The 288,358-nt window shown below is 40.5% G+C and overlaps 1 protein-coding gene and 1 pseudogene across 1 annotated transcript; both read left to right on the top strand.

Annotated features, from left to right (window-relative positions):
* Positions 1 to 48,816: 48,816 nt before the first annotated feature.
* LOC113928003 lies at positions 48,817 to 49,277 on the top strand (annotated as a pseudogene).
* A 53,280-nt stretch (positions 49,278 to 102,557) lies between these two features.
* Positions 102,558 to 268,436, top strand: F13A1 (coagulation factor XIII A chain). The gene is made up of 15 exons (XM_027602389.2): positions 102,558 to 102,614; positions 104,545 to 104,692; positions 116,729 to 116,917; positions 152,106 to 152,357; positions 172,575 to 172,693; positions 175,278 to 175,385; positions 202,717 to 202,891; positions 205,912 to 206,050; positions 222,432 to 222,535; positions 223,907 to 223,995; positions 232,565 to 232,718; positions 240,201 to 240,488; positions 245,746 to 245,906; positions 260,467 to 260,603; positions 266,699 to 268,436. The coding sequence occupies exons 2-15, from the start codon at positions 104,563 to 104,565 to the stop codon at positions 266,850 to 266,852; spliced, it is 2,199 nt and encodes a 732-aa protein (XP_027458190.2). The 5' UTR covers positions 102,558 to 102,614; positions 104,545 to 104,562; the 3' UTR covers positions 266,853 to 268,436.
* The last annotated feature ends 19,922 nt before the right edge of the window (positions 268,437 to 288,358 follow it).

Raw genomic sequence — 288,358 nt, 5'->3', positions numbered from 1 at the left:
AACAACATCTTATCAATCCCTTTTTTAAAAAAACATTTTTTATTTTTCATTTTTAGAGTCATATTTTTATCCCTTCATAGTAGTTACCCTTATTTTTGGCATATATATATAAGTTGTTCTCTCCTTAAAATTTTAAGATACGGGGCGCCTGGGTGGCTCAGTTGGTTAAGCGGCTGCCTTCGGCTCAGGTCATGATCCCAGGGTCCTGGGATCGAGCCCCGCGTCAGGCTCCCTGCTCAGCGGGGAGTCTGCTTCTCCCTCTCCCTCTGCCTGCCTCTCTGCCTACTTGTGCTCTCTCTCTCTCTGTCAAATAAATAAATAAAATCTTTAAAAAAAAATAAATAAATAAAATTTTAAGATACAATTTCTTCTAACAGATCAAAATATACCCTAAATCACTAGTGTATGACTTTGTTCTATTCTCCTGCCTGATCACATTCTCTCCCTCTCTTTTCTTTTTTCTTTTTTCTTTTTCTTTTTAAATCTTCTTCTTTCTTTTTAAAAACAACTTTTTATCAATTCCTTTTATAAAATATTTTATAATTTTCATCTTTACAGTCAGCTGCCATCCCTTCATTGTATCAACCCTTATTTTGTACATATATAAGGCTTTCTTCCTTTAAAATTTTAGCAGGCACTTTCTTCTAACAGACCAAAATATGCCCAAAAACTAGTGTGTGGCACTGATCTATGCACCAGCCTGATCATATTTGATCATATTCTGTTTCTTTTGTTGTTGTTCTGTTTTTGTTTGTTTTTATCCTTTTCTTTTTCTTTTTTTTTTTCTCTTCTTTCTTTCCCTTTCTTGTCCCCTGGTTTCAGGTCTTTTCGGATTTGTATACAGTATATTTGCTGGGGACGTTGTTAACCTGTTAGCATTCTGTTCTCTCATTCATCTGTTCTCCTCTGGACAAAATGACAAGATGAAAAATCACCTCAACAAAAAGAACAAGAGGTAGTACCGTCTGCAAGGGACCTACTCAATACTGACATTAGTACGATGTCGGACCTAGAGTTCAGAATCATGACTTTAAAGATACTAGCTGGGCTTGAAAAAAGTGTGGAAGTTACTGGAGAAACCTTTTCTGGAGAAATAAAAGAAGTAAAATCTAACCAAGTCGAAATCAAAAAGGCTATTAATGAGGTGCAATCAAAAATGGGGGCACTCACTGCTAGGATAAATGAGGCAGAAGAGAGAATCAGCGATATAGAAGACCAAATGATGGAAAATAAAGAGGCTGACTACAGGATCACGAGGGCAGAATTCGAGAGATAAGTGATACGATAAGACAAAACAACATTAGAATAATTGGGATCCCAGAAGAAGGAGAAAGAGAGAGAGGGGCAGAAGGTATATTGGAGCAAATTATAGCAGAGAACTTCCCTAATTTGGGGAAGGAAACAGGCATCAAAATCCAGGAGGCACAGAAAACCCCCCTCAAAATCAATAAAAATAGGTCAACACCCCAAAATCTAATAGTAAAACTTACGAGTCTCAGAGACAAAGAGAAAATCCTGAAAGCAGCTCGGGAGACGAGATATGTAACCTACAATGGTAGAAACATTAGATTGGCAACAGACCCATCCACAGAGACCTGGCAGGCCAGAAAGGACTGGCATGATATCTTCAGAGCACTAAAGGAGAAAAATACGCAGCCAAGAATACTATATCCAGCTAGGCTGTCATTGAAAATAGAAGGAGAGATAAAAAGCTTCCAGGACAAACAAAAACTAAAGGAATTTGCAAACACAAACCAGCCCTACAAGGAATATTGAAAGAGGTCCTCTAAGCAAAAAGAGAGGATAAAAGCAGCATAGATCAGAAAGGAACACAGACAATATACAGTAACAGTCACCTTACAGGCAATACAATGGCACTAAATTCATACTTTTCAATAGTTACCCTGAATGTAAATGGGCTAAATGCCACAATCAAAAGACACAGGCTATCAGATTGGATTAAAAAACAAGACCCATCAATATGCTATCTGCAAGAGACTCATTTTACAACCAAAGACACCCCCACATTGAAAGTGAGGGGGTGGAAAATCATTTACCATGCTAATGGACACCAAAAGAAAGCTGGGGTGGCAATCCTTATATCAGACAAATGAGATTTTAAAACAAAGACTGTAATAAGAGATGAAGAAGGACACTATATCCTACTTAAAGGGTCTATCCAACAAGAAGATCTAACAATTGTAAATATCTATGCCCCTAACATGGGAGCAGCCAATTATATAAGCCAATGAATAACAAAGGCAAAGAAACACATTGACAACAATACAATAATAGTGGGGGACTTTAACACCCCCCTAACGGAAATGGACAGGTCATCTAAGCAAAAGATCAACAAGGAAATAAAGACTTTAAATGAAACACTGGACCAAATGGACTTTACAGACATATTCAGAACATTCCATCCCAAAGCAACGGAATGCACATTCTTTTCTAGTGCCCATGGAACATTCTCCAGAATTGATCACATGCTAGGTCACAAATCAGGTCTCAACCGGTACCAAAAGATTGGGATTATTCCCTGCATATATTCAGACCACAGTGCTTTGAAACTAGAACTCAATCACAAGAGCAGGAAAGTCGGAAAGAACTCAAACACATGGAGGCTAAAGAGCATCCTACTAAAGAATGAATGGGTCAACCAGGAAATTAAAGAAGAATTAAAAAAATTCATGGAAACCAATGAAAATGAAAACACAACTGTCCAAAATCTTTGGGATACAGCAAAGGCAGTCCTGAGAGGAAAGTATATAGCAATACAAGCCTTTCTCAAGAAACAAGAAAGGTCTCAAATACACAACCTAACCCTACACCTAAGGAGCTGGAGAAAGAACAGCAAATAAAGCCCAAACCCAGCAGGAGAAGAGAAATAATAAAGATCAGAGCAGAAATCAATGAACTAGAAACCAAAAGAACAGTAGAACAGATCAACGAAACTAGGAGCTTGTTCTTTGAAAGAATTAACAAGATTGATAAACCCCTGGCCAGACTTATCAAAAAGAAAAGAGAAATGACCCAAATCAACAAAATCATGAATGAAAGAGGAGAGATCACAACCAACACCAAAGAAATACAAACACTTATAAGAACATATTATGAGCAACTCTATGCCAGCAAATTAGATAACCTGGAAGAAATGGGTGCATTCCTAGAGATGTATCAACCACCAAAATTGAACCAGGAAGAAATAGAAAACCTGAACAGACTGATAACCGCTAAGGAAATTGAAGCAGTCATCAAAAATCTCCCAACAAACAAAAGCCCAGGGCCAGATGGCCTCCCAGGGGAATTCTATCAGACATTTAAAGAAAAATTAATACCTAGTCTCCTGAAACTGTTCCAAAAAATAGAAATGGAAGGAAAACTTCCAAACTCGTTTTATGAAGCCACCATTACCTTGATCCCAAAACCAGACAAAGACCCCATCAAAAAGGAGAATTACAGACCATTATCCTTGATGAACATAGATGCAAAAATTCTCACCAAAATACTAGCCAATAGGATCCAACAGTACATTAAAAGGATTATTCACCACGACCAAGTGGGATTTATCCCTGGGCTGCAAGGCTGGTTCAACATCCGCAAATCAATCAACGTGATACAATACATTAACAAAAGAAAGAACAAGAATCATATGATCCTCTCAATAGATGCAGAAAAAGCATTTGACAAAGTACAGCATCCTTTCTTGATCAAAACTCTTCAGAGTATAGGGATAGAGGGTACATACCTCAATATCATAAAAGCCATCTATGAAAAACCTACAGCGAATATCATTCTCAATGGGCAAAAGCTGAGAGCTTTTCCCCTAAGGTCAGGAACGCGGCAGGGATGTCCACTCTCACCACTGCTATTCAACATAGTATTAGAAGTCCTAGCCACAGCAATCAGACAACAAAAAGAAATCAAAGGCATCCAAATCGGCTAAGAGGAAGTCAAACTCTCACTCTTTGCAGATGATATGATACTGTATGTGGAAAACCCAAAAGACTCCACCCCAAAACTGCTGGAACTCATACAGGAATTCAGTCAAGTAGCAGGATATAAAATCAATGCACAGAAATCAGTGGCATTCCTATATACCAACAACAAGACAGAAGAGAGAAATCAAGGAGTCGATCCCATTTAGAACTGCACCCAAAACCATAAGATACCTAGGAATAAATTTAACCAAAGAGGCAAAGGATCTGTACTCAGAAAACTATAAAATACTCATGAAAGAAATTGAAGAAAACACAAAGAAATGGAGAAACGTTCCATGCTCATGGATTGGAAGAACAAACATTGTGAAGATGTCAGTGCTACCTAGAGCAATCTACACATTCAATGCAATCCCCATCAAAATACCATCCACCTTTTTCAAAGAAATGGAACAAATAATCCTAAAATTTGTATGGAACCAGAAGAGACCCCGAATAGCCAGAGGAATATTGAAAAAGAAAAGCGAAGCTGGCAGCATCACAATTCCTGACTTCCAGCTCTATTACAAAGCTGTCATCATCAAGACAGTATGGTACTGGCACAAAAACAGACATATCGATCAATGGAACAGAATCGAGAGCCCAGAAATGGACCCTCAACTCTATGGTCAACTTATCTTTGACAAAGCAGGAAAGAATGTCCAATGGAAAAAAGACAGTCTCTTCAACAAATGGTGTTGGGAAAATTGGACAGCCACATGCAGAAGAATGAAACTGGACCACTTCCTTACACCACACACAAAAATAGACTCCAAATGGTTGAAAGACCTAAACGGGAGACAGGTGTCCATCAAAATCCTAAAGGAGAACACAGGCAGCAACCTCTTTGACCTTAGCCACAGCAACTTCTTCCTAGAAACATCGCCAAAGGCAAGGGAAGCCAGGGCAAAAATGAACTATTGGGATTTCATCAAGATAAAAAGCTTTTGCACAGCAAAAGAAACAGTCCACAAAACCAAAAGACAACCGACGGAATGGGAGAAAATATTTGCAAATGACATATCAGAGAAAGGGCTAGTATCCAAAATTTATAAAGAACTTATCCAACTCAACACCCAAAGAACAAATAATCCAATCAAGAAATGGGCAGACGATATGAACAGACATTTTTCCAAAGAAGACATCCAAATGGCCAACAGACACATGAAAAAGTGCTCGACATCGCTCGGCATCAGGGAAATCCAAATCAAAACCTCAATGAGATACCACCTCACACCAGTCAGAATGGCTAAAATTAACAAGTCAGGAAACGACAGATGTTGGCAGGGATGTGGAGAAAGGGGAACCCTCCTACACTGTTGGTGGGAATGCAAGCTGGTGTAGCCACTCTGGAAAACAGTATGGAGGTTCCTCAAACAGTTGAAAATAGAGCTACCATACGATCCAGCAATTGCACTACTGGGTATTTACCACAAAGATACAAATGTAGGGATCCGAAGGGGTACGTGTACCCCAATGTTTATAGCAGCAATGTTCACAATAGCCAAACTGTGGAAAGAGCTAAGATGTCCATTGACAGATGAATGGATAAAGAAGAGGTGGTATATATCCACAATGGAATATTATGCAGCCATCAAAAGGAATGAGATCTTGCCATTTGCAACGACGTGGATGGAACTGGAGTGTGTTATGCTGAGTGAAATAAGTCAATCAGAGAAAGACATGTACCATATGACCTCACTGATATGAGGAATTCTTAATCTCAGGAAACAAACTGAGGGTTGCTGGATTGGTGGGGGGTGGGAGGGATGGGGTGGCTGGGTGATAGACATTGGGGAGGGTATGTGCTATGGTGAGCACTGTGAATTGTACAAGACTGTTGAATCACAGATCTGTACTTCTGAAACAAATAATGCAATATATGTTAAGAAAAAAAAAAGAAAAAGATAGCAGGAGGGGAAGAATGAAGGGGAGTAAGTCGGAGGGGGAGACGAACCATGAGAGACAATGGACTCTGAAAAACAAACTGAGCTTTCTAGAGGGGAGCGGGGTGGGGGGATGGGTTAGCCTGGTGATGGGTATTAAAGAGGGCACATTTTGCGTGGAGCCCTGGGTGTTATGCATAAACAATGAATCATGGAACACTATATCAAAAACTAATGATGTAATGTATGGTGATTAACATAACAATAAAAAATTATTAAAAAAAAAGAAGTTACCTCTTCTAGGGCATTTTATATCTAATAGATGAAACACTAGTCCTCCCGGTAAATTTCAGGCACTACTGAACAGATAGGAAGATATTTTTGGAGTTTGGGGGACTTTCTCTTTGCCCTGAAATCATGTTGTCCTGAAGGTTTCTCTAAGGGCAAACCCATTTTTACTCGCTGCTGATATATAGAAAGTGTTGAGTCAGAGGGGGACTAGTTGCCCTCTCTGAGTTTTCTTGACATTTTTCTTTATTTAGACTGCTACAAAGAATACTCTCCCAAGCCTCTCTTGGCCTGTATCACTCAGAGATACATGTCATGTTCTCTGAGGGCAGGTGTCCTGGTCCTTCATTTAAAATCTTTGTCACCTAAAATCAATGTATGATTAGTCTGGGGGATGTTTCTGTCTGCAGGCTCTTTTAGGACTTTCACTTGTATTTTACATCCTGTCTGTCCAACAGTCCTAGAGTGTAGATATGACCTTCAGTATCATAGGGAAACTGAGTCACAGTAACTAAATTTTATACTACCAATGAGTACCAGAGCTGGAATTCAAACCCAGATCTGATTTTAAAACCCCTGTTCTTCCAATTCTTCCATGTTGCTTTTCAAGTTTTATGGTAAAACCTTTCCTCCTTAGAAAATTCTGTAACAATAAGCATTGTATAGGGCTCAGTCTGGAACACTAAAATATATTCAAAGCACCAAAAAACTGTATGTCATAATTTTTTGGCTTTTTAAAAATCACTGTTTATTTGTTAGAGGGTTCTTTTTTTCCATACAAATATTTGCAACAATTCTGAATTCCCCAAAATCATTCATAGATGATAAATACCATGCTAAGAAAGTATTAAATTTGTACAAAAATACTTTATAGCTTAATATTTGTTTGTTACAAATAAAATCATATATTTCAGTGAAAAAATTAAATTAGATGGCATTTTGTTTAGGAGAGTTTCTGGGAGCTCAATCCCCAAGATGGGATTGCCAGCCTGCCCTGTAGGTTCTGCCCACATTGCCCTATATTATTACTTGCCTACCTGCCTTTGGTCCTCACTATACCTTAAGCTCTTTGAAGGTGAGGCTCGTGTTTCCCCAGAGTCCAGCCCTCCTGCAGCAGCTTCTCAGCCCTCTCAGCATGGAAGTGTGAGACCATGACTATAGAGAAAGCAGTGGGGTGTGCACAGTGGGGAGGCACAGGTTTGTCCTGAGCAGGGTGGACATGGAAGGGGACAAGGGGAAATCTGGGTATCTATTTTGTTATTGTGTGTGAGCACCTGTATGCAATGCCAGCTGTGGTGAGCATTTCCAGATAATATCTGGGCAGTCATCAACACAGACACCGGCTGTAGATTTAGCTAAGTCAGAAGGGAAAACACATTTGCTATTTATTTATGAGAACTGACCATTTGAAATCTATGCAGTATTACAGTAATTATATATATAATATATAAATATTACAATAATTTATATATAATATAAAATTATATTTTATATATAATTATTATATAATTATTATAATACTGCACGGATTTCAGATGGTCAATATATACATATGTTGTACATATATATAAAACATATTACATATGTAAACATTACATATGTGCATACAACATATGTGATATGGTGTACATATATGTATGCATATGTAATGTATGTCCATAATATATATGTATATATATGTTGTAAATTTGTTGTAAATTATATATATATATTTGTTGCAAATTATATATATGTATGTGTGTGTGTGTGTGTGTATATATATATATATATTTGTTGTTGTTGTAATTTTGGAATCTTAGAGGGCATGGATCTCCTGACAGGAAGAGGGGTGTGGCTGAATGCGGGTAAGAGTTTTGTGAATGGAAGGGGATGGAACATTCTATGGCCAGAAAAAGGAAAGTCAGGTGAGTTGAGTAAGGAAAACATGGTGGTGGAAACTGACTTTATTCATGACCCTATAGCCATGTGTTGGGTTGTCTAGGGGTGTGTGTGTGTGTGTGTGTGTGTGTGTGTGTGTGTGTGTGTGTGTATTAGAGGATCCAAAGGTATCCAACCTTGCAGGATGCTCTATGACTGTGTGTTCCGAGAATAGTTGAACCTCTCCAGGCACAAGAGGGAACAGAAGAGGGAGTGTGGAAGAGAAACTGTTGAAGGGCTGTTTTGCCTAAATCAGCATGGCCTCAGAGGAAATTGATCAGCCCTGTAATAATTTAGGTATAACTGTAGTTCTGGGAAGAATCACTCAACATTTAATGGACTTTTTTCAGAGGAAATTAATTTTCTCTTTCTTACTATGATCAGGTAGATAAAAACATAACTCCTTTGCCATTCCCAAGGACTAGATGTAGTGGCCAGGGAGTAGTCAGAAGACCTGGTGATTTTACCCCCAGACAGCTGGCAATGTCTGGAGATATTTTTGGTTGTTACAGTTTGGGGACAGTTGCTATGGGAATCTTGTGGGTAGAGGCCAGGCATGCTAATAAACAGCCTTCAGTGCACAGGACAACCCCCGCAATAAAGAATTATCCAACTCCAGGGACACCTGGGTGGCTCAGTTGGCTGAGTGTCCAACTCTTTTGTTGGGGGGGGATTTCCTTTTTTTAAATTTTAAGTTCAATTAATTAACAATATAGTGTATTATTAGTTTTAGAGTTCAGTGATTCATCAGCTGCATACAACACCCGTGCTCATCCCATCACGTGCCCTCCTTCATGCCCACCACCCAGTCACCCCATCCCCCCCCTCCCCTCCAGCAAGCCTGTTTCTTTCCTATGCTTAAGAAGTCTCTTACGGTTTGTCTCCCTCTCTGGTTTCATCTTGTTTTATTCCTCCCAGGTTTTTTTTTTTTTTTTTTTAACTAACCAGAATCATGCTGTATGTATTGTTCATGTGCTTTTTGGAGATGTTCCTAGCCTTAGCACACTTCTTTTATCCATTCTCTATTCCACAGAAATAGATGTTTGGGTTGCTTCATTCTGCTGTTATAATTATTCCCACTTTTGTGCACAAACTTGGGCACAGGGGCTGAAATTTGAGGGGAACAGTGTCAATTTGAGCCCTTGGCAATCTGAGGTGAAGGCGTGTTGACTTGGCATTTAGCAGGTGGCAGGCCGTGCACGCTGACTCGGGCAGGAGGGTGGCTGGACCGTGAATTTGGGACCCACAGGCCGATGGCATCATGTGTGACAGGGACGTGGCTGGTTTTGCTTTTAATTTTTGTTTTTCTGGGAAACTTGATCTCTCCCTCTATTCTAAACGAAAGCCTTGCTGGATAGAGTATTCTTGGCTGTAGATTTTTTCCTTTTAGCAGTTGGAATCTATCATGCCACTTTCTTCTGGCCAGCAGAGTTTCTGCTGAAAAACCCACTGATAGCCGTAATGGGGTTTCCTTTGTATGTACCTGCTTTCCTTCCTCTTGCTGCTTTTAAAATTCTCTCTTTCTCACTACTTTTGGCCGTCTTATTTACTTTGTGTATTGCTGCAGACCTCTTTGGGTTGGTTTTGTTGGGGGCTCTCTGTGCCTCCTGGATCTGGATTTCTCTTTCCTTCCCCAGATTCAGGAAGTTTTCAGCTATTATTTCTTCAGACAGATCTTCTGCCCCCTTTCCTCACTCTTCTTCTGGGATCCCTATCATGCGACTGTTAGGCCTGACAGCGTTGCTCAGTTCCCTGGGTCTATTTTCATTTTGCGTATTTTCCCCCCCTCTCATCTGCTCAGCTTGATTGCTTTCCATGACTCTGTCCTCCAGCTGGCTGGTCCTTTCTTCTACTTCCTCTTGCTTGCTATTTATTCCAGATGGTCTATTTTTATTTCCATTTAGTAAATCCAATAGCTCTAACTGGTTCTTTTTTACGTCTCCTAGCTCTTGGTGGAGGGTCTCAAGGAAGTCCTGCAGTCTTTCCTCAATTCCAGCGAGAATCTTTATGAGCATTACTTTAAATTCGCTATCAGACATATTACTTATCTCCGTTTCGCTTAGGTCTCCTGCTCCGATTTTGTCCTGTTCTTTGATTTGGGACACATTCCTCTGTCTCCTCATTCTGTCTCTTGCGTTGTCTGTTTTTCTGTGTTAGGAAAGTCAGCTACGTCTCCTGCACTTGAAAGTAGTGGCTCTGTGAAGAAGAGGTCCTGCAGTGCAATGTCTGTTCCCCAGAACCTGGTGCTTCAGGGGGTGTCTCCTATGTGTGTTGCTCCAGGGGGTGTCCTACCGTTGTGGCTGGGATGTGTTTGCCTTCAGTCCTGTTGTTTGCGATGGCTCCCCGCCTGTTGTGGGCAGAGTCTGGTGCCCGTGGTGTTAGTGGGCTGCTCCGGGGCTGCCTCGGGCTTGAGTCGAGTCAGACCAGGTGTTTGCCAGAGATGCAGTAGCACCAAACTGCAGGCACTGTCCCTGTGTCGTCCCCGGAGAAGCTTTTGTTGGTGGGTGGGGCCTGCAGTCAGACCAGCTGCCTACCCTCAGCCTACTGCTGGGGTCACAGTCAGACGGGTGTGTGGTTATCTTCCCCTCTCCCTGCGGCAGGACTCACTCTGGAGTGGTGCTGACCTTGTCTGGGCCGCGCACACACTGCCAGGCTTGTGGCACCGCTTTGACGGGATCTTGCCAAGAGCGATCAGAGGGGGTGGATCTGCTTCGCTGTGGCCTCTTGTCTATGCCGGGCTGCGGAGAGTCTGTTCTGCCAGTTTTCGGGCTGCTTTTTTTGGGGTTATTTATGCCGACGTGGGTGCTCTCTAGGCGGCCACGCGGCAAGAGATCAGCCCACGGACGTCCTATTCTGCCATCTTCCCAGCAGCCTCTGCTCCTGAGTGTCCAACTCTTGATCTCAGCCCAGGTCTTCATCTCAGGGTTGTGAGTTCAAGCCCTACATTGGGTTCCACGCTGTGCATGGAGCCTACTTAAAAAAAAAAAAAAAAAAAAAAAAAAAAAAAAGGAATTATCTAACTCCAAATGTCCACAGTGCCAAAGTTGAGAAACTTTGTTCAAGAGGAAAAACTGATACTCAGCAGAGGAAACAGCACTGACTTTTTCTCTATTGAGTCTGGCTGTGGAAAGTTATGGCAGTTTCCATGCCATGAGGTGTGGAAGTAACATAGCATGTTAGGGATAGTGTGTTGATATGCTTTTCCCCCCTGGTAGAGTGTACACTTCTAAAGTGAACTATCATTTCTCAATAGATTTCATTTAAGATGCTGAAATAAACTCTAATTGAATGCACCATCTGGAAACATTGAACTACATGGGGAAAGCAGTGGGATCAATTCACATCATCCTCCACAGCCCGACTGGGTAAGTCTAAGTGTGAAATGCCTATTTACTCAAGAGTTATCATGCCCTGCATTTTGAAACACCTTTAAAGAAGCTCAGGGTGCTACATTCAACATGGCAATAGCACTCCTCTGTTGTACATTGCATTTTAAGGGAAACTGAGGTACAGATGGTATTGTTGAGGTCATATGTCAAGGGCAGCAGTGGGTCTGGGATCATGAATTGGCTCTGTGGGTTCTTGGTTCTAGGTTCAACCCATTAGCACATTTTGTTCTTTACCAGTGTTTCTACCACCAATGTTCCTACCACACAGTGTTCCATGTAAGCTGTGTCTCTTCAAGAGAGGCAGCTATAAATCCTACTTGTGAGATTAAATGAGACAATGTATAAGAAAGCATCTCATTTAAAGTAGTTGCTCAGGAAATGTTTGTGTTCTCTGAAAGGAGCAAGCTAATGCAGTGGCAGCAATGGGGAGCAGTGGGGAGATCTTGAAATTAAATGTCACCCCCATGCCACTCCCTCTCCTCAAACCATTTCCTAAATTGAAGCGGATGGTGATCAAAAGTTAAAAAGGTTGGCTCTGTCCCAATCTGAATGTGTTTCATGTTTAGGTAAAACAAGGGAGTAAGACAAGTGGCACCAAACTGCCGTATTTCAATGCTCCAGTGACCATGGGACTGATTGCTGTGATAACAAGAATGAGAATTTGTTCAGACTTGTTGGATCAATGGACACACTCAGTTTTCTGCATGCACAGCTCAGTTCTGTTCTTGTCTCTCAATGTGCATTATAAAGAGGCAGTGGTCTGGGGAAACCTCCAGGTGGCTGTAAGTCCTTACTCCGCAGCTCCGGGTAGCCCTTCTGCAAGGGAGAGGCTGCAGGCTGATTTCAGCCACTGCGATCTTTCTCTCTTCACCTCTAGCCTCTCTTCTATGGCCTTCTACCTATGGAGGGTTTTTTGTTTTGTTTTGTTTTTTCAAATTCAAAATGATTTCTGATAGGCTATATAAAAATCCAATTTTGTTCTTGCAATCAAGATCTTGAAGTGTGGTTAGTTAGAAAGTAAGAGAAGAGAAAGTAACTAGCATACAATCTAAACCCAGATATTTTATTTTCCTGTATAGAGAGGGACTTCAGTTTGGTTTTGGATGGATGGTCTAGCCGTTCTGCTGGTAGCATTTTCCTAGGCAAGAAGTTTGTTATTGGATTGATTTAAGGAAGATCCCTCAGTGTTTCATAGAGTAACATTGTCTCTAAAGAAGGACTTGTGGCATTTCCTGTCTTTGAAGATGAACTTTTATGGGTTGCTCAAGTACCAATATGAACTCAATGTCAGTGTATACTCCTACATATAAAATCCATTATATAATCCTAGCCACCGATTAAGATGCTGATATAAATAAAAGTCCTTAAAGGAGATGATCTGAACAACCTTCCTGGAGTTGCAGGGAGACCAGACTAGGTTTAAGCTATGTTTACCTTGCACTCAGACATGCCTGGATGTGTTTGGGACACTTGTAGATTGTGGTCCACAAGAATTTGCTTAAATAAGAGAGACATTCATCTGGATTCTTTTGGTTGTTAATTTGAGAAGTCTATTTTTTTTTAAAGGGGCTGGGGGAAAGTGTGATGACTGTTCCAGCTACTGTGAGCTTTAGGCTTGACTGGATCCAAGTGCTCAGACAACGTTACTGAGAATTTCCATCTCTCTCTCTCTCTCTCTTTTTTAAAGATTTTATTTATTTATTTGAGAGAGAGAGAGAGAGTACAAGCAGGGGGAGTGGCAGGCAGAGCAGGCAGAGGCAGAAGCAGACTCCCCGCGGAGCAAGAAGCCTGATGCGGGACTCGATCCCAGGACCCTGGGATCATGACCTGAGCCGAAGGCAGATGATTAACTGACTAAGCCACCCAGGTACCCCAAGAATTTCTGTCTCTTGACAGAAGGTTTTCTGTTGGTTTTATTCTTTGACACCAAGTTAATGGCAAATTGGCTACCAGTCATATTCACAATTCTAGTTCAAGCCTAGTGGAAAGAGATGGAAAAAGAGCTCATTTTTCACCCAGTAATAGAGCAAAAGTTTTGAGACTGAATTTCATTGGTGTGGTTCTCACCTCTATCACTCCACTTCCCTGACACCGTTCTACTCAAAGTCACCAGACTAGGGTGGCCATACATCTCAGTTTGCCTGAGATGGTTCCTGCTCACATCTGTTGTCTGGGCATAAATATATTTTTTAAAGATTTATTTATTTATTTGAGAGAGAGAGAGAATGTGTGCGAGTGAGGGGGAGGGGCAGAGGGAGAGGGAGAGAGAGTCTCAAGCAGACTCCCTGCTGAATGCAGAGCCCAACGCAGGGCTTGATCTCATGACCCTGAGATCATGACCCAAGCTGAAACCAAGAGTCAGGTGGTGGCCTGAGCCACCGTGTCTGGGCATAAATATTAATAACATCCTCTTGACCCCCAATTTTCCCAGCCTCCAAGTATTCATACTCTTCTGTGGTTCCCTCCCAGACTGAGTAGGGCTGACCTGTGTAATCATTTCAGCCTTGCTTTCTTGGATCACTTGCACTGAAGGAAATCAGATTCTGTGTTGTTAGGACCCTGGGGCCTCTGGCAACAACCAGCGCTAACTCGGCATGTGAGTGAGCCACCTTGGAAGGAGATCTTACAGCCTCCGTTAAGCCTTCAGATGATTGTAGCTCTGGCCAATATCTGTGTGCCATCTCGTGAGAGGTCCTGAGATAGAACTGTGCAGCAAAGCCACTCTAAAATTCTAGGCCCACATAAACTATATGAGATAATAAATGTTTGCTGTTAAGTCACTAAGTTTGGGGGATAATTTGTTACAAAGTAGTAGATTAGTAATACACATCAGCTTTCATTCTCAAAAGTGTCTCAGTTTGGAAATAAATGTTTGTTCACATAAAAATGACCTCTATACGGACAACCCTAGTCTTCCTCAGTCAGTCCTTAGACTCGTTTTGCTCCTTGTGTTAACAGCATTTGATATAGCTGATCATCCCCTGATATGCTTTCTTGACTGAATCTTTGGGGCACCACATTCACTGGCTGCTTCTGCTCAGTTTTTTGTTTTTGTTTTTGTTTTTTTTTCCTGCATGCTTACTGCTTCTTTAGTTCTGGATGTTGCTGGTCTCCAGGATCCTTCAGAAGGAGTCCTCGGAACTTTTCTCTTACCTATAATGCTTAGTACCTATTTAATCTAATTTAGTTCCACTTATTTATATGATGAAGACCCCTAATTTTAAATCACAAATTCAGATTTCTTCCTATACTCTAATCTTGTATATTCAGCTGCCTAATCAAAATCTACCCTGGATACCTAACAGGCATCTTGAAATCAACATGTCCATAACCAAAGTTTTAACCTTACCCCACCAGCCTGCTTCTCCTTTAGACTTCCCATCCCAGTCAAATAACATCGTTTCTCAAGTTACTCAGGCTAAGAAACCTGGAGTCATCCTAATTCTCTTTCCCTCCCTCCTTATATCCAATATACGGTAAATTTTGAGTCCACCCGTGTTCTCCAACCTCACTGCTACTACCCTGATCCAAGTGACCATCGTGTTTCACCTATATTATTTCAAAGCCCCCAAATGATCTCCCTACTTCTCCTTGTGGATCCCTTCAGTCTATTTATCACACCCCAGACCAAAGAGATGGGTTGGTTGGGTTACTTGGGTTGAGTCTCAAACCCAAGTCACATCATGCTACTTTTCTTGGCACCTCCTCACAATGGCTTCTTGTGCAATTCAGAAGTAAATCCAGTCCTTCCCAAGGCCTACAAGACTCTATGTGATCTGACTCCTCTACTTCCTGACTTCATTTCCTCCTAATTCAGTCTGCTCCAACCACATTCTCTTCCTTGGGGTTACTTGAAAATATCAGGTGCAATATTTCCTCAGGACCTTTTCACTTGTTCGTCCCTCTGCCTGGGATGTTCTTCCTCCAGATATTCATGTGATTACCTCCTTCACTCTCTTCTGTCTCAGCTCAGAGCTCACCTTATCAGAGTGACCCTTGCCGATCACTCTATATAAAAGGATATCCCTACCATTTCTCTGTCTGGTTACCTTACTTTGTTTTTCCTCTTTGCAATGGTCACCATCACCTGATGGACTGTAAGATGTCAGCAACGTGGATGCAGGCAACTTCTAACATGGTGGGAAATGGCACCAGTGCCTTCAGCATCCTCAGCTCATGGCAGCCTGGGCGTGGTCCTCCACATCTTTAACAGGGACACTACCAGCCGTAGAGCATTTTGACGGGCACCATCAGAGGAGCAGTGACTCTCCTGGGCACTGACAGTACAGCTGGGTGGGTATGGCTAGTGGTAGCAGTCATCTCCAAGGCAGATGGAATGGAGAAAGGAGAACAGTGGACATTGTGGGAGTCAACAGGCACTCGGAAAACAAGTCAGACAAATCCTAAGAGACCCCAGAACCTATCACAAGGTGATCAGCTGCTTAAGGTGAGGTTCATGAATATCCTGCTTGCAGTTGTATCCCCATATCATGACGGGTACATATCTGTGTCTCAATAGATATTTGTTGAATTAATCAGTGACTCTTCATGAAGAGCCCTAGAGTGGCCAGAATTCCACCAAAAATACAAGGATGGAGACCCCGCAATATGGACATACAACTGTTTAAGTTCTATTTTTATGTCCAGGTTGCTTTGGTTAGGGGCATACATGTACCCTAGGAAAATACTTATAAACTGTCCTTTCTATGTAAAATCTCTCCCTTTGTAGATCCATGAACTGTGGAATTCCAGACCTGGTGCTACACTTTGTGGGGCTACTTTCACAACTCTGAAGCTAGGCGTTCTAGCTTATTTCACTGGTTACTCTTAGCCTTGAAACTTTTATTCCTTTCTCTGCTGTTGCCTTCCCTGGGTTTTGCTGGCCATAGAAATAGTACTGGCCCAGCTCCTTTCTTTAAATACAGTGAAGTTGTCTGGTGTTTGCTGGGCTAGTAGTTGACTCATGCTACAGGAAATCTGGAAATTGAAGATATAACTGGATAATTTTGTCCCAGTTCTCTCAAATAAACTCATCCCCCTTTTTCCTTATTCCTTAGCTATTTATTGTCAACAAGGTGCTAAGCGCTGTGTGATATATTGAGACCACAGCAATAAAAGATATCTAATTTGTTGTAAAATTTTTTAAGTAAAAAAAAAAAGACTGAACCATAATGCTTGAAGAAATACAAATTGTCATTTTAGCTTAGGCTCTGAAACATTTCCCTGCTTTTAGCCTGCATGCCTAAGGCTGGATCTTGTGATATGCAGAAGATAAGTGAATGTATAGGGAATTAGATCCTTCAAGAGGATGCTGTCCAGATGTTAGATCAAAGAGATCATGATTCATTCACCAAGGAGCTGGACTTCTGAAAGCCTATCCAAGTCTTCCTGCCTTTGAGGTTTGTTCGTGACCATTAAAAACTTAGTATGGGTTATTTTGTATAAATATTGCGCCACAACTTGAAAACGAAGACAGATTGAGTGATGTAATAACAGTGTCTTTTACCACTGAGCCCCACCTTTGTGAGGAGTGGTTACAAAAAAACCCAAAAAACAAAACAAAACCCACAGTGAATGAGCAACAGCCCACAGACCAGACTGCATGTTCTATGGAGCTAAATTCTGCTACTATTTCCAGAGCTTGCTGCTATTCAAAGCACTCCTTGGGTCCAACCAGGCTGCCATACTTTCTTGATTTATTTCCTTCAGCTGTTTCATTTATTGTTCTTTCTTCTTTATTGGCTGTTGTTTGAGGTGGCCTTTCTGTGCATGTTTTCTGTGCAAAACATGAGGGGGTTTTTTTGCCTATATTTTCTGCTCTAAATCACAATACTTGTGGCCGCCTGGGTGGCTCAGTTGGTTAAGCGACTGCCTTCGGCTCAGGTCATGATCCTGGAGTCCCGGGATCGAGTCCCACATAGGACTCCCTGCTCAGCAGTGAGTCTGCTTCTCCCTCTGACCTTCCCCGCTCTCACGTACTCTCTCTCTCTCTCATTCTTTCTCTCAAATAAATAAATAAAATCTTTAAAAAAATAATTTGTTTAAATCACAATACTTGTGATGGTGACCAGGTATCCTTTTGACAGCTTCCCAGATCTGTGTATGTCTTCACCATTTCATGTTAGAAGTGGCTGGAGAGATTATTTTCTGAGGTAATATCAGGCTGAGGATCAATAAAATATGATATGTATTGCGGCACCTGGGTGGCTTAGATGGTTAAGCGTCTGCCTTTGGCTCAGGTCATGATCCCGGGGTCCTGGGATTGAGCCCCACATTGGGCTCCTGGCTCAGAAGGGAGCCTGCTTCTCCCTCTCCCTCTGCCTCTCTCCCTGCTCATGCTCTCTCTCTCTGTATCTCTGTGTCTCAAGTGACTAAATAAAATCTTTAAAAAAATATGATATGTATTTAAAGCCTTAGAACTCCACAAGAACATCTAGAGGGTACCATTGTGCTAGGTTTAGTTCAAAAGGTATCAGGCATGGCAAATTTATCCAGGTTTGTAGACATCAAGTGGGTGGCCTTCACCTTTGCCATAAGAAGCTTCATTTTCCACTGAGAGCCTCAGAAGCCCCCGGTGGGTCTGCCTACATATGGCAGGATGAATTCTTACTTCTTTGTCAATTAACGTTTTCCTGGATGATGTATTTACCTCTTGGGCTGGGTGCTGTTGTTGCATTCAGCTCATTACCTTCATTGGTGTAACATAAGTAAAATATTTTAGGGGATCAAAATATTTGAGTATGGCTATAATAAGCCTCTCCTCAAATGGACTCTCACTAAGCAGGGGAAAAACATCAGGAGACATTTCAGAGTAATGTTGTTGTTGTTGTTTTAATGGGTTAATTAGAATTGAAGAGCAATTACATAAAGTTGAAGAATATAGGGACATTTTATGTAATAGTCATATATATTTTTCATTTTATAATATTCAGCATGTGATAAGGAAATCAGAGAAAATGTTAATTAAATTTGTGACCATTCAATTAATACAATTTGCATGTTTAAAGAGTTATTTTATATAACTTCCGTGCTTTTGCTATTTCCTAGAGTCACCATAGACTCAGTTAATAATACACAATGACTTCAATCTAACATGTTTTCAATGAATTTATGAGCTTCCTGCTTATCAAATGTTTTCTTAAATTTCTGCTCTTTTGGCAGATGCATACACAGTCCCATTCCAAGGACTAAGAGCACTCTGAGCTTAGGATTCTCTTTTTTTAAAGCCCCATCACTACAACATTCAAAAGATGTGTGAAAATATACAGGTAAAGCCATATATGTTGTCTTAAATGGGTAAGAAATACAAACTTCAGCAACTGATTTCCTTTCACTTGCAGACATAAGGTGGGTACACAGTGCTCTATCTTATCTTTTTAACAACAGCATAGCTTTCTAACGTGCTATAATTTATTTTAACATACTCCCATTAATTGCCATTTGAGTTGTTTCCTCTTTCTTGTAATTTGCAAACAATGATACAGTTAATGTACTGGGAAACCTATGTTTGCACATTTGAACAAATATTTCTATAGGATAAATTTCTAGAATTAGAATCTTTGGTTCAAAGGAAATATACATTAAAGCTATGATAGGTGTTGCTAAAAAAAAAAATCATTCCTTTTAACATTCTTGCCAACTCTTAGGTATTAGAATTTTTAATCTTTGCCAATTTGATGTGTCAAAGCCATATTGTTTAAATCTGCATCTATTTGAGGGGCACCTGGGTGGCTCAGTCGTTAAGCATCTGCCTTTGGCTCAGGTCATGATCCCAGGGTCCTGGGATCGAGGCCTGCATCGGGCTCCCTGCTCAGCAGGAAACCTACTTCTCCTTCTCCCACTCCCTCTGCTTGTGTTCCCTCTCTAGCTGTGTTTCTCTCTGTCAAATAAATAAATAAAACCTTAAAAAAATATGCATCTATTTGAAAACTTTCTTCATGAGCTTTGTTCACAATTCCATTGGCTTGCTCTTTTTCTCATTAAGTTACTTTGGTTCCTTATATATCATAGAAAGTGTGCTTTGTTACATTTGTTGCAACTATCTTCATATTGATCAAATATTGGTTACAATGAAATATTTATCTATTTTACTCTATTATTAAAGTCACCTTCGCTTGACTTTCTGGGGAACCCCTCTAAATTTTCATGAAAAGTTATAATAAACACATTTGTTTTAGCATTGAGATCAAAAAAGAACAAGAACCATTGCCTAAATATAGAATAAATGAAGAAGTATAAAGAATATTTTTTAGCAAACATGCAAAGGATGTGAAAATGTCTATAGGAATAAAAACTTGCACTTTTCCAGAAGTTTCTTGAAGTATGGAAATTCTCCAAGACCCAAAGTCTTACACCTCTAATGGGAGCATTTCAGGTATGTAAGAGAGCCCACTCTGTCCTCTCTCAACATACACAATTATCAACTCCAGCAGGAATGTTTTGTATCATAGAAAGAAGCTAGGTCATTCAGACATTCTGGCTCATCATTTATCAATCATGTGACATGGTCTCCCAGAGCCACTTCTTCATCTGTAAAATGAGTATAATTATACCTGACTTACAGGGCTACTGCGATATTTAAATTAGGTACATTATGCAAAATACTTATGCAGAGTAGATAATCAGTAAATACTCATGTTCCCAAACCCGTAAGTTTTGTTAAGGAAAAATTATACCAAAAATATTCAGCTGTGATAGGAACATTTAAAATGCAAAGATCACCAACAAGTCAAATGTAAAGGTTCAGCTTTTTCTTGAAACACTCAATTGCCAAAATTTTTCCACAATAAGTATAACAAGATTTACTTGATTTTCTAGAATGAAATAAAACAATATTCTCTCTATAAGAGTTAACAACTTCTGTGCATCTTAAATATTTAATATCAATGTTGAAGATGATGATTACTTGGGAAAGAACATGCTACGTGATAAATATGAGGATCCATAAACCACATAACTGAAATAAGAGGCCAGCCATGATCCAGGATGTGGGCCAAGGAGCCTGTGGGTATGATAGATTCCTTGTAGGCCCACTTTTGCAAGAAGGGTCTTAAATATTTTTAGGCAATAGGCTACTGGGGGAGGAGAAAACGGTGTCTGCAAGAAGTCATGTTGATAGTATGTACACTTGGTATCATGTAATGAAGGGGGCACTTTATCTCTGTGGTCTTCCTCCCAAAAAACCACAACCCCTATCTAATTATGAGAAAAGCATTAGATAAATCCCAATTTAATTCTACAAAATCAGTCTCCTCAAACTTCCAAGGTCATAAAAATAAAGTCTGAGGAACTGTCTCAGCCCAGAGGAGCCTCAGGAGACATGAAGACTGAAAGCAGTATCTTGTAGTGTAACGTAGTATCTTGGGTGGAGATAATATAGTGAAATGTAGTATCTTGAAACTGGAAGAGAAATGGGGACCTAAGGCAAAAAGGAAAGAAATTGAAATAAAGTATGAACCTTAATTAATAATAATGTATCATTATTGATTCATTAATTATAACACATGTACTATGCCAGTGCAGGATGTTAATAATAGGGGAAACTAATTGTGAATACATAGGAATTCTCTGCATTGCTTTCACAGTTTTTCTGTATATTTAAAATTGTTCTAAAATAGTAAGTTTATTTTTTTAAGGTTTCCTTAGATTGCCATTTATTCCACTCCTGCTTACTACCCTAAAAAGCAATCAAACTTCCTTAATAGACCTTGGGAAGAAAAGTATGCTTTCCAGAAGGCTAAAAGCCCAACTACACACACCAACATCTAATCTTCTCCAAATATGTGTCAGATACTGATCTTTCTCCACCTGGATTGCTCACTGTTTTTTGGGCCTATATCAATGAGGGAGACCAATGGATGCTCAATCAATACTTATCAATTGATAGAGTGAATCTTCATTAAGTGAATTCTGAGTTCTGGTCAACCTAGAGTTCCTGCCATAAAATAACTATTCTGCAAGAAGTCAGCCCACAGGCTGAGCCATGGGGACAACACGAGTGGTCAGCCTATACATGTGCATGCAGCCAGTCTGCTCACACTCATGTCCACATGCGATGAGAAATCAGCCTGGGACATAGAGAGCAAGATTCAATTATGAGAGTTTGTCTTTTAAGAGTGAACATGGCAGCTTCACTCTCCTTGCCTGCAAATTTTGATTGGGTATGACATGGTTTTAGATATAACCAGTTCAGGCAGAAATCACTGATTCATTTTTTTTTTTTTTAAGATTTTATTTGTTTATTTGACAGAGAGAGAGCACAAGCAGGGGGAGCTGCAGGCAGAGGGAGAGGGCGAAGCAGGCTCCCTGCAGAGCCGAGAGCCCAATGCAGGGCTGATCCCAGGACGCTTGGATCATGCCCTGAGCCGAAGGCAGATGCTTAACTGACTGAGCCACCCAGATGCCCCGGAGAAATCAATGATTCAACATTTAAAAACAAACAAACAAACAAACAAACACACATCATCTCTCAGATAATGTGCTAGGAATTTGCCACCCTTTTATTTAAATTAATGAACCAAATCATTTATCTGAGTAATTGACTAACAAATTTGCAAGTTCAAATGAATGCATACTCCAAGCCAATTTGGCATGTTATCCATCTATGCACCCTGGAGTACCGTACGGTTAGCAGAGCATATGGAATATCCAGGAATATCAAGTTCATGCCTTGTGCATGCCTGCATGTGTGTGTGTGAGTGTGTATATGAGCATGCTAGTGGATATGTATATGTGTTGGTGTGTTGGCATATTGGTTACTAATAACACTGAATCAGAGGAAGAAAGGAGAAATATCTTATATTTAATGTTCTTTCAAAATCAAAACAAAATTGTTGCTTAGTGTTTTCTTTTATGTTGGTAATGAAAATGGTGGAGGTGAGGACTCAGTGCAGACTTTTCAGGTCCTGAGGATGGGAACAGAAGGAGCCCAGCAGGCCTGCCTACTCCTGTTGTTAATTAAAGTATTTTCCCATTCTCCAGGGTGTAATGCACTCTGGGCACTGAGCCCCAGAGAGACTTGTGCAGTCTAATGATCACACATTCAAATAAACACAGTCGGGGGCCACTAAGGAACAGATCGCTTCCCCCACCTCATTAACGGCTGCAACGTTTTGCAAATGTCTGAAATGCACTGGCTCCATTTCTTATGAATAATAAATATTAGTCAGGCTCCCAATTGCTCAGTGGTTTGAGGTAAGGCGGACCCCTACCTGCTCAGCTGAGACCTATACGTGGTAGGGAGTGACATTTACAGCTCAGAGCTATCTGCACTGCATTCACTATGATTCTTGCCAAAGCAGATTTCCTTTGACTTATTACACCCCTTTGTCTGAATTGCACTGTAATTCTCATTTGTTGGCACTGTTAACAAGTTTGTCTGGGTATGAAAGGTGGAGAGCTTTATAAAGCTGACTTTGAGTTGTCCGAGGGCATATCTGCAGACACCACAATCATCTTGAGGCTCTCATACGCTCAGATTAAAAAGACACATTTTAAATATTCAACATCCTTCCAAACTGCTGAACTAAATTGTATTTAAGTCTCCCAAATACTTCAAATTTTAGTTGAAAGAAAGCAAGGACAATTTTGTTTCAGAGAGGTATATAGTCCAAAAAAATCAATGTAGGAGCTAGATGACAAAAATAATGCCAGGATTTTGACACTTTATGGTGTTTTTAGAAGATTTTACTTCTATTTCAGTTAGGATAACACAAACACAACATAGATAAATGAGAATTATGACTTGCATTTTATTATATAATACATTTCCCAAAGTGCTATATACATATGTAAGCCTCACTTAATCTCCACAGCAGTCTATAGGAAATAGATAGTAACTATTTTTATCGTGTAAATAACAACACTGAGGCTCAGAGAGGTTAAATGACTGGCCCCAGAACACACAGTATGGAGCAGTTTGTCCTCAAATCCAGATCTTCAGACTCCCAAGAATGTTCGCCAGGATAACCAGGCTTCATACCAGATAGCGATTTCTATATGTCAGCCTTTTGCTTCAGTGACAATTGGCCCTACGTCTTTATTTTGTAAAGAAACCTGTGCTTGATCTGTCGCATGGAAGGGCTTAACTCTTTTTGACATGTATTTGGCTAGTTGTGAAATAGCCCGGTTGCTCTCAGCTAAGAAGTTTAAGTTAACAAAGTATCAAATTTTGCTGAGTCATTCCTGTGGTGACAGCTTGAATTGAATTAATTACTAAGCGTTGGGGTGGTCATAGTGATTCTACATCCGTTAATATATGAAAGACACATCAGAAGCTCTAGATGAAGGAGACAGAGACCAGAGGAGGAGGGGGGTTCCTGTTCCTCATTCTCCTCCCTTATTTTTCTCCAAACAGGTAAAGTTGGTGAATGTGATCATGATATCTCATCTTTGTGTAATATTTTGGTGTATAATTTTTGTGTCCAAAAAGCACTTTTATGGTTGGTGATATTTTTTAAGCCTCCCCCAAACCATAACCAGTTAGTAGACATCATCCCAATTTATAGATGAAGCTGAAAATTTCTTACTTCCTTCTCCCTTCCCTGCAGATTTCCTGGCTTGTCCAAGGGCACACACCAAATGCCAGAGGAAGGGCATGAGTTCAGTGCCTCTGACTTCCAGTGTTCTCCACTTGCTGCTAACATTACCTTCTCATTCATGGCTAGGCAGAGACTCCCCCAAATATACTCATATCCTGATTGCATAAAAACAGTTTATACTACTCTTCTGGGCAAAGCAGATGAAAAGATTATTGCACTCATCTGTCGACAGAGGTAAGTGACCTCAATGCATCTATATTCTCTCTGCCCCCCTGATAGGTTTGCCTAATGAAATACAAGATGCCCAGTTACATTTGAATTACTTTTTTTAGTATAAGCATGTCTCATGACATATTTGGGATACACTTACTGTAAATAATGTATTTGTTGTTTATCTGAAATTTGAATTCGTAGGAACTGGCCTTCCTATATTTTTATTTGCCCCAAATTGGGAAACCCTACTCCATGGGGGTCTGGATTCTGCCTGCCCCTGGGCTACTTTGGACACTGGTGTCTGTTCTCTTGATATCTTTCAGGGAAATAGGAGGCATCATTAGGACAATGGCTCTTCTGGGGTCTGTCATAGGCACTCTATGGATGAGGGGATTTATAATCTTTAAAAGCCTTTAGCATAGTGTGCCATCTGACTCCCACACCGGCATTTTTGCTCCAGGAGACTTCCTCGGGGAGGGAAGGTGATGGGAGCACTAGGTCTAAATTCCTGTCTTCAGTTTCAAAATCCTATTCTTACTCATCTCAGAATGTCCTTAAGACACTCCCTAAGCAACTGTTATTGCTATGAAAAGATACTTTAATGCTTGACTATCTTTGATTACCTTCTACATTCAAACAATGACTACATTCAAAAAATGTTAACAGTTTCAATGTAGAACTGAATGTATGGGTAAAACTCTAAAAATGAGAATAAAATAAAAGCAAGTATAAACAGCATAAAAAGCCAGTAATAATTAGTAATAACCAATTAATGGGACTAATAAAATGAAGGTCTAGAATTTTACAATGGGTAAATAACCAGACATTTCCACTTAGAATAGTTTCTTTTTGTTCTTGGCACCATTTGGTAGCATGTTTTTCTTTAACTGCATTTAGACTATTCCTATTTTTTTCTGAGATAAATAAATGTATAGTTTAACTGAAATTTTGTGAAAGCAGACTTGACTTCACTTCACACACTTTAGTATGACTTGCACCACAATTAACAATTATTTGCAGTATTAACAAATTCATCATCTAGAACTCTCTTTATACAATGTTTAGGTCTTTGCAAAGCTGAGTTTGAATGATCAGAAGTGTGGATGTACACACACCCCCAAATCATCCTAGAGAGTTTGTAGCTTGGAAAAAATACCCATGTAAAAATCCTATTACCACCAAACTGCTGAAGTGACTAAGTGTTATTAAACTTTCCCTCACAAGTCCTTGTCCAGCAGAGTGCAAGCAGAGCTAGTGTAGGGACAAGTTGGTGGAATATAACAGTAATGCAAAGATTCCGGAGTTGGAGGGTCTCTTTGAACACAGGACTCATCATATGCAAGTTGTGTAACTTTGAACATGTAACTTAACCTACTCGCGCCTCAGTTTCCCCATCTGTACAGTGGGGATAAGAAAAGGAACTGCAGTTCTGGAGTTGTTTTGAAGATTAAATGAATTCTCATTTACAAAGGTCTCAAAAGAGTGTTTTAAACATGGTAGCTGGTATGTAAGTATACGTAGGAATTGGTATATGTGTTTGTTAATTAAATAAAAGATAAAAACATGTATGTATAAATTATTTTAAGGAGACCCAGAATCCAGTGTCACAAGGCAGATTGCTACATTCCTATGCATTTTTGTTTCTTGACCGCCTATAAAAAAGCCCCTTTAACCACATGGTAGACACAGCCAAAGATAAGGAAGGGCAAAGCACCTACCTAGACATGAAGCCTAAATGCTTCAAACTCTGGTAGAACATAAGCATATGCCAAAGGCAGGTTGCCAAAGGCAACCTCATTCACAGGCTGGCAAGTACCTGATAGGTCTCAGGATGTACCACTCAAAGTGAACACCAGGCTGTGGTTTAGCCTTTGTCTTTCTTTCCAGACAAATGAACAGCTTCTGCAGCTTCTGCAGCTTCTGCAAAGGGCCGTGCTCCCAACCCCAGAGGTTACAGCAGCCCCCTCCCTGCAGGAAAGCCCTGAGACTCTGACACTTAAGGAGTCCTCGAATCCTTTCATCATTAAAGGGGGATCGATACTCCACCCATGGCTCAGACATCTTTCCAGAAATGTATTTCATGCTGTCTCATATGAGTGAGAAAGAAGTATTTACAAACTGCTGCTTCTGCTTGGGGTTTACTGTGGAATTGAAAAGTGTGTGTTTGCGTGTGTGTGTGTGTGTGTGTGTGTGTGTGTGTGTCCTTTGCACGTATTTCTGTGCTTTTCTCATCTGCCTGCACTTGGCTCTTGCCTAGCTGAGGTTCTAGTTTCCAGAAGCATCTCCCAGGTTCCTCTCAAACATCTGGTCGAGTCAAATTATTGCTGCATGTTTAGGAAGACTCCCCTGCATGGATAGCAGGCTTTGAAGTATTCCTTGGAGAGTCTGCTCTCATCTTAGCACTGGTTCAGAACAATGGCCAGGAGCTTAGTTAAAAAGCATTAGGGGGTGGTCACAAAGAAAACAGGACCCACAGCCATGGTTTTGCTGGGAGGTATATAATGATTGCAGTGCTCTGAGTCTCCTGAAAAATTGAGGAGCCAGAACCGAATACCTGATTCCCCCCCTGAAAGAACCAGCATCTAGGTGTTGTCCTAAACATAGGGAGGTGGCTTCCCCAGCAAGTTGGAGAAAACCTCCCCTTACCAATGATGGCAGGACCGGGCCCAAAGAGTTCCCTTTCAAGTGCCTGGCTAACTTTCCTAAAGAGAGCTTATGAGGACAGTTTTGAATCTATCAGCTGATGAACTTACAGCATTGAAATGTCAACATGGCCTCAAGCTAGGAGTCAGCTCTAGACCATAGGCTACAGTTACGGGCAATACTGATGAATCTACACACTTACCCAGATACTGATGGATTCTCAGAGGGCCAGCCTTTTACTCACTTTTTATAGTCCCCATGCCCCTCCCTCCTTCTCTCTCGCAGCCTCTCTTGAATGTGTGCAGCCTTCAGTGGACTCCTCCTCATTTCCCCCCTCTTCCATGAGTGTGGCCACCACCCCGTATACCCAAACCTGCATCCGGTCCTGTGTGAGCACAACTTCCGGGATTTGCTTTGTAGGGTTTTTACTGTCTTGTCAGGGACTTGTTTGTGGTCCTTTACCAGCAAAAATGCATGCTGACAGCGCTTGGAAAATCCCCTGGGTTACAGCCACCTCTGCACCCGTTTTCTTAGGACAGATGGTATTTTGTGACAGCTGCCAGACTTGCCAAGACCTTCTGAGCCTAGGAAAAAGATTCAAGTAAAGGCAGAGAGCTTACTGGGGGTGTGTATGTGGGGGGAAACTCCTCTCAGGTTTCAGTTCTCTTTTCTTCTGACTGCAGATTGCCTGGATTTACTGCCTGTTGCCCCTCCTGTGCCTGGTCCAATCTATACATATGCTCTTGGGGAAAGGTCTTTGAAAAAGGCCAATAACGGTTTTTATTGAGAGTAATTTTCTCTCCTCATGTTTACTGTACATTTCTACTTTGGCTACTTGATTTGCTCTTCTCCAGATGGATCCTAGCAGGTTTTTTTTTTTTTTTTTTTTTTTTTTTTTTACTTCTGGAAATGGCCACTTCATCTCCATTTTGGCCTTTTTTTTTTTTTTTTTCCCCAGGTGGGAAGTATTCTGGAGTATATTCCAGTTTGCAGCCTATCTAAAGTACTATATTACTGGTCATAATCATTTCTCCCCCAGACTATTTATTCTTCTAGGGGAATCTCTGACTGTAACCCTGTTTGAGAGTCCAGGAGACCATGTGACATTGCCTCTTATCTGTTAAGTCACCTATGATTAGACTGGGATGGACACCTGTCCTAAAACACTTCATGCACATTATCGTCAACTTCTGTCCTTGCACAAAAGTATGAGTGGGACCAATCAGATGTGAATGGGCAAATAATGGGCACTGAGAGTTGAGAGTAAAAGCTGGATCTGCCACATAATATAGACTTGGGAATTGGGAATGCCATTTGGAATCATAGGTGAGGCAGGTAGGTGGAGGAAAAGGAAGGTGAAAGTGGAGGTGAAGGAGATTGTGTGACCCATGAGAGAGCAGGATAGAGAGGAAGCTCAGCCCCTGATCTTTCCACTGCACATCACATGAGGCCACGCCAAGGTATAGTTTCATTCTCATACATAAGATCATCTGTAATAGTCTTAAAATAAGTCTTCCTTTTCTGTGACCTTGTTTTTTTTACAATCAACTTTCCCAAGAACATGTTCTTCATGTTCTAGAATAAAACCACTAGTTTTATTCTAGTACCTATTCTCTTCCTCTTCTTCGCTAGTGGAACACTGATTCTTAACCAGCCCACTGACACTTGCATGTACGCTGAATTTTCCATTTTTCCTTATAGCTATAAGTAATCAGGTGATTCCGTGCTGGTAAAACAAAGACATTCTTTTATATAACTTCACGACAAATATTACAATTAACAAGGTAACACTGATGCAAGTTTATCATCCAGTCTAATCTATAGACTTTCCTGTTTTGCAAATTGTCCTAATGTGCTTTATAAAAAAAGAAAATTTCAAATCATGTATTATATTCAGGTGTATGTCTTTTTAGTCTTCTTTAATCTAGAATAGTTGGTTCCTCAGTCTTTGCTTGATTTTTATGACCTTGACATTTTTGAAGGAAGGCCCAGGTGTTTTTGTAGAATGTCCTTCAATTTGGGTTTGTTTGGTCTTTCCTCACAAGTAAATTCAAGTTGTGCATTTGGGACAGCGATACCTCAAAAATGATGTTGTGTTCTCAGTGTATCATATCAAAAGGCACAGGATGTTGATTTGTTCCATTATTGGATTTACTTTGATCTCTTAAAGTAAAGAGGTATCTGCCAGATTTCTCCCCTATACAGTTACTGTTTTTCCACTTTTATCATTTCATAGCTGCTGCTATTGGGGGCTTGTCTGTGCAGCTGTTCCTTTTTTAATGACCAACAAATAATAAAGAAAGGAACATGCAAAGTTAGTTTACTGTGTGAGGATCTGTTAGATCATCTTGATGAGCTGGTTGAGCAATCATTTAAAGACTTTGGCTACTTTGTTAAATAGTCCTTTTTAATGCTGTGCTGCTGGCAGTAATAAAATAAACAGACCCTCACTAAACAGCTCTTTATTTTTACAAAAACTATTCTGAACTAACTGTGTACTAGGTGAATGCAACATGGGATGTGTAGAAATAGAAGAGAAGCAATTATAAGAGGATGATTCAATAATCCAAAGGATCAAAATTAGTAATATGTACTGTACCCACTTCTTTATTTTACTGGGTCAAAAAGGCACTTGATGGGAGCTTGCCTGGAGTACAAGTGCGTGTAGAAATTCTTGAGGATTAACACTATGTCCAGGGCGCCTGGGTGGCTCAGATGGTTAAGTGTCTGCCTTCGGCTCAGGTCATGATCCCAGGGTGCTGGGATTGAGTCCTGCATTGGGCTCCCTGCTTCTTGGGAGCCTGCTTCTCCCTCTGCTTCTCTCTCTCTCTCTCTCTCCCTCTCTCTCTCTCCCTCTGTCTCTCATGAATAAATAAATTAAATCTTAAAAAAACAAAAACAAAAACAAAAAGCACTATGTCCAGTAATGACTAATTACTTTTTAAATTCTCACTCTGTCAGCTCTGAACCTTCTAAGACCTAAACCCCATTAGGGTGAAAGAACCCATAAAAATCCAGCTCTTGATTCTTAAAAATAGGAAACCCTTGTGATTAAAATGGGCAGAGTTCACGCAGGAAGCAGTCCCCAGAAAATATTTTTGTTTTTAAATCCTTCCTCTAAGTCAGGGCAGAGACAGAAGCAAATGAAAAATATTACTCCATTTATAATCCAGCAAGTCTGATTCCTGTGGTAGAGCATGGGCTACAATGATGAAATATATCAGGCATGTCCATTTAGTAGACCTCTGCCAGCATTGTACTGCACAGATTCTTATGTAGTCTGCAGCAATTTTTAGTCTAGCCAGTTATTCAAAGATGATGAAAAGTTTAAAAAGTTCAGTATGGTGAATAACATAACATAATAAAAAAAAAATAAATAAATAAATAAAATTAAGAATATAAAAAAAGTTCAGCAAATATGAAATTCACAAATCTCACAAACCTAACTGATGCAAATGCAAAATAAGCTGCTCTGTCAAAAACAATAGAGCAATGTAATCCAAGTGTAGTAATAACTGGACAAGAACAGTGATTGTCGAAGTACATTTTATGTTCGAAAGAAATGCGTTTTAAGCCATTTTGAAAGTGTATTTATCTACCACAGTGAAAGACATATTTTGCTGGTATGATCTTCCAAAACTAAGATAGACTTTGTATCAATCTATTTAAAAAGATGAGCTAAGCTGCTAGGCGTGCTTCATGTCTTTATAGTCTTTTCAACATCAGATCATTGTTAAATGATCAGACTCATTTCTTACAATTACTGGTTGCAAAATGTGACCTAGGGATTAATTAGACACGTACTTTTTTTTTTAAAGATTTTTTTTTATTTATTTATTCATGAGAGACAGAGACAGAGAGAGAGAGAGAGGCAGAGGGAGAAGCAGGCTCCCAAGGAGCAGGGAGCCTGATGCAGGACTCGATCCCAGGACCCCGGGATCATGACCTGAGCTAAAGGCAGACGCTTAACCATCTGAGCCACCCAGGCACCCTAGACAGGTACTTTTATACACTACTGGTCGAAGTGAGATTTGCCACAAATATTTTCAGATGAGAACTTAGTAATATGAAACATCAGCCTTTTAAAATTTTCATACCTACTGATGCTATATTTCTGCTTCTTGAACTTTATTCTAATGAGAAAAGGATTCCCATCATTATTGCTATTATTCAACATTGTTCTGGAGGTTCTGGACAATGCAATAAAACAAGAAAAAATATGAGTTTTAAATATTGGAAAAAAGATAAAGATATTTAGGGTTTTTTTTCCAGATGGTAAGCCAGTATATTTGAAAATCTAAAATGTATGAAAGCCAACTGAAAAATGATCTGACCTAATGAAAGAATTAGCAAAGTAATTAATCACTTATAAGAACAATGTTAAAAAATCAGTATATTTTCTATAACCAATAACCAATTGACCATATAAAGAGAAAGAGTAATTTATTATAAAAATAAAAACAATGAAATCCTGAGAAATAGCTGTTCCTGTCTTCTGCCCATTTCTTGATTGGATTATTTGTTCTTTGGGTGTTGAGTTTGATAAGTTCTTTATAGATTTTGGATATTAGCCCTTTATTTGATATGTCATTTGCAAATATCTTCTCCCATTCTGTCAGTTGTCTTTTGGTTTTGTCGACAAGAAGAACCCAGAGAGGAAGACAAACCATAAGAGACTCTTAATCATAGGAAACAAACTGAGGATTGCTGGAGGGGAGAGGGGTGGAGGGATGGGGTAACTGGGTGATGGGCACTGGGGAGGGTATGTGTTGTAATGAGCACTGGATATTATATAAGACTGATGAATCACAGACTTGTACCTCTGAAACAATACACTATATGTTAATTAATTGAATTTAAATTAATAAAAATAAAAAGTAAATTTATCAGTAAGGATAAAAAAATAATAAAAATGAGGAAGCAAAAAAAAAAATCCTGAGAAATAAACCTAATAAGAAATCTTTATCAAAAAAGTATAAAGCTTAATGAAATACAGAAAAAAAACCTTAACAAATGGAAGGGTAGATTATGTTTGTTTAAGGGAATACTCAATATTTTAAAGACAGCTATTTCCCCAAAATCAATATATAAACAATGCAACATTAGTTAACATAACAGCAGGATATTTCATGGAAAGTGGTTAGTTGCTTTAGAAAATCATCTGGGGGAGGTGGTTCAAGGTGCCAATGTAGGAATACCCTGAACTCACCTCTTCCCAGGGAACGCAATGAATCTACAGGTACATATGGAACAATTCCCTCTGAAAAAGGCCTGAAAAGTAGCTGAACAGCTCCTTCACATCACAAAGAAGAAAAGGGTGACATCAAGGTGGGTAGGAGAGGGTGAGATGTGGTCTTGCCATAAACCCTTCCCCTTGCATGGCAACTCACAACTGGGAGGGAACTCACACATTTGGAGCTTCTCTCTGAGAAGCAAAGTGGTTACCCCACATTAGGCATCTCAGCCTTTAAGACCTGCACCTAGGAGATGAACCCCCAAAGGATATGGCTTTGAAATCAATAGGGTTCCATCCATAAGATGCAAAGGGTTTTAGTGAACAGAGAAACTGCTCTTAGAGGGCTCATGTTCGCTTATTCATCTTAAAGCCCAGTGCAGAAGCAACAGTTTAAAAAGTGTCCAGACTCTATGTGAAGGATACTTACTTGCTCATCTAAAAGCATTCACCAGAGGGAAGGGGCCTATTGGGATACTTTCTGGAAATGGAGGCACTGATGGACAGAATTTTTGTGCTCTCCTTCTACCTTGCTAAATCAGGTAAGCACCATTTTTTTTCTGATGGATACCAACTTTACCCTCCAATATATGGGCACCATCTTGGTGCTTTCCTTCTGTCTTGCTTAAGCTGGCAGGCACTGTCTTTTCTTTCCCTTGGTGACACTGAAGTGTGTCATCTTCACATTCTCTCTTTGCCATGCTCCACAGTGCCAGTATCCTCTCAGAGGGTACTTTTATGCATATCTGGTGCCACAGTTTTTGTGGTTATCAGTCAGGGGACACACCTTGATCTCCTAGGTCTAGAGGGCTTGTGTCCCTGGGTCCCATGACAATTAGAGAGAGAGTTCTTAGCAGGCTACAGCCCCCAAGGCACTATAAAAACAGCAGGCCAAAACATACCCCCAGTCTTTCTGTGGAAAAAAAAAAAGCCTATTTATTTTTCCTGGAGCTTTGGCATGAAAGACAGGCTTCAGGTTTGCCTATGGCGCCACTCTAGGGAACATAGGCTGGGGAATGCCATCTTTGAGCTCTCCCTGTGCCTTATTCCAGCTTGCTGGTGTCTCCCAGAAAGGAGATTATACACTCATCTGGAGCCCTGATTTTTGTAAGTATTGCCAAAGGGATACCTCTAGATGCCCTGGTCTAGAGGCCAGCCAGGTTTACAATTACAGTCCCACAAGACTGTATATATTTGCATAGTTTAAAAGTGGCAGCCCAAGGCTCTGGCTTCCTTTCAACCTGAAACTAGGTGCTGACTGAGATTCTTCCCCCCTCACTTTCGGACATTGACAGGTCTTGACAAACACTCAAAACTGGAAGTTATTGAAAATAAAATAGGCTGCTTGGACAATCACAAAGGTTCAAGAGACAACAAAGAACTGAGGTAAAGTTGAATGATAAAATTCATCTTCTACACAAGGTCACTCCTTCAAGACTGGGAGAAGTGGCTGTTTTATCTAATACATAGAAACAAACATAGAGAGCCAAGCAAAATGAGGAAACAGAGGAGTATTTTCCAAACAAGAGGACAAAATAAAACTTCAGAAAAAAATTTAATGAAACAGAGATAAATAATTTGCCTAATAAAGAGTTCAAGGTACTAGTCATAAAACTACTCACCAACTTGGAAGAAGAATGGATGAATAAGGTACGAACTTCAATGAAGAGATAGAAAAAATAATAAAATACCAAACAGAAATCACAGAGCTAAAAAAATATAAGTGAACTGAAAAATATACTAGCAGGTTTCAAAAGCACGCTAATGAAGCAGAAGAAAGGATCAGTGATTTCAAAGGCATAGCGGTGGAACTCACCCAATCAGAACAGCAAAAAGAAAAAAAAAGAATTTTAAAAAAAGATAGCTTAAAGAACTTTCAGGACAACATGAAATAGAATAACACTTTCATTATGAGGGTCCCAGAAGAAGAAAAGAGTGAAAGGGGAAGAAAATTTATTTGAAGAATAATAGCTAAAAACTTCCCTAACTTCGAGAAGGAAACTGACATCCAGATTCAAGAAACCTAGAAAATTCCAAATAAGATGAACCTAAACAGATCCACACCAAGACACATTATAATTGAGAGGTCAAAAGTTGAAGACAAAGAGAGGTTCTTAAAAGGAGCAAGAGAAAAACACCTTGTTATGTACAAGGGAACCCTAATAAGACTATCAGCAGATTTTTTCAGCAGAAACTTTGCAGACCAGAAGAAAAAGGAACAATATATTCAGAGTGCTGAAAGAAAAAAAAGTCCAACTAGGAACACTCTACCAGGCAAAGTTAACATTCAGAATTGAGGGAGAGAAAAACAGCTTCCTAGTGAAAGAAGAACAGACTCCCAAAGTTAGTAGAAGGAGGAAAAAACCCAGATCAGACTGGAAATAAATGAAATAGAGACTGAAAAGACAATAGAAAAGTTCAATGAAACTAAGCTGGTCCTTTGAAAAGACAAATAAAATTGGCAAACAAAGAATAAAAGAGAAGGCTCAAATAAAGTCAGAAAAAAAAAAAGAGGAGACATTATAATGAATACCGCAGAAAGACAAGGATCATAAGAGACTACTATAAATAATTAAACATTGACACATTTGACAACCTAAAGGAAATGCATAAATTCCTAGAAACATACAAGCTTCAAAGACTGAATCATGGAAATAAAAATATCTGAATAAATTGATTACTGCTAAGGAGATTGAATCATTAATCAAAAACCTCTCAACAAACAAAAGTCCATGACTAAACAGCTTCACTTGTGAATTCTACCAAACATTCAAAGAAGTAATAACAATCTTTCTCAAACTTTTCCACCCTATGTTTATTGCAGCATTATTTATAATAACCAAGATATGGAAGCAGCCCAGTGTCCATCGATAGATGAATGGATAAATAAAGTGTGGTATACATATCCAAGGAATATTATTCAGCCATTAAAAGAATGAAATCTTTCCGTCTGCAGTAATATGGATGGAGCTAGAGGACAAAATGCTAAGTGAAATAAGTCAGAGAAAGACAAATACCATGTGATTTCAACCATGTGTGGAATTTAAGAAAAAAAATAAACAAGAAAAGGAAAAGAGAGAAAGAGAGAGAGAGGGAGAGACAAACCAAGACACAGACTCTTAACTATAAAGAACAAACTGATGGTTACCAGAGGGGAAGAGGGTGGGCAATGGGTGAAATAGGTGAAGGGGATTAAGAATACACTTACCATGATGAGCACTGAGTAATGTATAGAATTGTTGAATCACTATATTGTCCACCCGAAACTAATACAATACTGTATGTTAATTATAATGGAATTTAAAAAATAATGAATGAATGAATGAATGAATGAATAAATAAGGTGAGATCTGCCATTTGTGACACCATGGATGGACCTAGAAAGTATGATGCTAAGTGAAATAAGTCAGAGAGAGAAAGACAAATACCATATGATTTCATTTATGTGTGGAACTTAAAAAAAATGAATAAACAAACAAAAAGCAGAAAGAGACCCCAAAATAGAACAAACTGATGGTTGCCAAAAGGGACAGGAGTGAGGAGATGGACAAAATGAGTGTAGGGAAGTGGGAGATACAGACTTCCATGAATAAGTCATGAGGGTAAAAGGTACAGCATAGAGAATATAGTCAATGGTGTTGTAATAGTGCTGTATGGTGACAGATGGTAGCTACACCTGTGGTGAGCATAGCATGACATGTAGACTTGTTGAATCACTATGTTGTACACTTGAAACTAATGTAATGTAATATGGTGTGTCAACTGTACTTCAATTAAAAAAAAATGCATTGCTGAAAAACCTAGGAAAAGATTTTTCCAAAAAAAAAATAGAAGAGAAGAGAAAGCTTCTAAACTTATTTTATGAGGTCATAATTACCCTGAAACCAAAACAAGAAAAAGGGCACCATAAAAAAAGATAACTATAGTATCCCTGATGAAGATAAATGCAAAAATCTTCTATAAAATATTAGCAAACTGAATTCAACAATACATTAAAAGGATCATACACTATGATCAAGTAGGATTTACTCCAAGGATGCAAGGATAGTTCAACATCTGCAAACCAATCAATGTGATATACCACATTAACAAAATGAGGGATAAAAATTATATAGTCATCCCAACAGATTCATAAAAAGCACTTGACAAAATTCAACATCCATTTATGATAAAAAGGAAACTTTCAACAAAGTGGGTATAATGGGAACCGTACATCAGCATAAAAAAAGACCATGTACAACAAGTCCTCAGCTAAAGCTGAGAACTTTTCCTCTAAAGTCAGGAACAAGACAAAGATGTCCACTTTCACTACTATTATTGAACATAGTACTGGAAGTGCCAATCAGAACAATTAGGCAAGAAAAAGAAATGAAAGACATCCAAATTGGAAAGAAAGAAGTAAAACTATCACTTTTTGCAGATGACATGATATGTATAGAAAAATCCTAAAGACTCAACCAAAAAAAAATGTTAAAACTAATAAATATATTAGGTAAAATAGCAGGATATAAAATCAATACACAAATATCTGTTGTATTTTTATATACTAATAATCATCAGAAAGAGAAATTAAGAAAACAATCCCATTCACAATTACATGAAAAATAATATTTAGAATACATTTAAAGAGGTAAAAAATCTGTACATTGAAAACTATGAGACATTAATGAAAGAAATTGAAGAAAGCACAAATAAATGGAAAGATATTTCATGCTCATAGATTGGAAGAATTAATAGTTAAAGTGTCCAATCTACAGATTCAATGCAATCCCTATCAAAATTTCAATGGCATTTTTCCAGAGAAATAGGACATATACACTCCTAAAATGTGTATGGAACCACAAAAGACCCAGAATAGCCCAACAATCTTGAGAAAACTAAGCTGGATCACACTACCTTATTTCAAAAAATATTACAAATCTATAGTAATCAAAGCAATATTCTATTGATACAAAAAACAGACACATAGACCCAAGGAACAAAATAAATAGCCAGATATAAACCCATGCATATATGCCCAATTAATTTATGACAAAACAGACAGTATACTATGAGGACAGGACAGCTACATACCGAAGAATAAAACTAGACTAGTATTTGCATTTACACAAAAAATTAACTCAAAATGCATTAAAGACTTGAATATAAGACCTGAAACCATAAAACTCCTAGGAAAAAAAAATAGGTGGTAAGCATCTTGACATCAATTTTGGCAATGATTTTTTGGATCTGACTCCCAATGCAAAGGTAATAAAGCAAAAATAAACAAATGGGACTACAAGTCACTTAAAAGCCTCCGTACAGGAAATTAAACCATCAACAAAATGAAAAGGCTATCTACCGAATGGGAGAATATATTTGCAAATCATACATCTGATAAGGGGCAAATAGCCAAAATGTATTAGGAATTCATACAACTCAACAGCAAAATCATCATCATCTGATTAAGACTGGTTAGGGGTGCCTGGGTGGCTCAGTCAGTTAAGCATCCAACTCTTGGTTTCAGCTCAGGTCATGATCTCAGGGTCATGAGATCAGTCCCAGGTCGGGCTCTGTGCTGCTTAAGATTCTCTCTCTCTCTTCCTCTCCCTCTGCCCCTCCATCCCCCCAACTCAAACACACACTCTCTCTCTAAAAAAACAAAACAAAACAAAACAAAGAAATGAACAAAAATGGTCAGAGGATCTAAACAGACATTTTTCCAAAGAAGGTATACAGATGAACACTAGGAAGATGAAAAAATGCTTAACATCACTAATCATCAGGGAAATGCAAATCAAAACCACAGTGAGATATCATCTCCCACTTGTTAGAATGGCTATCTTCAAAAACACAAGAAACAGCAAGTGTTGACAAGGATGTGGAGAAAAAGGAACCCTCTCACACTGCTGGTGGGAATGCAAACTGGTGCAGCCACTATGGAAATCAGTATGGGGGCTCCTCAAAAAATGAAAAATAAAACTACCATATGATCCAGCAATTTCATTTCTGGGTATCTATCCAAAGAAAATGGAACACTACAGTTGGTGCTTGAACAACACAGGTTTGAACTGTGGTGTGCCCTTACACAGATTTTTTTTTTTTATAATACAGTATTGTAAATGTATTTTCTCTCTTTTATGATTTTCTTAATAATATTTCTTTTCTCTAGCTTAACTTATTATAAGAATACAATTCTACTTCTGGGACCAACATTGCACTGACTAGGATTTAAATAAAAATTTGAAGAAAAAGAAGACTACAGTGTATAATACTTATACAAAATATGTGTTAAACAACTGTGTTATCAGTAAGGCTTCTTGGGGAGGTGGTGGTTAAAAGTTATACATGGATTTTCAACTGTCCAGGGGGTGTTTGTTCAAGGATCAACTGTAATTTGAAAAGATATATGTACCCCATGTTCTTTGCAGCATTATTTAAAATAGCCAAGATATGAAAGTAACCTAAGTCTCCGTTGATGGATGAATGGATAACAAATTTGGAATTCCACACGATGGAATATCTATTCAGCCATAAAAGGAAAAAAATCTTGCCATTTTATAAAAACTTGAATGGACTTTGAGGGCATTATACTAAATGAAATAAGTCAGACAGAGGAAGACAAATACCGTATATTATCACTTATCTGTTAAAACTAAAAAAAACAAAAAAACAAAAGAAACAAAGAAACAAAAAAACCAAGCTCATAGATACAGAAAACAAATGTGTGGTTACTGAGGCAGGGGGTAAAATGGGCAAAAGGAATCAAAAAGTGCAAAATTCCAGCTATAAAATAAGTCATGGGGATGTAATGTGCAGCCTGGTCACTATAGTTAAAAATACTATATTGTATATTCAGAAGTTGCTAAAAGAGTAAATCTTAAAAGTCCTTATCACAAGAAAATAATGGTAACTATATATGGTGGTAGATGGTGACTAGATTTATTGTGGTGATCACTGTGCAATGTACACAAATATCAAATCATTTGTGTGTATACCTGAAACTAATATGTTATATGTCAACTCTACTTCACTAAAAATACATACATTCATACATACATCTTAAAGGCAAATAAAAAAAATCCATTTGGCTATCAAATAAACTAGATGTGGGCACCTGGGTGACTCAGTTGGTTAAGCGTCTGCCTTCGGCTTAGGTCATGATCCCAGAGTCCTGGGATGGAGTCCCACGTTGGGTTCCCTGCTCGGCGGGAAGCCTGTTTCTCCCTCTCCTTCTGCCCCTCCACCCCACTCATGTTCTCTGTCGCTCATTCTCTCTCAAATAAATGAATAAAATCTTAAAAAACAAAACAAAACAACAACAAAAAAACAAACAAACTAGATCCTAGGTCTTGTATATCAAAACCCAAGTGTTTCCCACTATGCCACACTGTCTTGCAGTGTCTCTGAGTACTATTTTTTATGTCGCTGGTATAGAAGTTGTTAAAACAAAAGAAAGCCTCTGGAATTAGTATCAGGATATGTGCATCAAACTAGGTGATTAAAGAAAGCAAAGCCATATCCAGACATGTTTTCTTTATTTTGTATTTAAAATATCATATCCCTTATAAAAACAAAAAAAAATAAAACCTACTTTTTTAGGTTATAAAAATAACACACAGTAATTTTAAAAAATAGAGAAAATGTAAATAAGAAAATAAAAATCACCTAGCTGCTAAAACAAAATCATCTGTGAAAGTAAATGAACAGGAATAACTGTAATAATTTTAAAAGGGAAGAACAATGAGAACTGCTCATGTGGCATGAGACAAAGTAAAAAGATCAATGGAAAAGAAAAACAGAATATTAGATAGAAGCACAACCACATATCTATCTGGCAATTTGGTGTCTGAGAACAATGTCAATTCAAATCAATAGAGAAAGAAGAAAAAAAATTCAACAAATTTTGTTGGGACACTTGGCTATACATTTGGTGAAAAAAAAAATTCTATCTCACACCATAGCCCAAGTAAATTTCAGATGCAAAGACCTAAATGTTAAAATCAAAATTATAAATTATTAGAGAATTTTTTTGTAATGGAAATGGTGAAGGCCTTTAAAACAAAACACAAAAGATTTATAGATATGAACCCATAAAATTAATATCCCCTCTATTAAAAAGGCATTTTAAAAGTTAAGTGACAAATTATAATTGGATGAACATAAATAACAGTTAAGGAATTAATAACTACAATAAATACAGAGTTACACTGACTAGTAAGTAAAATACAAACAACCAATAATAGGTGGTTAGATATGGGTAGAATATTAATATATAATTCATGAAGAAATATAATAGTTTAATTAAACACATTAAAATTTGCTCAGATTTAAAATCAATTTAAGTTTGATAATATGTTCTGATGAACTTATGGGGAAACCAGTATTCTTATACAATGCTGTTGGAACATAAATCAGTGTGCTTATTTTCATGGCCATTTCCATTTCACGGAAATAATCTATTAAAGTGAGAAATATTTATTTTCCATGATCCTACACTTTCTCTATTCAGTATCTATTTCAGAAATATTTGCTTTATGAGGCAATTTTAAACACACAACAGAACACCTAGCTCATAAGGTACACTCAAAAATGTTGATTGTTTAGGGGGATTCATTTTACTTTTAGACACATGAGTGTGCAAAAAAATGAAAAATATTCTCTATTACTGAGCTAAGAAGCCTTCAGTTTTTATGAATGGAAAAAAAAAAAATACAGTCAACTTAAATTTAGCTGAAGTGTTCCAAAATAAATTCAGTTTATTTTTGGTGAACACTCAGTGGATTTATAGTTTTTTTCCTCTCTCTTCACCTTTCTTTCTCCCCATAGATGGAACTTATTCACCATCTGGGCATCAATTACCTGACCTGTAGTCATGAACATATAACACAAGCTTCTGTGAGATGTAGGATTCCTACAGGTGTTTGGTCATTGGCATCATTTATCCCAGCTGCATCCTATAGGACATAATTTCTGGACAATAGTGATGGTATCTCTACATGTCTATTCTCCCCTCCATTTTCCCCCATATAGTTGATGTGATACAACCATCCTACATGTGTCTTTACCTTAAGAAGTATTGTTACACTTGGAAACGAAATTAAAGTGGTACTCAGATAAAGGGAAAATGGTGTAGGAACTTAGGCCAGCTGATCACTAGTTTGAGGAGGAAGGGCTCATTTTCCATCACTGGTCTTGTCTTTTTGCATCCTTATTTCTCCACAGTAGGAAAAATAAGACCCAGAAGGCAGGCCCAAGGTGTAATTTCAAGGAGAAGGGACAAGGAACAGACTATTTGGTCAGCTTCCCATCTATGCCTTATGATTATGGGGTAAATATGGTTTTTGAGGCTTACCTATTATTTAGCTTAGTTTCCCAGGATAGAAAACCAAATAGGAATTTGAGACCCAAGCCTCAGGTATGCAGAGTATGTGCTTTCATGGATTATTCTTGGTATGATGACTAAGACTCTGGAAATTTCCATCCTGACTATCTCTGCACAGGGACACACACAAAAAAAAAACAACAGGCTCTCATAGGCTCTATGCTGTGATTTGAGGACTCCTTGTTTAGTTAGATGTCGAAGCAAATCCCTGCTTTGGACTTCTGGTTCAGGTCTGGAGATAATAGGGGCTTGACTACATGATAGAAGAAGACTAAAGTCTTCTTTAGTTCTAAATACTGCACATCCAGATTTCATATAAAATGACATAAAGGTTACAGGAGAACACTTTAGGTAATCTGTCAAGTTCTGTGATTTAAATTTTATCAGTTTCTGGAGCAGTGATTCTTAGAGGTATAAATTCCTTTCCATGGAGATTCTACATTCTGCCTTGCATTGATGAGTAGAAACCTCACTATAAAGAGGCCAAACTACTTGATTTCCTGCAAAATTAAGTGTGGGTTAATTACAGTTCTTACTGACTATATGGCAGCCAATAAAGCTTTTATAAAAGTGACTTGTGAGACTTCTAGGGAAAATGGAAGAGTAGGAGGACCCTAAGCTCACCTTGTCCCATGGATACAACTAGATAACACCCACAACAGTGTAAATAACCCCCAAATGACCCAAAGACTGGCAGGACAGAATCTCCACAGCTAAATGTATAGAAGAGGCCACATTGAAAAGGGTAGGAAGGGTAGAGAGATGGCTGGGAGTTAAATGGACCAGTGGAACTGTCAACAGGAGGGACGGATGGCACAGGTATGGAGAAGGGAGAGAAACAGACTCTCACACCATAGAGTGCACATGGGGGACCCACATAGGAGAGACAAATCCCCATAATATTTGACTTTGGAAACCAAAGGGGATGAATCTCATGAGTTCTTACAGTCAGCGGAGCTTAACACCTAGAACTTTAAAAATCAGCAGGCTTGGCTCTGAGAGAGCTAGGAGGGCAAGAGAAAACTGAATCCTCATTCCCCTTAAAAATGCAACACAACAAACAGCCCTACAGAGATACAGCTTAGAAGCGATAGTTTTAAAAGTGCCTGGGGTATATGGGAGAGAGATTTGTTAACTAATCTTAGAGCATGCACTGAAAGGGCAGGGATATTGGGAGACCTCCATGAACAAGGAGTTGGCAGATGACATTTCCCTCCCCAGCATAAACACATGGACACCGGCAGGAACCAACACAGTGCCAACACTCACTACCTAACTTACTAATGGTGTGACCTGTCCCCATGTTCTCCTGTGGACCTGCCCCCTGCCCCCAGCCAAGTCTTTGCTCCAGGTACCCTCCCCCAGCAGTCCCACTAAAACTTGTTAACACTGCTGCCCCACCCCCATGTGGTTCTGCAGATTTGCCCCTTCCAACCTGGCCTGCCTGTGTCCCAGTAGCTGCAGGTCCCCTCCTGCAGTGGACCAGGTAAAACCTTGCTAACAGCACATGCCCTGCCCTATCAATAGGCTCTTGGCTGGAGCCTATCCAAAGCAGTGTCACAAACGTGGTAGTGAGCAAGCAGCCCTGACAGGGGCCAGCACCACTCCAAAGTGATCCCTGCCCCATGGAGAGGGAAAGATAACCACACGCCACCATCAGACTGAGGCTCCAGCAGTGGACTGGGGGCAAACAACTAGTCTGACTGCAGGCCCCACCCACCAACAAAAGCTTCTCAGGGCACAACACAGGGAAAGTGCCCTGCAGTTTGGTGTTACTACATCTCTGGCAAATGCCTGGTCTGACTCAACTCAAGCCCAATGTGGCCCTAAACTGGCCCATTAACGACGTGGGGACTAAGCCCTTCTCACAACATGCAAAGAGAGCCATTGCAGATGACTGGACTGAAGGCAAACACAGCTCAGCCACAATAGTAGGATGTACACAACACACATAGGAGATGCTCCAAAAGGGCCAGGTTGTAGTGAAAAGGGGACATTGCATTGCAGGACACTACAGGACCTCTTCTTCATAGGGCCACTACTTTCTAAAGCAGGAGGCATAGCTGATTTTCCTAAAACATAGAAACAGACACAGAGTGTTAGACAAAATAAAAAGACAGAGGCATGTGTTCCCAATGAAAGAACTGGACAAAATCACAGCAAGACACCTCAAGGAAAGGGAGATAAGCAATATGCCTGATAGAGAACTTAAAGTAATGATCATAAAGATACCCACTGGAATTGAGAAAAAAAGTAGAGGATCTCAGTGAGACCCTTAACAAAGAGATAGGAAACAAAAAAGAACCAGAGATGAAGAGCTCAATAACTGAAATTTAAAATATACTAGAGGGAATAAATAATAAGCTAGAGGAAGTGAAAGAGCAGTGGAAGATCATGACCTGGAGGCCAGAGTAATGGAAAGCAATCGATCTGAACAGGAGAGAGAAAGGTAATTAAAAAAAAAATGAAAATAGACTTAGGAAACTCAGCAACACCAGCCAGCATAATAACATTTACATTATACAGATACCAGTAGAAGAGACACAAAAGGGGACAGAAAATTTATTTGAATAAATTTGATAGCTGAAAACTTCCTAAATCTGGGGAAGGAAACAGAAATCCTAACCCAAGAGGTACAGAGAGCCCTCAACAAAATCAACCCAATGAAGTCCACAAGACACATAGTAACTAAAATGGCAAAAGGTAGTGAAGAGAGAATTTTAAAAGCAGCAAGAGAAAAGAAAACAGTTACATACAAGGGAAACTCCATAAGGCTATCAGTTGATTTTTGATGTAGTGTTCCATGATTCATTGTTTGTGTATAACACCCAGTAAACCATAAGAGACTTTTAACTATAGAGAACAAACTGAGGGTTGCTGGAGGACAGGTGGGTAGGGGATGGGCTAAATGGGTGATGGGCATTAAGAAGGGCACTTGGCTGTGATGTGCACTGGGTGTATATGTAAGTGATGAATCACAAAATTTTACTCCTGAAACCACTACATTATATGTTAACTAACTTGAATTTAAATTTTAAAAACTTAATGGAAATTTTGTTAAATAAATAAGTTTCCTGAAATATGAATTCACTGATGGACTTAACAATGGATTGGAGATGACATCAGAAAAAGATCAACAGAAACAGATTAATAAAAATTATCCAATCTAAAGAGCAGAGAGAAAACAGATTAGGGGAAAAATGAACAGAGCCTCAATGGAGTAATATTCAAAGTCCTAACATGCATGTAATTGAAATCTCTAAAGGAAAGGAAAGAACGAGTAATAAAAAAAATATTAGAAGAAAAAGAGATTTGCAAATTCCCTAATTTTGGTAAAAAAACACAAAATATTTAACAATGTTTCATACTGGAGACTATATTCAGTTGCTTCCTTATGAGAACTAAAAAGTGTATTTAAATGCTAACTTGTCAGATTAGACTTCTTTGATAAAAAGATGTTATTCTTCTTGTCAGATGAGGTTTGATTTGGGTAGCAGAAAAACAGGAAAGGTATGAGTGGTCTTTGAAGATACATGATTTGGTGCAATAAATAAAACTTAAGCCAGATGTCAGTAAACAATTAGAGGAACCTAATACCAAATTAGTAACAACAACACTGACAATAACAACAGCAAGCTAGTACTATAGAACCATAATGGCCTTTTAAGATACATCACAATTTACTAGCTTAAATTTCAAATTATTGTTAAAAACCATAGGAGATTGAAGTCAACTGGGAGAGTTTGATTTGTTTGTGAAACTCTATAATATCAACATAGACTCAGAATTTGAGAGATAGAAGGGACTTTTAAAGGTCATTGCAGTCAACAAAATCACTGAGGTTGTTGAGGCCAGTACAGGTCTTGGAGCCATAAATCCCAATTCTACTTTTCTGTTTTGTTGCCCTGAGAGAGTTGATTTTTTTTTTTCTCATTTAGAAAACAGATTTTTAAGAGCACTACCAGTATTTGGTGCCTTGTCCACAAAACTAACACCCATCCTTAGTGATTTTATCAAGGCCACATAATTAGTTGGGTATGGATCCACCCCCAGCTCATCTTAGACTCTACCATTCAGTGCTCTTCCTCTGCACATTCCACACTCTTAAAAGCTTCCTTTGGTACTTTGTTTTGTTTTGTTCTGTGGTGGGTTTTGTTTTGTTTTGTTTTGTCCTTAGGGTCTAGGAACATAGTGTATCCAGAAATCTCAAATGAGACCCGACTTCTTTTTTTTTTTTTGGAATCCAGAAGTGGCTCCTCAAAGAAACTAGTACCCAACCTGAGACAACATTGTAACTATCATATTGATATAATTATGATATTGATCATAGTATCACCTCCAATTATCTGGAAAGACAATTGTAAGATCAACAGGAGACGTTAAATGAGAGTTACATCAAGGTATGGTGAAAAGAGCACTAGAGAACTTGTAACATTACTCCTTGCTAGTTGTGTGACACAGTCAGATCCCTTCATCTGAAGAATGTGGATATGAGTCCTTGGTTTTCTCATCTGAAGAATATGGGTATAAGTCCCTGGCCCATCTATTCTACAGAATTCTTGTGAAAGACAAATGAAATAATGCATGTAAAGGGGTTCTGGAGGTGATAAAGTGATGTTTAAATGTTATTTCATGTTATTTGTTTATGAAAGTTCTTTGAAAAGTTAACAGCACAAAGACCGATTATTATTGAAACTAAAATTGTTTACAGCGTGCTTCTTTCATGTGGGCATTCTCAGCATCTTTGGTTTATGTAATGATAAATCATAAATGTGGTACCAGATGTTCCTTGGCCCCTGAGTTCTGGGAAGCATGTCAGAAAATGTCAGGGGTGACCACTGAGAAGCTTTCAGAGTGACTTAGTTGAGCTCTTGGTATCTAAGACTCGCCGCAAAAAGGCTGATGGTTTTAACTGTTTAGGGCTTAATTTACAAGCCAATTGGTGTTTAATCCAATGTGCTTATTTGCAAAAGTCTCTATTAAAATACAAGACTTTCCAAATGAATATAAAAATCCCTAAATGATAATTACCTAAACTCATATCTACAAAAATAGCGTGGTTTTTAAGATTTGTTATATACTATCCTCTTTCTCTCTTGAAAAGTATGGTTGAATGTAGAACAAACTAACTTTCTTATTTGTTTGCAAAGTATAGATAAAGGTCACTGATATGAGGAATTCTTAATCTCAGGAAACAAACTGAGGGTTGCTGGAGTGGTGGGGGGGTGGGAGGGATGGGGTGGCTGGGTGATAGACATTGGGGAGGGTATGTGCTATGGTGAGTGCTGTGAATTGTGCAAGACTGTTGAATCACAGATCTGTACTTCTGAAACAATGCAATATATGTTAAGGAAAAAAAAAGAAGAAGATAGCAGGAGGGGAAGAATGAAGGGGAGTAAGTCGGAGGGGGAGAAGAACCATTAGAGATGATGGACTCTGAAAAACAAACTGAGGGTTCTAGAGAGGAGGGGGGTAGGGGGATGGGTTAGCCTGGTGATGGGTATTAAAGAGGGCACGTTCTGCATGGAGCACTGGGTGTTATGCACAAACAATGAATCGTGGAACACTACATCAAAAACTAATGATGTAATGTACGGTGATTAACACAACAATAAAAAAATTAAAAAAAAAGTATAGATAAAGGCCGATGCTACTGTATTTTCATAAGTGATCTAAGTTCCAAAGGAGAATCAAAGTAAAAGTTGAAAGTTAAGAACAGACATGTGACAACGTGTCCATTATTACTGAAAAATTAAGAGATTCCTTTCACTTTGTAGGAAAAACTCATCTCCTTCTGATCTCTAAATTGTCTCATGACAAAAAAAGCTAAATTCCAAATTGACACTGTCTTCAAGCTTTATTGGTTTTGAGTTATACATTCTCTCCATTTAGCCATCTCCAAATGAAATTCAAATCTGTCACCTTCCTTTACTGACTTACATAGAATAAGACATACATTTACTTTTCTCTCCATTAGGGGTGAAGGGTATTTGTGAGATGACTGGAAAAGGCATGAGCATAGTCTGAAGCCATGGCATAGATTTTCATGGTTATGTCACACAAGTTTGTTTATTAATTTGTCATATTTTCATAAAAATGTGATGAAATATATATATTTCCATCTACCCATAAGTGGAAGAAGAAAAGTATGCTAACCATGTAGTTGACTGCTCTCTCTGCATTGGGCAAACAGATGAGGAATGTGTCCCTATCAACCTACCTGGAGTCACAGACTCTTTCTCCAGAAAAAATGCACAAATATACACAATTTTTCATTCCACTGATGGAGCTACCAGATAGCAATTGACGTCAGAGTCAGAAACCCTAAAGAGCGAGGAAGGCAGTATCTTTTCTTCATTTTTTAAAAAGACCCATTATTTTCTCCTCTTACCCTGTACATGCTGTGTGCACGAAAGATCAATTTTGTATTAGTGTCTGACAGATGGGTGCTTGATCAAGACCAGTGGGTCTCAAATGCCATTCAAGGAGGATATCATTTTCCATATTCTTCAACATGTGAGAAAAAAAATGAGCACAACCAGAGGGTGTATGTTTGGTAGGGTAGAATTTTTATTCCTTCTCATCCTCTCCTTCTTTTTCCTTTGGGGAAGAACAGGATGTTCTTAAACAAAATAACACCTGAAGCTATTCCATAGGAAGTTGACCAATATTGGCTAAAAGGGATGGTTTTGATGTGTTTTATTTATTTTTTTCTACAGATGCTCGACTCTGAGGAATCTGAAAGACTTCAGGCCTCCTCTCTCAAAGCACAGTAAGGACCTAGCCTTGGAGCCAGAAGCAATGTTCAGAACCTTGGGGACCTGGTGAGGCTCACTTGGAGCCTGGGAAAGGTGAGCAGAGGAGAGGAAGCCCTGAGGAGTGTTTGGGGTGGTGAAGTGAGGAGTGAAGGGGAAGCAGTATCAGAGAGAGGGAGGATAGCCCAAATAAATTCTTTATGAGCTGATAACAACTTGAAAGGAATGGCAAGAAAAAAGTTGAACACCATTATACAAACTCTCTGTATATGTGATTATCATATAGTCAGAGAGTTTCCTTTTAGGTAATAAACTGAACTAGCACCATTCCAAACATTGCATTGTTGGTTAAGATGTTAGCAATTTATTTCTTAAGGAAGACCAGCCTTTATTCAGTTAGAATGTATGCTTTCTTCACTGGGAAAGCCTTACTATTTAAAAAAAAAAAAAATCAGCTGAATTAAATGGTGCAGATGGTTTGCAGACTTGTATCTGGACCTGGACCACATTTTGAGTAGCTATGAACTAGAAAACATCCAAAGTAGCTGAAATAAAAAAATACAGAACTTGACTGGTCCTATGTACTCGGGAACTGTGGTCTTTGGTATAGACATGGCCAAGGACAAGAACAACACCACACACAACAGGTCATGAAAATGGCACAGAAACAGCATCAAGAAATCCCAAACACAAAGATGGGAATCTGTTAAGGAGGTGGACCCCAAGTTTCTGAGGAACATGCACTTTGCCAAGAAGCACAACAAGAAGGGAGTGAAGAAGATGCCGGCCAACAATGCCAAGGCCACGAGTGCATGTGCTGAGGCTGTCCAGGCCCTCAACAAGCCCAACGAAGTCAAACTGAAGATCCCAAAGGGTGACAGCCACCAGTTCCATCAACTTGCCTACATCACTCACCCCAAGCTTGAGACACCTGCTCGTGCCACATTGCCAAGGGTCTCAGGTTCTGCTGACCAAAGGCCTAGGGAAAGGCTCACACCAAAGCCCAGGCTGCAGCTGCCACTCTGGCTCTGGTTCCCAAAGGTGCCCAGGCTCCTACGAGGGCTCCAGGGTAGAGGGCTCTGTTAGTCAATATGAGGACAGAAACATTACTGTGACCCCTGGGCTTCTGCTGCATGAGGCTAGTGTCCTCCTGTGCTAGTTGTACAAATAAACCTAAACCAGTAATGAATAAATAAATAAGTAATAAATAAACAAATAAAGAAAAATAAAAATGGAGAGCTTGGGCCCTGAAATTGGATGAGTTGACTGAAATCCTATGAGTGCTCCTGGACAAGTTACTTAATTTCTCACTTCATTTGATCAGTGGGAATAATCACAGTGGCATCTGATTGGGCTGTGAACACCTAAAAGGAACAATTCCTTTGTGTGTTTTGGCAAGTAGTAAGCACTCAATAAATGTTAGCTGCAATATTATTTTTTCTTATTTATTCATGACATATGTATTAAATGTTATTTCTCTACATAACAACCTCACAGCTTAGGTTTTTTCTGCTGCTGAGATTCTAGACCAAGTGGACACATTGCAGGTGAGTCATTCTTAATACTTTTCCACAGCCTGCTGCATGAGTGCAGAGGAAAAACTAGCATGAATGAATAGTTCAAGTACAATGAAATGAAAATTTCCATCGTCTGTCGGCAGGAACCAGAGAGCACCAACTCCAACTGGCTAAAGGAATAGTAAATGTGTTGACTTACGTTACTGGAAGTACAGAGTAGGGTCAGCTTCAGTGCTAACTTCATCCTGGGTTCTGCATCCATTTTTCCTGGCAATACTTGAACTCAGCCTCTCTCAAAACATTGGTGTCACCTCTAGAGTGGTAGAGAGATAATAATATTTCAGATTTGACATTCTGCAGCCCACCAGGTCCAGAGAAAGAAAGCAGAAATTTTATCAGAAAAATAAGAATAAACTTTCCCAGAGTTCTTGATTTTAATGTTCCCAACTTGAGTCACATGCCCTTTTCCAAACTAATCACCAGCAGAGGAATCTGATTATTCTTAGGTCTGGGGACTTCATAGGAGGGATCCTAATGGAGAAAGCAGTGGTGTTTCCAATAGGTATCATAAGAAAAGGACAACAAAACCTTCCAGGAATTCCCCCCACCCTTTTTTTTTTTTCTTTTTCTTTTTCACCTTCCAGGAATTCCTAAAGGAAAAAAAATAGCTGCACATAGCCATACTATATACTAAATGTCAGACCTTGAAAAGCATTTACAGATGATCTATTTAAATTCCTCAGCCTATAGAAAGGGAATTCAAGACAAAATAAAGTGAATTGTCTAAGGCTGCACAGCCAAAGGTGGCCCAGCCGTGACTCTAATTTAGGCATTATTATTCCAAGTCTATTGTGCTTTCAACACCAGCTTATTTTTCTGCCATCTTAACTAATAAAAACAAAAACAAAGCATGTAATTCTGATGGTTTGCCCATTGTTTAGGGATTCCAGCAGCTGGTGGGAACCATAACTTGGATTGAGGAGAAAGGTAAGTGCAGTTTATTTGTTATAACTTGTTTACAATAACTTTTAGTTTCTTTGGAGAATATAGATTATCTTTCAACAGTCCCATCTTGTGTAGTTATTTTGCCCCTTATCAATAAAATCTTAAAAGGACATCCAATGTTCTGAAAAAGAACCATGGTACCTGAACAGCAAAGCTGTATTAACTTGTGATGACTACTGTTTTGTGTCATAACCTCTTGTATCCTATTAAACCAGTTTTATCCTGGCTGGATTCTTTGAGTTTCATTGTGTAGAATTTTAAAAATATTAGGAAGAAGTTTCTTATTTTGAAGCTTTTGCTTAATGCATTATTTCATTGTATTTGGGATGGATCCCAAGGTAACTTTTATTCTAGTGATCAACCTCATAGGCTTTATGCTTAATTATTCTAAAAATAGCCACATACAGTTTAGTGGACTTTTTAAAATCCATTATCTCTGAAATAGCTTGGGGAAGGAAGCAATGTATGCGGGAAGACTTACTTGTATTGTTTCAGGCCAGCAACTGAATCTTTAATGTAAATCTTTTTTTTTTTTTAATTTTTTATTGTTATGTTAATCACCATGTATTACATCATTAGTTTTTGGTGCAGTGTTCCATGATTCATTGTTTGTTCATAACACCCAGTGCTCCATGCAGAACGTGCCCTCCTCAATACCCATCACCAGGCTAACCCATCCCCCTACCCCCCTCCCCTCTAGAACCCTCAGTTTGTTTTTCAGAGTCCATCATCTCTCATGGTTCGTCTCCCCCTCTGACATACTCCCCTTTTCTTCCTCTCCTGTTATCTTCTTCTTTTTCTTTTTTCTTAAAATATGTTGCATTATTTGTTTCAGAAGTACAGATCTGTGATTCAACAGTCTTGCACAATTCACAGCGCTCACCGTAGCACATACCCTCCCCAATATCTATCATCCAGCCACCCCATCCCTCCCACCCCCAACCACTCCAGTAACACTCAGTTTCTTTCCTGAGATTAAGAATTCCTCATATCAGTGAGGTCATGTGATACATGTCTTTCTCTGATTGACTTATTTCACTCAGCATAACACCCTCCAGTTCCATCCACGTCGTTGCAAATGGCAAGATCTCATTCCTTTTGATGGCTGCATAATATTCCATTGTGTATATATACCACCTCTTCTTTATCCATTCATCTGTCGATGGGCATCTTGGCTCTTTCCACAGTTTGGCTATGGTGGACATTGCTGCTATAAACATTGGGGTACATGTACCCCTTCGGGTCCCTACATTTGTATCTTTGTGGTAAATACCCAGTAGTGCAATTGCTGGATCGAACGGTAGCTCTAATTTCAACTGTTTGAGGAACCTCCATACTGTTTTCCAGAGTGGCTACACCAGCTTGCATTCCCACCAACAGTGTAGGAGGGTTCCCCTTTCTCCACATCCCCGCCAACATCTGTCGTTCCCTGACTTGTTAATTTTAGCCATTCTGACGGGTGTGAGGTGGTATCTCATTGAGGTTTTGATTTGGATTTCCCTGATGCCAAGCGATGTTGAGCAATTTTTCATGTGCCTGTTGGCCATTTGGATGTCTTCTTTGGAGAAATGTCTGTTCATGTCTTCTGCCCATTTCTTGATTGGATTATTTGTTCTTTGGGTGTTGAGTTTGATAAGTTCTTTATAGATTTTGGATACTAGACCTTTATCTGATATGTCATTTGCAAATATTTTCTCCCATTCTGTCGGTTGTCTTTTGGTTTTGTGGATTGTTTCTTTTGCTGTGCAGAAGCTTTTTATCTTGATGAAATCCCAATAGTTCATTTTTGCCCTGGCTTCCCGTGCCTTTGGCGATGTTTCTAGGAAGAAGTTGCTGCGGCTAAGGTCAAAAAGGTTGCTACCTGTGTTCTCCTTTAGGATTTGGATGGACTCCTGTCTCACGTTTAGGTCTTTCAACCATTTGGAGTCTATTTTTGTGTGTGGTGTAAGGAAATGGTCCAGTTTCATTCTTCTGCATGTGGCTGTCCAATTTTCCCAACACCATTTGTTGAAGAGACTGTCTTTTTGCCATTGGACATTCTTTCCTGCTTTGTCAAAAATAAGTTGACCATAGAGTTGAGGGTCCATTTCTGGGCTCTCGATTCTGTTCCATTGATCTATGTGTCTGTTTTTGTGCCAGTACCATACTGTCTTGATGATGACAGCTTTGTAATAGAGCTGGAAGTCCGGAATTGTGATGCCGCCAGCTTTGCTTTTCTTTTTCAGTATTCCTCTGGCTATTCTGGGTCTCTTCTGGTTCCATACAAATTTTAGGATTATTTGTTCCATTTCTTTGAAAAAAGTGGATGGTATTTTGATGGGGATTGCATTGAATGTGTAGATTGCTCTAGGTAGCATTGACATCTTCACAATGTTGATTCTCCCAATCCATGAGCATGGAACGTTTTTCCATTTCTTTGTGTCTTCTTCAATTTCTTTCCTGAGTATTTTATAGTTTTCTGAGTACAGATCCTTTGCCTCTTTGGTTAGATTTATTCCTAGGTATCTAATGGTTTTGGGTGCAATTGTAAATGGGATAGACTCCTTGATTTGTCTCTCTTCTGTCTTGTTGTTGGTGTATAGGAATGCCACTGATTTCTGTGCATTGATTTTATATCCTGCTACTTTACTGAATTCCTGTATGAGTTCCAGCAGTTTTGGGGTGGAGTCTTTTGGGTTTTCCACATACAGTATCATATCATCTGCAAAGAGTGAGAGTTTGACTTCCTCTTTGCCGATTTGGATGCCTTTGATTTCTTTTTGTTGTCTGATTGCTGTGGCGAGGACTTCTAATACTATGTTGAATAGCAGTGGTGAGAGTGGACATCCCTGCCGCGTTCCTGACCTTAGGGGAAAAGCTCTCAGCCTTTCGCCATTGAGAATGATATTCGCTGTAGGTTTTTCGTAGATGGCTTTTATGATATTGAGGTATGTACCCTCTATCCCTATACTCTGAAGAGTTTTGATCAAGAAAGGATGTTGTACTTTGTCAAATGCTTTTTCTGCATCTATTGAGAGGATCATATGATTCTTGTTCTTTCTTTTGTTAATGTATTGTATCACGTTGATTGATTTGCGGATGTTGAACCAGCCTTGCAGCCCAGGAATAAATCCCACTTGGTCGTGGTGAATAATCCTTTTAATGTACTGTTGGATCCTATTGGCTAGTATTTTGGTGAGAATTTTTGCATCCATGTTCATCAAGGATATTGGTCTGTAATTCTCTTTTTTGATGGGGTCTTTGTCTGGTTTTGGGATCAAGGTAATGCTGGCCTCATAAAATGAGTTTGGAAGTTTCCCTTCCATTTCTATTTTTTGGAACAGTTTCAGGAGAATAGGTATTAATTCTTCTTGAAATGTCTGATAGAATTCCCCTGGGAAGCCATCTGGCCCTGGGCTTTTGTTTCTTGGGAGATTTTTGATGACTGTTTCAATTTCCATAGTGGTTATAGGTCTGTTCAGGTTTTCTATTTCTTCCTGGTTCAATTTTGGTAGTTGATACATCTCTAGGAATGCACCCATTTCTTCCAGGTTATCTAATTTGCTGGCATAGAGTTGCTCATAATATGTTCTTATAATTGTTTGTATTTCTTTGGTGTTGCTTGTGATCTCTCCTCTTTCATTCATGATTTTGTTGATTTGGGTCATTTCTCTTTTCTTTTTGATCAGTCTGGCCAGGGGTTTATCAATCTTGTTAATTCTTTCAAAGAACCAGCTCCTAGTTTCGTTGATCTGTTTTACTGTTCTTTTGGTTTCTAGTTCATTGATTTCTGCTCTGATCTTTATGATTTCTCTTCTCCTGCTGGGTTTAGGCTTTCTTTGCTGTTCTTTCTCCAGCTCCTTTAGATGTAGGGTTAGGTTGTGTATTTGAGACCTTTCTTGTTTCTTGAGAAAGGCTTGTATTGCTATATACTTTCCTCTCAGGACTGCCTTTGCTGTATCCCAAAGATTTTGAACAGTTGTGTTTTCATTTTCATTGGTTTCCATGAATTTTTTTAATTCTTCTTTAATTTCTTGGTTGACCCATTCATTCTTTAGTAGGATGCTCTTTAGCCTCCATGTATTTGAGTTCTTTCCGACTTTCCTCTTGTGGTTGAGTTCTAGTTTCAAAGCATTGTGGTCTGAAAATATGCAGGGAATGATCCCAATCTTTTGGTACCAATTGAGACCTGATTTGTGACCTAGGATGTGATCAATTCTGGAGAATGTTCCATGGGCACTAGAGAAGAATGTGTATTCCGTTGCTTTGGGATGGAATGTTCTGAATATGTCTGTGAAGTCCATTTGGTCCAGTGTGTCATTTAAAGTCTTTATTTCCTTGTTGATCTTTTGCTTAGATGATCTGTCCATTTCAGTCAGGGGGGTGTTAAAATCCCCCACTATTATTGTATTGTTGTCAATGTGTTTCTTTGCTTTTGTTATTAATTGGCTTATATAATTGGCTGCTCCCATGTTCGGGGCATAGATATTTACAATTGTTAGATCTTCTTTTTGGATAGACCCTTTAAGTAGGATATAGTGTCCTTCCTCATCTCTTATTACAGTCTTTGTTTTAAAATCTAGTTTGTCTGATATAAGGATTGCCACCCCAGCTTTCTTTTGGTGTCCATTAGCATGGTAAATGGTTTTCCACCCCCTCACTTTCAATCTGGGGGTGTCTTTGGGTGTAAAATGAGTCTCTTGCAGACAGCATATTGATGGGTCTTGTTTTTTAATCCAATCTGATAGCCTGTGTCTTTTGATTGGGGCATTTAGCCCATTTACATTCAGGGTAACTATTGAAAGGTATGAATTTAGTGCCATTGTATTACCTGTAAGGTGACTGTTAACTGTCTGTTGTCTGTGTTCGTTTCTGCTCTTTGCTGCTTTTAGGTTCTCTCTTTGCTTAGAGGACCCCTCTCAATATTTCTTGGAGGGCTGGTTTCGTGTTTGCAAATTCCTTTAGTTTTTGTTTGTTCTGGAAGCTTTTGATCTCTCCTTCTATTTTCAATGATAGCCTAGCTGGATATAGTATTCTTGGCTGCATATTTTTCTCGTTTAGTGCTCTGAAGATATCTTGCCAGTCCTTTCTGGCCTGCCAGGTCTCTGTGGATAGGTCTGTTGCCAATCTAATGTTTCTACCATTGTAGGTTACATATCTCTTCTCCCAAGCTGCTTTCAGGATTTTCTCTTTGTCTCTGAGACTCGTAAGTTTTACTATTAGATGTCGGGGTGTTGACCTATTTTTATTGATTTTGAGAGGGGTTCTCTGTGCCTCCTGGATTTTAATGCCTGTTTCCTTCCTCACATTAGGGAAGTTCTCTGCTATAATTTGCTCCAATATACCTTCTGCCCCTCTCTCTCTCTCTTCTTCTTCTGGGATCCCAATTATTCTAATGTTGTTTCGTCTTATCGTATCACTTATCTCTCGAATTCTGCCCTCCTGATCCTGTAGTTGTTTCTCTCTCTTTTTCTCAGCCTCTTTATTTTCTATCATTTGGTCTTCTATATCTCTGATTCTCTCTTCTGCCTCATTTATCCTAGCATTTAGTGCCCCCATTTTTGATTGCACCTCATCAATAGCCTTTTTGATTTCGATTTGGTTAGATTTTAGTTCTTTTATTTCTCCAGAAAGGGTTTCTCTAATAACTTCCACGCTTTTTTCAAGCCCAGCTAGTATCTTTAAAGTCATGATTCTGAACTCTAGGTCCGACATCGTACTAATGTCCATATTGAGTAGGTCCCTGGCTGACGGTACTACCTCTTGTTCTTTTTGCTGAGGTGATTTCTTTCGTCTTGTCATTTTGTCCAGAGGAGAATAGATGAATGAGAGAACAAAAGGCTAACAGGTTTACTACGTCCCCAGCAAATATACTGTATACAAATCAGAAAAGACCTGAAACCAGGGGAAAAGAAAGGGAAAGAAAGAAAAAAGAAAGAGAAAAAGAAAAAAAAAGATAAAAACAAAAACAAAACAATTCAAAAAAGGCAGAATATGATCAAATATGATCAGGCTAGTGCATAGATCAGTGCCACACACTAGATTTTGGGCGTATTTTGGTCTGTTAGAAAAAAGTGCCTCCTAAAATTTTAAAGGAAGAAAGACATATAGGTACAAAATAAGGGTTGATACAATGAAGGGATGGAAGATGACTGTAAAGATGAAAATTATAAAAGATTTTATAAAAGGACTTGGTAAGATAAGTTGTTTGAAAAAAGAAAGAAGATTTAAGGAAAAAAAAAAAAAGGAAAAAGGGAGAGAATGTGATCAGGCAGGAGACTAGAACAAAGCCATACACTAGTGATTTAGGGTATATTTTGATCTGTTAGAAGAAACTGTACCTCAAAATTTTAAAGAGAGAACAACTTATATATATATGCCAAAAACAAGGATAACTACTATGAAGGGATAAAATATGACTCTAAAAATGAAAAAAAAAAATTTTTTTTTTTAAAAAAAGGGATTTATAAGATGTTGGTTGAAAAAGGGAAAAAGAAAAATAAAAAAAAGTCAACAAAAATTAACTTTGATGAAATAATGAATCATGGTAAAAAAAAAAAAAAGAAGCCATGAATCTATGTGCAGTATTCCCCTAGCGCTGGAGTTCTCCTATTCTCCTTGATCGATCAACTTGGTCTTGGCTTGCTGGCTGTTTGTGTTGATCTTCTGGGGGAGGGGCCTGTTGCTGTGGTTTCCAAACGTCTTTGCTGGAGGCGGAATTGCCCCGCCCTTGTCGGTCCGGGCTAAGGAAGCTGCTCCAGTTTGCTCTCAGGAGCTTTTGTTCCCTGCAAGCTCTCGGTACAGCTTTGGAGGACCAGGGCGAAAATGGCGGCCTCCCAGTCTCCGCCCGGAGGAGCCGAGAACTCGGGGCCCCACTCCTCAGTGCGCCCCCAGAGAAAAGCAGTCACTCCCGTGTCCCTGGTCTCCGGCCGCTCTCCATGCTCACCCGGCCTGTGATCGAGCGTTGCTATCTCTGGCACCCGACCCCGCTCGGAGTCTCCAAACCCAGCAGATCCCTGCAGTGCGTTCCCGCACCGCTCCTCCCCAGGAAGGAAGGGGAGTCTCCCCGGATCTGCTGCTTGTTGGGTCCTTGCTGGGGGAGCCGTGCCCCGACTGGGCCGCAGATCACAGTTTATGGCAACCCTGAGCTGAGAGCCCGCGACTCTGCTCCGTATCTGCAGCCGGCTTCCCCGCCCCGACACCTGGGAGCTCTGCTGCACTCAGGCACCCCCGGTCTCTCTGTGACCCCAAGGGTCCTGAGACCACACTGTCCCGGGAGGATTCCACCCCCCGCTTAGCCACTGCAGCGACGTCCCTCCGCCGAGCCAACTTTTAAAAGGTCCGATTTTGTGCTCCGCGGCTCTAGCACTTGCCAGAAGCAGCCGGCGGAGGCCCCTCCCCCGCCGTCTATCCTCCCGAATATCGCCTCGGATTCACTTCTCCGCACGTCCTACCTTCCAGTAAGTGGTCGCTTCTCTGTTCAGAGAGTTGTTGCTACTCTCCTGTTCGATCTCCTGTTGAGTTCGTAGGTGTTCAGAATGGTTTGATCCCTATTCAGCTGAATTCCTGAGACCAGACAAAATCTAGGTCTCCTACTCCTCCGCCATCTTGCTCCGCCCCCTTAATGTAAATCTTTAACATCAAATTCTTAGTGTAAAATATTGGTCACTGGGCCAGCAGACCAAGTGACTGGCCTGTGACCACCAGGCTTCTTCCATTCTGCAAAATATTTAAGTGGTATTTTAGTGTTACCATATAAAGACATATGGAAAACTTATAATATCTCTTGGATATGCAGTCCCATTGACCGTGTCTCAAATTCCACTAAGAAGGCTCTTGTTTTCATAGAAGAAAAATGCTAAAGTTTTAATAAAGTATTTAGCTTGTGCATATTTAAACCATAGAACTGAAAAATTCCTCTCTTACCCTTTTAGCTCTTTCCAATGAGTTTTGTACCATTTCTAAATATTTGATGAAGGCAATAAAGTGGATTAGCCCTTCACACTTCAGTGACTTGTGGATTTACTCCACTGGAATCATTTCTGTCCTAGGAATATCAAAATCAGTGACCTTTTATATGTCAATTTGTTTCTCCATCTGTCCCACAATGTAGATGTGAAGAATTGGATTGATGCTATTGAACCATGCTTTCCTCCTTTTAGATGCCAATGTGTTGATTCCTATATATTGAGCTTCTCTGGCAATTTTTCACATGTGCTGTTTCCCTTCACTCAAGTAAAGGTATCTCATTTGTGAAGATAAAGTCTAAGATTTGTGATTCATTCCTAGCTCTTCTTTTCAGTGCACATTTCTCATAGTATCTTCTAATATTCTGGTTCTTTTAGTAACTCACATGAAATTATGTATTTTTTTCTAGCTAGGTAATTAATTCAGGAACAGTGTTATATCTGGAAAAAAGAATATTATAGGAAAATGCGTTTTAATTTTCTGAATTGTCAGTTTTTTCATAAGGGGAGTTGGACCATGTAGCCTATCTTAACCATAGTCTATGAAATAAGGTTGTATATTTGTCAATAATCAAAGTAGAAATTAAAGGGAACAGATGTACTCTTAAAAATTTCTAAGACCATATCACTTATTTAAATTAAAGGGGTTTTGAACCAAGTAAGTTATCAATCCAAGGCTTTGTTAATAAATCCTGATTTTATGCAATTATTTTTGAGCCTTGTATTTTTGAGTATGTAGATGGGAAGAATGACTATCAGCCTTTCAGTCTGTTTTCTGCATATTGTCCTTCCTGAACTTAACTCTGATTGTGTTATGTAATATGGGTTACTTTTTGTCATATGCTTCAAAGACTAATGGCTATATACACTGTACACCTTGAACTTACACAGTATTATATGTCAATTATAGCTCAATGAACCTGGAAAGGAAGAAAGAGACTGATGGTTTACAGTTTGGATTTGGAAACCCTAGTTTTGAAAATTAGATATCTCTGGATCCCAGCTCTGGCTGTGCACTTCTTTTCTTTCTGTCTAGTACTTGGGTTTTAGTTTCTGATCTGGATCACTCCCTTAGCCTCCATACCTCATACCTAGTTCAAAGGTAACTTCCCTGATTATAACTCCTAATCATCGTGAGGCATTTCAGTCTATAAATGTCATCATGCAGACAGAAACTGTGTTTATCCATCTTGCTTTCCTCCCCTTGATGGTAAACCCCTTAATGCCTGAGTATGTCTTGCCTCAACAATGGAATCTATCTACTATAACCCAATGCAAATGTTGATCGAAATTTACCAGGGACACAAACTGGTGGTCCAGACATAAGACCGGCTCACCAGTGTGTTTTATTTGGCCAGAAGCATGTTTTAGAAAAAGCTGAATGTGTTCAGGCAGGACACGGACTCTCAGGTTTTGAGTATGAGTTCCTGCCACGCCAGTAATCTAAAATCACACCACGTTTACATAAATTGCTCATTCCTGATGGTATTTGAAATTGAGATTGTAAAGCCTGGCTTTTATCATCCACATATTTTATGTTAACCCTGTTCTATTTGTTTGTTTGGTTGCTTCATCAAGTTTTCTTTCTTTTTTTTTTTTAATTTTTTTTATTGTTATGTTAATCACCATATATTACATCATTAGTTTTTGGTGCAGTGTTCCATGATTCATTGTTTGTTCATAACACCCAGTGCTCCATGCAGAACGTGCCCTCCTCAATACCCATCACCAGGCTAACCCATCCCCCTACCCCCCTCCCCTCTAGAACCCTCAGTTTGTTTTTCAGAGTCCATCATCTCTCATGGTTCGTCTCCCCCTCTGACATACTCCCCTTTTCTTCCTCTCCTGTTATCTTCTTCTTTTTCTTTTTTCTTAAAATATGTTGCGTTATTTGTTTCAGAAGTACAGATCTGTGATTCAACAGTCTTGCACAATTCACAGCGCTCACCATAGCACATTCCCTCCCCAATGTCTATCACCCAGCCACCCCATCCCTCCCACCCCCAACCACTCCAGTAACACTCAGTTTCTTTCCTGAGATTAAGAATTCCTCATATCAGTGAGGTCATGTGATACATGTCTTTCTCTGATTGACTTATTTCACTCAGCATAACACCCTCCAGTTCCATCCACGTCGTTGCAAATGGCAAGATCTCATTCCTTTTGATGGCTGCATAATATTCCATTGTGTATATATACCACCTCTTCTTTATCCATTCATCTGTCGATGGACATCTTCGCTCTTTCTACAGTTTGACTATTGTGGACATTGCTGCTATAAACATTGTGGTGCACGTACCCCTTCGGGTCCCTACATTTGTATCTTTGGAGTAAATACCCAGTAGTGCAATTGCTGGATCGAATGGTAGCTCTAATTTCAACTGTTTGAGGAACCTCCATACTGTTTTCCAGAGGGGTTGCACCAGCTTGCATTCCCACCAACAGTGTAGGAGGGTTCCCCTTTCTCCACATCCCCGCCAACATCTGTCGTTCCCTGACTTGTTAATTTTAGCCATTCTGACGGGTGTGAGGTGGTATCTCATTGAGGTTTTGATTTGGATTTCCCTGATGCCAAGCGATGTTGAGCACTTTTTCATGTGCCTGTTGGCCATTTGGATGTCTTCTTTGGAGAAATATCTGTTCATGTCTTCTGCCCATTTCTTGATTGGATTATTTGTTCTTTGGGTGTTGAGTTTGATAAATTCTTTATAGATTTTGGATACTAGACCTTTATCTGAAATGTCATTTGCAAATATTTTCTCCCATTCTGTTGGTTGTCTTTTGGTTTTGTGGACTGTTTCTTTTGCTGTGCAGAAGCTTTTTATCTTGATGAAATCCCAATAGTTCATTTTTGCCCTGGCTTCCCGTGCCTTTGGCGATGTTTCTAGGAAGAAGTTGCTGCGGCTAAGGTCAAAAAGGTTGCTACCTGTGTTCTCCTTTAGGATTTGGATGGACTCCTGTCTCAAATGGAGGTCTTTCAACCATTTGGAGTCTATTTTTGTGTGTGGTGTAAGGAAATGGTCCAGTTTCATTCTTCTGCATGTGGCTGTCCAATTTTCCCAACACCATTTGTTGAAGAGACTGTCTTTTTGTCATTGGACATTCTTTCCTGCTTTGTCAAAAATAAGTTGACCATAGAGTTGAGGGTCCATTTCTGGGCTCTCGATTCTGTTCCATTGATCTATGTGTCTGTTTTTGTGCCAGTACCATACTGTCTTGATGATGACAGCTTTGTAATAGAGTTGGAAGTCCGGAATTGTGATGCCGCCAGCTTTGCTTTTCTTTTTCAGTATTCCTCTGGCTATTCTGGGTCTCTTCTGGTTCCATACAAATTTTAGGATTATTTGTTCCATTTCTTTGAAAAAAGTGGATGCTATTTTGATGGGGATTGCATTGAATGTGTAGATTGCTCTAGGTAGCATTGACATCTTCACAATGTTGATTCTCCCAATCCATGAGCATGGAACGTTTTTCCATTTCTTTGTGTCTTCTTCAATTTCTTTCCTGAGTATTTTATAGTTTTCTGAGTACAGATCCTTTGCCTCTTTGGTTAGATTTATTCCTAGGTATCTAATGGTTTTGGGTGCAATTGTAAATGGGATAGACTCCTTGATTTGTCTCTCTTCTGTCTTGTTGTTGGTGTATAGGAATGCCACTGATTTCTGTGCATTGATTTTATAGCCTGCTACTTTACTGAATTCCTGTATGAGTTCTAGCAGTTTTGGGGTGGAGTCTTTTGGGTTTTCCACATAAAGTATCATATCATCTGCAAAGAGTGAGAGTTTGACTTCCTCTTTGCCGATTTGGATGCCTTTGATTTATTTTTGTTGTCTGATTGCTGTGGCTAGGACTTCTAATACTATGTTGAATAGCAGTGGTGAGAGTGGACATCCCTGCCCCGTTCCTGACCTTAGGGGAAAAGCTCTCAGCCTTTCCCCATTGAGAATGATATTCGCTGTAGGTTTTTCATAGATGGCTTTTATGATATTGAGGTATGTACCCTCTATCCCTATACTCTGAAGAGTTTTGGTCAAGAAAGGATGCTCTACTTTGTCAAATGCTTTTTCTGCATCTATTGAGAGGATCATATGATTCTTGTTCTTTCTTTTGTTAATATATTGTATCACGTTGATTGATTTGCGGGTGTTGAACCAGCCTTGCAGCCCAGGAATAAATCCCACTTGGTCGTGGTGAATAATCCTTTTAATGTACTGTTGGATCCTATTGGCTAGTATTTTGGTGAGAATTTTTGCATCCATGTTCATCAAGGATATTGGTCTGTAATTCTCTTTTTTGATGGGGTCTTTGTCTGGTTTTGGGATCAAGGTAATGCTGGCCTCATAAAATGAGTTTGGAAGTTTTCCTTCCATTTCTATTTTTTGGAACAGTTTCAGGAGAATAGGTATTAATTCTTCTTGAAATGTCTGATAGAATTCCCCTGGGAAGCCATCTGGCCCTGGGCTTTTGTTTCTAGGGAGGTTTTTGATGACTGTTTCAATTTCCTTAGTGGTTATAGGTCTGTTCAGGTTTTCTATTTCTTCCTGGTTCAATTTTGGTAGTTGATACATCTCTAGGAATGCACCCATTTCTTCCAGGTTATCTAATTTGCTGGCATAGAGTTGCTCATAATATGTTCTTATAATTGTTTGTATTTCTTTGGTGTTGCTTGTGATCTCTCCTCTTTCATTCATGATTTTGTTGATTTGGGTCATTTCTCTTTTCTTTTCGATCAGTCTGGCCAGGGGTTTATCAATCTTGTTAATTCTTTCAAAGAACCAGCTCCTAGTTTCGTTGATCTGTTCTACTGTTCTTTTGGTTTCTAGTTCATTGTTTTCTGCTCTGATCTTTATGATTTCTCTTCTCCTGCTGGGTTTAGGCTTTCTTTGCTGTTCTTTCTCCAGCTCCTTTAGATGTAGGGTTAGGTTGTGTATTTGAGACCTTTCTTGTTTCTTGAGAAAGGCTTGTATTGCTATATACTTTCCTCTCAGGACTGCCTTTGCTGTATCCCAAAGATTTTGAACAGTTGTGTTTTCATTTTCATTGGTTTCCATGAATTTTTTTAATTCTTCTTTAATTTCCTGGTTGACCCATTCATTCTTTAGTAGGATGCTCTTTAGCCTCCATGTATTTGAGTTCTTTCCGACTTTCCTCTTGTGGTTGAGTTCGAGTTTCAAAGCATTGTGGTCTGAAAATATGCAGGGAATGATCCCAATCTTTTGGTACCGATTGAGACCTGATTTGTGACCTAGGATGTGATCAATTCTGGAGAATGTTCCATGGGCACTAGAGAAGAATGTGTATTCCGTTGCTTTGGGATGGAATGTTCTGAATATGTCTGTGAAGTCCATTTGGTCCAGTGTGTCATTTAAAGTCTTTATTTCCTTGTTGATCTTTTGCTTAGATGATCTGTCCATTTCAGTCAGGGGGATGTTAAAGTCCCCCACTATTATTGTATTGTTGTCAATGTGTTTCTTTGCTTTTGTTATTAATTGCCTTATATAATTGGCTGCTCCCATGTTCAGGGCATAGATATTTACAATTGTTAGATCTTCTTTTTGGATAGACCCTTTAAGTAGGATATAGTGTCCTTCCTCATCTCTTATTACAGTCTTTGTTTTAAAAATCTAGTTTGTCTGATATAAGGATTGCCACCCCAGCTTTCTTTTGGTGTCCATTAGCATGGTAAATGGTTTTCCACCCCCTCACTTTCAATCTGGGGGTGTCTTTGGGTGTAAAATGAGTCTCTTGCAGACAGCATATTGATGGGTCTTGTTTTTTAATCCAATCTGATAGCCTGTGTCTTTTGATTGGGGCATTTAGCCCATTTACATTCAGGGTAACTATTGAAAGGTATGAATTTAGTGCCATTGTATTACCTGTAAGGTGACTGTTAACTGTCTGTTGTCTGTGTTCGTTTCTGCTCTTTGCTGCTTTTAGGTTCTCTCTTTGCTTAGAGGACCCCTCTCAATATTTCTTGGAGGGCTGGTTTCGTGTTTGCAAATTCCTTTAGTTTTTGTTTGTTCTGGAAGCTTTTTATCTCTCCTTCTATTTTCAATGATAGCCTAGCTGGATATAGTATTCTTGGCTGCATATTTTTCTCATTTAGTGCTCTGAAGATATCTTGCCAGTCCTTTCTGGCCTGCCAGGTCTCTGTGGATGGGTCTGTTGCCAATCTAATGTTTCTACCATTGTAGGTTACATATCTCTTCTCCCGAGCTGCTTTCAGGATTTTCTCTTTGTCTCTGAGACTCGTAAGTTTTACTATTAGATGTCGGGGTGTTGACCTATTTTTATTGATTTTGAGAGGGGTTCTCTGTGCCTCCTGGATTTTAATGCCTGTTTCCTTCCTCACATTAGGGAAGTTCTCTGCTATAATTTGCTCCAATATACCTTCTGCCCCTCTCTCTCTCTCTTCTTCTTCTGGGATCCCAATTATTCTAATGTTGTTTCGTCTTATCGTATCACTTATCTCTCGAATTCTGCCCTCGTGATCCTGTAGTTGTTTCTCTCTCTTTTTCTCGGCCTCTTTATTTTCCATCATTTGGTCTTCTATATCTCTGATTCTCTCTTCTGCCTCATTTATCCTAGCATTTAGTGCCCCCATTTTTGATTGCACCTCATCAATAGCCTTTTTGATTTCGATTTGGTTAGATTTTAGTTCTTTTATTTCTCCAGAAAGGGTTTCTCTAATAACTTCCACCCTTTTTTCAAGCCCAGCTAGTATCTTTAAAGTCATGATTCTGAACTCTGGGTCCGACATCGTACTAATGTCCGTATTGAGTAGGTCCCTGGCTGACGGTACTACCTCTTGTTCTTTTTGCTGAGGTGATTTTTTTCGTCTTGTCATTTTGTCCAGAGGAGAATAGATGAATGAGAGAACAAAAGGCTAACAGGTTTACAACGTCCCCAGCAAATATACTGTATACAAATCAGAAAAGACCTGAAACCAGGGGAAAAGAAAGGGAAAGAAAGAAAAAAGAAAGAGAAAAAGAAAAAAAAAAAGAAAAAAAATAAAAACAAAAACAAAACAATTCAAAAAAGGCAGAATATGATCAAATATGATCAGGCTAGTGCATAGATCAGTGCCACACACTAGATTTTGGGCGTATTTTGGTCTGTTAGAAAAAAGTGCCTCCTAAAATTTTAGGAAGAAAGACATATAGGTACAACATAAGGGTTGATACAATGAAGGGATGGAAGATGACTGTAAAGATGAAAATTATAAAAGATTTTATAAAAGGACTTGGTAAGATAAGTTGTTTGAAAAAAGAAAGAAGATTTAAGGAAAAAAAAAAGGAAAAAGGGAGAGAATGTGATCAGGCAGGAGACTAGGACAAAGCCATACACTAGTGGTTTAGGGTATATTTTGATCTGTTAGAAGAAACTGTACCTCAAAATTTTAAAGAGAGAACAACTTATATATATATGCCAAAAACAAGGGTAACTACTATGAAGGGATAAAATATGACTCTAAAAATGAAAAAAAAATAAAAAATGTTTTTTTTTTTAAAAAAAGGGATTTATAAGATGTTGGTTGAAGAAGGGAAAAAGAAAAATAAAAAAAGTCAACAAAAATTAACTTTGATGAAATAATGAATCATGGTTAAAAAAAAAAAAAGAAGCCATGAATCTATGTGCAGTATTCCCCTAGCGCTGGAGTTCTCTTATTCTCCTTGATCGATCAACTTGGTCTTGGCTTCCTGGCTGTTTGTGCTGATCTTCTGGGGGAGGGGCCTGTTGCTGTGGTTTCCAAATGTCTTTGCTGGAGGCGGAATTGCCCCGCCCTTGTCGTCCGGGCTAAGGAAGCTGCTCCGGTTTGCTCTCAGGAGCTTTTGTTCCCTGCAAGCTCTTGGTACAGCTTTGGAGGACCAGGGCGAAAATGGCGGCCTCCCAGTCTCCGCCCGGAGGAGCCGAGAACTCGGGGCCCCACTCCTCAGTGCGCCCCCAGAGAAAAGCAGTCACTCCCGTGTCCCCGGTCTCTGGCCGCACTCCGTGCTCACCCAGCCTGTGACCGAGCATTGCTATCTCTGGCACCCGACCCCGCTCGGAGTCTCCAAACCCAGCAGATCCCTGCAGTGCGTTCCCGCACCGCTCCTCCCCGGGAAGGAAGGGGAGTCTCCCCGGATCTGCTGCTTGTTGGGTCCCTGCTGGGGGAGCCGTGCCCCGACTGGGCCGCGGATCACAGTTTATGGCAACCCAGAGCTGAGAGCCCGCGACTCTGCTCCGTCTCTGCAGCCGGCTTCCCTGCTCTGATACCTGGGAGCTCTGGCGCACTCAGGCACCCCCGGTCTCTCTGTGACCCCAAGGGTCCTGAGACCACACTGTCCCGGGAGGATTCCACCCCCGCTTAGCCACTGCAGCGACGTCCCTCCGCCGAGCCAACTTTTAAAAGGTCCGATTTTGTGCTCCGCGGCTCTAGCACTTGCCAGAAGCGGCCGGCGGAGGCCCCTCCCCCGCCGTCTATCCTCCCGAATATCGCCTCGGATTCACTTCTCCGCACGCCCTACCTTCCAGTAAGTGGTCGCTTCTCTGTTCAGAGAGTTGTTGCTACTCTCCTGTTCGATCTCCTGTTGAGTTCGTAGGTGTTCAGAATGGTTTGATCCCTATTCAGCCGAATTCCTGAGACCAGACAAAATCTAGGTCTCCTACTCCTCTGCCATCTTGCTCCGCCCTCAGTTTTCTTTCTTTTTTTAAAGAAAACTCATCCTTCCATTATCTCTAACCTAAAGCTTTCCTGATACTATGATATCATTACTGCTTCCATATTCAACATGACATTATTTTATTCTTGGTGATATATAAAGGCAAACATCAGTGGCTGGATATAACGACTTCTGTTTCATCTTGTGTATATAAGCAGCTCTAACACTAAAGATTGTGAGCATGGTGAGTTACTGTCTGCAACTCCAGTGAATATGCTTCTGGGTCAATTTAGGGTGACAGAGTAGTCCTGTATGGCATAAATGTTCTTCCCATCCTTTAAAGAACAATGTGAAATTTACTCTTTGCTCTTTGATTATTTTGATGTATGTATTAGAGTTGGGTTTGGTTGCAAGTGATTTAAAAACAACAACAACAATAATAACAGTACTTTAAACTGGACACCTGTTTATTTTACTCTCACTTTAGGATCTGACAAGGTGGTCCAGGACTAGAATAGGAACCACAGGAGCTCAGGCTCTTTGCTGCTCCTTTCACTATCCTTAGTATTCTTCTGCCTTATGATTCATGAGGCTGCTTTAGCTCCAGCCATTGTGTTCACATTCCAGCCAAAAAGAAGGAAATTAGAATAAGAAAGGGCATACCCCACCCTTATGGACTCACAACAGAAATTTTACACATATCTCCATGTATTTCCCCATTGTCCAGAGTGCTATCACCTGGCCATAAGTAGCTATAAGAGAAGTTGGGAAAAAAATACACATGCCCAAATATACTCAACATGTCTGAAGTCAAAGCTGAAAAATCCTAGTTTCTAGATGTATTATTTATTTTAATAATATCTATGTTTAGATATTTTTTAAATGCTAAAATATTTTACATTGAGTGCTTATGGTCATTTTAGTTTACTGAAATAATTTAATCTGTGGTGGGTTTACCTGTTGAATTTCTCCATGAGTAAAGAATTTAAGTGCAGCAAATAAGCAACTTAGAGAAAAAGAGAAACACATGGGCTTAACTTAGGGAATGTAACTAGGTGTCACAATTCACTAGACATCCCGGGACCACATCAAGAAAGTTTTCAGTGAGTAAAACAAAGTGGGGTAAAGAAACAGGGTTGAGCCACCTGCAGAGCAAGGAGGTGGCTAAATGGTTATGGACCATCATCAAGGAGCTGGTCAAGAAACCTAAAGGAAGGGCATTTCTGCTGGAAGATTTAAATTGGTAACCCAACTCTGAGGCTAAAGAAAAAGCAGGCAGATGGTGAAAGCAGAGGGTATTCCCATAAAACCTCAGCATGGTTTCTAGGAACCGCTGCTGTGGAGCCTTTTTAAATGCTTGCCAAAAAAAGAGATGACCTCGTTCAGTTGCTTGGGGCCTGCAGGCCTATGGGATGTTAGCTTTGGCAACAAAGGACACCACCTACAGAGTTTCCACTTCCCTGCATCAGCAGAGGAACTGCAGCCTGTGGCCATATGCATCTAACAAGAATCTGCAAGACTCCCCTCTAGCTGGAGACTTAGAAACTTCTGCAGAAAGCACTCAATTGTCCTTTCACATGAGGTCAAGGAGAGAACTATGACCTTTAGCCCTTGATGCCTCCCCAGCAGCCCTGGCATCTCTTTAGTGATACAAGTCATAGCTTTTACCCAATGTGCAGCAATGCAGCCCAAGTTTTGGGCTTTACCTAGGGGCCACTGGACCAGTATCTTCTCCCTCAGAAGTTTAGTCGTTATCTATCTGAGGCATTATGGAATAAAGAGAACACAGAAGGGGCTCCTGAGTACTCAGGAAAAAAGGAAAGGGGCACTCAAAATTCACCAGTGAAATGGACTGAGGCTACAAGCCCACATTCCCAAAAGATGAATGGGAAAAAAAGATGAAGGGTTGGATGACATCAGGACAACCCACAAAACCCTAAAGCATCTATCTCTCTCTCTAAAACAGAAATGAGAGACTGAATATACAAACAGATAATGGCCAGACCACACATAAAAATTGAGCTCTGACCCACAACCAGCAGCAACCTACCCAGGAGACCAATGTCTTATGTACAGTATAGACATACCTCAAATATACTGCAGGTTTGGTGTCATATCACCACATTAAAGCAAATACGGCAGTAAAGTGAGTCAAATTAATTTTTTCATTTCCCAGTGTTTATATAAGTTATGTTTACACAATACTGTGGTCTATTAAGTGAGCAATAATATTGTGTCTAAAAATTATATGCATACCTTACTTAAAAATACTTTATTGCAAAAAAAAATCATCTGAGCTTTCAGTGAGCCTCATCTTTTTGCTGGTGGGGGGTCCTGCCTTCATGTTGTTGGCTGCTGACTGATCAGGGTGGTGGCTGCTGAAGGGGGGCCAGCTAAGACAACAACAAAATTTGCCATATTGATTAACTCTTCCTTTCATGAGCAATTTTTCTGTAGCATGTGTTGTTGCTTGATAACATTCTGCCCACAATAGAACTTCTTTTAAAATTGGAGTTCATCCTCTCAAACCTGCCTCAGCTTTATCAACTAAGTTATGTCATATTCTAAATCCTCTGTTGTCATTTAAACAGTCTTCATGGTATCTTCCCCAGGAGTAGTTGCCATCCCAGGAAAACGCTTTTTTGCTCATCTGCAGGAAACAACTCCTCATCTGTTCAAGTTTTATCATGAGATGGCAGCAGTTCAGTCACATCTTTAAGCTCTGTTTCTAATTCTATTTCTCTTGCTATTTCTACTACATCTGGAGTTATTTCTTCTATGGAAGTCTTAAACCCCTCAAAGTCACTCATGAGACTGGGAACCAACTTCTTCCAAACTCCTGCTCGTGTGGGTATTTTGACCTTTTCCCATGAGTTGCCAATGTTCTGAATGTCATCTAGCATGGTGAAGTCTTTCCAGAAGGTTTTCAATTTACTTTGTCCAGATCCACCAGAGGAATCACAATCCATGGCAGCTATAGCCTTACAAGATGTATTTCTTCAATAATAAGACTTGAAACTTGAAATGACTCCTTGATCCATTAACCACAGAATGGATGTTGTGTTGGCAGGCATGAAAACAACATTAATCTCATTGTACATCTCCATCAAAGCTCTTGGGTGAGCAGGTGCATTGTCAATGAGCAGTAATATTTTGAAAAGAATCTTTTTTTTTTTTCCTGAGCAGTAAGTCTCAACAGTGGGTTTAAAATATTCAGTAAACCATGATGTAAATAGATGTGCTGTCATCTAGGTTTTGTTGTTCCATTTATAGAGCACAAGCAGAATAGATTTAGCATAATTCTTAAGGGCCCTTGGATTTTTGTTGTGGTAAATGAGCATTGGCTTCAACTTTAAAGTCACCAGGTTCATTAGCCCCTAATTAAGAGTCAGCTTGTCCTTTGAAGCTTTGAAGATAGGCACTGACTTCCCTCTAGCTATGTAACTTTTAGATGACATCTTCTTCCAATAGAAGGCTGCTTGGGGTACCTTGAAAATTTGTTGTTTAGTGCAGCCACCTTCATTAATTACCTTAGCTAGATTGTCTGGATAATTCGCTGAAACTTCTACATCAGCATTTACATCACCTTAAACTTTGATGTTTTGAAGATGGCTTCTTGCCTTAAACCTCATGAACCAACCTGTGGTAGCTTCAGACTTCTCTCTGCAGCTTCCTCACCTCTCTCAGCCATCATAGAATTGGGAAGAGTTAGGGACTTGCTCTGGAATAGGCTTTGGCATAAAGTTATATTGTGCCTGCTTTGATCTTCTATCTGGACCACTAAAACTTTCTCTATATCAGTAATAGGGCTGTGTTGCTTTCTTATTATTCATGTTTTCCCTGGAGTAGCACTTTTAATTTCCTTGAAGAACTTTACCTTTGCATTCACAGTTTGGTTGTTTCAGGCTAGAGGCCTAGATTTTGACCTCTCTCTGCTTTCTACATGTCTTCCTCACTAAGCTTTATCACTTATAGCTTTTGATTTAAAGTGAGGGATGTGTGACTCTTCCTTTCACTTGAACACTTAGGGACCACTATAGTGCTATTAGTTGTCCTAAGTTCAATTTTATTATGTCTCAGGAAATAGGGAAAGAGACAAGAACAGCAGCTGGTGGAGCAGGCAGACCAACACATTTATAGGTTAAATTTTATCTTATATGGATGTGGTCTTTGGTGCCCCCAAATAATTACAAATAGTAACATCAAAGATCATGGATTACAGATCATCATAACAAATACAATAATAATGAAAGAGTTTGAAATATTGTGAGAATTAACAAAATGTGACACAGAGACATAAAGTGAACACATGCTGTTGAAGAATGGTGCCCAAAGATTTACTCGATGCACGGCTGCTACATACCTTTAATTTGTAAAAAATTGAATACCTGCCAAGTGCAATAAAATGAGGTCTGCCTGTAACTAGTCCAGGAAACCAGCCTCCTGTAAGTCAAACTTGCAGGAAGCTTGATTGCTATCTTTTTTCTTTTTAAGATTATTTACTTAATTATTTGAGAGAAAGAGAGAAAGCACAAGCAGGGGAAACTGCAGAGGGAGAGGGAGAAGCAGGCTCCCCAATGAGTGGGGAACCCAATGCAGGGCTCGATCCCAGGACGCTGAGATCATAACCTGAGCAGATGGCGGACACTTAATTGACTGAGCCACCCAGGCACCCCCCTTCATTGCTATCTTGAGTAACAATCCAAAGAACAAAACAATGACTTTAACAATCCGTGTTAAATGGTCAGGACCTAATTAACAATAACGTCTCTAATTTTTGTCCCCATCTCCAACTTAGGAGTAACAAAAGTAAACCAAATATGCACTCCTAACAGATCACATAGGATGTCCTACTTTGTTAGCCTGTCTACTGAATTCCTTATGCCAACAGCCTCCAAAGAGGGCACACCTGCTAGCTTCCCTTTATTCCACTATAAAGTTGCCCCCCAATAAAATAAAATAAAATAAAATAATAAAATAAGATAAAGCTGTCCCCCTTCTTTGCCTACCTTTGAATCTCTCTCTGACTGACTTCCTTATTATAGCAACTTCAGAATAAATGGCCTTTTCTTGTTCTTATTTGGTTGGTCTTTGTTTATTTTCACAGAAACTATTGTTAAATAATAAAAATTCAACCAACTACATTTTAAAGTTCTGACTTTATTAATCAATGCATGAATCAGACAGCATCCCATCTAGCAAACAAGTAAAGGGGAGCTCCAAAAGCTACAGGGAAGAAAAAATTGTTAAAGGGAGAGAGGGAGTGAAAGAAATGGAAATTATTAGCAAAGAATCCATTGTTTGGGCAAGGGCATCCTCCCAAGGGAAATTAAAGGGATCTATCAGTAAATTTCCTGTATTGACCAGGAAATTCCTATGTTGACTGGTTAAAGGTCCATTTCTGGGGGGTTGTAACTGCAATTAAATTAGGTATTAAGTCTTGGTTTACTGACTGGCCTTAACCTAAATGACACCATTTTGCGTTTGTGGTTTTCTTTTTAACAATTTCCCCCTTTTGATCAGACTCTCAGCTTAACTGAGAGATGTGATCAGAATTCAAGACGTTAGAGCACTCTCAGGTACAGTAGTTTTGCAGCTCTTGTTGTTCCTTTGTGTGGTATTCACAGATCATGAAATTTTTTCTTAATCTCTGTGATAATCACAGGTTATGACTTCAGGTGCACATAGTTTGAGTTTTTTTTTTTTTCTTTGATGTTCTGGTGTAAGAAAGATCATTTACTTGGTGGCTAGTGGCAGCAAGATGCATTTAAAGCTTTTGAGAGGCTATAATACACCAGGGGGATTATCATGGTTCCTATAAATAGGATAATTCCTAATGTTTGGAATGCACTTTGAAGCCATGATCCCCAACACCCAAACCAATCAAATCAAATAAGTCAAGAAAGACCCTGCTGAAGGAGTCACTATTTTTTAAGAGGGGGGAGGCATAGAGGGAAAGGGAGAGAGAGGGTAGAGGAGCAGAGGGAGAGGAAGAGGGAGGAGGAAAGAATGAAACACATTGAAACACATGAAACACATGAAAAGATGCTCAACATCATGAGTCATCGGGAATACAAATCAAAAGCACAAAGAGCTATTACCTCACACCTGTCAGAATGGCTAAAGTCAACAAGAAACAAGTGTTGGTAAAGATGTGCTGGTGCAGTCACTCTGGAAAACAGTATGGAGGTTCCTCAGAAAGTTAAAAATAGAGCTACCCTACAACCCAGAGCTACCCTACAAGCCCAATGCAGAGCTCATCTCACAACCCTAAGATCATGACCTGAGCCGAAACTAAGAGTCAAACACCTAACCCAGGCACCATGGGAGAGAACCTTAAGCAGGCTCTATACCCATACCCAGTGTGTGCCAGATGTGGGGCTTGATTTCATGACCCTGGGATCATGACCTGAGCCAAAATCAAGAGTCTGATGCTTAACTGGCTGAGCCACCCAGGCGCCCCAAGGAGTCATCTTTTTAAGCCAAGTGGCTTGCTTGATGATCTTATGTAATTGAGTTTTAACTTGCCCAGAAGTGTTAATCCAAGTACATCAGGTGGTGTTGGCCACAGCAGACACATCTTTGCTCAACTAAAAGATAATCAAGGACTATTTTATTATCAAGAACAATTTTGGCCAGAGTGTCTAAGGATCTTTGTTGGGCAGCTATTGCTCTGGCAGCAGATTCTGCAATAATTTCAAGAATTAAGGAAAAGGTCCCGATCAAAGCATCATTTACATTTATTCCTAACCAGGGAAATAGGAGCTTACCAAAAGGAGTGAATCCCAAATCATGAAAGCGTCCTGTTTGGTCCTTTTTAACTCAATGATGTAAATTTAGGGGACCAATGAAATGTCTTTTTTTTCATTTTAAGTAGGCACCACACCCAATGTGGAGCCCAAATGGGGCTTGAATTCACAACCCTAAGGTCAAGACCTGAGCTGAAATCAAGAGGAGGTTGCTTAACCAACTGAGCCACCCAGGTGCCCCAAGATGTCTTATTTTCTTATGAAAAGTTGAAGGCACAATTAGATTTTTCTCCTAGGCTGAAATAAAAATTTATTCTAAATTCCAGAGGTTATCCTCCTTAGCCTGGGAGATACAGATGAGGTTATTATCTTTCCAGGCCAATGCCAGAGCAAAAGGAAAAGGAGAAAGGTTTCATGTTTAGTTAATGTATGAAGTCTTGATCCATCATCTTGGGTGGAAGCAGTCTACTTTGACATAAGCTGCTTCTTTTTGCATCAGTTTGATTCAGTGGTCTCCAGCATCTATACAGGACCAGGTGTCAGACTGAGATTTCCTACGCTGTGTGATGTGTACCCAAGGCTCAATGCCTTCTAGTTTTGCGGCAGTATTAGTCATTAGGACTACTTGGTAAGATTCCTTTCAACTGAGCTCAAGGGCTGTTGTCCTCTGATGACATTCCCACAATACCCAGTCATAGACTCTACACTGTGACCACCAGAATGCTTTGAATTGGGATCTTGAGAGACTTCTTTAACCTGTTGATGACAGACTTGAGCATAAGACAACAGAGACTTACAGGAGCTGGTTAGACCAGCACCAGACAAGGGACCAGCAGAAGGCTATATACTGATAGAATTCCAAAAATCTGCAAGGTTTTTGGTAAAACTCATGAGTTTGCCCAGTGAAATGGGTGCCCTGTTCACCAGACATTATAGAAGGTATACCCCAAGTGGGAAACACATTTTTTAACATTTTTTCCCATTGTGAAAGCACTATCCTTGTGGCAGGAAAAGGCTTTAACCCATCAAGAAAACATATGAAAAATAACAAAAATACATTGATAACCTTTCTTTCTAGATATGTCTCCTAAGGCAAGGGAAACAAAAGCAAAAATAAACTATTGGACTTCATTAAAACAAGAAGCTTCTGCACAACAAAGGAAACAATCAACAAAACTAAAAGGCAACCTATGGAATGGGAGAAGATATTTGCAAATGACATATCTGAAAAAGAGTTAGTATCCAAAATGTATAAAGAACTTCTAAAACTCAACATCCCCAAAATGAATAATCCAGTTTAAAAATGGGCAGAACACATGAATAGACATTTTTCCAAAGAAGACTTACAGAAGGTTAACAGACACATGAAAAGATGCTCAACATCACGAATCATCAGGACAATACAAATCAAAAGCACAAAGAGCTATCACCTCACACCTGTCTGAATGGCTAAAGTCAACAAGAAACAACAAGTGTTGGTAAAGATGTGCTGGTGCAGTCACTCTGAAAAACAGTATGGAGGTTCCTCAGAAAGTTAAAAATAGAGCTACCCTACAACCCAGCAATTGCTCCACTGGGTATTTACCCAAAGAATACAAAAGTGCTAATTCAAAAGAATACATGCACCCCAATGTTTATAGCAACATTATCTACAATACCAAATAATGGAAACAGCCCACATGTTCCTTATCCATTCATCAGTTGATGGACACGTGGGCTGTTTCCATTATATATAATGGAATATTGCTCAGCCATAAAGGAATGAAATCTTGCCATTTGCAATGGCATGGATGGAACTAAAGGGTATTATACTAAGTGAAATAAGTCAGTCAGAGAAAGACAGAAACTGTATGATTTCACTCATATGTGGAATTTAAGAAACAAAACAAACAAGCAAAGGGGAAAAAAAGAGAGAGAGACAAACCAAGAAACAGACTTTCTTTTTCTTTAAAGATTTTATTTATTTATTTCACAGAGAGAGAGCGCACAAGCAGGAGGAGCTGCAGAAGGAGATGGAGAAGCAGGCTCACTTCTGATCAGGAAGCCCGACGTGGGGCTCCATCCCAGGAACCCCATCCCAGGATCCTGGGATCATGACCTGAGCCAAAGGCAGATGATTAACCGACTGAGCCATCCAGGCACCCCAAGAAACAGACTTGTAACTATAGAGTACAAACTGATGGTTACCAGGCAGGAGGGGTGTGGGGGGATGGGTTAAACAGGTGATGGAGATTAAGGACTGCACTTGTGATGAGCACCAGTGATGTATGGAAGTGCTGAATCACTATATTGTACACCTGAAACTAATATCACACTGTGTTAACTGGAATTTGAATAAAAACTTAAACTTAAAAAAATATATTGATAACTCATGCTAACTGGGAATTGAATGAAGCCCAGCTGCAGGAGTGCAAAGGGTCCAGAGGGAAAATTTCTGAAGCCTCTGGGGACAAAAACAATTTTTCCAGGATTATGGAACTGACAATCTAGATATTGATTGTATACTATTTTTGCAATTTTGTGGAAGTCTCCCCACCAATGTTATTTATAATCTGAGTCATCTTAAATGTACCATGGTGGGTCAAGGAAGGTAAAGATTTAAAAATGGGACTTGCCAGGGAGCTGGGAAGAACCAAGTAGCCTTCTTGGGCTTCCTATAGCCAGGACTATTCATTAAATTTTCAACCATTATTTGCTCATATTAATTTCTCTGATTTTCTCTGATTCAGGAGCAGACTGTTGCCATGATACAAGGACATCAGGATGGCAAAATCCTGGCAATGAAGGGCCATTTTTTGTAGAATCAGTATAGACTTTATCCACATGTGCCACAATCTTACAATACAACATAAAGAAAACATAGTATTACTTCTTATTTGATAATGCTTTCCATATAATGAACATACCAAATAAGCCTAATTAGTTTAACAAATTCTTTGGAACATTCCAGGTCAAAAAGATATTAGCAGACGATAAATCACCCCTTCCAACCACCAAAAAAAAAAAAAAAAGAAGAAAAGAAAAACCTATGTCTTTTTAACAGAGAGAACATCAAATTCTAATTTTGCACTGGCTTACTTTTGATATTAAAACTTAATTCATTTCAATCTTAGTCAGTCCTGACCACACATAAAATTCCTTTCCAAAGATTCCTTTTTCACAAACCTACAACTTTCCTTCTCTTTCTTTCCTCCTTCCTTTTCCTCCCTTCCTTCCTTCCTTTTTCTTTTTCTTCTTTTTCTTTCTTTCTTCCTTTCTTTCCTTCCTTCCTTCCTTCCTTCCTTCCTTCCTTCCTTCCTTCCTTCCTTCCTTTCTTCCTTTCTTTCTTTCTTTCTTTCTTTCTTTCTTTCTTTCTTTCTTTCTTTCTTTCTTTCTTTTTTCTTTCTTTCTTTCTTTCTTTCTTTCTTTCTTTCTTTCTTTCTTTCTTTCTTTCTTTCTTTCTTTCTTTCTTTCTTTCTTTTCTTCTTTTTTCTTTCTTTCCTTCTTCTTTCAGATTTTATCCTAACTTCTTTCCCTTCTTTAAATAACTGACCTCACTTTAGGACAAAATTACTTTCTTTTCCCTCAAAAAATGTATTTCAATTTCTCACACTATTTCTTACCAAAACACACATCTTACATCCCTTGCATACAGAGTTGTTTCCCTTATTATTTCCAGTAGTTTTAATTACAGAATTTACTAGAATTCTTAACTCTTAGAAACCTTAATTTCTTGTGAAAAATAATAAGTAAGCAATTCTGAACTGTCTATTACACCAGCACTCTTTAGCTTCGCAAAATTTATGGACATTTTCCATAAGTTCTAAAAACTGTAAAGTGCAATCTTTTAATAAAGCACAAAACATGTTTACTAACAGAGGCAAATTTATCTTCAGTTTTCTATAATAAGAAAGGCAAAAGTAGATAAACCCATGTTCGTAATTAATGTTTCAGTATTTTATCTTATTTGGAAATGATCCTGATATTGAATGAATTTAACTTAATTTATCATTTAACCTAACTCAGCAAAACTGTAAGGTTTTCGGTTACCAAATAGATTTGGGAGACAATTTAAAATTTACCTAAAATTTTTAATTTTATTTACACCTATTTAATTTACTTGTTCTTAATAATTAGGTTTAGGTTTCCCAATAAAAACTTTATGAAACATCAAAGTTAGTCATTCTCCCAAGCTTTTTAAAAAAGAAAAAAAAAACAGTTTGTAACAGAGATCAAATGAACTTATTTGACTTTAGTAAACCTAGGTGGGATAAAAGTTTAAATTTTAATGCTGATAACTCTAAAGACATGTCTATTTAAATTAAACCAACAACCAAATATTTTCCCAGATCACCTGAACTTGAAAAACATTTGAGTTAGTTTCTATCTTTTTAGAGTTTTAGAATGCTCACTCCTTACAAGTGCTTGTCTTTAAACCAACTGAATAAAGCTCGTTTACAAATTAATTTTAGCAATATGATCCAGAGTAGAACAATATCTTGCATTGATAACATACACCTAAACACACAGATATGAAGACCTTACTAATATTTGTGGAGAAGATTTTTAAGATTTTTATTTGTCCCTGAAATTAATCTCAAGGAGAAAGTGCTAGAGTTTGGGCATAGGAGCCCTTTTAGCAGTTTGTATTTTAAAACGGTTTCTATCCTTTTTTTTTTTTTTCTCCTTTCAGTCTCAGGTGATTGCAAACCATGTTTACAAGACATGATAAGATACAGGACTTTAAGGGGCAGAGAAAGAAGACCTTCCAAAACGGTTTCCTAGAGCCAATAATTTACAAGTCATTTGAGATAAATAGGGAAAGTTTTGGGATTGGTAAAGGAATAGGTGAACTTTGAACTCTCTCTGGAGCTCCATATCTGGTTTTGTAAAGATTTGTAAGAAAAAGACAGTTGCTTTTAATTCCCCAAAGAATTGGGTTGCAACTTAAATGACATCATAGTGTTAAGCCACCTCTGCAATTACATTATTCAATTGGCTTCTTTCTCTCTGAGTACATAGTTCTAATTTTAAATATTTCTGGCAGTATTGAATAACACCCCCATCTAGTGTAAGAGGGGTCCTTGAAGAGGGTGCAAAGGGTATTACCTTCTCCAAATCCAGGGTCACTCCCAGTGACAGCCAAAAGAAAGAACCAACAACCTGCACGTCCCAGGCAGGCAGAAAGCCAAGGCAGTTAACACAAATATGACAAAGAAGACAATAGCTATCTCTGGCAGAGAAAGGATCTACAACCACTGGGTCTGGATTTGAAAAGGAAGGGATGTTAATTTTTTTTTAGCTTTGCGATTTTTTTTATTATGTTATGTTAATCCCCATACATTACATCATTAGTTTTTGATGCAGTGTTCCATGATTTATTGCTTGCGTACAACACCCAGTGCTCCAAGCAGAACGTGCCCTCTTTAATACCCATCACCAGGCTAACCAATCCCCCCACCCCCCTCCCCTCTAGAACCCTCAGTTTGTTTTTCAGAGTCCATCGTTTCTCATGGTTCATCTCCCCTTCTGATTTCCCCCCTTCATTCTTCCCCTCCTGCTATCTTCTTCTTCTTTTTTTTATTTAACATATAATGTATTATTTGTTTCAGAGGTACAGGTCTGTGATTCATCAGTCTTACACAAAACAAACAGCACTCACCATAGCACATACCCTCCCCAATGTCTATCACCCAGCCACCCCATCCCTCCCACCCCCCACCACTCCAGCAACCCTGCGTTTGTTTCCGGAGATTAAGAATTCCTCATATCAGTGAGGTCATATGATACATTTCTTTCTCTGATTGACTTATTTCGCTCAGCATAACACTCTCCAGTTCCATCCACATTGTTGCAAATGGCAAGATTTCATTCCTTTTGATGGCTGCATAATATTCCATTGTATATATATACCTCATCTTCTTTATCCATTCATCTGTCAATGGACATCTTGGCTCTTTCCACAGGTTGGCTATTGTGGACATTGCTGCTTTAAACATCGGGGTGCGCGTACCCCTTCATATCCCTACATTTGTATCTTTGGGGTAAATATCCAGTAATGCAATTGCTGGATCATATGGTAGCTCTATTTTCAACTTTTTGAGGAACCTCCATACTGTTTTCCAGAGTGGCTGCACCAGCTTGCATTCCCACCAACAGGGTAGGAGGGTTCCCCTTTTCCACATCCCCGCCAACATCTGTCGTTTCCTGACTTGTTAATTTTAGCCATTCTGACTGGTGTGAGGTGATATCTCACTGAGGTTTTGATTTGGATTTCCCTGAGGCTGAGCGATGTTGAGGACTCTTTCATGTGTCTGTTGGCTGTTTGGATGTCTTCTTTGGAAAAATGTCTGTTCATGTCTTCTGCCCATTTCTTGACTGGATCATTTGGTCTTTGGGTGTTGAGTTTAAGAAGTTCTTTATAGATTTTGGACACTAGCCCTTTATCTGATATGTCATTTGTAAATATCTTCTCCCATTCTGTCGGTTGTCTTTTGGTTTTGTTGACTATTTCTTTTGCTGTGCAAAAGCCTTTTATATTGATGAGGTCCCAATAGTTCATTTTTGCACTTGCTTCTCTTGCCTTTGGCAATGTTTCTAGGAAGAAGTTGCTGCGGCTGAGGTCGAGGAGGTTGCTGCCTGTGTTCTCCTTTAGGATTTTGATGGACTCCTGTCTCACATTTAGGTCTTTCAACCATTTGGAGTCTGTTTTTGTGTGTGCTGTAAGGAAATGGTCCAGTTTCATTCTTCTGCATGTGGCTGTCCAATTTTCCCAACACCATTTGTTGAAGAGACTGTCTTTTTTCCATTGGACATTCTTTCCTGCTTTGTCGAAGATGAGTTGACCATAGAGTTGAGGGTCCATTTCTGGGCTCTCGATTCTGTTCCAGTGATCTATGTGTCTGTTTTTGTGCCAGTACCATACTGTCTTGATGATGACAGCTTTGTAACAGAGCTTGAAGTCCAGAATTGTGATGCTGCCAGCTTTGCTTTTCTTTTTCAACATTCCTCTGGCTATTTGGGGTCTTTTCTGGTTCCATACAAATTTTAGGATTATTTGTTCCATTTCTTTGAAAAAAGTGGATGCTATTTTGATGGGGATTGCATTGAATGTGTAGATTGGTCTAGGTAGCATTGACATCTTCACAATATTTGTTCTTCTAATACATGAGCATGGAACGTTTTTCCATTTCTTTGTGTCTTCTTCAATTTCTTTCACGAGTATTTTATAGTTTTCTGAGTACAGATTCTATGCGTCTTCGGTTAGATTTATTCCTAGGTATCTTATGGTTTTGGCTGAAACAATAAATGGGATCGACTCCTTAATTTCTCTTTCTTCTGTTTTGTTGTTGGTGTATAGGAATGCCACTGATTTCTGTGCATTGATTTCATATTCTGCCACTTTACTGAATTCCTTTATGAGTTCTAGCAGTGGAGTCTTTGGGTTTTCCACATAAAGTATCATATTAACTGCAAAGAGTGAGAGTTTGACTTCTTTGCTGATTTGGATGCCTTTTATTTCTTTTTGTTGTCTGATTGCTGTGGCTAGGACTTCTAATACTATGTTGAATAGCAGTGGTGATAGTTGACAACCCTGCTGTGATCCTGACCTTAGGAGAAAAGCTCTCAGTTTTTCCCCATTGAGAATGATATTCGCTGTGGGTTTTTCATAGATGGCTTTTATGATGTCAAGGTATGTACCCTCTATGCCTATACTCTGAAGAGTTTTGATCAAGAAAGGATGTTGTACTTTGTCAAACACTTTTTCTGCATCTATTGAGAAGATCATATGGTTCTTGTTCTTTCTTTTATTAATGTATTGTATCACATTGATTGATTTGTGGATGTTGAACCAACCTTGCAGCCCAGGGATAAATCCCACTTGGTTGTGGTGAATAATCCTTTTAATGTACTGTTGGGTCCTATTGCCTAGTATTTTGGTGAGAATTTTTGCATCCATATTCATCAAGGATATTGGTCTGTAATTCTCCTTTTTGATGGGGTCTTTGTCTGGTTTTGGGACCAAGGTAATGGTGGCCTCATAAAACGAGTTTGGAAGTTTTCCTTCCATTTCTATTTTTTGGAACAGGTTCAGAAGAATAGGTATTAATTCCTCTTTAAATGTTTGGTAGAATTCCCCTGGGAAGGCATCTGGCCCTGGACTTTTGTTTGTTGGGAGATTTTTGATGACTGCTTCAATTTCCTTACTGGCTATGGGTCTGTTCAGGTTTTCTATTTCTTCCTGGTTGTTTTGGTAGTTGATACATCTCTAGGAATGCATCCATTTCTTCCAAGTTATCTAATTTGCTGGCATAGAGTTGCTCATAATTTTTTCTTATAATTGTTTGTATTTCTTTGGTGTTGGTTGTGATCTCTCCTCTTTCATTCATGATTTTGTTGATTTGGGTCATTTCTCTTTTCTTTTTGATAAGTCTGGCCAGCGGTTTATCAATCTTGTTAATTCTTTCAAAGAACCAGCTCCTAGTTTTGTTGATCTGTTCTACTGTTCTTTTGGTTTCTAGTTCATTGATTTCTGCTCTGATCTTTATTATTTCTCTTCTCCTGCTGGGTTTAGGCTTTATTTGCCCTTCTTTCTCCAGCTCCTTTAGGTGTAGGGTTAGGTTGTGTATTTGAGACCTTTCTTGTTTCTTGAGAAAGTCTTGTATTGCTATATACGTTCCTCTTAGGACTGCCTTTGAGGCATCCCAAAGATTTTGAACAGTTGTGTTTTCATTTTCATTGGTTTCCATGAATTTTTAAAATTCTTTAATTTCCTGGTTGACCCATTCATTCTTTAGTAGGATGCTCTTTAGCCTCCATGTGTTTGAGTTCTTTCTGACTTTTCTCTTGAGATTGAGTTCTATTTCAAAGATTGAGTTCTATTTTCAAGCATTGAGATTGAGTCTGAAAATATGCAGGGAATGATCCCAATCTTTTGGGACTGGTTGAGACCTGATTTGTGACCTAGGATGTGATCTATTCTGGAGAATGTTCCCTGGACACTAGAGAAGAATGTGTATTCTGTTGCTTTGGGATGGAATGTTCTGAATATATCTGTGAAGTCCATTTGGTCCAGTGTGTCATTTAAAGTCTTTATTTCCTTGTTGATCTTTTGCTTAGATGACCTGTCCATTTCAGTCGGGGGGTGTTAAAGTCCCCTACTATTATTGTATTGTTGTCGATGTGTTTCTTTGATTTTGTTATTAGTCTACGGCCATACCACCCTGAACGCGCCCGATCTCATCTGATTTTGTTATTAATTGCCTTATATAATTGGCTGCTCCCATGTTAGGGGCATAGATATTTACAATTGTTAGATCTTGTTGTTGGATAGACCCTTGAAGTAGGATATAGTGTCCTTCTTCATCTCTTCTTACAGTCCTTGGTTTAAAATCTAATTTCTCTGATATAAGGATTGCCATCCCAGCTTTCTTTTGGTGTCCATTAGCATGGTAAATGGTTTTCCACCCCCTCACTTTCAATCTGGGGGTGTCTTTGGTTGTAAAATGAGTCTGTTGCAGACAGCGTATCGATGGGTCTTGTTTTTTCATCCAATCTGATAGCCTGTGTCTTTTGATTGGGGCATTTAGCCCATATACATTCAGGGTAACTATTGAAAGATATGAATTTAGTGCCATTGTATTGCCTGTAAGGTGATTATTACTGTATATTGTCTGTGTTCCTTTCTGGTCTATGTTGCTTTTAGGCTCTCTTTTGCTTAGAGGAGCCCTTTCGATATTTCTTATAGGGCTGGTTTCGTGTTTGCAAATTCCTTTAGTTTTTGTTTGTCCTGGAAGCTTTTTATCTCTCCTTCTATTTTCAATGACAGCCTAGCTGGATATAGTATTCTTGGTTGCATATTTTTCTCCTTTAGTGCTCTGAAGATATCATGCCAGTCCTTTCTGGCCTGCCAGGTCTCTGTGGATAGATCTGTTGCCAATCTAGTGTTTCTACCATTGTAGGTTACATATCTCTTCTCCCAAGCTGCTTTCAGGATTTTCTCTTTGTCTCTGAGACTCGTAAGTTTTACTATTAAGATGTTGGGGTGTTTACCTATGTTTATTGATTTTGAGGGGGGTTCTCTGTGCCTCCTGGATTTTGATGCCTGTTTCCTTTCCCACATTAGGGAAGTTCTCTGCTATAATTTGCTCCAATATACCTTCTGCCCCTCTCTCTCTTTCTTCTTCTTCTGGGATCCCAATTATTCTAATGTTGTTTTGTCTTATCGTATCGCTTATCCCTCGAATTCTGCCCTCATGTTCCAGTAGTTGTTTATCTCTCCCTTTCTCAGCTTATTTATATTCCATCATTTGGTCTTCTATATCGCTAATTCTCTCTTCTGCCTCATTTATCCTAGCAGTTAGAGCCCCCATTTTTTATTGCACCTCATTAATAGCCTTTTTGATTTCAACTTGCTTAGATTTTAGTTCTTTTATTTCTCCAGAAAGAGTTTCTCTAATAACTTCCATGCTTTTTTCAAGCTCAGCTAGTATCTTTAAAATCATCATTCTGAACTCCAGTTCCAACATCGTACTAATGTCCGTATTGAGTAGGTCCCTGGCAGTCGGTACTGCCTCTTGTTCTTTTTGTTGAGGTGTTTTTTTCCATCTTGTCATTTTGTCCAGAGGAGAATAGAGGAATGAGAGAACAAAATGCTAACAGGGTAACAACGACCCCAGAACATATTCTCTAAACAAATCAGAAAAGACCTGAAACCAGGGGAAAAGAAAGGGAAAGAAAGAAAAAAGAAAAAGAGAAAAAAAGAAAGATAAAACAAACAAAAACAGAACAAAACAAAACAAAAAACAGAATATGTTCAAATATGATCAGGCTGGTGCGTAGATCAGTGCCACACACTAGATTTTGGGTGTATTTTGGTCTGTTAGAAGAAAGTGCCTCCCAAAATTTTAAGGAAAGAAAAACTTACATATGTACACAAATAAGGGTTAATACGATGAAGGGATGGAATATGACTGTAAAGATGAAAATTATAAAAGATTTTATAAAAGGAATTGATAAGATAAGAAGTTGTTTGAAAAAAGAAAGAAGAGGATTAAAAAAAAAGAAAGAAAAAAAAGGGAGAGAATGTGATCAGGCAGGAGACTAGAAGAAAGCCATACACTAGAGATTTAGGCTAACTACTATGAAGGCATAGAATATGACTCTAAAAATGAAAAATAAAAATGCTTTTTAAAAAAGTGATTGATAAGATGTTGGTTGAAAAAGGGAAAAGAAAAAAAAAAGACAGTTAAAAAAATTAACTTTGAAAGACTGAAGAAGCATGGTAAAAAAGCCATGAATTCTATGTGCGGTATTGCCCTAGCGCTGGAGTTCTGCCGTTCTCATTGATCGGTAAACTTGGTCTTTGCTGGCTGTTCGTGCTGATCTTCTTGGGAGGGGCCTGTTGCCGTGGTTCCCAAATGTCTTTGCCGGAGGCAGAATTGCCCCGCCCTTGCCGGTCAGAGCTAAGTAATCAGCTCCCGTTTGCTCTGGAGCTTTTGTTCCCTGCAAGCTCTCTGTACGGCTTTGGAGGATGAGAGTGAAAATGGCGACCTCCCAATCTCCGCCCCGGAGGAGCCAAGAATTCGGGGCCCTGCTCCTCAGTGCGCCCCCAGAGAAAAGCAGTCAATCACTCCTGTCTCCCCGGTCTCCGGCCGCACTCCGTGCTCACCCGGCCTGTGACCGAGCGTTTCTATCTCTGGCACCCGACCCCGTGTGGAGTCTCCAAACCCAGCAGATCCCTGCGGTGCATTCCCGTGCCGCTCCTCCCCGGGGGAGGAAGGGGAGTCTCCCCAGATCTGCCGCTTGTTGGGTCCCTGCTGGAGGAGCCGTGGCCCGACTGGGCCGCGGATCACAGTTTATGGCAACCCCGAGCTGAGAGCCCGCGCCTCGGCTCCGTCTCTGCAGCTGGCTTCCCCGCTCTGATATCTGGGAGCTCTGGCGCACTCAGGCACCCCCGGTCTTTCTGTGACCCCGAGGGTCCTGAGACCACACTGTCCCACGAGGGTTCCACCCCCCGCTTAGCCACTGGAGTGACGTCCCTCCGCGGAGCCGACTTCTAAAAGTTCCGATTTTGTGCTGCGCAGCTCTATCACTTGCCAGAAGCGGCCAACGGAGGCCCCTACCCCGCCATCTATCCTCCCAAATATCACCTCGGATTCACTTCTCCGCATGTCCTACCTTCCAGAAAGTGGTCGCTTCTCCGTTCAGAGAGTTGTTGCTACTCTCCTCTTCGATCTCCTGTTGAGTTCGTAGGTGTTCAGAATGGTTTGATCCCTATCCAGCTGAATTCCTGGGACCGGATGAAATCCAGGTCTCCTACTCCTCCGCCATCTTGCTCCGCCCCTCAGGGCCATGAAATTTTATTTTCCTCTCTCCAGTGGGCACTACAGACAGAGATATGGCAGCATTAATTCTGGTAAGATTTTTCACCTTTTGCTGGCTTCTGCCAGTTTTTCCAGGATCCCCTCTGGAGGTTCTGGTATTTGCCAAAGGTCCCCCCCTCCTTGGCTATTTAAGGGAATAATAGCAGTTTCCCAGAAAATCCCTCTATTTCCACAATTCTGGGAGGATCCCATATGGGGGCCCATTAAGGTAGATATGGGGGTGTCTGTAAGGCCATTAAGTTGGCAGACTTTGGTTTTCAGTTGTGTAGTCTTTTCAGAGTGGAAAAATGATTGAGACAGGATCAGCAGAATGAGTACTGAAGGAAAGGAGAACAGTAGGAGGTATGGCAGCCTTATAGCCTTCTGTTTTAGGTACTTTTTTATATCTTTAATTTTTTATTAGCCTTTTGCAATGAAACTACTTTAAAACTTTGAAACCTTTTGGAAGCTTCATCTTGCTGATTAAAACAAGTATCCCATTCTGTTTAATTTGGGAATCCTTGCTTTCAAGTGTGCTTCTTAAATGATCTGATCTAATTGGAACATTCCCCATAATGACCACTGTATTGCCAGGTTGTAATTCTCCTGAGGGCTGGCAACAGTTTGGTAGGAGCTTGGCCACAAATAGAATGAACCCTCATGTCTGTCCAGCTATATCTAGCTGCAAATGGGGTGTGACTCACATTTCCATTTGGCCTCATTTTCAGGCCCCCAACCTGATAGTTCCCAAGCCAAGTTCCTCAGGACACGAAACAAGCTTAGTAGGATTTTTGCTGTTTTTGCTAGAAATGTATAACTTCTGGGACTATATATATTCCTTAGACATAGAATAAGCAGGTATGCAACAAGATGGCATGCTTGACTCTAGAGTCAAGGATCTAAGGATCCCATTAGCTAAGCCTTTGAGTTTCTAAAAGCTGAACTATTACCTAAAAGGGATATGCTGCAGGATGGGGGACTGTGCTTGTTTTATAGTGAACTTCATTGCACGGAAGCTTTCTTGAGGTTGGTGGTGACGTAGTGTCAGTCTAACCTTGACACTTGACATAGCAAGCACTCTAATAGCCTTTAAATGCTCTGCCCATGTGCACCATTTTTCATGGCTTTTGGGCCTCTAAGATCCCCCCAGCAACAGTCTTTATATACACAAAACAAGACCAATGAAAACGTTCACTTTCATGTATGGGCAGTTACCAAGCAATGTGATTGTGCCCTGGCCACAGGAGGGTCTGCACAAACCACCACCAATTCCCGTGGAAACTTGCTGAGGTTTTCCATCTGGGAATTGTGGTCTGAAAGGCTAGGGGTTTGGCTCTGGGCAGACCCTTCTGCCAGCTCAGTTGGGCTCTGGGCAAAACTGCCAGTTCCACTGGGCTCCAGGCATAACTGTCCGCTAGCCCGACTGACCTGCTCTATAAAGGAAAGCTGATTAAATTGGGAGATCGAATGAAAAAGAGCAGAGCTCAGAACCTAGAGGAACTCACCATCAGCCCTCAGAAATGGCGAGAAACACAGTGAACTCAAAGGGTTCAGGGGTACTTTGTTTTTTGTTGTCCCCAAATGCTGCTGGAAGTTCACTTTGAATCCCTTTGCTGCCACCAAATCTGTTAAATAACAAAAATTCAACCAAGTGAATTTTAAAGATCTAGTTGGCCTTATTAACCAATTCACGAATCTGGCAGCATCCCACCTAGTGAGTAAGTAGAGGGGAACTCCAAAGGGCTACAGAAAAGGAAAGATTTTTATAGGTAGAGAGGGAGTGGAAAAAAGGAAATTATTAGCAAAGAATCCATTGTTTTAGGCAAGGTCTCCCTCCTAAGGGGAAGGAGAGGATTTATCAATAAATTTCCTGTGCTGAGCAGAAAATTCCCATATTAGCTGGTTAAAGGTTCCATTTCAGGGCTGTGGGGGTGAAACTGCAGTCAGGTTAGGTATTAATAAATCTCAGTTTACTGACTTGGGCCCTTAACCTAAGTGATGCCATTTTGGGTTTGTGGTCTTATATCACCTTTTTTTAAAGATTTATTTATTTACTTGAGAGAAGGGGGCGGGCAGAGGGAAAGAATCTTCAAGCAGACTCCGTGCTGACCCGTGAGCCTGACACGGGGCTCGATCTCACAACCCATGGGCTCATGACCCATGAAATCATGACCTAAGCCAAAACCAAGAGTCAGACACTCAACCAACTGAGCCACCCAGGCACCCCAAATATCACTTTTATTTTCCTCTCCCAGAGAGCTTTCCCCTCTCCTCCACCCATCCATATCATGCCCTTTCTTCAAAACCTTGCCACCTCCCAACTCCTACCACAGACTAGTGGCAACTAACTAGTCTGATGTTTCTGGTCCACACTGTTTCCATCACCTCCTGAAAGCCCTTGACATTCCCTCTCTCTGATGTGCATTTGGGAGCTTGGGTTATTTGGTCCTGCGTTATGTCTTGTCTCATTATCTAATTTGAATATTTGACTGTCTTTCCACAAAACCCTAGAAATTCATTAAGGGTCTCTCACAGCTGGGCAATTCAAAGTAGGGTCCACAGACCACATCAGCATCCCTTGGCACTTTCTAGAAACGCAAATGAATTAGAGCTTGCCCCAGACTTATCTAATCAGAAGCTCTCCCAATAATTCTCCTGCACACCAGCATTCGAATGAGGATCACCGTCCTACAGCCTCTGGCACTGTTCTTAGGTCCTAGGAAGGGTTCAGAGCATACTTGCAGAATTGCATTGATTGCTTCCCTTTGAAGGAAGCAAAGCTTCTAATAGAAGCACTGCCTTCCGCCTTCAAGGACTGAAGAAATGACGCTGAACAATACCTCTTTGCCCTGAGAACACAGGGCAAAACACACATTGATAGGCAGCTCCTACCCATGCATTCAGCTTTCACACACTTGAGAGATTTCAAGGAGCAGAGGTTTTTATGGTCTGTGATGATGAGTTAAATACTAGCAAATTCAGACTTAACAGTGCTGCTGAAGCTGCCTCTTAGATGGGAAGTTTTGCAGAAGAAAGAAGGCTAATGACCCTGGAGAGCGCGCTTTCTAACCAGGGGCCGCATCAAAAGCCAGGCACTCCAGCGAATGAAGTCTCAGGAGCTTGGAGCTGCCAGAGCACAAGACAGGGGATCTCTCCCACACAAATCCAAGGTACTCTTGCCATGTGAAGCAGTCAGGAGACTGGGAAAAGTGCCATCGAGACAAAAGTGCCAAAAATGAAATCTTTTTCTTTCTCTGCAAACATCACTCCTAATGCAAAATCTAGATTGGGTAAAAAAAAGTTGAAAGCAACGGGAGAAGTCAAGGATGTGAAATTGCATTTCAGGGGACTCTCGCATGCGGTCTGCCAAGGTGTGTAGCTACAGTCACAACTGGAAGAAAATCAGTGGCTTGAGGCAGATCCTGTATACCTCTGTTAGCTTCCCTTTAAGGAACTTTGGCCAGATGACCACTTTTTTTCTTCTTAGTTTTCAAGAAGTGTATGATGTTGATAAGAAAAAGAACATCTGAAATTAGAGCCAGAAATTTTAGTCCTAGCCTTGCATGGAGACCCATGGCAACAAGCAACTCTCCAGGCCTCTCTTCTCATTTTTATAGGATAGTGTTTTCTAAATAGTCTATGAGGTCCTTTCATAATGGGGGTGCAAGGGTGGGCCAGGGACATGCTGTGAGAGCCACTAGCTGGCTGCCCTAAAGAATCCAGAGACAATCTAATACAGAATCAGGACTGCTGTTCCAAAGGGGAGTGAAGACACCCTTTGGGCCCCACAGGCCTCATTCATACACACCTAACCATGTGAGCATATTTCCTGCAAAGAGCAGGCTTCCTTTGAAACAGGCCTTGCTCCTACCGCATAGATTTCATACGCTCCTTAAGAATCAAACTGAAGGGGTACCTGGGTGGCTCAGTCTCTTAAGTGTCTGCCTTCAGGTCAGGTCATGATCTCTGGGGTCCTGGGATCGAGCCCCCTCTCAGCGGGGAGTCTGCATCTCCTTCTCCCTCTGCCCCTCCCCCCTGCTCGTGCACATGCTCTCTCTCTCTCTCAAATAAATAAATAAAATCTTTTTAAAAATCAAGCTGAAATTAGAAGATAGAGTCTGAGGTTTATTGTTGGCAATGCTCTGTACATAATGCCACTGATGGGAAAAAATGATAATAAAAAGAAAATATATAAATAGCCCAATAATTCCTCCATCCCGCCGCCAAAAGAAAAACATGATTAACATTCCACACAGCAGTGTGAGCTTGCCTGCAGATGGGAAGGCTGGTAAATACATAAAGCCACCTTAAAATGTAAGTCTTATCATGGAACCATCTTGGCAATTAGACAGGACGCGCAGAATAAAGAACTAAAAGCCAATTACGGGTCCCCTGGGTCCTAGAGAGATTTCATAAAAAATTAATGCAGAGTAAAATAGAAACCATCTGAACTACAGCTGATGAACACGTGCAATGCACTTTGATCGCCAAGTCCCAGCCACGGAAGCATTTTCTGCTATCATTTGTTAGACTGGAAAGTTCTTCTGTCACATTTCCTGCCTGCACTGGAAGGCATCGTTTAGCTTAGAGAAGAAGCAGTGAGGGTTGGAGCAAGGATCCTAATGGTCGAGGTACTGGGTGGTTCTAACCTACTGTGGGGAACCAAGGTGGTCCAGAATACAATGAACACAATTCCATAAAGCTGAGCCATGGGAAAAATCTCTCAAGGGTGGGAGTATCAGGGGCGCCTGGGTGGCTCAGTCATTAAGTGTCTGCCTTTGGCTCAGGTCATGATCCCAGGATCCTGGGATCGAGCCCCACATCGGGCTCCCTGCTCAGCAGGAAGCCTGCTTCTCCCTCTCCCACTCCCCCTGCTTGTGTTCCCTCTTTTGCTGTGTCTCTCTCTGTCAAATAAATAAATAAAATCTTAAAAAAAAAAAATTTAAAAAAAAGGGTGGGAGTATCAGGGTTCAAGTGTCCAGGATGGTTGATACATGTTGCTCTTTTCCTTCATTGATGAGCATAGGCACTGACTATAAGCCCTTGAGGAAAAGACCAATCTCTCTTGCTCGCTGCTGAATCCCCTACAACAACTAGCAGAATCCCTGGCCCATTCAGATGTCCAATAAAAGCTATAGTTCATTGCAGTGTGTTGACAAACAGGGGTGGGGTAGAGGCGTGACCAGCTTGGGTTTGTGGGCATTCTAAGCAATAGAAATTGACTAGAGGCCGAATGGGAGTTCAGACAAGGCTTTACTGGGGCTTGCACTCCAGCACAAGGGAGACAGCGCACGGTAAACAGTCCTTCAGGCTGGCTCTCAGAACAAAGGCTGGGAAAGTTTTTAAAGGGACTGAGGTGGGAAAGAAGTAACATTTAAGCGTGTAGAGGGGGAGATTTCTTAGCGCCTTTGCACTTAAAGGTCATATTTCTTTGCATCACATGTCTCATTACCAATGTTAAATATCCATCTCTGGGCATGATTTTTAATATAATGAGGGAGAAAGTTGGTGAAAAGTCAGTGCTGGGGTCCACCTTGCTGCACACTTGGTTTAGTTCTGCTTTCATCAGTCTTCCTAGTGGAGTCCTTCCTTCAGGTAAGCATTCCGCTTCTGTATTCCTGCAGGAAATGTTACTTAAGAGGCATAGAGTTTCAGTTATCACTGAACTCTGGGTTTTGCGGTCAGGCTCGAGGGGACCCAAGTCTAGTCCCTAGGGATGGCATCCGCTAGGTACAGGCTAGTCGCCTCACTTTATTGTCTCCTACTCACTCTACTTAAAAACCACTGGGCGGGTGCCTACTTGCCTATGTCACCACTCAGAGGATTTGGAGAGTTGTAATCAATTGTCTTCCAGGAATAGCAGGAGTCCAACTCTACAAGGACCTTGGAACATGTAGTTTTGAAGGGAAATTTTAGCTAAGAGAGAAAGAGTGGCTTGGCAAAATTGTATTTTAGCTGACACTGAATTTGACTTAAAAAAACCAAAACTTTCATTTAAGTCCCAGATCTATAACTTAACAGCTGTGTAGTTATGAACAAGTCCCTTCCCCTTGTCAAGCCTCAGTTTCCTTATTTGTGTTCAGACATACTGCAGAGGGTTGTTCTGAGACTTAAATAGCAGTCATGAAAATGCTTTGTATGGTATAAGTTACTGGCAACCAGAAGATATTAGAATTGTGCAATAAATCACAACTGTGTTTTCTATAATCAATCCCAGTTTAAGGAGTGAGAGAAGATACAATTGCCTCTCTAGATGAAGATATTTTGAAGGTGGGGCACCTGGGTGGTGCAGTCGGTTGAGTGTCCGACTCTTGGTTTTGGCTCAGGTCATGATCTCAGGGTCATGCGATCGAGCCCCAAGTTGGGCTCCATGCTCGGCGTGGAGTCTGCTTGGGATTCTCTCCCACTCCCTCTGCCCCTCTGCTACCCTCTCTCTCTAAAATAAATAAGTAAATCTTAAAAAAAAAGAAAACATTTTGCAGGGAAATGTTAAAAATCAAAATAATTTCTAATTTCTGTATCTTTCTCTAGGCTGTTCGACCCTATGACACCCATTATGTCTATAGATAAATACATGTATGTTTTATGTATATATAAACATATATGCTTTTTATGTATGCAAATATAGCACATATATATCGTAGAATTCCTACATAATAAAAGGATTATATCTATATGGAAATTAAAATATGTGCAGTAACAATAAATTATATATATATGTCTAATGCACTAGCAAGAAACACATTCATATATATACACACATAGAGAATTAGTACTATGGAAAATATGTAAATTAGCACTCTCACGGGAGAAAAGACTTGAAAGAAATCATGCCATGTTAGTCTCAAGTTGATTCAATTAGCTTGATTGTGTTCGTCTATGACATACTTTATTTTTCTTTTCCTGTAGCCCCATCTCCCTCTCAAAATGAGATCTTGCCTGAAGTTTTCAAGTGTATATTGTTGAAAGCAGTGCAAGCAGGGAGGGAAGAGGTTGGCACAAATGGGTCAGGGTATTGAGTAGATTTATCACCATTCATGGGTACCAAGTGTCCGTCCCAATATTTCCAAACTCAGCCTCCAGAAGGTATATGGTACCCTCTCTATATGTCAGATTAGGGATGGACAGTTGTTGTCACGGTATGCATAACGGGTTCCCAGGTCTTGTGGTATAAGACTCCCCTGTGCTTCCCTCGGTCCTCTCTCTGTGATTAAAACAATTTTTATTGGATGGACGTAAAAACCATGGGATAAGTGGCTCAAAGAAAGTTGGGGGGGGTGGTAGAATGTAAATGGGCAGCTGGTTATGGGGAAAGGGATTGGACACCTATTACTTAAATAAGGATTACTATGTATGAGTGAAGCGTTTTAGGAAACACAAATCATTATTTACCCTTGCAGTTATTTGGAGCTTCCTTTTATGTGGCTCTCTGATTTGGAAACACAACTTTAAATGAGTGGCTGACTGTTGAAGGCAAGAAACAAAGTAAAACCGGCTCTTCACACATAATTTACTGAAAACCCTTACTTGCCATTTTTTGTCAGCAACCCATATTGCTTTCATTGATCAGATAGTCTGCTGGCTTTAATTCATTAATTAATCAACACATATTTTGAATATATATTATAGGGCAGATTAGGTCCACGTGAAAGACATTTGTGTTGGGAGTGAAAAAGAAGAAGTCTATGAAATTTGGAAGTCTATGAAATCATTGAAACGACTTGTTGACTAAATTCCAAAAGACTAACTTTTAATATACTTGCCCATCTGGAGTGTATGCCTTAAAGGTGACATTTCTTATTCATCACACAGTCTGCCAATAGTAGGTGCTAGATAAATACTTGTTGGACTAATGTGTCACAGTTATCTATTGCTATGTAACAAACTAACAAACTATCCCAAAGCTTAGTGGATTGAAATACCAGCCACTTTATTTGATTGCTCAAAATTTTATTATTTTGGCAGGGATCAGCAGAGTAGCTTGTCTCTCTTCCACATGGCATCCACCAGAGGATGCATTTTCAAGATGGCTTACTCTTGCAGGCGGTGAACTGTCAGGGACAGGTGAAGGCTGGATTCAGTTAGGACACTGGGACAGCCGGGCTTGTCTTTCTGTCCACGTAGTCTCAGGGTCTCTACCTCTCCATGTGGCCCCTCCAAATGATCTCTCCACATGGTGGCTGGACTGCATGAATGTGTGTGTATATATATATATATATATATATATATATATATATATATATATATATATAAATTGTTTTTATTTAAGATAAAAATAAGTTGTGGGAAATATTTTCAGTGGATCATGATATACGTCCATATGGTACAGCTAATATTTCAGATGCTACTTTAACAACTTCTCGTTACCATTGTGATCACAGAAATGCACTAACAAGAAACACATTCACAGGAAGGACTCTGCACCTCACTGCAAGCCTCCTTGCAGAAATTGCCGAGTGAGCACCAAAGAAAAGAGAACTTGCCCTCTTCTTTGGCTGGATCTTGGCACCCACACATGTGATTATGCAATGGCCTTTGGCTTGCTTTGGAAATTCATAAATCATTATCCAGAAGTTCTGCGGCTGGGAAGATCCAGCAGAACATCACATCCTCTCCATTTCCGGCGTGCCTTTACTCAAACGTCCTCTTCCAGTTTCCAAGTTTCAGTGTTTATCTCTGCTTTTACTCCCCTTCAGAATAGTCTTGCTTGCCTAGTTCTGGTACTTTACCTCATAAAGAAGAAGATGCTGTTGTATGACCACAACAGGGAACACAGGGTCGTGGGCATAGTGATTGCCATAGACTGGGGCGCCCCTTCCCGGGGCCCCCTTCGAAGGGTTTGATAAGATGCCCAGCCAGGTCTGCCCTTTGACCGACTTGGATGCCAGCTTTCAAAGAGATCTGGGCACCACACAAAAGCTGGTCCACTCGCTAGGCATGCTCCCACCACAATCCTTCTCTTATTCATCACACGGTCTGCCAATAGCAGGTGTTAGATAAATACCTGTTGGACTAACGTGTCTCAGTTATCTATTGCTATGTGACAAACACCTGCTCCCTTGACAGCTTCCTTGTGTTGGAAGGTTTTTCATTCACTTCAGTGAGAAATAGATGCACTTGTATCCTCGCATGCACAATTGCAGCCTGCCAATTATCAATCTCCTGAAACTCCTCAAGAATTTTCTTGACTGAAAATTGCTTTGATAAATGCTGATTATGACCTCCTCCCAAATATCTGAAATTATTAGCAAGTTAAATATTCACTTCCCTGATAATGAGAGAGAGTACAGATGATATCAATTATTAGGAAAAGTTAAAATGTTCATCATGGATGGGATGGGTTTGCTCAGGTCACACTTGCCACCATGGTAATGTGTTGGCTGCATGCCAGGGGCTGCACCGTGTTTCACACGTACCCTCTTCTTTGACCTTCACAACCTGCAAGGAAAACACTATTATGATCACACTCTACAGGTGAGGGAACTGAGGTACAGAGATATTAAGGAAGTAATTTGCCCAAGGTCACACAGGTAGCAGGGGACGAAGCCTTGATTCTAACTCCAGCTGCCATATTACACTTGGGGACACTTGCAAGGTTCCTGCTGAACTTAAGCCCGCAAGCGTGCACACATGCACACACAGGTAGTTAGTGTTCTGGATTTCTTAATGCAGCAAGCCGCTCTTTGTAGTGCCTCCCCATTATCTGGGGTTGGTGGTGGTTTTCAATTGCTACTATTCTTTCAAACAATACATTTGTAACAAATCTGTGCCATTACCATGGGTTTCACTTCTGCTGGTCATTTTGTTCATATGCATTGTTATGTTTCTATTTTAATGGCTATTTTTTTTTCATAATGCTTTGTTAATACTGAATGCTTTTTCTCCTGAAAAGCGAGGTAAGCAGGATAGGTGAGTGTGGGGTGTCTTGCTTGGCTTCTGTGATGAGTAGAGTCTGGGTAGCACCAGAGTAAGGAAAGGAATCACAAAAACCAAGCAGATCTTGCCATGTGTCCATGCTGTAGGCTGGTGAGGCTGGTTAGAGCTTCGTAAGGGCATCTCTCCCCTACTCTGGATGTCTCTTAATCAACACTTTAGAAAACCTCCCTTCAAGTTTGAAAGCCTTCATCCATAAGAGATCTAGTGCTAGGTAACTTTTGTCATATTTTATAGTCTTCTAAAGGGGAAAAAGCTCTTAGAGTCTCCTTAAGTCCAGCCAGAACTCAGGAGGTGCTAGGAAGCCAATGGAGAGTTTCCTGAGGCTAAACCCACCTCCAAGAGTCCACATAGCTGAGCCATCCCCTCGGCGGATCTTTTGTCCTACCTCATCCCTGCACACACACTCACTCACACAGATGGGCACACACTCACAAATACAGTCATTCAAATGCACTCACAAAGTCAATGCACTCACATTTAGGCACACACCCACAACTACCCTTTACATACACACTCAGACACATACCCACTCACACAGACGGACACACACTCACAATTACCCTTACACACACACTCACATAGACAGACACACACACACACACACACAATTATTTAATGGGTATAGAGTTTTGGTTTTGCAAGATGAACAAATTCTGAAGGTTGGTTGCACAACACTGAATATACTTAACGCTATTGAACTGCGCACTTAAAAAAGGTTAAGATAGTAAATTTGATGTTATGTATATTTTACCAAAATTAAAAATAACAATAATAATAAAGACCGAGATAGTCTCTGTAAGCTCGCAAGAGCATTAGTTAAATCTTGCATGCCTCCATTTGTCCTCATGGAGGACCCTGCCATGAGGAGATTGAGCCCAGCAATCTGCTGTTCCTGGGAAGGTAGATTAAGTATGATGGCAGAACGCTGGCAAGAGAGGGCCATGCCCAGGGAAGCTGAAGCAACGAGAAGCATCTGCCATCTGGAACTGTCATTGGTGTGGTTTGACGTCTCTCCTGAAAGAAGAGGGAAAAGAGCCTTTAGAGGAACGGTCCTTTCTCAGAACCCAAGCCCTGTTGCAGAGGCAGCTGGGATGGTGCTTTATAAATTCCTTCTCGTGGCTTTTAAATGTCATTGTCAGACTTTGGGAAGACTCCCCTGAGGTTTCTAGAAAGACGTGAGTGGATGCAGAGGCCCACTCTCCTTTACTGACTGCTCACTCTGGTGGCTGAAATGTGATTATAAACTTTCGCCCAGCCTCCTTCCCATCCTGTCCCTAACCCCACCTCTTCTGGAGTGGAAAGTTCCCCCCAGTTCCTGAGACTCAAGGTCACTGGAGGAGACAGTCTTCCCCAAGAGATGGACTTTGGTCATTTATGTTGGAGGGTTTGGCAACTTTGTTGTTATTTATATCCCCTCCCTGTGCAACTACATCTATAACCAACAAAATCCAGGTCCTGTTTCAACTGGAAAAAACCAGCAGGGTCCAGACGTGACTGACTGACTTTTTTGTTGTTTGTTTGAGATGTGATGTTTTGCATATAAATCAAATAGAGTTTGCTGGAAAAGTCATTCCCTGAACAAATAGTCTGCTTCTGGGTATTGCCAAGTAGGAGAGAGATGGTAGTTTATCTAGAGAGAAGAGGGTCCACACCCTAGAAATGAAAACTCAGACTGAACAAGTCAAAGTAAGATAACTTGGAATCCTTCCTCCCATCCCATGCACCTTCTGTTCACCTACAGCTCCCAGACGTTGCTACATATTTCTGATGGGAGCCAGGATCCCTAAGTGAGGGGTGTAGGTATTCTTGCCCTGCCCCTTGAGTAGGCAATGAGGGGTTAATTGCAGCTCTGTTTCAACCAACAGGACATGGGGATCATGGCTCCTTTAGTTGCAGGGAAGTGAGAAGGTGTGCCAGGGCTTATGCACTCCCAGAGAATGCACGTCTCTTCACAGGTCCCATCCTGAGCCAGTGAGGCCAGGGAAAGTGTGTGTGTGGGGGGGTGGGGGGCTGTATTCCCCCAGTCAAGGACCTTCCCCTTGGAGTTTCCTCTTGCTCCAAGCCATTGCTATGGCCCTGACAGCAATGTCTAGAAGGGAAAGTGAGGGACAGGCCTCACTAGAACTATTTGCCCAGAGATCCACTCCCTCACTTTGTCCTTGCTTTACTCTGTTTTGGGGGTGTGGGGGGGGGCAGGGTGCGTGATATGGAGAAAGGAGTCAACACAGCACACCTGAGACTACTCTCCTCAGAAAGTCTTCTTTGCGTGGCTAGCCCTTGGCTGGCATCTGGGAACTTGGACTTCAGGAGTCCCACTCTTCCCTAACTGATGAACATGGCTCTCTGTGCCCACGCTGTTTGGACAGACAGTGCAGTTTATGCTGAGCACCTGCTTTCCTTCTGTGAGTCTGGAGTTTGGTACGTGCTCAGCAGAGTACCCGTGTGACCAGCCTCCAATAACAACCCTGGGCACTGGGTCTCTAATGAGCTTCTCCGGTAGGCAACATTTCACACGTGTTATCACATTCATAGCTGGGGGATGTAAGCATGTGTCTGATGCCACTGCGAAGGGACTCTTGGAAGTCTGCTCCTGGCTTTCTTGGGACTTCACTCCATGAGCCTTTTCCTTTGCTGATTTTGATTTTTTATCTTGTCACCGTAATAAATCACAGCTGTGAGGATGACAGCCTGGTGAATCATCAAATCTGGGGGTGGTCTTGGGAAGCCCTCTCAACACAGATGTGGTGGTGCCAGGTTTGTGGACTGTGTTACCCGGACTCCTTTATCAACTGATTTTCACTCAGTTGAGCAAAAGAGAGACACTGGAGGGAGAGTGGAAAGGGAGGAGAAGAGCCAGAGTCGTTCTTCCCTCCCTCCTGACCTCAGACAGACAGTGTTTCTGGTGATGACCAGATGTCGAGCAGTTCCAGTCCCTGCCCCATAACCCCAACCCTTGTGCTGTGATGAAACCACTCCCTCCTGCTGTAGCTAATTGCTGAGTTGATTTGCTTTCCCCTCTTTGGCTTCTGGTCTCTTCTGGCACCCGTGTAACCAAACCCCTGTGTTCATTCCGTCTTTTAAAAATATCCGAGGTGGTTTTTGTTTTCCCAGCTGGACCCCACATGTAACGTTCCTTAAATACCTATATTTTTGTGCCACCTCCATACCGGGCAAGAAACATTCAGAAACAAAGGACACCACAGAGTTCAGAGTCTATTCATCCAGCTGCTTCTACAATAGTCACATTTTTTTGGCACAGCTCAAGGTTCATGGTATGGCCAGAAGACTTCTTTCTGACTTCTAAGCCTCAGTGCTATGAGGAAAGGCTCTGTAACATCTCTGGGCTTCAACCACGTGCTGAGCTCGGTGACCCCAGACACTCTCTTATTGACACTAGTTTTAGGCACAAGGAAAGCCATCGCGTTTTTAATGTTTCTGGGTCAGTGGTTTGGGGAAGCGAGAAAGCTAAACAACAGGTATGCATAGTCACACAATAATTACTGAGTCTCAGGCCAAAAGTGGCACAGAGGTGGTGGTTGTGAGGGTGACAAGCCTGTCCTGAATGCACAGCACAGCCAGGAATCCCAGGGGGTCTGGCAGCTGTGCCACCTAATCTGAAGGAAGCAAAGCTGCCCCACTCTTCCCCAGACCCACATGGGCAAGGGGGTCTCTAGGAATTCTGGACGCTCAGGCTCGATTTTTGTCGGGAGAACTACCAGAGGCGGATGGTCCTTCTCTAGAGCTCAGCAAAGAATATGGAAAGGAGGGACTTTGAGTAATCGATAGGTCAGCAGACTCTCCCTGGGGAACTCCATTTGGGGTCTCTACCCTCATGCAGTTTAGTGGGTGTACAGGTAAGGAGACAGACAGAGGCTGCATTGTAAGAGATGTACCGGGACAAGGCCAACTCCCTGCAGGGCATGGGTGCAGTGTAGGCGGAGATCTGGAGAGCAAGTAAGAAACAGTCTGGTGGGGAGAAGAGGCGAGAGGAGAGGAGCGTTTTTCTGGCAGCGGTGCAAGTGGTACAAGCAGGGAAATCACGGGGGCTGGAGCAGAGCCCAAGGGGTTGGGGGGCAGGGGGTGGGTAGAGTGGGCGTCAGAAGCCAAGAGAGAGCAGGGCAGAAGACGAGAGCATAAGGCAAGAGAGAGCAAAAGAGATGGGGCTGGAGGGTAAAGTAGGACAGACATTGCAGAGACCCAGTCAACTAAAGTTTGGAATTTATCCTAAGAGGAAAGGAAAGTGGTGATAGAAGAGTTTGTGCAAACAATTTGATTTCAGATTTGAGCCCCTCAAAGCTCCTTCTCACTGCAGCGTGGAGAACGGGTTGGAGGACTCGAGATTGGAAGTGGTAGGTGGTTCTGGGGATTCTGACAACAGAGGATGATGTGGTGGTCTGAACCTCCACCGTGGGAGTGGGAGTGGGTGGGGAGATTCAAGAGATATTTAAGAGGAAGAACAGAAAGTATTTGTTGAGGGAATGGATTTGGGGGTTGAGGGGAGGAAAAGAAGGAAGTGCCGAGAACAACACCACATGTCTGGCTTGGCAACAGAATTAGGGTGATGGCATCCACCGAGACAGGGAACTTCTGAGATGGACCAGGTTTTCAGGGGAAATTACACATCTCGTTTTAGACATGATGAGTGTGAGTTATCACTGGGACATGCCAAGATGCTCGGGAGGCAGTTACATTGGGGAATCTGAGGTTCTAGAAAAGGTCATGGTTAAAGACCTAGATCTGGGACATGTCAGGATACAGATGGGAAATGAGAATGTTGGGAATGCCAAGTTGATCCGAGGGGGTGTGTGCAGCACTGGAGGAGGGTAATGCCCCAGAATCGAGGGGGACAAACCTTTAAGGCAAGAGTGGGCAAATCCAACGTCTCCAAAGGGTAAGTGAATTAGAACCAAATCCTATCCTTTGGATTTAGCACAGACCCCTGGTGACCTTGAGCTAGTTTCAACAGAATGATGGGGGCAGATGCCAGATGGCAGAAGCTTGCAATGAAGACGAAAGAGGGGAGCAATAGCCGGGGGGGGGGCATGTTGGCCCAGGGAAGGATTTAACTTAGTGTTGAAGAGACTTACCTTGAATTGGTGTCAGGGCTGGTGGGGAGAAGCTGCCCGAGTGGGAGCTTGAAGAGAGAGGAGAAAGAATGGATATGCAGTATGGTAAGGCCCTGGAGAACAAGGTGACATGGACCACAGGCAAAAAGGCAGGGCCTCATGCACTTGGCCATGGACAAAGGGGTGACTGGAAACCTTTTCCACTTTAGTAAGAGAAAGAAAGAGGGAATTATGGGTAAGTTTGCAGGCAAGTTCATAGATTGGTAGCAGAAAATTTAGAGAATTCCTAACTGATGGTGTCTTCCCCGCCCCCCCCCCCCCCACCTCTCTGAAATCAGATCAAGGGGCAAGGTCAGAAATTTGAAGACAGTAAAGAAGGTTAAAAATAGCCATGTCTGAAAATAGGAGTATTTAGAGATACAAAGAAAGACTCAGAAAAAAATATATACATAGAAGAAAAATTTTCTATTTCTCCAGTTATTTGAAGATAAATGAAACTGGTTTTCAGGAAAAAAAACAACTGTTATTTTCTAATTTTGTGACACTTAAAGTTATTTACTCATCCTCCCCAGGGCTGGGCCTCCCCTCCTGTGGGAAGTCTTGCAGTTAGGTGGTGGCTGAGGCTCCCATGGATGTTTTAAGAACGCAGACCATCCCCCCTCAGCTTATTGACTCAAGAAGGACAAGTTGCTCTTGCTTTATGCATGGTCACATCTGTCTGTGACCTGTCTGCCAGAGGGCAGACCCACCCTTCATCCAAGCAGCCAACCTCAGAATCCCCAGGGGGGGACACTGCCTGTGGAGGAAGACCCTTCTAGCCCCTCTGAGGAAAGGGAGGGGGCAGGGCGTGCGGGGTGGGGGGGCGCGCTGGAGAGGGGCGGCAGAACTGGAGGTGGGGATGGCGAGAAGAAACAGGGATAGGAACTTGGGAGTAAGGGGGCTTGGGTGGGAGGAGGGGCTCATGCCAGAATAACATCAGGATGGCAGAAGAAGTGAGTAGAAAGTCCTAGAAGCTGCTCTCTTTGCTCCAGCTGTCAAGAAGGGGGAGGAGAAAACCCTGTGGGATTGGAGGGGGAGGAGGGTGGGAGCTGTTAGGAAGTTATTTAAGAGTCAACTTTCTTGCGTTTTTCCTGCGTCCTTTTGAGGAAGTACCCCTGAGCCGCACAGAGCCAGCCTGCGTTAGGGCACCTCAGGCGGGACCGCAGGTAAGCAGCCGCCCCTCCTGCCGGGCCTCACCACAAACCTGCACCCAGGAGCCGAGAGGCCCGCTGCGCCTGCCCCCCTGCCCTAGAGTTTTGCAGCGATCCCTCAGGCTGCTGCTCCGGGCATAGGGGACAAGGTTCAGAGGCGCCCCCACTTTTCCACTGCCTCTCCTGGTCCCCATCTCAGCGCCTACCGAGCCCCACTTCTGTCCAAGCGGGAACTTCTCAGGTACTCCTTCAAGCTTCCCAGAAGACGCTGCTTGCAAGAAGGCTACCAGATGGGAATAAAGGACCTGGGAGTGCTTCCCCCAAGGGAGCTCCCCTCTCTTCAGGGGAGCAGATTATGGAGGGGTGAAACAAAAGGTTAGAGAGAGAGGGATATAGGACCAGGTAAGAACACCTGCGTGGCTCGGCTCTGCATCCCTGTGCATCCCCTTTCCCTCTCCCAATTGCAAGAGCTGAAGTTGAGCACTTGCCCCACCCCAGACCTGTGGAGAAGGGGTTGCTTCTGCCCACCTGCACTCACCTGCACAGTCTCCCTTTACCTGGTAAGCACCTGGGGCTCACCAGCTCTCTGCTTTCTGGGTTCTCTCTCCCAACCGGCTACCGCACTGCTCTACTCTGTTCTGCCCCACACCCTCCCCTCCCCACGCGGCTTATTTTCCTCCTCCGGAGGACTGCTTTTTCTTACCTTCCCTCCATCATTAACCCTTTCCCCCTGTCCCCTTAGCTCACTAGAGACTTTGTGTAAGTATGTCTGTAGGTATTTATGGAAACCTATTCAGACTTCATACTTGCAAACATTGCTGTCTCCTTCCCAGACCAAATACTCTAGAAAGTGGTTCTCTTGTCTCCAGCTGTGTTGCCTTTGCTTAACATGTTTCCGGAACAGTCTACTCTGGTTGCCTCTATAGCGGGGGCTCCTCATCTTTGAGAGTGTGCTTGGTTTTTGAAAAGAGTCAAATAACCAAGAGTCATGACTGGGTGATCCAGGTGATCAAGGTAAAAGCTCCATTTGGGCCAGAAACAAGGGCTCCCTTTATTTGGTCAGTTGGTCAACAAGTACTGATTGGGGCCTGACAGTGAGGCGTGTGGTGTTTAAGCTGGCTCCTCGCCTGTACAAACTCCAGAGGAAGGGGAAGCAGGCTTGCAGCAAAGTCAGTATTAGCACCACTGACCAAATACATTCAGAGAAAGGCTATTAATAACCCTAATTTAAAATTGCAGTGTACCCCCTTCACCCACCCAGATTCCATCAGCCTTCTCCTGCTCTGTGTGGTCCTGGCTCCAAAGCACTTGCCACCTTCTTACACCGTTGTCTTTTTTCTTCTGCAAAGTGTGGCCTCCACCCTAACCCTCACTGGACGGAAAGCTCTCTAGGTCAACAATCCTTTGGTTTGTTCTCTGATGTATTCCAAGTGCCCAGATCACAGCCTGGCACATAGTAGGCTCTCATTAAACACCGGTTGGATGAAATTGCAAAAATGAATGCTTTGGAGGATGCCACTTATCTGGACATGGTTGGATAACTTTATTCTTAAAAGTGACTTAGGGCTTCATAAGTCTATATGAAATGGACATATGTACGGGCATATGACATTAAACGTTTCTTACAAAAATACTGCCTTTAGGGGTAACGAGGGGGAAAAAAAAACCTGCTTTCTAAAATCTTATTTCTCCAAATAAGTCCCTTTTCTTCTGCTTTCCATATGTTTTGACAAACAAGAAATCTCCCCAAGATCCTTGGGGAACTGTACTCCATCATTAGACTAATCCTTACTGCCACTTCTCAAGCTTTATTTATGTGAAACTCAAAATGTGTTGCTTCAGTGCTACCCCACACGGATATGTCTGCTTCTCTATTTTTGAATCCTTGTCTCAAATGTAACTCGCCTCCCATTCCTTTTCTGTGTCTCCCTTTCTCCCCCACAAGGAGCCTGTGAAGCTGAGAATGTCCGAGACCTCCGAGCCTGCATTTGGAGGCAGGAGAGCCCTGCCCCGCAATGCGTCCAATGCGGCAGAGGATGACCTCCCTACTGTGGAGCTGCAAGGGTTGGTGCCCCGAGGTGTCAACCTGCAAGGTACAGGGTCCCCCTACCTGCTCCTACCTGCAGGTGCTGGCTGGGTCAGCACCCTTTGTCTCCACTAGGTTCCCACAAAAGTGGCTCCCCTGCCAGTGTCTGGTATTAAAGAAAAGACTCCCAAGCCTTCTTTTGAGTGGTAAAAGGCCCCAAGATCCAGATTCTTGTCCCAGTTCTACCACTTAATAGCTTTGTGATCCCAGGGAAGTCACTTTGTCTTTCTACCTCTTAGCTATTTCCTCTGTAAAACAAGGGCATTGGCTCAGTGGATGCCTCTTCCAGCCCTGCTGTTCTGCTTTTAAAAATATTCTCTAGCTGGAAGTTTCCACTTCCAAAATATTGTGGCTGTTTTGATTGTCTGGCTTGTGCCTCTTTCCCTCTCCCTCCTCCCTCCTCCCTCCTCTCTCCATTGCTGTGAATTTCAGAGCTGGTGAAAGATGCCAGACTCTGACAGTAATGGAGATGGAAGCCCTCTATTTCTCTCCAGAACAGCCTAGTGAGCAGGTGAGGCAAGCTGCTTCCCCTGCTCTCGCCTCCAATGATCCCAAGGGACCTGCTCTGGGGGTAGCAGCCAGCCGCTGACCTCCACTCAGCCCTGTCAACTGTGATGGGGCCCAGGAGCCAGCAGTGGCTTGGTGACACAGACATCATTCCCTTGGGTCGCAGCAGGGACATTCAGACTCATGTCCTTGAATGGCATCTCTCATGGACCACTTTTTGTTGGTAGCACTCATGCAGCAAGCCCACTTCTGCTCCTGAGGGTACTGTGCGCTAGGTTTCATTGGGAGGTAAACACCCACTTGTTGGGGGCAGGTGCCCACGATCACCCGTGTGATGGGTGGTTAATCTGCCTCCTCAGAAAGAGATCAGCAGTTGAAAGCAAAGGGAAAGAACAATGCTGATTATTAACAAGTCCGGCAAATTAGAGAGCTGCCTGCACCTTGTAGACAGGTTTGATTGAGTTACTATCATGTCTAGACAATTTGATATCCAACTGTGGAAACAGAGAGATATCTAGTACCATCCATTAAGGTACCATCCAGATTTGGAGGGGGGAACTCACAGAAGGGCTTCCTCAGTTGAGTGGAAGCATCCGGACAGACTTGTGAACTTGTAGTTCTGAGCTCTTTCTCCGAGTGGGGTGCTGCATTCCCTACAACTCTGCCATTAGAGCCACGGAACTGAGTTTAAAAGGACTTGTTAATTAACTTTATCGAAATCCCCATGTTACAAGGTGGGGAAACCGAGGTCAAAGCAAGTAGTTGATGTGCACTCCTTCACTGTCCCAACTTGGGTTTCTCCTTTTCTTTTCTTTTCCTTTCCTTTCTTTTCTTTTCTTTTCCTTCCTTTCTCTAAGAATGCAAATAAAATTGAAAAGCATGCAGATGTCAAATTATCAAGCAATTGTAAGCAAATTATTATACCTTGCTGTATTCAGTGTTTTAGCAAAATCCCCCTCTGGCAGCGAAGACTCTTGGCCCTGGAGAACGGGGGCCAAGGTGCTGGAAGAAGTGGGCCAAAGAACAGAAAGAGAAAGGGGCGTAGGATCAGCGAGGAGAAATGCGAACAGAGGAAGTGAGATGTAGCAAAAAGCCCCTCGGTTCAGGACTCAGAAGAACTGGGTTCTGGTTCCACATTTGTCACTTACCCACTTTGCCACCCAGGGGAGCCTCAGTTTCTCCATCAAGAAAATGGAAGCCATACTTACTTCACAGTGGCCATGATGATCAAATGACTAGTGCCTATGAGACACCTGATCTATGAGACACTTGACCAACAAATGCTCATTGATTCAGAATGTGCAAGTTGTCATACCCTACAAGGTTAGGAGCTCACCCCAGTGAACACTTGTTTCTAAGGGGAACGTGTGCGCGCCTGGGTGGCTCAGTTGGTTAAGCGACTGCCTTCGGCTCAGGTCATGATCCCGGAGTCCCAGGATCGAGTCCCGCATCGGGCTCCCTGCTTGGCGGGGAGTCTGCTTCTCCCTCTGACCCTCTTCCCTCTCGTGCTCTCTATCTCTCATTCTCTCTCTCTAATAAATAAATAAAATCTTTAAAAAAAATAGGGGGAACATGTAACAGCTTACAGGGGCTATATATCTGAAATCTGAACAAAAGTTTCCTAACAAGAAATCAAAACTACCAGAGAATTTGAGTAGATAGGTTGATTTAAAAAAAAAAAAAAAATCTGGGATTATTGTTTTCTGTGTATTTATTTTTGGAGGCACGGGTGGGGAATTATTTTGAAAAATCAGTCATCGTTTGCTTGGCAATCATATGTGTCCACAGCCCAAGTGACATTCTGGGATACCTATTACAGGCCCTGGCAGAGGAATATGAGTGTCCAATGACTATTTGTAGAATGAATGAACAATCAATCACTTGAGAATTGAATGACTCATCAGGCCTAGAGTCATTATAATCTTATTATTAATAGCAGGTTCCAGGTTTTAAAAAACATGCCTTCATTTAATCTGTCTCCCACACGTGAGCTAGGTACTACACACCATGAGGATAGGGTCTCTGAACCCAGGTATCATGGGGGGAAATCCTAGATGAGTAGAACAGAGGAAAATTACCAGTATACAGACCATGTGATCAAGAACTATCCCCTACTTATCCTTTACATTTCATATTTCTCTTTTATTGTGCCAAAAGCAGGTTTTCTGACACAAAATACATCAGTTTCTCCCAAGTCATCCCCTGCTAAGGCTGTCACAACGTGTGATTAGTGGCTGTCTTCTTGCAGTTTATGCAGTGACCCCTAGGGGCATCCAAGAGGGCTTGAAGCTCCCTGAGCCCAGGCCTGAGGACAGCTTTGGCTCACAAAGCCCTAAGTCAAACTCTCCTCATTTGTTTCAATAGAAGCTTTTTCCAAAAGTGTCCCTTCATCAAGCTGCTCTTTCCAAACTGACTGAGAAGGCAGAGAGGCAAGAGGAGGAAAAGGGATAAATGAAAGATTTTTCATTTCGAATGCTCCCGTGACAGTCAATATATATATAATACACACTGAGTGGGTATGATACCCTTAATTCACAGATTTTGTGAATATTTGGTTAAGAATGACTTTAGCCTGCATTTCAAAATGTATAAACTCACATGAGGCTCTTCCCATACAGCATCATGATATTTTTAAAAAATGGAAATATTTGAGGTGACAGTGAGAGCCCAGAGATGGGACCGGCCAGTCAGTGGTGATGTTTGACATCCTCATGTGTTTTAGGGGTTCTTCAGGCCCCCTTCTGAACTCAGCTGTAGCCAATTAAAATATGTGAAAATCTCCTCAGATTGCTGGATTTGCATCTCTTCCTAATAGACTGTTCTGAATGTTTAGTGGTTGTTTCTGGAAATCTCTCTACAGCTTTCCTGGTCTCCAAGGTTATTTTAGCAGGAGATGTAATGTTCTGGAAGATAGCCTTATATTCTTGGTCTGATTTGACTCTGCATTGTTGACCATAGGTTATCCTTTGCAGTAGTGATTGTAATCCTTATTTGGCAGATCTAATGTGATGAATTCAAACTGGAAAGCAAGTCTAGATCCCTAAAAAGTCAAATGCAGGAGAGATCTAGAATCTTTCAGGTTAATGGGGTCTTGTGCCTTTCTGAGCATCTCTCCTCCTTCCCACCCCACACCCTGTCAGAACCAAAGCAGTTAATTAACTAGTTAATTATCAATCTCTCCTTTGTGCAGAGTAAACCTCTCTGGATTGAGGGTTTTTAAAAGAATTAGAAAGGCATTTAATGTATGGTGAAGAAATGATGTTGTATAGAACCAATTCATCATTTCATTCAGTTTGTGTAAAAGCATTTAATGATTGCCACCTATGTGTCAGGAAGTATGCTAAGTTCTCTTTGAGGACACAAAGATGAGTAAGCCAATCCCTGGCCTCAAGTGGCTCTCCACCTACTAGATGAAATAGACACAGAAAATATGATTGCAATTCAGTGCAACAAATACTGTCACAGAAATTATGCCAATTGCAGTGAAAGAACAGAGAAAGTAATGATATGGTGTGGGGACAGTGGGAAAGAGGGTGAGGAAGGCTTTATGATGAAAGGCCATCCGAGTTGGGTCTTAGAGGATGAATAGGAGGCTTCCAGGCAGACAAGTGCATGGAAACAGCATTTCTGGCAGAGGGAACAGCGCCTATCAAGTAATGGGGACAAGGGGGGGATGAGCCTGGGAAAAGTAGGCAGGGACCTGTTACAGTAGGTACACTGAGACCTTACCTTTTCTCCTGCAGATAAAGGAGGACTTGCAAAGGATTCTAAATAGCAAAATGACATAATCAGAACTATGTTTCATGAAGGTAATTCCAGTGGTGAGGAGGAAATGGAGAGAAGGAAATACATTTGGAGGCTGTTGAGATACTTCTGGTGAGAGGAAGAGTAGACCAGGCAGAGTTCCATCTCTGGAGAAGATGCTGGTCTCACTTCTCATTCTAGCTTCCTCTGAGCCGCTGAGCATTTCTTCTACATTTACGGTACAGGGACATTTGAATGGCAACAGTTAAAAAACAGTAAGCTGCTTAAGAAGATATTTTTAATCATTCTAATTAATGATACTTTAAAATTTGGGTAGCCAAGAGAAATATGAGAGAGGAGCTTTTATCCTGTTGTTTCAACAATAAACAAACCTACTTCCTCATGGACAGTATTTATGCCTACAGTTTGGTAATAATATTACCAAAGATTGCATGGAGATTTCAATTCACCAGGGAATGCCCAGGATATGAAGCTAAACATTCAACTTATTTCAAGATTCCGTCTGTGACAGGTATAATCATTCTCAGAAGAATATTGTTACAACCTAAGGAGAAAATAATCTACTTTTTTTCATATTAGGGAGAGGGTAGGGAGACAGGGAGGCAGCTGGCTCATGAGGAGAGTTTTTTTTTTTTTAAACAGTCCATTTTCTGATGTGTTTGGAATTAGGCTAAATTGTGTTAGGTAGACTTTTTGAAAGCTGTCACTTTGAAAGAGCAAGCTGCCAACTTCCCAGCTACAATATCTCAAAAAAACCAACACACCAAAAACCAAACCCAAAAGTAGCTTAGCAATGAGTGGCTCCATTTTGCCAGGAACTGGGCTTGGACAGGGAGAAGCAAATTAATTTCCTGTTTGTGTCGAACGGAGCCTGGATGATGCGAAGGCTCTTTCAATCTAAACTATGTCTTGTTAATCTGATTACAAAAAGGCAGAAATCAATATGCCAGCTTAATAAATGTTTACTGAGTGTTTACTGCATGAAGATGGACAACAGTGAGCAAAACAGACAATAGAAAGAACTAGAATATTTGTATATCTATGCTTATATTGTATGACCCACATCTGTAGAGCCCTTATTATTAGGTATTATAAACACCAAATACAAAGGTTGCTCTGTGGACGAGTGTCCATGAGCAATGAAAAAAATGTTTAATTGGTGGTACTGGGACCTCACCTTATTCCTTAGTATTCACCCCCCTTGCAGATCTGGAGATCTACCAGATTACACTAGGGGGAGGGCAATAGGGCTGTCATTTCCTTCTCCCTCTAAAGGATAAAGCACCCTCCCATTACTCTGCCATATGTCTTGTCCATTTGACTACAGTCTAGAACATTAGCTCCTCAAACTCTCAAACTCTTTGTTGCTTTTAATCTTCCTTGTTTTGGTCAAGGTTTTATTATTATTATTTTTTTTAAGATTTCATTTATTTAGAAAGAGAGGGAGAACATGAGCTGAAGGAGGCACAGAAAGAGAGGGAGAATCTCAAGCAGACTCCACACTGAGTGTGGAGCCCAATGCAGGGCTTGATCTCACGACCCTGAGATCATGACCTGAGCCAAAATTAAGAATCAGACGCTTAACCAACTGAGCCACCCAGGCATCACTCAAGTTTTATTTTTTAAATGAAATGTTTTCCTTGGTTTAAATTGTTTTTAATATGGACTTTTATTTTAAGAGATTACACAGGAAATTTTGCTTATCATTGCCTTAGCTTTTCCCCACATAGGGTACCACTGTAATTTTCCATGATATTTTTTTTTCTTTTTTCCTGAAGGCAATGACCTGTTAGAGAGAGATTACAGTAGAGAATGATAAGATCACTTAGAAAAAAAATAACGTTTTTAAAAACTCCATACGTGGAATGAAGTGTTATTAAAATTACAACATTGTAGATTGTCTTATTTTAAAACAAATCCTTCATATATATGTTAATATATGTTTATTTTATATATTATCATTATGTAATATAAAATAATATTATTTAATATATATTTATGAGAAAAAATAAATATATATATTTGTTTTCACTATGAAACTGTAGATTTTTTTTTTGGCTTAGGTTTTATATACTCAAAAGAATTTATTAGTACTCTTGCTTACCTTTTGTTATAAGCAATATGTAAGTTATGTACTATCAAGGCATGGCATTCTTATTCCAGTCTGAAATAAAAATTCTGGGCTGGAGGCCTCATGTTATAAAACCCCAGATTACTGTCTTCAACACTGTACAATATACAACATACTATATATAGTCCTGAAATGTTAAATTGTCTGATAAATGACATTTAAAGCCTTGTATGGTTAATCCTATGATAAATAGAATATGCATTTTATGATGCATAAACCAACTTCAAGCTCCAATTCAGGCATTACATTTGTTTAAAGTGAAAAGTGGTATATTTACTATGGCTTCTTTTCGCATTGTCCTGGGTACACTGAAGATGAGGTCTTGTCCTCAAAGGGCTTACAGTCCCACAAATAAAACCACCTATATCAACGTGACACAAAGTGCTTAATTATAATTAATTTTTTATTTAAAAAAGGAAAAAATGTATTCTGGGAATGAAGAGGAGAAAATTATTTCATCTACCTGTAGAATGTAAGAAAGCAAAGCAAGCTGTCTTCTCAGAATACAAGGAATGAAGCCTTGCTTGCTTGTTGCATCCTCTCCTTCTTCCTTTTTTCTTTTTCTTTCTTTTCTTTTCTTTTCTCTTTCTTTCTTTCTTTCTTTCTTTCTTTCTTCTTTCTTTCTTTCTTTCGAGAGAGCATACACCAGTGGGGGCAGGAGGTGGGCAGAGGGAGAGGGAAGAGAGAATCTCAAGCAGGCTCCATGCTGAGTGCAGAGCCCAAGGTGGGATTCAATCTCACCACCCTGAGGTCATGACCTGAACCAAAATCAAGGGTGGGACACCTAACTGACTGAGCCACCCAGGCACCCTGGGAATGCAGCATTCTCTCATTTAATCCCCACACCACCACCATTTTGTGGGTGATAAAACTGAGGCGCAGGTAATTTGTATAACTTGTGCAAAGTCACAGCAATAGTAAGTGCCAGAGCTGGGATGTGAGTCCAGGCACTGTGGCTCCAAAATCCATACTCTTATCCACTATGCTCATCTTCTCTCTTAATAATAGCAATGCTAATATAATAAAAATAATTTGTGAGAATTTACTAAGTGCCAGACACTGTGCTAAAGCACTTTATATACATTTTTTTTCATCTAATCCTTACACTAACCCTATAAGGCAAGTGTTTCATTGTCTTTTTAAAGATAAGGAAACTGAAGAGAGATTAAATAACTTCCCTGAGGTTGCACAATTAGTAAATAGTGAAGCATCTCCTAGAACATATTCTGCAAAACACTGATTGCCCCCAAAAATAGTTCCCATGGTCATTTAAGTTTGGAAAACATGAAACCTGTAGGAGATTTATAGTCTACACCAATAAAAGTCTCCCATAAATACTTCAAGTATCTGGGGCGCCTGGGTGGCTCAGTTGGTTAAGCGACTGCCTTCGGCTCAGGTCATGATCCCGGCGTCCTGGGATCGAGTCCCACATCGGGCTTCCCCTTCTCTGTGGGGAGCCTGCTTCTCCCTCTGCCTCTGCCTGCCACTCCCCCCGCTTGTGCTCACTCTGTCTCTCTCTCTCTCTATGTCAAATAAATAAATAAAATCTAAAAAAAAAAAAAAAAATACTTCAAGTATCCTGATTGACTTTGGTTTCCCAAAACTGGCTTAACCATGGAACTCGTATTCTTCCAGTGCATGTCAATCTCCCACCAAAGTATCGCTGCATTACACTACTTTGAGGATAGACTGGCTTTAATCAGACTCACTAGACATTAACCAGGTTCACTGGACAGGCTCATGGAACTAGAAAGGCAGAGTTTCCATTTGCAATAAAAATAAAACCAATGAGAACCAGATACTAAAAAATACTTGACTTTCTCTTTCCATCTTTATGTTTCCCTTTGTCAAAGATGCTTGGGAAGCCAAGGCATAACACTAATATACTCATTTTCAGGGACACATTATTATGGGAGTGGAGGTGGGATGAGATGAGGTGAATTCTGGCAGTGCTGCAGGACCAGTGCATTCAATACCTGCAGGCAGACTAGACTCACCCAATCCCTCACCTGGAATGCTGCAGTAGCTTCTTAACTGACTTTCCGGCCTCCAACATGGCCACCATCCATTCCTTTTCTTACTCTTTCACCAGAAGAAGTTGAAATTTCCACACACACACACACACACACACACACACACACACACACACACACACACACACATATATATAAAGACATGTCAGTTTGCTATTTCAGATTTTTCATGGGATCCCCAATGCAGTGAAAGTCCAAATTTCCTAACATGGTCTACAGGGTTTGCATGAGCAGCTCCTGCCTATTCCTCCTTCGTGGTCCCACTACTACCCTCCAGCCAACCAATCATCTTTCAATTTCTTAAGTAAACCAGACACTCTGTTGCCTAAGTCTTCACTCCCCTCTCCCTGAAATATCCTTCCCCACCCCTTTTTATTCCTGGATAACTTGTTCATCTTTCTGACCATTGCTTATATACCTCACTTCCTCCAAAAAGCTTCCTTAATGCCACTCCCTCAATCTGAATTACAGGTTTCCTGTACCTCCCAGATACCGCCTTCTACCCGATACCATATACTGCTTTTTCAGAATATTTATGGTGCTTTGTCATAATTATCTGTTCACTTTTTAGTATCTACCACTGTGTATTTATCAAGTTTATATTGATTAGGCAGTGACCTAATCAACATTTATATCCATGCCTTGAATGGCAACATAAAATGACCTGCATAAAATTCCTGGAGGACAGGAAGTTGTGGAGAATATTAAATATGTTGAATATATGCTTAGGGTCTACAATTATATTAAGAGCTTGGAATAATTAACCAAATTCAATAAGATGAAATTTAATATGAATACATGCAAAGCCTTAAAACTGAACTACAAAGAAGAAAACCTTTATATAGATATGGCTGGCTTCTAGGGATTTGGATTGAATCATAATGCACTACTGGTAGAAATGACATCAGAATGTATTTTTCTTTTTTTTTATTATGTTATGTTAATCACCATACATTACATCATTAGTTTTTGATGTAGTGTTCCATGATTCATTGTTTGCGTATAACACCCAGTGCTCCATGCAGTACGTGCCCTCTTTAATACCCATCACCAGGCTAACCCATCCCCCCACCCTAAAGGTTTTTGCTTTAACAGATGTTTAATGTAAATCAAAAATAAGATAAAACTATTCAAAATACTAATGATATCTTTGACTGAAATAATAGAAATATGCTATTTGTTTTGAAAGATGTAGCAGTCTCTGTCTTTCATTGGAAAAACCATAGCTAGAATAATGTACTTAATTCTAGGAAAAATACAACTAGAGAGAAATTTATAAAATGAAATGCATTCCAGAAAATAGTAGAGGGTTAAAGTTCTGGAAAAGAACAGTTGAGGAAATGGAGAATGTGTTAGTCAAAGGAATAGAAGCCTTTATATACCTAAGGAGTACCAGATGAAATGAATAGAATGTAATCTATATTTATCCAGAAATCAGCACCAAGATCCATGATTAGAAAAATTACAAGGAAGCAGATGTCAGTTCATCTTAAGAGGTCTTTTCAAATAATTAAAATTGTTTAAAAATGGACTATTTGCTTTGTGAGATAGTGGGTTTCCTGTTCAGATGAAGACAAAAAGCCTAAGCATTTGGGCTTTCAAGATGTCTCATGCAGTACATAGCAGGTCTACCAGATGGTCTAGAAAGTGCCTTGGCCCTCAGAGATTCTGTGAGGCTATAATATCAGTGCATTCCTTCCACTGGTGCTGATGAATGGAGACCTGATTAAACCCATTTCTGAGGATTCAGTTTTTAGACATTTAAACAAAACAAAAACATTATTGAAAGGCACAGTGCTAAGAAAGAGGACCAGATGAGTTGATTACTAAGGTCCTTTTCAACTAAGACATTTATGAGTCTCCAGCTCTTTCTGAAGCTGACTTAACACTAGGGATTGTGACCTTAATAAGACCAGAGAACTTAGGGGAAAGGCAGCTTGAAAGAGAGAGGTCTAGAGAATTAAACATCTTCCACCTACAGCATAATGGAAGGAAAGTGCCCTTTAGGGGACCATGTTCAGGGTTCTGCAATGGGGTAAAAATAGAACTGTATCTTGCACTTTCTGTGTGCTGTAATGTTGCAGTCAGAGTAGCCCACCGAACACCACATCATGTAAAATATGCAATGGCTCCATCAGAGTTTATAGTTAAGCTAGCCACAAGTAAGCTTATGGCCCCACTATGTGCCAGGCATCATGCCAGAGCTGTTGTCTTGTTATGTAATTGAATTTTTGTAGAAATTCTCAAAGTATTAGTCTCCTCATTTGAAAGGTGAGAAAACTCAGCTTCTGTGAAGCAACATCCTGTACCTATGTAATTAAGAGACCTGGGATTCAAACTCAGGATTACCTGGACTTTGAATTAATCAAGAGTGTTTCAGGAACTCCTAAACTTTAGAAATGGAGAGTATCTAAATGAGCCCAACTTCTTGGTTTTGCGTATGAGACAAAAATGAGGCCAGAGGGGACCAAGTGTCCTGCACAGGATTCCCATGTAAACACAAAGGAAGGCATTGGAGACTTTCAGGGTGATGCTCCAGCATGAGTACAGCCTCAGCAGCTGTGGTCTGTGTATACTGTATTTACAGTATACTGTATTCACAGCTGTGAGGGCAAACCATGCAGCAGACAGGGTCAGGTTAGGCAGAAGTCTAGTGTACCCCCACCAGCCTCTCTCCTTAATTCCCCTTTACAACTCCAAGTGTGCATACAGAAATCTATCTCTAGACTAGATCTTGCACACTGCAGTGTAGATGGGCGGAGTTACCTCCATATTCAGTGATCATTTGCAGAGGAATGGGAGAAAGGTAGGAGGAGATCTAACCTTTATCCAGTGCTATCATGTCTCCAATAAATGTATAAGTGACATTTACCCTCCCAATTCCAAAAGCCAGAGGAAAGACCTATAGATTTTTGTATCAGACCAGGGTTGACTTCCAGATTGGTGGAAATGTGAAGCTTTATTTCTTCATGTTCAAAGTGGAAACAGTTCTATCTATCGCAATGAAATGTCAGTATTTTGTCTCCACACCTGTTCTTTTCTTTCCTACCTTTGAGGGACCAGATCTACTTTTAGAATTATAGAAGGAGGGGTATTTGACCCTACCTGAAATAAGAGGAGAATTTTGAATTAAAGGTCAACTTTGGACCTTTGGAACATCCCTTTGAGGCTTTGTCAGATTTAATGCCTCCCTTTTTAAAGATAAGAAAATTGAAATGGCTATCCCTTCCTCATTCCTAGTTAGTGACATAGTGAGGTGATAGTCATGATGAAAGCCAGCATGGGCCTGGGAATGTGTAGACTTGAATTCTGGTCTTAGTTTCTCTGTACCTAGACCTATGTGGGAGGCATCACATCAGCACTGCTCTGTCCATCCCCTGTGTATGAAGTGAGGTCACAGGCGGGAAAGCTTTTAAAATCCTCTTTGAAGGCAAGAATGTCACAAGGGAATGACTCTTAAATCTATCAACCCCCTGTAGAGAGTTTTATCCAACAGACCACATTACCTCAATACCTAAAGAATCAGGAAAAGCAATCTTGTTTTTTGAGTTTGTGGTTGTATCAAAGTTACTCAGTGGTGTCCCTCAATTATTTTCTTTATGTGTAGACTACCTTCATGTCACAAATATTCACCTGTTCAAGGAGAGATGGGACACCAATAAAATGGACCACCACACTGACAAGTACGAAAACAACAAGTTGATTGTGCGTAGAGGACAGTCTTTCTTCATCCAGATTGACTTCAATCGTCCATATGACCCCAGAAGGGATCTCTTCAGAGTGGAATATGTCATTGGTGAGTGCCATGGGCAAGCCATGTTGTGATAGTCCATCTGTGTCATCATGTTATGATAGTCATGATACCACGGGCCGCATAGTGGAGAAGGATACAGGTGCAATTGTTTACTTCCTAGAATTATACTTTGACAATTGACTGGGGCTGGGGCTACATCCAGCCCCAGGACCACCCTATGCTCTAAGATGGGTCTGTATAATGCCAAACATTTGGGCCTATCCAAGTAAAAATCTGTACAGTAAAAGTGAGTATAATTGGTACAAAATGTTAGTTAATTATTTTTCCCCAGATGTTTTTGACATCCTATAGTGTGGCTTTTAATTTATCAACTCTTTTCTCATGATTTCATTGGTTTTATGTGCTAAAACTATTTTCAATTCTTAGTATACAATCTCCATATAAGCATTTCCCAGACTCTGTTCTGCTCTAATCTACTCCCATGGGATGGCTCATGAAAGATAGACAGTCAAGTAAAGTTCACGAAACCCCTTGTACTCTTATCTCCTTTTGTAGGTTGACAATATACATTAGCTTAACAGTTCTGGGAAGTACCATTTAACTCTGTTCGGTTGGGTGTTTGCCAAATTAATTAGATCCTGGTACCCTTTAAATTATAGCTATTAACATTTGACACATTTTAGTAAATACTTCCCTAGAAATTTACAAATATAGCAAGTAAACATATGCACAAAAAAGCAAAGGTGGCTCAATATCAGAAAAACTATCTCTATAATCCTACATATAAATAAAGTAAAAGAAAAAAAGTCAGGCAATCAAATCAGTAGTCACTGAAAGGAACATGATTAAATTCAGCAGCTGTTTTTTTTTTTAAAGACTTTAAATAAGACAAAAGTAAAAACAACTCCTCAATTATAGTAAAAATTATTTATCCCAAACCAACAACTTTTGGTATTCTAAGTCGCAAAAAGTTAATTTAATTATAATGAGAAATTAGAGATACGTGCTATTGCCTTTCCTTTTTTTCTAAGCTTTAAAGATTTTAGCAAATGAGAAATACCTCCTATAAATACTGAGAAAAATAAAATTATATATTTTGCTACTGCTATGATTGTATATATAGAAAACCCAATAGATTCAAGGACAAAGTTTAATAAAACTTTGTAAGATGGCTAGATAGAAGATAAATACATAAAAGTCAATAGCCTTTCTCTTTAGCATTGAGAACCTAGAAATAGAAATAAGAAAAAAAAATCCCACATATAAAAGTTACTAAAACTATGAAATGTAAAAATAAATTTAAAAAAAAGATGCAGAACACAAATAAAGCAGCTATTAAATCTTAATAAGAGATGTGAAAAAACTTTGAAAAGGCAAATACGGTTTTGGATATGCTATCTCAATTTTTTTAAATGTCCCAAAATTAGGATGTAAATATAATGCATTTCCAATTGGAGGATATTTTTTTTTGTCTTGAATAAAATAAGAGTTCATTTGTAAGTGTAATTACTTGGCAATAATCAAGAAAATGATACAAAGAAAGAATAAATAAAAGAGCATTTTCTATCAGAAGCATCTATCAGAACATATTATAAGAAGTGTTTTGTGGAACAGAATAGAGAATCCAGAAATCGATGTCAGTATGTAAGATTACTTAATATATAGTTGTTGGTTTTGTGGAGTAAGAAAAGTATGTGGGCTTTTTGTTTTTTTGTTTGCTGTTTTAATAAATTAAATGATGTATTTTACATCTTGGTATTTTAGTATATATATATTACATGTAAGTATATGCATTTAACATATTCTTGTATTTAACATATATTTATCTATATGTGTATAATTATATATATTATTTTACATGTATATATATTTGTTTTATACATGCCAAAATACCACAGATGACCATATATATGAACAAATGACCAAAATATAAGTATATGAGAAAAATACCACATATGAAGTCAATGGATAAAAGATAGAGCTGGAAAAGTATTCAGAACATACATCAGAGATAAAAGGTTAACATAGAAAAAAAAGCTCCTACAAATTGACAATCTGAAGATAAGCAATAGAAAAATAGACAAAGTATATGAAGAGACAATTCTCAATTAAGGAAGTCCAAATAACCTGTAATCACATGAAAACATGGTCAAATTCACTAACAGACTGGGAAAGCCAAGCAGTCATTTCTATCCAACAGGCAAAAATTTAGAAAAAAAACTGTAATTATCTGTTGCTGGCATGTATGTTGAGAAAAACATACATTGCTGATATAAATGTATAATTTCATAACCTTTTTAGAAAGCAGTTTGGCAGTATCTGTTAATATTAAAAAGACATATGCCTTTGACGCAGTCACTCCACTCTTGGAAATCTATACCAAAGATATTTAAAGTCTAGTTTATAAAGATGGGTATTATTTACTGTAGCATTGTAATAGTGACATAAAAATAAACACCCCTCGGTAGTGGAATGGTGGAATATATTGTGATATAACCACACAATGAATTGTTCCTTTAAAAAAAGGATGAATTAGACCTATGCCAGATGATTTCAGGTGAAGCAGTGGTGAGGAAACAAAATATGGAGTATATATGATCTTCTCTACGTGTGTGTAACTATGTCGTGCCTAGATTTGTAGAGTATTGTAAGTGCAGAAAAGAGTAAGAAGCACACACATAGGTAATGACATGCATTCCTTGGTGGGAGATGCGAGAATAACCAAAATAAGGAAGGGAGAAGCAAAAGGAAAGGGGAAGCTAGTAAGGAAAAGAGAAAAAAGCAAGGATGATGATATGAATATATGTAGGCATTGAGGTAAAATTATGATCTCCGTGGGAATATATATATATATATATATAACATTTATATATATTATACTTTATATATATATTACATTTATTTATATATATATAAATTAAGAGTAATAACATCAAAGCTAAAAATAAACAACACTTCCTTAGAAAAAAATCTCTGACCCGTAACTACTTGAGGTATATGGTTTCTATTCCCTTTCGTTTACAGTAAGGAAACGAAAATCAGTTGAAGCCAGAGTGGAAATGGGAGAGGAGGAAAGAGATCATTGAATAAACAACATCAGTACAATGTGGGAGTTTTGCACAGAACTGTTTGCTATCCCAATTGTGGGGTGAGAGAAAGGAAAACCAAATTATCATTCCTGTATGTTAGGTGAAATGCAATAACCACAATTTCATTACATTTTAGGGAGCAGACTATTATTGTTAATATTTTTTAATAATGAGTACTTCAGATGAGAAAGGAATCCACAGCTAATAGTTTCCAGAGTATTTTAAAATCTGCTGAGAATTTATTTGTATTTTTCCCCCTAAGTTCATTTATCACTTTTGGGTGTGTGTGGGGGGGTGGGTGGGGTGGGTGTGGGTGTGTGTACATGCACACTTGTTTGGACTGGATTTGATTAAAATGCCCTTCACACCTTTGTAACGCAATGATCACCACCTGTGTGTCAACAAATGCACGTTTGAAGCTCTGTCCCCAGGTTTGCTCCAGCTATACAGGAACTTTTTATCTCCTTTATAGCCAAATATTTAGTGCAGAGAGGAGAGAGGAAAGCTTTGTCCCTGAAGTGGACTTGATCGAGGTCTGAGGCTCTTTCCCACAGACCACTCAGAAACAAGTTATAATAATAGAAGTCTTAGGGAAGATGACAAGAGGAGTGTCAGATCAGGTTCCCAGTGAGAGCTGTGAGCCACTGGGGCAGAGTGCTTTGTCCTGAGTGGCAAGGTCAGGGCCATGACCACAGCATCACCACTGTGAGCATGTGAAGTCCTCCCTTCTTTTTCACAAAAGACATTGTATTACTTTTGTTCCTTCCGTGAAAAGGTGGGAGAGGGGAAGCATAGCAAATTTACCTTTGAGATAAAAATCTATATATTTTAAAAACCAACACGTATTCTAAATCCTTCTTAGACCCCACAATGTGTACTTTCGGAGTTAAGCTGTATTCCAATATGTGTAGCCTATAATAGGTGTTATTACATTTGAGGATTTTGTATTTCCAAATTTCCTGCAGAAACAAGGAGAGAAAAATAACATAACTCCACATTCTGCTCTTTAGTGTATGAGAAATCAATCACATTTGTAAAGGGCCTTAAAAGACCAATGATAGAAGATTTATCCCAGATAGTGTTCTCTGTGCACCCCATGTCATTCAGGAGGTGCCATGACCTCCTGAGGCTTCATGTCGGTGGTAGGACCAGGACTGAAGAAAAAGAACATGGGGGACCTTCATGGGGCTCAGAGATATTTCTCTTAAAATGCAATATTTGTGGGGCCCCTGGGTGGCTCAGTTGGTTAAGCATCCGACTCTTGATCTCAGCTCAGGTCTTGATCGCAGGGCTCCATGCCAGGTGTGGAGCCTTCTTAAGAAAAAAATGCAATATTTATTTCAATAGGATTGAATAAAAAATTTTATTGATTTTTTTATTGATTTTAAAAGTAATTGCTGTAATGAGAAGAGACAAGAGTATCAAATGCGCACTGGAAATGAAATGAAATGAAAGCACAGTCTTATACATACATGCAGGTGCACCTCAATTTCAGGAAACCTAGAAAGTAGAAGGAGTGATTTAAAAAACAGGAAAGAGAATGCTTTGTAAAAATAAAAACAAAAAATCTCTTCAAATATTTCTTTTGAAGTGTTTATACCAGGATTAGATTTATCAACAAAGATTGATTTATGCTCTAATTTAAAGAATATAACTATTGCATAGAGCAAGCTATCATTATATTAAAACACAGAAAAAGAGTCACTTTACACTTACTTGTTTGCAGTTTGCATTCAGTTTTTATTATTGTTCCTTTCTCTTTCCCTGTGACTTTATGTCAGATGAGCCAGGATGTGCTAAGCACTGGAGTTTCCTTTGTTACTACCTTCAGAACCACAGGATTTATTTATAAATGATCCTGCCTTTATTTTTTTGATTTTTTAAAAGATGTTATTTACTTATTTGAGAGAGACAGAGCAAGGGGGAGAGCACAAGTGGGGTGAGGGGCAGAGGGAGAAGCAGACTCCATGCGGAGGAGGGAGCCAGATGTGGGGTTCTATCCCGGAACTCCTGGATCATGACCTGAGCCAAAGGCAGATGCTTAACGGACTGAGCCACGCAGGCGCCCCATGATCCTTAAAGTTTTTTTTTTTTCTTTCTTTTTAAACACTTAAGTAAATAGATTCTCTCAGATGGCCCCAGATTTATCCCTTGTTTGCCGGGTCCTCGTTGTAGAGAAGGTGAACAGGGGAATAAATGCATTTCCTCAGCCAGGACTTTCGCGCATGAGCTACAGACGGTCGCCGCACTTTGATAACGGCATTCGTTAGTTGCTGGCAGAGCACAGCCATCTCTGCATTAGGTGAGATGTGTTAATGAATTTGAGGAGGTGGGTGCGGCTGAAAAGTGTGCCTGGTCCTTTGTGGGGCCTTTTCTGTCTTTCTACCTCTGAGTCTAAAGCCATGACAAATCATGGAAGGAATCTGGAGCACTGTTCATTCTAGATTTTGCTAACCTGGAGCTGCAGCTGTGAAAACAGGAAGTTTGTGGTGTTACTTTGTTCTACTTTGACATGCGCCCCCTACTTATCTGATACCCTGTTGAGGGAGAGTCATTCTGAGGAGAGAGGTATGAGCTGGATCCCTTACCAGCCATCCCCCTCAAAGCAGCCCTACCTGGTGAGCCCTCCAAGCCAATAACAGGGTTCATGAGCAAGTTCTTTGCTCCTTGGGCCCAATCACAGGAACCCAAGGTGTGCAGGACAGCACCTCGAAGATTCTCTTGCCTTTTCTTCAGTAGTACCACTGCTCCCATGGCTCCAGGCTTCATATTTCTGGTTATGGCAGAAAGCAGAGGGGAGGGATGGCCTCAGCAAAACCTGCTCCTCCCATCAGGACAGCGAGAGCTTTTCTGGAAGCCCCCAGCAAGCTATTCATGTCTCACTTGCCACCCTTATCTGTAAGAGAAACTATGAAATTATTTCATTTTTTCAGTCTCCTCAGAGGAAAGGGGCAGGGAGCACCAAAAGCTGATGCTGGTAGACCCCCAGTGGTGTGTGCTAGAAGTCCCTTCCAGCTTGGCCATCCTGTGAGTCTGAAAGTGCAGCCCTTACTCTGGGGTTGTTCATCCTGAGCCCAGTCATTTACAGGATGACATCAATTGCACATATTCTGCATTCTTAACCACATAAAACATTGAATTATCCTCAACACTTCAATATTTCTATTTCACTCATTTCTTGAATAGCGTTTCCCAAAAGCCAGCTGGGGTGTCAGACTCTGATGTGTTCTAAGGATGAGAGTGACATTATCAATTCTCAGTTGGGGGTTCAAGATTGGAGAGAGAGTTAGAGCCTGGATTAGGGCATCTGTTGTAACAATGGGGAAGACGGATGGGGTTTGAGGAACATTTGGATGGCAAAATCCACAGGACTTGTGATTGGGAGTCGTCTGTGCAGACAGAGGGGAGGAAAGAGTCAGGTAGCTCCCGGGTTGCTGGGTTGTATGCCTATGATGATAGAGGCTCCGAATGAGATAAAGAATGCAGGGAAATTGGGGAAAAAAAGATGAGTGTGGGAAAGGATAATGATGATAGTGGCTCTCACTTATAACTCACTTACCAACACTGGGTACCGTGCAGGGGTTCTGTGTACGTCCCATTTAATTCTTTGGGCACCCCTCTGGGCATGGGACTAAGGTCATCTCCATTTTTCAGATGAGATGAGGATTGGAATGGTATAAGTAACTTACCTGAGGTCACATCTGGAGAGTGCTGGGGCTCCAATTGGAACCCTGACATTCTCTCCTAATCACAATGCACACTACCTCCACCAGTGAAATAGTGGAGGCATAAATATGATTTGGTTTGTGCCCTTTGAGTTTGAAGTACTTAAGGGACTTCCAGATAAACATGTCCAATAGAAGGCCTCTGAAGTTTAGGGAATCAGTTTTTATTTCATACATCATAGATGGGTAAAATTATTCAGACAAAGTAAATCAGGTAAGAAGCAGACTGAGGCTCAAATCCTGAGAGCAAATAACTTTTAAAGAATCAGTCCAGGAGCTGGAGCCCCTGGAGGAGACAAAGACCATGTGATCAGATAAATAGAAGGGAAATCAGGGAATGCAGTGTCACTAAATCCAAGAGAGTTGGGTGTTTAAAGTAGAAAGGGTGACCAGCTTTATCAAATACAACAAGGAGATGCAGTGACGTAAGAACTTCCCACTGAACTCAGCAGTTATGGGGACACTGGCTACTCAGGGACAAACCAAATTTTAATGGTTTGAAGGTAAATGAAACATGAAAAGTGGACATAGCAAAGGTGGACTAATTTTTTTGGAAGAAAAGAAAAGACAATTTGGATAGTAACGGGAAGAATGTAGGTTAGAGAAGGGGGTGTTTTGGTTTGGGTGTTTGTTTTAGGATTGAAGGTACTTCAATGTGTATGGAGGCATGGGGGACAGAGACAGTAGATGAAGAATCCTGAAGATTCAGAAGAATCGCTGGGTGGCTGAGGCAGAATGCTGGAGGAGGTGAAGAGGAGGCATGGGTGAGGGATTGTCTAGGAAGAAGAATCCCTGTCCTCTAGGGTGTTGGGAAAGAGGTAAGAGAGAATGTGAATGTGTTAGGTAGAGAGATAGGAAACTGATCATCATGCCTGATGACCTCAAGTTTCTCAAAGACATAGGAGGTGAGCAGGTGTGGCAGGAGCTGAGAAGGGCAAAGAACTATTTCTTATATCTGAGAGCATAACCAAGACCCTTTGAGCCTTCTGTTCCCCTATAGATTTTTGGTTCAGAGGGTCCAGATAAAATCACTATCTGTGATTTTCATGGACAGAACACAGTTTATCTGCTGAGATATTTCTTGCCCCAAATCATGCCGCTGGTAAGATGTAGAGAAATATTTCTTAGCCTATGCTCTCTCCACTATTTCATGCTGTGTTTTAATAAAAATAGGCTACCCATTCTATCATTTTGAAGCAGCATTTATATGGGATGTCATTTCAAATTTTTTCTTCTGTTTCTGCATTGACGCTAAGTGTGTTCATTTTTAAGCCTCTGTGAAGTGACAAATAATGGCATCTAAGAAACTAGGACAGTGTTTCTCAGAGTGTGTTCTCTATGAACACGTGTCCTGTGAAAGACTCCTTAAAAAAAAAGGTTCCATGGTCAAATGCATTTAGGTCATGCTGTGTTTTGTGCCTTTTCTTGGAGAATCCCAACACACCTTAGTATATTAAAGGCTCTGAGGATGCACAGGGTCAAAAAGTGAATCTTCTTTAGCCTAATGCTTCTCAAAATTGTTTTACTACAAACATTACTCTACCATGTTTTTATTTTCATTATACTCTTTAGTAAAGTACACAACTCACTCAAGGAGATGCTGAACTACTGTTACAAATTACCTTAATTCTGCAGAATACTGTGGTCTATGTAGTACGGTAACTTAATATATTATCTGTTTTTTTTCTTCTTTGATACTTTAGATTTTGTGCCAACATTAAAATAACTATAAATTTGGCACTTATACTCAGTAACTTTTCTCTTCATAAAGGATTACTTTACTTTTCTTTTTTACATTTATATATTTATTTGCCAGATTTTTGTTTGGCTTCTGTTATCATAACTTTCCTTTGAATGTGTTTATTAGACTCTTACTGAATACCTTTCATGTGCAAAGCACTGAGTTGGGGTTAAAGTATGAATATATGTTCATCCTCTGCTCTCAAAGAGTCTGGAGGAGACAGCCTGGACACTAGAAGTTGAGCTGAATGCCAATCTCTTGGGCACAGTGCTTGGGAAGCACACTGGAGAGTAGACTACTAGACTGTAGGACTGGTTGGAAGAGTCCCCCAGGAAGAGCTGGATCTCAAAGAACAAGTAGGAGTTGACCCAATGGGATGGGAAAATAGATGTCCTAGGAAAAAAATGTGAAGTTCAGCGGAGAAAGAAAACTTGGAAACATATTGATGGCTTCATACACCTTGATTCAAAGTTTATATATTAGTCTATAAACAGCCAGAAGATTCTATGGAAGAGTTTTTAAAAGGATTATATTAAAAAGCTCTAAGTGTTTTCTTTTTAGATTACTGTGGCAGAGTATGAAAGATAAATTGGAGGGCTGAGATTGTTGTCAGGAACATCAGTAAGAGACTTGGGGAGGGGAAGGAATCTTACTAATAGATGACAGTGTAAATGTGCAATACATCATTTTATACGATTTTTCCTCTTTTTAAAAACAATTTACCTTTATAACAAGAAGTAGTACGATTGTGGCTTGTTTGTTTTTTGGGTTTTTTGTTTGTTTGTTTGTTTTTGTTTTTTACATGGTCAAATAAGACTCACCTATAGTAAAGTAATGCACTATGGTCTGAAGAAAAGGTTTATGCCACGGTGACTGACACTTTTCTGTGTGTATAGACGTTTCAGAGATGACAGCTCCTCTCATAAAGGGTCCAGAAAGCAATACAATGGTCGGGAGGGTTTGGAGTCAGGCAGACCCAGTGAGAGTCCCCGTTCCACCACTCAGAGCAACAACAGAATCACAGACCCCCCCGAGTTATATTTCCCTCACCTGAAAATATTTACTTCTCACAACTATTTATGGATTAAAGGAGATAATGTACAGGGAAGCACCTTCTTACCTTCTTATTCTCAAAAACAACACTGGGAAGCTTGGAGGGTAGGAATAAGCCTCACTGAAAATCTGGAAACCAGAGTGCATAGGGATTGAGTGACTGACCCATGGTTGTGCAGGGAAGGGGAAACCCCCTGTCCCCAGCTTCCTCTTAAAGGATCAGAATCTTAGCCCAGTGGTCTGCCCACTTTGGCTCTACAAAAGAAGACCAGGTGCGCCCAGGTGGCTCAGTCAGTTAAGCATTCAACTCTTGATTTCCGCCCAGGTCATGCTCTCAGGGGTCGTGAGATCCAGCCCCACGTTGGAGTCCACTCTGGTCTTGGAGTCTGCTTTAGATTCTCTCTCTCTCCCTCTCCCTCTGCCCTCCCAACCCCCCCACTCATGCTCTTTCTTTCTCTTTCTTTCTCTTTTGCTCTAAAATAAATAAATAGATAGATAGATAGATAGATAGATAGATAGATAGATAGATAGATAGTCTTTTAAAGAAGCCAGACACATTGCGAAGTTTGTAATCAAATAGTAAAATTAATCCTTGTTACACTTTTTCGTAGATTAATCCATTTATTCTCCTCTAAGCTCCTTGATGGTCTACCTGTAAATGGAGACTTGCTGAGACACTGGCTTAGCCTGACTCTAGATATGAGTGACTTTTCAGCTTTCTATGGGATCAATTTTCCCACTATTATATATTCCCCTGGTAATGCCCCACCTCCACCCTGGGTCTGAAGAGAGGGCAATGAGAGAGAAGATGGCAGGGTGAGCCCTCAAAGACTTTGTAGTCAGGACCAGTGGCACTGAGTGAGGTTCTCTGATGAAGGATTATTACTAAGTAAGAAAGTGCTGTCAAAAAGGCAAATAGGAGGCCATTGCTCTCTCTTTTCTCTCCTGCTAGCAAAGCAAAGATAATGACCATTGAACCTCCAAACAAAAATATCCAGTGTTTACAACATCCATGTTGACAGCTTAATTAATCAAATAGGAACCCTGACAACCCACAGGCCAAGTTCTGCCGGGAATTATTTGCCTACAGTTCTAGCTGAAGTGACAGAAGCTGTTTAGTCTCAAAGTAGGAGGAATCGACATCCAAATTCTAGTGCAAGAGACCTGTGGGGAGTCCCCTCGGCCTTGCCTTTTGACCCAGATCCCATCCTGCAGAGCTGGGGTTTCCAAGTGAAGCCTCGGATCTTGAGGGTAATAGAGTTGCCAGTGTGTTTTATAATATCAAGTATGCTGTGTAGGGCAGTCATAAGAGACTGTGGAGGTTGGAATGAGAATCCTACATAGATGCCTGACTTCCTCCTCCTCTTTCTCCCTCTTTATTCCCCTAATTTGCCATTGCCCTCACCGCCCTCTCTTTCTGTCTTCGTGCTGTATCTTACATTGACCTCTTTCACCTGTGTGAATTCATAACCTTGACTAATTAGCACCCACATAATTGAAACTGTACATGACCAGAAACCTATGGTCTGAACTCAGGGATTATTCAGCGTGGGCATTGCCTGGCTTTTCCATATAAATTCTCAGACATTCTTGCCGTATGTGAAGTTAAAAAAGGAGGGGGAAAACATTTAATGAAAATTAATGTGTCCACCGTAATACCTTGCTCTTAAGTCTCCAATCTGTGAAAAGAGAGACAGTGTCCAACTGGAATGAAAACCCACTGAAGAATGGATAAAAACAGACTAACTATTCATAATCCATGCCATCTCATTACTCTGTGAGTGTGTTACATGGACTGACGAGGGACTGACTGGAAGGCTCTTGGAACTCCTTAGTGATAGTTGCCTGCTAATAAGATGACCCAATTACCAGGCTTATTTTGAATATTGCATCTATATAGGAAAACTAAATCCTCACAGTATTCCTTAAGGCAGTATAACCTTCATAAAGTATTACTATAACAGCAACCAGAGCCAGACAGGTGTTAGAGGACCACAGGCAAGCTACAAATAGCTGCACCTCTCTGTTGCTATCCTTTACGCCTTTCATTTCTTCTCAGTATCTCAGTCTTCGGATGTTTTCTGTCCTTTCTTGTCATTTCTCTTACTCTCCATCTCTGTCTCTCTATGTTTTTCTCTTGCTCTCACTCTTGTTCTCCCTCTTGCACGCACATACACATAGTCCTATGGGTGGATGTTTTGGTATTTACCCGTTAGGGGACTAATAAGAGTTATCCTCAGGAGGTGAGTATAGCAATTTGTGTGAGAGCCTCCAGGAAGCCAGGTTGGATGCTCGGAACGCACTGGCCTATCTCTGCGTAGAGTGTAGCTTAGCCACCTAGAGGTTCCTGGGCTGCACTGTTGGAGGTTCTTCAGGGGGGTCTTGTTGTGGCTTCTTTTGTTTCCCTATTTCCTTTCTCTGTTTAAGTGTCTTTATAATATCGCATCTCATGACTAGTTCAGTGAATTTCTGATGCAGAAACCGCCACTGTGTCTGTGTGAGATGCCATGGGGAATTTAAGACACCATCCCTGTCCTTAAAGAGCTTACTATGGTTGGGGTGAGAAGAATTCCACAATTAATAAACACAACCAGGTAGTATAAGATCAGTTTCCCCACAAGAAATGTGTGACAGAGGCAGGCAGGCAGGAGGGACCCAGGCTAGAGGTAAAGTGTGAGGTCTTGGGACAAGGCAAGTAAGTCTTAAGATGGATGTTGAGGAACTAGGAGTATCAGAAGAGGGACAGGAAGTATGTACACTCCGGGGTGGGAGGAAGGCATTCTTGGAAGCCTACGAGTGTATTTTCTGCTGATGTACACGTATTTCTAATGAAAAAAGGAATCCTGGACTGAATCAGATCTCATAGCTATATTTGGTCTGGGCACCACTGGTTCTTCAAGCTCCTGGAGTTTCATGGAGCTTGCTGTGGTATGGAGACCCATCCTGACAAGTCCATTAGGGATGTTCTTACCTTATGGAGTCAGCCTCCAGTTATTGTTTGCTCAGTGAATGTTTGCACTAACTAGAATTCAGAGCTCTTCCGCTGGGTCTTCTGCTGGGTTTGTAGAGGTGAGCCGTGACATCTGGATTCTCCACATAGCAGAATCATTATCGCCCCTAAGCAATCCACTTCATCATGTCAGATTAAAACACGAGCCCTGAAAAACTATCTTTTGTCAAAGATCAGAATCTCATTAACATGATCGAATGCAATTAAGTCACCATTAGCTTTCAATAGCAGTTTAAAAGGGGCTCAATAAATGGTGTAGGTCTCTGTGCACATGAAGTCTCAAGAGAGACTTGAATGATATCCACATCCCTTTATTTTACTCACCCAATATGCCTGTGGGAGGGGCGGGGGAGAGTGATATCTACAATTCATGTTTTCCTGATAATCTAAAGATGATCAAATTCTCACACTTCGAACTGGGAAGCTAAATATACTTTAAAAATAAAGGCTTCCAGGGAGGAATGTGTAGAATGATAATAAAATGGGTTATAGTAAAAATAGATTTTCAGTCTCATTCATTTATTCATACATTATGTTCACCAACATATGATTACCACCTGCCAGATCTAGTCAGGTAGAGGTAGCTGCCTATATGATGAGCCATGAAAGGCGTTCCACCAACAGCATGATGAATTCCTCCATTGTGGTTACTCCTTCAAATTAATGCATAATATCTGAAGTTCCCCTAGAAAAATGAAAATGGTCTATAAGGATGGATAATACTATCCAACTGACCCCTTTGTAAATTTGCACAAGTTGACTCTGCAGAATAACTAGCTGACACTCTGAGGAGAGCAATGTCCTGAGGAAACAAGATATTCCAACAATAAATATTGAGAAAAAAGATGAAAAGCATCAGGAGTCAGGTATGAAGAGATGCAGGAGAATAGAGTGCCATAAGTTGAAAGTGTATGGAATGAAAGAGATGAAGGGTTGAGCTTGTATTCAAGGCAGAAACAGAGAGCTGAAGGAGGAGGACGAGAGCCCAGGAATACTGCCCACCAAGCCGTTAGGATTGGCTGCTCTGAAAAGCATGCCTCTCTAAATGTTTTACTCTGTGTACCTGCTCATTGCTAAATATGAAGCAGTCCAAAGCTTGGTGCTTTTCATAGAATCACAGAATCATAAATATTTGGGCACTGGAAATCATAGCCATCACTTTACCCAACTAACTGTTTTATAGGTCTGGAAACTACCCATGACCAATAAAGTGTTCAAATACATTCTTGCCCACAAGGTCAACCCAGGGCCAGATAGAACTCAGTGGGTCACTGCTAGGGTGACCCTATCATGCATCCTCCAAGCCAAGACACTTTTGAGAGGGAAGGAGTGACTAAATAGAGGAGATGCTAAGAAAATAGGCATAATCTGGGGCTATCCTCGGCAAACCTTGGATATATGATTGCCAAATCAGAGCTGAGGCAATAGGAAGATACTAGAAATCTAGAGGGATGTAGAGAGGAAAAGAGAACAATCTTGTGATGTTAAAAAATTGGAATAAGTGCCCAAACAGAGTACAGAAAAACCATTTCAGATAGGGAAGACAGGATAAGCCAAGAGCATTGGGTTGGGTGTGGTGCCGTGTTGACCTGGCTTTGAAAGTGCAGACTTGAGATGGTGAGTTCCTTCAGCATCGGTGAGGTCAAGCAGGGACATCCATTCAAGATGAGGCAGAACAAAGGAAAGGAGACCCAGCAACAGGAAATGGGCAAACAGGTACAGATCTGGAAACAGGCCTCAGCTAGTTATCTGAGGCATAGTGTGGGTTCCTTTGCACCTCCTCACTGCAGGAGCAGAGACCTGAGCTACCCAGGGGGCTGAGGGGGAAGGCAGCCACGTTTGCCCCCCAGAGAGCTAAACCTCTCTCCAGATCTCTTTTGGAGATGTGCAAGGTATTGCCACAGTCCTCTATAACCCCTCAGGGTTCTGGGTGGCGGTGGCAGCCCTGAGTTCTCTGGATGTTTAATCAGATCACCTGGGAGAGTACTAGGACTAGACAGGGAGAGTGTTACAGAGACTTGGAACAAATAGGGGAATAAATGGGCCAAAGTCCATGAGTGTGGTTCAACCAGTGTGGAATCCCAGGTCAGGTCTGTGATCATTCTGTGTGCCTGTGGTCTAGCCATAGGAGGTAGTTACAATTATAATCTACATTTTGCATGTGAGGAAACTGAGGTAGTGGTCTTGCAAATGTATCAAGAATTTTGTACTGCCCATTGGGCAGTTCAGAAATCCTTATGCTGGCACTTCCTTTGCACTTGCCTTCCCTGGCAGCATCTGGTCACCAAACATCTCCACACTGCACCCCATGAAATTAGCTTTTTGCAACTCATTCTAAAGGAACTGGGTCCCAGCTAACAGCTAATGGCAAGATTCTAATAAATCCATTCTTGCTAAAATTCAAATATCCAGTAAGACTAATCATACTTCCTCTCACCTCCATATTTATTTTTCATGGAAATAATTCCCTGACATTTTATTCATTTTTTAAAAATTTTATTTATTTATTTGACAGAGAGAGAGACAGCGAGAGAGGGAATACAAGCAGTGGGAGTGGGAGAGGGAGAAGCAGGCTTCCTGCTGAGCAGGGAACCTGATGTGGGGCTCGATCCCAGGACTCTGGGATCATGACCTGAGCCGAAGGCAGACACTTAAGGACTGAGCCACCCAGGCACCCCAATTCCCTAACATTTTAAATGAGTAAATCGCCATCGTTGAATTCCATTCATTGCACACAATTTGGAGATGGGGATGGGTTCCTATCTTTGCTTCCCATTCAGTGAACCCTGTATCCTTCCAAGATCTTTCCAGATCCCAGCTTCAGCATCGGGTCAGAAATGCTAGGATCAGCTGATATTCATAATCTGAATTCTACTGATTCCTCCTTGAGGGAAGAGACCAGGAATGAGAAACTTGGTTAAGGTATAGTCCTAGCAGGACAGCGCAAAGGCCCTTAGTAAGGGAGAGGGGATAGGGAAGAGAGATGAGACATTGCTATTGGCGGAATGTTTGTGTTCCTTCGATCCATCCACCAAATTCCTATACTGAAGCCCTAATCCCCAGTGGGATGGTCTTTGTTGATGGGGCCTTTGGGAGATAATTAGGATTAGATGAGGTCATGAGGATGGGGCCCCATGATGGGATTTGTATCCTTTTAAGAAGAAGAGTGATCAGAGCTATGTCTCCCAACCACCAAGGAAGGACACAGCTGCCATTTGTAAGAGGAGGGTTCTCACCAGGAACCAAATCTGCCTGTATCTTGATCTTGGACTTTCCGGCCTCCAGAACTGTGAGAAATGAATGTCTGTCGTTTAAGCCAGATAGTCTATGGCATTTTGTTACAGCCCCAGCAGACTGAGACAGACCCCACAGAATGAGAATCCTTGGGTCCTGATCTTTCTTGCCATCCAGCAGCTAATGAAGTGTGTGCAACCCAGTGTGCTGTTGTATTGGCCCAGAGAGAAACACATGTGCAGGAAATTTTTTTGGAAAGCAGCTGTCAGCACAATGCTATCAACTCTTCCATTAAAGGTGTTATGCTTTCCATTTGGACTTATAAGAATGAATGCTATTTGAAGTCCTGTTTCCTTGACTGGGAAAATACAAAGGCAATATGTCTTTCCTTCTCCATCCCCTAACTGGCTCCCAAAGAGAGAAGCCATGTTTGATGTCCAGCATCTCAAAGTTGGGCTGACATATATGCTGTAAGTTCACCGGAAAATTAGTGCACAGGGCAGACAGGAGCCCTTAGTATTTGAGGCAATTAATTCCACAGAAAGAGACAAAAACAAAGCTTCTGTGACTAAAATGATGGACATGAAGTAGTGGAGACAGCTAGTTTGGCATTTTCCATCAAACGACTTTTTTATTTGTGCAACATATTTCTATGTGATAGAAAATGACACACTGTCTCCATTACACTTCATTTCCATCATTTCATTTTTTTCTAACTCTCATATTTGTGAAACAAATTGCTTTAAACATGTCCAAGACACTTGAGTGGAGTGTTAGCCAAATTTTAAAAATAAAGATGATTCATAAAGACAGCACTTGTGTTTATAACCACTGAGATAAAATTTCAAGAAAAAAAATCATAGTCCTGATTATTTAGGTCACAACTGTAAGGTAATCATCTTCAGAAGTTAGAAAGAAGTCTGTTTTTGCTCTCTGCTTTATTTCCCCTAGATTTATATGACACCGTAAACCTGGCCTTCTGGGTGCTCCATTATCCCTATTTCGCCGATTTACTAAGTAACCACCCCCGTATTGATTTCTTCAAACTTGGACTCTCTTTGCATTATTATGCAACAGGCTGAGTGAGCCCTTCATTGACATTTTGCTCCTCATCACTCAGTTCTGTATTCTCCTAGAGCTGATGCTTCTTGAGGGGAAAGGCTGTATTTTGCCTGTTGTTAAAGATAGGTCATTAAGAAAGAAAGAAAGAAAGAAAGAAAGAAAGAAAGAAAGAAAGAAAGAAAGAAAGAAAGAAAGAAAGAAAGAAAGAAAGAAAGAAAGAAAGAAAGAAGAAAGAAAGAAAGAAAGAAGAAAGAAAGAAGGAATTGCTCAGTGCAGGGCAACCAGGAGGGTATCCCTTCAGCACATAATTTTGGAGAATTATATTGGTGTTCCAAAGCAAGAAAGCTCCACAAGTATTGTTCTCCTTAGGAAACTGGAAGACCTACATCATTGATGGTATTAAAAAAAAAAAAAAGGAAGAACTTGGAAAATTGTACAAGCAGTGCGTATACATGTTGTTCTGTTGTTGCAAAAGTCTTTTTTTTAAGACTTTATTTGAGAGAGAGAGAGAGCGAGAGAGAGAGAGAGAGAGCATGTGCACGAGCAGGGGAAGGGGCAGAGGGAAAAGGAGAAGCAGACTCTGCTGGGCTCAGTTCCATGACCGTGAGATCAAGAAGTCAGATGCTTAACCAAATGAGCCATCCAGGCGTCCCACAAAAGTTTTTTTTTTTTTTTTTTAATTTTGGAACAAACTACACTGTACAGAAAATTTACAAGAATAGTACAAAACACTTTTTTTTTTCAGAACCGTTAGAGTGTTGTTGTCAATCTGATGTCCCATGACATCTCCTATATAACATCAGAATCAGGAAGTTAACATTGTGAGGTTATGATCATCTAATATTCAGACCCCATTTGAGTATCACCAATTGTCCCAATAATGTCCTTTATAGCAAGAGGTTCCAGTGCAAAATCACATGTTGCATTTTGTTGTCATGTCGTGTTCTTTCAATTTGAAACACTTTCTTGGTCTTTCCTTGACTTTGATTACTTGACACCTATGAAGCATATAAAGGCAGTTAATTTTGTAGAACGCCTCTCAATCTGGGTTTCTCTAATGTTTCCTCATGATTACAAATCTGGTTATGTATCTCTGGCAGTAATACACAAAAGTGGTTTGCGTTCTTCTCAGTGAATCCTATCTGGTTGCACATAATTTTTTACAGATCCCATTACTGATGATATTAACTTTGATCACTTAATGAAGGCAGTCTCATAGGTTGGTGTTTAGTCTGTTCGGGCTGCTTTACAAATGCCGTAGATAGACTGGGTGGCTTATAAACAATGGACATTTATTTCTTGCCATGTTGGAGGACTGAAGAATCCAAAATCAAGGTGCCAACAGATTTAGTGTTTGATGAGAACCTACTTCCTGGTTCATAGACAGCTAGCTGTCTTCTTGCTGTATCCAGACATGGTGGAAAGGGTAAGGGAGCTCTCTAGGATCTCTTTTATAGGGGCACTATTCCCATTCATGAGGGCTCCATCCTCATGGACTAGTCACCTCCCCAAGGGCCCCTTCCAAATACCATCTTATTGAGGGTTAGATTTCAACATAAGAGTTTGGGGGATGGGGATACCAGCATTCATTGTATAGCAGTTGGGTTCCACAGGAAGTAGACTTTGAAATTAGTATGAAAGAAGTTGAATACAGAGTGCTCTTGGGAATACTTGGGCAGATGGAGAGGATGAGCTGTGAGCAGTCCTAGCAAAGGCAACAGCTGATCTCATGGGGAGTTATGGAGCTGGAACAGGTCTTCAGAGGCAGTTTTCTTCAGCTTAGGCAGTTCCCAAAGAGAGCTGACCTGCCAAGGACCATTTTCTGGCATCACTCCCAGCAACTCTGAGCAGCACATCTCAGAACCCAACACAGTGGTGTCTATTGGGGTTCCCTACTACAAAGTTCTTTTTTGTTCCCTTTGTAGCTAATAAGTACTTTAAAAGAAAGTACCTTGAAACTATGAATTTTTTCTATTCATCATCAAAATTTTTAGTGATAGAATGATTAATTGATATCTGTATGAATTCATGATTTCTTCTTTTAATTAAATGGGTTACTTAAATCTGTTACTATCATTAATTAATTTGATGTTCAAATTATCCTAGATTTTGCCAGTTGGAAGCTCCTCCAACTGGCTTCAGTATCCTTCCTTCCTTATTTTCTGGTGCAACAAGATGTTTCAGGATCATTCTTCTATTTTCCCTACCCCAGCCCTGAAATCAACCATTTCTCTGAGGAGCCCTGCTTCCTTTTAATAGAAAATAATATTTAGAAATCATGATCTGGGTCCTATGTGTGCTCACTGCTATTTTACCTCCTGTCAGTATTTCCTAATTGAATCTAGGTTTATCTCACTTATTGTTTTTCTTCCATGATATATCTATGATGACCCCTGACCGATGACCTTCATAGCATTTCTCATCCTAATTTCCTCCTAATTTATACCCAAAGAGATTTGAGTGAGTATAGGCATAGGACAGATAATATTATCACTCAAACTGATACTTCGTGAATCTTCAAAACATGACAACTGTGTGTTTCGTGTTTGTGTTAGCTTTCTATTGCTGCTGTAACAAATGATTATAATCTTAGTGGCTTAAAACAATACAAATGTATTATTTTGACATTAGGCATAGTGATAATGACTGATTGAGTTGTAATGATACTTTAACCAAGCTCCTTATACCTAGTCTCTTCCCTCAGGGAGGAATCAGGGAAATTCAGATGCCAGGCCTGGGGTCTGGAAAGGTCTTGGAAGGATACAACATCCACTGAATGGGAGGTGAATACAGGAACCGATCCCTCTCTCCAAATTGTGTGCCATGAATGGAATTCAACTATGACAATTTATTTAACATGTTAGGGAATTATTTCAACAAAAAGTGAATTTGGAGGTAAAAGGATATATAATTAGGGGCGCCTGGGTGGCTCAGTCATTAGGCTCAGGTCATGGTCCCGGTGTCCAGGGATCAAGCCCCGCGTCGGGCTCCCTGCTCGTCGGGAAGCCTACTTCTCCCTCTCTCACTCCCCCTGCTTGTGTTCCCTCTCTCGCTGTCTCTCTTAGTCAAATAAATCAATAAAATCTTAAAAAAAAAGGAAGTATAATTAGTCTTATCATATACTAAAATGTTAGGAAAAGTGGATTTATTAGACTCTTGCTACTTATTTTTAGCTGAGACCAGTTCCCTTAGAATGAGTAGCCAAACGGCTGTTTTATTGGGTATAGCGTGGAGATATTTGGTCACCAGGAGCTACTGTGGAGGCAGGCCCAGAGGAAGTCCCAAAGTGACCATTCTTTGGCCACTCAACAGTTTGAAACTTCAGAGCATATGCCCTGAGTTTGGTGTTAAACTTTGGAGTTCAAGAGTAGTGACATATGTTTTCGACAAAATTCCCTCATTGTGCCATTTTCTGAAGGACAGGACTTGGGTGTCATTCATGAAGGGCGAACTTGTACACACTATTAGTACTAATAGCACACTATTAGTCCACAAATAAAGAGATACTTGAAAGTTACTTTTATTTTAAAAATTTTAGGCAAATCAGTGGGCAACAAGTTGCCAGAAGAAATGGGGGAAGATTGGAATATCTTGTGCCTTGGGGAGATGTGAGGAAGAACAATTGCCTTTTTCCACCCGCATCTCTAGGCAGGGCTCCATTGGTCCAACCCAGTGTATGGTTCTTTTACATCCTTGTGTTTAAACAAGGTCTTCTTCATGGTCACTTACGTAGTTGGTTATGTCATTGCCATGAAAATCAGGCTTCAGTATGGTTTTTTTAATGATGCTTTTAAATGTAAGCAGTGATTAGCTCATGATGCAACTATGAACATCTAAATAAGCAAATGAACATCCACACCTAAATGTACATATGAGCTAATAAAATGCAGCGAGCATGTCATTCTTTTTGCCCACCCAAGTTCTATTTTCTGTTTTTATGTCTTTAATAAAGTGGTTCCTGACTCCACCATCGATCCACTGCTCTATTTTCTTTAACTTTTAATTTTTTAATTTTTTAAAATTTTTTAAATAATTTTTATTATGTTATGTTAGTCACCATAAAGTACATCATGAATTTTTGATGTAGTGTTCCATGATTCATTGTTTGCATATAACACCCAGTGCTCCATGAAATACGTGCACTGCTCTAGATCTGTTACCCTCATGTGGCATTAGACTTCTGACTTGAATTACAGTCTAAGCTTGATGTTTGATTATAAACTCACTGAGTGCAGGAAGTATATCATATACATCTCATATACTAACTTTGTCACTTCCAGGTAAAGTGATATTACTTTGCTCATAGTCAGCAATTTATAAATATCTGTTTACAGAAATGTTTATTGAGTATGTTTTGTTGATATCCACCTGCAGACTAATACCAAATGGACTGCATCTCATTGCCTAGAATATTTCTATGCTGATTTTTGCTCTATTGGCAATTGGTTTAATTTCTGGCAATGCAAACTCATTTAGCACTTGCTGTTATGAATTGCATTCATATATTTGCATTCCAAAGACAGACAAATATTTTTGTTAGATTACCAATGATTTGTCCTTGTTCCCATCAGCATTGCCATTAAATTATTAATAAGAATTGAATGTTTTAGTGACAATTTCATCAGAGGTCTGCTTTGCTTGGAAGATATTCAGCTAAACTTTTGATCCTACCCTTGTTGGCTAATGACACTGCTTTTTAAGCCAGTTGCTCTTATTTTAACTAAATGAATCTTTCTCATAAGACCCACAAGCCTCAGTCTGCTTACATGATGGATACAACTCAAACAGATGCAGGTTTGGCTCCGTACAATTACCATTTGCTGGGGAAATTCAGTTCTTGTAGGAGGGAATTTCTTATGGCATGCTTCCTGAGGCTGATTGAGAACATGAAGGAGGCAGGCACTAAAGCTGCTAACTGTCATACATCCAGTTAGTGATCCCCACTTTTAATCCAAAGTTTGTTTTCTGGCCCTCTCCAAACCTGCCTTGAGTTAGCAGAGCCCAGCTTGAGTGTGGCAGAACCCCAAGGAAAGGTGGAATTATCCTCTGTCCATTGAAAGTGTTGGAGTGAAAGGGGCAAGAAACTGACATGAAGTTTGGTTTATAATCATGAAATCCATCAAAGTACAATAAATTAGTCATTCTGACATCAACATCCCAGCTCTCCCTTTGACATTCCTGGAATCTGGAGGATTTAAACCTCAATGAATTGATAAAACAACAGACCCTCATTTAAACTCATGCTAGGGAAGGACTAGAGCTTGCTCTAGAAACAAGAAACAATTGTGACATAGACAAACTTTGTACTTAAAATGGCCACATTTTTTTACCATCTTCCATGAGCAAATTTCCCTATGTTTAATGTCCACTTGTCTTCCAGCTGTGAAACGAGCTTTAAGGAAAGTTGTGGTAATCAGGTTTCATATCACAGAGTAATGAATTTAAGCAAACTTCCCAGGGATATAAACATTTTAGCATTATCTCTAATTTGTCCTCCATTGGAAGGATTTTCATTATCAAAAAGCAAAGTGGGAATATTCTGAGATGCCAAGAGGTCTTCCTAGTCATCTTGATTGCTCTCCTATAGTCCACACAGCAGCCAACATGATTTTTAAGAATAATTTAAGGCAGACGATGTGTCTTTTCTAATGATTTCTTCTTTCCATCAGAATAAATTCCAGAGTCCTGACAACAGCCTACAAAGCCCTACTTGATGTCCTGACTCTCTTACCTCATCTCCTACAGCTCTCTCCAATGTTCCCACTGCTCCAAGGCACAGCAGCCTCCTCAAGCATACTAAGTATCATCTTCCTCAGGACCTTTGCACTTATTGCAAAGGTGTTTGTATGGCTCATTTCTTCTCTTCTTTTACATCTCTGCTCAAATGTCGCCTTACCAGAGAGTCCTACCTAGTCACTCTCTCCAAATCAGCACCCTAACCGCATTGTTCTCTGTCCCCTGAAGCTACTTTATTTACTTTTTCATGGCATTTACTTCCATTGACATGTATATATTTATTTGTTTGTTGTCTGTTTATCCCCACTAAACTGTATGCTCCATGAACCTATCTGTGTTGACGTCACTGTATCCTCGGTACCTAGAGCAGTGCCTGGCATTTAAATGGTGCTTGGTAAAGGTCCATTGAATAAATCTCTGAACCATACCACATCAGCAGCCACCTTCTTCACTACCCACGTGGTCATGCTCAGAAATAAAAATAAAATAGGTTTAATGAGTTTATTTGCTGTTGTGACCATCAGACACCATATAATAATGAGATTTATAATAATATGTTCAGCTCATGCCATGCCCTTCACACACGTTATGATTTAAATCTCAGCCTTTGTAAGGCCAGTTTACAGATGGAAAACAGACTGAGAAGTTGATTAGCTTTCCCAGGCATGAGTGCTAGACCAAACAGACTTGGGTTCAAGTCATTGTTCTGCAATTGATAGCCAGTTACCTAAGTTCTCTGAGCCCCAGTTTCTCTAGATATTACATGGACGTAACTGTTAGAGCTGATACAGAGTATTAGTACTATCTGACACGCTGCAGGGTCAGGGTCCAGAAGGTGCAACAGAAACTTCTCTAGGTTGTATAAGCAATGGAAGTGTAGTCAAAGGAATTGGTTACACTGCTGAGAGAACAACTAAGAAGCCACAGTGAGGCAACTCAGGAATTAGTAGCAGCAGAAAATTGCTACCAAAACTGGAGCGAGAGGCACATGGTGGAGAAGATCTTACCAGAACCCAGAAGTAATCCCTGAGAGCTGGAGCCATGCAGGGACAGACCAGTTCCCAGTGGGAGCTCAGAGCCTTGGAAGAGAGTCAGCGTCTCCAGAAGCAGAGAGAGAAGGGGAGACAGACCCTGACATGTACCCTATCTGCCTCCAAAGCCTCTCAAGGGGTCAAACCTACCTAGAAGCCAGAGGGCAAAGGAACCTGGGAATAGGGTTTTATGTAGAATGAGGATGATGTTTCTCAGAGATATGAGCATTGGGTCTGAGAACAACCAGGTGGTCAACAGGCACAATAAGCACAAACAGTAGTTGGTTTTCCCAAGTGGACAACCTGGAACTCAAATCCAAATTCTCTGACCTCTGTTCCTCCTATTCCTTAGAAATTGGATTAGCAATATGAACAAATCTATAGTGTAGTGTTATGTTCTATAACCAACTTCACCTAAATCATAAAGATTTTATGTTCATGATTTTTTTCTTAAAAACTAAAAATATTCTGTCTTCTAGGCAACACATACATGTGGTTCAGGGAATTTCCAGAAAACTAGCTTTATTGAGTAAATCTGCATGGCAGTTAACCACACCAGACCTGATTTTTGGAGCAGACCCCTTAGAGAGCAGCATGCTCAAAAAAGCTTGCAACTTAGTTATGACTCTTAGGGTTCAAGGGGGTGATGTTTTACTTGTGGCTGTATACCTAACAACTAAGACAGCACCTGGCATCTAGTAGGCACTCCAAAGCTCGTGGGTGAAGAATGAACCAAATCGAGGGTTAGCTTGGTTCTACCCCTCTCACTCAGAACCAGCATCTCATACCTGACTAAGCCTCTATTGCTTCTACTCTAAACTGTCCACTTATCCTCCGTCTTAGGTCATTATCCAGAGCCAGTCATTTTCAGTCTGAGGACACTGTCATGTCTCACCTAAGTACTTCAGCAGCCCTCTGCCTGGTTTTCTTCCATGCTTGTCCTTTCTAAACCATTCTCCAATCCTGCCACCAAAGTGATCTTTCTAAAGTGCAACTCTCATGAAGCCACTTAAAGCTTCTCAAGGGCTCCTGTCCCATCTCCAGCCCCTCCTAGGACACAGCCTAGTGTCTTTGCACAACATCAAATATTCCCTTGGCTCTTACCCTGCCCAAGACAACTGTTTCTACTGCCACAGGGGTTTTGTTGTTCCCTTATGCCCCACATTTTCCTTATTCTCTCTGCTGGGAAGGCTCCTTCCCACCTTGTCCATCTTTAAAATTATATCCCAAAGCCACCTTGTCTGAGGGATCCTCTCTCACTTCCAGAGCAACTTTAATCCCTTCCTCCTCTGGGTTTCCAATGCACCCAACAGCTGTGACGATTGTGTTTCAGAAACCCTGCCACACCCTCTTCTCATGGCTAATAACCCAGCTACAGCCTGGCATACTGTAGGCACGTTTACAATGAGTGTCAATTTTGTTGCAGGAGCTCTACAGTCTTATTTCATAGATGAGGAAATTCTTATATCCCAATGGCACTGAGGTTATCTCTGATTTTTTCCCTCATGTCCTTTCCCCCTTGTCTATGTTGTTGGCAGCACCCTGGACCAGGCTCTGGTCTCCTCATGTACAGGTTATTGCCTTGCTTGGCCATCGAAGGTGTGTACTTCTTAATGCTGATGGTCTGCATCAAGAGGGAGCCTTTTTATTTATTTATTTATTTATTTATTTATTTATTTATTTATTTATTTATTTAGTCACTCAAAGAGCCTAGCACAGTGCTGGTTATTTCACAAAATTTCACCTTACTCCGAAAAAGATTTTAAAAGACATAGGAAAGATTGAAAGAAAAGTGACATAAAATTAAAGTAGAAAAGACTCCTTAAAGAGTATATCTATCTTCAATTTACCAAATATTTATTGAGCACCTAGTATGTTCCAAGCATCTCGCACACCACTGGGCATGCAACGTTAAACACAACTCAGTCTCTGTCCTCAAGAAACTTCCCTTTCCTTCCCCAGTTTGCTGGAGCCACAGAAGAAACATTGCCAGGAAGGTTTATTCCCTTAGGAAATATCTGAAAATATGTGTATTAACTCCCCCACTGGCAAGATATGAAATAGGGCAAATTCCTGAAGCCCTCAATGAAATGATTTGCTTCTGAACATTTGCGTTTCTCTCCTCTTAGTTGTTACCATCCAAGATTCCTGTGCCTTTCTTTTTATTGTTTCTTTTTTGATGGTGTTGTTTCATTTTTACAGTTGGTAACCTGATGTTTCTAAAAGTTATGCAGGGACTTATTGCATCCTGGCCCCCGTGCACTCCCGTTCCATCCCAAGGCTGTTAAAACCAGGTTTGCTTCCCTCTGCAAGGCTACGTACTCCTACTTCCAGGTCTTCCACATGCACCATGGTGCCACAGCAACACTTCCAGGGCCCATTTGGAAATTGATTATTTTGAGCATGAAAGGTGTGTCATGGGAAAAAACAAATGAATCAAATGGAAAAATGAATTAGCATCATGAAATTTACCTTCCCAGCTGGAGACATGATATATTCTTGAGTTCCCTAGAGATGATCCTCTTCTAAGAATTCACTATTTAAGAAAGTCTGCAGTTAGGTGAAGTCAGAGCTTAGCTTAAAATGTATTTATATGTGAATGGAAAACACCCCTTTGAAGGAAAAGGTTTCGAACTAGAAATTTTCATTTCTTGTGAAGGATGCTTGGAATTGACAACTGCCTTGCTACAGGCATCTCATTCCAGAGCTTCTAAAGTCTCTGTGATTTTCTTAATGGGACTTGACATCTGCAAAAAGCACAAGTCAATCCCACTGAAATTTATTTTGCGCCTATTTGATGCATGGCATTGTGATATTCTATGGGACTATAAAGACAAGTAAGATAATATCTTTATTTCAGTTTAATAAGAAAAACAGATATGTAAGTGAATAAGAAGGAACAGTTTTGTTTGGACTTTTCAGGTGATTAATTAAGAAGTGTCTTACTACTTACTGTTACTAAGTCTGGCATAGATGGAGCACAACTATGGTCACTTGACTTACAGATGACATGCCCAAGAGATGAGGGAAATAGGGGTGTCCTGAGGTATAAGCTTCTTCATTTCAGAGCACCAAGAGAAAGTGACTGGCAGGCATGTCTTCTGCAGTTACAGGTACCTACTCCTCCTCCTTGCTGAGTATGTTCTTCCAGGTTCTAGGTATGAGCAAAGTGAAGTCAGAATAATTCTATTAGCAACAGTATTCAACCATACTGACCATACTATATGCTGAATAGTGGCCTTTCTGCACTATCGGGGAACCTAATTAGCACATAGGACATTGTGTTTCTTTCTTCCTTTTTTTGGACATTGTGTTTTCAATATAAAAATATTCCAGTTCAGGGCGCCTGGGTGGCTCATTTGGTTAAGTGACTGCCTTCGGCTCAGGTCATGATCCCAGAGTCCGGGGATCGAGTCCCGCATCAGGCTCCCTGCTCAGCAGGGAGTCTGCTTCTCCCTTTGACCCTCCCCCCTCTCATGCTCTCTCTCTCTCTCTCTCATTCTCGCTCTCAAATAAATAAATAAATAAAAATCTTTAAAAATATTCCAGTTCATCAACTTACTAAAAAATGAATTTTTAAAAAAATGCAACATGTTCCTCCTGTAGGGTTTTACCTAGGCAGCACTTTGCATTGAAGAGGGTTCTCTGGTCTGTGCAATGAATTAGTTGAGAGCTAATTTTCCCCAGGACACATAGGGCAGAGTATGAGCTGGAGGTGGATTTCTCTTGCCTATCATGTGAACGACACAAATATGATGAAGCCATGTAAAAAGCTCAGGCTCGACAAGCCCATGTTAGTAAAAAAAAAAAAAAGAAAAGAAAAACTTAAGGAACTAAATACGTTCACCCACTTCCTCCTGGTTCCAGGATGGGAGTGTTAAGGTAGGTGAGTCTGTCTGTATTCACCCATGTATGTGTAAGGAGAGAATGAAGTTAAAGAAGACACAGGGGTGTTCGAATGTAGGCATACGGTCCAAGTGAATTTTGCCTTACAAATAGTCTTTCTGTGGCCTCAAAACTAATTTACAAATGAAAACAAGCCTTTAAACTAAGAGCATGTGTTAATTTCTAGATCAGTTGGGAAGATGGCACCAATTTTAGATAAGTGTGAAAGAATGCAATCAGTAATTATATTTTTTTCATGGTTGGTACTCAATTTCAAAGACTACTTTATTAAAAACAAATAAGAATCCTTTCTAAGATATTATATTTTCTGCTTCTATTTTTCTTGCTCAGACTTTTTAACAAAAAGTCACACAATTTGGAGGTGGAGAGTAATTATCTGGGCATTCCACACTTTCAAGCAACTGTGTGCATGGTGATCACCTGTGTAAGGCTGAGGTTCTCATCCAGATTTAGTCATGGATGTTGATGGATGGGTGTTCTGGAGTGCAGCCTGATCGTGGTCTCTTATATATGCTACCTCCTGGGGGTGAGAAGGGCTATTTAGCGAAATGAAATACTACTCTGTCACAACTTCCTCACTCACAACTCAATCATAGAAAATTCTTCCCCAGAGCTGTCATTGAAATCATTACATTCAGAATTAAACATGGTGTATAGAGCAGCTGACAAGACCCTGCGGTAATATTGACATGTCAGGTCTCCCATTAATAATCAGCTTTTCCATACAATGAATAAGAAAAGGTGTGAACTTGGGTTCATCTTCCTCCCTTTGGAATGAATGTACTCACTACCTGTTCCCTTTTTTTAAAATAATTTTTTATTGTTATGTTAATCACCATACATTACATCATTAGTTTTTGATGTAGTGTTCCATGATTCATTGTTTGTACATGACACCCAGTGCTCCACGCAGAATGTGCCCTCTTTAATACCCATCACCAGACTAACCCATCCACCCACCCCCCTCCCCTCTAGAACCCTCAGTTTGTTTTTCAGAGTCCATCGTCTCTCATGGTTCGTCTCCCCCTCCGACTTACTCCCCTTCATTCTTCCCCTCCTGCTATCTTCTTCTTCTTTCTTTTTCTTAACATATATTGCATTATTTGTTTCAGAAGTACAGATCTGTGATTCATCAGTCTTGCACAATTCACAGCGCTCACCATAGCACATACCCTCCCCAATGTCTATCACCCAGCCACCCCATCCCTCCCACCCCCCACCAATCCAGCAACCCTCAGTTTGTTTCCTGAGATTAAGAATTCCTCATATCAGTGAGGTCATATGATACATGTCTTTCTCTGATTGACTTATTTCACTCAGCATAACACCCTCGAGTTCCAGCCACGTCGTTGCAAATGGCAAGATCTCATTCCTTTTGATGGCTGCATAATATTCCATTGTGTATATATACCACCTCTTCTTTATCCATTCATCTGTCGATGGACATCTTGGCTCTTTCCACAGTTTGGCTATTGTGGACATTGCTGCTATAAACATTGGGGTGCACGTGCCCCTTCGGATCCCTACATTTATATCTTTGGGGTAAATACCCAGTAGTGCAATTGCTGGATCGTATGGTAGTTCTATTTTCAACTGTTTGAGGAACCTCCATACTGTTTTCCAGAGGGGTTGCACCAGCTTGCATTCCCACCAACAGTGTAGGAGGGTTCCCCTTTCTCCACAGCCCCGCCAACATCTATCGTTTCCTGACTTGTTAATTTTAGCCATTCTGACTGGTGTGAGGTGGTATCTCATTGAGGTTTTGATTTGGATTTCCCTGAGGCCAAGCGATGTTGAGCACTTTTTCATGTGTCTGTTGGCCATTTGGATGTCTTCTTTGGAAAAATGTCTGTTCATGTCTTCTGCCCATTTCTTGATTGGATTATTTGTTCTTTGGGTGTTGAGTTGGATAAGTTCTTTATAGATTTTGGATACTAGCCCTTTATCTGATATGTCATTTGCAAATATTTTCTCCCATTCTGTGGGTTGTCTTTTGGTTTTGTGGACTGTTTCTTTTGCTGTGCAAAGCTTTTTTATCTTGATGAAATCCCAATAGTTCATTTTTGCCCTGGCTTCCCTTGCCTTTGGCGATGTTTCTAGGAAGAAGTTGCTGTGGCTGAGGTCGAAGAGGTACTACCTGTTCCTGATTCGCTTCCATATGCTGGTCTGGTGCTGTGTGGCCTGACCATATCAGCAGCGTCGTTTCCCTTTCTCCCTTCAGTCCCTGACAGGGCTTTAGAAACCTTCCCAACTCAAATCCCTTGTACCCGGCAGCTTCTCTTTGCAAGCTCCCCCTGCAGGTCTTCTTTCTCACTGCTGGTTATTAAGCCCTTACACCTATGCTTCTGTCTCTCACACCTCTCCTATTCACCAAGGCGATCCCCTCACTGTCCTTTGGACTCCTTTCCCTTCAAATGTCCTAACTTTATTCTTCTCTTTTCTTCATCTTTGTTTTTAAATAAGCAGTTTATTTTAGAATACTTTCAGTTTAGGGGCACCTGGGTGGGTCAACCAGTTGAGCACCAACTCTTGACTTTGGCTCAGGTCATGACCAGTCATGAGATCGAGTCCCATGTTGGGCTCTGTGCTCAGCAAGGAGTCTGCTTGAGATTCTCTCTCTCTCTCTCCCCCCGTCCTTCCCCTTGCTAATGTTCTCTTTCTCAAAAAAAAAAAAAAAAAAAAAGGAATCCTTTTTGGTTTAAAGAAAAATTATGAGGATAGTACAGAGAGTTCTTATCAACCCTGCATCTAGGGTACTTCGGTGGCACAGTTGGTTAAGCATCGGACTCTTGGTTTCGGCTCAGGTCATGATCTCTGGGTCCTGGAATTGACCCCAGCTTTGGCTCCACACTCAGCAGGGAGTCTGCTTCTCTCACACGCGCTCTCCCTCTGCCCCTCCCCCCACTTGTGTACGTACTCTCTCTCTCTCTAAAATAAATAAATAAATTTTTAAAAATAAATAAACCCTGCATTTAGTTTTCCCCAGTATTAACATTATACACTAGCATGGTATATTTGTCATAACTGATGAACAATATTGATACATTATTATTATTATTATTTTGTAATGCCTTCAGTATCCTCCCCCTTGATGCAGAGAAAGGAGAACCATGTCGCAGTACAGAGATCTTGGTCCAAGCCCTGTCTCTACCTCTGCCTAGTTATGTGGATGTTCTCCATGTGACAACCTCAAGGACCCTCATTTTCCCATCTGTAAAAATTCCCTCGCAAGAAAGGACCCCAGAAATAAATCTTCATTCCTGTCACTTTGTTTCCATCTCTAGCTATATGAACTGCCTTGGCAACTCTAAACACCTTGTACAGTAATAAAATTGAACATTTATCTATGTCTAGTGAAAGCGATAAAAAAATTACAACCAGCTTCCTATGTCTTCAACACCATCTAAGACTGTGAGGAATTTAACTAGGAGGTGTTAAGGAAACCAAATGTTGACCTAATAGTGGTTCAAATGCTTGTTATTAGTTTAGTGACATATTTCTCTTTGGAAGGAAAAACTAGGTGATAATATTTTCTTCTTAGGTCCCAGTCTTAGATGTTGAGTCTCCATAATAAATCACCCCTTAGATAAAATGTAAAATTCTCTAAGGCACAGTTTGACAACCATTTACTGTAAGGGCCAGATAGTAAATATTTTAGACATTGCACACCATATGGTCCCTGTCACAGCTACTCTACTCTGCTGTTGTAGCACAATCATACTTGAATGGAGGAGTGTGTGCCAATCAAACTTTATTTACACAAGCAGGCAGTAAGCTACCTTTGGCCTGTAGATCATCGCTTGCCAACTCCTGATTAAGGCATGAATGAATGAAGATGACAGTCGCCATAAATGATTCACAAAATCACAAGTTATGAGTGAGGGACAGGTTTCAGGTGATTCTTACATGATGATTCTGGAATTATTAAGGCTTTTTGGTTAATAATGAATGATGTCATGTTTTTTATTGATTGTGGGAGTGGGCTGCATGCATTCTCTTAGCTCAATATATTTGACTCAGGAATGTACTGGCCTTTGAAGTAGATTTGGGTTCTATAAGTTGACTGTCAGTGAACCCATCCTGGCTTCCTGCTCCTGGTGCAGAGAAAGGATCACTCAGAGGAATCAGAAAGCCTGAGACAATGGGGGATATATTATAGCAATAACTGCCATTTATTGACCTGCCCTCTCCATCACCAACTATGACCCCTAGAGTCCCATTTTACAGAACGAGGGGAGGAAAAGTAAGTACCATGATCAGACAGTCAGGGTCTGAGTCAGCCGAATTGCTCTCCCTGTAGCCACAACACTTCCCTCCACAAAAGTAACCAACTTTCACTGGGACACTCACATTTCTTCTGATTTAAAACCAGACCTTGCTGGGTAGGGGGGAGGGGGGAGGAATCACCCCTTGTTCCTTCTGGCTTTACTTTCCAGTAGCTGTTATGTTTAAACACAAACAATAAATGTCTCCTAAGTTACCCCTTACCATGCACACAGTGTAAAGCTTTTAGTATGTTATAAAATCTATCTTCTTTCCATTTCTGGAACCGCAGAGACAAGAAAATGAAAACTCAAACAATTAAGCAATTTGTGCAAAGTTACACCTATAGTGAATTGTGGAGAAGAATTTGAACATAGTTTTCACCAACTCCAATGCATACAACTGCGGTAGAGCTTAGTGGAAATTGGCAGGCTCTCCAGCCAGACTAGGTTCAGATCTCAAACTTGCTACTTACTAGTTGCATCACCTTGGACAAATTGCCATGTGTGTTAGTTTCTTGATTTGTCAAATTTAGGATGATGATAATAATTTCCTTCTCACAGATTAATATAAGGAATAAAGCAGTAACATGCACGTAATAAACAGCACACACATTGGCTTTTTCCACAGACTACAAGCTCCATGAGAACAAGAGTCTGTTTTGTTCACTCTTGTATTCCTAGCACTTAGAATAACGTCTAGCACATAGTAGGCAATATTGTTGCATGAATGAAAAATTTTCCAACTAGTCTTTAGATTAGGTTGTGACTGTGCTCAAAGCCAGAATGAATAAACAAGGCTCTCCTTTTTCTTTCCTTTCTATGGTATACCATGAATTTGATAGGTAAAATTTACTATCTTTGAGATCATAATTTCAGGTGTAATAATGGAAACTAGTGATTGTCTTAGTTATTTCAATGTTCCTAACAAAAGTGGATGTTAGTGCAAAGGTGAAGCTGAGGCTCATAGCACACACATAATTTCAGAGATACTCTCCTACTTCATTGCTGCTCCTAAAGGAGCATTCTTATGTAGTGCATTTTAAAATTTCTTTTATCCTTTAAAAAAAATCTAATCTGTCGTTAGCACATCAATTTTATCTCTGAAAATTTATCTTTACTAAGCCTGTATTATATTTAATACTGTGTATTCTAAATCCAGGCCAGGATTTAGTGGCAACTGCTGCCAGGAGCCCCTGTAATGAATAAATTATGGTCCCATTTAGCAGGTGAGACTGTGTTTGATTTCTACACGTCAGTAGTGATGGGGGCTCCAGAGAGCAACAATGCCTCCAGAGAAAAAGGCAGCCTCATCCCCCAGTTTGAACAAGAACAAAGAGGAGCATACCCAGGAAATATGGAAGTGCCTTTGGAGCAAACAGCTCTTGCAGGATGTATATGCAGCATTCACAGAGACTAAGCTCCCTATATTCCCCAAAACACCACCTAGACAATGTTGCACCTTGGCAGCAAACCATTTTTAAGGCTTTATTGGATTTATGGTAATATTAATCCTGAGTGGTGATTAACTGATACCCCTAACACATACATAGCAAAGCACTGGGGTTCTAATCTTTCTCCCTGGCTTGCACTGTGTAAATTATTATTTTCATTAAGATTAAGCATCTCACAAAATTACACAGCAGTTAACTTGTACAACTACCTCCTTAGAATGCTCTATCTTTGAAAATATGCCTACCAAAGAATCCTTTAAGACCTCATAGCACATACTATGTAATTGGAAGCCCAAACGAAGCATTGTTTTTGTTAGTTTTAATGCAGAATCCTCTACGTGTTTTCTATAAAACAATTAAATAAGTTTTTCCCTTAAAGTTTCTTCTGTTTGCAGTCAAAATGATTTGCAGACTTATCAGCCTGATTTGTATTTTTCTTCAAGTCAATTAGAATTAAATATGTAACACATTTTGGAAAAATTTGTAAATGAAAGATCTGCTCCATTTTAAAATATCTATACATTGATTATCTTGTACACTAAACTATAAATTAAACTGTAAGCTGAAAAGTTAAGGATGCCGTGAAGTTGAGGGGCATCTGGGTGGCTTAGTCAGTTGAGAGTCTGAATCTTGATTTCAGCTCAGGTCATGATCTCAGGGTCCTGGGATTAAGTCCCATGTCAGGCTCCTGCTCAGCGGGGAGTCTGCTTCGGATTCTCTCTCTCCCTCTCCCTCTGGCCCTCCCACCCCTGCTCCCATGCTCGCTCACTCTCTAATAAATAAACAAATCTAAAAAAAAAAAAGAATGCTGTGAAGTTGACTTGAGATACATATATCTCTCCATATATATATGGAGATAGATGTAGATATATATATATATATATATATATATAGAGAGAGAGAGAGAGAGAGAGAGACTTAAGATTTTTATATATAGAGAGATTTTTATACACACACACACACACACACACACACACAGAGAGAGATGTAGAGAGAGAGAGAGAAAGAGAGAGATACTGTGAAGACTATTTTTCAGGAACCCATTGGTAAAATTTAGTTTTGAGGTTAACATCATGAATTAAGAATTTGGTTTAAAATGACTGCAATAAAGACAAATAAAATGTATCCTGAGATAGCTTATACATAAAGTGTGCTAAGCCTGGAAATATGGTAAAATTCCCTATTGCTTAATCTTCTATTGAAATAACAGCTAAAATTTGTTATGCATGAAAAATTATAGGCAAAGCATCTTACATGTGTTATTTCATTTCCTCCTCAGGTAATATTATTATCCTCATTTACTGATGAAGAAAAAGGAAAAGAAATAGGGATTTGTAAAGGTCAAGTAATTTGCCAGGGTAAGGGAGGAGCAGAACCAAGATTCAAATCTAGAGAACTTGCCTCTGGAGCCTGAATTCTTGCCGAAACTATAAGCCTAAATCCCTGATGAGACTGGCAATAAACATGTGTTTCAGTTGAATATGAAAATGGTCACATGTACAACCTATAAATACAATCCTAATATAGGTAATATAACAAATCATATTCAGAATAAGCAAAAACACATTTGCCTATCCCCTAAAAGAGCAGAATTTCAGGGAATGATAACTTCACAGTACCCTATAAGCTCCATTTTGTTTTTGCATACCAGATTACGATTTCTACATCTTATCTGAATTCGTTAACTAACCAATGAACATTCCTGTAAGTATTGTTATTCTTTCTTTTTTAATCGAGACATGACAAATCTGAGATTCAAAGAAGAAAATCAACTAATGTCACGTAGCAACACGGTAGCAGAAATGAAATTCAAACCCAAGTCTTACAATTTCAGGTCTAATTAATTATTTTAACCTTCAGCTACAAGATGACAGAGTGAGAAAAAAATGGTTTGTGAAATCAACTCAACACTTCTTTCTTCTCAAAGGTCGCTACCCTCAGGAGAACAAGGGAACCTACATTCCAGTTCCTGTTGTCCCGGAGCTGCAGAGAGGCAAGTGGGGGGCCAAAGTTGTCATGAGAGGGGACAGGTCTGTCCGGCTATCCATCCAGTCTTCTCCGGAGTGCATTGTGGGAAAATTCCGTATGTATGTTGCTGTCTGGACCCCCTACGGCATACTCCGCACCAGCCGAAACCCAGAAACGGACACGTACATTCTCTTCAATCCTTGGTGTGAAGGTAAGAAACAAGCATTTTTCTCACATAAAAAAAAAAAAAAAGTTCATATTTTTCTAGTGCATCTCTTTTTGGAGGGATAGCAGAATTACTCTAGAAGATATGTCCCTTTTCTATATACACTGTTTCCCATGGTTGAAAGACAGAAAAAAAAAAAAAACATGAAATTTGTCCTTAATGTATATGAGGACAAAGCCTGTGGATGTTAAGTTAATGCTGCTATACAGTTCATTCCAGGAAATAATGGACGAATGCCTGAAGTTGCACAATTAGTTAATTGTGGAGCTAGGTGCTAATGGTGTCACTTCTGTGTATGCTATTACTCTGTACACAAAATGGACTTTCAAGACTTTTAGGTTCTATAATCTGGTTTCAGAAAAATAGGATAAAGTTGATCCTATCCTCCCTAATTCAAGAACAGAAAGCCTGGATGTTGAAAGAATCCCATAAATTTGTGTATATGCCGAGTGGGTGCAAATTTCATAAGCCATAACTCTGGTTGTACAAACATGTAACTTTAGTTAGTAACATAATAAAACTTAATCTCTACTGCTATTCTGAGTCTTCCTTTCTGTTACAGAAGCTTAATCTATTTATATTGAAATAAAATAGGTCAAGTCCTAGGATTTCTCTCAATTCAATTTAAAAACTTAGTCACACATAGTATTTTTCCCCCATCCCCATCTCTGCCCTTCTTTATCAGCCCACTGCTTCCATACTTGGTATGGAGCTGATTTTCAGTTCCAGAGGCGGAAGCAAACATTGCAACAGCATTAATGGAAGAGGGTGCACTTTTAGATCTTAAAAAATAAGGTAATGAAACTTATAAAAGCTGACATAGGACAGAAGATGTCTCACATCATCTTACTTCCTGTGTATTGCTCTCCACTATCTTCCAAAATGAGCCCATATTTTTTTGCTGATTTTGAATGTCCATTGCTTGTGAGAGTTGCATCTGAATCAGGATTGAGCTGCACTTACATGTTGATAATAAGGTAAAAACAATGTTGTCTACTCATATATAACATAGACCTGGATCCTACTGACCTTTTCTTTGAATTATCAGTTCCAGTAGTGTTGGCAGATGGCACTGAGCTAATCCTATACTCCCCACTCACCGCCCCATCATCTTGTACCTGATAATCCTATCTCTGAGACAGATGTCCAAGGTTGATGGTAATAGGAGATGTTAATGGGGCCATGTGCTGTTCAAAGGAGCACTCCTGTGTACAATAATCTTGTCAACCAGATAAAAAGCATTCTGTGACTGAAGCGATGTGGTCCTATTTACAGAGGTGGGGAAGACTGAAGGGAATGAAGATGTAGAGACACGCTATGATTTTAAAAATGTTCAGTTGGAGATAACTGTGGATACCTAAGCAGAGATGACAAGTAGGTATTCCTCTCTGTGAATCTGGAGATGAGAATCAGGGTTGTAAACTTGGGAGTCATCTGCATCTAGGGAGAAAATATAGAGAGGAAGGAAGATATAGGATCAAGCCCTAAGGAACACCAGCATTTGGAGGTCTAATAGAGAAAGAATTAGCAAAGGAATGAAACAGAGGAGTGCTTAGGACATGGCCTATTGTAAAAAATTGTATTTTAAAAATTCATATTTATAAAATAAACTAGGAATTCTTTATTGACTTTCTTTGCATTACAAAAAGAAAATCATATAATTTCATGTAACTATCCAGCACTCTAAGGGATTAGAAAATGATATGGTTTACCCCAAAATTGGTATAATCCCAAAAAAGGATTATATCACGTATCATGGGGTACATGTCTACATGCATTTCAACTTATGTTTCCAGTTTTCCAGAGGTGAAAATGGTTAGTGATGTTGCCTGACATTGAGTTTATAGGAGAATCATTCAGGAGGTGAATAGTCTTTCTACTACCCGATCCCTGCCTTGGTCTTCAGTTGTATCCATGGTGAGCACCTTGCAGGTTTCCCTGTTCAGAAGGAGTCGCCTAGTGTAGAGATAACATGGCCCTGGCACTCAGTGCTGCATTACAGAAAGGGAGCAGAAGGCCCTCCCCTAAGTATCACTGAATGGACAAAGGTGAGAATAAAACTAGATAGATCAGTTTGGAAGCTGTGGCCCAGGACAAAGAAGATGATGGACAGGACTATGGTGGTGGCAGTGGAGATGAGGAGGGGATGAATTGGAGATCTACTTTGGATTTAGAACAGATATTGCAGAGGGGTTGATCATGGGCGGTGAAGAAGAGAGAAGAGTCAAGAATAACTCTAGGTGGCTGGTATCTGACCAACTAGGTTGGTGGTGGTGCCATTTTCAGAGCTAGGAAGACTGGGGGAAGTGGAGGAGAAGATCTAGGAGTGGAACTAAGAATTACATTTAGAAATGTTAATTTGGTGATATCTGTAGGATCTCCAAGTGAAAACATCAAGTAGCCACTTGACTCAGTGAATCTATAGCTCCAAGGAGATGGCTGAGCTTGGGATGTAAATATGGGCACCTTCAGGAACTAGCAGGGAAGTTTAAAGAAAAAACAAACACAGATTTAGTATCATCAACAATTAGAGTCTAGACAAAGGAGAAGGAGACAGAGAAGGAGTTAAAGGAAATCAGAAGAGCATGGTGTCACAGAGCTGGAAAATTGATTGATTCAAGAAGACAGCAATTGGTTCTTTGGAATGCTGCTGATGAGTTAAATGGGTTAGGGAAAGAAAGTGGCCATAAACTGTGGAAATATGGAAGTCACTGGGGAACTTGGAAAGATTGCTTTACCACAGTGATGGGACAGAAGCCAGAAAGATGGGCGTGGGCTACAGCATAATGGGAAGTAAGAACGTGGAGATAACAGCTATTGCCATCTTCTGCAAGAAGACTTTCTGCAAAATAGAGATGTTGATAAGAAGGTCAAAGAATTTTTTAAAGACAGACTAGAGTAGGCATAATTTTATGGAGATGGAGACAAACCAGGAAAAGATGAGTTTACTGCCCAGAGAGAGGGTAGTGATCCACAGCCTTGGCTGCACATTAGAATCACCCAGAGTATTAACTACTTATGTCTCAGACATTCTGGTTGATATGGTGTGTAGCCTGGGCTTTAGGGTTTGTCTGTTTTGTTTTGTTTTTTAGAGAGAGAGAGAGCACAAGCGGGGTGGGGGGAGGGGCAAATGGAGAGGTAGAGAGAGAATCTGAAGCATGCTCCACATCTAGTGCTGAACCAGACACGGAGCTCGAGCTCACCACCCTGAGATCATGACCTGAGCCGAAATCTAGAGTCAGACTCTTAACTGACTGAGCCACCCAGGCACCCTTGGGCTTTAGGGTTTTTAAAAAGGTCTGCAGGTGATTTTTAAAGCCAAGGTTGAGAAGAACTGACTTAGGGAGTGAAATCCGTGAGTGGGTGGAACTCAGGAAACAGGTGAAGAGCCCTTGATAGGTGGGGTTGTCCACCCTCCACTGTGACAAGAGCAACATGGAAGATGGGTGAAGTTTGCAACTTTTCTAGATTCAGTAGAAGGAGGACAAGGTTGTTTCCATTTTGTGATTCTCTTTTTCCCAGTGAGGTGAAAAGCAGAGTCATCTGTTGAGAACCAGAAGCAAGGAGGGGAGTGTTGGAGGCTTGATTAAAAAAGGACTGAGAGTTTGGAGGTGGGAAGTGGGCTTATTCTAGGAACATGGCAGGTGGGTCCTCCCTACTCCCCAGAACTCAGGGAAAACTACCACAGTCCCCCTAATTCTTTGGCCTATGAGTGTCCCAACTTCTCTACAAATTTCTCGGGGATATCTTCATGGTCATCTCCACCTCTCAGAATCCAATTTCTCCCAGTGCTCACAGCAGTTATGCCTCTGAAACATCAAAAAAGGTCACACAGAACATCTATGCGCTAGACTTTGGCTGCAATTTGGCGTGGAGGGTGAGAGGAGGCAAGACTGACTCCATTTGTCAAACGCGGAGCACATCAGAATGGCCTGGAGGGCCTGTGAAAGTGTTTCTGGGCAGCACTCTCAGATTGAGTAGCTCTGATAGAGCCTGAGAATTGCATTTCTAACCAGTTCCCAGGGGATGCCAATGCTGCTGGTCAGGGACCACACCTAGAGAACCACTGGCTTACATAATAATCACAAAAAATTAATGACAAAACATAGAGTATACTTTGCTTAAAATTTCACCAAATCCTCCCTAAACCCAATCCCGGTCTCTCCCCACCTTATTGCCTCTTCTCTAAACCCTTTCATGCCTCCTTGTTCCTATGCTCTTCTTGCATCCTCTCTTAGGAGCAGACTGTCTTTATTCTCTCATGCAGAGCAGTTCAGCAAGCTTTTTTATTTTGCTGTTTGGGTTCCTCCAACAATGAGACTTCTGGGGACTACACACTTTTCCAAGACCATTCCTTCCAGAAAAATTCTGGTGCCAGTTTTTAAGATAAGACCCTTTTATATTCTTATATTAATACTCACTGAGGGGCACCTGAGTGACTCAGTCAGTTCAGTATCTGACTTGATTTCGGCTCAGATCATGATCTCAGAGTTGTGAGATTGAGCCCTGCATCGGGCTCTGAACTCAGCGCAGAGTCTGCGTGAGATTCTTTCCCTCTCCCTCTGCCCCTCTCCCCACTCTCTCTCACTCTCTCTCTCTCTAAATAAATAGTAAAATCTTTTTTAGGAATGCTCACGGAGATCTCCAAGAGAATGTTTATGAAATGGGAGAAAGACATCACCTCCTCACTTCATTCACTGTGTGGTTTTCCCAGCCCGGAAATTAAGGCATAAAATCCAAAAGAGGATCTGTGTGATGGACCCCACACACAGCCCAGTACACTATATCCTGACAGCTGTTATGTTAATTCATAACAAGGGACTCACAGAGATACGGTCTGGCAATTGGATAGCAGGTAAAAAGAGAGCCATTGCCCAAGTAGAAAAGATAACAAAGAGGAAATCAGAAGTTGACAAAATAGAGCAAGATGAACAAGATGCTGAAAATACTGCACACTTGATGTGGAGGTGAAATCCAAGGTGGCTTAGGACACTGGGTTGAAAATTATACAGGCATGTACAGTACTTATTGATAGAAGAATGTTCAGCTGGGTTCCCAGGAGCCCTTCAGCTTGCTTTGCATTCATAGGCAATTTATCCTCCTTAATCACTAAATCATTAATGGGGATCAATAGCAATACCACACTAGTGAGGGCAGGGGTGGAAGCAGCGAGAATTATTGGTCAGTTTTTTAATTTAATAGTGCTAACCAGGCTTCAGATCCATTCCATAGGGTCACCAGGCTTCTCTGGTGTTGGAGAGAAAACTGTACCCACAAAGGTAGCAGGAAGAAGTTGGACATTTATTGTGAATTCCTCTTATTTTTCTAACCTCTCAGGAGGTCTGGATTATGGAATATATTTCCTTGTTCAAATTCAGAGTGTTCCAGATTGGTAGTCTAACATTAGTGCCAGATAGTGTATTCTGAAAGATTGTCCCATACCTGTGCTTAGTACTCTGGGTCTGTATTTAATTGTTCTGTTTGGTTGGACATCAATCATATTCAGGGCATCTTTCTTCTCTTCCTAATTTGTTTCCCCCACATTCCCCATTGCTGGTTTCCCCTTACCTCATTCAGCCTTGTATCCCAACACCTAGCACAGTGCCAGGTACATACTTAATGTTTAATAAATGTTTACTGCATTGGTTTAATAATTCTAAGTAAATACTTTTTAGGCTCACTACACCTACCATCACAGATAAGTTGTAAATGTAATCTCACACCTTACCATCTTGAAAAAAGTCAAAAACATATATGGTATGTGTGGGAGTGAATTTGTGGGCACAAGTGTATGTAGTTTTCTCTCTCTTAGCATCTGACACCAAATTAGCATCTGGTACTTCTAACTTTTTATTCACTATGACTTTTGTATTTTACTTTAAACAAAGAAATAATTAAATTTGATGTAAAAAAATCAATGTTTCCAATATCTTGATACCTTTAATAGACCATAAATAAATACAACAAGCTTGTATTTTATATGACATTAATTTCTACACTATTTGCTTTGTAATTATATATGGTCTTTTAGACCTTTCAGTACAGAATGGAGTAATGCACCAGGTAACAATGACCAATACCCCTTTCTTTTGAAGATCCTTGTGCTCAGGCCAGAATTTATACCCTCAGACTAGAGCCATTCATTATTCAATCCACAAATATTGATGGTATATCTCCCTCCATGACAACATGAGTACTCATGGGTAGTATAACAGTATTACTTACTCATCCACAAATATTAAGGGTCAGCCTTGAATTAGGCACTGGGAATATGGCAGTGAAAAAGACAATGTTTGCCCTCCTAGAGCTTCCACAAAGATTTCACAAATGAATTACTAATAAACATGAGTTACAATTGTAAAAAGTATTAAAATAAGTCACAGCACAATAAGAATATGTAATAGGGTCACCTGGCCTAGACGGGGGTGGAGAGAGTTGGGTCAGTGGCTTATCTTTGTACTCTCTCCAGCCCCTAGAATAGTATTTGCACAAAATAACAATCAGATAGTTGGTTAATTGAATTTTTATGAAGTCTTAAAAAAGCTTATGTGAAAATTTTAAGCCCTTATTTATTTAAAACTTCTATTTAATAAAACAGCATATATCACTCTTGCACATGTCTGAAACATTCGAGGCTCATTCATCCTTTTCACACCAAGTTAGTATTATTCAGTATGGCATTGCAATCAGAAGGGAGCTCGGAGAGCTCACAGTAGACATTCTTTCCAATGGCATGTAGATGACCCCAGAGTCAAGGTCCAAAGCTATTCAGGAAATGCTCTGGAAGGAGCAGAGTTGAGAGGGTCTAGTCCAGAATCACATTCATCGGCCAGTTCACGCGGTGTGTAATTCCTTCTGTGTGTAGTTGTTTATACTCTTCAAGGAATGCTCAAAGCCAGTATCTCTCTGCATTGTGTATTTCAGAAAGCAGGATTCTTCTCTCATTCAGCCCAGCATGGTGCCAGGCACCTAGTTAATGTTCAATGAATGTGTGCTGAATTGAATTGATAACCATCACTCTAAGAGTCAGAGAGAGAATTATGAGCCTCACATTTCAAGAGAGAAAACAGACTCTGTGGTGTTAGATAAATTTCTCAAGGTCATATAGAAAATTAGGAAACAAGCTGGGGCTAAAACTTGGATATTCTGATTCAGTCAGGATAAGCTCTTTTATTTTTAAAATCAGAACCTACACAAGATTGGTATCCTATCTAGTGTAATAAGAGAAACAAGAAGTAGATGCCAGCTGGGAAGCTTCTGTGATGTTCTACAACATTGGAAATTCCTGCCGTTAAAAATAAATAAATAAATAAAAATAAAACCAGGTTGATAGCTGTAAGATCAAACGACAGTTTTCTTTGCAAAAAAAAGAAAAAAAAATAATAAGCATGCCAACAAGGGCACAGGCTCCCTTTGAGGATATGTACTAAGTAAAGAATCTCCGACATGTTCTTTGTAGAATTGCTTTATGAATAATAGTCTGTCTTCTGAAGATATTTAAGTACCTGAAAAGTCCTTAACCAGCAAAACTAGTAGATTAGCAAAAATCAAATAAACTTCCCAAGCTGGTCTGAGCTGTAATGTAATACAATATGTTTGCAAGGAATGAAATGGACCCAATTGTTGAGGAACTCCTTGCCTGTGTTTCTTGGATTCATTTCATTCCAGAGTTAGTGGGTGCAAAGGCGGGCCTCGAGATTGGCTGGTATTAAACCATTTTAGGAAGACAGTGGCTTTGGACCCTTCCAAAGGAAAAACACAAAACACAGACTCTAGAAATGCCATTCTTTTCTGTGCTCTACCATTTCCCAACTCCCAGAGATGGGAAGTGATTCCTAACATGCCTAGAGCACACACAGCCTGCTGGGGTTCACCACCCCCTCTGATCTACTTTGAGATGGAAAAGGTACCATGATGGCGCCAATCCAGAGTCACATTTGCTCTTCATGCGAAGCCACTCCCTTGAAGAGTAATTAATTTCACCCAACATATCTTCCCTCTTTCTTCAGTAATGTTCAGCTTTTATAGAAAGGGGAGGCAAGTAAAAGTTATTACTAATCTCTTCACTCAAAATTTCTTCCTTCTATAAAGAGATGGCACATTTTGCCTTGTTGAAGGGACCAAGCTATTATTTCTTCCCAAGGATCAGAAACAAAACCAAATTCTGATTTAAGCTGGTAGGCAGTCTCTTTAGAGAGAACTTATATGATAGCATTCCTAGCACTGTAGTTTTCTTTGATCCCTGAGTTCTCTTTGTGAAGCTTGACTTTAATGACTTTGGAAATAGAATTTGCTTTAACTTTAAAATAGCATGTAAATAAGCAAAAGGAAATTTTCAGCCAAGGTAGTGATGAATAGCCTTCCTTCTCCCTAAGAAGTTATACAGATACTAAAATCAATAGGCTCAACATTCATTTTTACATGTTTGTCATAAATTCTTACTTTCTCTGTGTGGGGGGAGGTGAGTGGTAATTTCTAAGGGGGCTGAAATCAGCCCTATAAGTGAATCCCAAAATTCTCAGCCCACAATGTTGTTGTTGTTGTTTTTTAAACTACCCCATTATTCCCACCAGAGGAATAGTAAAATAAATGAGATAATTCTTCTTTATTACTTGCCTCCTGTTAGTCACCCTGGAAAGGTAATTCTTTATAAGGCATGTTGAAGGTCTGCTCTAGTGGCAGAGCTGTGGGCAAAGCAGATGGAGGTATCATGCCACATTCACCAACGATGCCACGTGGAATCTGTTTTCCTCTTGAGTTTAATTTGCCAGAGGTCACTTAGTATCAAGAAGTTGTCGGTGGGTCCTTGGTGCTGCTAACTCTATGAGCTATTTAGACCTAGCTCCTCCTCCCAGCTCCCATGGATTTGAAAGGTATAGCTCACAATCCCCACACTTATATACAAATACACACACACACACACACACACACACAACACACACACTTTCTAACAGTTCAAACTGGTGGGTATCTAGAACACTGGGTTATTTGTCACTGTTTTTACTTTTAGTAGCATCCTCCATTTTGCTAAGGTGGAGAACCAATTTTTGCCCCAGGGTCTAGTAAAATCTCCATATGCCTCTAAAACAAACCAAAAATTAAAACAAACAAACAAGCAAGCAAGCAAAAACACTGAAACACCAACAATAAAAAATCTCCAGAGGCAAATGATTAAGTTTTCCTATCTTTGTTAGCCTATCAAACATAGGGAATTTTTTGGAATTTCCATGGTGATGTAATTTTTTTTTTTTTTATCCTAGATTTGGACCACTGTTTTTAAAGCGACAGATCTGAATAAAAACAGGGGAACGAAAGCACTGCTTTCCACCCTCAGTCTTCTTTTAAAATAATAAATAAATTTAAAATTAAAATCAAATGGGAAATCAAAAAGCTTTCCCATTTGACTTCCTTGACTTGTTGTGGGTTCATGATTATGCCTGCTGGTTGTGAAGTGAGATTTAATTCAGCTGCTGAAAGGAAAAGGGTGGCCTAGTCTCAAGCTTAGAACTCCTCCTTATTCATAGTTTGCCATTTAAATTTGTAAGTTCCCATCAATAATAACCCAAAGCCCAAAAGTAAATCCTTCACTTTCTTCTTCTCTCGCTCTTCAAGCTCCAGACATCCATCCCCATCTCTCCATCTTCAGTAGGCATTTATTGTGCCATGTTCCCAGGCACTCTGTGCTGGGTGCTGAGGATACAGAGACTTGATCCCTTGGACTCAAGAGTCACAGTCTACTTGGGAGACAGCTTAGTATTCAAGTCCTGGCTTCACCTCTTACCAGAACTATGGCCTTGGGAAAAATACTTTACTTATGTTTTCCTTAGTTTCCTCATCTATAAAATGAGGGAAGTGCAATGTCTTCCTCTTAGAGATGTTATGAGTTTTAATGAGCTTATTGGTTTTTTTTTTTTTTTTACCATACTCAGAAATTTCCTGGCACATGGTAAATACCAAAAACATGAATTTTCAGTTAATAACTAAATTACAGAACAATCTCCATATGGATGGATATGACCATAGCATCCATAGGACACTAAGGGAACAAGGTTTAATCCAGCCTGTGCTGGGAAGAAAAGGGTTCAGGGAGACCTGAAGGATGTTTAAAAGGCATGGTTATATGATGATATCTGCTCAGGAGGAAAAAATGATATTTAAGAGTTGAACATAACCTCTTATTAAATAGGTAGGTTCACTGAAATGCAACATTTAAAACTAACTTTTTAAGAACATTTTAAAACTAACTCTTATCTAATGTGAAAGCCTTATAGGATAAAAATAATGAAAGCATAAAAGGAACTCAGAGATCTACAGATCACAGACATTGTTAACATTTTGGTGTATTTCCATCCATTTAATGCATTTTTTAAAGATTTTATTTATCTATTTATTTGATAGAGAGAGTGCATATGTACATGCACGGGCAGGGGCGTAGGGCAGAGGTGGAGGGAGAGGGAGAGAATGTCAAGCAGACTCCATGCTGAGCATGGACCCCATTGTGGGGCTTGATCTCATGACCCTAAGTGGAAACCAAGAGTCGGTCGTTTAACCGACTAAGCCACCCAGGAACCCCTTAATGCATTTTTGAATGGTTTTCATTTTTAACTGACAATTAATTGAATACATTGTCCTTTTCAAATAACACATGTAGTCATAAATATAGTAAAAAGTAAACGTTCCTTCTCACCTACTCTCTGATCCTTGAGAACCTCTATAGAAAACTTTAACTGCGTGTATTGCTCCGGATACTTTGTTCTAATTTTACATATATACTTCTATAGAATTTGGATTTTCCTATATCTTGGAGAGTTTTCTGTATCAGTACATACATATTCTTTTTAATGACTACTGGGTGTGGTTGTACCATAATTGATTTGGTCTTTTGCTTACAAATATTTTGATTGCCTCCCATTTTCACTATAGCATACCATGCTCTATTGAATGTTTCACAAAGATGTTAAACAAATGTATTTCTGTAGAATGAATACCTGGAAATGGCATTGCTTGGTCAGTGTCAACTCACATTTTAAATTAGCATAGCTACTGACAAATTACTTTTTAAAAAATGCTGCTGTAGTTTATAATACAGCCACAGTACAAGAGAATATTCATATCTTCATGCCTTCATTGACAACCAGGTATTACTGTTTGTTTTAATATTTGCTAATATGATAGGCAAAATATGGTATTACATTAGCATTTCATGGTTTAGTTCATGTGTCTCTAATTATTAGTGAAGTTGAACATTTTTTATATGTTTATTGAGCATTGCATTTCTTGACCTGTTCATATCCGGGACAATTTAGGTGAATTAAGGGTTAGCAGGAAGAGACACACGTGAATCTTTTAAATCTATTGATAAATTTTGTGTTCGTGAGAGAAAAAGATCTTACTGAAAATTTTTTCCCACAGGAATAGCCAGTTTTCAAAACATCATTTATTGATCAGATATATCATTACCTGTTGATTTTAAATGCCATCTTTATCATCTACTAAGATCTAATATACACTTAGCTCTATGCATGTATTTATCTATTACTGTGTCAAAATCAGTTTTCATTATAGCTTTGTTTTAGTTGGCTATAATCACAGTAATACTACGTAAGAAAGAACCAGAAAATGTCACTGGTCTACAACAACAAGCATGTTATCTCATGGATCTGGGGCTTGTCTGTGGCTGGGCTAATGTAGACAGGGATGGACTGGCCAGCTCTGCTTTGAGTGAGAATAGCCAGAGAGGCCCCACCCCTTACCACCCAGCTATAGAGATGCTCTGCTCCATGTGTCTTTCATCCTCCTGTGACTAGTGGGCTTGCTAGGGTGTGTTTTTCTCACGGTGATAGCAGAAATGCAAGAGCATATGCTCAAGTGTGCAACCACATTTCAAACCCCTGCCTGCATCACTTCGACTAACACCTTTTTAGCCAAAGTAAGACTCAAGGTCAACAGGGGGATGTTATACCTTTAGAAAGAAGGATGAGTAGGCATGGATACAAGAACAGATGAATTGGGACCAAAGTTCAATTTACCATGGGAAAATTCCCCCTATTTTTCTTCATTTTTAATGTTTTATTTTGGGGCTATTTTTTTCACATTGTCTTTTCAGATAAACTTTTAAATTAGCATGCAGAATTCTAAAAAAAATCTGAGTGGAATTTTGGTTGGATTTTCATTGACTGTAGAAACTAATTTGGGTAGAATTTATATTTTTACAATATCAAATCTTCACATGCAATTAGAGACATTTTGAATGTTTTTATTTTTTATTTATTCAAGTTCTTTTATGCCCTTTGGCAAGGTTTATTTTTATTATTAAAACTTGAAAACAAACTCAAGAGTAGAAACAGTAGTGCAACGAATACCTACTTATATATCTCCCAGATTCAGTAGTTATCAAGATTTTGCTACATCTATGCTATCGCCTGGTGTCATGTAACATTTCTCTAGCTCCTGTATTTTCTATTAAGCAATTAGTTTGATCTGAGACTCAATCAGATTTATCTTCAAGAGGATCATTTTCTTTTTGTGGTAGGGATGGGAAGGTACAGCAATAATATTATGTAAGTCATGCTGTACAGGACATCCATCCCATCAGGAGATACATGATGTCTGGTTGTCACTCTTTTAGTGATGTTTAGATTTATCAATAGGATCAAGTTTTGTCAGTCTTATATCCATTATGAGATTCCCCACTAGACTTTTTACAAATGATTTCAGCCTAGATTCATTATTTCATTAGGGAATGCAAAATGGCAATATTCTAATCTACCATTCCTTCTGCATTTATTAGCTTCAATTATTTTGTTGCCTTGAGGTCATATTCATATAAGTAGTCTAGATATGTGTCTCTTTCCTTATTTCTAAGTTATCAGAATAATGAGTTGGTTTTTTATCACCCTGCAAAGATAACCAATGAATTTTTAAAATGACTATAAATGTATGAATATTGAAATTTTTGTGTTTTAATCCCTTGCAGTGACTTTTTTTTTTTTTTGATATTTGAATTGTCTTATTCTTGGACAGTGGGAACCCTTTCCAGTTTATTTCTGATTCCTATGACTCCTGGAATCTTTAATAGCCTCTTTATTTTCTGGTAGGAAGAAGTATTTCAAGCTGGTCTTGTACATTTCCTTACCCAGATTTGTAGTGAGTCATTTCTCTTAGGAACCTGGGTACCTTATAGTAAGGAAGGGGGAATGGGAAATGAATGGTACTTAGAGACCATAATCCAGCCTCAAGAGACTCATTGCTACTACATTGGTTGTTTTTTCTAGTTCTTTTCAGTGGGTAGAACTTGAAAATGTGGTTTCTGCAGAGAAAATACATCATGAGCTATTACTGATATTGTCAACTTAAATTTATTTTTTCTAAAATCCTTTTGTTTGATATTTTATTTTAATGAAATTAGATTTCTGATTATCATAGTATGCTCTGAATGAAACACTTCACAGTATTACAGGGACTATTATAAATGGAAAAAAATCCCTTAATATTTGTTGATGAAAATCATTGTGAAAGCAAACCTCCAGAAATGTATTTGTGGCCATAAGAGAAAAAACAAAACAATATAGGAAGAGATAACCAGTCTCTTCCTTCATATATATTTAAAAAATTTTTCATGTTATATCTTCCTAAAACAGAGATATTTGCCAGTAGTTAGAATTGTCATCTTTCAACATTTAAAAAATCACACCCCTTAGTGGAGAACAAAGTAAAGAGCAGTAACCTAGAATTTAGCTGAATAAGCCAGTTTGGAGTCTTAAGTGAGGAGGTCTTCCAACTCCAGAATGTATCATCAACTTGTATCATCATTTTTGAGCAAATACACTTTAATTTTGGTGAAATGAGATTCATCCCCCAATAGGATTAGTAACTGCATTCACTGAATTTCACATTCTTCATTTGTGAACTATGAAGAAATGAATCATAGCTAGAAGATCAATGGGATTCCAGGTATAGCTGCAGGTGGAATGACATGTACTAGAACAAAAATAACTATATTTTGAATTACAAAACTAACAGTGGTTTTAAATTTGCAACTTAATTACAGACCAACTACACCAACTTTTTAAAATGGCAAAAATACAATAAAGTTAAGTGTTACAAAATATTTCAGAAAAAGTGCATAGTCTAATAAAATAAAAGGACTGAAAAATATCTTGCTAGAATGAGGTCAGTTTGGAAAAGTTATTACCAAAGCCAAATATTTTTATTTCATATAAACTATACTCAAAAACAGCTTTATAAGACTAATTTCTGGCTAAAAGCATCAAAGGATTTGTGAGTCAAGAAAAAAAATCGTAATTGACAAGGATAGACAAAGAAGAAGCAAAGAAGCTGCCTATACCCCAAAGTATATTACTGCACTGATATATAGCTCTTAATGTCAGAATATGGCAATTATGGAATTAATCAATACTAAAGTCATTTTCAAATGAAAAACAAAACAAAACGAAATAAGCCTGATGCAACTTGACCAAAAACATGTCAAAGTACAATTTCAAGATTATTTTACAAAACACCTACATTTACACAACAGGATCCAGACAGCACTTTCAGAAAAAAAAAGGTCTTTGAATTTATCCTTGACATGCTATAAATGACTGTTACACTTTTTAAAGAAGTATTTAATAATTTTATGTATTAAGTTTATTCATTTATTCAATACATTTTTTAAATATGTTTTTCTTTCTCTTGAGTAAGAAAACGAATGTGCATATAAGGTTCAGAGAGAAATCATAGGCACAGAGGTAACCTACAGAAATGTATGGGGCTGGGAGGGCCAGCAATCATGTAAACCTCACTCAGTTATGATGCTTTCCAAGGATGAGTCAGGCTTACGGCCATTTTACAAAGATTTTATTTATTAATATTTATTAATATTTATTTATTTATTTATTTATTTATTTATTTATTTATTTATTTATAGAGGAAGAAGGGGAGGAGGGAGAGAGGCAGGGGGAGAGGAAGAGAGAGAATCTTAAGCAGGCTCCATGCCCAGTGCAGAGCCCAACGTGGGGCTTGATCTCACAATCCTGAGATCATGACCTGAGGCGAAATCAGGAGTCAGACTCTTAACTGACTGTGCCTCCCAGATGCCTCCATTTTACAAAGATTTTAAAGAAAAATTTCTTTTTTTTTAAAGATTTTATTTATTCATGAGAGACAGAGAGAGAGAGAGAGGCAGAGGGAGAAGCAGGCTCCCAAGGAGCAGGGAGCCTGGTGCGGGACTTGATCCCAGGACTCCAGGATCATGACCTGAGCTGAAGATAGATGCTTAAGCATCTGAGCCACCCAGGCACCCAAGAAAAATTTATTTTTGAAGTCAGATTTTTTAATGCTTTCATTCTTATTCAAAATCAGTGCAGCTCTTAGTCTGCAGCAGCAGGAGTTACAAACCAAATTCTGGTAGCTACAGTACTAAGTATCATATCATGCCTACAAGTCATTATGAAAAGAAAAATGAAAGAATGCCTTTCCCTCCAGATAAAAAAAAATTTAATAAAACAATGAGGAAAAATAGCACTAAATCTAAAATGATTTGCAAAAGAATATTATGAAATAAGTGGCTTGAAGTTAAAATACAAGGTTTTAAATTTTATTTCTTTGATTTTGCTTATGCAATTTTTCTCTTATCCTGCAAATCTTGGTTTCTAATGTCATTAACATGATTGCTTATGTTGTATTCAATTCAATATTATTAGTAACAATATGGTAACTAATACAGTTTACTTTTTCTTTCATTTTTTTGTTTATTTTACAGTTTTTCTTTATGTTATATTCTACTGGGCATATATAGTGAAATTACTCTGTTTTAAAGTAACTTGAAATAGTTTTCTGTGGTTAAGCCACTAATCTATTTACACAGTCATGTTCCATTTGCTTCATTTTGGCTTCATTTATTTAGAAATAGCTTTGTCTTTTATTTCTATTTAGTTTTGTTTTATGACTTTACACAACATTTATGTAACCCCAAAGTCAAATTACAAAACAATAAAGATGCTTAAGAGAGAAAGTCTAACTCCCAATTATCCCTCCTACACTTTAGATAATAATTTTGTTAATTTTTGGTTTATCTCTACATTTAAAAATATAAGCACACATGTGAATGTACATAAATATGTATCTACCTACCTATTTACCTCCCTTCTTTCTTAAATAAAAGGTAATAAACTATATACATTTTTTGTGCACCTTTTTTTTTTTTTTTTTTTTTTACTTAACAAGAGCTCCTGGATATCCTTCCAAAGTAGTATATAGAGATCTTCCCAATGCTTTTATATAGCTATTCATTACATACCATACTTCATTCAACCATTTTTTTGTTCCAGGAATTCCTCAATTCTTCTGCAGATGCTGATGGTATTCTTTCTTAACATATTATCTTATATAATACATACATAGAGAGAGAGACAGAGGGAGAGAGACAGAGAGGAAAGTATGATAAGAAGCATGGAGGACATCTGGAAATTTCAACATCTGCCTAAAAGGCATTTTATTATAAGAAAACATAGAAAAATAAAAAAAAGAAAATAGTCAAAGTTAAAAGGGAAAGAAATTCCCAGAGCTGAAGAAAGACTTACATTGTCAAACTGTAAAGGATCAGAGTGTATCAAACCTGGTAAATGAAAAAAAGACCCGTATTTGGAGGCAAACTGTTTAAATGTCAAAACTTTAAAGAAAAAGCCAAACCTTAAAGTCAAATAAAAAAAAAATATTGTCTGTAAAAGAATAAAAATAGTTTGAAATTGTATTTTTGTGGATAAAAATTTACTTGTAAACTTTTGCAGTTGTTAGGTTACTACTCAGTTAAAATCACTTTTATATATTTAGTTTCTGTTTGCATTTCCTCTCTGTGAACAGGTTTTCCTTTTGGTGACTTTTTAAATGCACTTTATAGGGTGCCTGGGTGGCTCAGTCTTTAAGCATCTGCCTTCGGCTCAGGTCATGATCCCAGGGTCCTGGGATAGAGTCCCACATCGGGCTCCCTGCTCAGTGGGAAGCCTGCTTCTCCCTCTCCTACTCCCCCTGCTTGTGTTCCCTCTCTCACTGTGTCTCTCTCTGTCAAATAAATAAATAAAATCTTTAAAAAAATAAAAAATAAATGCACTTTATGATTTTCTCATCAATTTATTGGAATTCTTTATATATAAGGAAAAAATGCTAAGGTTTTCTGTTGTTGCAAATATATCCCTAGTTTGTTCTGCATTTTTAAATTGTATGATATCTAAAATTCAAGTTGTATATTTATCTTTAAAAAAACACTGAGGGGCACCTGGGTGGCTGTCGGTTGGACATCCAATTCTTTTATTCAATTCAAGTCATGATCTCAGGGTTGTGGAATTGAGCCCCGCATCAGGCTCTGTGCTGGGTGTGGAGCCTGCTAAAGACTATCTCTCTCCCTCTCCTTCTGCCCCATCCATCCCCATCCCAACTCACACTCACTCTTTCTCTGTTTCTCTAAAATAAATACATAAATAAATAATAAATAAAAAAATAAATAATAAAAATTTAAAAAACACTTTTTTATTTTTTCTATTATTTTTGTTTAGATAAAATGTTTTCATCTAGAGACCAAATACTCATTTTTTTATTTTTATTTTAAATTTCTTATGCTTTCTGTTTTTTAATTCAGGTTTTAAATTAATTTTCAATTTATTTTGGTGTACAGAGAATTTACTTTTCACAAACAGCCAATTTTCTCACTGAATTTAATAAACACTCCAGTCATCTTTGGTTTATGGTATTTCCTTTATGGTATATTAATTTCATAAAAACATGCATACAGTAACATCTATTTCTAAGCTCTCTATTTTGACCCATTAATCTATTTTTATACCAATTGTTTAAATTATAGTAGCTCTATAATACAATGCAATTTCTAATATCTTATAGGACAAGGCTATAAATATCTCATATTATAATGAAAACGTGTTAAAAACATATTGTCAAATGGTACTTCTAGACCTCAGTGGTCTTAAGAGGAGATTTCTATCTTAGTAACAGGCCTCTGAAACCCACTTGACTAAGATGTTTATTATCACAATGGTCACGGTAGTTAAGCCACTATTATAAAAGGATGAAAACAAAAGTGGCCTTTACTTTCCAGGATGTGTGATTATATCTGGTGGAGGACTATGCAAGATATAACAAGTGGTCAATGCCCTTCACACACACCCTAATGGGATTTTCTTTTAAAAGTGTTCTTTTGTGCTTCTACTCAGAAACATTGACCTCGAACTCAGTTGTCACTTCTCTGGTTTGTTCCTCTTGGAAATGAAGCTCTCACTTTAGTTTCGGGTCCATATGCCTATGCACAGACTGCTGGTAAAACCGTGGCATTCTGCCTCCAGACCCTGAAAGGTCAACGTGAAGCATCAGAGCTCACATCTGCAAGGGCAGAGGGAAGGCTGCTGCACATTTGTCATGTAACTCCGATTTTCCTGGAAACATGACATGGCATTGGGATGAATGAGCTATTGATATGACCTGGGTGAATTTCAAATAACGAGCCTAAGTGAAAGAAGCTAGACCCCCTCCCCCCCAAAAAAGTACATGCTGGAGGATTCTTTTTATATAAAATTCTAAGAAATGCAAATGAATTTACAGTGACAGAACACAGATTAATGGTTCCCTGGCAGGAGTGGGAGCTCAGAGAGAGAATCCAGAGGGAGGAATTACAAAGGGACACAAGAAATTTTTTCAGTGATGGATATGTTTATTATTTTGACTGTGAAATTGCACACTTTAAATGGGTACAGTTTATTGGACGTTAGTGTCTGTGTAAATGTGTGTGTGTGTTTACAGTTGCAGAAAAACAGGCAAGTAGTAGGGAAGAGGTAGAGAATAGAAAGAGAAAGATATAACAAAGTACTGGGGAGGAGATAAGACAAAGGACTCTCCAAATGATTCAGTCGCAGCTATAATATAGCCCAGAATGGGGATCTAAACTGGCTGGACTGTGCTTTGCAAACCTTAATGTATACATAAATCCCCTGCAGATTTGTTAACATGCAGAGTGTGATTCAATAGGACTTGAACTGGGGCCTGAGACTCTGCATTTCTCCCTAACTCCCAGGTAACACTGATGCCACTGGTCTTTCAATGATTCTTTTGAATAGCAAAAGGCTAGAGAATTGTGGTGCATATCAGAATCATTGGAGAGCTTTAAATAAATAATAAATAAATAAATAAATAAATAAAATTAAAAAGAGAAAACAAACAAACACTTGATACCTGTATCTTGGCCCCAGACCCCAGAAACTCTTATTTAATCAATCTAGAGTTCAGTCCAGGTGGAATCAGAAGTTTTTAAATCTACCCAGATGCTTCTAATGTGCAGCCAAGGTTGACGCTACTCCAAAAAGAGTGATAAAAGTCTTACCATAGAATGAGGAGGAAATAACACTGCAAAGGTAACAGGGAGTGTCCCTGTTCCAAACATGCAAATTTACCTGAGTGTGATTTATACCTGTATGGTCCTGCTTTTGTTGGTGATACTTTTGCTGCTTTCATACCTGGCCTGAGAATAAGTTTCAGGCTAATTACTAAGCAGGCAGATGGGGAGCGTGGCCTTCCTGAGATTATAGCCACAGGGAAGAAAAGTCCTCACAGTGGAGGAAGCTGATTCGGGAGACTGATCGGACACATACTTACCAACATATCCGCAAGGATTGTTCATTGATAGGTGACGACCCCCAGCCTGCCTCCTGTCCATGATGCGCCACACACCAGGCAGGACAGACCATGCTGCATTCTTCTAATTCATCCCAGACTTGACTTTAAAAATCATTTCAGTTCGGCTAGTTTTCTATTAATGTTAATAGCTTGGAAATTATTTTGTGATCTGTGTTACAGATTTGTATCTGCATCACAGAATTCTGATTCTGAAACTACTGATGTCCCAGAATCCAAAAATGTTTAATGAGACATGTCAATTTAATTGTGCTACTTGGAACTTAAAAAGCCAGAGTTTGTCAGCATTTTGCTGACAAATGTCATCCTTTACATGCTGATCTTGGCTACCGATTAGGTTCACCATTGCTGAAATTACATATCAGGAAAGGAGCTCTCTTTAGTGAAACAAAAGACATTTTATTTTCATTTATTTAATTAAAGTGCAGCTTAGGACCAGAACAGACTTTCGAGTATATGAAAACAGTCTGGTTTGGTAATGGTCATTATGTTTAAATTCTGACACAGAGGATGCTGTATACTTGAATGATGATAAAGAAAGAGAAGAGTATGTCCTGAATGACATCGGGGTTATTTTTTATGGAGACTTCAATGACATCAAGAGTAGAAGCTGGAGTTATGGTCAGGTAAGCCATTTAATATTTGCCATTGTCAAGGACATTTTTCCTTAATATTTTTTTTGTCACATGTATCACTACAAGGTGCCATATGTCGATATTAGACATGCACAATTTCCTGCTTTTCAGAATCTGAGACTCCAAGACAGACAGCCCAGGAGTAGAGACTTAGAAAGGCAACTACATAATTTATCCACTGAAAGCACATATCTTTGGGTATTACAAGGTTACAGAGATCAGAGATTCTATGGATAACATGGCATTCTAGTGAGAAATGCTTGGCATCCAGTGCAGTGAAATCTCATTAGCTCAGACATTGTTTTTCAACATGGAATGGACTGAAATTTTCCCTTTCTTATAAGGAAAAATGTTTTGATAATACTGCAAAGGACACTACAAGGTGTGTGGTCAACTCAGAAATCACCTTTTTTGTTAGTATAAGATACTAGAAAATTAGAAATGAGAATTAGAAAAGAATGTCACCATTTCATCAGAGGAGGTCCCACTAGACTTTTACCTTGAGACATTTTATCAACTGCAATCTTACAACACACTGTCTGGGTATAAAATAGCAAACGGTATTCCATTTAAGATATTCAATAATTCAAACTATTTCAGTTTGATATCTCTAACAATAGAACAAGTGACTGATATTTCTACCAAATTCCCATAAGAAGGCATGTCCTGTGGTTCAGCAAAGACCCTTCATTAGTAACATGAGAAAAGATGAGTGTGTCATTTCTCAGAGAGTTTGGCTGAGATGATTGGAATTGTGCACCATTGTTCTGGGTATACGGGAGGGTAGATTTCATGGAACCTGGCTTCACCAGGTCACATGATACTTTCTTGGTTTCTGATACCTTCTTTTGACTTCCATGTGAGCTTTCCCTGCATCCCTTACCCCTGCTCCAGCCTGGCCATTGGGATCAATGTCATCACTAGTTCTTGTCTTGTCTGCCTGACTTTATGACCCACTTCTTCACCCGGACTCCTGAGAATTGTGTGCCCAGTGCTGAGACTTGCTCACCTGCACTTCTGATGCCCTGCCAAGCTAATCATCTGTGTGCTCTTTTCCTGTTTTTGGATCCCCACCTGGTTCCTTGGTTACAAGCCCTCCCTTCCTGAGTGACATACAACCCACGATATTGCCTGTTGTCTAGTGCCTTAATTCCTAATGTTTAGGTGTGATTCTATTTATATCCCCAAAGTGACATTATGTAGAGATCAATAAGGAAAAAAAAGTCACCAAGGTGGGTAACAGGGAAGAGTTGGAAAGAGTCCCAAGCATGATCAGGGTATTCCTCAGCCAGCATGCTGAGTAGCCTTTGGGTAGACACTCTTGAGCACAGCCACCATCTGTCTCTGTTGTCATTCAGAGTCCATTAATTTGGGTCTTTCAGTCCAAACAACCAGCCAAGCCAGTAGTTTGCAATGGTGCAGGGAAACGACTAGTTCTGTGACTATTTCTTTACCTCTCCAGTTCATTACTTCATGTCCCACAGGCTGAGAAATGATGCTTAATAAGAACCAGAACAATGAGTTCTTTACATATCTGAAGAACGAGCACCCTTACTTTACAGCATGCATCCTATCAGTTTAGGGTTCCCAGAAAGTTGGTATTTTAACTAGATTTAAAAAAGAACTACACAGTAATTAGCCATTAAGATTGTGGTTTCTGTCACAAGTACTTAGATGGATATGCAAAGTGTTTGTATTCAGGGAAATCTCTTGTTCAGTGAGGTGCAGTATAGGTGAAATTTCTCCATTTTGCCATTTGATTACCATTTGCCCGTGTTCCTTTCTTTAAAAAAAAAAATTCTGGTGTTGCATGGGGCCAGTAGTTCTTTCTAAGGAAATTGAACTGTAAACAGCCTCCCATGCTGCTCTCTGTAAGAGATCTTGAAACATCTTTAAGAACAGAGAGATCCTGCAATGGAACTGACTTCCAGGCTGTTCCCTTTATAATGTAATCTTTCTCTAGGCCTTCCTGTCCTCTCTCTGACCCTGCAGTCTACCTTGTTTTAAAAGAGGAGAAACCTTGGACAAGCATTCATGACAGGAGGTGTTCTACTGTTACCAGTGCAAGGTGTACAGGCCTGAAATACCTCCCTGTGATACACCTGAGAGCCATTTATTTTTGAAATGCACAAGCATTCGTGTTACTTTTGAGGTCTCAAGACTTTGGCCTGAGTTTGGTACATCGTTTATTCCTTTGCCTTGGGCATGAGAGCCTACATGTTGGAGAAATCTAAATTAATTTATACAATTTTCTGAAGAACTTCAAGTCAGTTCATGATCCTTGAGTACAGCAGCTCTCCAGTAATTCTGTTTATGTTTTTAGCTTGCTTTTTAAGTTTTATTCCATCTTACTGAAAAACAAAAGAGGATGTCTTCTTCCTTCTACTTTAACATTTCATACTAAAGATTATGGGTGATTACTATATAGGAAACACATATCCTAAACATTAGGTTGTGCTTTCATTTTGTTTTTGGCAGAGAATATTGGGCTTGCAGAGTGGACATTAAGTAGTTTCTCTTTTATTTTTTTCATCTTTTTCATTTTATTTTTTATTTTTTATTTTTTCCCAAATAGTTTGAGGATGGCATCCTTGATGCTTGCCTGTATGTGATGGACAAAGCACAAATGGACCTTTCTGGTAGAGCGAATCCCATCAAAGTCAGCCGTGTTGGGTCTGCAATGGTAAGCAACTACTGATTACTTATGTTGATTACACATGTCATTTGCCTCATTATAGATGCCAGTTCATTAAGAGCTGTTGAAATGATGACTTAAACTTTTATTTGTAAGAGTCTTGAATTCCCTGAACTTGTCAAGTGTTATAAAACAAAATCTTATCTCAGTACTGTATGTTTCTTTAGCTTCAGACAAATGGTGATAGATGACATGATACTATAGACCACTTATTCTCAGAATCTCTTGCCTAGGGACTAAGGAGTGACCATGACAAAATGTCAATGACTATAATCTATCAATCAAACAAACATCAAGAAGCACCAGAAAAAGAGGGGAAAAAAGGAGCAAGACACAGCTTTTCTCCATTTTCACACCCATGTAAAAATAAAGAAATAAATGACTCTAAATCCTAGCTTCTATTGTAATGATACCTCACCATAGGGCTTTCTAGTTTATGAAAGTTAGTTTAGCCTATAGTTTGTAGTTAATTCTTCACATTAACTCCATCAGATAAGTAGGGCAGATATTATGCATGCCATTTTACAAGTTAGGAAACAGGGTGATAACAGTCTGTCAGTGACAAAGCCTCAGCTAGAACCCAGGTCTGCAGACTCCCAATCTAGACATTTCCTGCCTCCCATGTGGCTCTCTGTAGAAGATCCTGAAAAATCTTCAAGAATGCAGAGATCCTGCAATGGAACAGCTTCTAGGAAAAGAGACAGAATTATCATGAATAGGAAGGTTGGGGGTCAGGTGGCGAAGTGGATTAAATGAGATGCCCAGGTCCTGTGCAGTCCTGGACTGTCCTGATAAATACAGCACATAGATCCTGCCTTTGGTGCATTAAAGCATACCAAATCCAGTTTGTGAGCAGAATATTCTTGAAGAAACATTAAGCGAGGTGTTATTTCCTACAATCAAAGACTGAGCAAAAGAAAAATCTATCATCAATTTCCTTAAGTTTTCTAAAAAACAAATCCTCTGGAAGAATTTTGTCTTTGAGTTTGGTTTGAGTTAAATAAAATCAATATTGTTCATGTAAACATATTAGAATGAGAGTGATGTGAAATATAATTTCTGGTTAGCTTTTAAGAAGAAGGGCTGTTTTTTATTAGTACCTAAGCTACATGTAAATTTAGAAGATCACGGGCATAAAAAGAAGGCAAAGCCAATCTCTCAAGGTGGTTTTGTTTTCTATTGTTAGTTCACATTGCATAATGAAAAGACGGCAAATTCTAAAGAACTTAGGAATTTCTTTATAATAACTATTTATAACAATATATATTAGACCTGTAGGTGATCACTGCTATTCCTGTTTCCCAGACAAGATTCCCATTTTTCTTTTCCTTGGAAGTTACCATTGCAGGTTTGCAGTGAGAAGGAAGCAACACTTCTCAGTGGTTGAATATGAACTAATGCCTTCTTGCATTCTGGAATGGCATGCTCACCAGCCTAAGCTTACTCACACATTGTGCATATTTTTACTAATCTAAAAATCACTGCCTAACACAAGCCAATGCAAGAGGGAAGTAAATATGAAGCAGCTAACCCAATACTTTCTGTAGTGGCATCTGGCCAAGTGGAAGCCGTGGAATCTTGTGTTAAACACACAATCCTAATGCAAATTTCCTTGAGTGTTATTAGTCACAAAAAACCTATGGAGTTCTAATTTTGAAAATCCAGAACCCAATTATAAGATTTAGAACTCGACAGAACCCATGAGGAGGGGTGGGGAGGAATGGTTTGGTTTGGGTTGGCTTTATTTTTGAAGGGAGAGGTCTTGGGCATTAGGAGACAGAGGCCCTACCCTGGGCTGTTTTTTTGTTTTGTTTTGTTTTTGTTTCAAGTTTTTATTTAAATTTTAGTTAGTTAACATATAGTGTAATATTGATTTCAGGAGTAGAATTTAGTGATTCGTTACTTACATATAACACCTGGTGCTCATCACATCAAGTGCCCTCCTTAATACCCATTACCATTTAGCCCATCCCCCTCCTACCTCCTCTCCATCAACCCTCAGTTTGTTTCTCTATAGTTAAGAGTCTGTTATGGTTTGCCTCCCTCTCTTTTTTCCCCCTTTCCCTATGTTCATCTGTTTTGTTTCTTAAATTCCACATGAGTTAAATCTTATGGTATTTGTCTTTCTCTGACTTATTTCCCTTAGCATAATACACTCTAGCTCCATCCACATCATTGCAAATGGCAAGATTTCATTCTTTTAGATGGCTGAGTCTATATATATACATATATATACAATATTATACATATATATACAAATATATACAATATTTCATTGTATATATACCACATCTTCTTTATCCATTCATCAGTCAATGAACATTTGGGCTCTTTCCATAATTTGGTTATTGTTGACAATGTTGCTGTAAACATCTGGGTACATGTGTCCCTTCGAATCAGTGTTTTTGTATCCTTTGCATAAATACCTAGTAGTACAATTGCTGGATCATAAGGTAGCTCTATTTTTAACCTTTTGAGGAACCTCTATACTGTTTTCCACAGTAGCTGCACCAGTTTGCATTCCCACCAACAGTTTGAGAGTGTTCCTCTTTCTCCACATCCTCACCAACATCTGTTGTTTCCTGTATTGTTAATTTTAGGCATTCTGACAGGTATGAGATGATATCTCATTGTAGTTTTGATTTGTATTTCCCTGATGATGAGTGATGTTGAGCATCTTTTCATGTGTCTATTAGCCATCTGAATGTCTTCTTTGGAAAAATGTCTGTTCATGTCTTCTGCCCATTTCTTAACTAGATTATTTTGGGGGGTGTTGAGTTTGATAAGTTCTTTATAGATTTGGATACTAGGCCTTTATCAGATATGTTGTTTTCAAATATCTTCTCCCATCCTGAAGGTTTTCTTTTAATTTTGTTGATTGTTTCACCCGGGGTTGTTTTGGACGATATTTCTTTTTCTACTCCCACCATTGTTTACATCCACAAAATATATGTTTGATAGTTTTCAAAACCATTTCATATCCATTTTCTCCTTTAATTCTTAGAAGAGCTCTATAAACCTTTTCAAAATCTATTCAGTTATAATGATTTTAGAAATTGAAATATTGAACCTCTGAAAAATCAATAAAAAACATGACACTTAAAAAAAAAGTCAACTGTTTTCTGGTCATTTAGGTAGTTCCTTTCCTGTTCACAGATTCTGGATATCTATCCTGAAATTGAGTGAAGTTAAACAGAGACTGAAAGAAAAACAAAACAAAGATCCCCCTCAAATTTCTCAAAAATTTGCCTTAAAATATGAGAAGATGTATTTAGAAAACCCAAAAAGAAAATGTTCTAAAGTTGCATGAGTCTGGCCAAAATGGTGACCCTGAGGCAGAGGAGCCTGTGCCTGGTTTCTCAGGGGGCTGGCCTCGTCGGCGGGAAGAACAGAGGCTGCTGCAGGGTGTTTTAGGAATTCTTCTTATGTATCTCCTCAGGCTGGTCACCAAGGCTAGAAATTCCTTTCACAGGATACCAGTACTGGAACAGCCAGACATGGTGACATGCAAATTATCTGGGAGGGGCAATACATTGACTTCAGTTCAATTTCCTGGGGATCAGCTGCCACCACAAAGGAGTGGGAATGAGCAGCCTGAAGAGGACCCAGTAGGGACAAGAGGCAAGAGCAGATTGAGGCCCCAAAGGCAAATTTGCCTACTGTGGTCATGACAAAGTCCCTGCACTGAAGATTGCAGGGAATTTGCAGGGAGTTGGTGGGAGCACAATGCTAAATGAGTACAGACAATAATTCAGGTGTGCAAACTCTCCAGTGATAATAATAGTAATACAAATCTGGATGTTAAGTTCACAATCCCCAGATAAAAATTTTTATTGTCCAGTGTCGATGACCTTGGATAGTTCCTTGTTGTGGGGGTTGGCCTGTGCACAAAAGGATTCTAGCAGCATCCTTGGCTTCTACCCTAGAGATGATAGTAGCACCTTCTACCCACCTGTTGTGACAACCAGGAATGGCTTCAGATATTTCCAAATGTTCCCTGGGGGTTAAAACCATCCCCAAGGAGGACCACAGCACTAAACCCCTCTCTGGTTCAGTTTCCCAGACCATGCAGTGAACATAACCCTCTTTTCTCACCTGCACAGAGGATCTGTCTTCTTACCTCATTCAAAACCTGCTGGTTTTCAGGGTGCCTAGGTGGCTCAGTCGGTTAAGCTTCTGCCTTCAGCTCAGGTCATGATTCTGGAATCCTGGCATCAAGCTCCACATTGGGGTCTCTGCTTGGCGGGGAGTCTGCTGCTCCCTCTCCCTCTGTACTTCCCCCCGCCCCGCCACCCCCTCCCACCCTGCTGCTAATGCTCTCTCTCGCTCACATTCTTTCTCAAATAAATAAATAAAATCTTAAAAAAAAAAACCTGCTGGTTTTCATTTCTCCACTGAAGCAAAAGTGGAGGCAGCATCATATGGGAAGAGCTCTGGCCCATGTCAGATCAGATCCCTCAGCTCTGACTCTACCGCTAACTTACCATGTGACTCAGGACAAATCACTCAACCTCTCCAGGTCTCACTTCATCCTTAAAATAAAATTTTGTCTCTCTGCTCACACAACATTTATTATTCCCAGTGGTAGCACATATATCTTTTTATTCCTCAAACCAATGTTCTTCTTTCTTCTGTTTTTTCCTTTATAAATTCAGTATCTTATTTTGTCCTCATTTTGAGTTGCTGTTACTGCACTTTGATGTGAAAACTGGAAAAGTTTATGACAGTCTGGACAGCCTTGGGCTATTGGATTTTCCCAAGAGAAAGAAAGTCTAAAAATCCTGTAATCTTATTGTTGGGATTTGGGGTCTGAGATGTTATAACCTTACATAAGCTGACTTTTATTTAGGCTCTTCTAAATACTGAGTGGTGCACTTTACCAAAGCCACATTGCAGACTGATTTAAGAGAGAAAAATTTTAAATAGAGGAAATTAGAAAAAAGAAGAAACTTGCCCAAAGTTGTACTTTCTCCTTTAAATTACATTGCTTGATTGTTGTTTTCTTTCTACCTCATATATGATGGGACAGTCCCCACCAGGACAATTGCCAGGAAATGTGCCAGGAAAATTGTAGAAGGATGCCTTGTGCTGTCTGAAAATTCATTTTGCTCACAGAGCATTAATAAAGCATTCCATTGCTAGCCCTGAATCACTGTGAAGAAACCAGACACGGACTCTGAGCCTCTGTCAGACTAACAGAACAGTTGTGCTATGCCATCTGTGACAAAAACAACATGGTTCTGGGAAAGGGGAAAGGCTTTGACAGTATAGCCTGGAAGCTGGGTGGTTACCTGTCCCATGACTGAGTGGATCTGGCAGCAACTATGGGCAGAGTTCTCCAGGGAGATACACTGCTGCTTGAGTGGTCACTGTTGTGAATACCACTTGCTTATTCACTGTGAAACTCCTAATATTTCACCTCTGTGCAGGTTCCCTCTTTTGGGTTGAGACTTTATCAACAGAAAGTCTATGTTGAAATGCACACAGAACCAGTAATGAAATCTGCAAGACTCTCCAGGGGTCTTCTAGAGGAAGAAGCCCTTGAAAATGATGTCACTTGAGGTCACATAGCAAATAAATGGCTGAACTGGAAGTAGATAGTGTTCTTGCTGTCAGATCACATTACCTTAGAAGGCCACTACCTACACATCAGTAGTAATAACACAATTATGACATCAAATTAAGTAGCTGTCTCCTAGAGGAAAAAACAAAACCCAAGGGAATGGCGTCCAGAATAGGTGAATTTTGAAATAGGGAATAAGTGAAAAAGGGTGTAAATCAGAGAACAGAGAATTCTAAATAACTAGAGGCATTGGTTCCCTGAGGAAAGAGTTCCCAAAGCGGAACTCTTTGATGGTGGTATTAGTAGTTGGCAGTGGTGCCAGTGATGGTGGTGGTGATGATTATGATCGTGGGGATAATCATGATGGTGGTGATGGTGGTAGTGATTGCTAGTAGTAAAACACTCAATATTAACTCATTCATTCAACAAGTATTTGTTGAGAATCTACCAGTCTAGATACTTGGGTACAGTCTAGAAAAAAACATAATTTCTGCCTTCAAAGACCTTACGGTCTAATAGAAAAGACAGGCTGATGAGTAGAATGTGTCAACAGCATGGCATATTCACTGATGAAATAAGCCTAGGGTTGAATGGGAAACCAAATCTCTCCAGCTTTGCATGGAGTTTTCCCAGGACTAAACACTATCCTACCACATGTTGGTAGGATGTTGGGATATTGGACAAAGAGGTAGAAGAATGGCTGACAAGGGCCCATAGCAATAACAAACTGTGCTACTATTCATGGAAACCCCCTCTCCGTGGTGGAAATTATATCCAAAAAGCCAGTTGCCAAAAGCACTGCAGGAAAATGTAGCTGGAGGTAATTTGTTCCTCTAGGGGCTTAATTCAATAATAATATTGATAACATTAATAGTAATAATGTGACATTATTGGGAAATTTTGGAAGGAGAGAGAGGAGAAAAAATGTCAATATAGTTTCATATTTTAAAATTCCAGTCTTTATACTGTTGCCAGCCTGGACTTACCTACTTCCCTTGAGATATGTACATTTATTTTTAACCCTGGTCTTTTGCTAATATCGAACCACAGTGCCATCATTAATCCCCATTAATACCCTGTTCTGACTGTGCCTTTTGGGAACTAACTCCAAGATTGAACATTTTTTAACCAATCAATGTTTGGTGTACTCTTTAGTGTTATAAAAAAAATCTCGAATTCCAGCTAGTAAATCAAACTGACCACAACTGGAGGTAGGTCCTGGAGTTTCGTAGAGCCCAATACAAGATGAATGATTGTGGAACCTACAGACAAGATGGACTCCAGGGCTTCTGATCCCCCAGCATACATGATCTCATGGATAAACTGAAAATAGAGCTATTTTTTTACTTTATCCATTTTGCTACCACTTCTCTTTGTCCTAGTATTTAGAAAGTTTTTTTTTCTTTCCATGCATTAAAAAAAAAAAAGTACTGACATCACTCCTTTGATGGCTTGCCAAGCAGTTCCACAAGAGGTTTACTATAAAACCACGCTTTTATTTTCCTCCAGTTGTTGACTTTAGCATCTTACTGGAAGCTTCACATCGAGCAAACCTCTTCAAGCAACAAACTAGTATGACTACTCAGATTACATTTAAAAATTCACCTGGGTTAGAAATTCCACCCTTCAGGCATCCCAAATAAACTGTGAAGTCAGAGATAAAAACATGAAGTCTATTCCCTAATTATACAGACCAACCACAACACAATTCCCTAACAGTTTTATTTTTAAAAAATAAAATAAAAATTTAAAAAGCACCATCTAGCTGAGCCTTTGGTTTATAAGCAATTAAAAACCCCTGTATTGGAGTCAACTGAGGACCCAGGTGCTCAATGGCCGTTGTCCCCAGTCATGCCACCACTGTGGAGCTTTTTCACATTTCCTCATATGCATCTTATTTTTGGAAACTTTTCATCTATCAAAAAAGGATGAATATGTAATAATAATTTTCCCCCATTCTTGTGTGAAAAATTTATATAATTGCCAATCAGAACTTCTAATGGTGTCCATAGTGCTGATCACCACCACCAGATAATAAGTAAGAGCACACTGAATGTGATTTGGTGCCACCTTAGTAAAGGTAAAGATACTACTTCCTTTTGGTGTTTTGGAAAAGTGGCAATGACACACACCCCTGCATTACTAACTTTACAGATGCCTAGGAATTAAAATTTCCAGGCTGGTGACCATTGCCAGAGGTAGGCTTCATGATGGAATTGATTTGGCTTTCATATTTTTTTTCTTTATCTATGATTCAGTCCCAGGAATGTCAGGCATGACATTCCTCACTTTGGTATAGAAGAAAAAGAGGCCTCTGCTACTCTTTATAACTTTTCCAATGATGACATACCTCAATCAGTGGTGGCAACTTTGGAGAATCTACAGATTAGGATTAATGAAAAATGTTATTGTAGTCCAACAGTATAAAATACTAAAATATGAATTCTAAATTAAACCCTTAAAATTGGAATCAAGTTTGCCTTAAGCATGGAGGCATGTCTATAGTTCAGGAATGACCCAGGCAATCCAATCATGATTTTATTTAATTTTTTAAATTAACATATAATGTATTATTCATTTCAGGGTAGAGTTCTGTGATTCATCAGTCTTACACAATTCACAGTTCCCACCATAGTACTGACCCTCCCCAATGTCCATCTCCCAGCCACCCCATCCCTCCCACTCCTCTCCACTCCAGCAACCCTCAGTTTGCTTCGTGAGATTAAGAGTCTCTTATGTTTTGTCTCCCTCTCTGGTTTTGTCTTGTTTCATTTTTCCCTCCCTTCCCCTATGATCCTCTGTCTTGTTTCTCAAATTCCTCATATCAGTGAGATCATATGATACTTGTCTTTCTCTGATTGACTTATTTCGCTTAGCATAACACCCTCTAGTTCTATCTACATCCTTGCAAATGGCAAGATTTCTTTTTTTTGATGGCTGCATAATATTCCATTGTATATATATACCTCATCTTTATCCATTCATCTGTTGATGGACGTCTTGGCACTTTCCATAGTTTGGCTATTGTGGACATTGCTGCTAGAAACATTGGGGTGCATGTGCCCCTTCAGATCACTACATTTATATCTTTGGGGTAAATACACAGTAGTGCAATTGTTGGGTTGTAGGGTAGCCCTATTTTCAACTTTTTGAGGAACCTCCATACTGAGTTCCAGAGTGGCTGCACCAGCTTGCATTCCCACCAACAGTGTAGGAGGGTTCCCTTTTCTCCACATCCTCACCAACATCTGTCATTTCCTGACTTGTTAATTTTAGCCATTCTGACTGGTGTGAGGTGGTATCTCATTGAGGTTTTGATTTGGATTTCCCTGAGGCCGAGCGATGTTGAGCACTTTTTCATGTGTCTGTTGGCCATTTGGATGTCTTCTTTGGAAAAGAAGACCTTAGGGGGAAAGCTCTCAGTTTTTCCCCATTGAGAATGATATTCGCTGTGGGTTTTTCATACGTGGCTTTTATGATATTCAGGTATGTGCCCTCTATCCCTACACTGTGAAGAGTTTTAATCAAGAAAGGATGCTGTATGGAGCACTGGGTGTTATGAACAAACAATGAATCATGGAATACTGCATCAAAAACTAATGATGTATTATATGGTGATTAACATAACAATAAAAAATTTAAAAAAAAAGAAAGGATGCTGTACTTTGTCAAATGCTTTTTCTGCATCTATTGAGAGGATCATATGGTTCTTGTTTTTTTAATTAATGTATTGTATCACATTGATTGATTTGTGGATGTTGAACCAACCTTGCAGCCCAGGAATAAATCCCACTTGGTCATGGTGAATAATTTTTTTAATGTAATGTTGGATCCTATTGGCTAGTATTTTGGTGAGAATTTTTGCATCCATGTTCATCAGGAATATTGGTCTGTCATTCTCCTTTTTGATGGGGTCTTTGGTTTGGGAATCCAAATAATGGTGGCCTCATAAAATGAGTTTGGGAGTTTTCCTTCCATTTCTATTTTTTAGAACAGTTTCAGAATAGGTATTAATTCCTCTTTAAATGTTTGGTAGAATTCCCCTGGGAATTCTGGCCCTGAGCTCTTGTTTTTTGGGAGATTTTTGATTATTGCTTCAATTTCCTTACTAGCTATGGGTCTGTTCAGGTTTTCTGTTTCTTCCTGGCTCAGTTTTGGTAGTTTATACATTTCTAGGAATGCATACATTTCTTCCAGATTGTCTAATTTGCTGGCATATAGTTGCTCATAATATGTTCTTATAATTGTTGGTATTTCTTTGGTGTTGGTTGTGATCTCTCCTCTTTCATTCATGATTTTATTTATTTTGGTCATTTATCTTTTCTTTTTGATAAGTCTGGCCAGGGGTTTATCAATCTTATTAATTCTTTCAAAGAACCAGCTCCTAGTTTCGTTGATCTGTTCTGTTCTTTGGTTTCTATTTCATTGATTTCTGCTCTGATATTTATTATTTCTCTTCTCCTGCTGGGTTTAGGCTTTATTTCCTGTTTTCTCCAGCTCCTTTGGGTGTAGGGCTAGGTTGTGTAGTTGAGAACTTTCTTGCTTCTTGAGAAAGGTTTGTATTGCTCTGTACTTTCCTCTTAGGACCACCTTTGCTGCATTCCAAAGATTTTGAACAGTTGTGTTTTCATTTTCATTTGTTTCCATGAATTTTTTAAATTCTTCTTTAATTTCCTGTTTGACCCATTCATTCTTTAGTAGGATGCTCTTTAGCCTCCATGTATTTGAGTTCTTTCCGACTTTGCTCTTGTGATTGAGTTCTAGTTTCAAAGCATTCTGGTCGGAAAATATGCAGGGAATGATCCCAATCTTTTGAGACTGGTTGAGACCTGATTTGTGACCTAGGATGTGATATGTTCTGGAGAATGTTCCATGTGCACTAGAGAAGAATGTGTATTCTGTTGCTTTGGGATGGAATGTTCTGAATATATCTGTGAAGTCCATTTGGTCCAGTGTGTCTTTTAAAGCCTTTATTTCCTTGTTGATCTTTTGCTTAGATGATCTGTCCATTTGTCAGGGTGCTGTTAAAGTCCCCTACTATTATTGTATTGTTGTCGATGTGTTTCTTTGATTTTGTTATTCATTGGCTTATATAATTGGCTGCTCCTATGTTAGGGGCATAGATATTTAAAATTCTTAGATCTTCTTGTTGGATAGACCCTTAAGTATGATATAGTGTCCTTCCTCATCTCTTATTATAGTCTTTGGTTTAAAATCTAATTTGTCTGATATAAGGATTGCCACCCCAGCTTTTTTTTTGATATCCATTATCATGGTAAATGGTTTTCCACCCCCTCACTTTAAATCTGGAGGTGTCTTTGGGTCTAAAATGAGTCTCTTGCAGACAGCATATCAATGAGTCTTGTTTTTTTATCCAATCTGATAGCCTGTGTCTTTTGATTGGGGCATTTACCCATTTACATTCAGGGTAACTATCAGAAGATATGAATTTAGTGTCATTGTATTGCCTGTAAGATGACTCTTACTCTATATTGTCTCTGTTCCTTTCTGGTCAATGTTACTTTTAGGCTCTCTCTTTGCTTAGACCACCCCTTTCAATATTTCTTGTAGGGCTGGTTTGTTGTTAGCAAAATCTTTTAGTTTTTGTTTGTCGTGGAAGCTTTTTATCTCTCCTGTTTTCAATGACAGCCTAGCTGGATATAGTATTCTTGGCTGCATATTTTTCTCATTTAGTGCTCTGAATATATCATGCCAGGCCTCTCTGGCCTGCCAGGTCTCTGTGGATAGGTCTGCTGCCAATCTAATGTTTCTACCATTGTAGGTTACACACCTCTTGTCCCGAGCTGCTTTCAGGATTTTCTCTTTGTCTCTGAGACTTGTGAGTTTTACTATTAGGTGTCGGGGTATTGACCTAATTTTATTGATTTTGAGAGGGGTTCTCTGTGCCTCCTGGATTTTGATGCCTGTTTCCTTCCCCAAATTAGGGAAGTTCTCTGCTATAATTTGCTCCAATATACCTTCTGCCCCTCTCTCTCTTTCTTCTCCTTCTGGGATCCCAATTAGTCTAATGTTGTTTCACTTTATGGTATCACTTATCTCTCGAATTCTGCCCTTGTGATCCAGTAGTTGTTTATCTCTCTTTTTCTCAGCTTCTTCATTCTCCATCATTTGGTCTTCTATATCGCTGATTCTCTCTTCTGCCTCATTTATCCTAGCAATTAGAGCCTCCATTTTTTTATTGCATCTCATTAATACCCTTTTTGATTTTGACATGCTTGGATTTTAGTTCTTTTATTTCTCCAGAAAGAGATTCTCTAGTATCTTCTATGCTTTTTTCAAGCCCAGCTAGTATCTTTAAAATCATCATTCCCTGAACTTTAGTTCTGACATCTTACTAATGTCTGTATTGATTAGGTCCCTGGCAGTTGGTACTGCCTGGTTTTTTTTTTTTTTTTTTTTGAGATGAGTTTTCCCATCTTACCAGTTTGTCCAGAGGAGAACAGATGAATGAGAGAACAAAATACTAAAAGGGTAACAATGACCCCAGAAAAATATACACTAAACAAATCAGAAGAGACCCAAAACCATGGGGAAAAGGAAAAAAAAAAAGAATATGATCAGGCTGGTGCACTAGATTTTGGGTGTATTTTGGTCTGTTAAAAGAAATTGCCTTCAAAATTTTAAAGAAATAAAAACTTATATATATACAAAAATAAAGGTAAATACAATGAAGGGATGAAATATGCCTGTAAAGATGAAAATTTAAAAAGATTTTTATTTTTTTATTTTTTTTTAAGATTTTATTTATTTGAGAGAGAGAATGAGATAGAGAGAGCATGAGAGGGGGGAGGGTCAGAGGGAGAAGCAGACTCCCCGCTGAGCAGGGAGCCCAATGCAGGACTCCATCCCAGGACTGCAGGATCATGACCTGAGCTGAAGGCAGTCGCTTAAACAACTGAGCCACCCAGGCGCCCCTAAAAAGATTTTTTTTAAAAGGAATTGATAAGATAAGAAGTTGGTTGAAATAAGAATGAAAAAATTTAAAAAAAAGAAAGAGAGAATGTGATCAGGCAGGAGACTAGGACAAAGTCATACACTAGATTTAGGGTATATTTTGGTCTGTTAGAAGAAACTGTATCCCAAAATTTTAAAGAAAGAAAAACATATATATACCAAAAATAAGGTTTAATTCAATGAAGGGATAGAATATGACTGTAAAAGTGAAAATTAAAAAAGATTTTAAAAAAGGAATTGACAAGATGTTGGTTGAAAAAGCAAAGAAGAAAAATTCAACTGAAAAAATAGATAAAGAAAAAAATAAAGAAAATTAAAAAAATTAACTTTGAAAGACTAAAGAATCATGAGGAAAAAGCCATGAATTCTATGTGCAGTATTCCCCTAGTGCTAGTGTTCTGCCCTTCTCATTGATCAGTAAACTTGGTCTTGGCTGGCTGTTCTTGCTGATCTTCTGGGGGAGGGGCCTGTTGCCGTGGTTCTCAAATGTCTTTGCTGGAGGTGGAATTGCCCCGCCCTTACTGGGGCTGGGCTAAGTAATCTGCTCAGGTTTGCTCTATGGAGCTTTTGTTCCCTGCAAGCTTTCCGTACAGCTTTGGAGAATGAGAGTGAAAATGGCCTCCCAATCTCTGGTCCCAGAGGAGCCAAGAACTCAGGGCCCCACTGCTCAGTGCACCCCCAGAGAAAAGCAGTCAATCACTCCCATCTCTCCAGTCTCCGGCCATGCTCTGTGCTCACCCAGCCTGTGACCCAGCGTTTCTATCTCTGGCACACGACCCCATGTGGAGTCTCCAAACCCAGCAGATTCCTGCAGTGCACTCCCACGCTGCTTCTCCCCGGGGAGGAAGGGGAGTCTGCCTGGATCTGCCACTTGTTGGGTCCCAGCTCGAAGAGCAGTGGCCCGACTGTGCCACACATCACAGTTTATGGCAACCCCGAGCTGAGAGCCCTCTCCTCTGCAGCAGGCTTCCCTGCTCCAATACCTGGGAGCTCTGCCACACTCAGGCATCCCTGGCCTTTCTGTGACCCCGAGGGTCCTGAGACAACACTGTCCCAGCGAGGGTTCCACACCCCACTTAGCCACTGGAGCAGCATCCCTAAGCGGAGCCGACTTCTAAAAGTTCCGATTTTGTGCTCTGAGGCTCTATCACTTGTGGGTAGCCTGCTGAGGGAGGCTCCCTCCCCCCACAGTCTATCTTCCCAAATATCACCTCAAGTTCACTTCTCTGCATGTCCTATCTTCTAGAAAGTGGTCATTTTTCTTTTCCTGGAATTGCTGCTGTTCTTTTCTTTGAGCTCCTGTTGAGTTTGTAGGTGTTCTGGATGGTTTGATAACTATCTAGCTGAATTCCTGGGACCAGATGAAATTTAGGTCTCCTACTCCTCCACCACCTTGCTCCTCCCCCTCACCAATCATGATTTTAAACTAAACATGCTACCATAATGTCACCTCATTCTCTAGGGACTTTCATTTTTGTTTTTTAAAGGATTTTTTACAGTTAACAAATACATTGGACGCCAGTGGGAAAATAGAATTTACCCAGCAGAATTGTTTTCATAGCCACTTCTGAGAAATTGTATTCATTCCATAAACAAACAACATGCAAATGAAGAGATTGGCTATCAGGAAGTTAAAAGACTTGCCCAAGGTCACTGGGAGACCCGGAAATGGATATCAGGTTGCTTGACCTCAATCTTCCTTACACAATGTTATATTTCCCTGGATTTGTCCTCTCTGCCTGTCCTCTTTCTATATCACATGAGCTCCTTGGATACAAATATAATGCCTTTTACAAGCCCTGTCTGATTCGGGCCTTCTCTTTTAGATCTGGGGGTGGTGGGAAGAGGACAATGAACTGACAACATTTTTTTCTCTAATGGTAAAAGTCAGCAATGTAATGAAGTTTCCATTTGTGGGCAAACAGCTTGATTTCTCAATTATTAAGGTTGCATTTCTTATGTCTGTTGTCCCCATATTTCTGGAGAAAAACAGACGTTTATTACCAACCATCTCTCGAATGTGATAATCGTAGTCAATCTAAATGTCTGCTCTCCCTGAATTGCTTTCCTGAAATGAGGTTTCAATGCTGCATCTATTTTATAATCACATAGGCTATTTCTGAAACACGGGGATGCTTTTCAGCACTTCCCCCATCTCCCCGCCCCAAGCTGTGCAGTTGGGGCTGCTCTGCTCTCCTGGGAGAGCCACCCCAGGATGGACAGATACAATGCAGCAAAGCCTTTAGGATATGCCACACAGTGCTATGCACTTTGGATTCCCTTCCTTTCATTCCCTTCCCTTCTCCCTGACAGCCTTCTCCTTTCCTCTTCCTACCCTACTTTTTTGTCTTTCTCATCCATCTATTCCTTTCATTCAGGTATTTTTGGAGGCCTGTCTATACCAGCCCTATACCATGCAGCAGTGGTATAGCAATGAAAAAAGCAGACACTCGAAGAGCTTAAAATCCCAGTCTCTCTCTCTTGGTCCACGTTTCGTTCTTTCTCTCATGATTATCAATTAGTAAAATATGTTTTGTCCAAACAAGAATCCTCAGTTACTAAGGGAACAAGGTTAATAATCTAGTTGTAATGGTTTCCATGAAAAATGAATCTAATTACTCACCCCTGTCAGAGTTTGTGTTGAGTATATATACCAAAGGCCATTTGCATAATAGTGTATGCCTCACAATATAGGTTAGGGTTGATTCATGGGTTGTCTCTTTCTTGAAGTAAAATTTACATACAGTGAAATGCATGGATATTAAATGCAAATTTCAGTGACTTTTGACTGAGGCAATCACTATCACCAAAATATAGACATGATCTTCAGCCCAGAAATTTCCCTTGTGCTTTCTTTTAGTCAATCCACACCCCCATAGACAACCATTATTCTGATTTCTTGCAACAGATTAGATTTGCCTATTCTTAAATTTCGCATAAATGGGTTCATACAGCTTTGGAGGATGAGAGTGAAAATGGCCTCCCAATCTCTGGTCCCAGAGGAGCCAAGAACTCAGGAGCTGGCTTATTTTATTCAATCAGTTGTTGTATGTGTCTTTAATATGTTCCTTTTTATTGCCAAGTGGCATTTCATTGTATTCTCTATCATAATTTGTACATCCATTCACCTATTGAATGCCATTTCAGGTATTTCCAATTTGGGGCTATTATGAATAAAACTTACAAAACATAAGTTTTATACATATGTTTTCATATCTCTGGAGCACGTAGCTAAAGGTGGCATGTCTAGGGCATGGGGTCTATGTATGTTTAACTTTATAAGGATCTGCCAGTTCTCCAAAATAATTGGACCATTTACATTCCTGGCAGAAATACATGAAAGTTCCAATTTTTCTACAGTTTCACCTTTTCTCAGTGTTTCAGCTTTTTTTTTTAACATTTTTTTTATTTTGTTATGTTAATGACCATACATTACATCATTAGTTTTTGATGTAGTGTTCCATGATTCATTGTTTGTGTATAACACCCAGTGCTCCATTCAGTACATGCATATTTCAGCTTTCTTAATTTTAACCATTCTAGCAGGTGTATAATGATATCTCTTGGGGGTTTTAATTTTTATTTTATTTATTTTATTTTTCTGATGACTAATGATATTGAGCCCCTTTCCAAATAAATGGCATTTAGGGGCCTCTGGGTGGCTTAGTCATTAGGCATCTGCCTTTGGCTCAGATCATGATCCCAGAGTCCTGGGATCGAGCCCCACATTGAGCCCCACATCGGACTCCTTGCTCTGCAAAAAACCTGTTTCCCTCTCTCCCACTCCCCCTGCTTGTATCCCCTCTCTCACTATGTCTCTCTCTGTCAAATAAATAAAAAAACTTTAAAAAACATTAATGGCATTTATTGGCCATTTATATATCTTTTTTGGTGTGGTATCTTTTCAAGTCTTTGTCCAATTTCTTATTGGATTGTTTGTCTTTTTATTATTAAGTTGTAGTGTTGTCTATATTCTGAATACATGTCCTTTGTCATATGTGTATAGGAGATATTTTCCGCAGAATATGATTTGCCATTAAATTTTCTTAATAGTATATTTTAAGGAACAAAAGTTGTATAATTTTATGAAATTCGGTTTTTAAACTTTTTTTAAAAGAATCCTTCCTAGGAAGTAATATTATTTCCACAAGGTCGTGAAGAAATTCTTCTATATTTTGGGGGGGAGCTTTATAATTTTAGCTTTTACATTTAGGTCTATGATCCATCTTGAGTTATCATTCTGTGTGGTGTGAGGTAGGGGTCAAGGTTTAATTTTTTCCTGGTTTATCCATTTATTCTAGTACCATTTGTTGAAAAGCCTGTTGGGAAAACTTCCATTTGTCACAAAGACTTTCGTTTGTTGAAAAGACTATCTTTTCCCCCGTTGAATTGCTTTGACAACTGTTGAAAATCAAATAACTATATAAATGTGGATCTATTTCTAGACACTGTTCTACCATTGGTCATTTGTCTGTCCTTATATATACTATATAAACTAAACTATGCTATACTATACTATACTATACTATACTATCTAGATTACTATAGTGTTATAGTAAATCTTCAAATCAGGCAGTCCTCCAACTTTGTTCTTCACTTTCAGTGTTGCTTTGGTTATTTTAGATCCTTTGCATTTCTGTATAAATTTTAGAAACACCTTCTCAATTTCGACAAAATGCCTATTACGCCCTGATTAACCCATTTGCCTTGATCTAAGAAATATTAAAAAGTGACCTACACCCATCTTCCACTGATACCATATTCATTCATTCAGCAGAATTTATTGAATGTTCACTCTGTGCTGGTAGAGAGGATACAAAGTCAAACAGCATTGCATCTTCCTTCCTCACAATGAGAGCAAAGACAATCAAACAATGACACGAGGCAATATAGGAGATACTACATTACAAAGCAAAGAATACTATGTGAGCACAGAGAGAAGACATTCAAATCAAAGTGATAGGTAAAGATTTCCAGAATGAAACCAGCTGAGTTGCAAAGAATCAGTAGGCATGCACCATATAAAGAAAGGATTTGAGTGTGGAAGGGCATTCCAGGAAGAATGACATTACTAAAAGCACCAAGGCAGAAAAAAAGTTTGTAAAGCCCACCACTATGAAAAGCCAAGGAAATAATAGATGGCTTTCTTACTCTTTAGATCAAAATCCTAGCTGTTAGAGGTATTATAAAAGCCCCAAAAGGATCAAAGGTGAGGATCCAGGCAAGGGAGGAAATAGAGTTCTTTCTACCCTATTTCTTTCTTTCATGCATTTGTTCATCTCCTTCATACCCGCCACATCACTTAACAAATGACCGGAAGACACAAGAAATAGATCTCTACATTCCAAGATCAGTGAATTTTCAAATTTTACTTTTGGAACCATTTTTTTCAAGCAAATATCACTTGAACCCAAATACAAAAGAAATAAGGAAGGAAAGAGAAGAAAGAAAGAAAGAAAGAAAGAAAGAAAGAAAGAAAGAAAGAAAGAAAGAAAGAAAGAAAGAAAGAAAGAAAGCAGAGCTGTTGTCATTGAAGAGATGGTGCCTGAAGCTACCAATACCACCACTCAATCATCTCCTCCTCCACCCCCCAACACAGTGACCACTGAGCTGCTTTTGCAAATCCCTAGAGTGTCATGGGTGCAATTTGACATCCACTACACCAGTTCCACCTACAGCTGAGATTGATCACCACCAGATTGTAGCTGGGGGCTTGTGGTTCATAAAACCTGGAAAGAACTTTACTCAATAAATATTTTCCTTCCCAAATTTAACTCTCCATCTTTGAAGCTAGTTCATGTTACCTAGAATTTATATCCAGTAGTCTTCAAGAAACTATTATAAACAGGATGAGGCATAAAACTGTATTCTACAAGAGTTACAGAAATCCTAGCCTTTATGAGAACATAACTTTTAACAATGAAATTTAACATAATATAACAAAGAGAAGTTATTTCATGGATACAATGTGCACACAGTATAAGAAAAATACCTTTACATACTTAAAAAGAAGCAGGAAATTGGGGCACCTGGGTGTCTCAGTCAATTAAGCATCTGCCTTCGGCTCAGGTCATGATCTCAGGGTCCTGGGATTGAGTCCCACATCGGGCTTCCTGCTCAGTGGCAAGTCTGTTTCTCCCTCCCCATCTCCATCTCCCCCTCCCTCTCCCTCTGTGATCTCTCTCACTCTCATTCTCTCTCAAATAAATAAATAAAGATTTAAAAAAAATAAAAGAAGCAGGGAAACAAACTAATTATATAAAATGTAAACATATATGTTTCAGGAAATTGGAGAATCAAGAAATGTCACTTTTCCCTATTTTTCAATATCAGGTGAAAATCTGTCCAGTTCCCCAAGACCAAAATTAGAGAGAAGTCCAGTATTGGTTATGCTTTAAAGCCCTCCCTATCCTTTGAGTTGCACAGGAACCTGGGGCTTATTCTGACCCTGGAGAGGAGGTCTACCCAGCATGACCCCAGCACCAGGCCCTAACATCACAGAACCAAGCACAGGCTCATCCTCCTGCAATCATCCCATTCAAAGGGCTTATCATCACAAAAGCACGATTTCCTGACTGAATTTCCCACAGTCTCCAGTCCCTGATGGCTCAATTTCTGAATCATTGGCCTCAAAGAGCATTCCCTTTGCCTTTCTCCATATTTGAACAAACCCAGTGTAATCACTCCCCATGGGCCTAAGCCTGGAATTCAGAGATACCCTACCCCACTGAGCACAGATTAAATTTTAACTATTCTCTCCTCTAAGGTACATACATGGAAAATTTCTAAACATTTAAAAAACAATAAGAATATATATATATATATATATATATATATATATATATATTCTACTTCAAGAATTAGACACAATAGCATCTTTCATATCTGCTTCCAGTCTCTTTTTATGAAAGATTTTTTTTAATTTTTTGGTTAAAAAAATTATAATGCTTGGAGGGCCTGGATGGCTCAGTTAGTTAAGAATCTGCCTTTGGCTCAGGTCATGATCCTGGGGTTCTGGGATCAAGCCCCACATCGCATCAGGCTCCCTGCCCAGCAGGGGAGTCTGCTTCTCCCTCTCCCTCTGCCCCTCCCCTGCTCATGCTCTCTCTCTCTCTCTCACTCTCTTTATCTCTCAAATAAATAAAATCTTTTTAAAAATTATAACATTCTCTAAAAAGAACTTAGACAATTGAGAAAAATTTAAAGATGAAAATCTTTAAAAAATCTTTCCTCAAGAAAATCAACCCAAATTGTACCACCAGACAATAACCATTATTAATATTTGATGTACATCATTTCAACTAGATACATAGATATTTAAGTAGGTAAATGTTTTAAAATCATAAATGATATTGTACTATAGATGCTAATTTAAAAATATTACACCTTTTACAGCTTTGCTAAGATATAATTAACAAACAAAAAAACAGCATATATTGAAAGAACACATTTTGATAAGTTTGATGCACCCATGAAATCATCACCAAAATGAAAATAATGAACATATCTATCATTCCCCAGAAGTTTCCTTTGTAATTTCTCCTTTTGACGAGTCTGCTTTCTCTGCCATCCCCAGGCAATCATTGCCCTGCTTTCTGTCATTACACATTGATTTATATTTTCTAGAATTTTACATAAATGGAATCATGCAGTATGTACTCTTTTTTGTTTAGCTTTTTTCAGTCTTCTTTATCTCATTTTGAGATTCATTCATGCTATTGTTTGTATTCCTTTTTATTGCTGAATAGTGTTCCATTCCTTCTTGCTTCTTATTGCTGAGTAGTGTTCCGTTATATAGCAGAACCACAATTTGTTTATCCACTTACTTTTTTTTAAATTTTTTTATGTTATATTAGTCACCAAACAATACATCATTAGTTTTTGATGTGGTGATCCACGATCCATTGTTTTCGTATAACACCCAGTGCTCCATGCAGTACGGGCCCTCCTTAATACCCACCACCGGGCTAACCACCCCCCTCCCCTCTAAAACCTTGTTTGTTTCTCAGAGCCCATAGTCTCTCATGGTTCATCTCTCCCTCCGATTTCCCCCCCTTCATTTTCCCTTCCTTCTCCTAATGTCCTTCATGCTATTCTTTATGTTCCACAAATAAGTGAAACCATATGATAATTGACTTTCTCTGCTTGACTTATTTCACTTAGCATCATCTCCTCCAGTCCCATCCATGTTGATGCTAAGTTGGGTATTCATCCTTTCTGATGGCTGAGTAATATTCCATTGTATATATGGACCACATCTTCTTTATCCATTCATCTGTTGAAGGGCATCTCAGCTCATTCCACAGTTTGGCTCTTGCGGACATTGCTGCTATGAACATTGGGGTGCATATGGCCCTTTTTTTCACTACATCTGTGTCTTTGGGGTAAATACCCAGGTCCACTTACTTTTTGATAGACATTTAGGCTGTTTCCAGTTTTTTTTTCCCTTACAAATAAAGCTAGGATTATTCATGCAAAAGCTTTTGTATAGACATAAGCTTTTATTTTTCTTAAATACCTAGGAGTGGGATGATAGGTGTATGTTTAATTTTTAAGAATTTTGGCAGAATTTTTAACTGCCGAAGTGGTTGTACCATTTTACATCACCACCAGGAGTGTATGAGAGTCCCACATATTCACATCTTCCCCAACACTTGATATGATCAGTCTTTTTATTTTTTAACTTTCTAATAGGTGTATAATGTTATATCATTGTGGTTTTAATTTACATTTCCCTCTGACTAATGATGTTGAGCATCTTTGGTTGCATTTGTTTGCCAGCCATGTATCTTCTTTGATGTGGTATCTGTTCAAATATTTTGCCCATGGTTTTAAATTTTATTCATTTTCTTATTACTGAGTTTCTAGTGTTCTTTACATATTCTGAATACAAGTCCCTATCACAAACGATTTATAAACATTTTCCTTCACTCTGGACTTACGTTTGCACTCTCCTATGATGTCTTTTAAAGAGCAAAAGTTCATAATTTGATGAATTCCAATTTGTAGATATTTTCCTTATGAATCATTTTTCTTTTCTTTGCTTTGCTTTTTGGTATTATATATAAAAGATCTTTGCCTAACCAAAGGGTATAAAAATTTTTTCCTGTTTTCTTCTGGAAGTTTTATAGTTTTAGGTTTTATATTTAGGTATATGATCCATTTTGAGATATTTTTATATGGCATAAAGTATGAATTAAAGTTCATTTCTGCATATGAATATCCAATTGTTCCAGCACCATTTGTTGTAAATATTATCCTTTGATCATGAAATTATCTTTATGATTTTGTCAAAAATTAGTTAACTATATTTCTGGAGTCTATTTCTGTGTTCTCTATCGTGTTCCATTGGTCTATTTGCTTGCCTTTATGCAAAATGTTGTCATGCTATTTAATTCAAAAGTATTATGTTTAATTGTACTCAAATTCTATTTAAGTTTTATTTAGTCTTATTAAATTTTGCTTTCACAGAAATAAAAATCTGAATTGCAACAGAAGACATTGTTAAACATCAAATAAATGTTTCTTCACTACAAGAAATACTATTTCTTAACAGATCCCTCTAACATTATTTAAAAACCATTAAAACTATTAAAAGAATAGATTAATTATATATTTTTAGGTTATGTTTTAATTTTAGATGATATCAATTACTAAGAGAGCCTGGCACATTAAAACATCAGCACTTCCATTCTCCCTCTCTTCTTTCCTCCCTCATGTCTAATTTTTTTAAGATTGTTATTATCATATTATCAAGTTTTAAAATTCATATTCATTCTGATACTATAATTCCCAAAAGTCTTTAAACTTATATGGGTTTTTCTCATCACTGGATCTTTTACCACAATGTCTTTGTTTGTGAATTCTTTGTTTGATTCAGCCCTTAATTATCTTGATATCACTTTTCAAGTGGTTTGGTTTTAATGGGTACTAAATTCTCTGATAGTCTTCATGTTTGAAAATGAGTGCTGGCTGCCTTTATACTTGCAGAACCTCTTAGCTGCATATAAGATTCTTGGGTCAACCTTTCTTTTTCCCAGGACTGTGCAAATATTGATTGACTGTGTTTTGCCATTGAATAGTGCTGCGGAGCAGTCTAAAGGCAGCCTTATTTCCTCCCTTGTTGCTAATTTGCATTTTCTGCCTGTATGACTGAACAATTATTTCTTTATTCTTAAGTTCAAATAGCTTATTGAATTGAAGTTCCTAAGCAATGAGAATTCTGCATCAAATCACGTTGGAGCATAGATTATTCCTTCAAAGTATAGATTCAATTTTTCCTCAGGTACAATTTTCTTATGTCATAAATATATCTTCTGCCTCATTTGTTAGGTTCTCAATTTTTTTAAGATTTTATTTATTTATTTAGAGCATGAGCAGGGAGGAGCAGAGGAAGAGGGAGAGAGAGAATCTCAAGCAGACTCCATGCTGAGCTCAGAGCCCAACTCAGGGCTCAATCCCACAACCCTGAGATCATGACCTGACCTGAAATCAAGAGTCGGATGTTTAACCAATTGAACCATCAGATACCACATTGTTGGATTCTCTATTTTAAGGATACTAATTATCCTTATGTTCTATCATCCTTTTTTCCCTGTTACCTCATCTCCAAATAATTTCATCTCTTTATATTTTTCATAGTATTTCCTTATCTCAAGCTTTTCTTCTATGTCATTAATTTTTTTATCATTATTTAAATTCAATTAGCCACACCTAGTACATGTCATTAATTTTATTTTTTACCAGTATCTATTCTGTTTCTTATAGCTTCTACTTTATTTTTAGTTCCATGATCATGTGATTTGGTCCTCAATTTAGTCTTTTAAGTCTGTGATCTCCTAAGATTGTGAGAAAATTCTTTATGTTTCTTAATTTTATTTTCTTCTAAGTATTATTTTTTTCATATTCTGTCTCCCTCTCTTTCCCCTTTCTCTCTTCCTCTCTCCCTCTCTCTCTTTCTGTCCCTCACTCCTCACTGCTTCTTTTCTTTTTATTCATGTTCATACTTGCAGAATTCTTCTCCACGTGTCCTGTTTGTTCTAATATAGTGTAGGTGAAATCTTGACACATCCCAATTAAGATTAGTTTGATTTTTCCTCTGAACTACAGTTTGAGGCCAATGTTTCTCATTCCATCTACTCTCAAGTATGCTAAGAAATGTTGGAGGGTGGGGGGAGATGAGAGATGGCAATGTCTTTTAGAATACATGGGCTCTGCTCTTTCTTTTAAGGTTCTGCTAAATTTCTTATCTGATAATCCACCCCACCTAATTGGAGGTTTATCTCCTTTCCATGGGGGGGGGTAACTCTATGGCTTTATGTCACTTCCCCACTCTAGTTCCAGAATGTCTACCTCTTTAGAGATGCAGACCCATTCTCACCCATTTCTCCACAGCAGTTGTTCCCACTGTTCTGGTCAGAACAAGGAAAAGATCAGCATTTTCATTCCACTAGTTTCTTTCCAGATTTTGAAATACAAATGAGAAGTCTTATGATTTTGTGGACTTGCCAGTAGGGCTTCTGAGACTGGTGGTGAGGGTCAGGAGCTGAGGCATGCTGCCTCTCTATAATCCCCATTTTTTTCTTGGAACCAGATTTTGAAGTTTACTGAATTATGTTATGCCACTGAGGTTGCTCATAATGTCTTTGGGGGGACCTGGTTTTTCACTTTTCCCACATTGTAGGTATTATGGGAAGACAATTCAGTGCAACCTTAATGTAGTTGAATAACACTCCCTGTCCAAAGTCCTGGGCCATATTGTCTCTTAGACACTCACTGGTGAGTGAAGCAAGTCCAAGACATTTCATTCTGACACTGGTCAGAGTTCATGACAGGGTATTAAAACAGTCCACTGTGGCATAAAAAAAACCAACATGCCCTTAAAGTGTCCCCAAACATACCTTGTTGTCTAGGGAGGGAGATATTACTTTAACCCTTTACATGTGTCACTAAAGACTTACCTCTTTCCGTGTCTGAGCCCCTCAGAAATCAATATTCTAATTAGAAAACAGTAGCTAATCTGACCAAATGCTAATAAATGAGAGTTGTGATTTATCTAGCAACAGGGAAACAACTCAGCATTAACAATTAAAAGGTCTGTAGAGAAGAGAGCTTTTTTTTTCTCTCTCTCTCTCTTCTCCTTAGCTGATTGGGTTCAGCCAGATGCTATAAATAGTCCTCTAGTTAATGGCTATCTGTTTGAAAGTCAGTCATTAGAACCACAGTTTAGGAATTTTTACCTCTGAGATTCATAGGCTCTATTCTATTTCTCAATGATAAGGATAAGGAAATGGTGATGTAAGTTAAATCTGAATCTACTTATCTACAAAGACCAAACTACATCATAGCCTACCAGGGTGCTATTTTAACAGATACAGATTTTTAAATAATCAGTTCAACTGCAAGGAGGAGTATTAATCATGAATAGAGCCAAAATGGTTGACTAAAGCCTGTTGCATTCTAGTCATTTTCATATAGTTACAGGATAAAGTCAAAGTTTACATCAAAGGCATGAGTTTGCAATTAGCTGAACAAGGTCCTTCAGAAATCTCCAAAGAATTACTTTTTCTACATTAAACAAATCAACTGAGTAGTTACCTTTACTTTAACCTGAACAAACAGATCAAGGGGGAGAAATAGTATGTCTAAATCAAATTGAATGTTGATCTAGAGAACACTTTCCAGAAGGACCCTCTTTGGGAAATGCCACTCAGTGCTAGAGTAAATCTCATATTTCAGTGGAGGGTTTGTCATTCACAGTAGAAGCACGTTTTAAGTGTTTCCTTTTGGTATTTTCTATTTCACCCAATATGGTCTACTTACATGATACCCATGCAGAGCTCCTAGCAGGTCCCTGAACCTGCCATATTGTTTCATGACACCAAGCATTTATTCAAACTTTTTCCATTATGTAGATGGCCTTGTCTGGCCCTCAACCACTCAAGACCTAGCTTTAACGTAATTTCCCCTGTTCAAAGCCCACTACCACCACCACCCTCCAACCTGAGGAAACTTACTACCACCTCCTTTGGGCCTCCACCTTATCTGTACATCTTTCTGTCTTAACATTAGTATACTTTAATTCCACTTGATTGGTTTCTTGTTCATCTCTCCCCAGGGAGAAGGTCTTATTCCTATTCATATAAACAATAACTATATGCTTGTTGAATATACAAGTGATTATTCAACCACTATTGAGCACCTGCTCTTTGCCATTACTTGCTAGAAGTAAAAAAGACGTAGATTTTTTTTTAAATCTCTAGTCTCAGTGAATTCATGACCCAGTGGGGGAGACTAGACTCCTCTACAACTAAACTCAGTAAGCCTAAGAGAAGGGTCTGGACAAGTGCTGAGACTGAGCTATTAATTGGCAAGGCAGCGAACATGTAAAATCCCCATGTTTTAATATATCTTCTATGGTTTTCATAATCCAAACACACCTGCTTCAATCATATGTTTCACATTGCTTGCTAATGTCTTCTTGGCATAGTCTAAACCTATGCTTCTCAAATTAAAATTCACAGAAATCACCCCGGGATTTTGTTAAAATGCAGACTCTGATTCAGTAGGTCTGTGGCAGGGACTGGGATTCTGCATTCCTAACAAGCTCCCTGAGGATGCCACAGCTGCTGGTCCACAGACCAAACTTGAGGATCAAGGCTCTAGACACTTGTCATGTCAACACATAAACATAGTTGAAGTGGCCTCAGTTTTTGGAAAAGCTCCCACTCCTCCTTACCTAGGTAGTCTTCTAGGTATAATTAAACATGATGAAAGTTACACCAAGAGAAGTAAGATTCAATAGTGTCTTCCCTCAAAAAACTGATGCCTTGAAATGGTTACTTCTTAGCCATTATAATTTCTAAACACAAGAGGTCTTCGTTCCTGCACTTGAGGTCTATGGCTACCAGAACTCTGTGGTCTGAATGTGTAGCAAGATTTTCCCAAATCTTCAAGATTGCCATTTTTAAATTTCCCCCATACTTATAATACCCAGGACCTTCCTGCAAATGGAGGTCTTTTAAAAAAACTACAAAACCTTAATCACCTTAAACAATCATAAAGCACAAATATGGTGAAAAATGAAATTAAAGAGAATTTTGGAAAATAAATACCAAGTCATTTTATATATAAAAAAACAATCATAAAAGAAATACTTTTTTAATGCAACTCGCTTAAAATAAACATCGTAAGGTATCCATAATAAGAAATCTAGTTTCTTATTAACTCTTAATGGTTCCTATGACATCTATTTACTTTTTCAGTTTGTCAGAGACTGCAATTCATCATCAAAGTCAAAACTCACTAGACCATGAGACTTTGGGCCCCCACCCTACCTATACATTTCTGTCATGTGTCAGTTTTGAATTCTCCTTCCACAAAGGCAAGATCCCTATTTGATCCCTACTTGAGCTGTCCTCTTTTGCAAGTGTTCTTCCTCTTTTCCTCATGACTCCAACCAGACCAAGTGTCCTGTGCATATCTTTTCCTAAGCATGTAGAGAAGACATTACAAGTCTTCGTAGCTGCTATTCAACACCATCTTCATTACAGTAATATGTTATTTGAGAAACAGTCTTGGTTATTTGGTTTTCTCTTGCACAGTTAGTTATTGCATCACTTTCCCTAACAACACAACAGTGAATGAAACAGTAGTAGAATTGTTTTTATCATACAGGACATTTGGAAGGCACTGGATGCCTTAGCTTGCTTGATGTCAGAGTATGGAGAGCACTCTTCTAAATGTTCTTTCTTCCTTCTTACCACTCATGGTCTCATTTAGGTTAATGCCAAAGATGATGAAGGTGTCCTTGTTGGATCCTGGGACAATATCTATGCCTATGGTGTCCCCCCATCAGCCTGGACTGGAAGTGTTGACATTCTGTTGGAATACCAGAGTACTAAGAATCCAGTCCAGTATGGTCAATGCTGGGTTTTTGCTGGTGTCTTTAACACATGTAAGTAGCCAATTGAGTAACATTTTTTTAATGTAAAAAGGAATTTTACTTCAATACATTTTATCTATAAACTGGCAAAGAGACCTAGCAACCCTGTTAGCTCTCTAGAATTTATAGATGGCTATTCTGGGATGTAGTCAATGCATAATTAAATTGTACTGGGCCAAATATGCTCATAGTTTCTCTTTGGCTGCAGAATCTTTATAGAAAGAATGATGGACTATTTCCTACATAATCCATCATTCAACACCCAGAGAAATGGGGGTCCCAGGGGCCAAGAAATGATGTGAGGGAAAGGATATGCTATTTTCTTTTCAGTAACCTCCCACATTTTAAAAAGATTAAATTGACAAAATTTAAAATGATAAATAATAATAGATATATACTGCTTATTTGTTATTGAAAAGTGTTATAAATATGTTTATTAGCTTATTATTTACCACTGAGAGGTTTAATAAATATATGCACTTAATTTTAACCCTAGCTGTGGGAGAGATTGTGACGGGTGGTTTCATCTCCATTTTTACATGGGAATCTCAATGCCCCTGAGCAATTAGATATCCGAACTTAATGAACAATCTTTACTCCCCACTTTCCCTTCTGGTTTTTAATCTACCCAACATCTAATCTATAGAGGAAAACATATGGGAACAGAATTATTCTCTTCAACTCCAGGCATCATTTTTTGAAATGCCATTTGCCTGTCTAGGCCCAGACAATATTATTGTTAATTCAGTGAATATTTTTAAAAATACATTCATTTCGGTATGTCTTCATCATTAGTAATGATTTTCATTCACTTGCCATTTCTACAGCCTTGGAGAAAACATTAAGCTCAAGTTGAAGTGTCCTTTCTGCTTGCTCATTAATAAAGAATGTTTTACCTAGTTAGCATTTTTCTTTTAATCAGAAAAATCAAGGAGGGGCTAGAGGCTGGAAGCCAGGATGAGCCCTTTTTTTATAAATGATCATGAAGCCTCGCAGTTTTAGCTCAAAGTTGCAACAATCCAAGATTAGTCAGTGATCCAAGTGGGAAGAAATTATGCATCTTGTGCTTTTGTTTTTCTATGGTATTAAACTGAATAAGATTATTTTCTTAGCCAGTTGAGTATACCCAAGGGCTAAGGGAATATATTTCCTGAGAGCAATAAAAGCCAGTGTACCAGTTTCCTAGGTGTGCTGGTCTCTGAGGTTCTAGATAGAAGCTGAACTTCATGATGGGCTAACAATTAGAGGTAGCCCCCCTCCCTCACTATTCCCAAGCCCAGACTATGTAGAGGGTGACTGATGGGAGCAGCTACTCTTAGGAAATGCTTCCAGGAAAACAGAAAGGATCCTCTGCCTTGTGTCTTCCTGCTGTCTAGAATTTCACTATCCCATTGTAATTCCTTCAGGCTTAGAACCAGATAAAATAGTGAACACCTTCCATCCATTTATGCCTTTTGTATTAAAGGGTCATCAGATCTATCCCTGAAAAAAGGCTTTGGTGGTAAGCTAAGAAAAAGAGAGAAGCACATGTGAGGAAGTCACAGTAAGAATAAACCCCAAGAGGGAAGTTGGAAGGAAGGAGGCATAGGTTCCCCAATGTCAGGCTTCACCTGTCTTAAAATTACGAGGTCAGGCAAAATCTGGAACAATTCTCATTCTGTGAGTTAGTGGTAAGCCAGAAATAGAGCTAGAGTGCCAATCATGTTACTGGTAAAACTTTGGCTTGAATAGGGTCTGTGAATCAACACAGGAAGATGGAAGTAGGAAGCAGGTGGTGGCTGCTTTCATTTTTGTTTGGGGTATTAAGATTAAGTCAGTTAATGAGGACACTTGAATGCTACCAGACTCAAGGTTGGACTTCCAAGGTTGTTCTATTGAAGGAGGTGCATAGCCTTTGGTTAAAAATGCTAAACTATTCTGAGAAAAAAAAGGCAAGCCAAGCCATTAATCTTAAAATTGTCAGCTGAATTATTTTCAATGAGCCCTGATGTCTGGCATCCTGGGAGCCAGGGAGGGCATTTGGATTGAGTTTAATCAATAGGTACATATGGCAAAAGATGCATCCAGGTAATTTATTATCTAGCAATTAAAATGAATCTGTGGTGTCACCCTCCACCAAGTGTCATGAGAGCAAATTCCAGCCAGGAGAGCAAACCCCACTGAGGACTTCTATTATAACTTCCTATTAGCTGAGGGTTTTTTTTTTCCCAGTTAATTTTTTTTTATTAGTTTCAGAGGTAGAATTTAGTAATTCACCAGTTGCATATAACACCCAGTGCTCATTCCATCAAGCACCCTCCTTAATGCCCAGTTATCCCTTCCCCCCACCCACCTCCCCTCCAGCAACCCTGTTTGTTTCCTAGAGTTCAGTGTCTCTTATGGTTTGTCTCCCTCTCTGATTTCATCTTATTTTATTTTTCCTTCCCTTCCCCTATGTTCATCTGTTTTGTTCCTTAAATTCCACATACAAGTGAAATCATATGGTATTTATCTTTCTCTGGGGCACCTGAGTGGCTCAGTCAGGTAAGCCTCTGACTTCAGCTCAGGTCATGATCTCAGCGTCCTGGGATCAAGCCCCGCATCAGGCTCCCCACTCAGTAGGGGAATCTGCTTCTCCCTCTCTTTCTCTCTCTGCCCCTCCCCCAGTTTGTGCACTCTCTCTCTCTCAAATAAATAAATAAAATCTAGCTGAGTTTTTTAAAAAAATTTATTTTCAGGAACATAGTTTTATTGGATGGACTAAAGTAATACTACTTTAGTGATTGTATGATTAGCACCTAAACAATTAGAACCCCATTATTGGGATTTTAGTACTTTTATTCCATTTATTCTGAATGATCACACAGCAAGGTTCACTCCATAGTCCTGAAGCTTGACAATAGTCCCCTTTCTTCAGTATGGAACATTTGATAACACGTGCAAAGGGTTTTTCTTTTTGGTAAAGAAGGAAGTCTCTTATGATAAGGAATTGTTCACTATATATTTATTAAATTTTGGTGATGGGTTTAGTTGTGGTCTGTCCTTTCCTGCAGTTTTGCGATGCCTTGGGATACCAGCAAGAGTCGTTACTAATTACTTCTCAGCCCATGATAATAATGCCAATTTGCAAATGGACATCTTCCTGGAAGAAGATGGGAACGTGAACTCCAAACTCACCAAGGATTCAGTGTGGTGAGTTTGATTTACAAGGGCACTTGCTGATATCAAATTAGAGTGACAATACACATTAACCACAAGACAGACTGGCTCTAATGTTTCTTTCCCTTCTATTTTAAGGACTGTTCAATACCATAGGCAGAAATGTCTGATTGGTAGAGATTGTTTTTAGCGAATGAATGAGAATTGTTACTGCACAGGCAGTTTGCGTTTCTAGTAATAAAAATCAGTCATTGCATTACGACAGCAACCACTGAAAAGGGTCATGGTTTTAGCTATGCCTTTAGGCTACAGCCCATACTAGTTCCTCTCTACTTTAGTATGAGAATATTATGGTGAGTGGCAGAGGTATTGGACCCGAGTATTCTCTATGTCAATATTCCAGGAATAATATAGCTAACATTTATTAAGCACTTACTATGTTATGTACGTGATTGTATTTTATTCTTTTAACAGCTGTATCACATGGGTGCTTATTAGTATCTCCATTGACAGAGGAGGAAACTGAGGCCCAGAGAGGTTAAAGTAATTTGCTCAAAGTCACACATCTGATAAGCTGAGAATAAAACCCAAGTGCATCTGACCATTAACCACAATTTTTTTTTGCCTTTGCATTAGTCGATTGTTCTCTTTTTTTAAAGATTTATTTATTTATTTATTTTAGAGAGAGAGGGAGAGAAAGAGAGTGCACAAGTTGGGGGAGGGGCAGAGAGAGAGAGAATCTTAAGCAGACTCCCTGCTGAGTGTGGAGCCTCACCTGGGTCTCGATCTCACAACCCTGAGATCATGACCTGAGCGAAAATCCAGAGTCAGATGTTCAACTGAGTGAGCCACCCAGGTGCCCTAGGTATTGCTCTTTGAATGTAAAGATGTGGTTCTCCGTGATTTGTGACCTCGTCTTTCAAACGGAGATAGGAATGGGAGTAAAGTTGAAATTGTCACTAATACCAACCACATCATTCTTTCATTGCCCTGAGCAGCTACACCACAAGCTGGCTACAGGGGGTTTAAGATCCCAAAGAAATTTCCCATGTCCGTGGGACCCACTCAGTCCAAAACAATATTCTAAAAAGAGGGGAAAAAACCCAAACATAAGGGATATTTATGAAGGTCTGTATGGGGGAAATTGCCAGGCACTGAACTAGATGGAATATCCAAGCCAAAACATGTCACCTAAGGTTGTTCTTTATAAGTAATAAAGTGAAAAGACTGTCAGTTGTAAAAGCATCCACATGGGGATGGCAAGAAGTTACGAGCTCATTTGAAGAGAAATTAAAAGTTAGAAGTGCCTTAACTCCCCCGTGTTACAGGAATGGATCACAGTGGTAGGAGCAGTATTAACTTGCCAGTACTGGTAAAGGCTCATTGGAGGATGTGGCAGGAAGGAAATCGGGAAACTAGCAGCAGAGTGGTACTATGAATAAAAAACAGAGCAGTTCATTTGAAGGGAATGAGCTGGGCAGTGGTAAGCAAGAAAGTACAGGCAGGACAAAACCTCACCTCTGTAAACTGAACAGCAATTTAAAGCATCATTTAAGCCCTTGGAATTACAGTATAGCAGCCCAGCATGTATATGGAATAACAAAAACAGACCAAAATAGCTGCCCCAAAAGCCTGCTGTGACAGTAGAAAATAGCAAAATGAGAATTATTTGGTATTCTGTACTGTGCCCCTTTCGTTACACACACACACACACACGCACGCACGCACACACACGCACACACACACATGCTTAATGCCTTGGTAGCCAACCGCAGTTTGAAATTATTCCTCCCTATTCCTTGATCTAAATGCTTCCACCATGAACCCCCATGGGCACCCTAACAAATAACCCCACAAAGCCCTAAATAAAATTGATAGCAAATTGTAAAGCTGATAGATCTTGCTCTTGGTAGCGCTCTCATCTTTCGGCTTCCTATTCTGAATTCCTTTCCCGGTCCCTGTGAACTTTCGCTCCCTCATTACCTTCCACAAATGTCCCATCACCCTGGGACTATGTTCCCTGGTCTGGGGGACTCACCCATGCTCCACCATTAGGCCATTGCCCTGGGCTCTTATTCCCTCCCCTTGTTTGGCTCATGGTGGGTTTACAACATATGGTGACTGCTGTCTCACTAACTGGCTGATGTGAACTCAATTTGGGACATGTCTGACCATGGAACACAAAGATTAAAGGGCTCAGTCAGGTCTGAGTCCAAAGCCTGGCTCTGCCACTGACCAGCTGTGTGACCTTAGGCCAGGCACCACCTCTCTGTGCCTCTTTCCTTCTCTTAAAGTAGAGATGACAGAATTTCCTATTTCACTCAGCCCAGAGCAGAGCATAACAGGTGCCTAATGAATGTTAGCTGTCATTATTGCCTTCATTATTAGTCACACAGCTGGAATTTCTTGGAGGCAATATGTTGCCATCAACCTAAGCACATTGAAGCAGTCAGAAAAAAAGAGGGGTATCCCGTGTCCTAAGATGACTGTGCCATTTCTGTACCTTTGGGGTATTTTTAAAACAAAAGCAGAAGTTTATGTCTCCCCCTCCACACACACTCCCCAGTGCAAACACTAGTGGACCCTACAAACTATAGAAGTTCTGTAAAACCAAAAGAATCTCTAGGGCCCTCCCTGATTGGGAATGCCAGTGGGGACTTACCCTGGATACATCAATCAGTACATGGTCACCACAGCCACACCGCCACACAAGCTCTGGCCTTGACAGTTACTTGCTGTGTGACCTTGAGAAAATGACTTCACCTCTGAGTTTTGGTTTCTTCATCAGTAGAATGAGGGTAACCATTTCCTGATGGGGTAGCTGTGACATTTAAATGAGGTAATAAAGGTAAAGGACTTACCATAGTGCTAGGCCCAGAGGGAGTGATCCTCGGTGCCTGCTAATGAGATTAGTAATAGCCAGGGGTGAGAAGCAGGAGGGGCCTGAGCTATAGCTTGGTGAGGAAGCAGGGGGCAGGGCAGAAGGCTAGAGGCTGAGGTGAGGGCAGGGAGGATTTGGTGGGCATCAGCTGACCATTGAGAAGCCAGCACAGCATGGCTGACAACACATGGCCCAGCAAATTTCCTAGCAGGGGTCTCAGGAGCAAGTGGCCTCCCCCAAGCCCCCAGACTCAATTCTTTCCACAGGCTCCAGTCGGACAAACTCGCCCCAACTCCCTCCTGGTTTGTGCATGGCTCTTGCCTTCCCTGCCCTGCCCCCTCCTCTCTTCCTCCTCTCTTTCTAAAGGCAACCATGAGAATGACTTCTTGGTTTCTCTGTTTTGTGCCTCTACCATCTCTTTAACACTGAGGTATCCTGATGGTACACAGTTTGTGGTGAATTAATTTGTCCAACTGGGTCTCCGTGACTGTGACCGAAGGCGTCCTCTTTGGCCAGGTCCAGCGTGGCCAAAGCAGAAGTAAGCCAGTACAAAGGGCTCAGAGAGCCAGTGCAAGAATGCTTTCAAGGGCATATTATGCGTGGCACTCCCCAAGGCCATGGGGGGTGGGGGCGCAAAGCATGGGTTTCAGCCCACACTCTGACTCTTCTCCCTTTAGCACCAAAGACCGTGGAGGGCTGACTGCTTATGTGCCTGCTTCCTGGTTTGGCACCTCAGGTCTCTCCATGGTGGATTTCCCCTCTGAGAGTGCCTCACCTCACAGGGAGCAGCAATTTTGCAGAGTGGGACACACTGTTGATGCCCACAGAGGGAAGAGTCTGCTTCTTAGAGATTCAGGAGAGGGAGGGGCCAAGGAACCTTAGAAGGGCACAGCTGGGCACAGTAATTGGACCTCACTGTAGCAAATGAAATTCTGAGTGGACCAACGCAAGGTAACATATCCTGGAAGGAGCAATTTAAGCCGCCTGTCCCCCGTGTGCCGATGGGTTTTGAATTATGTGTAACCTCTGGAGGAAGGCAACTATGAATCACTGCGGACAGTTTAATGAAGATGCTTGCACAATGTTTAGCTGCAGTGCAAACAGTGAATAGGGAGATGAAGGTTCATTGAGGAGGGAGAACATGGCTCACTTCGTGGGCAGGGATAAAGTGATGGTTTGGCCTCACCTTGCAAGAAAGAGCTCAGTTTGATCACCTCATTATATGACTATCACAGTGGAAATGGAAACAATTTCAAAAGAAAGGGATGGTGGCACTTATTAGGGTCATGAAGGTATTTCAGTGAAAGGCTCTTCTCCTTCTAAATGAAAGCATTATCCTGTGTCCTTTTTGCTGGATAGGATGTAGTCAGATTTGATGATTCTAGGCTGAAAGAACTATGCCCACCTCTTGGCTGGCCCCCACCAGACTGTAGCCCCCATGGGGAAGAGCAATGTCTGATCTAATTTGTTTTTGTTTGTTTTGCCAGCATGTAACCGGGTGCAGGGCATAGAGCAAGGATTTAATAAATGGAATTGGTTGGAAAAAATTTTTGATGCTCATTTAATTGAATAAATGTCATTTAATTCATTCAACAAACACCATTGTGCACTATTATGTCCAAATACCAGATTCTAAGGAATCAGAGAGAAATTAGAGTCTCTCCCCTTGAGGAGCTAGTTTGTGGGTGAGTCAATCACATGTAGAACTCTATAAAAAATATAAGGTAGGTTGTAACATGAGCCAGGAGGCATGCAGATGAGGGGAAGGGGCTGCCATCCTAAGCCCAGGGGAGCAAAGGGAAAGGCTGTTCACATGGGAAGTGGCCATGGACTCAAAGCCATTATCCTCCCCGCAATCTTCTGGTTGTGCTGTTCACAGATGGAATGCCCAGGAAATGACCTTAGCCCACAGATGAAACTCAGGGGTATGTCTATAAAAGTCAAAAGCCCTGAGATGAGACAACCTAAGAGAGATCAATCTGCTTCAAGGACCCAGCAGGAAGGAATGAAAGCTCATACAGAGTTAGCCTATATTCTTAGGAGCACAGTTGTTGAATATTAAAACTCGTTCTAACTCACCTTCCAGCCCCTTTCCACTCCTGCCTTTATATCAAGAACGCCTGGCTCTTTGCCCACCTTCCTGAAGGAGCTAATGCCCTCAGGCTGTGCACTCAATGAGGAGCAGATGGAGTTAATACTCTTTAGGGGTGGGGATGCATCCTTCCATCCTTCCTTCCTGTCTTCCACCTATCACCACCTCTCCTACTTCTCTACCTTCTAGGCACTGTCTAACCCTGAGTCTTTTAAGACAAACCCACCCCTCACTCTTAGTTTTAGAGGGTCCAACAGCCAGCAGTGCTCCAGATTTCCTCTTGGAGCCAACAGCTTTTGAGACCCTGTGACTCCTTTTAGTCCAGCTTCCAAGCCCCTCACTCATGTGTCGCTTTCCATCCTGCTCACATTCCAAGGGAAGTTGTTCATCTCCTGACGATGGAGCTTCAGGTGGGGTGGGGGGAAGTACGTGCTGCCCATGCACTCAGGATATGAAGAGAAGGGGACTAAACACACGTGTGTACCCCCAGGCCCGTAGCTGACTGGTCAGCCTCTCAAGTTCCAGTTGATTAGCCAAGTGGCAGGTGTAGAAAACATCATAACTCAGAGTTTTAAACAGTTTATATGATATCAAAGATAATTGTGAAAACCATGAGTACCGCAACAATTAGCAAGTCTTTATTTCCTTTTATTGCCTTTTCATTTGAAATTAAGTAGGGTTGATTAAACTGGCTTTTACAATTTTAATTTTTTTAAATAATTGTGAACTAGCAAATTTGTATTTCTGAGTTTCAGCTCAATGTTGCAACAATCTAAAAATTAGCCAGTGATCCACATGGAAAGTAATCACAATTTTATTTTGTTTTTCCCCAGGGCATCATGGAAAAACACCAAATCAAGTCAAACTATTCTTGTAATTTTGCCCTCCCTCTCTCTCTCTCCATGGTGCAAGACAATATGATTAGCTCTGCCACTGATTAGCTGGGTCACTTCGGGCAAGTTGCTTGATTTCTCTAGACCTTAATTTTTCTCTTATATAAATGTATGAGTTTGGTCTTAATGAGCTCCCCAAAATTTTTTAATAAATTTCACTCTTCTTCCAACAAGGCCTTTCCTCCCATATGCAGCAGGTTCTACCCCTCACTCTGTGTGAAGACCTGCTCACCTGCACAGGGCCAGCTAGGATCCGCCTACTCACATATAGGTGCTGCTTTGCAAATTGACTTCACATCAGCTCCCAAGGAAAGAAAAACAAAAAACAAAACAAAAATCAAACACACACCACAGAAAAATTTTGTAGTTGTAATTTCTGGCCTCAGTGGATCTGGTTCTTTAAAAAAAAAAAATCCAACTTCCTTCAGTACTTGTTGGAAAGAGTACAGTTATTATTGTTTTATTTTTTTCACTCCAAATGCAAAAAAAACTCTGCTGCAGTGGGTAGCATTGAATCTATAAATACAGCTCTTTTGAAGCAAGTTTTAGAGTGGAAATTAAACAGCCTTCACACCTAGGGGCCAGCACTGGGTATAATACTCATCCCAATTCTCATTGCAGTCTCTGCACTTGGCATAGGGGTTTGAACATTGTAGGCGTGTTTTTGAAATTTAGATCGATCTATCTTGTACCTTGCTATAGATGCTCAGTGTGTTCCAACTAGTTAGACCTTCCTGGTGTTAAATTATACTAAATTTTAATTCCTGTATGTACAAAAAAGAATTATACAAAAATAAATTCCAGATAAAAAGGTAGAGAAAATTTTCTGAATATGAACCAAACGCTTAAAGATGTTTAAGGGTTTGTAAAATTAACCAGTGATACATCTAGGTTACCAGTTCTGAACATCTACCTATTTCTTTTCAAGTATAGATTATCTTGTAAACCGCATTACTGTCAGCCAAATTGTTTTTGAGGAAATCCCCTAGAACAAGCTCACGAGCTCTGTCACTAGAGAACTAAGAATATACACTCTGAATCTATACCAGAGTCTTGAAGAAAGGATGGAATAAGTTATTTTCCACCTCCAAAGAATCAAAATAGCTCATGCTTATGGAATGCTTTCATTGTGCCAGGTCCTGATCTAAGTGGGTGACATGTAGTAACTCATTTAACCTTTTTAACAACTTTTTAGGGTACTTGCTATTATTGTCCTCATTTATAGATGAAGAAACTGAGGCACACAGTAACCTAACCACAGTCACCAGCCAATAAGTGGCAGAGCCTGAATTACAAACCCAAGGAGTGTTGACCCTAGAGCCCACTTTTTTTTATAACACCTTTATTGAAATATAAATCACATATCAGTAATTATAAAATTGTGGTGCTGGTCTTGTAATGTAGAAAGATGCGATCTGAATTAATAGCACAAAGGACGGGGGAATGGAACAAAGTTTTTGCATGCAGTTGGAAAATAAGTTGGTATTAATCTGAACTAGAGTTGTCAATTAGAATCTTATAATCCCCAGAGAAACCACTAAGGAAAAACTGAAAAATACATAGTAAAAAGAAACAGAAAAAGAATTAAAATGTATATTAGAAAATATCTTTTTACAAAGAGTAAGAAAGTAATGAGGAACAGAGGAAGAAAAAAACATAATATGTATAACAAGGAATTTACAAAATGGCAGATGTAAGTCCTACTTATCAGTAATTGGATTAAATGTTAATGGATCAAATATTAAGATTTGTTTTATGGCCTAACATATGGTCTATTCCAAAGAACGTTCCATTTCCCCTTGAGAGATGTGTATTTTGTTTGTTGGGTGAGATATTTTATAGACATCCATTAGGTCTCGTTGGTTTATTGTGTTGTTCTAGTCTTCTATTTCCTTGCTAATCTTCCACCTGCTTGTTCTGTCTGTTATTGAAAGTGTAGTATTGAAGTCTCCAACTTTTATTTGTTAAATTATTTTTGTTTTGTTTATTTTTATTGAGATATAATTGACATATTATATTAGTCTCAGGTGTGCAATATAATGATTATTTGTGTATATTGCAAAATGATCACCACAGTAAGTCTAGCTAATATTTGTTGCCATACATAGTTACAAAATGTGTGAGTGTGTGTGTGTGTGTGTGTGTGTGTGTGTGAGTGTGTGTGATGAGGACTTTTTTAAGATCTCACCTACCAACTTTCAAATAACTGGAAATTTGTACCTTTTGACCCCCTTCACCCATTTTGCTTACCCCCTACTCCCCACCTCTGGTTGAATTGTTAAATTGTCTATTTTTCCCTTCAATTTTGTCAGTTTTGCATTTTGTGTATTTTGGGGCTCTCTTATTAGATGCAGATATGTTAATGATTGTTGTTTTCCTAATATCATTACCCTTTAATCATTATAAAATGTGTTTCTGGGTGATGTACTATACCTTGGCTAACTGAATTTAAATTTTAAAAAATGTCCTTCTTTGTCTCTAGTAACAATATTTGTTATAAAGTCTATTTTGTCTGATATAAATATAGCGCTCCAGTTATCTTTTGGTTCTATTTGCACAGTTTTCCACCTTTTTACTTTCAACCTATTTGCATTTTTGAATATAAAGTGTATCTCTTAGATACAACATACAGTTTTGTTATCCATCTTGCCAATCTCTGCCTTTTGATTTTAGTGTTTAGTCTACTAATATTTAATGTAATTACTGATAAATAGGGTTTATAGCTGCAATTTTGCTCTTTCTTTCTATATGCATTATGTCGTTTTTCTTCCCCATCCCTCCATTATTTTCTTACTGTGTGTAAAAAGATATTTTGTAGTATACTATTTTAATTCTTTTTCTGTTTCTTTGACAATATATTTTTTAGGTTTTTCCTTAGTAGTTTCCCTGGGGATTACAATTTAAAACCATCATTTGAAACAACTTAGTTCATATTAATACCAATTAATTTCAATAGCATACAAAAACGCTGTCCCATTCCCCTTAGCTTTTGTTCTGTTATTGTAATACAGATTGCATCTTTCTACATTATAAGCACATCAACACAATTTTAGAATTACTGCTTTATGAAGTTGTCTTTAAAATCAGAGGGGGAAAGAACTCAAACAAATATACATTTATACTGTTTTGCCTATTTCTCTATGTAAGTTACCTTTGCCTTCTTTTTTGAAGGGTAGTTTTTGCTAGATATACAGTTCTTATTTAACTTTTCCTTTCAGCAATTTGAATATATCATCCCACTGGATTCTAGCTTCCATGGTTTCTGACAAGTAGTTAGTTTTAATCCTATTGATGAACTCCTGTACATAATGAATCACTTTTCTCATACTGTATTCAAAATTCTCTCTGTTTTCAGCTTTTAACAGCTTGACTCTGAGGTATTTAGGTGTATATATCTCTCTTTGAGTTTATTCTTTTTGAAATTTAACTTCTCAGATGTATATATCAATGTCTCATCAAATTTGGAAAGTTTTTACCTATTATTTTTTTCAAATATTCTTTCTGCTCCTTTCTCTCTTTCCTTTCCTTCAGGGACCTTCACTATGAGTATGTTGGTACTCTTGATGGTATCCCACAAGTCTCTGGGGCTCTGTTCATTTTTCCTCATATTTTTTTCATTTCAATTTACTTATCTTCAAGTTCACTAATTCCTTCTTCTTTGTGTCTACTCCAATCTGCTTTTGAGACCCACTGGTTAATTTTGAATTTTTCATTCTAGTTATTGTACATTTCAACTCCAGAATTTCTGTTTGATTCCTTTTCATAATTGGTATCTTTTCATTGATATCTTCTGTTTGATTAAATATTACTCAGATAGTTTTCTTTAGTTATTTGAACATGTTTATTATCCCCGATTTAAAAATCTTCGTCTAGTAAACCAATGTCTTGTCTTCCTTAGTGACAGTTTCTCTTGACTGTTTCTCTTCTCTGTCTTACCCATTTTCTCGTGCCACAATTAAAAAGTAAAACAGATGATCAAAAGAGGGGAAGCTATCAAAAGAGAAAAAAGTAAAATTAAAAAAAATCATTGTAATAAGGCTGCTATAAGATGCTCTTAATAAATATTCAAGAAATCAGAACCTGGAAGCTTAAGAAGAGAGTGGAAACGCTCAGGACTAAGGAAAGACACACTCCCAGAAAATTTTTTAAATGGAAACAAGCTTCTTAGGTACTATGATACAGTATATGTAGTTGAATACATCTGGGTTGGCATTTATCCAGTATGTACAGGTAGGAACATACAGCATTTATTTAGACTGAGTGTCCTTTCTGATTGGTTGCGATTTCCAGTTGGTTCATGTCTGTGTCTGAGCAGTTATTAATTATTTTGATTATCACCCCTTCTATAAATACACCTCATAGTTTCATTTTGGGAGTAATATCACATCCCCCCACCTTCAAACCCCCTGATTGGGGTCTCTCATTACTACAGAAGACTGTGCTTAAACCAATTTCACAATTAGCATTGGAGGACTCCTTCCCTGCAAAGGACAAGCAAAAACAAACACCTTCATTACTTCTCTTTTTTTCTTTGTGGGCAGTTGGTTTCTACAGAAGGGTTGTCTGGGTCTCCACCTGATTGGACCTCCAACACTTGACTGATGACCCCAGAGAGACTTTAAATGCCCTTTTCTGGTTTCAGCCTTCCAACAGTTCCTAACAATGAACAGCTGCATTCTGAAGCAGTGTAGTGTTCCCAGCTCCCAGCTCCCAGCTCCCAGCTCCCAGCTCCATAAAAGATTCCTCCAGCATGCCTCTCTTTCTCTGAATAATTCCTTTTCGTTGTTTTGTTTCATTACCTTTCCTAATTGACAAGTTTTTTCTTGGTCCAAGCTTTCATTTCCACTTTGGAATGTCTTGCTAGAAAAGCCTCAGAATCCACCAACTTGTCTCCACTTCTTTCAACAACTCCTACCCCACCCCATGCCCGCCACCACTGGAATGGCCAAAGCTCAACAATTTCAGGGTGTGCTGTCATTTTTGTCACCAATAGCATTGCCTGTATTAAAAGTATACCAAAACAGCCTGGGAAGTGGGGGTGCACCCATCTGCCACAAACACACAGTTTGCAAGATAGCTAAGTACCTTCCTTCTACCCCCTACCATTTTTAAAATAAAAGAATTCAAAGATTTGTTTACACTTGAAGTTGGTCCAACGCATCTCCTTGACGGCTTTCTCTCAATCTTATTTGTGTTTTCCCTTGAGCCATAATAAAGCTGCAGAAACAGAGTTACAAGCCCAAATCTCTTTGTTCCCTTGTAGGAAAACATTCCTGGACAAATTGTAAATGAGATGACCCTGTGGAGGATTTAAGCAATTAGCCAAGTTAAAGGCAGTAAAGGACTCCTTGCTTAAATTATCCACTTTATTGTCTTTGAACATCTAGCATTCAGAGCCCCAAAGCCCATCTTGATCTCAGCTGTGTTCTCTGTCCACTTCTCCATCATCCCACAGGCTCTTGCAACTCCAGATGTGACCTTATCCAGTGGTTAAAACCAGGGCAGATTTTTAACTGTGCTCTATTTTCTTTTAATAAAAAATAGTTCACTTATGTGGGGGGTGGGTAGAAGTTAGTGCATGTTTATTATAAAAATTTCAAACATTGCAGAAAAAAATACAAAAGTCAGAGTCATCCATCTTCTAACTCCTCAGAACATTTCCAACATCTTCTTAAGTATCCTTTCATATGTCTCTTTGCTATTGTACCCATTTTTATTGCTGCATAACACATTACCAAAAACTTAGCAACCTAAAACAACTTTATTATCAGTTGATACCCAGTTTCTCTGGGTCAGGAGTTTGGGCACAGGTTAACTGGGTCCTCTGCTCAGGGTCTCAAATAATGGCAATCAAAATGTTAGCTGAGGCTGTGGTCGCATCTGACGTTCAGGGCTCTCTTTCAGACTCATTTAGGTTCTTGCAAGGATTCAGTTCCTTGCAGCTGTAGAACTCATGGAAGCTTCCATCTTTTACAGGGCTAGTAGGAGTATATCTCTGCTGCTTCCAATCTCTAGCTTGCTCTGTCCCTAACCTCTAGACCCAGATTTAAAGGGCTCACCTGGTTAGATCAGGCCCACCTTGCTATCTCCCTTGTAATTAACTCAGAGTCCACAGATTAATTATCTTAATTACATGTGCAAAACCCTCTTTGCCATGTAAAGTAACATAATCACAGGAGTTATATACCATCATATTCATAGATTTCACCCACATTCAAGGGGAGGAAATTATACAAGAATGAAGGTCATTTAGAATTCTGCCTTCCACACTTAACTACATACACAATGAACACATACATTGTGTTGTATATGTTATTGTTAAATAATGTGTTAATATTAAAACTTAATATTCCATAAGTATATTTCCTGCCTAATAAATGTAGATCTGCATTTTTATGGCTGAATAATGTTCTGTTTTGTATTTCAAAACAATCATGTATTGGACAGTTTCTGATTTTTCCTTCTTGTAAATTATGCAAGGATGAACATTCTGAAGTACCTGTCTTTGCATCTGTGTGATTATTTGCTACACATAAGTTCTAAGGAAAGGGTTTAACCAAAGGATAAACCAAACCAGTGCTGTGACATTCTCTGAAGGTCCCTCAGCAATGCATGGTGTTATTTTTTTAGGGAGGCTCTGCCTTTGGTGAAGATTCTGCAGATCCTTTGCACCAGTTCTGCTGAGTTATTAGCATCCTTGAAAGGAGTTCTAGAAATCACTAGCTGTCACTGCAGGAAACCTACAAAAAGTAACATAAAGCAAAGATGTGTTCTTCACTTGTCATTCCATCATTATTCTCCCTCAAAAAAGTTATTTTCAACTTGATTAAATAATTCTCAATGAAATGGGGGCTTTATTTTAATTTCTACACTGCTTCTTTAGAAAGAAGCAACAAGAAAACTAGATCACTTTGAAGGTTTCTAACTTTTCTTTTACCTTTAAAGTGACACTGTGCATTTTGATCGTAGAGTGGGAAGTCAAGTTTCAAATGAAGGCTCTGAGAAAATATAAAACGATGAATCTTAATAACAAACAAACAAACGAAAATTTAATTACACCTGCCTTGGCGATGTCCTACACTTGCTAGGAGTTATCCTTGCCTTTCAATCAAGCAATGCTTTCTGAGCACTTCCTAAGGCCTAACTCTAGTGCTGGGAATGTGATGGTGAACAAGACAGAGCCCCAGAAGTGAATCACTCCCTCGACGAATGCATAATAAAATTACAAGATGAAAACAGAAAGACTATGACAGATCTAGATAAAGAAACTTTAAAATAACCTTTCAGGAAGCATATATATTCCCCAATCTGCAGACAACCTTGTGGTAAATGTAATTCAGAAATGTCTGTAAATATTAAACCCCTTTCACAGGGGACCTTGAAATCAAAGACAAGCATGTGTACCCAGAGATACTTAACATCCAGACAAAAGGGAACCCTCATGGCATGAGTGGTCCAGGACACATTTTCCCTGGCCATTCTTGAGCAGAGAGAATGGCATGATTAAAAAAAAAAAAAAAATCTATGGCTTTGGAGGTAGCATCCTCCCACTCTGTTCACGACGATCCTGGGAGCCCAGCCATTGGCTTTCTACCCATTGACTAAGGCCCAACCCCAAACTCAGTTCTCTGAGATCTGAAATACAAAGCTTGTTTATCTTGTTCAAGGCTAACCCTGCCCAGGATATTTGATTTTAAATAAGGAGATTCTGGCACCTATTAATCTTGGGTGGTGGTGTAACAGTGAAATCCTAGCTAGAGCCAGGATTGCTAAACACAGGTTGCCTACACGGATTGTGTAGGAAGCAGGACTATGTCCATTTGGATTGCAAATGTTTCCTTGCCATTTTCCTGGATCTCCCTGCCTAATGATGGAACTTTCCCTGTTCTGGAGGGAGGCTAGCAGTCATGTCTAAACTCACAGTGACCTTCTTTCCAGATTCAGAGGAAAGATACAGGCTCTCAAGTGGGAACCAACCTCATGTTCCTGTCCAACACCTCCACACCTTGACCCTGATCTACACCTACACCTCCCTGTCCCTGCACACAATGCCTCGCTTCCCACACCCAGGAATGGTGTGACTGTGAACCTCATCCTCCTGCATTCTTGAGAGTTGAGTGTCCTTTTATTCAATCTCTCTATTCTCTATTCCCACTCCCTGCACTGGTTCTTCCTCTGTAAGCATGACAATCTCTCCAAATGTGAAACTAATCAAAACACTCTTGCCTGCATTGCATTACCTTCTAGCCATGGCCCTATCTTCTTTTTTTCCCTCCACAACCTAGATCACTCTGAGGAGAGAAACCTATACTGCATCCCTCTGTTTCCATGCTCTCCTCGTTTGGCCCTGTCCCCATTCTCCTCCATCATTCGTGAAGACGCCAGCAACTCATCCAACCCTGACTGTCTCATGTGTATATAAGAACGTCTCTAGGGTTTTGTCTCCTGGGTTTCTCACTGGCTCTCGAGTTCATCACGTGCAAAACTGAACTTGTCAGCCACTCAACACACACCTCCCAACACAAACCGTCTTCTCTTCCTCCTTCATTCAGTCTTGGTAGATGGAACCATCATACTCCCTGGAAACACGAAAGTCTTCCTGCACTCATCCGGCTCTCTCACCTCCACGTGCCTGTACCCGCTGATGGCTCCTGGACCTCCCCATGGGGCTGGAGGTCAACTCAGCTCCTTGGCCCATCCTGCCTCCCCACCCAACTTCCACAAAGACAGATTTGCAAATTTAACTTGCCCAAGAATAGAGCTCCATCATTTGATTTGGGATAAAAGGATCTCACAGTCTCATCCCTTCCCCTACAGCATAGTTCATTGTTTAAGAGCATGGGCCCTGGAGCTCTATCACTAACCAGCTGTGTGACCTCAGGCAAGATTCTTAACCTCTCTGTGCTTCCCATGCAATCTGGAGATAGTAATAGTACTTTTCTAATAGGGTACGGGACCATCAGCTGTGCTAATATACATAAAAATTTTAGAACAGTGCCTGGAACACAGTAAGTGCTGTGCGTTTGTCAGTTTTGTGATTCTCTGCCCACCCTCACCTGCCATCCCTCTTCCCCATGCACACAAATATGCAAGCACGCTGTCCTCATGCCACAATGAACAGTGTGCAGTCCCCCAAACACACCGTGTGAGTTATTTCATGCCTCCACAATTTTGTTCTTTTTTCTCTTGTTGACTTTCTAAACCCCCACATTCCTCAGGAGTTAGCTCAAATACCACTTTTGCTGTGAAACTTGTCTTCATTCCCAAAGGGTTTTCCCACTGAGACCCCAGTGTACCCCCAAATGAATTTCCACTGCATCACTTCTATGAATTATTTTAAAAAGTCTGAGACTTACTATTTTTGAGCACTCATCACATGCCAGGCCCTATTTCTAAGTGCTTTACTCCCATCATGTTATTTAAGCCTCACAGCAAATCTATGAAATGTTGTAACAATTGGTTTACCTTTTCATCATTCCTCCTAGATCATGAGGGTCTTTGTGGGCATGAACCTATGTGTCAGTCATTGCCACATCCCCAGCACCTATCCTGGTGCATAAAGGGTACATAGTGAAGTTAATACCTCCAAACTGAGCCAATCAAAGATGAGCCAAACTCAGAGATGGGAACATATACGAATTCCTGACATTGAAGGGCATTTAGGCAAAGGATGAATGGTAGCTGGATCTGAAATTCATCCGTGCTATAAACAAAGACTGTTATAACTACCTCCCCCCACCGTTAAATCGTTATTACTATATGAATATTTTCTGTAGGGCAGACGGGTTAATGTGCTCTCATTTGTTTCTGTACTGTCATATAATTTCAGGTCTTTCCAAGGACATGATAATACAATTCACGATGACATTTTATTTCATGCTCTTGCCTCAAGGGTCATATGCAATGTTCTGAAAAGTTTTGCGTGGCCCTCGGGTTGTGGGTTCCCCACCTTTGATAAAGGGTAGAGAGACACTCACCCTGATACCCTTTTCTTCCTGTTGGACACCAAATGGAAATTTGCCACAAATTAGAGACAGTTATAGTCAGGAGTTAACATTATAGTTTCTATGGCAACAGCCTAAGCCCATAAATACAAGCATTCTATTGCTTAATTGTTACAAGAGATCTGCTTCTTATAAATCAAATATGCATAACTGTAAACATGAATATAAAAGAAATTCAAAGATATATGTATTTCAGTTTCAATTAACTTTTCTTTTCTATCCTGTTAGCACATAGTACGTTCTGTTTCATTAGGCAGCAGAAGATGGTTAAGAACAAAACTGTTTCATGTGCTGGGTGGCCTTGAAACTGATATTAGCAGGGAAGAGAAATGTCCGGCCACCTGATGCCCCCCAGGGGTGCCAATGGGAATGCATCTGCCCAGAAAATTCAAGTCCAGGATATCTCTCGGGAGTCTTCAATTTGGTTTATTCCATTCCAGCAACTTGTAGATAGCGTACTCACAGGAATTCTGGCCACCTTTTGATTTCTTGCGGCGTTGAATGGGATGGGAAGTTTAATCTCACTGGGGTGGTGTTTTCTCAGGAACTACCACTGCTGGAATGAAGCCTGGATGACAAGGCCTGATCTTCCCGTTGGATTTGGAGGGTGGCAAGTTGTGGACAGCACCCCCCAAGAAAACAGTGATGGTAAAACTGCATCGTCCCTCATGGAACTCGTTTCACTGCGATCTTTATTTTGCTGTTAGGGTTGCATTTGATGTGTGGGCAACACTCCCATTGGGAACCAACATCAAAATTGTGCTTCCTGGGCCCATGTATGGTATTAACAGCCTGTCAATCAGTTTAATTTCATTTCAATGGTCGGTTTTCCCCTGATTATTCTACAACTGGTAAAAAAAAAAAATGCATAAAATTTAACATGTATAATTCATCTACTCTTGCTTTGATAAGCAGTTTTGAAGACAAGAGAAAAAAATATCCTTGTAGGCACTTTTACTAGCCTCTAAAATACACCTCGGCCCTCTGTGATGCAGCGTGATAAGATATGAGGCAGTAGAGAAAATAAAGAACTCAAAAAATAGTTACAGATCATCCTTTAAATTATTGTTTTCCCAGAACTTGATTTCTTTTTATGTTGTGTGATTTCTTCCAAAACCTAAGTGTGTGGGTATTCATCATCTAACTTGCAGTCTATGCTAAGCAATGAATGGCACCTATGACCGCCCTCAGATTTTTATACAATCAAATCATAGGCCTCCATTTCTCTTTAATATGACGATAAAAACCAGTAGCCTGGGGACATTATGTTCACTTCCTCAGGTGTTGATATGAGATACTGACGTGTGTGTGTATACCCATATATCCATAAACATTCATAACTTATTCATAAGAGACTCATGCTTTATTTATGCTGGATTTTGAGGGAGAATGTTCAACACTTTCTGGTGTTCTCAATTATGTATCATGAGGAGACGTCAGAAATGACTAATGGCAGTTAATTTCTTATTAACCAGAGATAGCTGGTTAAAATGTAAGGAACTTTGTAAAGGTAATCATGTGCCTACTGACTTCCAGAATGCATGCTGGGCATTGATCAGTGTGTTGTTAATGTCCAAATTCCTCAATTTAATACTTGACGTACATGCATAATGTCCAAAAACAAGACACAAAAATCAAAACAAACAACAACACAACCAGGGGGGACACATTACCATCTCCAACATTCCAGAGACCTGTGTAAATGGATCAATCCTCTGTAAGCAAACAGCTCAGCCTCAGAACAAACATCTGGAGTATGTGTTCTAGGTGGGAGAAGAGAGAGAGACATAGTGACTGCCCTGTATTCTTCTCATGGCTTCAAATTTTGGTTTGAGGATGCATTTCCAACAAAGCCCTCTTGATTACACACCTTGGTCATTCACCATCTCTGACCATGGGAAGCATGTGGGCTTAATCAGGGATGAAGTTGGGAACACTTGCCCCTACAGAGCCTGTATCTGTATCTGGACAGAATTGAAGACGACAGACTCATGCTTCCCTTTCCTCTGTGTGATGCAGGGATGTATCGGTGTGGCCCGGCCTCCGTTCAAGCCATTAAGCACGGCCATATTTGCTTCCAGTTTGACGCACCCTTTGTTTTTGCGGAGGTAAGTAGTAAGCTGGAGAGAAGTGCTGCTTTCTTCCTGAACCTCTTAATACTGAAAAATAAGACACCAGATCGTTACTTCTAAATTTGCCAAGTCCGTGGCATGTGTTTCATGTCTACAAAGTCGACTAAACATCATTCCAACCTCCAGGCTCTTAATTCTAAATGTAGTTCTTACTTAACATTTTTCTTTCCTTGATGTTTTGAGATTTTCTCCTTGAAAAGCAACTGTGTTACTAACCTTAGTTGAGTTCTTCGCACCCACGAAATAGGTATCAACTGCTCCTGAGAAATTAAGTGACTAAATGAATCCTTCAACTAAAAATTGGTGGAGACAGTCCATGAATTGAAATTTCAGAGCTTACTACTTCACTTCAACACTAACTTAGCAGTTCACATAAAAACAAAATCCAGACACACCCCAGCCATGGTCTTAGTCTGGGAACTGCAACCCATTTCCTGCCACACCAGGCCATCCTCCATCATCGGGGAGGGAAAGCAGAGCTGCTGAAATAGGGAGGGGAGGGAAGGGCAGCTAGAAGGCAGCATACTTCATGGGTTGATGGGGACACTTTTGTAAAGGGTTTGAAATTCTGAAAGATTTGGATGGGGACTAGGAGCAGATGAGGCAGTTAGAGAATACTCCAAGGAGATCTCTAAAAATCAAATTAAATATAAAAGGTATTAGTAAAGGAGAAGGTTGGGAGGCTGGGAGGCTGAGGGCAGGGGGTGGAGAGAAGAGAAATATGTGAGAGGCTGAGAGGCAGGATTTACCCGGAATATAGTTTCACCAATAAACACACTGAAGTAATGTCTGTTGTATACAGAGTTCTTACCATGTAATCACTGTGCCTACCATTTGAGGCTCTTAGCCACCCTTTAAAATCAGTATTATGATTCTTCCCATTTTACAGAAAGGAAAATTGAGGCAGCATGGTTAATAACCTTTCCACATTCATTGAACTAATAAACAGTCATGCTAAGATCTAAAGCCAGACAGGCACTAAAGCTCATGCCAGTAACCACCACACTCTACTACTACTCTGGGATGAATAAATACCTATTATAAATATGTGGCAGGCACTGTCCTGTGGGGAACTCAGAACCCTTATGAAACTAGATCCTTGGGGAGCCTGGGTGGCCCAGTCCGTTAAATCTCTGACTCTTGGTTTTGGGAGATGGAGCCCCTGGACAGGCTCCACGCTCAACAGGAGTCTGCTTGAGATTCTCTCTCCCTCTGCCCCTCCCCCTCGTGTTCTCACTCTCAAATAAATATATCTTAAAAGAAAAAGAAATTAGATTCTTAATCGGAGGTGGCAATACATAGAACATCAAAAGTTAAATAACAGTAGTACAGGAGACTCTGTGGAACTAATTGTCAGATGAGCAATGTAGGTGATAAATGATCTGCATTTAATACATACAGATTCGTTAATTGAGTAACACGGGTCAGGAACTGAGTAGGACAGTAAAGGCCATAAGACACCATCCAGGGAGGGAGGGTGACATGAGGACCGAGGATAATGACACCTGTGTGAGAGCCACAATGGTTGGGCAGAGCATTGTGGGAGCACACGGAGGGAGGGGCAGGGAGGCTCCCTGGAGGGATTAGTGCCTGAACTGCGTCTTGAGGGACAGTTTGTAGTTATTCAGGCCAAGTGGGTAAGAAAGAAGCCAGAGGAAGGAAAGAATCTGAGGCAGAGGGGACAATTTGAGCATCTGAATGGGATGTGTGGGAAATGACAAGCTGTGCAGGCTCAGGAAGAGTGACGTGTCAGGGGTGTAGAAGATGAAGGCAGAAGGAACTGAACTCCTGTAAAGGAGTCCCCACAGGGGAGAGACTCGAGCCCCGTGGAGCTGGGACTTGAAAGGGGTGGCCCCGAGCTGGGGGTGGGGGGAGGTCAGCGGGAAGGCTGTGTCCGCTCCACACCCACCCGAGGGGGCGGGGCCTGAGCTCCGCAAATGGCAAGAGGCGGAAAGGAGGAGGCAGCCCGGAAATGTTTAGGAAGTAAAATAAGCGTGAATATTCAGACAGCAAGATCGGGAATTTGAAATACACAAAGGAGATAGTATTGCTTCCATGGAGACTACCATTACAGTTGCTAGAAGCCTGGGGGAAAAAGGCAGACTGTATTTCGAATTTCATCCCCCTTGATTTCACTTCGGGATTTGGAGATTTAGCCCAACCTCCCCAGCTGCCAACTGATAGTTTATGACGCTAGGAGAACCTCTTAATGGGAAATCACTCTAAAATTCACAGAGCCATGTTTTTATATTTTTATTATACTTTGTTGCTGCAAAGAAAGACAGAGGGAGCAACCTCCCTCCAAGAGTGAATTGCCTAATAGCTGTTAATGCAAATGCTTTTTGCTATTATTAAATATAGATCGGGGTGTTATGCATGTCATCGGGATTCGCTGATTATAATTACTCCTCTCTCAGCCACTGCAGACTTGTCTGACAGAGCGGACGATTTGCTGCTTTGGCACGGGCTGAACCCCGGGGCTGAGCCATTTATAAGAGATGCTCAGGCTGTTGAAAGTGTATGGAATCTTTTCTCAAGGGTGCCCAAAGTAGGACCGCATGGGGGGCATCGTATTTAACTTTAATGAGAGTGTCCATGACTCAGGTTCAGAATGCATCCTCCCTTCCCTTCTCCATCCTCTGGCTGCATAAACTTGCCTGTCACACCCCAGGCAGGCAGCCTAGTGTGCCTTTTCTTGCCTCTCGCTGACTTTCTTGGTCATTCCTTACTCACTTCCGGGCTGGATTAAACATCGTGTTCACTGACGTTTTTTGATCTTCTCAGAGCCGTGGTCTCCTTTAGTTAAAGCAAAATCCAAAATAAGACGTGAAGGGGAGCAGAGGATACAGGCTTCCAGTTATAGAATAAGCCACGGGGATGAAAGGCACAGCATGGGGAATATAGTCAATGATGTTGTCATAGTGTTGTATGGTGACAGATGGTGGCTACACTTGCCGTGAGCACAGCATAGAGAAGTTTGAATCACTATGTTGTACACCTGAAATTTAGGTAACCTTGTGTATCAACTAGACTCAAAAAAGTAAAAATTAAAAAAAAAGAGGCATGTACAGGGGAAGGATCCTATCTCTGCCCCTTCTTCTCTCCTCCTCCATTTTAGAAATGTATTCTTCACATTTCTAGATAGCTTCCAGGGCTTGAAGCTTATTTCTCATGGCCTCAGTGCCATGATGAGGACCTCCATTCTGGAAGCCCATCTGCCTTTTCTCTCCCCAGCTAATGGCGGCCTTTGGCTTCTCCAGGGGTGGGGGGAGGAGAGAGCAGAAGAGTGCTAGGGTCTGAAGTCCTTTCCTGAGTTCCCCGTGTTCACTGAGCACTTGGGGGTTGCTGCTTCTCTTCCATCTTAGCTTCCTCTCATTGGCTCTGTCCTCCCCTTCCTGCCAGCGCACCCCAAACCTGCACACACATGCACACTCGAGCACATGCCCACCCCTCCTTCCCTCCCTGTCACTGAGCTGATTTTTGCAGCAGTGATGATTGGTCCCCCAGGGCCACAGTAACTGCTCCATTGCTCAGAAGCTACATAGCCTTTCCCATGCTCTGGACCGGAGGTTCTTTGTATACAAACTCTACAGACACTTCATTCTCAATTCAAGGTTATTTTGCTACCACTTTTTAGCCCATTTTGGGGGGCTCCTATTCTGATCTAAAATAGTTCATCCATTTATTCAAATAATGTATAAGATTCTGGAATCACGTTGGCTTCTCTTCTTAATCTTCTTCATGCATCTTGCCAGAAATACCTTCTACAAAGAGCGTGCATCCAGCCAGGTCTGTGATGCCCATTATTACCCTTTGAGCTCTGTATAACATTGAGCTCTATGAACTTGATTCCTAGCCCACCTCCCTTCCCTCCTCTTTCCCTTTTCCTGTTTATTCTCCACAGTCTAACCAGAATCATTCTTTAAAAATGTAAATAAAACACATTCCTCCCTTGCCCCCAACCTTCTAATGGATTTCCACAACACTTACAATAAAACTGAGCACAAGTCTTTACAAGATTCTATGTGATCTGGCTCCTGGCTTTCCTTCCACCTCTTCCCTTGCTCATTTCCTTCCAAGTCATACTGACTTTCTTGCCTCTTCTGGCAACACGCAAACATACTCTTGCTTCTGAGCCTTTATATATACTGTTCCTTTTGCTGGGAAATCTCTCCCCTACCCTCCACCACATGCTTGCACGTTTGACCCCTCCTTGCATCCAAGTCTCTGCTCAGATCACCTCCTCAAAGAGGTCTTCACTCAACCCACTCCACCCCCACCTAAAATCTCACTTCCTGGCCTGTCTCACAACACTTGCCTTAGTGTTATTATTTCTCTCCCTTCTAGAATATAAGCTCCATGAATGTATCCTCATCACTGAAAACAAGTTCTGGCACAAAGTAGTCATGAATAAATACCTGTTGAATGAATGAGGATGGATGGATGAATGAAGCAAACAAGCAAACAGAAGCAGAGGCAGAGTACCCTGCTAAGAACTGAGTCTCAGAGAGATAGGATCCAGATGGTGCCCTCAGGTGCTGGCAGTCCTGGTGGGAGATGAGGCACAGGGACAGCAGCAGACAGCACACACACGGACCTAGCAAGCGCAGAGTAGAAGGATGGCAATTGTACCAGAAGGTTCGTGCACCAGGACGGTATCCACTGCCTCCGTGCACTCTCAGAGGAGCACCACTTTCTCTGCACAGCCTGTTTTGTAGTTATCTCTAGTTAGGAACAAATGAACAAAGTAAATCTTCCTGGATCCTGAAAAAAGAGTTTCCATCCTTAGTGGTAAAGAGCATAGCTTCTGCCAGCAGTAGACATGTGCTTACATTCAAGGGGCACGTGCAGAACTTTGTCGAGAGGGGGACCCTTAGCTTGCAGCCCCAGCCCACCTTTGCTGAGCCTCAGGGGCTCAGCAAGCACCTCAGCAGAGGCTGAGTAGAAGTGCCCGTGTCTGACAAAGGGGCAAAGTTGTGCCTGGCACAAAGTTGTACCAGCCCCTGTGCTGAAACCAGCACCAGATTTCATGTTGGGATGCCCAGGTTCTATGTGACCACAGTCCCCTCAAGTATAGGGGTAGGACAAGATGGTCACTAAGACTCCTTTTCATTCAAAAGAAATTAGCCTTCAACATAGGGCTTTCTCCAGCAGTACTGATCTAGCTATCTGCCCTGCAAGAATGGCACTGTTAAACCCAAGGTGAGAGACAGTGAGTAACTTGCCCAAAGTCACACAGTGTAGATCCAATATTCTTTCCAACGTCACCTGCACTTACAACTGTCTACCATAGACATGCAGTTGGCCTCGGGTGGGGGCCTGTCACCATTACTCTTTTAAGCCCTCAGTGGCTCATACACAGCCAGGATGAGGGGCCATTGCACTGGTGGCTGAAACCGAAAAGAAAGCTTGCTAATGTCAATTGGAAAGAATACATTCTCTCCGCACCCCCACAACATACATAGGCAATAGCCATTTCATATGTGGGTTTCTCCTCTCCTCTCTCCACAAGGGACAGTGCTGCTGGGCTGGCTTGAGATTTTAGCCCACATAAATTTCCTAAGCTCTATGCTCAAGGGGAGACAATGATTTAGCCACTTTTCATATTTAGCCTTGTCTCCCTGGAAAACTGTAAACTGTTGTAAGGGCTGTTATTAAGAAGATATTTATCAGCATTGTTGCTCTAATTTGCAAGAGGAGGAGGCTGTTTGTGCTCGCATGGCCTTCTCCAGAGGGAAAGCCAAAATTCTCAGGAAGCTCTTTTAAAGTTTCCTTAACTTTTTTTTTTCCCAAAATGACAAATATCCCTGGTGTCTGCCCTGTCATGTCCTATCCTAATTCCTAAATTCATATTTTGGTCTTGCACATCCTATGGCTAGTGCCACAAAGCCGTGATTATTCTGCTGAAGAATGAGGTCACCATTTATCACCCCTCAGGTATCTGAGGCCCATGTATGGAACCACTTGCACCCCAAGCATGAAACCATCTTACCACCTCATGGCGGCGCTGGTGGTCCGGTGGGGCTGCGTGAGAGAGGCAATGCACTGTGAGGGTCAGGGAGTGGGCCAGCCCAAGGTGAAGGTCAGGGAATGGGCGATGGGCCAGCCCAGGGTTTCAGCCTCCAGCAGCTCCCAGCTATGTGACCACAAACACTTTGCTGACCCTTCTTAACCTACTTGGCACCCTCATCTATAAAATAGGGATAATAATACATACCTCACAGGTGGTTGTTGTTGTGAGGTTTAGATTAAATAATTTGTTAGTGTCCCTGAAACCTTGTGGCTCTTCAATGAATGTCGGCTACTTGCTTTCACCTTAGTAGAGGTCAGAGTCCATGTAAATTCAGAACATTTTGTGAGAAAGTAAAGAAAAGTTGCTTTTTTTAACCTCAACTTTGAAAGTTAGGGCTTTATCATCAAATTCCCCCATTACCTAATAAAAACCATTACATTTTTACTCAGTTTTAAAGTTTACAAGTCATGGTCACATAGATCCTATTTTGCTTGGTGCTGTCTCATTAAAGTGTTACTATGAAATTGGCAGAAGAAGTATAACTATTTTCATTTTCTAGAAACAGGAACTGAAGTTCAGAGAGAATAAGGTAGCTTTCCAAAAGTACACATTCAAGATCAGAACCCGAGGTTCTTGCTGATCCAGTGTGTCTCTGACCCACCCGCTCTGACCTGTGGTTGTGGCAGTCCCTCCGCCTGTCACAGCCTTCCTCTCTCCATTTTTTTTTTTTGCTTTATTCTTTTTAGCTTTATTGGGGTATGATTAACGTAAAATATTGCACACATTTAATAGATACATCTTGATGAGTTTGTACATATGCATACACCTGTGACATCTTCCCCACAATGAAGGAAGTACACATGGCATGGCCTCCAGAAATTTCCTTGTATTCTTTTGTGAGTTTTTGTCGGTTGGTTGGTTGGTTGGTAAGAACACTTAACATGAGGTCCTTTAGTTCGCTAACTCCTATGCATCTTCCCGTTTTCAACTTGGCTGTTACTTCCTAGTCACCCTCCCGCCCTGCCCCACCCTGCCCCACTGCCCCAGGTGCTCTGGTGGTATCTTAAGCATCCCCCCCACCCCGGGTACTTATTGTACTGTATTGCCAGGGTCTCAGGTCTGGGTGTCCAATAGAATTAATTGAGACCTTCTTTTAAAAATAATAGACTTAGCGTCCCACCCAAGACTTCCTCAGTTTGTTATCTTTTTTCTTTTAAGTTCCCTAGGTGATTCTAATGCACAGAATCTCCCTTACTAGAGTGTAAATCCTACAAGAACAGTGACCAAATGCATTTTGTCCATCTTTAGGACTATAGCACTACAGCGTCTAGGCAATACTATTAATTTATGATATTATTATTATTTATAGAGCATTTGATCTATGCCAGGCACTATGATAAGTAATTTACAGACATCTATTTCAGTTAATTTTGCCAACCACTGTGAGGAAGACACTATTATCACCCTATTTGAAAAGAGTAGGGATGTGTAGCTTGGAAAACATTTCATGAACACATCAGAGACTGTTTTCAGCTGGAGCTCCTGATAATGCACTGTAGTTCATGTTTCTACCTGCTCCCATGCTAATAAATGGGATCCTAAGAAAGTAGTTATAAAGAATATAATAAGAAGACTCTAGGGGAGTCTCAGGCACAGATTTAGACATTGTCTCTAGAAAGTAGAGTGATAAGGCAGAATGTCAGAAGAGCTTGGGATCAGCTGGCATGGCCCCAAGATGCTGTCTCCAAATACTACAAATAGCATGGTTTCATTGCTGAACCACCACAAAATTGCCTGAATTTTTCCTGATAGCCTAATACCATTTTTCAGTTAAAATGCTTTTGGCTGCAAGTAACAGAATTAAAATGACTTAAACATGAAGAGTTTACCTATAATTTTTCTCATGTAGATAATCCTAAAGTAGGCGGTCCCAAGGTTGACTCAGCCATTTAACAGCATTGTTAAGTCCGCACGTGCTTCTTGTCTCTCTACTTGGCCATCTTTGTATTGGTGGCAGTGTTTCTCTTCACTGTCCCAGGGTAGCTACAAAAGCTCCAAACATCAGCTCACTTAATGTGAAAACATTGAAAAGGAGAAAGGGAAGGGCAAACTCTCTCCTTTTATAACAGAGAAGAATCCTACCCAGAAGCCACCCAGCAGACTTCTTCTTCCCAGAAGTAGGCCACACAGCCACTGCTGGATTAAAAGCAGTCTGGGAAAATGAGTAACAGGTGTGATGGTTTTGGCTCTTTCTGAGGAGGTGGAATTCACCAGCAAGAAAAAGGAGAGAGAGAAGTGGTTGACGTTTAAACAATCAATAGTCCAAATACCCTTCATTTATAACACCTGATAACTAAAATAAGCTAGATTATCCTTCAGATTCATTTTAAAACAAGTTCAGCCCAATGAATCCAATGTTGTTGAAGAAAGGAACATGTCCACTCTAGGGATCCAGGATGGCTACACCACTGAGAGAGATTCTGATGACAAGGACTTCAGATGGTAGCTAACGCTCTCTTCTCCTGTTTTTAGGTCAACAGTGATCTCGTTTACATTACAGCCAAGAAAGATGGCACTCATGTGGTTGAAACCGTTGATACCAGCCACATTGGGAAATTGATTGTAACCAAAGAAGTTGGAGGAGATGGCATAAAGGATATTACTGATACCTACAAATTCCAAGAAGGTGACTTACTGCCCCTGAATGAAGATTCCTTTGCCCAAGTTTGTTTAATACTTATCTGCTGTCACAATGAAATGTGTTCTGGGGAATACACCATAAGCCCTCATGAGGGAGACACCTCACACCCACAATTTCTCCTTGTAGTTTTCTTTATTTGCTTTGAGCAGAATGCCCCTTCACATCACTGGTGAAGGCAATTTGGTTTAAAGTCATGTCTCTTTAACACAATATAGTTCTTGCTCACAAAAACATGGAAGAATCTTAACTTTCAATAATAGAAAACACTGTATAACTAATGTAATTTTAGTTTAATAATAGAAATTTAAACATTCATGGCTGTTTAGTACTTTACAAACTATTTGCACATACATCGTTCTATTGAATTATCATGGAAGTCCCTTGAAATAGATAATACAATATTAACAAGACAAAGGTCAAAGGCCCATTTCAATTATAAAATAATATTAATGTTAATAATGTTTATTGTGTAGACAGTTTCAAATGGAGCTGTTGAATTCAAGCCCATTTCAGTCAGTACCAGGTGCCTACTCTATGTCTAGAATTGTGTTGGGTGCTGGGGATCCCCACGGTGAGCAAGATTCAGTTTCTGTTCCTGGAAAGGTGATAGGATCATCGTGCAGAGGGTGTGGGGAACAAAGAAGAAAGACACACAGTCCAACCAGGAGATTCAGAAAAAGCAGAGCAGGGTAAGAGAAGTCACAGACCACAGTTGAAGAAATCTAGACAGGGGCTTCCAGGCAGTGGGAACATGACCAAAGGCATCCTGGAGATGTGAGTTAGCCGGTGTGTTTAGGGTCCTAAAAACATCAAGCTCAGAGTGCCAGTGGTTAGAGACAAGGCTGCCCAAGGTCAGTAGTGGACAGGAGGTAGAGGAGCTTGCGTTTCTTGATGGGGAACGTGGAGTATATTTTACAAATGATTCACCCGTAGAGGTTCTTAGGAGTGGCATTTATGTTAGTGAATGGAGAGAAATGACAAGTAATTAGCATATACCTAAATATTCATCAGTACTCCTGAAGTGCTAAGGAGTACAGAATTTGTTTTAAATATTTTAGACAGTCTCTCTGCTCTTATTTTAAAAAGCAATTTGCACTATAAAGAGAAAGTTTGCTAAATTGAGAATTCTCACACATTGTATTAGAAAGTCAGGATTTTTGTCACCTGAACTAGTGAATTTTTGCTATATTTCTGAAATGGTTCATTCTTTTTTTCTATTGGTTATCATCCATTGCACAACATAGATACAAATGTGTTTTTTTTTTTTTCTTTTTGGCTTTTTCCTGAAATGAGAGTTTAAAAAAGCCATAAGTACAATAAAACAAACAAGTAATGCCCTCTTGTTATAGAGTTATGGACAAAAAGGTTGGGAAAGGAAAAATAAAAGTCCCTAGGAAAAGAGAAAGAGGGACGCCAGGGTGGCTCAATCGGTTAAGCGTCTGCCTTCAGCTCAGGTCATGATCCCAGCGTCCTGGGATCGGGCTCCCTGCTCAGTGGGGAGCCTGCTTCTCTCTCTGCCTGCCACTCCCCCTGTTTGTGCTCTCTCTCTCTCTCTGACAAATGAATAAATAAAATCTTTAAAAAGAAAAAGAAAAAAGAGAAAGAAACTAGCTGCAACATTCACCCATCTATTCATTCGTCCATTCAACAACTTGATCTTAACCACCCACCATATTCCCAGCACTGTTGTGTAGGGATGCACAGTCCTACCTTCCTGTCTAGCTGGAGAGATGAGCAGGAAGCAAGCCCTCACCACGCTGTGCAGCAGGTGCCCAGAACAGGGCACAGAGAAGGGAGTTCCGAATCAGACTTGGGATCCTGAAGGACATTAGTGGTGGGCTCACTGAGACAGAATGAGAAACAGGTATTGGCCAGGTGAAGCACGAGGAGAGACTTCTCCAGGAAAAGGCAGCCCACCAGGGATTGTGGATAAAGTCCTGGTGTGGAAGAAGTCTTGAACAGACAGTGTAGAGAAGAAGTGGTGACCCTACAGGGAGCCATCCAGACAACCAGCTGTCTTTTCTAAACCACACAGCAGAACGCCATTGTCATTAGCTGTCATCCGTGGAGGTGGCAGTGAAGGCCAAATCCGGGTCAGATGTCAAAAGAGGAAGGACCAAAAGCCAGTCCAATGGAAGAGGAGTCAGGGCTTGACCAGGGGTGGACACCAGATTAAAAGAAATAAAATGTGCCCACTCTGGATGAGGAAGATAGCTGGAGGTTCAGGCTTTCAGAGTTTAGCAAGGAGGCAAGGCTGAGGGAGGTGGACCATATGGGGGTCTGGTCCAAGCAGAAGAACCCCTAAGTCAGCATAGATAGTTATGAGACACCCCATCTGGCTTCTGGGCTGGAGTTTGATCCCAGGAGGTTAATTAGCCTCTTAACCAAGAATGGCAGCTGCATTTTAAAGTCTGACTTTAGGAATGACCGAGTGGGGTGCTATTTACAGAACGATGCAGACACTGTGCCTAAATCTGGCGGGACCGACAGTGATTACTGATGTCGCCACGGGCCCCTAGGAGAGGCTGCTCGCATCCATGGTCATACATTTGTCACTCTGATTCTCATTATTGAATCTCTCATATAATTGCTCTATCCATAAATGCTGAATGTGGCCACTAAAATGTGGAGATGAATAAAAACATAGAGAAGAAATTATTACCAGATTCAGGAATTAACTATTTTAATTAACTAAATTGTGGAAAGATCATTTTTCATGCGGAGGATGAACAAAAGCTTAATATTAATTTTATACCTTTTTTCAAATATGTAAGATTAGGAAACTATAAAATTTTGAAAACCAGAATTCTTAAAACTTTTGCAGCCATCTGTCTTCTTTTATGATGATGTCTGGATCCCATTTCCTTTTTGTTCCATCAGTCATTCCCTCTGCCACTTGTATTTCCATGTCTCCTTCCCCATTTAGCTCCTTCCCATTCGCATTTAAGCAGGATCCAGTGTCACCTGTGTTTAAAAAAAAAAAATGCAACTTTTTTTTCAGCAATATATTCCCCACCAAATATGCCCCGTTCTTTCTTCCCACTGGCCTCCATGGCAGGCATCTTGAAAGAACTGCCTGTCCTTGGCATGCCATTGCGTGCCTTTTCCTTTCTTTTCTCACCTACCATCCCCTGAGTTCTGCTACCAGCCACAAATCCTTGAAGCTCCTTTTCTTCTTCTTCCTTTTTTTTTTTTTTTGGAAGATTTTATTTCGTTTTATTATTTGAGAGAGAGCATAAGCAGGGTGAAGAGCAGAGGGAGAAGCAGACTCCCCGCTGAGCCAGAAGCCCGATGCGGGGCTCCATCCCAGGACCCCAGGATCATGACCTGAGCCGAAGGCAGATGCTTAACCGACTGAGCCACCCAGGCGCCCCTTGAAGCTCCTCATCTCAAGGCTGCCAGGACCAACGGATTGCCATGTGGAATAAATGTTTGCAGATCTCAGCTTGCCTGAGCTTCCCGTGCCTTCTGTTGCTACTGCTCAGCCCCGAATCTTGACATTCTCTCCCCTCTTTGTTCCTATGACACCACTTCTCCTGGTTCTATCCCAACCTACTTGACTCTTTTTGCTATCCCCTCTGCAACTCTAAGCTCCTCTTTTTTTCCCTCACCTCTGAATGGTACTTATTCTAGGCCCAGTCCTCAGGCTTCATTCCTACCCACTTTATGTTCTTTCTCTATGGCTGGCATTATAATCACATATCTACTAATCACCCCTCAGTTGGTGTCTCTGGCCCAACTTATCTGTTCAGCTCCACATTCCCCTAAGTCTCCCAAGAAACCTGAAACCGACCCTTCCGAATGCCGCCTTCTCTCACTGCTTCTCTTCCCTGGATCTGTTTCCCCCCCGCCCCCGCACTCCAGACCCCAGCGAAGAGAACCACAGTCCCCCCAAATTTAGCAACTCGAGAACCAATCGCACAGCAAACCCTCTAAATGTCCCCTTAGAAATAGTTCCAATTCATCTCCTCTCCTCTATCTCTATACTATGGCCACTCTGAGAATTCAGTGGTGTCAGGTGTGGAAAGCCCTTAGCATAGTGCCTGATACAGAATAAGTGTCCAATAAAGTTAGTTTCTGCTCCTGCTAGTAATTCTATTCTTACTACAATACTACTCCTATTAGTCAGGGTATGAATATTTTCTCCTGGCTACCTGCTGTTAGTTCCCAATTCCACCTTCCCACCACAGCCTCCTTTCCCTTTGTCTAACCCGTGCATTGCTGCCAAAGTGACATGTTTTAAAATATAAATTTGAGCCTGTTATGACACTGCTTAAAAGCCCTTGCTCTCCTCTGTTGCTTCGAAGGGCGTTTCAATCAAAGCTCACCAAGCCTCTGCTATTTGCTTTCTGGGCCCCCTCACTGCACCTCCTGACCACACCCACAGGCAACCCAAGCAGCAGCCGGGAGAGCGGCTGACAGTCCTCCAGAGAGCCAGACTGCCACTTTCTTCATGCCTTTGCTCTCACTGCGGAGAGTAAAACCTCTCCAAGAAGGCTTCCCTGCCCCCAGGTGGTGTTGAGTCTCTCCTCCTGTGCCCTGACCCACATGCGAACGTCTGACCCGGCATCTGTGGGGGACACACGTATAGCGATCCCTCTGCACTTGTCCCTGAGACCCGTGAGGGAAGGGCTGTGCTTCTCATCTGAGCCTAGCACGGTGCCTGGACATCATAGTGGCTCAAGTAGCGCCAAATCGTCAAATGAATGGTAATGCCGGTGACCCTTTCACAGGTGAATTTAAATGCACATCACATATCCCAAACTGGACTATTTAGTATCTATTAAAAGATGAAAGTTTTGTCTCCGGATGAAAGCAAAGTGCTTTTCCAAACCTTGATCCTTCAAAGCCTCTGCCAGGCCAGGTCGTAGGTCTTGGGAACATGGAGATGCGTTCTAGTCGTGAAAATAATGTTATGCAGTGTTAAGTCCTGGGCAAAGGACAGAAAACCAGGTAATGTGTTAGTGAGAGATGAGAGGACTGGGCTTGGAGACACATTACACAGGGTGATGGAAGGGGCTGCTCTCTGAGAAGGTGACATTTGAGCTAACACCTGAACAATGAGAAGAAGCTTAACAAACATAAAAGGGCACTTTCATTACATCCAAGTTAATGGAAAGAAGCTTTTGACCTTGTTCCTGGAGGCCACAGAAGAATCTCAGAAAATATAATCTGGTTTTAGATCATTCTCCCACAGCACTAAATTCATGGCCCTGAATTATGTAAGATGTCAGAGCATAAAGCACAACTGCAGAGAGATGGCAATTCTGCAGAGCTCTAGGGAAACCCTGACGTTCCTGCCTCCTCTTCTGGAACAACTGCCTGGCGACTCCGGCTCCCGGGACAGGCTGATCCCCAGAGGGGACCCAGAGGCTCATCCATCTATGATGCCATATAACGTCTCCCGTGGCTCACCACAAGCCTTCCATTGCCCCTTCCCCTCATCTGGGCCAGCTCAGCCTCTCTTTCCCCAGATGGCACCTCTCTGACAGGTAGGTCCCTGCTGCTGGTGTTCCCCTCCCGCATTTTGTCTAAATGCATATCTGGTGCCCATCCAAAGCGATCATCAATAATGCTCTCGTGAGGAGCTGTTGGCCATGTGCTTTCCGCAGAAATATTTTACTGCACTTTCCTTGTCACAGCCCCTCCTTCCCTTTAGAGGGAGATACTGTCTCCCTCCTATTGCTCTGTAAACACGGGCTCTAGCCAGTGCTTGTCCTAGACCCCTTGTTCCTGGCACATTCTTGCCATCTTGACAATCAGAGAAACTGATAACACACACGCACATTCACGTTTGTTTGCAACACCTCCTGGCATTTTTGGTCTTTGCAAAGTACTAGTAGCTGCCAGTTTTTATGCATGCCTCCAAACCTCCTAAAAACCCTGTGATGTAGGTGACCCTCCCCCCCTTTTTTTTTTTTTACAAACAAGGACATGGATGGTAATAATAGTGTCTGCCTTGTGGAGTTCTCTGAGGCGTAAACGAGACAATGCCCAGTATGCCCTTCACCACAATACCTGTCACAGAATTCACTCTCAGCGATAACTGTTGTTGTTAATTGACTTCTTCATCTGCATTGCGTTTCATTGCTAAGTAGAAGGCATTATCTTGAAATTAATGAATTTAAAAGCTCACACTTTTATGTCCAGGTGGTTCTTTTTTGCTAGCCATTCCCATGACTGGTTTTTACAAGTCCAAGAATTGGCCTCTGTGCCTTCAACAATGCACTAAGATGTACCCAAAGGTATTCGGGGGGTAAAGAGAATAGAGGCTATCTCTCCACACCTCCTCAAGCCCTGTCCGCTCAAGCCGAGCGTTTTGTCCGGGGCTCTGTAAGGAACGTCAGCCCAGCTCGGAACCAGGAGGAGCAAGCTCTGAGGTCTGACTTGTGTCTGTATTTCTTGCTTCCGCAACTGCACAAAGCTATTGTTTGATTCTTCCAGAGCTCACCCCTTATCCTCCTGTCTCTACCTTCATCTCCTCCACCACCATCCTGGAAATCCCACAGAAGACATTTTCCTAAAAAGAGCACACACATCTCCAACTGCATTAGAACCTCAGTGCACCCCCAGATGCCAGTAGGTGTCCCTCAAAAAAAAATGTAGTTGGCGTCAGATGAGTTTGGGAAGTCTTACGTTAATTAAGTCGCCTCGCTGTGGGGCTCAAGCTCACAACCTCTGCTACCAGAGGCTGGAATCAAGACAATGAACATCTGGAGGCCCCAGACAACCCAGTGCTCCCCCAGGGACCTTGGCCTTAGAGCCCTTTGGCAGGGAGGGCTTGTTAACGACTTGCCAGGTCTGAGTATATGGGGCGGTGCGCTATTTGTGGGAAAAGTGATCTCTACACTCTGCCGGGGGATCGGCGGGGAGGATGACAAGAGAGGAAGGAGTAGAGGGCAGGACGGCAGCTGCCCAGGGGTCAGCTAAGCAGGAGAAAGTGGGACAGGCCCACGTGGAAAGAGAGACGAGGAAGACAGGTCTTATCAGAAAGACCCGTGAACAGGAGAAAACTGGTATAGCACAATGTGGAATGGCAAGATGCAACTATCGCCAAAATCTTTGCTTAGAGACCCCCAAATTCTAGCTAGGATTAGGGGAGGGAAGCAAACTGGCACCACTATTTGAGGGGAGTTGAACTGGGCCAACCCTGCCTGCAGAACCGCGAAGTAGCAGCCCTGGAGAAACAGCCCTGAGAGCAACCCCTTAGCACCCCGCTTTCAGATAAGCCCCAGCGATGCCAACTAACTTGGCAGCCTGGGCAGGTCATAGCTCTCCAGAAACCTGATTTTGCAGAATTGGTAACACCGGAATAATGATGACACCTGTCTCGAAGGGCAGTTGTGTGGCTTACAGAGGCAACCGGATCAGTATAGCACACAGTGCCCAGAGCGCAGCGTGGTTATTAATTTCTCTTTGATGGATTGCATTTCTTTTCCCCTGTCATGATCTCTGCATCTCTCCTAGGCCAAGAAGAAGAGAGGCTGGCCCTGGAAACTGCCCTGATGTATGGGGCTAAAAAGCCCCTCAACACAGATGGCCTCCTTAAATCCAGGTCTGACGTGGTCATGAATTTTGGAGTGGAAAATGCCGTGCTGGGAAGAGACTTCAAGCTAACCATCACCTTCCAGAACAACAGCCCCAACCGTTACACCCTCTCAGCCTATCTCTCGGGCAATATCGTCTTCTACACGGGGGTCTCCAAGACAGAATTCAAGAAGGAGACATTCGAAGTGGAGCTGGAGCCCATGTCTTGTAAGCTAACAAGGGGGGCTGTTCTCCCCGGGACTTGTTCTCTGCCTCCCTGTCTGGCTTGGTGCTGTCACTCATTAATAACTTCCTGTCGGGGCACCTGGCTGGCTCGGTTGGTTAAGTGTCCAACTCTTGATTTCAGCTCAGTTCATGATCTCAGGGTTGTGGGATCGAGTCCCGCTTCCGGCTCTGTCCTCAGTGGGAGTCTGCTTGAGGATTCTCTCTCTCTCTTTCCCTCTGCCCCTTCCCCCTACTCCCTCCCTCTCTCTTTCTCTCAAATAAACAAATGAATCTTAAAAAAAATAATAACTTCCTGTCAAAGTTAAAGTTCTGCCACAGAGCTCAGGAACAGGAACCCCATAGGAGAACCTCCTTCTTCTAGAGGGGCCTCAGATTTCGGCTTCACCTCTCATGCATAGAAGTGAACCCTGAAATTTTCAAAGCCTAAAGCCCCATGAGTCATGAAAATTAAATGTAACTTCTTACTACTCAAAGTGGGGGCCGAGGACCTGAAACATCAGCATCCCCTGGGAGCTGGTTAGACATGCAGACTGTCAGGTCCCACCCCAGATCTGTCGAACCAGGATCTACATTGTAACAAGATCCCAAGGGGATTTTAGTGCCCAGGAAAGTTTGTGAAGCACCTGTACCAGAAAGCAGCACCCCCCTGCCCTGTATCTCTCTCCCCAAGTCAGGTACCATTTTGGGGGACTGCCCCAGCAGGAATGATGTGTTTTGCTTTACCATTTAGAAAGTAAAAGATCTAAGCTCTGCATATGGGCCATTTCTGAAAACTCATCTGCTAATATATTGGGACGGGGGAGAGTCCACCCTTGGGAGAGGAGACTAGAGCCTCGGGATGTGCTGTCCAGGAGCTGCTGAAGGGCTTTGTCCTCTCTGCCACCTCTCATGGGGTCTCTTTCTCGTCCTTGATCCTGCCCAGCCTCCCTCGAATACATGCCCTTCACTATAAAAATTCAGAATACTTTAAGCAAGCTTGGGCTCGACGATCTTCAGCTTACATTGGGAATTGCAGTTTTGACCAATCTCATTTCTTGGGGTACTAGTATTTAGGGGGCACAAAGGTTAGTCACATAACTGGTAAAATGAGTTACCTGGGAGAAACTGGTCTCCAGGCCAAGCATGTTGAGTTAAAGCAGGTTGGAAAGGACCTGAACCTTTCAGGGCACTGGATTTCTATTGACCTGACATGTGGCAAAGAAAAAAAAAAAAAAAAAAACTTTAAAGGTGTACAAATAATAAGTTTTACAACATGAAGGCAAGCAAGACTAATATGCCCCCGGGGATGACCAACCCACACATCCCAGTTGTTTTCAAGCTTTCTGGATTCAGTGGCTATCCCAAGCCCCAGTGAGTACCCTTGTGAGGCTATAGAAAGATATTCCCAGAAAAATGGGGAACATTCCTAAAAATCTTAATTCCAAGAAATCTACCCAACCTTAGGGGAAAAAATTTCCGGAGCTATGGTAATGTGACTAACGATTAGGAAATCACCATGGTATATATTTTTTGGAAACTGAGAGATCTAACAATTTTCCTATCCCTCGAGGTAGGAAAGGTAATTCTTAAAGACAAGACTAGTCAGTATAAAGGACTCAAGACAACAGGCAGACACAGTGGAGGTTAGAGAAACTGAGTCTTGGAATTAGACAAATGGGGATTTTAGGTGTGACTATGTCACCTACCGGCTGTGTGTCCCTAGGCAAGTTACTTAAGTAATCTGAGCTCTTCCGTGCATGGGAACAATACCATCCACACCACAGGGTTGTAGATTCGTTCCCCAAACCTTTATTTTGTGCTTAATGTCTAGATGCTGTTTTGTGCTGGAGACACAGCAATGAACACAACAGAAGGGCCAACCCTCATGGGGTTTGTGGTCTTAAGAGGTGGGGGCTGGACAATAAACATAATATACACATACAGTATAGTTATAGTATAGTTATACACATAATGAGAAAATATAAAGCAGGGTAAGGGAAGGAGGGAATGTTGGTGGGGTGGGATGATCAGGGAAAACCTCTCTAACGGGTTGACATTTAACAGAAACCTGACAGAAGGAAAGGAGCAAGCTTTGCAGCCAGAAGAAATTGTAAATGCAAAGGCCCTGAGGCCAGAGCATGTTTGATGTGTTCAATGAGTAGCAAGGAAACCAGAGTTGGGAGCAAAGGTGGTAATGGAGAGTGATGGTGTAGACCACATAAAGAACTGTGGGCCCTTGCAAGGACTTTGGCTTTGATTCTCAGTGAGCTGAGCTGGAGGAGCCGTTAGAGGATTTTGAGCAGAAATGAGGCCTGATCTAACTTAGGTTTAACTATATACCATCCTTTCCCACCTCAGAAGAATCCCATCTCCTTCCCCTTTTCTCCCTAATCCAATAAGAAAATGAGCTTCTATGAGTTGATAAGGCTGGAATGGCATGATACATTAACCTTCTCAGTCACTGATCTAGGGACAGTGACCAGGTGGAATTAACTGTATGCAATAGGTTGCCAACTGCAATCTAAAATAAATGGCAAATAATAATAATAAAATAAACTGCAACGTGTTGCAAAAAGCCACCTGATTCTAGACCTTGATCAAGCAGGTCAGAGTACACTCCTAGGAGGCTCGGTTGCAAAGAAAGTTTTCCAAGTAGAATGGGAGGCATACTTTCCAGATTGATGATTAAAGAGAATGTGTGGGCTAGAATCAGCTTGGAAGATTTGAATAACTTAAACCTTCCAGTACCTTCAAAGGTGTTATCATTTCCACTTGACTATATTTAGTTTTCTTTGCTTTTTGGAAAAAGAGATGAGGCAGCTCCTATCTGTGTCTCCCTCGGCTTTCCCCAGACACAGTAAATGATATTGGCAGGAGCCCAGTTCCACCACTCATAGAATGAAAACCTATTCTTCTTTCTCTTGCCACGTTTAATAACTTTATCTAGAACAATTTCTTGTGCAGTGGCAAAACACAGCACTTACATAACATACTATTTCAGGAGCACTGTTCTCTTGGGCTTGGAAGCACAGCCCAGTTTCCTTAGGGCTATGATTTAGAGAATGTTCTACCCCAGAGAATAATGTCCTGGTGCCAACATTATAAAGGTAGCAAAAGTCTCCGTTAAGATTGGTAGAAAGAAGTCAGAAATATCTCACCAACCTCAAGGAATCCAGTGGTCAAACAGAGCCCCCCCCCACCCCCCAGTAACAACCAGAGGAAGTCTGGTTTTTTAGTATTGCTGGAGGCAGCTAGAGACAAAACATATGTTCCTCAAGGCATACCATTTGCCACTCCATCCATCCAGAGATGGGGCCGTGAAAAACATCCCCCCTGTGCTCATCTGAGGTTGTATCCAGTCAAGGGATGGAGTCTTATGTGTCCGGACAATTATTTCTAGGGGAGTCGTGGAAGAAATAGGGTCCAGGCTCAGGCCCAAAGAAGGCAATATGAAAGGGTCATTAAAAAAGCAGAATTCGAGGGCCAAGTTCAAGCCAAGGTCCTCCTAACTCTGGGAGCTTCTCAAAGTTGAATATGCATCATGTGGGCATCTTATTCAAAAGCAGATCATAATTCAGTGAGTTGGGGTGGGGTTAGGGGTGGGTGGGCCAGAGAACCTGCGTCTCTTATGAGCTCACAGGTGATGGTCTGCTGGCTACACTCCGAGCAGCAAGCACCTGGACTGGAAGGGCCATACCTTCCACATGAACAAAGGCTTCTACAGAGCTGATCCTGTGGGGATCGTCCTGGTTGTTGGAGCAGTATCCCCGCCCCCCGGCCCCCCGCAAACCCCAGCTGCACATTAAAATCAGCCGCGAAACCTGTAAAATAATGCCTGGGCCCCAGCCTCCAAAACTCTGATTTAATTGGTCTGTGATTCAATTGGTCTTAATTCAACAGGGCGGGTTTTTAATGTCCCCGCCAGGACTAAGAACTCCTCAGTTCAGACGCTTAGGGTAGGTCACAGCACCTATTCATCTGTGAGGGTGATGAGCATGTCCTGATGTATCCTCGCCTGTGGGCCGACAAGTCAGGGAGCCTTCCCTGTGCCCTGGCTCGCCCTACACAGTATCCCGTCCTCGTTTCAGGACTGCTGTTCACTGGGGACTGACTATCCCCTGCACCTGCACGTAAAGCAACGGACCCTGGGAATCATTCCTTTCAATAACGTCCACAGGGAGGAGGAATCTTTGGCAAAAGGCAGACATTGGGCAAGGAAGCAGTGGTGGAGATGTTCCATTTGGTGACCATTTGCAGAGCCTGTGTTCTGGGCATGGGGATGGAGGCGTTGCCACCCATTTCCCCACTAGGCCAGCTGTCAATGCAGCACTAGCACCTGGCTCTGAGCAGGCGCAGCAGGTGGTACACCATGGCCCGGGCTCAGCCTCTTTGCTCTCTTGAATCCTGAGCAGTGGGAAATGAAAGTGATAGAGAAAGCGGGCAGTGCAGCCGAACAGGACCTCACTATTATATTCAGAGCCACAACATAGCATTCCCGCCCTCAGCCCAGATGGTGAATGGAGGGGAGCCTGGACCACTCCCCAGCCTCCAAATGCCAGTCTCACTGGCCTATCCTCAACACCTAAAAGCTAACGTCAGTGACTTGAGGAAACAGGCGTTCGGCACAGAGGTCCTTTACACTGCAAATAGGAACGGGGTGGGAGAGAGCTGAATGCCTAGGGTAAAAACTGGTTTCAAAGGCTTCTTTCCCTTATATTGAAAAATCATGTAAGATTGGTACAGAAAAAGCTGGAAAGAAAATGTGAAGTGCTATAAGGAAAAAGTTTAGGTAGTTGACAGTTTTGCTCAAGGGTGGCCTATGGCCTGAGAGAGATGTTTCTTGTTGCACAAGGGGGCAGTACGTGGACTGGTGACCTTGGGTTTCTGTCATCTTGGGATTGTCCATGGTCAACTCAAAACAGCCACAGTTAAAACCCCTTGGTCCTTGATCTTCAACATCCCTGTCATGGTTTTGCATTTTTACAACAGGAAAAGCACTGCTTGGGAAAAAATGACACACTTTCTCTAGTAAGGCTTTCCTGAATATTAAATTTCTAGCACATGCTTGTTTTATCCAAGAAGCACGAGACTTTGTCCTTGATTAAGTCTTTGTCCTTCACCTTGGCTGTGCTTCTGGTGGATGTTGAGGTCCTTTTGCTTCCTTGAATCCTGATGAGGAAGGGGATGGGGCACGTGGGCAAAGTCAAGCAGGTCTAACTCAGGTCCTGATGTTCTATATGTTTGTTTTTCCTCCTGCCAGTCAAGAAAGAAGAGGTGCTGATCCAAGCGGGTGAGTACATGGGCCAGCTGCTGGAACAAGCGTACCTGCACTTCTTTGTCACAGCGCGTGTCAACGAGACCAAGGATGTTCTGGCCAAGCAGAAGTCCACTGTGCTGACCATCCCCCAGCTCATCATCAAGGTCAGTTTTACCATCTCAGACAAGGGAGAAAGGCAAGGTTGTTGACTAGGCACCCAGGCATACTTAGTGTGTGTGTGTCTTGCTCAACAAAAAAAAAGTACGGGGGCAGCTAAGATTCTCCTGTTCTTTGAAAGAAGTAAACTGCACTATATATAGACACACGCACATATAACACTTTTCTCTCATCTCCAGATTTAAATATATAGATGTGGCTGCAGATATAAATATAACCTGTGGGTATAAACATACTTGTGGAGGAAGATAAGGATGTGTAATGGATACAGATCGAATTTCAGTGTCTCCAGAGTAAAGTGGGTCAGGCCTGGCATGAAATGGAAACCACTGGGATCATCTCCCACCTGCATTTGGGACATTGAGATCTAACTGTATACAGTAGGATGCCCTCACTGAGATGTCAGCTTGGTGACAGCGAGTTTGTATATACACAGATGCCTTGCAACCACCAGCCAGATGAAGACACAGAGAAGTCCCAACACTCCAGAAAGCTCCCTCATGCCTTTTCCAGTCAATAATCCCTTCCTCCATCACAAAGATAACCATCTTTCTGACTTCTATCACCATAGGGTTATTTTGCCTGTTTGGCTAGTAGTTTTTATTTGTGTCTCCATTTACCACCAGAAATCTCTGCCCAAATGATTCAAAGAAACTTGGCAGAGGAGGGCAGAGAATGGATGGAAATGGAAGACAAATATGGCAACTTGTTTGCTCCCTCTTTTTGGGAGCACTGGCAGCATCTGTAGCCACATCCTGAGACACCTTCTTGTCCTGTGAGCAGAAACCCAGGCCTCCGTCCATGTCCTTGGGGTATGATAACCTTATGTCAGCCTTACCCAGGGATTAGAGGCCTTCTCAAGTTGCTGGAGATCTTTTTTTCTAAAAGTGATTAAAAGCATTAGCACAGATCTTAAGCTTCATTCTTCTAAGGTGATCATCAAAGTTTACCAAGTTGCGCATATTTTAAATGCCCCCAGAGGTGGCAGGGGTCGGGGGACAGTAAGCCCTGGGTCTTATGAACCATTTGCTGTGAATCATTTGTAAAGCTAATGACTGTCATGGAGCACTCAGCAAGGCAGCTGCCAATGGGTCTAGCGCTGTGCACATGGCACTTGAGGACGGCCATGTTATGAGTCACCCCAGGGCGAGGCTTACGCAAACACACACAGGTCATGCCCATAGAGACAGAGAGCCCAGGTCCTTCATTTTGAGAAAGGCTTAAGTCATCCCGAGGCCTTCTCCCCTCAGGCCCCGCCCATGGCCCATCACAGCGCCATCCACACAAGAGGCCTTAGAAGATAATCAAACAGTGAGGTCGTGCAGGTTCTGCAGGCAGAACAGGAAACAACTGCAAATGGAGGGTGGCATGGGGCTCCTCCAGAGGGCCCATCAGTGCTATAAGAACATGCATTCGCTAGCATAAGGTGCTGGTACCGGAACCAGGGCCCCCCCCACCCCGCCAATGGCAGGTGCTCCCTGGGAGACCTGTCCCACTGGAGGTGGGGCCCGCCTGCTCCGCTTCATTAGGAACCAATGCCCTGTCCCTGTGAAGGGCTCAGGAGAGAGCCCCTCCAAGCTGTGGGATGCTCCAGCCACAGCCTAAGATAGAATTTAATTGCACCACTGACAATAAACTGGATGTATAAAGGAAACTAATACCTTTCATCTTTTAGACATTATTTATGTGAAGCACTATTTGTTAGTTGTCTTCTGGGTTTCCTTAAAGAGCAGTGAAATTCCCCTGGGGCAGAATGGAAATGCCCTCTGCCACAAGTTGAGTGACCTGGGGAAGGGCAAATGTCCTTTAAAAGAGTTATGGGTTTTGTTTTGTTTTTTTCTTAGTTTTTATTTCCGTAAAGGTATGGGAGATGCTGTTCTTGGAGGAAATTTATTTAGAGGTAGGACCATTTGACCGGGAAAACCTGGCTCCTGTCCAGTGTTGTTTGTTCAGGAAAGGAGGCAGGAGTATCCTCACCTCAGCTACCCCTAAACCACTAACCTCATTAATCATGCCAACCCCAGGGATGAACTAAATCCAAGCAAGGGAAGAGGTGCTCCTGGATAAAGCACCTCACACCTAAAAGCCACCCAGATGTCACCGAGCTGTGAGGGGCTCTGGTTCCAGAAACTCTGGCTCCTGGGCCAGGGACCTGGGATGCTGCTTGGCCTACAGGAGATTTGATTGTCCTGAGAGTGACTGAGAGAGGGAAAGAGGACACAGAAAAAGAGGGGAGGGGGGAATCAGGGAGAGGAGAGGGAAGATGGTGGAGGAGAGGAGAGGAGAGGGAAGATGGTGGAGGAGAGGAGGAAGAAGAGAGGAGAGGAGAGGAGAGGGAAGATGGTGGAGGAGAGGAGAGGAGGAAGGGGAGAGGAGAGGAGAGGGAAGATGGTGGAGGAGAGGAGAGGAGAGGAGAGGGAAGATGGTGGAGGAGAGGAGAGGGAAGATGGTGGAGGAGAGGAGGAAGGAGAGAGGAGAGGAGAGGAGAGGGAAGATGGTGGAGGAGAGGAGAGGAGAGGAGAGGGAAGATGGTGGAGGAGAGGAGAGGAGAGGGAAGATGGTTGAGGAGAGGAGGAAGGGGAGAGCAGAGGAGAGGGAAGATGGTGGAGGAGAGGAGAGGAAAGGAGAGGGAAGCTGGTGGAGGAGAGGAGAGGAGAGGGAAGATGGTTGAGGAGAGGAGGAAGGGGAGAGCAGAGGAGAGGGAAGATGGTGGAGGAGAGGAGAGGAGAGGGAAAGTGGTGGAGGAGAGGAGAGGAGAGGGAAGATGGTGGAGGAGAGGAGGAAGGGGAGAGGAGAGGAGAGGAGAGGGAAGATGGTGGAGGAGAGGAGAGGAGAAAGGGGAGAGGAGAGGAAGGAAGTGGAAGGGAGGAGCGGGATGGAGGGAGGAGAGAAGAGGAGAGGGGCAGAGTAGGGAGGAGGAGGAAGAGGGGAAGCGGGGAGGGGGAGGAGAAGATGGAGGAAGGATAGAGGAGGGGGGAATGAGGGGGAGAGGAAAGAAGAGGAAGAGGAGAAGGGAGCAAGGGAGGGAGAAGAGAGAAGGAAGGGGTAGAAAGGGAGAGGGAAGGGGGAGCAGAGGGGAGAGGAGGGGAGGGGAGGGAAGGGGGGAGTGAGAGGAGAGGAGAAAGAGAAGGTTATGATGATCTTGGCTCAGGAGAACTCCGGGAGAGGGGTTGAATAACTTGTCTAAAGCAGGAGTTGTCAAGGAGGTAAAGGCCATGAAAGCACAAAAGCACAATGGCTCAGGGGTCCACCGTTACCTAGGTGCATGTCCCCAAATTCTAGGAAGAAGCTAGAACCCGTTGTCAATCTCTTTGAGCCTAGGCCAGGCCCACAGTGGACAGACCCTCTCGAGGTCGCTGTGAGGAATGTGCTGGGCACAGGGTGACTCTGCGTGAGAGATGAAGGGTTAGGAGGATGTGACCATCCCACCCTTCATTTGGGGGCAGGAGAAGAGTAAGACCAGCACATGGTGATGCCAATGACAGCAGCTAGGAGCCATTGAGCTCTAGATTATTGTACTTCTCTTGTATTATCTTAGTTAGTCCTTGTGACCATCCTAGAGGTGGGTATTATTGCCGTCCCCATTTTACAGATGAGAAAACAGAGACCCGAGTGGGTGGTAACATCACGATCAAAAACATGGGCTCTGGGTTATGCAGCCATCAAAAAAAAAAAAAAAAAAAAAATGAAATCTTGTCATTTGCAACGATGTAGATGGAACGAGAGGGTATTATACTAAGTGAAATAAGTAAATCAGAAAAAGACATGTATCATATGACCTCACTGATATGAGGAATTCTTAATCTCAGGAAACAAACTGAGGGTTGCTGGAGTGGTGGGGGGGTGGGAGGGATGGGGTGGCTGGGTGATAGACATTGGGGAGGGTATGTGCTATGGTGAGTGCTGTTTGTTTTGTGTAAGACTGATGAATCACAGACCTCTACCTCTGAAACAAATAATACATTATATGTTAAAAAAACAAAGAAGAAGAAGAAGAAGAAGATAGTAGGAAGGGAAAAATGAAGGGGAAGACATCGGAGGGGGAGATGAACCATGAGAGACTATGAACTCTGAGAAACAAACTGAGGGTTTTAGAGGGGAGGGCGGGTGGGGGGATGGGTTAGTCCGGTGATGGGTATTAAGGAGGGCACGTATTAAGGGGGGCACGTATTGCATGGAGCACTGGGTGTTATACGCAAACAATGAAGCATGGAACACTACATCAAAAACTAATGATGTAATGTATGGTGACTAACATAACATAATAAAATTAAAAAATAAAAAATAAATTAAAATAATTAATTAAAAAAAAAACAAAACAAAAAACCATGGGCTCTGGGACCAAACGCTCTGAGATCAAAGCCTACTTTCTCATGCGTGTGAGCCTGGACACATCACTGAATCTCTCATAGCTTCTGTTTCCTCATCTGCAAAATCGCCATACTCACCTCATAGGTTGTTGTGAGTATATGATGAGCTGATGAATACCTAATGCCCGATACACAGTAAACACTGAGCGTCTGGTGGCCGTTGTTAGTATGGTCACTATTCTGTCCATGAGCGACTTGCCCATGATCACGTGCTGGTCAGGGAAGGAGTGGAGTCTTTCTCACTGGAAGTCTGTGCAGATAACCGCGAGGCTACATTGCTCTCACATGGAAACTTCCATGGAAAGTGCCTGCCTTAACAGAGGGTCTGTGCTCTTCAGGGGAGGAGATATCACATCAGGTCAAGGCACCAAAACTCAAGGTGGTAGAACAGTAGACGATCCTCAATGAATGGATAACATCTCAAGCTGCAGACATGGGTGCAGAGACCACTCCAGAGGCCAGGAGAAAGTGTGAGCAAAGGCAAGGAGAGAGGTAGACAGCCTGCGGAAAGAGCTAGAAAACCTGTCCTGGCTAGAGGTGAGGCAGGCAGCAGGAGACTAGTGAAGATAAACCTCTGTCCAAGGCACTGCCCTCTTCTGGGACTCCCCAGTTTAGCCTTGGGACTGGAGTGGCCCGGCAGCTGGTGTGCCCCTGTCCTTACCATGCTCCCTTTTTAGAGCAAATAAAGGTCAACCAGGAGCAATATTGGGTTCACCCATCTGAACCCATGTCACTGTCAACCAAGCAGTTAGGTCAGCAGACATGTACTTACACTCTAATGGACCCTGTCTGGGGCTGCCTTTGTCCCCGGGAAAACAAAGATTGAGACTGGTTTAAATTGTGCCCCCAGTTAACTGTTCCTGGCACCCACCATGCATGAGTCATACTGTATGATCCTCATGTGGAAAATGGCAGGGAGAGACACTCATTAAACTTTAATGAGCACGCATCTCTTTATCTGTGCTATCAAAATATTTTGATGAGAAAAGTATGTTTTATTAAAATCAGACATAGAGTTTTTCTCAAGTGTTGTTAGTTGTAAGATGCTGTAAATCAAGAAAAGACTTCACTGTTTTGATTTTTAGTGAACAGCTACTTTTTGGAGGGAATGGGGACGTGGAGAGAATTCAGCTGATCTCCAGGCTAGAGACTTACTTGCTTGCAATCTGCAATGTATAACGTGGAAACAGTGTTCTGGTGGGTTTCTCCCACTGCCAGTTGGCAGTGAAGGCTTCGGTTTTCAGGTTCTCTAGCCAGCTAGAGTAAGAACACTGGGAGGGACACCAGCAGTCCCTTCTACAAAGAGGTGGAACAACGTAGTGGCTTCAGTGGCTGGAGTCGGACCTCCTGAGTTCATAATCCTACATGGGCTGTTTTGGGCTAATTACTCAACCCCCTCCTATGTAAAATGGATCCAGTAAGAGTACTGGCCTGGTTGGGTTTCTGGGAAGGATCACTGAAATAATCCCAATAAAGAATCTAGCAAGAACCTACGGTAATCATGGTACGTACTCACTCACTCACGCCAGCCACCATCTTGTTTTCTCTCCTCCTGCTCCTCTCCCCCCTCTTTCTTTCTCTCCGTCTGCCTCACACACATCTTCTCTCTGAACTTCTGCATCCCCTTTTGCAGAATGAATAACATGCTAATAATTATTACTCTTATTATTCAATACAATCACATGCAAAACTCAAAGTTGTGAGCATTAACATCAGTGATGCTTGTGAGAATGATTAGCCCACACCAGGAGCTGGTAGTTGCTGATAAATGTCCCCTGCCTCCCTCCCTGCCTGGTCCAATCTGTGCCTGCAAATCCAACTGGCACACCCCTGAGAATTGCTTAGGGTAGCATGTGGCCCTCTGGTCTATAACAAACGTAACCTCACCTAGTGGCATAGACTCTGACCACGGGGTGTGCAGTGTGTGTTCTGTTCCCTGTGGAACCCTCATGGGAGGGAGACCACTCTTAAAGTGCCTGGCGTGAGACTGAGAGAGAAGAGGCATTCACATGTTCCTCAGATGACCTCCATTCAGGATCTGGGAAATAAACTCTTCCAAGTGCCATTCTAAAAGAGCTCTTTAGTATTGTCATGCGGAACATGTCCTGCAGCCTTTATAGAACAGCACAAAACAGCAATAGAACTAATTTTCTCATATGAACTAGGGACAATTTTGCGAAAGAGAAAACATAACCACTGTCTACGTATGTGATTAAAAAAAATCACAACTATGATCCCGATGTTTATAGCAGCATGATTGACAATAGCCACGATACAGAAGCAGCCCAAGTGTCCATTGATTGATGAATGGATAAAGAAGTCGTGGATGTGGTGTGGTGTGTGTGTATGTGTATATAATGGGATATTATTCAGCCATAAAAAGAAGGAAATCTTGCTATTTGCAATGATATTGGTGGAGCTAGAGAATATAAGTGAAATAAGTCAGAGAAAAACAAATACCATATGATTTCACTCCTGCGGAATTTTAGAAACAAAACAAACAAGCAAAGGAAAAAAAATAAGAGAGAGAGAGAGAGACAAACTTAAAAACAGACTCTTATCTATAGAGAACAAGCTGATGGTTACCAGAGGGGAGGGGGTGGGGGGGATGGGTGAAACAGGTGGAGGGGATTAAGGAGTGCACTTGTCGTGATGAGCACTGGGTGATGTGTGGCAGTTTTGAATCACTACACTGTGCACCTGAAACTAGTATCACACCGTATGTTAACTAACTGGAATTAGAATAAAACCTTAAAATTTAAAAAACAAATTTAATTACAACCATGAACACACAGGTGCCCCCAAATTAAAAAAAATAATAATTATTTAAACATTTAAAATGAAAACAATTGACAGTTTCCAAGCTTTTTTTGATACCATTTTGACCTTCCTCACTGCCTCCTCCCACCCCAAGGTGGGCCCAGTCCCCACTAGGTGTTGGCCAAGAGCGGTGTGAGCAAGATGATAACATGCATGTGCTCCTTGCTTATTTGTTCTGTTGGCTGAGAGTTTTCTCCCCTTTGCTTCCTTCCTTTCATCCACTCACTCATTTATACATTCATGTATTCAGTTCATTCAACAACTAGTTATTTGGTGTGCACTCTGTAAAATAATGCGTAGCAAATGCTTTAAAAAAAAAAATACCAGCGAAAAACTCAACACCTAGAACATTTTTATTGACTTTTTCTCTGAAATGGGGAGAGACTGCTGATTTCCCTTCTAGCAGTGGCTGCCTAGGTCAGCTCCAGAAGTGCTCTCTCTCTGTTCTAACATGGGTTGGCTGCAGTGCATACAGGGCCTACAAAGGGAGGTGATTCATAGAAATCAACAGGCAGAATGTCCGCTGGGCTTGCAGCCTTGAGGACCACACAGGTCACACAGGAAATGTCCCCTGCGGTCCTCCACCCCGGGACAGTACTGGGATCTTCCTCTGGGCAGGCCCCACTCCAGGTCAACACCTACACTGGTGCAGACTGCACCCAGCTTGGGGATGCGGGAGGCTGAGAGGGGACCAAATCCAGCCCATTCACCACCAGCCACACCATGCAGGGAGCAGCGTCCACCCCAAAAAAAGGGGTGCCCTTGCCTAACTTGCACAGATAAACCCCAGCATTGGCTCCATATCCACATCTGCTCTGACTTGAAACACTATTGGTTTTTCTTCACAGGAACTCACCAATCTTACTGAGGTTAAGTTCAGAATCCTCTTCATTCCCCCTCTGCCCGTGCTCCCCAAAGCCCCTATTTTAACCAGAGTAGAGCAAAGCAGAGGACTGCTGTGGGGAGTGTCTGAGCCCTGCTCCTCTAACATCCTAATTCATATGCTTCTATCCTGGAGGGGAAGGTAAAACTGGGAAACCACTTGAGAAATGAGTGCCCCCATGACAGCTACTGGGTAAATTATTTTGCTCTGTGACAGCCTAAACATCTGAAACTTTCCAGCCGGGCAAGAAGTGAAAACAAAGACTGTGTTCTAACTGTCCCCTGAACCCTGACCCGTAGAACCCTCCCATGTCTCCATCCAAGCACATTTATCCGTCCCAACCTCCCTTGGGTTCTCCATGACTCTGTCACATGTCTGGACCACCAGGACCATAAGTCCCCAGGGAGGCTGGGACAGGGGCATGGGGACCTGGGCTTCTCCACTTCTCTTTCAAGTGTTGGTGGAGGCTGGCAACTTCTCTCCTTGTGGCTCTCTACTCCAGTACCCGAGAAACCATAACCAAGTCATTCCGCAGAAGTGAACTTCTAGGTGAGGAGGTTTTCATGGTCCTGCTGGCAACATAAGATTCTCCCTTTAAACATCAATTGCATTTAGATTCAATAAATGCTATGTTTCAGATGTTCTGCCAGATGGTTTCACATATCCTCCCAATAACCACATGGGGAACCAAGGCCCAGAGAGTTCAAACAACTTGATCCGAGGACACACAGCGGCAGCCCCCGGTCTCTACACCCTGAGTCCAACACTCCCTCAGCGCCCCCCCACCATGGTCACATTCTGTGTCCTACCCACTGCGGTTGTCCCCCTCGGCACTGTCTTCTCAATCTGTGGAGAAAAACAAAGACATCAGTCTATGAGGTCCCATCGTGAGGGGCTCTGAGCAGGTGTAGCCTATGTATCCTCAAAGGGTCCCAGGTGGGACACCACCAGCCATGGCTTTACATGCTCGGGTAGCTGACTCTCTGCCCATTCATGGCTGTTTGTCACAGAGGAGCAGACCATGGATATGCTCCTTCAGCTGGGAGAGCACGTCCTAGATGATGTCTCTGAGTGAGCCCTGCCACTATAAAGTGTGCATTTGCACCTCCCTGCTCAGCACAGCTACTGAACAACCTGTATTTGAAAATGAAAATGAGAAATCACTGCTAACTGTGGTGCTTAAAACACAATTTTCTCTCTCTATATATTTCCCATTTGCTAATTTTTAATCTTAAAAAAGAAACACAGACACACAGTAAAACATCAAGAATAATGAGTCTTATCTACCCTCATATGATCCCACTCTGTTTAGGCAACTGGGTATTTTCTAAAATGATATTTCTATCTTTACCTTAAATAGAAAATCCTATTATCGTCAAGTAATTTATCAAGGCCCCAAGCCTACCTTGTCACATTTTACTCTGGCATAGGAATCGGATTCTTTCCCCCATGAAGTCAAAGACAAAGAGTTGGGTTATACATATATTTTCAAATTTAGTTCAGGGTTAAGTTATAATCATTGTGCTTACCTGGAAGTTTAATGGTAACGTAAGGTAATACTGTGAATGATTTCATCAGCAGATTTCGGAAAATAAAGAAGCGACTTCCATCAAAAAAAAGTTACTATTTTTGCCTTTCTGCTGTCAGAGATGACAGTGTATGTAGGGTTTAAAGAGGAATGTTTTGGAGTCAGAAAGACCTAGATTCGTATCTGAGTTCTACCAGTTTACTAGCTCTGTAACTTGGGTCCTTTGATTATCTTCTAAGTGTCAGACTGACATCAGTTGAATGAAGATAATGATAATGTTGCCCCCAAGCCCATAAGGAGAGCTGTAAGGAAGATGAAACAAGATAATGTAAGTAAAGCGTGAGCAGGATGCCTGCATTACTAAGGAAATGCTAAAAATAATGCGAGGTGCTATTATCACAGCTACCAGAGTCCCATGTAGGGGGTGTGATTAAGCAATGACTGGCAGCAGATCTGCATTCAATCTTACTTCCCTTACTTAATATTCATGTGAACTTGAACGAGTTACTTCGCTTCCCTGCGCCTCAATTTCCTCCGGAAAACAAAGACTCGTAGTATCTACCTCATAGGGTTGTGAGGATTAAATAATCAATATAAGTAAATCACTTAACAGCATTGACCAATAGAACTTCCTATGATTATGGCAATATTCTAAATCTGCACTGTCCAATATCATAGCCACTAGCCACAGGTAGTTATTGCATACCTGAAATGTAGCTAGTATAATTAAGGACCGAATTTTTAATTTAATTTAATTTAAGTAGCCACATGTGGCCAGTGGCTACCACACTGGACGGTGCAGACTTGGAACATGACCCGATTACCGTAAAACCATTAGTATATGTACTAACTGCTAAACTAAATGAGTTAGCTGGAAGCAGTGGTGGTGCTGGTATGTGAGCACAGTTCACGAATAAGAAACTACTTCTTCCCAGCAAGGCTAGAGAGGAGAAACAAATTTATTTTCCAGTAATACATGTAATACGTTATTGATGGCACTTGAAGTAAGGGCTGTGAGGTGAACTATTAAATCATGTGAATTAAATTACCAACTGAATTCATTCTTTCTCAAACTTTTTTCCTTCATTTCAGTTTCAATTTTGAACACAGGTATGCATATTACAAAGCATATACTCCATGGAAGAGATCTTGTGATTTCCTGAAAAGTAATTGCTTCCAAAATTTACGTGTGTGTGTGTGTGTGTGTGTGTGTGTGTGTGTGTGTGTGCACAACAGTAACTTTCTCGTTCACCAAAGAATCAAAATAATTGCTATTTATCATGAAGTCATACAAAAGACAAGAACTCAGTATGTTGGTATTGGTGAAGGTTTAACTTGGAGAGCATCATATTCTATGTCAATATTTAAAAACAGATATTTTAGGGACATCTGGGTGGCTCAGTCTGTTAAGCGTCTGCCTTCAGCTCAGGTCATGATCCCAGGGTCCAGGAATCGAGTCCCGCATTGGGCTCCTTGCTCAGCAGGGAGTCTGCTTCTCCCTCTGCCTGCCACTCCCCCTGCTTGTGCTCTGTCTCTCTGACAAATAAATAAATAAAATCTTTTTAAAAAATAAAAACAGATAATTTAAATGGAACATTGAAAACAATAAGGACCATCAAACACATAGAAGAGACTTTGATGTCATGAAGAATGACATACACTTTATCCTTTTCTCTGGCCTGAGTAATGGCTACTCTTCTCAGAAGTGAGTACACATAAAAGTTTCTTCCTGACCTAGCCTTCTCTAGATTGTTCAAGCTTCCCTTTGTTTAACTTTTTACAAGAGTGAGAAGTTCAGAAATATAACGACAATGATATGGAATTATTTTTACAGCATTAAAGAAAAGGGAACAGTGCAGATTTCTTAAAGAATTAGATTTGGACATTTTCATCCACAATGGTCTTCTCAGCATTTGGCAGATACCATAGCATGGCGCCTCACTTAAATCAACACATACTGTGAGAATACTATGTCCATTTTCCTCAAAAGAAGGGAGGAAAATACCTCCGCTTAGTTTCCCTACACAGAAAACAAGGATGTTAAATGTTAGGCAGACTTTCATGTTTGGCTTGGTTTGAGTCTCTAGGGTTCATTAGCATCTCAGTAGTCAGGCAAAGGAAGTTTACATTCTGGGTGCAGGAGATGAATGTCAGGAAAGGGACACTGAGTCTTTGTTAATTGCAAAAGAAACACTCTACAACCTGAAAAGAGACCTCTTCCTTCATCCTCCCACCTCTCCAGGGCCTCCTGCATCATCTGCATCAGTGGCCTCCTGCCCACTGAGGATCGGGGAAGCCCAGGGACTATTTACACACCCAGGGAATATTTCCACGCCCATGGAAGCAGCTGGCTACAAAGATAACATCTGAAGGGAAACTGGTTAGGCATGATGCATGAAGTTACGTGAGAAGGCTTAATCTTTAAATCATGGCCAGATCTAAAGCCTGTCCATGAAGACCCAGGCACAGAGGCCAGCCTTCCAAACACTAAATTTTCCCAGAACTGTCAAAAGTGACCTGGAAGGGTACACTTTGCTTTCCACAGTGCAGGAATCTTCCTGTAGAGCTATAGCCTTGCCATATATGGAAATCATTCTTCACCTGGAGCCCATGAGCCTGGGAGGTCCATGGATAGATCTTCTGGGTCTCTAATGAATCCCCTAAAACCACACGTGAGAGGTGTATGTATCTTGTATTTGTCACTGTGTGTGTCTGTGTTGAGGAAGGGTCAGTAGCTATTACCAGATTTTTATAAGGGGCTTCTGTCCATACCTGTAATAGCATGCCATGAAGACAGCAGATGGCTCCAAAATATTGGAGCCCCCTCATGAAATTAAAGTGATCAGACTTTTACCAATAGCATCTCTAAAGCAGCCCCAGCTTCTTCAATTCAGGCAGTTTTTGTAAACATTATCTTTATATTTTTAAAAATCTAAAAGTGTTCTGAAATTGTTTTCCAACTTAGGAAAAATATGTTGGCCACACTTGAAAATTAAACCAAGAGTACTCAGAGTATTCTAATAATGCACTCCTCTACTTCCAACATATATATTGATAGAGTCAGCACATCTGGAAAGAAAGTGAAAATTTCAGCCTGTCTTCTAAATGTTTTGTCTGCATCAGAGATTTTCACCTGGGGAGCAGTTTTCTAAGTTGTCTCCTAGAAATCAACGGGGTGCTTAAAATAAACTTATTACAGGCTCCACCTGAGGTTCTGAGCTAATTGCTTGGGAGTGGGCCTAGACTTCCATGATTTTAAAGTTCCCCAGGGGACTCTGTATGCATGGCAGGCTGAAGACCACGGGCAAAGCGCTGGACAAACCGTTTGGCCTACAGTCTGTGCTCTCTTGATGACACCTGCTATGGTCAGCACTATGATCATTGTCTGCTCCACCCCTGATCCCTGTGACCCCAGCAGTCCCTCATCCCACCCAACAGGTATTAATTTGAATGTAATAAACGTGGAGAATTGGCTGCAATTTTCATTTTTCTCATAGATTTTTAAAATTCCATAGACATAAATATAGACACAAATCGTGTCTTAAAGAGTAAAGCCCATGAAGATTTGTTCTTTACTGCAAAGTCAGTAAGTGAGAGTCTTTTTCTCTGGGAATTGTCCTTCCTCCTTCCCTCTGTTCATAAGAAAGTTTCATTTCCTATGATTTTTTCTATAGTATATGCCACTTAAAGAAATAGGGTATAAGAATGACCGAGTTGTTACATAGGAAACTCAGTCAATAAATTCCATTGTGAAGCAGTTAACCTGATTTCACAAATATTTGCTGGGCACTGGCTAGATATTGGAGTTGAAAGTGCACTAAAATATAAGGTGAATAAAACAAACTACCTCGAGCATTGCTATTCCAAAAACAGTATAGGCTATGAGGTATGGAGCTTTTGCCTTGTGTCCTACAGTGTATTTGTTGCTTTATATGCATTATCCCATTCTACCCTTTTCTTTTTGAGGTAAGAACTATTATTATTATCTTGCTCCCAAGTTATGTAGAGCTTATTCAGATCCATCCATTCGGCACACATATCTTCTAAACAAACAAACCCCAGAACACATGGCCATTTTCTAGCTCATTGTGTTGGTGTTGGGAGAGCATTCCATTCCTAGAACCTAGTAATCACAGCCTAAGAGCAAATAATAATAGCATTTCACATTGATGACCCCATAGGAATGTCAGTCCAGTCTTAGAATCAGGAAACTAAATCTCAAAAAGGTTGAGTAAGTCACCTGAGGCCCCACTACTAGTGAGTGCCGAACTGACACTGGACTCTAGCCACCTCATGAGATGCTTTGCCAAATACCCAATACTTCTGAGACTTGTCATAGATAAACTTGCCAACAAAGGACCTTACAGTCTCCTGGACTCAGATGTTGTAACTGCAGATGAAAAGTCTTTTTTTTTTTTTAGCTTATTTTCGTATCCAGATTCTTTTTCTTCAAGTTCCACAGTAATGACTCCCTCTTTGGCCATATTTCTTTCTAGTGTGTCTAAAAGGAAGAAGGCTCAAGCCCCCTAGAGAGTTTTCTTCCTCTTGAACTCGGGAATCTCCCGTGTGCTGGCAGGAAACCTGAGTCCTGTCCAGAAGCAGAATTTGCCTGGCCATCCTCACCATGGAAATGTGTTGCTACACCAAATACACTTCCACCTCCTGCTGAGAAAGAGCAGCTGGTGGTCATAGCTATTAACCTGAGCTCTAATTAGGGTGGTTTTTATAATGAGGAAAAGAGTGTGATCCTAATTAGTAATTTTCCATCATTGTCTCAATAGGTATCCCCCAGTCAAAGCAATCAGCTATCCTCATCACACGAGTTCCATTGCCAAAAAATAACCATTCTGTAAAACCAGCAAAAGTGAATATGGCTAAGGACAGAGGAAAGCAGAAAGGTTTTATGTGTTGCTAATGAGCTGCATTCTCCCCCACTTCTGCCTTAGGTCCGCGGCACCAGGATGGTTGGTTCTGACATGGTGGTGACAGTTGAGTTTACCAATCCTCTAAAAGAAACTCTGCGGAATGTGTGGATACGCCTGGATGGTCCTGGAGTGATGAAGCCAAGGAGGAAGATGTTCCGGTAAGGGGTGGTGTGGGGACTGAGAAGGTGACAAGTGACATGGGACTGTGGGAAGGCTTAGCTTTCTCTGTTTTTTTCCAAACTTACATCTAACACCCAATAAACATGTCTGAGAAGCTGCACCTTCTTATTGGCCATTTTTAGGAGTCACGGGGTAAAAGTAGGGTTGGTTTGACTGTCATTTCCATCATTTAATCCTTAAAACCACCCTAATGAGATAGGTACTATTATCATCTCCCTTTGGGTAGCAGAGGCTTTGAGAGGTCGGCTGGTTTGCCCCAAGTTCCACAGCTAATAAGAGAGGTGCCCAGATTCAGATTCAGGGTGGCTGATTCAGAAATTAAGTTTCAAGCATTCTGCCATACCACCTCCTCAGGTGTCAATTCTACTATTATCCATGGAGTACCTAGTGTGTGTCAGATATTATGCTGAAAGATGTCCCTTTTCAAGGGTCCTTTCTTCCCAGCCCCACCTTCCAGATTTCCCAACACAAGCACTCTAGAACTATTGCCTTCTGTAGAATAGAGGGAAGCCTAAAGAGTTGCAGACTTGGTTCTCTAGGGGACAAATGACTACCTCAGGCTCCATGATAAAATGAATGAGACTGCTTCATTCACACCTAGCACTGTCAGATTGTGCCCTATAGTTTCTTAGCTTCTGTGACTTCTGCTGACAAAGCGTGTCCCCCAACAAGACAGCCCATTTCACAGTCAGGTAACTCTCATTGTTAGAAAACAGTTCTACCTTTTGATCCTACCCAGTGATCTTAATTCTGTCACTTGGATCAGCACAGAATAAAACCCATCTCTCTTCCATCTGGTGCCTTGCAAATGTTTGCAAACAACTGTCACATCTTCTCTATATCTCTCCTAACCCCTAACATGGCTTTAGCTCTGCCCCCAACCTTTCCCACATACACCAGTTTGTCAGTGCTTCTCTTAAAGTGTGACACCCAGAATGGATCCCAATCTTTGAGACTTACTATTTTCATTTTTACCACAAATAAGTCCCTGTCAGCATCAATCGATCTAGCATATTTTCTGTGGGGTGAACTTCTGAAGCAGAGAAGGAGAGGTGGAGGGCTTCAGAAAGTGCCTGATGATGAGATATGTTAGGAATCTCCCTAACACCCTTTCTGGAAGCTACCCCCTCTGAATCTGTGGGACCAGGCCAAGGCCTCCTTCACCCTTCTGGGATGCCTTTAAAGAACAATTTGCCCACTAAGTGCTCTCTGTATTCCTTTCAAATTACAGTGCTCACAGCTTCTGCAATCCCATTGTCTAAGAGAGCCCTGCTGCCCATGAATGCAATAAACAACAGAGAAATTAATTTGAGTGCTTTTTTAAAAATGCAAGCACAAAACATAACAACCCTTCCTGTGCTACTAGGAAAGTTGAAGGAAAAAAAAAGAAAAATTAGAAATCATCCTAAGTGAGAGGGAGAGGTCAGCAGTGATAGCCCTGATTTCGTCAGAAACGACAGCCTCACTCACCCCTTCTCGCACCTTCCCACTTGAATCAGATGCAAGAATCACTCAGGCAAAGTGAAACACGTTTCTTCTTCAAAACGACCCCCGCTGCATCCATTTTTTCCTTCTCAAATGGTAACCCTAGAAGCCTCATCTGAGGGTACTGGAACCTCCTGCTACCTGTACACCTTGGCTGTGCCAAAAATCCCACCTTGATCACAGGCCAGTGCATGAAAAGAGACAATCTGTGTTTTAGAAGAAAGATTAATCCTCACACGGTGCAATGACCTACCATTTGGGAGGCATAGGGCTCTAAGTGAGTTGAGTGTCCAGGTGCTTATTGTTAATATCTGACATTGGGGTAGGGCAAAGTAGAGTGAATCATGGAAAGGATGGGAGAGTCCAGTCCTTACATGGATACAAGGCAAATGCCCTGCCCACACTCTTCCTTAAGGTACTATTGGCGGTTACTTCCAACACCTTGGTCTATGGCAGATGGGTAACAGAAAGCGAGGTCCTCAATCTCTTATGGGAATCCAGATCCAGGAGGTGAATCTCTCCAACACAAGGGTAGCTTTATTTCTCTGAGATTCTCAAAAATTGGAAAGAACTTGAGAGGGAAAATATTTACGATCTAGGGTGGGTTTGGGACTTTGGAGAGCACTACTTTCTCTGTCTCCTTCTGACTCCAGCACACACATTCACAATCAAGACCTGAGCCAGCCAGCACCCACATCCATATTGTCAGATAATTATAAGCACTCCAGGGTACCCTACGCTGCCAAGATCTGATCTAAGAGTGGCAGATCCATGTAACAACTTGGACTCTTAAAAAGAGCAATTGTGTAGTAGCAGAATTGTTCACAAGACTGTATTCCTTTCTAGGATACACATCTTGAATAGTCAAGGGAATCACTACCCCCACCTATCCACCCACAGTCCTGCCAGGGCCCCAGAAGACAAGGGGTGTCAAGCTCAAAACAGGGGGCCTGGAAGGCAGGAGCTAGAGAACACGGAATTGAACTAGGAATGAGGAAAGCTGTGGTGTTTCACTCCTTGCTCAGGATATGAGCCAAATGTGTTCCGAGATGATTTACCTTCCTGCCTTCTGCCACCACCTCCCACCTATCTCAGATGCTTGAAAGTGCTGCCCCACAGACTCTCAGCTTTCAAGTTTCTGCACTTGATACTTCCAGAACATCAAATAATTCATCTTCCAGATTCATTTTTTCTCTTTAAAAAATGATGAGGTTCAGTAAGTTATTTCAAGAGAAAAGTTCCCCGACTTTGTGATTTTGTTTTAAATTTTGAGTTTCTCAAGTAGGACAGAAGCTGAGGGCTAGACCCATGAGAACAACCCATAGATAGTTGCAGTTTATTGTAATAATAATCCCATTTGCCTGTGTGTGTTCAAGATGATAAATGGCCAGCATGTCTTGATAGCTCAGCACATTAACTGAGAACCATTTATCACAACATCTATCCCCAGGCAAATAGGATTATTCCAGTATTACTCCATTTACCAATATGGGTGAGTGATTCTTTTCTCTTTCTGTACATATTTATCTATAAATAAATGCATACTTAGACATGCATGTGTATTTTCATGTATTAGTATCTTTGTATGATAGTCTTGAGTAGACATCTATACATGTATGAGATACATATGTGAATATCATTATGGGGCCAGGTTTATGAATAAGAGCCAATAACGAAGTGAAGCTCAGGGATTATAGTTTCTATTTGAGGTAGTCACCTGCATTACATGGCCCTAGGCCAGATCCTTAAGCAAGACAACTATTTTGCAAAGTGTTTCTGATTGATCACTTGGGGAACCCAGGGAAGAAAGAATGAAAGGATCAGGGTAAAAATTGCCCAGCACTTGAGAAATAAATATCTTAAAACATATATTCATATTAAATTTATCACTGTAAATTAAGGACAGAGAACTGTTTCTCTGCAAACAGGCAGGAGGAATTTACTTTCCTAGTTGTTTTGCAGAGTTCAGGCAGAGGAAGCAACAACCACAAGGGTGACTGTGCTAATAATAATAAGTATAGCAACAGCAACAGTAATAATGACACTAAATAACAATTGGCGATTGCCATATTTGCCATGCTTCTAAGTGCAGTACAAATAGTAATTCACCCCACTCTCTCCACACTCTATTCATTTTTTTAAGATTTTATTTATTTATTTGATAGAGAGAGAAAGCGAGCACAAGTAGGCAGAGCGGCAGGGAGAGGGAGAGGGAGAAGCAGACTCCCCGCTGAGCAGGGAGCCCGATGAGGGGCTCGGTCCCAGGACCCTGGGATCATGACCTGAGCCAAAGGCAGACACTTAACCAACTGAGCCACCCAGGCGCCCTCACACTCTATTCAATATTCTATAGTGTCTGCCTTTTACAGGTGAGGAAACCCATGGTGAGGTCAATGTTTTTCAAACCTTGAATCATAAAATCGATTTACTGAGTTTGAAAAATACCTATATAGGTATTTCACCCAATTTGGCTTTTATATAATGGGTGAAAATAATTTATAGAACCACATTTATAAAGAACAAAAATAAAGAAGAGAATTAGCAAATGCCAAATTAATTGAGACATTTAGACAAGCAGCGGCAGTCAATGCCTGGAGCAGTTCCAAAGAGAGGAGTCCCCAAGGCCTTAGATGCCTTTTCCAATTCACTGGGCACAGGTATAAGAGTTTGAAAGGGATTTCTTATTTAGTGTCTAGATTTCAAAGATTTGGGGTATTTTCCCTTTCTATCCCCAGAGGATATACATCCACCGCCATCTAAAATACATATTGTTTTAGCTCTATTTGAGGAAACTTGGGGCTTCTAACTTTATATAGAATAGGTCAAGCACAGGTATGTGGCCCCATATTTCTCCTTGTACTTTGGCTGTGTTTAAAGTAATGCTCTATGGACCTGGCCCCCAAGGGCAAATAGGGGATCACATAGCTGAGGTCTTTGAACCACTCCAGACCTTCTTTGGCATTTCCCCTTCCTTGTAACCCCTCCTACCACCACCCCAGTCTGAAGCTACAGCATCCCCTGCTACTTTGGTCCCTCAGTCCCTCCATGGTACTAGTAGGAAGTACCCTCCACTAGGGATGTGTTCACAGAATTCCTCTGCACATCATCTTCCTCATTTCTTAGCATGAGCACACTCTTCATGTCCCCCAGCATGTTTTTGTTTGTCCATGGTCTGGGTCATCAGGCTATGGCTGTGGAAGATTCCATAAGGCTCCTTAGGATTTCACCCTCCTCGCCTATAAATGAGGTAGCTGGACTAAGTGATTTCTAAATCCTTTTCAATTCTGACGTGGTGTGCCTCAGTAATCCAATGAAAACAGGTCCCTTTTCTGTCTAAGGCACTCATGGTGGTCTTCCTCCATCTCCCAGATGTCCTCCCAGAGAAGTGCTGGCCCAGGATCCCCTGCAAGGTTACCCAGTACATGCTCTCCCTGAGGATCAGAGAGCAGAGACCAGAAATCCTCTATGAGCAATACGAGCAAGAAGCTCTTAGTACTGAATAAAAGTGCATCTGTCTTGCTTATAAAAAAAAAAAAAAAAAAAAAGCTAGCACAGTGATCAGAAAAGTCATCTTTATAGAGGAGCATGGATTTGGGAATCAGAACAACCTGGGTCCAAATCTCATCTCTGCCCATTCACAGCTGTGTGATCTTGGAAAAACTGCCTCACTTGTTTATCCCTCCATTTCTCTTAACTATTCAGTGTGTCAAATAGTAACTACCTCGAGGGACTATCATGCATGTAAAACCTGAATGTAACTTCCCCCTAAGCCTTCTATAGAGTAAAATATGTGAAGCACCCCAGAGAAGCCTAAATCTCCCCAACCCTGATTGACCTTAGTCATTCACTGGAGTGGGCTTGGCCATGAAGCTTAGGAAAACCTCAGTGCATAGGCTGCAGAGGAAGAGGAGAATACCAGAACCATTAAAGGCCAGTCCCATTATCAGGATGGACACAAATGAGTAGCAGAAAGGTACATGGGCAAAGGGACCCAATTTGGTGGTTAAACAGGATTATGAATTATAAAGCATGTAAATACTCCATCAGTTGGCAGCAGGTAAAGTTATGTTCCAGATCTTGGGCCTGGGAACAGGGTCTATCCCAAAGGGATTGGCAAGAACTAATTAGAGTATCAGGACCTCAGCAAAGGCAGCTGGGGATTCAGATAGGAGTCTAATTCAGGAGGGAACTAGAGTGGCCCAAAATGAGCCAAGGGAGATTGGTCACATCCATGAGGCTACTGCAGAGGCTGGGGGACAAGCTAGACTTCAGTTGACTCATGGCTGGTAGGAGACTCAGCCCTTCTTCACCATGCACTGGATGGACCACATCTGCGTGGCAGTAGATCCCAGTTGATGCATCCAAGTGGAAGGAACCCTGACCCAACGGGTCTGTCACAGGCACATCCCCATCTAGGGGCCTCCTTTGGGTTGGAACTGGTAAAATCAGCCCTTCTGTCTTCTACTACCATCAACTGAGAGAGAGCATGTGCCGCAGGCAAGGGTTCTCACTACTTCCTGATCAAGGTGGGGAACTGGATCTGCCTCTCTGGAAAGTAAAACCTTTCCTCTCTTTTCCATCCTTTCAGTGAAATCCAGCCCAACTCCACCGTGCAATGGGAAGAAGTGTGTCGACCCTGGGTGTCTGGCCGTCGGAAGCTGATAGCCAGCATGACCAGTGACTCCCTGAGACACGTGTATGGCGAGCTGGATTTGCAGATTCAAAAACGACCTTCTGACTAAATGCACAGGGGGCTGAGATGGACCTGGGTCTGGGGACTGGGACTGGGCCTCTTGCAGTCTTGGCTAAGGAAATTCTAATGCAAAATATAGTCAGCTCTTGCTTTAACTTAGGTGTAAAGACCCAGCCAGGACTACACAGGGCCCCAGAGTAGACATGCCATGTATTTCAGAGACTACTTTTCAGTGTGACTATTCAATATGGAAGTTAGTTTTTAATCACTCCACCTTCCAAAAGATTCTGAGCATTAGCTTTAATTAAGCTCTAATTAAGTTCTCGTGGCTCATAAGAGTAAAAGTCATCATTTATCATCACAAATGGCTACAGCTCCAAATATCAGAGGACTTCCCTTAACAAGGGGATTTGCTCAATACCTGGCTTCATGTAAAACAAGACTCTGATCTCCCACTCAGCCTTTTGGAGGTAATATACTCCCCAAAAGGGAGAGAAGCACATGATTTGGGCCCTAGAATTCTATTTCCCTTTCTTTGGAATCAGGTTCTACTCTCTGTGTCAGAATATTTTTCCCAGGTATTGAGAACAACATCATTTTTCTTCTTGGCAAAGCCAGGGCAAGGTCTTTCATCTTGCACCTGCGGCAAAGCAACTGCCTGCCAAATTTCACAGATTTACCTTGTGAGAAGATGTGGCCCCATATTAACAAATTGCATTTGTGGGAAACTTAATCACCTAAGAGGAGATAAGATAGCAGGTGCAATACTCAGATCTATTAAATAATGGAGTTTTATGGTGCGTTCTATAAGAGGTGTCACACGGTGGCCTGATCAGCAGGAACCAATATCCTTTACTTTAACTCTTTTGGGGCCACAGGACTAGAAAGTAACAAGGCTGACTTGGGACAGGAAAAATGAGGAATTAGTCTCTTTTATTAGTGATATACTTTAAGATCTATCTCTCTGGGATCCTCTCCTTCACACAATGATGTCCAGGTACATTTTTAGAGATAGAACAAGCCCTATGAGTTGGAGAATCTGGCAGACTTAGTGGCCAGACATGTAGAAGGATGGGCAGCCACTAATTCCCTGTTGTCCTTCATATCACTCATGTTGAGACCTCAGCTCAGGACACAGATGCTAAAAGGTAATACAGAGTCCATTTTGGAAGTAGCCAATGCTAACACAGACCCAATGACAGAGGATGTTGACATCATTTGTATTATGCTCCAAGGTTCCAACAGGCAAGGCTATCTGCTATTTATTTGCAAAACTGATTTATGATCAAAATTATCCATTGATATGCCTAGGGTATGATTCTTAGCGAAAACAAAAACAAAGTGGGAAAAGCCAGAAGGAAATTTTCTGATCTGCATAACCACATTTCTAAGCCTTTGAGACTATTCTGGGCACCAGGGATCCATGAGGGTTAGTGGTCACCTCCATATGTGCATCAAACCTAATTCTATTAAGTAATTAATAATCCCAGCATTTGCCAAGCCTTCCAATACTCAATTTTAAAATGAAATGCATTTTGCTATATGGTTAAACTGGCTTAATGTAGTATATGCTTATTAACTAGAATGTAATCAAAGCTTCAAATAAAGTTAATGTGATTATGTTTGCATCTGCATAAAAGTGAACACTTCATTTTCAATACAACATACTACTAACCACAGGTGGTCAAGAAACCACCCTTCCTTAGCAGTAGATGACCCACCCTGGCTAGGAAAACAAGCATTTCTCCTTTAAAGGAAATGACTTTAATAGGTACTCATGCACAGTTAGCTTTCCTCACTGCTCTCTTTACATTTTATTAACCACATTCATCAAAGGAGGAAGTTTATGTATTTAGTTCAAAACCAGCTTCCAGAAACTGCAAAATCTCTGTAGGTACTTTTCCATGAATGATCTCATGAATCATTATAGTGACTCAGTGGACAAACCAGCATGGACACCTATCATAATGAACACCCTTTGTGGTCTTAGAACAAAGACGGAAAATGTATGACAAGTGTGTATGGGAGATCCTACATTCATGGTAACATCACTGAACAACTGCAACTCAGATAGGGCCTCAGAATTCTCCTCAATGCAGCACTCCAGGCAGCCATTACCAACTGATTTAGAGTTGGCACTCAAAATAAAACCTATTCATCATGCCTAAGAGCCAGCCCATCCCCTCTAATAGCTGGGATTCTACACTGTATAATAATGCCGCGACACTAAAAATCATTTTAGCAATGGTAACAAGCAATGAATCTCAGATAGCATCAGAGACTCTGAATTCTAGTTTCTGCCTCTGCTAGGCCTCTATGCTTCTTAAGAAATCTTTATTCGTGTTTATAGCTTCAGTGACCAAAGAGGGGTAATAATATTTACATTTCCACAAGATTATTCTGGGGATATATGAAGCAAAACTTAACAACACATGTAAAACTATAGGTAGATAGATGATAGACAATGAGATAAGTAGATAGATGATAGATAGATAGATGATGGATGGATGGATGGATAGATAGATGATAGATATAGATAGATACATAGGTAGAAACAGAGAGAGAGAGAGATTGTATGAATACATATTTTCCAAGTAATTTCACTTCATCAACCCTGTAAAAAAAATAAATGTAATTATTTCCAGCCTGTTGATAAAGAACCTAAAAAGGTCTAGGAAGCCACACATCATGGCAAATCAAGCTGCAGATGGGAGCAAGTGGTGAAATCAACCCCTGGTTTACTGTATATTCTTTACGTCTTTTGTCTCCCAAAGTTTTTAAGAATATTGAATTAAAATCAACTTCAAGACTCTTCATAGAGTTGCAGTATAACAACAAAAATATGATGTACAAATTTATAATAATATGGAAGGAAATGGAGTTTGTGCAATCAAAAGTCACAGAATTCTAGATGTAAAGTTGTCATTTATGAACATTCTTCCAACATTACTACAAAGTTAATAGTCAACCAACCCAACTATCCATTCATTCATCTCTTCTACCATCAAGCCATCCTCCTGCCAGCTAGCCAGCCAGGCAACCTTCTAACGACCTATCCATTCTTTATTCCAACCATCTATTTAACATTCATGCATTAATTAATTGTGCAAGCATGAATTCAACAAATATTTATTGAACATTAGGCATCATCCTAGAGCCTGGGAATTCAAGAATGAAAAGTCCCATGGTCCTTACCCAGAAAGGACTCACATCCAGAGGAGGGGGCCAGATATATAAATAGATAAGGTACATGGAGACACTATGTTAATTGAGAGTTGCCCAGCATACCATGGGAATAAAGAGGAAAAAAAAAATGCCTGAAAAAGCCTCCCTTAATATCTCCAATAATGGAGAAGAAATTTAAATTGAATCGTGAAAAAAAAAAGAGCAAGAGGTAAGATAGAGATCATTTGACAAAGAAGAGCTCATGTAACAGCCTAGAGAAGAGAAAGAGCATGACCTTTCTGGGGAACTGCAATTAGCTTGGCATGGCAAGATGGTCAATATCCAGCAAGAAGAGGCAGGGATCTCCATATTCACCATAATGACTCATAAGATCATTTGTAAGAAGGTATCTACAGAGATTTCAGCCACAGAAGTACAGGTATGGGTCAGAGTTGGAGCACTTCCAAGAATGAGAATTTGTTCCTTCTGCCCTGTGTTGTGGAGAAAGGCTAATAAAGACTGCTAATTAAAAAAAAAAAAAAAAAAAAAAAAAAACACCGGATCAAAACTAAGAACTATAGCAGGTGGGTCAAGGAGGGACGAGGCCAAGAGATTATGGGGTGGAATGCCTAACTCAGGTCAGTGAGGAAGGTATAAGCTTGGGAGCGTGGCCACATTGGGGTCTAGGAATGGGAAATGAGATGTACGAAGGCCCAAGTGGATACAAAGTGAGAAAGGTAGCATGTCAAGGGAAGCTGTCCATTTCAAAGACTGATACAAGTATATGACAGACAAGTTCCTAGAAGCTGAAATTTGGGCAACCAAGTATTTACCATTGGCAGAGACTGATGAATACCCAGGATCTTATTCCTAGGGCCATTCTCACTTCTCTTAAAGGCCAAGCTCTCCAACTCAGTACTCAAGAGAGCCAAATGCTTCTACAGATACTCCTTCCATTTTCAGCACTTCGAACCACTTAGACTCAGTTTTACCTTCTTAATCTCTGTAGAAGAATGAAAACAAGACAAGACAAACATCTTTTCAGTGTATCTGTCAGAAATCACTCTACAAAAACAAAAACACATCACTACACGAGAAGAAAAAACAAAGAGCTCGGTTGCAGTAGAATGAGTAACTAGGAGATTGTGCTCACCTCAAGTGCCAGGAGTTACACTGAACACTTTTTAGCTCCAAAGACAATGGGCCATTTTCAAAAAGATGCTTAGTCAGCTTGCTGCTGATAACAATTAATGAACCCCCGTTAATTTTCACACTAATAATTGTTCTAGAACTTAAGTAATTATCTAAGCAATGTTTCACTGGCCCTGAAACTAATTCAAATATAAGGGGTCCTGATGAGTATTTTCTATTAGTAAAAAGCAAGTACCTATAACACAGAAAGCATTCTTTCCTCTTTTTGGTTTGAGCAAGTTTAGACAGTGGAAAACTACAGCAAGTTTAGACAGTGTAAAAATAATTACAATCAGAGTTTATTTACCTAAAGGTCATAGATTATAGAATACCATAAAATTGTTGCCCCTGCTTCCATTGAGAGGTGGGGTCCACCTTCCCACCCTTCAACTCTAGGCAAGCTCTATGATTACTTTGACTGAAAGAATGGATTAGAACAATGCTACAAGTTGTAAGTTCCATTCCTTGGGAAAATGGTGGCTTTCACTTCTTGTCTTTTGAAATCCTCTCCATAGAATACCTGAGCTTCCATATAAGAGCTCAACTACTTTGAGACTGCCATGCTGGAGAAGCTACATGTTAATTCTCTGGTCAGCCATCCTAGATGAACTCAGCCTTGCAGTAATCTCCACGAAGGCACCAGATATGATAATAAAACCATATGGGGCTCCCCAGATCAGCCCATCCACCAGCTGAGTACCATCACCACCACCAAGTGACCTCTGTCACTTAGAGCAGAAGAGTCACTCTGCCAAGCCTTGCCCAAATTCCTGACCCACCAAATCATGAGATATATAAAATGGTTGCTCTTGAGTCACTCGATTTGAGGTTATCTGCAATGCAGTAAGATAAAAACCTGAGCCCAACCATCTCAGAAAGGAGAACAATTTACTGATTAATGCTCTTCTTGCTTTGAGGAAATGCTATGTTTGAACTTCATCTTTTCTTTCCAAAAAATATAGGACGAGGCATAGTTTGTCATTACTCAGCAGCTTCCATGTATTTGAAGAGACCTAACATGTATACTTCCAAGTTTAATAGTTTCAATATTGCCAGTTCCTTGAACTCTTCCTTTTAAGCTATGATTTTCTGGGATCTTCATCAGCTTCACTGAGGTTTGGTTAGATGCTATTAGGGATAACTTGAAGAAGAGAGAGAGAACACAAGGATGGAGAATGACACTGTCTCTCACAGAGACTTAGGGAATAGGGTCATTCCACTGAGAACCTCAAAGCAATGTCAGATCCTCTACTACCCCCACAAACCTAGCCTCTCCATGAGCTGAAGTACTAGGGAACGGTCTGGTCATGAACTTACATGCCATTGTTTTCTCCCTGAACGTTCAAAAATGCCCTGATTCGCACATAGGTCTACACTGATTTAGCTCTAACTATGTGAAGCCAAATGGAATAAAGTAACTTATTTTTCTATCAGTTATACCTAAGCCTGAAATTTGTGGCCACTGTTAACAGGTAAGCCCGATAATGGCCTGAAACCTGAAGTGTTCAGTTAAAGATGAGTCAAAAACTAGTCATTTGATGGCAGTGACCCTAGAGCAGTCTTGCCCTTTAAGAATGTGTTCTCAGTACTCAGTAGTAAGTCATAATGAGTAGCTGTCCTCTGCCCAGCCTTTAATCTATGAGGGCCTTTATGCCACAGTGGGGTCCCACATTTTTGTACATGCTTTCCTCAAAACATCCCAAACCACAGAAGGCCCATATCCAGGTGGTTCCCCAAGATCCCTGACAGAAGGCACTGGGGGCTAGTCTCTGGTGAACCCTTGTTGCTCTTGCCTGTGCTCATCAGCACTACACAGCCCTCAGGAAGTGGAGGACCATATGGTTTGCGATTCTATACCTTTTCCTGAAAAGAGAGATTCCTAAGCTTAGCAGATCATGCCCTTACATTATAAACTATGACATTTAATATGGATTTTGAATAGTTTCTGACCATAATGACATCTTTCTTCTCCTACTTTTAATGATATTTATAATTTACTTTTTCTTTACTGTGTCTGGGGTTAGTTTCTTATGGCTAATGTTACCCATATTTCAAAGTTGGACATCTATATCATCTGGGGATTTTCAAGGGAGAGGTTCACCCTGCCACCAAGTATTCCCTTACCCAAACCAGACCTGTCCAGGCTGATGTGCCCATGGTATTGCCCTGGTACTGCCAAACTTGCTTTTTTGTACATTGTTTTTACTATAGACACAAGGCCAAGCTCATGAGTATTTTTTCTTTTGTCTTGGCTATAACCATGAATTCAAAAAATATGGTTCTAAAAAAGGAATTTGATCATTAAAAGAGATGCTAGGCATCTTCACTAATATCCCAATTATCTTTATTGAGTATACAATGCTAAAAACCCATATAGATCAACAAAGTGTTATTATTACTGATATAAAATTTAAAAATATGTATAATAAAATAAAACCTCTCTCTACCATGAAAAACAATAGGCTTTCATGCTATCGTCACTAGTAATGTTAAGCAGAAAGTGACAGCTATTATCTGGGAAGTGTAAACTAAAAAAAAAAAAAAAGCCCGGGTTCACCTAAATAACCTAAATATTAAAACATAATATAAAAATGTTCTACTTCCACCATTTCTCTTCTTTAATCCTGGTTATATCCCCAAAAATCTAATTTAAGCACAGCCATGGTATCTATGTATCCTAACTAACGCTTAATGTTTTGTTCTGTTAGTGCTCCATACATGTAAAATAATAACACATGATGAAGTCCTGGCTGTATATTGCTTTTCAAAAATTAATACGTTAGATAATTAGGTATCCAAGAGGTTGCCTTCACTGTTATTATTTTTTCATTAGTGTTATTACTAATAAAATCTGCTATTTAAATCCCACAGCACACTAGGTCCTGTGCTGAATTGAGAAGCAGCAAAGAGTCCTGCCGAAAATAGGGATTGATCTGGAGCACTGCTGGTGAGAGTGTAGATTTTGAAACACTACTTGGCAGTATCTACTAAATCTGAACACATGCTGTGACTCAGTGATTCAACTCCTAGGTATATTTCCGACAGAAATGTGTACATACAGTTACCAAAAGATAAGAGTGTTCAAGAATATTCATAGAATTCAAAATAATAAAAAAATTTTTTTCAGGAATCCAGGTGAGACTTAACTGGGTGCTCTGGCTCGAGATTTCTCACAAGGCAGCAATCAAGGTTAGCCAGGGCTGTAGTGTCATCTGAAGGCTTCTTTCAGCTCATTCATGGGTTTTCTCAGACCGGCGTGCTGAGGGCCTCAGTTCCTTGCTGGCTGTGGGTTGGCGGCCTCTCTCAGTTCTTTCTCCTATGGGCCTCTTAATAGGGCAGCTCAGGACATCTAGCCTGCATCACAATGAGAAGGCAAGAGAGCAAGACAGAACCCAAAACCTTTTTGTAACCTATCCTCAGAAGTGACACTCATCATTTTTGTCATATTCTGTTAAAAATGAGTCACTAAGTCCAGGCTACAGTCAAGAGAAAAGAATTACACAGGGCATGAATATCAGAAAACAAGAATCATTTGGAACTATCTTAGTTATTCCTCAATGAGATTTGTATAAGAAAATTATTCTTAGACGTGCCAAGATGAAGCCACAGGTTCTGATTACATTAAGATTTTTTGGTTTTATGTTGTCCTCCTTCTTGGGCCTAAGAAGTTATCCATGCATACTAATTGAATTCTAATTAAGTTTCTTGGGGTTTTTCCTCCTTGAGACATCAACTTGAGGATTTAATTCTTGAAAGGTTGCCATCTGACCAGATCCAAATGAGCCTCTTTGACCAACTAGTACTTCTCTACCTAAGAAATATCTGGATGCCAGAGAGGGAGGAGTTGCTGTCTTCACTTCAATACCACATAGATACAGCTTAGAAAAAAACCCAGAAAACTAACAGTCTTCATCATTAATATTCGGGCTACCTTAGCTGGGGTTCACCTCATTGTATATAAAAGCCAGTAAATGCAGCAGAAATTGTGTGGTAAACCATATGTTAACACATGGAAAAATAATACCTTTTAATCTTAAAATTGATTATCTCTTCATCTCTGCTGTGCCTTGGCATGGCTTCCCTGACAATTCGTACCAAATGTTGAAATAAGTTGTAGTATCTGGCTGACCCATCACGATGATTTCCTTTGCCAAAAATGACTAACAGTTTCGAATGATTAAAATAAATCCCATTTAGGCAAGCATCCACTTTTCAACTTATAAAAGAAGGTCTGTGGTTCTGGTGTATACATCACTATGTATCTGGTACAGGATAGTCTGTCAGTAATTGTTGTTGAATGAATGAATGGTCATAATGACCACCTAATGGAGTAGGGAAAGAGTGTTATTCTCCCTGGTACTTATAGTTCAGGCTAACCCTGTCATTCTGGCGACTCTCATTCAAGCACTTCCCATATGCCGCTAAAGTCCCAAAGCACTTTGTCTCTAGGCAATTTATTTTCTTTTTGCCATTCCACCTTCTAAAGTTGGCCCAAGCATTAAAGCCTAAATAATATAAAAGAGAATGGGGGTCAAGATGGGATGAGAATGAGAACTCTATCATTGAACACAGCTCATTTGAACATAGCCCATTGACTTTCTGCTCCTCCCTGGAAATGGAATATCCTGAAGCATTCTAACCTGAATTATCCTAATCAAGTTTTCCCAGAACCCTAACTCCCATTTTCCCATAACAAGCCCCCTCAAGACAATCATCAGAGAGTCAGAAATAGCCTTTTTCTCTGCTCAGACTCCTGCCAAAGTGATTTTAAACAATTTTGCAGATAACATTAATCACTCTAGAGTTCCTTCAGTTGCTAAGACGGGGGTTCAGGATGAGGCTGGGTTTAGGAACTTAGAGATGAAGACAACAGAAAGGAGAGAAGCTGAGCTTTCATTTTCTATCTTCAAACTGGGCACCATGTGCTGACCTTCCCACAAATACAGCTTCTCACACTGGACCAAACAGCCACTCGAGGTAGTGAGTCCTCACCTGGACATGCCGAAGCAGGGGTTGGGCGTCTAGCCTGTTTGTTGGTTATGGTTCCATGAGGTTCTGACCTAGACAAGAGAACGAATAAGATGGTTTCCAAAATCACTTCCAAGTCTAAGGATCTATTATTATCAGACCGTGCTTTTTATAACACCTAACATTTCCACATCAGCACGCTGAGCTGAAATCAGTGTGTCATTCAGTCTTTCCATGATCGAGATGACTATCATGAATTGTGCTTGAAGAATGTGTCCATAAACAAGAATTCTGTTACCTCTCTCATAGCTCATAACTTGGGCCTCATGAGGGAGCCCTTATAAACAACTTTTTATCAGATAAGAACAATATACTCTTGGACTGTTAGTAATGAAAATGGTAGAAGTAACAAGAAGAGACAGAGACTTCCCAGTTTATTAGCTGAGTTCCCAGGCTTTTTCCACAGCACCTGAGGCCCAATTTTTAATGACAATTGCCTTCCAATTAACAACCATGGATATTAGTAAAAGCAAGTAAAATAAAGGTCTGGAAGCAAAGAGATGTTAAGGACTCAGCAACTAATAAGAATCCAGGCTTCAAAAATGTTAACTGCATCAGCATGTTGGAGGAGGTCAAATTTTCAAGAAACACTACATAAGGAGGCATAAATTCATTGGAAAACACATGGTACTCTGTGTTGCAAGTTGACCACTATCCAGAATATGAATAAGCTTTGAGATAGCTAAGAATGAGAAGACAGTTCTGGGAGGAAAAACTGTCAGGAGCAAGACAGCTGAACACTGTTTGTTGAGATGGAGGCTGATCCTCCATCCAAGTTGGCCGGGAAAGGGGCTCTTTCCATATGGGAAGTGTTAGGGACCCCTGAATAGGAAAGGTAGGCTAAAGTGGTAGACCAGAATGAATACAACAGTGAAGGACCTGGGCCTAATGGTGGGCACTACAAAATAGGGAGACAGGACATTTAAATAAGGAAGTTATCAAATTATCACCCACTTCACAGCTCTACGTATACTTAATATTGCTCCACTTTTCCTCTACACCTCCACTCCCAAGAATTAAGCAGTTTGCTCATTCTTTGGCCTTGGACCTTGGGGATCTTGTTTCTCTTACTTTATCCACCAGGGGGTGGTAAAAAGTCTTCTACAGTGCAGACCTGAGCTGGGCTGTTAACTATGAAGTGTCAGTATTTATATTTATAATCCTACTAAAAGTCATAGAAAATTGGGATTGTCTGTTCTATAAAGAATCAGCATTAAGGGCTTATGATATAATTGTCACTTTCTGTGTGCATCATCTTAAGAGACCACAGGAAACCAGCCCTGGAGTGACCTTCAAACTCCACTCTCATGTCTGTCCCTTTGCCTCCCCTGAAGTAATTTTCAGGGAAAGAAAAAGCCTGTAATTCCAGGTATAAAGATGACTCATTTAATGAAATATAGATATCTGTTATTTCCAAATTCTTAGGGTGTTAAATGCATGAGAACTAAGCTTTCAGGGAAATCTGAATTAACAAAACTGATGCTATGAATAAAGGGAAATTTCTTATGTCTCAAAAGACCAAGTGCTGACACCATATCTCCGATAGTAAATGCATTGGCACTAAGTCTTAAGAAAGAACAGGAGGGGCTGAGCAGACTGGGACCTGACCATGACTCAGTGCTGCCTGTTTTCATAGACTTCATCTCAGATTCTCAGTAGCTCTTTCCATGTGCCTTCTCCTGGCCTCAGGGAGGGTTTGCAGCATCTTTGCCTCCCCTGTGCATCCCTTCTCTACTTTGATTCATTTGCATGTGCCTGTGAAAACCATTCGATTTTGGAATTCTAGGACAGGATAATGAAAGTAGCTTCATGGCCTCATTGTGGCTGATCCTTAAATGGATCCAAATTGAAATGTGGGCAGTGTGAGCACAAAAGCAATACCAACTATAGATTTGGGTATTAATGAAGTTTAAGGACAATAGCCTTTCTTTCTTAAAATATGTCATGAAATTTAAAAAAAAAAAGGTAATATACATGCCAACAATAACCTAGAAATAAGGATAGCTTAAAGTCAACATGGTAATATCTCAAAAACAATGTTTATGTGAAAGCAAGTTACAGAATAATCTATATATTATACCTTTTAATCAAAGTTTAAGAGCTTCCAAAGTAATACTCCACATTGTATCTGGCTGCATATCTATATAGTACAAATATGAGGCATTCATAAATAGCATAGACACCAATTTAAAGGTTGTGGTTACCGCTAACAGAGATCGGAGAGAGGGACATAGAGAATTTCAGTCTGGGTTGTGGGTACACAGATATTTCCATATATTTAAAATATTATAATAAACAATTCTTTTGAAATTTAAAAAAAAAAACAGTAGCCTTTCTCTCTAAAGATTCAGTCACTCTTAGCAGGACCTAATTTCTTTGACTTTTGATAATTTCCCTTTAACTCTACTACATTTAATTCTGTGCTTTATATATGAGGAGAAAGAAAGGATATGAAAAAGATGAGTGAAAAGCTATTTCAAAGTTTAATAATAAAGATATGCTTTTTGATAATCTCCTAGTGGTCTAGGTAGCTTACTCTTATAAATCAATAGTGATGATTTCATTATATCATTATATTGCTATCTCTTCCTCACAAAAGTTGCAGGAACAGAAATATGCCATGGTATGGCTATGATTTGGTGTCCTCCTCACTGGAAGTGTGTGGGAGAAGCAAGGTTTCAAATGTAAACAGCTGGAAGCTAGTCTGTGTACTTATAAACTAAGAGTTCACTTCTTATCAATACCAAATGAAAAAACTCTTCTATTAGATATACACTAAATATTAGAGCATATATAATTTTAAATATACCACATCTGTTTTGGGGGGAATAATATAAAATAAAATTTTGTATTTTTTGTAGATTACATCACACAAGCAAATTACATCAGCATGTGGACTCACATGTTTTATGCATCCGAAAGTATCAGATCACATCTTAGCAAATTTGATGTGCCTAAACCTAATAAATTCTGGTAGTTCCAGATGAAATACCATGAAATTTTGCACTGATGCAGTGAAACAGGCTGAAGAAACAAGTTTTCCGGTGACAAATTCCTTCACATATTCACCAATAAGACATAATATATGTCATAATGGTAATTTGGCTACACAATTATACAACTAGGTATAACGTAGGAGTAATTTTAAAATGTATTCAAATTGCTCTTGTTCATGCCCAACTACTAGATATATTTTGAGATATTTTCAAAATTCTAGATCATACTAAGATTCAAATGTGACTGGAAGAAAGAATCCTAGTGGGAGCCAAAATGTAAATAAAAGAGAGAAGACTTGTAGAAGTTTCAAAATGTAAAAACCTTCTTCAAGCATTTCTATTTGTCTTGCTTCTTCATATCATGCTTTCTTCTGGAATAATTCAAACAAAATACCTTTAGGTAGGGCCAAGCAAGGTGAAGTGACAATATCCTAGCATGGGGTGTTAGAACACAAGCACGATGAAGAGGGTACATATCCGGGAGATGGTGGTAACACAACATGGGCTATCAGAGCCTGAAGGGTGAGGAAGAGGTTTTCATGGGGTAGGATAATGACAGCAGTCAGGGAAATATACAGTATCAGAGCCCAAGCAGGATGAGGAGCAGTCTTTATAGGAGGATGGCATCAGCCCAACACAGACTGTTTGAGCCAGAACCAGGTGCAAATGATGCCCATGTAATGGGAAGGTGGTTTTATCATCAGCCTGGCACAAGCCAGCGGAACCCATACTAGGTGGAAAGGTAGCACCATGCAGGTTGTCAAAGCCTCAAGTTAGGTAAGGAAGGCATCCTCATTGGAGAGAGTGGTTGTGGCAGCCCAAGGCAAAATATTAGAGTCCAAGCTAGGTAGGTTAAGTGTCTTTGCAGTGGGAGGGAAGGGTGGATAGGGGCTGGTATTGGTGACAGGAGACTGGTAAGTAATTATATTATAGATAGCTACAAATATAAAAAGGGAAAACACTAGAATGTGTTCAACACTCTGTAGGGTTGAATCAAAATTGGAAGTATTGGTGTGAACTCACGTTGTTGATAGATGATAGATAGATAGATAGATAGATAGATGATAGATAGATGATAGAGAAATAGATAATAGATAGATGAATATAAATATGCATATTATGTTTGTAATATACATACTTATATTCTCTCATTCTGTCCACTGTTACTGATACCTAAATAGCAATGAGCACACCTGACACTCACATCATGGTTTCTAAATACCATTTTCCACAGAAAGGAACCAAGATTTCTTGGAAAAAATGGCTAACTCTAGGACTAGGGGAGGGAAAATACAAGATAAGCCTGGATTATCTTGTGGCAGAAAGTCAAGAAGGACTCCAAGAATGGTAAGAATATGTAAATGGGACACGAAAGCCAGCTTGAGGGGACAACCACTGACTAAAGCTGGCACAGTTTCAGCACTGAAATAAACAATAGTAACAGATTATAACCAATTGAATAAACAATGGGTCCTTGCTAATATAAATAAATAAATAAACAAAAGTGCCTATCTTGCATCAAGTCATGAACGGAAAAGGACGAGTTGAGTTAGAAAATAACCATTTAAACATTATGCTAAGTGAAATAAGCCGGACACAGAAGAACAAATACTACATGATACTATTGATATGAGGAATCTAAAATAGTCAAACTTGGGGCACCTGAGTGGCTCTGTTGGTTAAGCGTCTGCCTTTGGCTCAGGTCATGATCTCAGGGTTCTGGGATTGAGCCCGCCTGCTCAGCGGGGAGTCTCCATCTCCCTCTGCCCCTCCCCCTGCTCATGCTCTCGTGTGCTGTCTTTCTCTCTCACATTCTCTCTCTCTCAAATAAATAAATAATATCTTTAAAATAGCCAAACTTGTGGGCATCTGGGTGACTCAGTGGGTTAAGCATCTGACTCTTGACTTTGACTTAGGTCATGATCTCAGGATCATGGAATTGAGCCCTACATCAGGCTCTGTACTTAGCGGGGAGTCTGCTTGAGATTCTCTCTCTCTCCCTCTCCCTCTGCCCCTCCCCCTGCTCGTGCTTTCTCTAAATAAATAAATAAATAAAATCTTTTAAAAAATAAAGTAAAATAAAACAAAATAGTGGAACTCATAGAAATAGACAGTTGAATGGCAGTTGCCAAAGCCTGAGGGGAGACAAAAACATGGAGGTAGCAGTCAAAGGATACAAAGTTTCAGTTATGCAAGAATGAATAAGTCCTAGAGATCTCCTGTACAACATAGCACCTATAATAAATAATACTGTGTTGTATACCTAAGTATTTGCTAAGGGGGTAGACCTTATGTTAAGTGATCTTATCACACACACACACACACACACACAATAATAATAAATAAAGCAGATGAGAGAAATCTTTTGGAGGTGATGGATGTGCTTATGGCATGGATTGTGGTGATAGTTTGATGGGTGTATACTATCTCTAAACTCATCAAGCTGTATATATTAAATATGCACAATTTTTATACATCAATACTTCAATAAAATGATTCTTTAAATTTTTTTAAAGAAAGTAACCAAATAAATAACCATTTAACAACCATCATAGTTCATTTAGTCAAGAAAAAAACCAATGGATACTAGAATTAGTGAGTGAAAGTTTGATAACAAATGGGATATTTAAATATTCTCCCAAAATTTGCCCACAAAACATGTACTAATCACAAAAGGAAAAAAGTAACATTGAAAAAACCTGGCAGACATCACCTTAATCAAGTGATTGATGCTAGCATCACCAATAATTGGACAAATCAAAACCATGTGCCATTTAATATAATTCAATGAGACAAAAACAGCATGACTACTGTGATACTGTGGCCATATAAGCATAAGCTGAATATAATCATGAAGGAATATCAGCAGTATCTAAAGGAACACTTTACAAAATAACTGGTTCATAATCAACAAAAGTGTCTAGATCATGAAAAACAAGGAGAGATTGAAGACCTGCTCCAGATTGAAGGACTGTAAAGACATGATCCTTTTACCATAAAGGACATTATTGGGATCATTGTAGAACTGGAATGGGATCTGAGGATTAGGTAATAATGACACATCAATATTAATTTTATGATATTGATGGTTCTGTTGTAGTTATGTAGATAAATGCCTTTGTTTGAAGGAAATTTTTCTAAAGTATTCAGGTAGTGATGGGGTATCATATCAGCAACTTACATTGAAAAGCTTAGGGAAGGAAACTTTTTGCATTGTACTTCAAGTTTTCTTTAAGTTTGAAATTATGTCAACAAACAAAAATGTCAAAAATTCTTACATTATTATAATGGAAAAAACCATGATAATCAATTTTAGGACTATAAGGAAAATAATAAGCAGAGTCAGGAATATATAAACAATAAAATGACAACAAAAATAAATGAATGAATGAATGAATGAATGAATGAATAAATAAATAAATAAATAAATAAATAAATAAATAAAATCATGAGAACCAGTACACTCACAACCAGGAAACAAAAACTTAAAAATAAAGATAAATAAAACTCATAGAGAAGATGATAGGAATAGTTAAAAATACATGCAATTTTACAGTCCATAGAGCATATATGAAAGTGAGTGGCAGCTTCATTTGATGAATTTGTTGATTTCAATTTGTACTGTGATCTTTCCAAATGATCTGTTATAATAAGAAATAATTTCATTAGACATTCATTATTAAAAGACCGTTTGATTGTTAAAATTATGTATTCTACACTATTCAGTCTTCATTTTGCCCAAAGAGAGGTCTGGTATTTGTCCTCAGCTCTTGGGAAGTGATCGCTAAGCCCTTGGGACTTCCTGTCAGTTAAGGGTGTCTTTCTTACCTGGAGGCCTTGGACCACACCAGATAGCTTAACAATGTGATTTATGGTGGGGCCTTTGGGACACCTGCTATCAGCTTGATTTCCAGAGGGGTTGAAACTAAGGTCAGTCACACAGGTGTCCAGCCATATCTATATGGCCAAACCACAGTAAAAGCTCTGGACACCAGGGCTTGTGTGAGCCTCTCTGGTTGGCAATATTCCATGTGTACTATCACCCATCACTCTGGGAAGAGTTAGTGCTGTCTACAACTCCTCTGGGAGAGACAACTAAAAGTTGGTGCTGGAAATCTGCTGGATTCTGCCCCAGTTGCCTCTTCCCTTGCTGATTTTAACCTGTATCCTTTTCATGTAATAAAGTGTAACTGTGAGTATAACAAAAACAAACAAACAAATAAAATTATGTAGCCCAAAAAATGATTACAAAGAATCAATCAGAATAGACTATGAAATTTAGAATTTTTATCTTAAAAATATATTTTATTAATAAAAGTTAAATTTTCAAACTACTATGAGATCTGGGGTAGCCTATTACAAAACTAAAAATTCTGTTATTGTTTTGTCATTGCTTAGAACAAATGAACTGGATAAATAAATATATTAAAATCTTTCAAAAGTTATAAAAATTCCACAAAGTACAACGATCTGTTTGCTTGGATTATACTTAAATAAATGAAAAAATATATAAAACCAATATATTAATAATAGATAAGAAAGAACATAATTTTGAGGTGCTATAAGAAGAATAACAGTTACTACATTACTTATGTGATAGAGGTTTTCTCTTACATAAGTTATGCTGAAAATAGCATTCTTCAAATAACAGAAATATAATTGGAATTGTCAAGCTAATTATTAAACTTTATCCATTTTTCATGATCACTTACTAGGGAAGAGGTGAATAAGAAAGAGAAAAAACTAATTTAGCCAAAATATTTAATAAAGAATTAATTGAAATAATGGAAAATGCGTACAAAATTAAGTCATAAATTGAAACTATTCTGTTATGGTAGAGTCTACAATATATGTGACAAGTGCTGATTATCTGGAGATTATTCTGTACATGTATTTTAGTGTAATATGTTATGAATGATTTTTAATATTTTTACTAACTGAAAACCAGCTGTGAGTTTATTAAATGAACTGAAACAAGATCTGAAGGATTATAATTTGTCACTGAACAACATTTGTATCTGTCAACAATGAAGCTATTGTGAATGGTGAGAACAAAGGACTCCAAGTTTCAAAACATTAGTAAGCGACTTCAACTTTTAGTCATGACAGAAAAGTGGTACTACTAGCACTTCATCTAGACAAAATTTAGGAAACAAGTATTTCAAGATGTTGAATATCTGGCAGTACAGAACTATGATCCTTGAGAAGGAAAACAACAAAACGAGCTCAATGAACTCCATTATCTCTCCAGTTTTCTGCCTCAAACTTCTTTTCAGGTTTTACTGCAAGAAGTTGGAGCTCAAATAAAATACAACAGTCCTGCTGAGCTGAGGGTTTGGAAGAGTGGAATTCAAGGCTACTGAGATGTCAAAATTTTGTAGAACAAGGCATCAGATTAAAGAGAGCTGTGAAAAGTAGGGGCTTCAAAAATAAGCATATGGGTCCTCATGAGCCCTTCCCTAAAGAGCAAGCTGTGTATACACAGGCTGAGACTGCACACAGTCAAGGAAAGACAGGTACTAGGAAAAGAACAACTACCAAGACCTGTAAACTGATCACCAGAGCCCTTCCCGGGCTAAGAGACAGCTGCAAACAAACAGCGTTCAGTGGAAATCCCAGAAAGACTATGCCTTAGAAAGAGAGCTAATCTAGTCCTGAAGTAAAGATTACTCCTGACTCAACCTAATAAAACTTAAAAACTGAGCTGAAAAGGATCAAGTTGATCCTCAAGAAAATTAATTGCTTATAAGAAAAAAATATTGTTTGTTAACCTAGACAACAAAATATAGACACTCAAAAATATGTTTAGAGCAGCATTATCTGCATCTATATGTTTATAGCAGCATTATCTGCAATAGTCAGATTATGGAAATAGCCCAAGTGTCTACTGACGGATGAATGGATAAAGAAGATGTGGTATATATATACAATGGAATATTACTCAGCCATAAAAAAGAATGAAATCTGGAAGAAATCCACTTTAGGGGGCAGAGCAAGATGGCGGAGGAGTAGGAGACCTGGATTTCGTCTGGTCTCAGGAATTCAGCTGAATAGGGATCAAACCATTCTGAACACCTACGAACTCAACAGGAGATCGAAGAGAAGAATAGCAACAACTCTCTGAACAGAGAAGCGACCACTTACTGGAAGGTAGGACGTGCCCAGAAGTGAATCTGAGGCGATATTCGGGAGGATAGACGGCGGGGGAGGGGGCCTCCGTCGGCCGCTTCTGGCAAGTGATAGAGCCACGGAGCACAAAATCGGAACTTTTAGAAGCCGGCTCCACTGAGGGACGTCGCTCCAGTGGCTAAGCGGGGGGTGGAACCCTCGTGGGACAGTGTGGTCTCAGGACCCTCGGGGTCACAGAAAGACCAGGGGTACCTGAGTGCGGCAGAGCTCCCAGGGATCGGAGCGGGGAAGCCGGCTGCAGAGACGGAGCCGAGGCGCGGACTCTCAGCTCGGGGTGGCCATAAACTGTGATCCGCGGCCCAGTCGGGCCACTGCTCCTCCAGCAGGGACCCAAAAAGCAGCAGAGCCGGGGAGACTCCCCTTCCTCCCCGGGGAGGAGTGGCACGGGAGTGCACCGCAGGGATCTGCTGGGTTTGGAGACTCCACACCGAGTCGGGTGCCAGAGATAGAAATGCTTGGTCACAGGCTGGGTGAGCACGGAGTGTGGCCGGAGACCGGGGAGACGGGAGTGACTGCTTTTACTGGGGGCGCACTGAGGAGCGGGGCCCCGAGTTCTCAGCTCCTCCGGGCGGAGATTGGGAGGCCACCATTTCTGCCCTGGTCCTCCAAAGCTGTACCGAGAGCTTGCAGGGAACAAAAGCTCCTGAGAGCAAACCCGAGCAGATTGCTTAGCCCAGACCGACAAGGGCGGGACAATTCCACCTTGGGCAAAGACATTTGGGAACCACGGCAACAGGCCCCTCCCCCAGAAGATCAGCACGAACAGCCAGCAAGCCAAGACCAAGTTTACCAATCAAGGAGAACGGGAGAACTCCAGCGCTAGGGGAATACTGCACATAGTATTCATGGCTTTTTTACCATGATTCATGAGTTTTTCAAAGTTAATTTTTTAACTGTTTTTTTTTCGAATTTTTCTTTTTCCCTTTTTCAACCAACATCTTATCAGGCCCTTTTTAAAAAAAAAACATTTTTTATTTTTCATTTTTAGAGTCATATTTTATCCCTTCATAGTAGTTACCCTTATTTTTGGCATATATATATATATAAGTTGTTCTCTCTTTAAAATTTTGAGATACAGTTTCTTCTAACAGATCAAAATGTACCCTAAATCACTAGTGTATGGCTTTGTTCTAGTCTCCTGCTTGATCACATTCTCTCCCTTTTTTTCTTTTCTTTTTTAAATCTTCTTCTTTCTTTTTTCAAACAACTTCTTATCTTATCAATTCCTTTGATAAAATCTTTTATAATTTTCATCTTTACAGTCACCTTCCATCCCTTCATTATATCAACCCTTGTTTTGTACATATATAAGTCTTTCTTCCTTTAAAATTTGAGGAGGCACGTTCTTCTAACAGACCAAAATACACCCAAAATCTAGTGTGTGGCACTGATCTATGCACTAGCGTGATCATATTTGATCATATTCTGTTTCTTTTTGTTTTGTCCTGTTTTTGTTTGTTTTTATCTTTTTCTTTTTCTTTTTTTTTTTCTCTTCCTTTTTTCTTTCTTTCCCTTTCTTTTCCCCTGGTTTCAGGTCTTTTCTCATTTCTATACAGTGTATTTGCTGGGGAGGTTGTTAACCTGTTAGCATTTTGTTCTCTCATTCATCTATTCTCCTCTGGACAAAATGACAAGATGAAAAAAATCACCTCAGCAAAAAGAACAAGAGGTAGTACCGTCTGCCAGGGACCTACACAATACGGACATTAGTACAATGCCAGACCTCGAGTTCAGAATCATGACTTTAAAGATAGTAGCTGGGCTTGAAAAAAGCGTGGAAGTTATTAGAGAAAAGCTTTCTGGAGAAATAAAAGAACTAAAATCTAACCAAGTCGAAATCAAAAAGGCTATTAATGAGGTGCAATCAAAAATGGGGGCACTCACTGCTAGGATAAATGAGGCAGAAGAGAGAATCAGCGATATAGAAGACCAAATGATGGAAAATAAAAAGGCTGAGAAAAAGAGAGGTAAACAACTACAGGATCACGAGGGCAGAATTCGAGAGAGAAGCAATACGATAAGACAAAACAACATTAGAATAATTGGGATCCCAGAAGAAGAAGAAAGAGAGAGGGGCAGAAGGTATATTGGAGCAAATAATAGCAGAGAACTTCCTTAATGTGGGAAAGGAAACAGGCATCAAAATCCAGGAGGCACAGAGAACCCCTCTCAAATTCAATAAAAATAGGTTAACACCCCAACATCTAATAGTAAAACTTACGAGTCTCAGAGACAAAGAGAAAATCCTGAAAGCAGCTCGGGAGAAGAGATATGTAACATATAAATGTAGAATTAGACTGGCAACAGACCTATCCACAGAGACCTGGCAGGCCAGAAAGGACTGGCATGATATCTTCAGAGCACTAAATGAGAAAAATATGCAGCCAAGAATACTATATCCAGCTAGGCTGTCATTGAAAATAGAAGGAGAGATAAAAAGCTTCCAGGACAAACAAAAACTAAGGAATTTGCAAACACGAAACCAGCCCTAAAAGAAATATTGAAAGGGGTCCTCTAAGCAAAGAGAGAGCCTAAAAGCAGCATAGATCAGAAAGGAACACAGACAATATACATTCACAGTCACCTTACAGGCAATACAATGGCATTAAATTCATATCTTTCAATAGTTACCCTGAATGTAAATGGGCTCAATGCCCCAATCAAAAGACACAGGCTATCAGATTGGATTAAAAAACAAGACCCATCGATATGCTGGCTGTAAAAGACTCATTTTAGACCCAAAGACACCCCCAGATTGAAAGTGAGGGGGTGGAAAACAATTTACCATGCTAATGGACACCAAAAGAAAGCTGGGGTGGCAATCCTTATATCAGACAAATGAGATTTTAAAACAAAAACTGTAATAAGAGATGAAAAAGGACACTATATCCTCCTTAAAGGGTCTATCCAACAAGAAGATCTAACAATTGTAAATATCTATGCCCCTAACATGGGAGCAGCCAATTATATAGGCAATTAATAACAA

The sequence above is a fragment of the Zalophus californianus genome, chromosome 7 (assembly GCF_009762305.2).
Source record: "Zalophus californianus isolate mZalCal1 chromosome 7, mZalCal1.pri.v2, whole genome shotgun sequence".
NCBI lineage: Eukaryota > Metazoa > Chordata > Mammalia > Carnivora > Otariidae > Zalophus > Zalophus californianus.
Note: the sequence above shows the minus strand (reverse complement) of the source record. Positions and strands in the feature narration are given on the sequence as shown.

What these genes read in the sequence shown, in the direction of transcription:
- F13A1 (XM_027602389.2), top strand. Translation starts at nt 104,563, where the DNA reads ATGTCCGAGACCTCCGAGCCTGCATTTGGAGGCAGGAGAGCCCTGCCC. An exon ending in TACCTACAAATTCCAAGAAG is followed by an intron (nt 232,719 to 240,200) that starts GTGACTTACTGC and finishes CATCTCTCCTAG; the next exon opens with GCCAAGAAGAAGAGAGGCTG. An exon ending in TCCCCCAGCTCATCATCAAG is followed by an intron (nt 245,907 to 260,466) that starts GTCAGTTTTACC and finishes CTTCTGCCTTAG; the next exon opens with GTCCGCGGCACCAGGATGGT.